Here is a 243,793-nt window from a genome sequence, read left to right on the forward strand (position 1 = left end):
ATGTATTCTCTGACAGTTCTGGAGACTAGAAAACCAAAATCAGTGTCAGCAGGGTTGGCTTCTTCTGGAGGCTCTGAGGGAGAATCTGTTCCCTGCCTGTCTCCTAGCTTCTAGCAGCTGCTGATAGTCCTTGACATTCCTTGGCTTGTAGAAGAATTACTCCAATGTCTGACTCTGACATCAGGTAATATTCTCTTCTCTGTGTGTGTTCAAATTTCCCTCATCTTATATGGGCACCAGTCATTGGGTTAGAATCTACTCTACTCCCCTGACTTCAACTTGATTGAATCTTCAAAGACTCTATTTCCAAATAAGCCATCATCCAGGGGTACCAGGGGTTGGAACTTCAATATCATTTTCTGCAGGACAAATTTCAACCCCCAACACACACTATGGAATTGCTTATATTGGAAAACTCATTTAGATTTCCAAATATACCTGCTAAAGGAATCTTTGAAACACCCTCCTTTGGTACGTTGAGTTTTCTTTCTCCATGTAGTTATTTGTGGATTTGAGCTAGGATTGTGTCATTTAATCTAGTTTTGTAGAAAGATCAGAGACTGTGGAGAAGAAGAAAGTTAACATTCGTGGTATGTAAATTGTCTTATTGAATCCTTACAATTCCCCTTTAGAGTATGTATTTAATAAAAACTATTTCAAAGGTCAGAGATGTTGAGAAATTTGCCTAAGTCACACAGTAAATACCCTCAGCAATCGGCATTTGAATGCAAGTCTATCTGATTTCAAATATATGATCTTTTTACTGTACCCTAGAGCATCTCCTTGGTGTCAGAAGATCTGGATTCTTGTCTTGGTCCATTTTCTACTTAGTGGCATGACCTGAAGTCTCTTAATTTTGCCGAAATCTCTCCTCTTTAAAATGGAGTCAATAAATGTCATCCTTGTGGATTTTTTTGAGTATTGAGAAAGATGAGGCAGAATGTGGTGGCAAGGGTTGAGTTTTGGAGTTAGACAACCTCGAATTGGGGTCTTGGCTCTAACTCTGTGATCCTGGGCATAACATGTAAGCTTTCAAAGCTTTAATTTCTTTACCTGTAAAAAAGAACATAATAATATCACCAATTTTAAAGGTTTATTGCAAAGATTAAATAAGAAGATTATGTATGTAACATATTTAACTCAGTATCTGGCCATAGAAAGTGCTCAAAGATGATCTATAATTAGGTATTTAAAAGCATTTTCTAAAGTGTAAAGTTCTAATTAATGCTAATTATTAAAATTGCATTTTATTTTCAGTTTGATGAAATCATGTGCTCTCTGAAGCCAGAATGATTTCTCTGGGCTTTTTCTAACTCAGCATCACCCAGGTTTGTTTACTGATTGTAACTCATACCTCTGCACAATCTGAAAAGCAGACCTGCTCCTGTGGCTAGAGATTTTTCAGGTAGAAGGACAAAAGCTCCCACCACAGAGCTCCCCAGTGCTTCCTCTTACAGTGGAGGGAGGTCTGTCAGGCTGATTTAGGCTGTACAAGGCCTCAGAGTCTCTGACAAGTCCCTCATTAGCTCATCCTTGTTTGCATGCTCTGTGACCTGTACAGTTTGTATAGGTTGTTTCAAGTTCTCACGTGACTGGCTTCCCTAGACCTGTTTTGGCTTGAGTGAATCAGCGCAAGACAAAATGTCTGTCAAAGTATTCACCATGGTATTCTAATAAGTGTTGGAAACATTTGCCTGGCTGCCCCCGCCGCCACCCCGCCCACTGACCGCTAATATCCCTGGGGCTTCCCTCATTTGTAAACTCAGGTTCTGAAAAATAGAAATAGAAACAGAAATTCCCATCCCTGCTCCCATAACCTACTGTCACCTTTTTCTCCTCAAAGGCTGGGATATGTGCAGGGTCCTGGGTGCTTGCCTTATCTACAACCCCTTCTGAGGGAAGTCACGTTAAGTATAAATCTTGATACTTTCTACCCACATGACGACCACAGCTGTTCAGACCAAGGAGCAGTGTCAGCCCCGGAAGGAGGCTATTTGCAGTGTAGTGGCTTAAGACTTCTGACTGGCAAGAGAGTTCTGTGCCTTGCACTGACCACAGTGCCCACAGACGGCTCTTCTCCCTTGAAGAGGCTGGGCTGAAGGCACACATAAAGGAATATGAGGACAGTGAAGTCTTACCGAGTGAAGTCAGTGAGAGGTCACTATGAAGCAGAAGCCAGGAGGCAGAGGGAAAGCCTGTGGAGACAGAAGTGCCTGAAAGCAGACAGAAAGGGAATGAGTTCCATGCGTGGGGGAATTGTGAGTGGGGACTGTCTAAGGAGACCGTTATTAATGTGGTCATGAAGTCACCAGAGACTTGAGTTTCTGAGGCATCCCAAAAAGTAATGTAGACTGTGCTTTTTTGTTCTTTGACAGCAAGTCACAAAAACTAACTCTTGTCAACTTGAGGAAAAGGGAAATGTATTGGAAAGACATGGGAAGGCTCTCAGAATCAAAGAGTAGCTGAAGAAAGATATCTCTGGGAATCCAGTAAGCAAGGTCCTTCTGTTTTGTCTCTGCAATGAATCAAGTTTAACTCCAACCTCACTCCACTCCAGAGTCAAAGTCATTGAGGGTGTCTGAATGCTTCAGCTAGACCTACCCGGTGGTTAGAAAATTGTAGGAAGTCTTGGTTGATAGCAATTAGGCTTTTTGTTATTCTAAAAAAGGGGGCCTGGATATTGGTGGGGCCAAGGAAATAATAGTCATCTTGTTCTATGAGTTTTGGCTGTGTGGCTGCTGATACCATTTCCCGTGCCCTTATCTTTATATCTAAAACCTTTTGTCACCTCAGATCCCCTGAGCTTGTCTCACAGATGTGATCCTCCTTTATCTTCTCCAATTTTGCACATGTTACCATCCTAAAGTGTTATTCATGTTCTCTTCCTTTTATTGGTCAATTGTTGGTAGCTGCACTATTGCTCTCATTTCCTCACTCCTTGTATATACTGCTATTGCTATGTGACTTCCTAGTTCCTCCCACTTGGGGTTAGGTATACTTCCCTATCTCTTGAGTTTGGGATCAGTCATGTAACTTGCTTCAGTCAATGAGATATTTGCAGACATAATGCAAGCAGGGCTTAAATTGTGCTTGGGCAGTTGGACTTTCCTCACTTGCACTTCAAAATCCTCAAGAGACTAGTGTGCTCTAGGTAGCCTACTGGTCCCAGGATATTGACAGTTCTACAGAGCATACCTGAACACAACCTCCACCTAGAAACCAAACCCAACTGAACCCAGCATAGATCAGTAGACCTCCAGCTGATTTGTGGATGAACTAGCAAGAATAAATGTTTAGTTTGGGGACAGTTTTCCACACAGCATTATTATGGCAATAGCTAATATATAAATCTTGCAAGGTGTAATGGAAATAACATGGTTTTGGAATAAGATAGATTTAGTTTGCAATTCTGAATCTAAAAAGGGATTCTAAGGAGAAGCTTAATTTCTTTGATCCTCAGGTATTACACTAATGGAAAGAATAATTACTTTTCTTTTTCGTTTTTCTGAAACCATTCTTTTTAACAGCTTTATTGAGTAATAATGGACTACTTCATGTTACATATGGTTAAAATATAGTTTGTAAGTTTGACATATATGTGTAGTTGTGAACCCTTGTCACAGTCAAGATAATAAACATGTTCATCACCCCCCAAAACTTCCTGGTGATCTTTTGTAGTTCCTCTCTTCTTTCCCTTAACCTTTCTTCCATCCCTAGACAACAACTATCTGCTCTCTGTCAATAGGGCTTGCATTTTCTAGAATTTTACTGAAATGGAAACAAATGGCACGTACTCATTTTGTGTGGTTGCTTGGCTTCTTTCACTTGGCGTAATTGTTTTGAGATTCATCCCTGTTGTTGTGTGTATTCATTGTTAATTCCTTTTACATTCTGAGTAGCATTCCATTGTGTGAATATAACACAATTTGTTTATCCATTCACCTGTTGACAGACATTTCACTTAACAGATTTTGACTATTACCAATACAACTGATAGAAATATTTATATGCAAGTCTTTGTATGACAAACATTCATTTTTCTTGGGTACATGTCTGAGAGTACGATGGCCGGATGGCATAAAATTTCCTTTCATTTTTTATTGAAATTTTACAGAGATAGTGATAAATTCACATGCAGTTTTAAAATATACAGATAGATTCCACAAACAATTTACTCAGTTTCTCCAAAAGGTAACATTTTGCAAAACTATAATATCACAACCAGGATATTGATATCGATACAATCCAGCCATCTTATTCAGAATACTAATATGTAGGTACACTTATTCTTGCAAGCAATTTGTGTGTGTGTGTGTATGTGTGCATGTGTGTAGTTCCATACAGTCTTATTACGTGTGTAGGTTTTTGCATTTACCATCACAGTGGAGATACTGACTAGTTACATCACAATAAGAAACTATTGCTACCTTTTTCTCTATTGTTACTCTCTCCACTGCCCCTCCCTGGATCTTTAACTCCCGGCAGCTACTACTCTGTCCTTAATTTCTGAAACTTTGTAATTTCAAACAACATTATATAGATGGAAGTAAACAGTGTGTAACCTTTTGGGCTTGGCATTTTCCCCCTATTCAGCATAATTCCTTGGAGATTTATCCAAGTTGTTTTGTGTACCAGTAGTTTGTCACTTTTTATTGCTAAATAATATTCCATAGTGTGTATGTACCACATTTTGTTTAATCATTACCTATTGAAGGACTTTTGGGCTGATTCCAATTTTTTGCTATTACAAATAAAGCTGTTATGAACATTTGTGTACAGGTTTTGTGTCGAAGTAAGTTATTACTTCTCTAGGATAAATGCCCAAAAATGCACTTACTATATTGTATGGCGCCTCCATGTTTAGCTTTGTTAGAAATTGGCACATTATGTTTTGAGAGTGTCTCTACTATCTTGTTTTTCCAAAAACAATATCTCAGTTATCCTATTTTTTTATACAACTTTACCATCATTTGGTGTTGTAACTATATTTGATTTTGGCCACTCAGATAGCTGTATGGTAATATTTCATTATGATTTGAATGTACATTTCTTTGGTGTGTAATGATATGGAACACCTAGCTTTATTCACTATACATATATACATATGTGTGTATCTTTTTTTGTGAAATGTCTATTCATATCTTTTGCCCATTGTCCAACTTTTTCTTCCTTGTTTGTTTTTACTATTGATTTGAAGAGTCTTATATGTCCTAGATACTTGTCTTTTATCAGATGTGTGGTTTGAAAATATTTTTCTTCTAAGACTTTAGCATATCTTTTCATCCTCTTCACATGGAATTTCAAAAAATAAAGGTTTCTAATTTTTTGTTACAGTGTGATTTATTAACATTTTATTTTATGGATCATGTTCTTTGTGTCAAATCTAAGAGCCATTTGCCTACGCTTCGATTTAAAAGATTTTCTCTTATTTTAAAAAAATTTATAGTTTTACATTTTACAGTTAAGTTCATGGTCCATTTTTAGTTAATTATTGTGTAAAGTGTGAAGTTTAGGTTGAGGGTCATTTTTATGACTATGAATATCCAATTGCCCTAGCACTATTTGTTGAAAAGGTTATTTTTCCTTCCTTGTGTTGTTTTTGCATCTTTGTTAAAAAGTATTTTGGTGTATTTATATGGGACTATTTCTGAGTTCTTTCTTCTGTTCCATTGGTCTATATGTGGATATCTCCATCAGTACCACACTATTTTGATTACTGTAACTATACCGTGAGCCTTAGTATTGGATATAGTGGTTCCTCCCACTTGACTCTTCTTTCCCAAGATTATTTTAGGTTCTCTTAGAATTCAGATTTCATGGTCAATGATTCCTTCCTTTCAGCAACTGAAAAATACTTTGCCACTAACTTTTGACCTTCATGGTTCCGAATGAGAAGTCCACTGTCATTCTAATTGGTGTTTCCCTATAGGGAATGTATCATTTCAAGATTTTTTTCTTTTATCTTTAGTTTTCAAAAGCTTAATTACGTTGTCTCTTGGTACGGATTTTTTTGGGTTTTATTCTCTTTGGGATTCATGCAGCTTTTTGGATCAGTAGGTTGTGGGGTTGTTTTTTCTTTGCCAAATTTAGGACTGTTTCAGCAATTATTTCTTAAAATAATCTTTCACCTCCCTCAACAGTGGTTTCTTGGGAGGAATCGTTAGGTGGGACCAGAGCCACCTTTAATCTAGGGCTAAATTACTCCAATACTCTGAAATTTATGACTTGGATATGGTTTATGTGGATCCTGGGAGTTTTAATAATTAAGAGACAAAAATCCCTTTTAAAACTCTAACTGATGCCCTGTGAATTGTAAGATTTTCAAATCTGATATTTGGAAACAGACACTATTATTGACCATATGATTTGACATTATTTCCTCTAATCCTTTCAGGTTATTTCCTCAGCTGTGGGTACTTTTCTCACATGGATGCATTATTGAGTACTCTACTGAATACTTGAATGGGACCCTCTACAGATCTATAAAGTTGTCTCTGTGTGTAGCTCTCTCTTCTCTAGTACTCTGTCCTGTGAGCTTCAGTTGCCTTGGTTTCCCCAGATTCCCGGATTCTTGTCCTAGACTCAGAGATACTACCAAGCTCTTCCTGTGTCTCTCTCATCCTGCACAATGCAGCCCAGAAATTTTCTTCTGGACCTAAGTTGGAACAACTATAAAGTTCACCTATTTTGCTTTTCATCTTGGCTGGATTATGGCCTTCCTTGTCTGATGTCCAATGTTCCAATGTATTCAGAGCCATTTTTTTTTTTTCATTTTTTCGGTAGTTGTTTGAGTCAGAAGTGTAAATCTAGTCTTGTCAATTCATTTTAATTGAGATCAGAAGTCACACCCATTGTGTTTCATTCAGATACCTTTCTTCCTGCCATGGGAGCCCATATCTTTCAGGGAAAGCTCATCTCACTTCCCTGGGATGAGTCTGGAGGGTCTAAGTGTAATCTCACTGAGTTCAGCAATTCAGCTAATCATCGCATGGTATTCCCCTGGTCACAGAGATTATTTCAAGAACGGACATACAAATAAGTTTTGACTTAGTCACAGAAGAAAAGTTTTCTGGGAGATTCCATGAAGAGTTATCTCCTTCTTAAGAGGATAAATGAAAGTAATGGTCCCCTTTCCTCCGGATATAGTTGTTAGCGTAAGTAAGACCTGAAACTGCAGCAATGATATTACTACCAGCATGAATGTGATGCTAAGGAAGGACAGAGCTAATCACCAAGAAACAGTGATAGAGAAATTGTACTACGCTTTAACTAATCAAACCTTTACCTCTGGTCTTTTCTAGTTACATGAGCCAATATATTTTCCTATTGATTTAACTATTCTGAAATTAGCATTCTTTTACCAGGAGATTAAGCTTTTTTCAGCTATGTGCTTTGACTCACACTTAAAATTTAAATTCCTATAGATCAAAGACTAGATATCATTTCTCTGTAGCTCTCTTTGCAACTAAAAGCAGCAGGTGACTGAGTGACTGGGGAATGTTTTAAAAATTTCTTTGAGTCTCAGTTTGCTTGTCTATAAAAGTGGAGATAATATTATCAGGTTATTATAAAGATTTAAAAATGCTATAGTTTTTCTTTTCTTTTAATTAATTTGAATTTTTATTTTAAGTTCTAGGGTACATGTGAAGGATGTGCAAGTTTGTTACATAGGTAAACGTGTGCCATGGTGGTTTGCTGCACCTATCAACCCATCACCTAGGTATTAAGCCCAGGGTGCACTGACAATTTTTCCTAATGCTCTCCCTCCCCCAACCCCATACCCTGACAGGCCCCAGTGTGTATTGTTCCTCTCCCTGTGTTCATGTGTTCTCATTGTTCAGCTCCCACTTATAAGTGAGAGCATGTAGTGTTTGGTTTTCTCTTCCTGCATTAGTTTGCTGAAGACAATGTCTTCCAGCTCCATCCATGTCCCTGCAAATGACATGATCTTGTTCCTTTTTATGGCTGCATAGTATTTCATGCAGTATATGTACCATATTTTCTTTATCCGGTGTATCCTCGATGGACATTTGGGTTGATTTCATGTCTTTGCTATTGTGAAGAGTGCCACAGTGAACATAAGTGTGCATGTATATTTGTAATAGAATGATTTATATAGAATTTATATAAATTCTCCTCCATTATATTCTTTATAATAGAATGATTTGTATCCTTTGGGTATATACCCAGTAATGGTATTGCTGGGTCAAATGGTATTTCTGGTTCTAGATCTTTGAGGAATCACCACACCATCTTTCACCATGGTTGAACTAATTTACATTCCCACCAACAGTGGACAAGCATTCCTCTTTATCCACAACCTCACCAGCATCTGTTGTTTCTTTACTTTTTAATAATCATTGTCCCAGTGCCTGTTAAACCTGTCACACATTATCAGTTTAATAAATGAGTCCCCCTTTGCCTCATCACAGTAAATGTTCTAGTGACTATTTCTTTTTCTTTTTCTTCTCTCTTTCTTCCCTTTCTTTCTCTCTCTCTCTCTTCTTTTTCTTTATTCAGAGTCTCACTCTGTTGCCCAGGCTGGAATCCATTCATTGCAACCTCCACCTCAAGGTTCAAGTGATTCTTGTGCCTCAGCCTCCCGAGTAGCTGGGATTACAGGTGCATGCCACCATGCCTGGCTAATTTTTGTGTTTTTAGTAGAGATGGAATTTCACTATGTTGGCCAGGCTGGTTTTAAACTGGTGATCAGCCTCCCAAAATGCTGGAATTACAGGCTCCAGTGACTATTTCTATAGCTCTAGAGTCAGAATTCACCAGTGGTGTGCTAGAAAATGTTTAAAAATGAGTCTGTCAAAAAAAGGCATCCTGCTTTGCAGTATTTGCCATTATCCATGGGTGAAAATCCCTCCACTATAGCCAATTTCAAGCAATCAACATGACATCACTAAACAAAGAATTGTGAAGAGATGAATAGTACCACACCATTATATAATATTTCCATGATACAGATACAGATTAATAGAGACAAATAACCTCAAAAGCATGAATAATAATGAAACACAGTAAAAACAGTTAAGAAATGATGAGTTTAAGATCTTTATTACCTTTGTTTTTAATCTAATTAATTTTGTTGTCAGCTAATTTAGCTTAAATTTTTTTCTAATTAAGATTTATTTTTTTCATAAGCACAAAGAATAAATTTTTTATTATTAGAGTTACAGATATAAAATTACATTTTAATAAATGTTATCACAGCAAACAGCATAGGAAGACAACAAATTACAAAAACTGAACATGTTTATTACAGGCATACATCTAGGAGATTAATATAAAGAATTGCTATTACATTAGTAGATTTTTATCATTCTACAACTTAACATTTAATCATGACAATATTTAACAATAGGAAAATTTAGCAATTGACTCTTGTAAGCTGGTACCAGCCAACTCCAACAGCCTGCTGTGTTTCATCTCCCACCTCCCCAACTTACCTTTCTAGGGCTAGCTCCCTTGAGCAAATAGTTGAAAAAATGGGAATTTTCCTCTTATGTTTCTCTGGAACCGAGTTTTGGATCTGCTTCTCAGTGGCTTGTATGTTGTACCTGCGGGTCACTGGTTGATTTGTGGCAGGACCCCATGGAGACATGGATGTGGAGCAGGCTACTCTCCCTCTGACTGTCCTGCTCCTTCGATCTCCCAGCATCACTCCAAACAAAGCTGCAAGAGTGATCTTGGTGCCCATTAATGAATAGTTGAGGAGTAATTAGACAAAATTATAATGTCAGAAGGGAAAATCCAAAAGCTGTGTGGTAATTCATGCAGTCCCAGGGTCCAAGGAAAAGCATATAAAACACTAAATCTTTCACATTTTAATTCAAGAGCAACTTATTGGACATTTACTATGTGCCAGGCATAGTGTTAGATCCATTTAAACAGCTGACATATCCTAAGATTTTAATGTGGCTATCTTGTCCTCAGTTTTTGTTCTCTCCCAAAATGTCTACTTTTTCTTACTTTCCTAATGTGAACTCTTACTCCCTGCTCTTCAGGAAGAATCCTGTTCCCTGACATCTCCACCTGCAATAGTTCTTTCCCCCAGTTTGGTATCATTTCGTCTCAGTCAACCATAAATGAGATATGGGGGGAGATGGGGGCTTTTTAGGACATATGTGGATGACCTTTGACACCTTCGATTCTACAAAAGAGGCTGAGTTAAGGTAGGGTTGGGGTTTCAGCTCATACAGAAAATTGAAAAGCAGCATAAACCTTTCAGATATCTCCTTTAAGATCACCCTAGCAGTGAAAATTGAAGTCATACTTATTGATTTTCTTTAATATTTTTTAGGTAAACATTCACTTATTTCATTAAGCATGTACACATAATCTCTGAAGGAAGATGTATTAATTCTGTGTTGGTAAACCCTAAACCCATAAAGAGGAATAAAATGTTTACCCAGTGGCCTGGTAATTTCTAAGGCACCTCTTGCCATGGCAGCAATAAGTAACATTGTTATGCAAAGAAGTTGAGTTCCTTTGTTTTACCCCATTATTCCTAAATTATATGCCTCTTGCCCTTCCACAATAAGACTCAGACCCATTGGTGATCCATTTTCCTTCTTGTGGCCTCTCCTAGGAGCAGGTCTAGGTAATACAGCAAATTGGAATTCAGGTGTTAAGAGAAGAAAGATGAAATAGGACACAGTCCTTATTATTGTAGAGCTCACCCGTCAGTGGGGAATACACAGATGTACAAATAAAAGACTATGATACAATGTGATAAATACCATAGCAGAACGTCAACAAGTAAATGGTGTGGAATCATAGAATAATCTTCATTTTGAGTGGGAAGGTGGAAGACTTGGAGAAAACTTTATATTAGCATTGGGCAGTCAAGGCTCAGAAGGTGTATTAGTCAGGGTTCTCTAGAGGGACAGAACAAATAGGATAGATGCATGCATGAAGGGGAGTTTATTAAGATAATTGACTCACACGATCACAAGGTGTAGTCCCACAATAGGCCATCTGCAAGCTGAGGAGCCAAGAAGCCCATCTGAGTCCCAGAACCTCAAAAGTAGGGAAGCCAATAGTGCAGACTTCACTCTGTGGCCAAAGGCCTGAGAGTCTCTGTTATATCACTGGTGTAAGTCTAAGAGTCCAAAAGCTAAACAACTTGGAGACTGACGTTCAGGCACAAGAAGAATCCAGCACAGGAGAAAGAAGGAGGCCAGAAGACTCAGCAAGTCTGCTCTTTGCCTCCTTTTATGCTGGCAGCTGACTAGATGGTGCCTGCCCAGACTGAGGGTGGGTCTGCCTCTCCCAGTCCACTGACTCCAATGTTAATCTCCTTTGGCAACACCTTCACAGACACACCTAGGAACAATACTTTGCATCCTTCAATATGATCAAGTTGACACTCAATATTAGCCATCACAGAAGGGATTTGCCTGGCAAAGAAGACTGGATTATGTGAGGTACAGAAAACTGCAAGCGTCAAGATATAGAGGCCTTTGGATGGGGAATTGTATGTAGTCTACTATGATTATTGCGTGTGCATGTGTGTGTGCATGCATGTGTGCATTTAATGTGAAAGGAGTGATAAGGGCTGAGCAAACTAATCAAAAAGTGAGCAAAATGAGCAAAAAAAAAATGTGTAAAATGAGCAAAAATAAGATTGAGCAGCAAGATGCCAAAGATATTTGAATGTACTAAAGATTTTGGACTTTATTTTGTAAGTGTGTTGGCCTGAATAGAGCCAATTAATATTCTCAAGTAGAAGAGTGATATACTCAGTTACAAGAAAAAACATTGTTCACATTGTTAAGTATGACTTGTTGTGCAGAGACTGAAGGCAGGGGGATAGTTAAGAAGCTGTTAGGATAATCAACTTTTCAGAGATGAAGACCTGAACTAGAGTAGTTGGTGTGGTAGGTAAGCAAACAGAACATTATAGATCAACAGTTCATAGAAGATAATTAATAAAAAGAAGAACTAAAGAATGCTTTAAGTCTCCTAAATGAACCTCTTTCAGGTAGGTGGGGAGGCTGTTAACATAACATAGGTAGCAAGTATAGGGAAGACACTGACGGATTGAATGTAAAGTACCTGGAAAACACCAAAGCAGAGATGTCCAAGTTTCAGTTACAAATGGGATTTTGCATTCAAGAAAGGGGTCAGAATGGAAGGTCTATAAATTTGGGAATTATTAGAAAATAATAATGAACTAGTTTCCCACTGCTGCTTTAAGAAATTAAGTAGTTCCCCTTATCTGCAGTTTTGATTTCCATGGTTTCAGTTACCTACAGTCAACCACAATCTGAAAATAGCTGAACATAGTGCAATAACGTATTTTGAGAGAGAGAGAAAAAAGAGACAGAGTATCCACATTTACATAACTTTAATTACAGTGTGTTGTTATAATTGTTCTATTTTATTATTAGTTATGGTTGTTAATCTCTCACTCTGCCTAATTCATAAATTAGACTTTATCATAGGTATGTCTGTATAGGAAAAACATATTATATATTGGGTTTGGTACTATCTGTGATTTCAGGTATCCACGGGGGACCTTGGAATATATCCTCTGCAAATAAGGGGAGATGACTGTACTATAAACTTAGGAATTTAAAACAACACAAATCTTATTTTTCAGAAGCCTGGAATGAGTCTTTTGAGACGAAAATAAAGGTTTCAGTCGGATTGCATTCCTTCTGTAGGCTCTAGGAGGCAGTTTTCCTTCCTTACCTTTTCCAACTCCTAGAAGCTGCCTTCTTTTTTGGCTTGTGGCCCCTACCTCCACCTTCGAAGTATCTTAGTCAACCTCACTTTTATTGTCACATCTGCTTCTTCCATACAGACCTGCCTGCTCATCTAGATAAGTCAAGATAACCTCATCTCAAGATTCTTAACTTAATCATATCAGCAAAATCCCTTTTGATATGTATGCTAACACATTAAACAGGTTCTGGGAGTTCGAGTGTGGACATCTTTGGGATAGGAGTCATGGTTCAACCGACCACAGGGGTAGATGAGAAAAGTGTGGAAGAATGAGAAAAGAGAAGGGCTGAATGCAATAATCTGGGAACATCAATATGAGAAAGAGGAAGGAAGATACGTGTACAATAAATGTTTCTCGGAAGTCAATGGATCAAGACATTTATAAAAGGAGAAATTAAAACTCTCCAAGACTCTTCTCTGCCAGTGGCTCTGTTAGCCTCCCAGCCACTAGGTTTACCTTCCTGCTAGTCTATGAAATGAACAAAAACACCAAATGGTATATGAAACAATGATGCAGTCCATATCTGCCAGTTTCTGATTTATTTGCTCTCCAGGGTGGCACTAATTAACTCTGAACTCCTGGTTTGACTCCCAGGTCTAAATCCAAGACTTGATGTAACCTTTAAGCTCCCTTTTCAGAATTCGGGTTGACTTGTCCTCTGGTTCTCTTCTTTTTTCACTGTGGTAGCAGTGAGCAACAGCAGGCTTCCAGATCCTTAAGGACCTTTACCTTCTAAAACTGGTCTCTTCCTTCCCTCTCAAGCCTCTTGAGCAGAAAGAGTGGAATCACTTAGTACAGCAGGTCCCTGAACAACATTGTTTCATTCAGTGCCCTTTTGGTCTGACATTGAGGAAAAAAAAAAAAGATTCCAGGCCAGGGCCACTGTCTGTGTGAAGTTTGCATGTCCTCTGCATGTAACCATGGATGTTCTCCAGGTATTTTGGTTAACTCCCACATCCCAAAGATGTGCACATTAGGTGAATTGGTGTGTTTAAGTTGTTCCCATCTGAGTGAGTGTGGGTGTGGGCATGAGTGCATCCTGTAATGGAACGGCATCTTCTCCAGGGTGGGTTCCTGCCTGGTCCCCTGAGCACATAGCCACTTGCTATTCTGTACTGGAATAATTGGGTAAATGATTATCTTACTTGTTTGTATTATTCTCTTTAAATGTATATTTAGCTACCATTTGTTTCAATGCTTAATATTAGAAGTGTTTTGGCCTTTATTTAGAAGTCTTATAATCAGAAATATGCCGTATGATGTTAACTCTTGTTTATAGCAATTAGCCTACGGTAACATTGGTTTTGCTATCTGTCATTTCGCTTCAATGTGCAGTTTCAAGAACCTATTGATGACATTAAGTGAGGATTTAAGTGTATTTCCTGTATTTGCAAAAGGTAGAAGGACTCAGAGACTCTTCTCATCACTTTGGGGCCACATCGTCCATTTCTGAGGAAACCACTTAACAAGGAGTTTTCTGTCATTCTTCTAGGTGAGGAATGGGATACTCTGAATTGCAGTAATTCCAGAACCACAATGGAATGGGGGAGCTTAGTTCCTCGAAGAAGGTAGAGTTGGTATAACCACAAGAAGGAAAGGAAGGACACTGGACAGCAACAAAATAGATGTTCACTACATAAGAATAGACATCTATCTTTTCTACTAAGGAAATGATGGAACTTCTGTAGCATTTTCAATAATTCTATGCATAGGCAGTTTATATCAGAGGCCAAATTATAATTATGCTTTTTATCATGTGACCTGAAAACAGTAGATTTCATTCCCTAGTACCTGGTATTCATGTACAAATTCTATGAAAAAGACATAGTGGCTTCTAGCACAGTGCCTGGCACATAGGTGAGACTCAATAAACACTTTTTTAATTAATGAGGGCATGAATGAACATACTGTCTATAGATATGTCAGTCTCTAATCTACCGGTGTGTTCAGGAGGTAGTGCGAATTTTTTAAATAAAGACTTTATTTTGTGGACACATAGAGCAATGAAATTTTAAAATTCACACTTCCAAACCAGCATGTTAGAAACCCTACCTCATCCTCACACACTGGCTTTAGACAGCAAGAACATCTGAAAGCTTTTGTATAATCTGATTAAGAGCTAAGTAAGAAGAGGCAAGGGGTTAGCGATTAGTGGTTTAACACCACATTTACCTAAGCTGAAAGGCTTTTTCTAAAGATCTTTAAAAAACCTTTGTGAAGTATGTAATATGAGGGCTGGGCTTGAAGCCCAAAGTTAACACATCCACTGTCCTTTTTGCCCACTCTTGTCAATTTTTATGGTCAGAGTTCTTCCACACTGAAGCTCTGAGACAAGTCTCCTCCATTTTCATATTTGACAGAATTAATTCCCTGGTATTGTGGCACCTTCAGAAATCCGTATGTTTTTCTACAAATGACTCTACTGGTTGTGACATGCATTCTCAAGGGAGGTTATATCACTCCCACGGAGGCAAAAATTGGTTCTTGGGGTGGAGGAAAATCTTAGATATTACAATGATCTGTAGCCCTTCAAAGGACAGTATAAAAATAGATAGCATATCCCTGGTAATTTCATGGAAGCCAATTAGGAAAAAAATGGCTAAAAAGGCTTCTTAGAAGAGCAATAATAATAGTAATACTATATATTTGAAAGGGTTGGGAAATACTGGGTAATAAGGAAGTGTTTAAAAACACAGCAGTGTTGTTTCTTCACACTCCTCAAGAAAAAGACATACTCCCCAAGAAAAAAGATTTATGTGTACACTCCCCCCAAAAAAACATATATTGGAGGATAGAGGATTTGAGTTATAATTTTCATATCTGTCATCAATGAGCACAGCCATTCATTTACTTACTTATCCAATATTTATTGACGCCTTGTATGTTCCAGGCACTGTATTAGATACATACGTTATAGCAAAGCTCCTATTCTTGTAGAGTTTATATTTGCGGATGGGACAGGCAATAAATAAGCTTTGAATGCCTATTAATAATGTAACAATGATGATAGCAATAAATATAATATAATCGCTATCTAGAGTAATCATCAATTTTAATAATTTATAATAATAAATGCTATACAGAAATTTCAAGAGGACAACAGATACAGCTGAGCTTATAGAGTGATAACAGAGATGGTTTCTGAAGAGAGCAGTCTCTGTTCACTGTTATGACCTGAATCTCAAACAGTGAGAAGGATACAGTCCCAAAAAGATCTGGGGGCAGAGCTTTCCAGGCAGGGAGGAGAGCAAGGCAGAGGCCCTGAGGCTGGAGTGAGTTTGTTTTATCTGAGGAACCAAAAAAAGTAGATGTGGCTGGAATGAACTGAGACTGGGAGAGATAGCCTGGTGATCAGCTAGGGCCAGATTATCCTGGACCTGCAGACACTGATGGGGAGCGTGATTTTATTTTAAATGCAATATGACATCCTGCAAGTCATTCTGTTTCTGTCAAATGGCAAGGGTGGGGTGGTGAGGATGGAGCAGCTGAATGACTCTCACAGTCTAGAATGCTAAGTCTAGCCTTGTCTAATTCAGGACCTGGGAGAGGTGCCTTGAGTATCTACAGTGAGGAAAGTAAGGTAGCAAAGAGACCTCAGATCCTGCCTCCCAGAATCCTGTCACTGGGGCTGGAAAAAGAAAGGAGTGGAGAGTGCTAAGGCCTGGGATGCTATATTCCTCTAAAACCAGAACCTGTTCTTCTTCCACTTGTAGTTTTTGAGGTGCACAGGCTGTTTTTTCACTTGGACAATCTGTTTCTCATATTACTTTCACTTTCTGCAGTGAGGAAAAGCACAGGATTCGGGGTCAGGTGCCTCAGGCTCCAGAACCCCATCTGTTAGTAAATAGCTAACCTGATCCAGACCATTCCCGGATCTGGGCCTCCAGACCCTCATCTGGGGACCATCATTAGGATTCCTTCTATGATTCGATTATTTTCCTCCCTGCCAGAGCTGGGGAGGAGTCTAAACCCTTGCATGCAAGTCCACCAAAGCTGACCTAAAATAATAAAGCAATTTCCTTTGAAATGGTCAAGAAGAAAAGTCAGGAGGCCCTTGCAAAATGTGATGAAACCCAGCCCCAGCTGAATATTAAATTAGCGAGGGGTCTGCAATGAGGGTGGGGGGCTGGGGAGAGAAGAGAGATGCAGGGTTGGGGAGAGAGAAATTTTAATTGCAATTGTTTGGCCTGGTGATCTTAGGCAAATGACAAGAAGCCCCCAAGCAGCCTCAAACACAGATATTTGAAAGGCAGAGACGGCTGGGGGATGGTTTGGTTTCTCCCTCCCCTCTGAGGCTGTTTGAGGAACGGTCTACAGTGCTGACAAGCACGGGTTTTGGAGGCCATTGAAAAGTTTTGGGCCTAAATAGGGTAGGCAGCTTGGCTTAAGTGTTGCTAAGGAATACCTGGCAACCGGCAACAATAGGCCTTTTAGAGAATCCAGGGCAAACAGTGACCGTGGTAATGGGGTGGGCTTAAGGGTCTCCTTGCCCGGCTGGGCCCCTCCTCTCCTCACACAGAGGCCTGGGCACTGGGCTATGTTCCGGAAATTCCCTGCACAAAGCCCCATTCAGTGGGAGGAGGGCCAATGCGTGTGCTTTGGGGGCAGTGGGGGTGGAGACAGGGGGTAGGGAGAGGGCGGGGGAGGGGGTACCGGAGAAGAAGCTTTACTGCCAAAAAAAAAAAAAAAAAAAAAAAACAAAAAAAACCTCTCAAGTCTCTTTCTTCTCGCAAAGACTAAAAGAGGCACAGAAAGTGCTAAGTTTGTAAAAGAGTCTGAAAAGGTTCAGAAAAGTAGCATAAAAGGAGCTGGGGAACGCCCCGTGAATTTTGAACAGAGAGCAGAAAAGGGACCCTAAAAAGCAATTAGTGATGCTGCTTGTAAATGAAGAGGCACCTAGTTTAGGGTGGGGAGTTGAGGTCTGGAGGTAGGTGTGCAGGGGTGCAGCAGGTGGTGCGGGCTGAGGGGTAGGTGAGGAGAATGAAGTGGGGTGGGGAGCAGGTGAGGGGAAAGGGAGGCCAGTGAAGAATGGAGGGATGGAAACTGGGGAACTGTGGCCTCAGTCCCCACTCTAACCACATGCCTTCAGGCTGCTGTCTCCTTGGGCTGTGCAGATGCCCCACCCACTCAGTTTCTGTGCCCTGGTAGGGCAGCCCCCGAAAGTCAGGGGCGCCTGAGACAGTGACCAGCATCCACAGTCTGAGCAGTCTCCCCAGTCCCTTCAGTCTCTGATAACCATGTAAGAAACCCGGATGTTCTGTGTTAGTGGAGACTGCACTCTGCTCACGAGTAGGTAAATGGCAGGATGCTCCAGGGAGCTGGGTGTCTGCCTGCGTTCCTGGGGGAGGCTCACATGACAGCCAGTGAAGGAAGGCCAGGGAGCCAACAAATTAGTGCTCTACAAATTCCACGTGCCCGAGCTGCATAACATTCATGCTCAAATACCCTACTCAAAGGCTCTAAAGATAATAATTTTACATTTCCAGCAGAATGTGCACAGTGACAATTATCTGTATTCCTACTGTGTCGCAGCATCAACCGATAATCAAGAGAATTATGTTCCAGTTGAAAGCAGATTTAAATAAACAGACACTAAATGGAAGCCAATAATAGATGTACCAAAATAGTCCAGGCAAGGAAGCAGCCATTCAGATAAAGAGCTGTTTAGTCGAGGAGACATGAGGCATCCAGAGCACAGAGTTTACAGCTCTCTGTCTGTGGCTCAGCCCGTCTGATTCTTTCTAGCTGTCCTCTGCAGACCTGACCAGAGGACTATCCTAAACTGGTCCTTTTCCCCTCCTTTCCTTCCTCCCTCCCTTCTCCCTCTTCCTCCCTCTTCTTTGTTTCTTCAACAAAAATTCACTATTTATTACCTACTAGGTACATTTGGGCCGCATCACTAAAATTAATAAAAGCTGCCCTTCTTTGATTTTTGTGTCTTTCTGCTCAGGATTTAAACTGGATCATGTTGGCCCTGCATGGGGCTAGGGAGGAGGGTATTAGTAAGTTCTTTCAAGGAAAATCTAACTGCTGTTTCTGTAAGAAGGGAGAATGGGATACTAAAGAGACAAACTATTAGAGTTCTACTATATATTCATTCAATCATTGCACATTTGTTAGAGGTCCCTGTGTGTTCCAGGCACTGTCCTAGGTACTGTGGATTCAAAGATAAAAGTGCTTGTTCCTGCCATCTCAAAGCTTCCAACCTTGCAGGGAAGGAATAGGCAGGCCTGGTGACAGCTGGATGGGCATGTGTACAATGCATAATGGAAGCACCAGAGAAATGCTCTGCCAGGGTAAGGTGAAGGAGACATCAAGAGGAGGCAGCTGTGCCTTGAAGGAAAATAACTTAAATGAATTTACAAATTCATCTGGAAACAATTGTTGAAGCACAGGAATGAGATAAACTGCTGAGAGAACATGTAGAATGAGGCAAAGAGAAGTGTGTACATGCAAACCAACATTAAAGTCAAATCCAACAAAAATATTGAGTCTCCTCTGAAAACTAGTATTATACTTGCTTTTATTGTCTTCAAAACTTAGCAGAATGCTTGGCATGCAATAAAGCATTTAATATTACTTGAATATTTAAGTCATCGCATAATACCTTCCACAATGCCTGACAAATCACATCTTCTTTTTGTTTGTTAAGAATTTAAGCCATGTGCTAAGTATCCGTCATAGCATCTATCTATCTATCTATCTATCTATCTACCTATCTATACACATATAAAAGCTAACATTTATTGAACATCATCATGCATCAGATACCTTGCTAAACTCTTTGCACACAACTTCATCATATAGTTAATGTTAATTCCATTTTATAAATGAGGACACTGAGACTCAGAACAGTTCAGCCATCCAAGAACTAAAACCTGGCCTGGTCAACTGCAAAGCCTGTACTCTGATCCCAAGGTCACACACTTCTCTCTATCAAAGAAGGTGAAACATGAGTTGAATTCTTTAGGAGCTTATTGCCTGGCTGGGGAGAAAAAAATACCTTATTGAAATGGTAGAGAATAACCATAAAGTGCAAAGTAAGAAAGAACCTGTTATATTGGTAAGTTACCAAGAAAACTGCTTGAAGAAGACTAATGCTAGACATAAAGTTAGACAGTTCTAAGTTTGGATCCCATAACCTACTTATTGTACAACGTTATGTGCGATGAATGCCAATTCTCCTAATCTATAAAATGGGTGGAAAGCATTTCTCCACAGGTACATTTTCGACTCTGTGGGAAACCATGTTATAGAAAGCTCAATGACCATGATGGACACCCAGATTGTAGAAATATTTCCTCCCCTCTCATTTTAACAGAAAAAAAAAGCCCAAACAAACAAACAAAAACAAAACAAGTTGAAAAAGAGCTTCAAGTAGAGAAAGCATCAAGAATATGGAACTACATTTCTTTGTCAACATATTTATAATAAAAAGAAATGACATCATTGTGGAAAGGCTCATATTTACGAATCTTAGAAATAAAAATTTAGCAAAGAATATTACGTGACAATATTTAAGCTTTGATAAGATAGTTGGATGTTTGTCTTTATAAAACAGCTGTGAATTAAGGCCAAAAGAAGATGGGAAATTCTAGTTCCTCTTTAGTGATTTTCTTTTACTGTTTGTATTTATTATTACTTTGTAGCTACACGTGATTGTAATATAAAGCTATCTGCCAGAATAAGGAAAGTAATCTACTCCACTAATTTATCTGCTCAGGAGTAATGAAAGTCAAGGAAGATGAAATCAAATTTCTGTTTTATTCAGCATTCTTTAGGAATGGTTTTGTCATTTAGGAAAAATGTCTCATTATTACTTACAATAACAGTAAATAATAAACAGTATCTATGTTTTTTAATAATGGGCTTTTCAGGACCACAGACAGCTCAGAACATTTTAGTTTCTTACACACCCTACCCAGTGTATATCATTTCATGGATAGATGTAAAATTTCATATACATTCTAATTGTACAATTTTTAAAATTTTTCTTTTTTCAAGACAGGGTTTTGCTCTGCCACCCAGGCTGGAGTACAGTAGCATGCTCACGGCTCACTGCAGCCTTTATCTCCTGGGCTCAAACAATCCTCCCACCTCAGCCTCTCTAGTAGCCAAGACTACAGGCATGTGCCACCACACCTGGATAATTTATGTATTTTTTGTATAGATAGGGTTTCCTCATTTTTCCCAGACTGGTCTTGATTTCCTGGGCTCAGGCGATCCACTCACCTCTGCTTCACACAGTGCTGGGATTATAGGTATGAACCACTGCACCCAGCTCAATCTTTATTTTCAAATTTATATTTTTTGTCTAAAAGAAAAAGATATGTTTGGGAATGTTAAGTCTTTAGTTATTTTTCCTCATTTTTATTCATTGTTGGTATTTCATCTCAATTTTAATTATGCATTTAATGTACTCAGTAATGAGTGATAAGATTAGCTAAGATCTAGATTGTCCTCAAGTTGTTTCTCCAAAGTATCCTTGACACTTTAAAGCAAAACTTGCTCTAATTGAGTTTGAATGTGCAATAAAATGGAGATATAGAGAAGAAAGAAATCTATAAAACATCAGATTACAGTTTCCTTTTTTTTTTCAAGTTTCATATAAACCAAGGAGGCGAAGAGGTGGCCTAGAGTTTCTCCTCACCTCTCCAATGAGGGGAGGAACTCCAGGATCAAGAATTTTGAATGAAGTTAAGAAGAAAAAAAATATGGACAGAGACAGTCAAGAGGCAGTTGGATGTGAATTGGTATAAGTAGCTATATCATTTAACCAAAACTCAGTTGCTAGCGAGAAAAACCTAAATCAAACCAATATGAACAATAAGAGAGAATTTGTTGACCATCTATGGAAAAGTACAAGACTATACAGCTTCAGGAACTGTTGTATCTGATTGCTCACATTATGTATTATTAGAACTTTTTTACTCCCTATCTCTCAGCTTAACTTTTCTTTACAACGGCTTAATTCTCAGGGAGGTTTTCTCCTTATGCTAACAAGGTGGGCACCACTAGCTCCAGGCCTACATTCTATCAGCATAGCAACTCCTAAGAAAAATTTCAGCAAATCTTCTGCTGTTTCCACTGTGTTTAGGGGATTAGACACACTGATTGGCTAGGCCTGAGTCATGTGCTAACTCCAAAAACTACAAATTGGATGAAACCCAGAAGAATCACACGAACTGAGAGGAGGGGAGGAGAGTTTCTTCAAAGGAACTATAGGTGAAATGAATGACAGAAAAGTAAAAACAATAGATGTTTTTTACTAGTGCATCAGTTTGTCACTAGTGCCATAACAGAAAACCACAAGCTGAGTGGCTTAAACAACAGAAATATATTGTCTTACAGTTCTAGATGCTACAAGTCCTAAATCAAGGTGTCAGCAGCGTTGGCTCCTCCTGAGGGCTGTGACAGGAGGATTCACAGTGGCAGCCCAGTCCTGTCCCCCGAAATCATTCTGTCCTCTTAGGCCTCTGGCCTCTGATGGGAGGGTGGCTTTCTGAAATGCATTCAGGGCTTTTTTTCTCTTTAATCTTGACGATTAGAGCCTCTAATCTCTCTAGCAAGCATTTGCACCACAGCACCCTTGGATTTCTCTCCTGAAAATGCTCTTTCCTTCTCTACCATATGGCCAAGCTGAGGATTTTTCCAAATTTTTACACTCTGCTTCCTTTTTAATTATAAATTCCACTTTCAGATCATTTATTTGCTGCTGTATCTGATCATAAGCTGTTAAAAGTAGCCACACCACATCTTGAAGACTTTCTTGATTAGAAATTTCTTTCACAAGACACCCTAGGCCATCACTCTTAAATTCAGCCTTCCACAAACCCTACAGCATGAAAGCAATGTAGCCAAGTTCTTTGCTGTGGCAGTGTAACAAGCGTGATCTTTACTCCAGCTCCCAATAACTTCCTCATTTCCATCTGAGACCTCATCATCTGGGCCTTTACTGTCCCTATCTCTATCAGCATTTTGATCACAACCACTTAACTAATTTCTAACAAGTTCCCAACATTCTTTTATCTTTTTTGTCTTCTTCTGAGCTCTCCAAACTCTTCTAACCACTGCCCATTACCCAGTTCCAAAGCTGCTTACACATTTTCAGGTATCTTTATAGCAACACCCCACTTCTTGGTTCCAATTTTCTGTCTCAGTTCGTTTTTGTTGCTATAAAGGAATAACCAAAACTGAGTAATTTATTAAAAATGATATTTATTTGACTTATGGTTCTGCACACTGTACAAGAAAGCATGGTGCCAGCATCCGCTTCTGATGAGGGCCTCAAGTTTTGTCCACTCATGGCGGGGGGGAATGGAAGCCAGTATGTGCAGAGATCACATCACAAGAGAGAAAGCAAGAGAGAGGGGAGGGAGGTGCCAGGCCCTTTTTAACAACCAGCTGTCAAGAGAACTGATAAAAGTGAGAACCCATTCACCCCCATCTCCAGGAAGGGCATTAATCTATACATGAGGGATCTGCCCCCAAGACCTGAACACCTCCCATTAGGACCTACTTTCAACATTGGGGATCAAATTTCAACATTAGGTTTGGAGGGCATATATATCCAAACTATAGCACTGTATCATCAAATAATGTCACATTCTGACCTTGTTGGAGGTCTCCAATATATTTTTTTGTTGAGGTACACAATTTAACCCATAATATGCCTCTATACTAGGTGTACTTTTTTTTTCTTGGTCAAGATTACCTCTGCCCTTTTAATTTAATCATTTGTTACAGGAAATGCTTTTCACCTAGAAAGGTTTCTATTGGTAGGGGCCAGGTGCGGTGGCTCACGCCTGTAATCCCAGCACTTTGGGAGGCTGAGGCGGGCAGAAATCACGAGGTCAGGAGATCAAGACCATCCTAGCTAACACAGTAAAACCCCATCTCTATTAAAAAATTACAATTAGCCAGGTGTGGTGATGGGCGCCTGTGGTCTCAGCTACTAGGGAGGCTGAGGCAGGAGAATAGTGTGAACCCAGGAAGTGGAGCTTGCAGTGAGCCGAGCTCAAGGAGATCAAGCTACTGCACTCTAGTCTGGGTGACAGAGCAAGACTCCGTCTCAAAAAAAAAAAAAAAAAAAAAAGACTTCTATTGGTAGCAGCTGGAGTAGTTCCCCAGCACTGTACCCTCCAAACCCAAAGAATACAGTTAACACATAGTTTATGGGAAACAGGGTTTTTTGTTTGTTTGTTTGTTTCTCTTAAAATGTAGATATATGTTTAGGAAAAGGGATATAATATATAAATAAATGTGTATAAGTTAACTTTGTGATAGTTTAATAAATTCCAAATTGACATTCCTAAAAGATCTCCATTAAAAGGAATATTCCCTAGTTAAAAAATTTGGAAAATGTTTCTTACGTTATTCCCCTCTTGAATAACTATAATGGATATTAGCGTATTGTGGTAAATTGATTATAGTGATGTTCCAATTATTCAGCTGTCCCTACACCCAGGTCCTTTGCAATGTAACGTTGGGAGTTCCTTTTATCGAAAGGTGGAATATATGTCCTGCCCCTTGATCCATTTTTTGTTTGGCTATGTGTCTTGCCTTGGACTGTAGAGGTTATCCAGCTTGATGCTCTTGTGCTTTTCCACTCCTCCTCTTGCTTCTCTGCTGTTCTGTTCCAGCTAGCCGGCTGGAAGGTGAAACACATGCAACAGAATCAAGTTGCCCTGTCATCATGGCCAAGGCTACGCTAGAGCAGTCAACTGCCAGACAATTCCAAGACATGTAAGCAAGCCGAGATCTGCACACCATGTAGTCAACCTGTAGACTTATGGGCAATAATAAATGGTTGTTGCTTTAAGCCATCAAGTTATTGGGGGTGTTATTTAGCATTTTTGTGGCAATAGATAACCTACACCTGTATCAAAGCTTCCAAGAAGTCCTGCATAAAGAAATACTTTAACTTGGTTTCAACTAGCACATTCCAAATGTACCATTAAAGCATAACTATTAACTTCCAGAAGAAAAAATATTGTGGAACTCTATATTGGGAAATTCTTCTATTGTCATATCCAGGAATGACAATACTAAACAGATTTTTTAAAATTTCTAGGTTATTGATTACCATCTATGGTGGAGGCAGTGAATTGACTTTTAGTATCCATTCAAACTCTATGCTGTATGATTCATGACTCTGTAAAGGTTGCAAATATAACCAATATATTTCTCAGATTCCCTTAAAGCTACTTTTTTAAATGCACATTAGTTTCCCCCAGTTAGATGCTCTTGTATGAGATTTGAAATGTGAAAGAGAGGCAGAGCTATTGTGCTATGTTTAGCCTTTGTTGTTGACAAGCAAAGTCTTTGGGACTTTCTTTTTCTGAAGCAACATTCCAATGTCTAGTTTTGCTTCTGGATGTCGAGAGACACTGGGAGTGGCATCAGCAGTGGCATTTTGTTTTCTCCATTACGACCATCATAGTATGTTCTTGAATCAACAGTTCCAGAGAATATGAAAAGAACAGCCATGATGTTGGCACCAGTTTTCTGAGAATCAATGCTGGAGGTCAAGACTAAAATTTTCTTCTTCAGCTCTCCCAATGATGTACTAAGTAACCAGATTCCTATATAAAACCTTTTTCTTCATAAAATAAATTGAGAGTGTTCTTTTTCCTGCCTTAACTGATGACAGAACCTATATTTAACTCGTTTGAGTCTAAGATCCCTTACCTGTAAAAATTAGGGTTAATAATATCTTACTTGAGATAATGGGTAGCCTTGTACCTTGCAAGAGAGCAATTGCTCAAGTAAGGGAATTCTTGTAATATGACATGGCATCTTTTAGAAGTACTAACTTTATTTTTCTGTTTCTTGCATATTTTAGCAGGAGGAGGAGCCAGTAACATACATTTGTTACATGGAAAACGGCAATTATTTTTATTCTTTTCTCATCTGACAAGAGCAAATGTCATTTATTTTCTGCCATCATGGCAAGGAAAATGTATTTAAAAGAACACAAGGGTAAGAATAAGATAACTCTTACTCTGTAAGGCTGTTGCTACCCTGATATGGTTTGACTGTGTCCCCACCCAAATCTCATCTTGAATTGTAGTTCCCATAATCCCCACGTCATGGGAGGGTAACTGAATTATGGGAAAGTTACCCTCATGCTGTTGTTGTGATAGTGAGTTTTCATGAGATCTGATGGTTTTATAGGGGACTTTCCCATCCTCCTTCACTCTGCACTTTTTCCTGCTGCCACTATGTGAAAAAGAAAGTGTTTGTTTCTGCTTCCGTGATGATCGTAGGTTTCCTGAGGCCTCCCAAGCCCTGTGCAACTATGAGTCAATTAAACTTCCTTCCTTTATAAATTACCCCATCTTGGGTATGTTATCAGCAGTGTGAGAACAGACTAATACCCCATTCAGGGTCTTTATACCATCTGTTATTTACTCTTTTTGCGATCTCTCTCTGTCTCTCTGTCTCTCTCTCTCTCTCTGTCTGTGTGTGTGTGTGTGTGTGTGTCTGTGTTGGTACCTTTCCCATCAATATTTACACATATTTGAGTCTTTTTAATTAAAAAAATAAAATTCTCCATCTATTCCATTTCCCAGCATTTTCCTGCTTTTCACAGACAAAAGTCTTGAAAGTGTTGACTACATTTGCTGCCTTCATTTCTTCCCTTCCCATTCATTCCTCAACCCCCAGAAATCCAGCTTCTATCTTGTTACTTCCATAAAAATGTCCTCTAACATCATCAGCTACTCACATCACTTGGCTGCATATCAGCTCTCAACTACGTGCTCCCTAAGCTTCAACTGGCAGAATTAACCAGTTCCTCCCTTTAGACACATTTTTTTCCTTCACTCAACACAACAGAGACTTCCTGCTGTTTACTGAGAATTTGTTTCCCTTTCTTCCTGGTCTTGTAGCTAGACATTTCTCACTCTCTCCCGCACTCCTAGAGACTGAATTCTATATCATCTATGGGATGATTGGGAGTAATGTATGTCATTTCTGAACTGAAGCTTTTAAGAAGTGATGAGGACCTTCCGTGCTCTCTTTTAACCATTCTACTGACTGAATGAAGACAAAAGCAAGGGGATGGTAGCTCCAAAAGACAAAAGGATCCTGACGAACCTGGGCTCCTGGTTCACCATGTGGAGAAGTGCCACCCAAGAACAAGGGACATGTTTACTTCAGACTGACATGTAAATGAGAAATAAACCACCACAGTGTTTGAACATTGTGTGTGTGTGTGTGTGTGTGTTTGTGTATATATATATATACACACACATATATATACACACACACATATATATTATAGCAGCGTAGCTTACGCTACTAATACTCAAAGTGGTGTGCCGTTGTAATAAAAATCTAAAATATATGGCAATGGCTTAGCATTTGGTGTTCAGATAGCGAGGAAACAGAGCGGCCAGATCAGATGTTCAGATGCTTGCTGAAATGATTGCCTGCAGCAATTAGAAGGCAGAAGTACGTTTGGAGTCTATTGCTCTGGGCAAAAATTTGTAAGTGCTCAATGTTAGTGTGTTTTGGTTGATTCTGGGTATATTACAAGAGCTCCAAGAAAGAGATGCTCCTCAGGCAAGCATTGCAAAGAAAAGAAAGGGAAGAGAGACAGTCCAGAAATATGGAGGACATAGGGATGAAGAGTTATTTATTTCTGGATCCCAAAGTGCAGAAAATTATCAATGAGAAGATGTTGAATAACAAAGGCCCCCAGAAATTTCTCAATTAACAAGAATTTTGGTGGAATTCAGATTAAGTTTGCTGTCTTCCTAGGTGTATCTACTGCTTGAGATGGCCTCCAGTTAGCCAATACTAAGTTGAGAGGGAAAGAGAAGTACAGAGGGATAAAATAAATAATAAAGCAGAATTTAAGACCATGTCTAGGAAAGAATTTTGATTTTGGTTGCTGGCTTGCAGAACTGGCCAAAAGCAAGTAGATCCTAGAACATATATTTAGGGTCAAATCAAGGAGCCTCCTCTACTACTAGGTCAAGGGTTTCATCGTTGCTAAGGACTAGAGGCAGTTAGTTTACCAGTCGTCTCTGTCTTGAATTGAGGCTTTTTATTGCTAGTGGTCTGCCCTTGTTTCACGTTATATACAGGTTGAATATCCTTTATTTAAAATGCTTAAGATCAGAAGTGTTTCAGGTTTTGAATTCTTTTGGATTTGGGGAAATTAGCATATACATAATGAGGTATCTTGGGGAATAGATCCAACCCTAAATACAAAGCTCATTTATTTTTTATATATACCTTATGTACATAGCCTGAAAGTTATTTTATACAATATTTAAAATAATTTTGTGCATGAAACAAAATTTTGACTGCATTTTGACTATGACCCATTGCATAAAATCAGATGTGGAATTTCCTGCTTATGGCATCAGGTAGGTGCACAAAAAAGTTCACATTTTGGAGCATTTTGGATTTTAGATTTTTGGATTATGGATGCTCAACCTGTACTGAGTGTTTTGTGTGTGCGTTGGTGGGGAGCTTACATAAGGTCAAATAACTTGCTTTTGGTTTAACTTGTTTACAAGAAGCCACATCTGGACTTGATGAAGAAGGTTGCACATCTACCCAGAAGATTGGAACTTTGAGCTAGATGCGGTAAATAGATGAGGCTTTGGGTCGGCTGCCTTGGGAAGGGGCATAAATGTGCTTCATTTTTGGAAGATTTGAGGGGCTGTTGTGGAGAGTTGTTACATCTACTTGCCCAGCATCTTTTTTCCTTTTCAATGCAGGAATAAATATCTCCCACTGATGTGTTGCTTAATCATTTGGTCCCGCATTGCCTACTGCAGAAATGCACTCCTGACCCAGGCTGGCCCTTCTAAATATATCATCCTGGACCCAGTAACGAGTTAATGGTCAAGCACTTGTCCCAAGCAGAGCCAACAACATCCTCACTTAGGGATTTATATGGATGCCAAGCAAGTTAATCTACTTATGTGATTTCTAGTATTAAGAAAAATGTAGGAGTTTGGTGGGGGTGGGGGGAGAACATTTTTACTGTCAAATAAAATGAGTCTACCAAGAAAAAAGCCGAGACAGCGGCAGATAGGGCTGATAGATGCAGTGAGAGAGACAGAGTCCTAATGCTGTTATTTGAATCCCTTGATACAGTTGTGTTTGCAATTAGAGTCACCATTTGGGGTTCCTAGTTTAGACAACAAATGCTTCTCTCTCTGCCTTAGGTAGTTCGGATAGAGTTTTGTGATTCTCAGCTGAAAACATTTTAAACTGTCATAGTATTGAAGCTTGGACAAAAACTCAAGTTTTCTGATCCCAATTCAGGGCTCTTTTCCTCACCTCGTGAGAGTTATGAAATAATTATCACTTAAAATTAATAAAAGACTAGTGAAGAACTGTGGTAACAAAGACACTAGCCAGGCAGTAAGATCAATATTTGCCAAGAAACAGAAATATTTCTGTTCTGGACAAGTGGAATTGCACAGCGCTGGGAAGTTGTGGGAAGTCTGACTACAAGGGAGGCACCCTAGCTTCTTGCTCAGCATCAAGACAAGTTTGGTCAAAATCTTATGGTGGCATTTGGACTCTAGTACCAAATAGCCAATCAGCGGGAAGCCAATGGCCAGGCAGTGGGAGGACCTTCGCCTGAGATTAATATTGTAGTAAGAGTATAGCCTTTATACCTACATAGCCCAAGTTCAATGACAGTTCCTTCACTTACCAGCTGCTGTGGTTTAAATGTGTCCCCTCCAAAATTCAGATGTTGCCAATGTGATAGTATGATGAGGTAGAGCCTTGAAGAGGTGATTCGGCTGTGGGGGCTCCTCCTTTGAGAATGGGATTAAGATCCTTATGCATAAAAAAAGACTTCATGCAGCAGCTTTCGACTCGCTTTACCTTCTGCCTTCCATGTAAGGACACAGTGTTTCTCCCATCTGGAGGATGAAGTAACAAGGCACCATCTTGAAAGTAGAGAGCAGTCCTTACCAGGCAATCAAATCTACCGATGCCTTGATCTTGGAGTGTCAATCTCCATAACTTTGAGAAATAAATTTCCATTCTTTATAAATTACCCAGTCTCAGGTATTTTTGTTATAGCAGCAAAAACAGACGAAGTCACAAGACACAAGTTGTTTGGGAAAATTCTTTAACCTTTACAAGACTCAGTTTTCCCATGTGAAAGATGGCACATTTCTCAGTGGGGTGCAATAAAGATTAAAGAGATATATTTAGAATAATTTTTGTCACATAGTAAGAGCCCCTGTATAGCTGCATTTATTATTATTGTTACTATTAATTAAAATCTTTTTCTTTTCTTTTTTTTTTTTTTGCTGTTGACTAGAGGGAACAATTGGGCCTGCCAGTTGAGGTCCCAAGAGCCTCAGCAGAGAGAAAAACAGAACTACTAAGTTTAAGGCTGATGAGAGAGGCCAAGTGTGTCAGTTTTTGCCCTTTGAGAAGCAGATACCAAAATGGAATTCAAAGTGCAAGAGATTTACTAGGGGGAAGCACATATGAAGAATAAAGCTAAATGGGTGGGAAGACCTTCTGACCACAATGCAAGTGTGATGTTTGTGAAGTGAGGGAGAGAGGGGATAAAACAAAACAAGGTTGAAACAGCTTCAGTCTGCAGTGCAGCTCTGAGTAAGGCTCAGTCCAGAGCAAGGATTGCCTGTTTGAGGAGCCCCACATTAGGCAGAGAGGCCCAGCTTCAGAGCCTTCGTTGGCCGCAGTCTCAGTGAGAATACTACTACAGTGGATCTCCGAGGTGTAGCAGCTGGAGGCTGTCAGCTAACTACACTCCTCACAGCAGGTTCTCTTTTGCAGGGAGATCTCAGCACCATGCTCCCATGGCTGCATGCCACTCCTAGGATCATTTTCCTGGGAGGGCTTTTTCCCACTCAACATCTCCAAGGTACTTGGCAACCTGCAAGGCAAACAGGCAGAAACAGGAGCAGAGCCAGCCTGATTTCTCCTCTTTCTGACCATTTCTCACTACCTCCCTAGCCTAAGCCAATATAATCTTTGGCCTATATTTATTTTATTAGTTATTTTTATTATTTGCCTCCTAAATGATTGTCTCTGCTTGTGTGCTGGACCCATTTGTTCAGTCTATTTTCAGCATGACCTCCAGAGCTATCATTTTGATATGTCAGATGATAATATCCTTTACTCAAAACCCTTCACAAACTTCCATTTCACTCAGAAAAATTCTTGTAATGTCCTGGTTCTGTGTGACCTCCCATTACCCATGGGAGGTTCTTATTACCTCATTCCTTGCCCACCCAGCCCCAGCCCCATTAGCAGCTGTGCTATTCCTTGAACAAGCAAGAAAAGCTCCCAGCTCAGGGTTACTTACCACTCCCTCTGCCTGATATGCAGATAATAGCAGATTTATTCCCTTACCTCCTTCATGTCTTTGCTCAAATGCAACTTCAGTGAAGCCTCCACAATCTACCTGATTTAAAGTTGCAACTTCCCTGTTCCTATCAAATCTTTTCTAGGTTTATTTCTGTCTAGAGCACTTACCACCATGAAATATACAGTATCTTTTTACTTATTTTGTGTATTTTCTGTGTCTCCTGCTAAATGTAGGCTCCATGGGGGTAGGGATTTGGGCTTGTTTTGTCCATAGCTGTGAATTTTGTTGGATGAATGAATACATTCTGTAAATAGCAGCAGGAAGCATGTAGGTAAAACCCAGGACTTCCCCTGGTGAAAGAAGAGAAAAAAAGCACAGCATTTGGAGTCAATGAGTCTGGGTTTGAGGTGTAACTCCAGCACTTACTAGTTGTATGACTTTGGAAAGTCATTTATCATTTGTAAGCCCTGTTTTCCATATCTGTAAAATAGAGATAACAATAAATACCATGTTGTATTAGTCCGTTCTCACACTGCTGATAAAGTCATACCTAGGACTGGGTAATTTATAAAGAAAAAGGTTTAATAGACTCACAGTTCCAGTGGCTGGGGAAGCCTCACACTACTAGCAGAAGGCAAAGACACATCTTACATAGTGGCAGACAAGGGAGAAAATGAGAGTCAAGCAAAAGGGATTTCCCCTTATAAAACCATCAGACCTCATGAGACTTATTCACTACCATGAGAACAGTATGGGGGAAACCTCCCCCATGATTCAATTATCTCCCATTGGGTCTCTCCCACAACACGTGGAAATTATGGGAGCTACAATTTAAGATGAGATTTGGGTGGGGACACAGCCAAACCATATCACTTCCTAATTGTGAAAACTAATCAATATAAGACGACAGACAGCACAGACGTTTTTGTTATGGTTTCCATGGCCCGACAAGCAGTGGCATGTTGAGTTCCTCACACTAAGGTGTTGAAGTCATTGACAATTTCTCCAGTGACATTTTATAGCTTTGGGTTTGTTATTATTAACCAAAGGCTTTGCCCAATCCTAGCTGCTCTGACTCATTCACTCTGTAACCTGAAGCAAGTATCTGGACCTCAATTTCTCCATGTGTAAAAAAGAGATGATTGTATCCTCTATTCCTAACTTGCAGAGATGAGGATCAAATGAAACTCAGTGTGTGAGATCCATTAGAAACTACTACACAAATGCAAATGATTCCTGGGTTGGTGACATGGCTTCACGTGTTTGAGTCTGATGTCCTCAGCTGGAGTAAAAGAACCTGAGGATGAGTCATGACTAACAGTGTTTCTACGCCCTCATCCCTCACAAGCCAATTTATCCAACTCAACCCTACTGCAGGCTCTTTTTTTAGTGCCAGTTGTTTGCTTGCAAAGAACAGACTTTGTGTACGCTTTGAATTCCTTATGCATTTCTTTTAATCATCTTTTCTTAATCTGTTAACTCTGCCCTGATCTTTTAGGATAATATATTTGTGTTTGAGCTACCTTCTGAAACAGTTTTTAAGTGGATGTATTATGAAAGACTGACTAGTCAAAATGAAGGAAAATATTTCCTGAACTGACATTATCTCGACTTAGGATTTCATGTTAGGCTATGATTTAACACACATAGCTATCGTAAGTAATGTGCTTTTCAGTTCCTTTATTTAAAAGCTCTACAGTTTTATGGCTCTGATTAACTCTTGCGTGCTTTTACCTTTTTTGAGAAAGGCTGTTCCTTCTGCCGTTTCAGCTTGCTGTCCCAAATGGACGTGAAACAGGGCACCATCATGTATACATGAAAAAAGATGACCTACATATATGATGGTACAGTACAGTATTAAAAGTACAATTTCAGCCATTTCTTCCAATTAAGGCTAACACGTCTGTGATTTCAGCCTCCTATTTGAAATAAAAGTATAACGATAATTGGAGCACAGAGCTATTCACCACTGTACTTCAATCTGGAAATAATTGTCTTTGTTCAATTAGGAATCTGCATTTTCATGCCAATCTTTACAGATTATTTTGAATGGAGAATGCACTCTGATTAAGAGCTATCCTTCTTAGGAAAAAAAAAAAAAAGTAGCAGCCTGGAGTCCTCATCCCCTTGTTAGATTTAACATTTTGTTTTTCCGTAACAGACTGAGAAGGATGTTATATAGACAATTTTTAAACTTATTTATTCAATGTGGCAAAAATCTCCTGGGGCTTTATTTTTTTTTTAATTCCATAAAGGTGATTCTTTAAAGTTAGTCTTGGAAAAGTGTCAATTGGTCTGAGGTCTTCAATTAATTTGTCGTGTGAAATTGATCAGGTTTTTACGGAGCAAATGTGACCACTATATTTTTGAAATCACTAGAACCACTTATCCCCCTCAGTGATCTTTAAACAAGGTATCATATATAAGTCTTATGAAAAACCTTCAGAATTAGAGATAGTTATCCCTATTCAACAGACAAGGACAATAAAGGTCAAAGAGTTTATGTGATTTTCCCAAAGCCACTCAATGATTCATGGGTGAAACTAGAATCAACTGCAAGTCTCACTGAATTGAAATCCAGTGTTCTCTCATGCTTCTAGTACCTTTTTCTTATTAATTTAATATAGCCAAAGTAAAATGATGAGGGGCATTCTTGTTAAAAATGACAAGATGCTATAGCCAGAGCTATGAAAAATGCCAACTCAACATACGTCTTTTCTACAAACCACCTCCTCCAATAATTCTGAAAAAAAGCCTGTGTTTAGCATTTCTTGTTGAAAAATGGTGTACAAACTATGGAAACATATTAACACAATGTCAACTTCCTTAAATAATATAAGGTACTATCCACATCAATATATGACTTAATCATTTTTTCAAAATAAATTCTTTTAGAAACAAGGCCATATCTTCTCCATTTTTGTATACCTTCAATCAAATGCTGTTATTAGTTGAGAAAATGAAGGACTCAGTCTTCTAATATCCCCAAGAGGCAGTTAGAATATACAGAATCTATATATTACTTACATATCATCTATGTGTATATACATTAACATATACACACAAGTAAAAAATCCCATCAGTGCAAGAAGTACAACTCTGGTCAGACCTTTTATTATTTCTTTTAGAAACATTATACAGCATTGTTAATCTCAACCTTTGATGCAAGGCAATTCCCCCTCTTTAATAATACTCTGGTAAACTTACACATGAGTGTTTTTCTATTCTTCTCTGTCTTTGAACATACCATTTCATAATGGCAAGAAGAAAAGACTTACTTAAGCACCTGGATGGAAAGCGATAGCTAACCCAACTTTTCTTATTTAAAATATAGAGTTAGTATTTGAGAGATTTGGGGTCAAATGGGACTTGTAAGCAAAGGTGGCAATAACTTCAACATCTCATGCTGAATTTTATTCCAGTTTTGGAGTGTTTTTCTGGGACTGTGGGTTAGTGAGAGAATGTGGCACGTGCTCTCTCTTTCTTTCTCTCTCTCTCTCTCTTTAAAATTTATCTACCTGCTACATAGGCTGTGGCAGGTGTGGAGATAACTTTCCAGTAATGACTGGAAGCAATTTTCCCCAACTTCACAGGAACTTACCATCTGGTTCTGAGGGCCAGAGATAACTCAGTCTCTACGTTAGCTCAGTGCCCAAGAAAAGATTGATGAATGAATCTGATTATGCTGCCACATAGCAGTGTCAATAACACATCACTGTTTGGTCACTCTGAGTGAGCTCTTCAGATGTCTTCAGAAAAGAAAGTGGAGCTCTAATTGAATTAACCTATCTCAAACCCAAGCACATTACTTAAGGCAGAGGAGGTCAAGCTTTGTGAAGGTAATACAGAAACAGTAAAAATGTATTTGCATAGTGTGTGGGTCTTTTTCACCTAACCTTTGGTCTCATACTGTCAGATTCAATTTTGGCCTTGAGTACTCTAGAATAAATAATTTTGCCCATGAAATTTTTCTTCCCAGTAAAAATGTTTGGCCAAAGTTGAAAAATCGCTAAGCTGCCAAGCTAATGTGCTCTGTGGCTGCAGAGAAAATAGGTGTGTTCATCAAGCAAAGGGAAGATATAAAACTATGACATGAACAATTTAGCCCAAAGACAAACCTTTGCAGAGAAATGAATATTGTTCTTGCTCTAAATATCTGGAATGGCTACTGAAATTGCTAAAATATACTAGCTAGTTTCCCTAATCTCCATGTGGTTTTGTCACTGTGGCCATAAACATCTTGGAGTGGTTATTTGGTATAGCCAGCATTGGAGTGGATGCTTAGCATGCAAAACATTTACCACAGGCTAATTTCTCAGGCCCCCTGAGATTACATGTAGCAATGACAAGATGACATAATTAAATTATATGGTACAGCATTAAGTAAGAAAGTAAACATACAGGCTCTGTCTCTTGGGAGAACATCAGCTTACACATTTTTAAAGATGTCTTATTTAAAAAAACATCAATAAACTGAAGTTATCACAGCTTGAGGAAATAAAACAGTTCTCTGAAGAAAATAGTTTCTTCTCTAGAAGGTATATAAGGAGAAGAAAACCTCTTAAGGGGAGTAAAGACTACTTACCCCTTTTCAATGTAAAGAAAATTACCAGTATTTGTAGGGTGGAAAGTGAGGGAGATGAAATCTTAAAAGACTGAACGTTCATTTCCCTCCAAAATTCATACAATGAAGCTTTAACCCCCGAAAGCGATGGCGTTTGGAGATGGGGCCTTAAGGAACTACCTAGGATTGGATTAGGTCATGAGGATGGGGCATGTATGATGGAATTAATATCCTTATAAAAAGAGGAAGAGACAGGAGATCTCTCTCTCTGTCTCCTTCTTCTCCCAGCCACCTCACCACCTTGTGCAGATACCAAGAAAAGGCCTAGTGAAAACATAAGAAGAAGATGGCTCTGTGCAAACCAGGAAGAGGACTCTGCTGGCAGTGCATCTGCCGGCACTTGGACCTTTGACTTCTCAGCCTGCAGAACTGTGAGAAATAAACGTTTGTTAAGTCACTGTGTCTATGGTATTTGGTTATGGCAGCCCAAACTAAGACATGGGGCAATGGTCAACATCGTTTTAAAGTGTGTCCTACTACAGAAGTCTCTTTTTCTTCACTGGCAGATAAAACTAAGCAACCATGTTTGTACTATGTCATGTCCCTGCTTGGACCAGGACAGATTCTTGAACCAATGTTAGAAAATCTATTGGCTGGCCCACAATCAACCAAATTTTCACCCTTGAAAGTGCTAAGATCATGGCCTCTAGCATAGGGCCAATCCTGTGGAGAGGCAAAACTAAAAGCAAACCAAATTGAGGAAGGGGCAGAAGTGATGAGTGAAGAAGAAACAAAAGGCTGGTACTCCATAGAAAATTAATGGTCAGCAGACATCCACAAATGCTGAGTCCAGTTCCCAGTTTTTTCCTGATAAGTCTCAGTTGAACCTAATTTCCTTTTTTTTTTCTTTCTTTCTTTTTTTTTTTTTTTTTTTGAGACAGAGTTTTGCTCATGTTTCCCAGGCTAGAGTGCAATGGCACGATCTTGGCTCACTGCAACCTCCACCTCCCAGGTTCAAGCAATTCTCCTGCCTCAGCCTTCCAAGTAATTAGGATTATAGACATGCGACACCACGCCCGGCTAATTTTGTATTTTTAGTAGAGACAGGGTTTCTCCACATTGGTCAGGCTGGTCTCGAACTCCTGACCTTGGAGGATCTGCCTGTCTTGGCCTCCCAAAGTGCTAGGATTATAGGCGTGAGCCACTGTGCCTGGCCTAATTTCCTTTCTAAAGGAATGTGTGAGGGTGCCTCGTATAACACTATAATACTCCTCACTTCCCACACTTTTTTTTTCAGTTGAGCTAATTTCAACAAGTTTTTATTAGCTTACAACTAAATAATCCTTGAATAAGATAAAGGACAAGCATTTAAAGATAATATTCTTGGCATATTAAAATTATAGAAAATGGGAAATAAGGAGGGAAAAGACGTAACACTTGTTCAGTGTCTTTCATGTGACACACATTGTGGTGGTAGGTGTATTAGATATTTTAATCTTTTTAGCAGCTCATATTTCAAGAACATTTCAATTGGAATTATACAGATGAAGCAAATGTGTCTCAAAGAACTTAATAAACTTGCTCAAACTCCTGAAGTATCAGAATTTAAACTTAGGAGTGCCTGGCTCCAGAATTCCTTTCCTTAACACTAACATCAAACTTTGGAGTAAGGCAAATATTGTGACCTGGTAACAACCAGACTCTTCAACAAAACAGTGAAGATATAGGTTACTAGATTTGAAGGTTGATCTCATGTGTCAACTTGGAGGGTGTTTTTGGGTGAGATTACCACTGAAATCAGTGAACTTTGAGGAAGTTCATTGTCCTCCATAATATGGGTGGGTCTCTTCCGGTTAGTTGAAGCCTTGACTAGAACAATAAGACTAGCCTCCAAGAGTAAGAGATAATTTTGCAGTAGACTGCCTTCAGACTTCTCTTATGCCATTGGCTCTCCTGGGTCTCTACCTGCCAGCCTTTGGACTGGAACTGCACCATCGGCTCTCCCGGGTTTCTAGCCTGCTGGTTCACACTGCAGATTTGGACTTGCCAGCCTCCATAATTATATGAGTCAGTTCCTGGCAATGAACTGCTTTCTTTCTACATAAAACCATCTTATTAATTCTTTCTCTGGAGAAGCTCGACTAATACACCAAAGACATGTTTGTTCGGAAACCAAGATTGCTATTCCAAGACAGTTCTTAAGTGTGTAAAGGATTCTAGTTGGGGTGTTTGATACAGCCCTTTCTGTCTTCTGATGCTTATTGTTGGCATAGTGTACTTATTTCCATCTTTTTATTTTAAACATATTTACATTTTTATATCTAAAATTCAGTAGTTGAGTCTTTTAAAATTTATTTTTACTATTTTTGTCTTTTAATTGAAGTGTTTACTTCATTAATATTTAAATTATTATTGATAAAGTTAGATTTAGTTCTACCCTCTTACTGTTTTTTTTTTTTTTTCTCTTTTGTCCCTCTGTTTTTCATATCTGTTCCTTCTATCCTGACTTCATTGAATTAATTGTAGTTTTTGGAATCCCATTTTAATTCATTCATTGGCTTTAAACTCTTTGCATTATTTTTTGTTGTTCAAAAAATATATATTGAACAACAAAAAAAATTGTATATTATATTGTGAATTACAGTATACATCCTTAACTTTTTACAGTCTACTATGAGTTAATGTTATACCTTTATGCAAAATGTATGCATCCATAAAGACACATTTATTCTTCCTGTCACGTTTGATGGTAGTTGTGGTACTATAATACAGTACATATGCTACCAACTCTAATGACAATGTTACAGTTTGGGGATTAGTCCTATGTTATTTTTAAATAATTTAAAAGTAAAAACAATTTTTTTATATTTACCCCTAAATTTACTGTTTTCAGTCCCCTTAATTATTTCCCAAAGGTACATTTCCCCTTAGCCTGAAGAATTTTCCTTAGCATTTCTGTTGTACAGGTGTGCCTCTTGTAAACTCTCTTAGTTTTCTTTTGTCTGAAAATGCCTGTATTTTGCCCTAACTCTTGAAGAATATTTTTGGTAGATATGAAATTTTGGATTGATTTCTTTGCTAGTGCTTTAACGGTGTTCTGCTATCTCCCAGTCTTCATTATTTCTGGTGAGAAGTCAATGCCATTTGAATTTAAATTACACAATGTTCTTCTGTTTAAAATGTGTCATTATCATCTGGTTTCCTTCAAGATATTCTTTTAAGTTTTGGTTTTCATCAGTATGACAATAATGACTTTAGATATAATTTTATTTTCATTTATCCTGCTTAGTGTTTGCTGAGTTTCATGACTGTAAACTTGTGCCTTTCCCCAAAGTTGGAAAAATTTCAACCACTATATATCTAAAATATTTTATGTCCTGTTCCATCCTTCTTTTCCTCTGGGACTTCAATTACATGTATGTTAAACCTTTTGAAATTGCCTCACAGTTCTCTGAGGTTTTGTACATTTTCAAAACCTTTTTATCTCAGTTCTTCATTTTGGAACATTTCCAGTGATTTATCTGTAAGTTAATTGATTCTCTTTTTTTTTTCATCTTTAATCTGAGTTAAACCCATGCAGTGACTTTTTACTGCATATATTATATTTTTAGGTTATAAAATTTCCATTTGAATTTGAGAGTTTTGGTTTCTTTGCTGAGATTTTGACTTTTAGTTGTTTGTGAGTATAATAGCTGTTTTAAAATTTTTGTATAATAATTACAAAATCTGAGTAATCTCAGTGTCAATATCCACTGGTTTTCTCTTCACTACGGGTCAAAATTTCCCTATATTCTAAATGCCAAATAATTTTTAACTAGATTCTGGAGGGAAATTGTTAATGATACATTGTCTAGGCTCTGGATGGTGTTATATTTCTCTGAAGAATATTGATTTCTGTTTGGTTTATTAAGCAGTTAACTGAACTGAGCTCAAATTGTGAACTTTTGTTGCCCTGCAGTGAGCAGCAGCTGAAATTTTAGCCTTGGATGTGCTTTTTAGAATTTGCCTCCCACATGCATATTTTAGAGGTAAGCTAGGAATTTTGTCAGAGTTTATATGCAGAATTCAGGGCTCCATTCTCTGCTCTCCTCATACTTGGAATCCTCTTTCACCTTCCAGTTGCTGTAATTGCTCAGAAATGTGTTTCCTAGTTCTTTAATCCAGTAACACTAGGACTTGCCTTCAAAGCAAGCACTCACCAAATGCCATTTTCTTTTTTCAACTGTCAATCCCCCACCAAAATTTGCCTGATTTGGGTGGCTTTTCAGTGCCTTCAGGTATTGTTTTTTATATTTTTTCCCAGAGTTTATGGTTATTATTTTCAGATATCATAGGAGCTAGGCAACCATGACACAAGGTGGCAGGCTAGCTGGAAGTTTTGGGACTAACGTTTGCAAATAAACCTGAACACAAAGCTCTTGGGAAATAGTCTTTTTGCTTTACAGGAACAAATATTTAGAAGGTTTAGTGTTGAAGAACTTATTTCGTATGAAATCAGCCTCAGTCATTGCATGCTAATGTCACGCTTTAGTAAGTCCTTAAACAGGTAATCAGACATAAACTGTTTTAAACTGAAATTTCTGTAAGTCTCAAATATCAAATTTATATCTCAGTATCACAGAATGAATAAATGGATTATGTAGTGTGTTAGATGATGATAAGTGCTGTAAAAAAAAGTAAATCAGAATAGGGTAATGAGAATTGGGAGGGCAAGTTGGGGTGGAGGGCATTGCAATTTTAAATAGGGTGGTTGGGGTATGGCTCATTGAAAAGATCACATCCAGGCAGATTGTTGAAGGAGATAAGGGAATTTTCTTGCAGCTCTCTGGGGGAACAGTGTTTCAGAAAGAGAGAACATCATCATTTACTACATATACCAAGTGTTACATGTTTAATCCTCTCAAAACAAAAACAAAAACAAAAACAAAACAAAACAAAAGCCAAGAAAGAGGCTCTATTATCTCTCTTTTACAGATGTGTAAACTGAGGGGCAGGGAGGTTAAATACTTTGTCTGTGGTCATAAAGCTGATAAGCCACAGAACCAAGTTTGAATGCTTGGCATCCTGTCATCTTCAAACCCCATTCTCTTAACCTGTATTATCTGTTTACTGGATTCATCACCCTTTTTTTTTTTTCAAAAATAAACATTCTGTATGATTTCAATTGTTGAAGATCTAGTCCCAACCCTTAAGATGCATACAGTGTAGTACAGATGTTCATATGAATAGATAAGTTGCAATATAATGCAGTGGAGGTTATAACAGGGGTCTGTAGGGACAAAGGCAAATCGCACAATTTTACATCCGAAGTTGACTAAACAAAGAAACGCCTGAAACTCCACTGCTACTTCTGGTGGAGTCATTTGTGTTTGTATTATACAAACCCTGAGGTGAGTCACCTTGTAGTTCTCTCTAAGCCTGCACAAAGCTGCCTTGAATCTGAATTCAGGACATCTCTCTGCAAGAGAAGAAAGAAGGAAGAAAGGGAGGACAGGAGGAAAGAAGGAGGAGAAAAACGCCAGGGAGAATTCTCGATAAGATGTAAGCTCCCTCTCTGCAGGTGTGCCTTTCTTAACAAGTTTTGGCCAACAGCTCTTATCTCCAGGTGAATTGGTAAATGCTAAACACCAAAACTGAGGATCACCAAGATCCAAACTTGAAACCATATACCTGGAATGGGCCACACATGTCACTCTAATTATCATCCTCTTTTGCACTCAAGCACATGTCTCTAGATACACTTATTTAATTACTCCAAAACTCTTGTTCTTGATTTGTAAAAAGGGGGTTATAATATACTCTATTATATTTCACAGGGCTATTGTGAATATTAAATAATACAAGGTTTGCCGTGCATTAAGTACTCAGTAAATGATAGCAGTAACTCTTTCCATTTCAATCTGTTTCTTGGATATTAAAGTGCTCAATAAGTGCTTGGAGATTATGAATTTTAAATTTTATTATGTAATTGGTTTAGGTAAAAATATTTGAAAGCAAAAGTCATATAGGATAAGTACTGGGGAAAAGCACGGATTGTTGGAGACAAAAGGACTTGGGTGTGACTCTGGTTCTGTCAGTTATTAGCTAAGGGAACTTCTGTTACTAAACCTGTTTTCTCATTGGTGAAATGAAGGCAGTAATCCTTAAGTATTAATAATAAATATCTATACTGTATTGAATACTTGCTGTGAGCCAAGATTGTTCTAAATACCTGTATTATGCTATGAAAGCTTTACAAATCTTACAATATGAAAACAGTATTATGGGTATCAAGCGAGGGTGATAATTTGTTGAAAAGATGCAAATCCTTGGTATTCCTGCATATTCTTGGCTTCTTTCGCAAGAAATTTCTCATCTGCCTGGTTACCTTGCTTCAGAATATCCCAAGGCTCAGACTTGTGTCGTGCCTCTTCTCTACCAATTTTCCCTCCTTTGGGAATCTCACCCAATCCATGATTTAAATACCATCTTATTAAATGGACTACTTTCAAAATCATGTGTTTCAGCCACAACATCTCCTCTGGGCTTTGGATGCCTCTTTCCTTGTGTTTATTCTGTATTTTCACACTTAATGTGTCCAAAATTAAACCATGATCATTTCTCTAAACTCACTCCTCCTACACGTTTCCCTACCACACTTAATGGCAAGTCCATTCTTCCCACTGTAGCAAGACAAAAATTCTGCAGTCATCTTCACCCTCTCTCACACCCCGCAGCCAAACTTTCAGCACAGGTTGTGCTCCTTTCAGAATCAATTCAGAAGTAGACAGTATCTCACCAATTCCACTGCTATATCCCTGGTTCAAGCCTCCATCCTCTCTTGCTTGGATTATTACAGTGATCTCCTAAGTGGTCTCTCCTGGCTTTGGCTTTAATGTCCCTGCCCATCTCCCACCCTCATATCCCTGCTGAAATATGTTCTCAAACATACAGTAAAAGGGGGCCTGTTCAAAGGTAAGTCAGATCATGTCTCTTCTCTTCAAACTTTCCTCTTACAAGTTTGCATCTTAGAGAAAAGCTAAAAGTCTTTACAATAGCCTCCAGGGCCCTGCGCTGTTCCCAATCTCCTCTTCCCCAACCTCATACGGCTGTGACCTTAGCTGTCATTTTCCTCCTTGCTCATTTTTCTTTAGTCCACTTTGCTGTTCCTAGAAGACATTGGGCTGCTTCCACTTTAAGGACTTTGCACTTGTTTTTTCTTCTACCTAAAATATTCTTTGCCCATACACAGTTTCCCCGTTATGTTCTTTAGGTTTTTGTGCAAATGTTACTTTCACAGTTAAATCTTCCTAGCAGGTCTGGCTATATATATTATGAGGCTCAGTGAAAATGAAAATTCGGGAACTTCTTGTTTGTGAAATATTAACAAAGTCTCTGAAAAATCCAGCAGTAATAACTGTATTTAACTCAAAGCTATCCAAATTTATTTGAGCATATAAATCTTTTTTCTTCTATATTATCATTTACAATATATCTATGTAATGTATTCTGTAAAATGCCTGGCAAAACCTTAAATACGTCTTTCAACACTGAAATTTTATAAATCTATGCTCAAATCACTATTAACAGTCTATAAAATTATATAATTGTTTATATTTTGATAATAACATTTACATTATACATTTAGACAGTATATGTAATATAATAAAATACATTTATAATACATAGTTTTTTTATTCCATAAGGGTTCAGTCCTTTAGCGTTTTTTTTTTTGTTTGTTTTTTTTTGCTTTATAGGAAGTTTGCCATGCAAATATGAAAACAGAAATTAGCCTTTTGAGTAATTTCTCTATCCAAGTAAGTCTGAAAATAATATAATAGACTTTGACAGTGTATCTTTTAAATTTTGTGCATTTTTCAGCTTTATTTTTCTTAAGGTTTTTGTAAGATATTTGTATTTTAGCAGGAATTGTGAGTTTCATTCTTTGGTACTAAACCCTCAAGATTGAATGGTGATTCTCAAAAACACTGGAGATAACAGTGTCTAAAGACGTAAAGACAGAAGAAACTTTCCTCTGAGACAGGCAGAAGAGGTAAGGGCTTTTCCAAGGAAGAGCTCTTCCTTTTCTGACAATAACTGAAGACAAGGGGAATCCATATGTGTGCTCTTCCATGGGATATTTCTCTATTCTTCTATTGAGAGGATGCTTAGCCGTATATGTGTACAAGTACACACACATATATACACACATATACATACTATATATTCTCCATATCCCTGTCTCAGTGCTACTCAGGGTGAAGGGCCAGACTTATTTTCTTTAAATAACCACTCACAAAGTTACATTTTTGCAAGTTATAATAAAAATAAAATAAAGAACTACTACTAAATAAAATAAATTTTATACTAAAATAAAGAAATTTTAAAAAATAAAGCCATGCAAAATACAAGGTTGCATGTTTAATTATTCACTCAACAAGCATAAAATCACTCTGTCACAATTATGTAAAAATTTCTAAATGCCTATTCTTAATGGCGTATTTATGCCATCTCAGACTGCAGCAGTTTGGAGACTGGCTCCAACTTGTGGGCTACCTACTGACCAGTACTGCTCTTGCCTTCACCATTAATTTAGTATGAAGTGTGTATACCATTTATATATAAAAGATATAATTGTCATTTATCTTTTTCTTTCCTTGCGAGCAAGAGATATCTATTTGTGTCCTTGAAGTTCCTAGGATAAAACACTATACATATTACTAGATATGTATCATATATACTAGGTAGATAGATACATACATATCTAGCTTTATGATATAGTTATTATATTATCTGTATAATAGATATCTATAGATAGATATCTGAATAGGGTTTTATAAAACCTTAACTTTCTTTTTCCCATTTATACTACTCCATGGATCAAAATTTAAGCATTTTAACAAGGGAACAAAAGAATGAATGCTCTTTAGAAAATTTCCAAAATCAGGAAAAAATGAATACAGGGCCATAATGTTTATATGGACACTAAGTCACCAAATAATAGTTTCAGAAAACTTTTATATAAGTTCTATGTTTTAAAAGAAAAGTTGCATCTACACATTGACAGACTTGTGTGTAGCTGTCTTGCTTTTAAAGATCTCCTGGTACCGAAATTTTAAAATTCCCTTTGCTATCTTAATCATGCATAACATTACTTCAAAAAAAAAAAACCTATATATGCCATTTTCAAAAGGGGGAAATTTATTTCTTGTATTTCCTGGTGAAAAATTCAACACTAAAACAACTCAGAGCAAAAGACAAAGGTAAGATGCCTAATCTCACCTTTTTAGACAAAGGTAAGATGCCTAATCTCACCTTTCAAGTCACCTTTAAAGCTCTAATGGTGAGAGAATGTGGTAAATTTAATGCACTTTTCACACAAGTTGATAACAGACTTTATTTAAGGCAATAAAGAGCATACGGATCTTTGATTAGTTCATCTGAGGTTTGCTACAAACAAAAAAAATTAAATTTTAGTGCAATATGGTTGATTTATTTTGTACAAACTATGTTAGTGAAATGATGGCTGGAGAAAGGAGTCCTTGCCGTTCTGGTCTAGAACCCTGAAAGCTATAAATGAGATCCTCCTGCATTTATTCAATGGACTAGTGAGTGCTGAGTTCTATAGTGAGACAGAGAGGGACAGGTATGTCAGGGAATCAAAGATGTCAAGCATGGGGTGTACTCCATCTAATTCTTTCCTCATTGCTGTCCATTGCCTTTTATTAATTCCTCCACCTTCAGCTTCAGGATAAGTTGATCTACTGTTTTGCGTTTGAACTGAAGCTCAGTACAAAATTTTGTTCCATACAAAATATTTGTTGGGATCACAAACAACAAAACAGATTGTTTGGAAAATATAAAGATTCACATGAGCATATACAATGATAAAGAACAAAAGTACAATAAAACAGCAATGTACAGGGACAATATATTTGCATGTAAAGTGTTCATATTATAATTTGCAAAGGCTCATTAAAGTTTATAGAAGTCCACATCTCCATAAGTAAGTTGGCAAAGAATAGGAATGAACAGGCATGAACAGGCAGTTCATCCAAGAGAAAATACAAATAGGAAACAAGCAAACGAAAATATTTTAGTTCTCAATACTTATCAAAGAAATGGAAATTAAAGAAATTGATAGTAAGAAATACCAACTTATAAATGCTAAATTGTACTAAAAAACTAAGATCTTAGAAACTTAAACATTCATTAAAATTAACATTCAAACAAATTGCATATTTGAAGGGAAACAAAAATTCATATAATGATCAAACAGGTAAAACTATAAAGCTATCCATACTATTTGGGACTGAAAAACCATGGCGGGACATATCCTAAGGAAATAAAAGAATCAAAAAGCTGTATGTATGATGATATTTATTGTAACTAAAGGAGAAAAACTTATTAAACAGTAAAAGAATATTAAGTAGCCAATAAAAATAATACTTTACAAACTATGTAGAAATCTAAAAGAACAGTAATTATATAATACTAAATGAATGTCACAAATGCAAAACGATTCCAGCTATTTAAAAACTGTATGTATGTGGTGATTCACAAAGTTAAAAATATGCAAGTTGTTTTAGAGTAATAGGTTAAGATTCTCTCCCTCTTTCTTTTTTTTTTCTTTTTGCAAATTCCTGTATTTGGATTATTTCACCTATCCTATGTATTTCCCCCCCCCCCCTAAATAATAGCAAAAACTCAAAAACATTTTCAAGGGAAAAAGAAGAAAAAGATGAGTATCTGGAGGAGATACTTCTCCCCCCTCACCTTACAGTCAGGCTTTTGCTGACACTCAATTTTTTTCAGCCCTGTCAGCCCCTTTTGGGAGGAGTTGATGTGTAGCCCTAATCCTCTCTGCTGGCTGCCTCCCTATTCAGGAGGGTATGCAAATACTTCCAAACCAGAGCATTTTAGACCTATTCAAGGCCCAAGACAACACACTTTTCATTAGCATTTGAAGTGTGAGGGCTGAAAAAGGGGAATGGACAACTTTTTTCTTTATTCTTTTTTTCCCTTTTGGCTCGAAGCTTTGGGGAGACTTGAAAATGTACGTTTTTCATCCCTTTGCACACATCAGCATTGGCGCTAAACTTCAGAGGGATGCATTGACTGCCCTCAGGGGAAAGCATTCAGGGGGATTTTTACACATACACAGAGGGCCATCGCCTGAAATAAATCACAGAAAGAAGGTGGCAGAGATGAAGCGAGAGGGGTTCAACGCGGGCTAAGCTATGCGTCCAGAGGCATGAATTTAAATCGCGATTTATTTTCTTCTCGCTCTGCTCTTGCATGAACCTGTTTCTTAATCTTCAGCAATGGGGAGGGGGCTTTGGGGAGAAGCAGCACAAGATTTAAAATGCAAGGCAAGTCTCCCATCAAACAACCCTCTGGAGGTGCTCTGTCTGTAGCCGTGATGTTAGAGCCTGGCGCTCTGAAGCCTAGGTCACAAGTTCAATCCCCTTCTGGGTCAGTTAGCTTTTCTCTGTTCCACAGCCACAGACTAAAGGCCTGAGCCCCTTATTCAGGCCAAATGTCTAACAAAATGTGTGCCCTTGGTCACTGCACAAAACAGCCCAGCCAGAGCCTAGCAAATCCATCCTTTTCTGTTGGGGAGCCGTCAGGAAGCAAGCTGTCCTTGGGGGCCTACAAAGACAGGGCACATCTCTGCACGGACAAGGTGAGAAGGTGAGAAGGTCAGAGGGAGGTAGTGTGTGGGTGCTGAAGATGGCCAGAACTTGGAGGAGGTGGAGCCCAACAACTTACTGTGTGACTCTGAGTAACTTATTCAACCTCTCTGGGCCTCAGCTGTAGACAAGCTGTTGTGAAAACTGAGTGTGTTAATGCACATCAAGAGATTAACACTGTGCCTGGTACACACTAAACAGTCAGATTTTGCTAGGATTGTCATCCCTAACCATCATGATAAAATGGTGCTCTATGGCTATTTCAGGATATTTGAGAAAAGGGTTTAACATGTGAAGGTAAGACAGAGAGCTTTTTGACTGATATCAGTAAAAATGATGATATGCCTAATATGTATCAGGTACCGTGATAGATTCTTTTTGTGGGAAGATAAGATATTATAAAGTAATACATCCCACATGGATACATGGATCTTGACCCCAAGGAATTTATAGAGCCAGATAACCCTGCTATAAACCCTGATTCACTCAATTAGGAATGACATTGGATCAGTTAATCTGTCGGTGCATTTGTTTCCTCATCTGTAAAATGGGGATTATAACTACCTACCTCATAGGGGTGTTACTGAATTAAATGAGTGTATGTGAAGTGCTTAGTATTTACAGTAAGCTGTTAAATGAGTGGATATTTTTATTATGTGAAAATAAAGCATGCTTTTGCCATTCTTCAGCTTTATTTATTCTTTGATACGGTGTCTCTCTTTGTCGCCCAGGCTGGAGTGCAATGGTGCAATCTCGGCTCACTGCAACCTCTACCTCCTGGGTTCCAGCAATTTTCCTGCCTCAGCTTCCCCAGTTGCTACGATTACAGGCGCCACCACCATGCCCGGCTAATTTTGTATTTTTAGTAGAGACAGGGTTTTACCATGTTGCTCAGGCTGGTCTTGAATGCGTGACCTCAGGTGATCCACCTGCCTCAGCCTCCCAAAGTGCTGGAATTATAGGCATGAGCCACTGTGCCCGGCCCACTCTTCAGCTTTAAAAAGGTGACAACATCCTATTACAAGCCAGATCACAGCCTTGGTATTTTTAATAATCTGACTCCAACCTACCTTTCTGGTTTTGCTTTCGAATCTCCACTCCCTTCCTTCACATCATACTTCGTGATCCACTAACAGTGATGGGCTCCTTGATGCTTCCTGGCCTCCATGCATGCATTATCTCCCTTTCCTCCCTCATTTGTCCATCTGGTGAATAAATCCTCAACATACCTTTCCTTTGGAAAGCCCTCTTTGACCTGTCCAGAAGAATCCCCTGCCTCCTGTAACTATTGGTTTTTATATGTACAAGTTTTTACATACCCAATCATAGACCACAGACCAAAAGCATCTTAAAGTGGAGCTACTTAAAATAGAGACAAAAATAATATTAAGAAAATAATGAAAAAGAGATTTCCAATGGAGTTTCCAAGGGGAGGCCATCCCTCTGCCTCACTTTCATAAAAGAGAACAGAGCATGACTATATAATGCAAAGGAAAAGAGCTGACATTAGTTCTGTTTGTAAGGTTTTCCACCCTCCCACTGTAAGTACCACTCCTTATTAAGGAAGCCTAGCTTTGTGTCCATGATGACTCCATTCTGTACTTGATTCTTAGCATAGCCTCTGCTTTTTATCAGGAGGGAGCAAGCTGCAGGAGAAGCCCTGAGCCCACCCTTGAGCAGATTTGAGAATGGATTTCATTTCAAGATCTAACTGATTGGACTGAGAAGGATGGATCTGAGAGGGACTGCTGGATTGGGACTGCATCTAGGCACAGCAGAAGAGAGTGCTGTGGTTGATGAGTGATGCCTGCAGTGGGTACTAGAAAGAAGAGTGGTTGCAGTTTGTAACATAGTTGCAAACCCTGTCTGAGAGGGTGTAGTATATTCCTAACACTTGCTTAATATTTCATCTAGAAGTTGGAGCCAACTAATACAAGCTCCCCCAAGTTATCTCTTCTCTATTTTAGGGATCTCCAACCCCTGGGCCCCAGACTGGTACTGGTCCATGACCTGTTAAGAAGCAGGCTGCACAGCAGGAGGTGAGTGGCGGTGAGCAAGCATTACCTCCTGAACTCCACTGCCTGTCAGATCGTCAGCAGCCATAGATTCTCATAGGAGTGTGAACTCTACTGGGAACTGTGCATGCGAGGGATCTAGGCTGAGCGTTCCTTATGAGAATCTAATGCCTGATCTGAGGTGGAACAGTTTCATCTAGAAACCATCCCCTTCCCCAGTCCGTGAAAAAACTGTCTTCCACAAAACTGGTCTCTGGTGCCAAAGGAGTTGGGCACCTCCGCTCTACTTCATTATTTCCTGGTATCTTACCTTGTCTTTCCTACTGAGCAACAATCTTAAGAGAAAAAGAATTTTTTTTTTCTAGAAATAACATATTATACCATATAAATAGTCATCCCTTTGTATCCACAGAAGACTGGTTTCAGGACCCCGAGTGGATACCAAAATTGACAGATGGTCAAGTCCCTAATATAAAATAGTGTCATATTTGCATATAACCTATGTACATTCTCCTATATACTTTAAGTCATCTCTAGATTACTTATAATACCTAATACAATACAAGTTCCATGTAAATAGTTGTTATACTGTATTGTTTATTTGTATTGTTTTTATTGTTGAATTGCTATTTTTTATTTTTTGAATATTTTTGATCCACAGTGGGTTGAAACTGTAGATGTGCAACATGCAGATACAGAGGTCGACTGTATACATTTTATATTTGTCAATTAAATATATAATTAATTTTAAAAAGAGAAATTGTCCTTACTCCAATCACCTCCCATCTGCTCGGATCTGAAAAATAAAAAATTGCTCCATTTCCTTACAGCATGTTTAGAAAATGTATAATAGGTTCTCTGAGAAATATTTTAGGAGGATGAAATGCTGAGCAACTGCAGGTACCTAAAGGAAGTATAAATCCATTTGCTGATTTAAAAAAAATTAGTTTCAGCAATGTTCAGGCTTTGGGAAAATGGATTGGGAAGACCATTGATGGTGGCAAGAAAAGAATAAAATGGGGAACTCTATTCGTTAGGTGTTATTGCTAGCAAACCATCTTAAAACAACCATGTATTTGGCTTCTGGGCCTGGGGTTTGATGGGGCAGTTCTCCTGACCTAGGCCAGTCCTGGCTGATCTTGGCTGGGCTTATTTATGCCTGACATCAGCTTCTGGACCAGCTGTGGGCTGGCTCGTCTAGAATGGTTTCAGCTGGGATAGCTCATCTTCATTCCCATGGTCTGTAACTCAGAAGACCAGTCCAGTTTGTTCACATGGCAGCAGGGCAGGATTACTAGAGAGAGTAGACACTGGTAAGGTTTCTTTGAGGCTCAGGTTTAGAAATGGCATAATGTCACTTTTGCCATATTGTCTTGGCCAGAGTAAATCACAAGGCCAGCCCAGATTCAAGGGCTCCATCTTACTAGGAGGAGCTATAAAGTCACATTACAAATGCACCTTTTACCAGGAAGGAAATAACTAGGGCCGTTTTTACAAACAATCTACCAGTCATTTCCTGAAGTGACTGACTAGGATGCAGGAAGGCAAATGAGGGCAAATGAGGCCTCATAAATGGAGATGAGGCCGTGAGAATGGAAAGGGGGCCAACAGCAAAATAGGGAAACGAATGGGGGAAGGAGGGGAATGGTTCATTAGAATAATAAAGTAGGGGGCAGAGAATAAAACCACTCACCTCTAATGGCAACCATGATATAGTTGAAGGAATTAAACCCTCTAGAATTTAATTTCTTCATATATAAAATGGGAATAATAACATCTGGATTACAAGGTGGTTGTGAGATTATAAATAAAATGCATAAAAGATTTAGCCTACATGTGGGATATAACACACACCCCCATATACACAACCCCATCCACGCATGCACATTTTATAATTACACATGTGGAACACCTGGCCAAGAGTCAAAGACCTGGGGCGTGTTCTCAGATCTGATTTTTATAATCTAGTAAGTCAGAGCAAATCACTTAAATCTTTGAACTTCAGTTTTATCTGTTGAATGGGGATAATAATAACAATCTCAAAATAACCCTCTTGAAGAGTTCAAGAGAGGAACCAAAGAGCTCTGTGTGCTTCGGAGAAGAGCTTAGCCTTGACCTTTAACCCAGCATGAGCAGAAATAAAGTAAAGGTCCCAGGATTCCACATGCTTCTGGATTCCTCTTGTAGCCTTCCCACTTCTTTCGACTTAAGACTTTAAGAAAATCAGGATTAATTATATTGTGCCCTTATCCCTCATTCTCAGTTCTCACAAGAAGCCCAGAAATCTGTGGATATGCCTCTTCCCTCAGCCTCCCATTTCATATGGCACTGTACCTATTCTTCTCACTAACCTTCTTTATCCCTCAAGTCACAATGGCCACCTATCCAGTGCTGTCACCTATGTGACTAGTGGCTACCATACTGCACAGGATAGGCTTCATCCTTGCACCTCTAACTCATTCTCCTGATGATTTCTTCCATTCCCATGGCTTTAAAGGCAATCCCTGTGTTAATAAATCCAAAACATATATCTATGGCTCAGACCTCTTAGCTACACTCCAGTAGCCACTGCCTCCTTAACATATCCATTTGAATGTGTGAAAGCCATCGAAAAGTCAACATGACCACAACAAAAATCGTGAGCTTTCCTTCCAGATCTGCTCCTCCCATGATCTTTGCCATTTCAGTGAACAACAAGCTTATTCTTTTAATTGATCGGCCACAAATCTTGGAGTGATGCTTGACTCTTCTTTTTCTCTTAAACCCCACTTCTGATCCATCAGCAAATCCTCTTGATTCTCTATCTTCAAAACGCATCTGAATTTGTACATTCACGTCTCCAACACAGATCTCCTAGTCCAAGTAGCGTCATCTCTCACCTGGATTAAGGTGATGGCCTCCTAATTATTCTAACCCCTTCTGTCCTTGCTCCATACTTCTGTTCTCATTACAGCAATCAGCGTGTTCCTGTTTAAATGTAAGACAGTCTTACCACTCCTCTGCTCAAAAATCTTCCAATGTTTTCTCTTCTTTTTCAGAATAAAAGTCAAAATCCTCTCAATGGCCTTTGATAATCTGTATTTTCATTTCTTACTACTCTTTCCCTTGTTCACTCTCTTTTAGTCACACTGGCTCTTTGCTGAAACTGGGACACACAAGTCTCACTTCTACCTCAGGGCCTTTGCACTTGCTATTTTCTCTCACCAGAATGCCTTTCCCCTAGATAATCTGCTTAGGTGGTTTCCTGGTGTCCTTCAGTTCAATGCTCAGATGTCACCTTCTCAGCAAGTCCTCCCCCAACCACACTGGTTAAAACAGCTCCCGCCCTCAACCCCAGCATCCTCTACCTCCTTCCCCGCTTTATTTTTGTCTAAAGCACTCCTTCCATTGGATGCTCCATGCATTTATTTACTTGGTTAGTTGGTTGGTTGGTTGTTATCTGTTGCCCCCCTCCTAAGCAGTGAACTACATCAGAGGAGAGACTTTGGTTATTTTGTTTCCTGAGGTATTCCTTGGACTTAGAACAGTGCCTGGCACAGAGTAGTCCATCAGTGAAACTTTGTTGATTGAATAAGTAAAACAATGACTATCACAAGTTTAGCACTGTGCCCGGCACACAGCGGATGTTTAATAAATGTTATTTTCTTTTCTCACAGGAGTGTGTGTGTATGTGTGTGTGTGTGTGTGTGTTAAATGGTATATTGAATAAGGCATGATATATTGCTATAAAATGCCATACGGTTTTAAGTCACTACTACCTGTATTACTGCATTTACCACAGTGCCTTGTACTTAGCTCATATGAATTTTGAGCAGAGATTTAGTTAGGATCGCTGCGGGAAACAGACACTGGGACAGATGCAGCTTGTTCTAACAGGGAGCCATCTAGATGCTTCTTATCTGTTGTAGGCTAGACATCCAGATGACCAAGTAATTACAATCATGTTTAATGCAAGAATAAATATTCTTATTGTGTTCTCATGGCTTTATATAAGAGATAAATCCTATACAGAGTAGTCATATGGTACAACCAGAAGAGTCACCTAATGCCATTTTGTGCCAGGACAAGCAGCTCCTCACCTCCTCAGAGCAACCACTGCAGAGAGCCAGATAACCAAAACTTAGCCATTAACAAAAGGCTAGAGGTCCTGGTATACTAGATATTAAAGCAGGGATATCTATTTTAGGGAGCTTTACATACCAAACAATTAAAAATTTATAAAAACAGTTTTTGAATCTTAGAAGAGGAAGCTTCAAACCTCTAGGTAATTAATTTATGTGAATTTTTTCAGCTTTCAAAAATACTTTTCAAATATGAAGGGCTTAAAAATTGTTCTGTTCGTTTTACCATTACCTTCCTCCTTGTCCAGCTTTCTTTCCTATACTGACAGTCAACAATTCTCTGTACATTTCTAAATGGCCCATTTACTATTTTTATAGGGCATTTAATGAGTTTCCTTCAGAGGTTTGAAAAGAACAATTTTCTGGAAAGAAGATAAATCTAAAAGTGTTCTGTAATGATCAGTGAAGGGATGAGGTAAGCAAACCTTAAGAAAATAATAATTTTAAAAACCCCAGCAAATTTGTGCTAAAAGAAGGTATAAGTTAGACATCAACTGTGCTGCTAGTTCTAGTTGAACCGTGCTTCAGCCATCAACTGAGGAAGTGGTCATTAGATTATGCATTTCTTAGAAGCACAAGCACCTCTCCCTTTGGTTATATGAGAGTTCAGGACTTAGAAGGAGAGTATATAAGCCTTAAGAGGATAAGAATCAACATTTCTCTTTTTCTCTGTTTAGCCCGGGACACGAGGAGGCCCTGGAGAGATTATCTCTGGAGAGATAATGACAACCATCATGGTAATCTCTCCCCAGAAATCTGCAAATACATTGTTGGTTTTACTTTTCTGAACTCCCCAGGGCCTAACTATTGTCACATAAAATGTAAATATTCTTTTACGTATATCTTTCTTTAAGCACCAAAGGAGAGCAGCTACAACCAATTATAAAAAGCTATCTGCATTTATATGAATATGCCAGCTTCCTGACCATGGATATCAGACCAGGTCATCCAGCATCCATGAGCAGGATTTTGGGGAGTGTAAGCCCTCGAACCCACTTGTTTCTGCCCCTCTGAGATCTTGCTCCATCAGTCTCCTTCCTACTCTTGTGCCACTCAGTCTCTGCCAGTCTGACTTGCTCCTTCCCCTCAGCCTAGGGACATACTCAAGTCTCTTCCATCCTGAGCAAACCCAGTTCTCTCCTGTTTATTTGTCTTCCTCCCACTTATTACACTATGGCAAAACATGGTTCTAATTTTGCCTATTTCCAAACTTCATTAAATGAAATGATACAGTATAAATTCTTCCATAACAGGCTTCTTGCCCTCACTATTTGGTACATGACACTTATCATGTTGTTTTGTGTAGCAATAGTTTATTTCTTTGCTGTCTAATATTGTTTATTAACATTTAACAATTTCTCCATTTTACTATTGGTAGACTTGCTTCTAGTTGTAAATTATTAAAAAGCAATGCTGCCTTGAGCATTTTCTGGGTCTTTTTGTGTACATATGTATACATTTTTGTTGGATGTGTATCCAGGAGTGAATTTACTACGTCACAGGATACACAGATAATCAGGTTTATAGATGCTGCCAAATGACTTTTTGAAGTGGCTTTAAAAATGTATATTCCCATCAGCAGTTTATGAGAGTACAGGTGATCCAAATTCTCACCAATTCTTGGTATTTTAATATTTTATTTTAAACACTCTAATGGATGCATAGTGGTTTTATTTTGCATTTCTCTGATAACTAATGATGTTTAATAGCTTTGTATATGTTATTACCCATTTAGAATCTCCTTTTTTGAGAAGCTTTTTCAAAGTAGTTATTCATGATTTATTCAATAGTCTGGATTTTTTATTCTGATTCAAAGGGGTTATTTATACATTCTGAATATAAATCTTTTATCAAATATTTATATTGCAAACTTCTTTACGTGTGACTTCTTTCACTTTCAAAATGGTGCTTTATGATGAATAAAAAAGTTCTTCATTTTTATTAACTATAATTTTTATTTTGTAGTTAGTGCTTGTTATATCCTATTTAGAATGTTTGTGTACCCCAAGCTCATGAAGATATATTCCTATGATATCATCTAGAGCATTACTATTTCACCTTTTGCACTTTCATCTATGATCTATTTGGAATTGATTTGTTGTGTGTGGTTTGAAATAGGGGGTCAAGATTTTTTCCATATGGATAATCAATTGAAACATTACCAAACATTGAAAAGACAATTCTTCCCTAACTTTACTAAAGTGGCAACTTTGTGATGAATTCAGTAGGCTTTTATGAGAACATCTATTTATAGACTCTATTCCCTTTGTCTTTGGTCACTTATATGGCGATGCCACAGTATCTTAGTTACTTTAACTTTGTCGTATGTCTGAAATTCTGAAGTTTAGGTCCCTCATTGTGATGTTATTCTACAAGATTATCATGACAAATCTTTGCCCTTTACATATCCATATACTTTGTTTTTAAATTTTGTATTTAATTTTCTTTTAGTTTTGAGATAATTGTGAATTTACATGCAATTATAAGGGACACTACAGGAAGATTCTGTGGACCTCTTATCCAGTTTTTCCCAATGATAACATCTTAAATATTATTGCACAATATCACAGAATATTGACATTAAAACTCATTGTGGTTTTAATTTGTGTTTCCTTAATTACTGAACATCTTTTCATGGGCTTATTTGCCAGTTATATAACCTCTTATATAATAAAACGTCTGTTCATATGTTTTGCCTATTTTAAAATTGGATTGTTTTCTTTTTTAATGTTGAATTTGAGAGTTCTTTTCATATTCTAGATACTAGTTCTTTCTCAAATATACAGTTTACAAATATTTTCTCCCGGTCTGTAGCTTAAGTTCTATCTTTACAGGATCTTTCTAAAAGCAAATGTTTTTAGTTTTGATGCGGTCTGAATTATCACTTTTTTAAAAACTGAATTGTGTTTTTGATGTTAATCTAAAAACTCCACCAGGTCTCAAATCCTGAAGATCTTCTCCTACTTTTTTTTAAAAAGAAGTTTTGTATTTCTAAAGTTTTTCATTTAAGTCCATGATCTGTTTGAAGTTAAATTTTGTACAAGATGTGAGACTTAGAATGACTTTTACAATGGCCTGTGAACATCCACTTGCTCTAGTACCATTTGTTGAAAAGGCTATCTTTTCTCCATTCAATCTCTTTTTCACTTTGTCAAAATCAGTGAGGTATATTTTTGTGGGTCTATTTATTGTTTGTAAAATTTTCATTTCACTGATTTATGTGTCTTTCCCTCTGCTAATACCACACAGTTTGATTACTGCACCTATATAATGCCTTCCAATCCAAAAGACTGATTCCTTCCACTTTGTTCTTCTTTCCAAAATCATTTTAGTTAATTTAGTTTGTTTGCCTTTCCATATAAATTTTAGAATAATCTCATCTAGATATATGAGAAATGTTACTGGTATTTTGATAGTGATTGCATTAAACCTATAAATCAATTTGGGAAACATTGGTATCTTTACAATGCCAAGTCTTTCAATCCATGATCATTGTATATAATTTATTTAGATTTTCTTTGATTTCTTTGGTCAGCATCTTGTAATTTTCATCATATAAGTACTATACATGTTTTATTTGATTTATACTTAAGTATTTCAATATTTTGAGTAATTATAAATGATATTGTATTTTTAATTTTGGTTTCCACATATTCATTGCTAGCATATAGAAATACTATTGATAATTTAATGCTTATTTTATATCCTGCAACCTTGCTGAACTCCCTTATTAGTTCTAAGAGGCTTTTTTTGCACATTGCTTAAAATTTTCCATGTAGACAATCATGTCATCTGTAAATAGGGACTGTTATATATTTTTTCATTTCTGATTTGACTTCCCTTTTCTTGTTTTATTGTACTGATGAGAACTTTCAGCACTATATTGAACAAGAGTGGTGAAAGCAGGTATCTGTGCCTTGTGCCCAATATTAAGGGAAACATATTCACCAATTTAACATTAAGTATTAAGTAGTGGTAGGTTTGTTGTGAATGTTCTTTATCAAGTTGAGGAAGTCCCTCTCTATTCCTGTCTTTCTGAGAGTTTTTATCATAAATAGTGTTGGATTTTATCAAAAGCCTTTCTACATTGATTGATATGACTATGTGATATTTTTCACTAGCCTGTTAATAATGGGGTTATACTGCTTGATTTTCAAATATTGAACCAGTCTTGCATCTCTAGAATAAACCTCACTTGGTCATACTGTGTCATTCTCTTTATGTGTTACTACTATTTGTTTATATTTTGTTGAGAATTTTTGAATCTATATTCATAAGGGCTATTGATCTATAGTTTTCTTCTTTGGTATGGATTTTTTCTGGTTTTGACATTTGGATAATATTCCTTAAAATGAGTTAGAAAAGCGTTCCTTTCTCTTCTATTTTCTGGAAGAAGTTCTATAAAATTGATGTTAATTCTTGTTTAAGCACTTGACAGAATTCTCCAGTGAAATCATCTGTGCCTAGAGATTTCTTGTTTGGGAGTTTCAACATTATAAAATAAGTTGTCTTAATAATTATAGAGCTATACAAACGACTTGTTATTGAGTTGTGAATAGTTTGTGATTTTTGAGGAATTGGTCCATCTCATCTAAATTGTGAAATTTGTATGTGTAGAGTTGTTCATAGTTATCTTTGTTATCCTTTTGATGTCTAAAGGGTCTGTGATAATATCCTGTTTCATTCCTAATATTGGTAATTTACATCTTCTGTCTCATTTTGTCAGTCTTACTTGAGGTTTGTCAACTTTATTGATCTTTCAAAGAACCAGCTCTTTGTTTCATTCATTTTTCTATATTGCTTTTCTGTTTTTAACTTAATTGATTTCTGCAATTATCTTTATTATTTTTTCCCTTCTGTTGCTTTTGGCTTATTTTGCTCTTCTTTCTATAGATTCTTTAGGATGACTTTACTGGTTTGTAATTTTTCCTCTTTTCGAATGTATGAATTCAGTACTGCAGATGTCATATTTAATATTATTTTAGCTGTGTCTTGCAAATTTTGATATGCTGTATTTTCAATTACATTTAGTTAAATGTATTTTTAAATTCTTTTCGAGACGTCTTCTGTGACCCATGCAATATTTAGAAGTGTATTGCTTAGTTCCCAAGTGTTTAGAGATTTTTCTGTTATTGATTTCCAGTTTAATACCTCATGGTTAGAGAAAATACTTTGTATGATTTCAACTTTTCTGAGTTGGTTGAGATTTGTTTTACGACCCATGATATATTCTGTTTTGGTATGGACCCTTCAGGCACTAAAAAGAATCTGTATTCTGTTTGTTGGGTGGAGTGTTCTATACATATCGATTAGATTAGATTTTATTGGTGATGGTTTTGTTGACTTCTATATACTTGCTAATTTTCTGTCTAGTTGTTCAATCAGTTATTCAGAGGAGTATGCCGAAAGTCTCAAATACAAATTGTGGATTGGTATAGTTTTCCTTTTACTTTTATCGGTTTTTGCTGCTCAAATTTTGCGGCTCTGTTATTTGGTGCCTACACATTTAGGCTTGCTATGCCATCTTTACTTTTAACATTTGAAAAACAGTGTGCTACTTTGTGGCCTCTGTGGTTTCTCGTGAGAAATGTGGTACTCACATCACTTTCCCCCTAGAGGTGCCATTTCTCTCCCATTGCATTCAATATTTTTTTTCTTTGCCTCTAGTTTTTCGAAGTTTGACTGTAATGTGCCTTGGTGTAGATTTCTTGAGATTTATCTTGTTTAGATTATGTTTGGTTCCATAGGTTTATGTCTGGTGACAAATTCTGAAAGTTCTCAGCCATCATTTCTTTGCATATTTTCAGCTCTATCCTCTTTTTCCTCTCCTTCCATGACTCTGAAGACACGAATATTAGATGTTTTCATTATAGTCCCATAGGTCCCTGAAGCTATTTATTTATTTAGTTTGTTCATCCTCTCTGTTCTGATTGTTTTTTATTGTTCTATCTTCCAGATCACTGATTCTTTTTTCTAGTCCCTTAACTATTTTGTTGGACACTTCAATTTAGTTTTTCAAAACTGTGTTTATTGTATTTTGTAGCTCTAAAATTTCTATTTGGTTTTTCCTTAAAATTTCTATTTCTTTGGTGAGACTCCCTATTTCTTTTCTGTGAGTTTCTATTTTTCTGCTAAGATTTTTGATTTATTTTGTTTGCTTAAAGCACGTTCATAATTGCTTGTTGAAGCATTTTAAAGATGGGTGCTTTTAAATTGTTTTCAACTAATTCTAACATCTCTATCATTTTGGTTAGTATCTACTGATTGTCATTTTCCCTTCACTTTGAGGTCTTCATGGTTGGTGGTATTGAAAGCTGAATATTTCATGTATTGTGTTCTGAGATTCTGCACTCATTTAAACCTTTGGTTTTAGCTGGCTTTTTCTGACACTGAGCTGACAAGGGAAGGAGAGAACAACACTTCTTTTTAAATTTTACTTTAAGTTCACGGATACACAATGTGCAGGTTTCTTACATAGGTATACATGTTGCTGTCATCTAGGTTTTAAGCCCTGTATGCATTAGATATTTGTCCTAATGCTCTCCCTCCCATTGCCCCCCAACCCCCGACAGGCCCTGGTGTGTGTTGTTCTATTTCCTTTGTCCATGCACTCTCATTTTTAAACTCCCACTTATGAGTGAAAACATGCAGTATTTGGTTTTTTTTTCCTATGTTACTTTGCTGAGAATGATGGTTTCCAGCTTCATCCATGTCCCTGCAAAGGACATGATCTCATTCCTTTTTGTGGCTGCATAGTATTTCATGGTGTATATTTGCCACATTTTCTTTATCCAGTCTATCACTGATGAGCATTTGGGTTGGTTCCAAGTCTTTGCTATTGTAGATAGTGCTGCAATAAACATACATGCACATATGTCTTTATATTAGAATGATTTTAAATCCTTTGGGTATATACCCAGTAACAGGATGCTGGGTCAAATGGTATTTCTGGTTCTAGATCCTTGATGAATCGCCACACCATCTTCCACAATGATTGACTAATTTACACTAATTTAAAAGCATTCCCACTTCTCCATAGCATTGCCAGCATCTATTGTTTCTTGATTTTTTAATAATCACCATTCTGACTAGCGTGAAATGGTACCTCATTGTGGTTTTGATTTGTATTTCTCTAATGATCAGTGATGATGAGATTTTTCATTTTTTTGATGGAGTCTCACTCTGTTGTCAGGCTGGAGTGCAGTGACACAATCTCACCTCCCTCTAACCTCTGCCTCCCAGGTTCAAGTGATTCTCCTGCCTCAGCCTCCCAAGTAGCTGGGACTGCAGGCATGTGCCACCACGCCCAGCTAATTTTCGTATTTTTAGGTAGAGATGGGGTGTCACCATGTTGGCCAGAATGGTCTTGGTCTCTTAACCTTGTGATCTGTCCACCTTGGCCTCCCAAAGTGCTGGGATTACAGGCATGAGCTACCTTGCCAGGCCAATGAGCTTTTTTTCATATGTTTGTTGGCTGCATAAATGTCTTCTTTTGAGAAGTATGTTGGTTGGCTGCATACATGTCTTCCTTTGCCCACTTTTTAATGGGGTTGTTTGTTTTTTTCTTGTAAATTTGTTTAAGTTCCTTGTAGATTCTGAATATTAGACCTTTGTCAGATGGGTAGCTTGCAAAAGTTTTCTCCCATTCTGTAGGTTGTCTGTTCACTCTGATGCAAGGATATTCAGGACTTGAACTCAGCTCTGGATTAAGTGGACCAAATAGACAACTACAGAACTCTCCACCCCAAATCAACAGAATATACATTCTTCTCAGTGCCACATGGCACTTATTCTAAAATCGACCACATAATTGGAAGTAAAACACTCCTCAGCAAATTCAAAAGAACAAAAATTATAACAAACAGTCTCTCAGACCACAGTGCAATCAAATTAGAACTCGGGGTCAAGAAACTCACTCAAACCTGCACCACTACATGGAAACTGAAAAACCTGCTCCTGAATGACTACTGGGTAAATAACGAAATTAAGGCACAAACCATTAAGTTCTTTGATACCAATGGAAACAAAGAGACAAGGTACCAGAATCTCTTGGACACAGCTAAAGCAGTGTTAAGAGAGAAATTTATAGCACTAAATTCCCACATCAGAAAGCAGGAAAGGTCTCAAATTGACACCTTAACATCACAATTAAAAGAATTAGAGAAGCAAGAGCAAACAAATTCAAAAGTTAGCAGAAGACAAGAAATAACTAAGATCAGAGTAGAACTGAAGGAGATAGAGACATGAAAAACCCTTCAAAAAATCAATGAATTCAGGAGCTGGTTCTTTGAAAAAATTAACAAAGTACATAGACCACTAGCTAGACTAATAAAGAAGAAAAGAGAGAAGAATCAAATAGACACAATTAAAAAATGATAAAGGGGATATCACCACTGATCCCACAAAAATACAAACTATCAGAGAATACTGTAAACACCTCTATGCAAATAAACTAGAAAAAATCTAGAGGAATTGGATAAATCCCTGGACACATACACCCTGCCAAGACTGAACCAGGAAGAAGTTGAATCCCTGAATAGACCAATAACAAGTCTTGAAACTGAGGCAGTAATTAGTTGTCTACCAACCAATAAAAGCCCGGGACCAGACGTATTCACAGCTTATTTCTAACAGAGATACAAATAGGAGCTGGTACCATTCCTTCTGAAGCTATTCCAAACAATAGAAAAAGAGGAACTCCTCCCCAATTCATTTTATGAGGCTAGTATCATCCTGATACCAAAACCTGGCAGGCACACAACAAAAAAAGAAAACTTCAGGCCAATATTCCTGATGAAAATTGGTGCGAAAATCCTCAAGAAAATACTGGTAAACTGAATCCAGCAGCACGTCAAAAAGCTATCCACCACTATCAAATCTGCTTCATCCCAGGAATGCAAGGCTGGTTCAACATACGGAAATCAATAAATGTAATCCACCACATAAACAGAACCAATGTCAAAAACCACATGTTTATCTCAGTAGATGCAGAAAAGGCCTTTGATAAAATTTAACATCCTTTCATGTTAAAAACTCTCAATAAACTAAGTATTGATGGAACATATCTCAAAACAGTAAGAACTATTTGTGACAAACCCATAGCCAATATTATACTGCATGGGCAAAAGCTGGAAGCATTCCCTTTGAAAACTGGCACAAGACAATGCCCTCTCTCAGCACTCCTGTTCAACTTAGAATTGGAAGTTCTGGCCAGGGCAATAAAGCAAGAGAAAGAAATAAAGCATTTTCAAATAGGAAGAGAAGAAGCCAAATTGTCTGTTTGCAGAAGACATGATTCTATATATAGAATACCCCATCATCTCAGCCCCAAAACTCTGTAGGAATGGAGCTTCTTTAAACGAAAAATTATCAAGATTCAAGAATAAAAATGCAAACCATTCTGCAATAAAGACAGGGCTTGATGGGTGACTCATTGCGGTAGCACGAGAATAGAATACACAGAGACCACTGGCTGCAAGGGGTTGGAAGGACTGTAGTGGAACAGTGCACCTTCGAGGTAGGGACAAACGATGAAAAAACATAGGCGTGTGGCTCAAGCCTGTAATCAGCACTTTAGGAGGCCGGTGGATCCGCGAGGTCAGGAGATCGAAGCTATCTGGCTAACAGGTGAGAAACCCGTCTCTACTAAAAATACAAAAACTAGCGGGCGTGGTGGCGCCTGTAATCTCAGCGCCCGGGAGGCTGGCTGGGAGAATGGCGTGAACCCGGGGAGGCCGACTTACAGTGAGCAGAGATCACGCCCTGCACTCCAGCCTGGGAGAACCTGGCGAGACTCCGTCTCAAAAAAAAAAAAAAAAAGAAAAAAGCAATTCCATGCTCATGGAAAGAGGAAGAATCGATATCATGAAAATGGCCATACTGTCCAAAGTAATTTGTAAATTCAATGCTATTCCCATCAAGCTACCATTAACTTTCTTCAATGAATTAGAAAAAACTACTTTAAATTTCGTATGGAACTAAAAAAGAGCTCGTATAGCCAAGAGAATCCTAAGCAAAAAGAACAAAGCTGGAGGCATCACGCTACCTGACTTCAAACTATACTACAAAGCTACAGTAACCAAAACAGCATGGTACTGTCACCAAAACAGATATATAGACCAATGGAACAGAACAGAGACCTCAGAAAAACACCACATGTCTACAACCATCTGGTCTTCCACAAACCCAACAAAAATAAGCAATGGGGAAAGGATTCCCTATTTAATAAATGGTGTTGGGAAAACTGGCTAGCCATAGGCAGAAAACTGAAACTAGACCCCTTCTTTACACCTGATACAAAAATTAACTCAAGGTGGACTAAGACTTAAATGTAAAACCCCAAACCATAAAAACCCCAGAAGAAAACCTATGCAATACTATTCAGGACATAGGCTTGGGCAAAGACTTCATGACTAAAACACCAAAAGCAATTGCGACAAAAGCCAAAATTGACAAATGGGATCTAATTAAACTAAGGATCTTCTGCAAAGCAAGAAAACAGCACTTCTTTACTGCTGGGTGGAACAGAAGTCCAAGTTTCCTGCTCATTCTCTGTTAATGCTTGAGGGGGATGCTTCTGGTTCCTGTTGGGGAGGATTGGGAGTTTGGGTCCCATTAGGCCTCTATTGATAGCGTTTTGGTTGGTGGATGTAGGAGTGTCTTATTACTGCTTCTCACATTGCCTCCATCTACACCATAGGCAGAGGTACCCCTTTAGTGCTGGGTGGCGTTGAAAGTCTTAACTTGCCATTGGTCTTCTTTGACATTTCCCATTTAGGGAAGTGGTTTGACTCCTCATCACTGCAGGTTAGGATGGGTATACGAAAGTAATGTTTATTCTGTTGATGGATATAGTGTTCTATACATTTCAATCAGATCAAAGTGATTAACTGTGTTGTTTCCATCTTTAATATCCTTAAGGACTTTTTTTTCTCCTTGCTTTATCATTATTAGATAAAGTATGTTAGTATCGCTTCATGATTGCTTTTTTGTATTTCTCTGTTGGCTTCTGTTTCATTTTGCTTTACAATTGTTTTTAAACTATTTACTTGGTATGTATACATTTAGAATTGTTTTATCTAAGTGGTAGACTGGCCCTTTTATTAATACTAAGTACTTTTCTTAATCTTTAATAATAATTTTTATTATAAAGTATTTCTTTGATATTGGTACAGCTATACCAGCTTTCTTTGGTTAGTGTTTACATGTATTTCTTTTTCCTTCTTTTTACTCTCAAGGGACCTTACATCAAAGAGGTATCTCTTATAAGGTGCGCACAGTTGTGTTTTTACCTGATTTTTTAAATGAGGCATTTAGTACACATATATTTCGTATTTAACTTATATAGTTGATTTTTTGTATATCATCATATATATAATGTTAGTTTTCTCCTGTTTTATACTCCTTTCTCTCATTCTTACTTTCTTTTGATTAGTCAAATATTTTTCATTATTCATTTCCCCCTTGATTTATTATTTATACATTTATTTAGCATTGTTTCAGTTGATACTCTATAAATTATAATGTTTACATGCATCATTGACTTGTTATAGCCTAAAATAAATGAATGTTTTCACCACTTCCAAGTCAATGTTTATTATGATCTTAATATTCCATTAGACGTTCTCAGATTTTATGTTATCATGCATTTAAATTTTATTATTTGTTTCATTATTGTTTTATAAAGTCATTATTTATTTATATATATACATATATTTATTCTTTCCCTTTCTATTTCTTCCTTTCTGCATTTCTGTGTTTATCTGTGATATATTTTCCTTCTGCTTAAAGAAGGACTTGATTAGCATTTTTAAAATTTTGCATTCTGGTGATAAATTTTCTTAGTTTTGTTTGCTTAGACATATGTGCATATCATTTTTTTAATTAATATTTTTACTTGATACTAAATTCTACATCAAGAAACATTATCTTTTAGCATTTTAAAGATACCATTTTATTTTCTTCTGGTTTCTTTTGTTTCTGTTTAGAAGTCATGTGTTAGTCTTAGTAATGTTATTTTAAATATTAGATTGGTGCAAAACTAATCATGATTTTTGCCATTATTTCTAATTATTTTGCCATTATTTCTAATGACAAAACCATGATTACTTTTGCACCGACCTAATATAATGTGTCTTTGTTCATTTGCTGCTTTTAAAATTTTTGTTTGAATTTGGCTTTCAGCAATTTTATTGTTTTGAGGCTAGATGTATTTCTCTTTGTTGTAAATCCTACTTGGAGTTTGCAGCATTCTTTAAATCTGTGGCTCGAAGTCTATTAATTTTGGAAATTTTTTTACATTTCTAATATTTTTTTTTCAAATATCACTTCTATTCCATTCTGTCTCTCCCTCTCTTCTATTATTTGAAGCACACATATGTTAAATATTTTCACCATGTCTCCTGCATTTTCTTATGCTGTTGGCTGCTTAATATGATTAGACTGAAAAATGCTAAGGAGTTTACTTCTAATAGAATGGAGAACACTGATAATCCTTGGTATGAATTGTTTAGAAAGTTATGCAAAATAAATGCATTTGGCACTACTGATTCACTGCTCATGAGAGGCAAGAAGTTTGGTGACTCTATACATAATACCTTTGACTATATGTGGAGAACCAAAGAACACAACAAAGTTGGTTGGTTGCTCCCAAATTCACTTGACAAAGTGATGAAAGAAAATGATGAACTCAGGGATTCTAACTCTCAGCTTCAGAATCAGATACAGAGCCTTAAATCTGCTAATATTGCTCTTAGTTAGAACCTTACCTTCTGTAGAGAAAGAGCTGAAATTGTGGAAAAACAGACACAAGCTCTTATCATGCAACTGACTGACCTGCAATGAAAGGTGCATAAACACTCTCACCAGGTGTTTAGTATCAAAATGAGAGCATTGATTGAAAAGAATGGGACTCTGCAACTTTGGAATGGGGATATGTGGGAGGACCCTGATGAAGCTGGAGACACTGAGCTTGTAAACTCTGATGAAACTTCTTTGCCGGAAGAAACAGCTTCCCCATCCCCAGTAGTGACAACATCCCCTTCCCGGCCCATGCTGCCATTAGCCTTTCCATCTTTGAGGAGATAAACCCTGTGCCACCTAAGGCAACAGTAATGGCAGCCCCTGAGGCAGTTTCCAGGCAAGATAATGTTGATTCTCCTCAGGAGCTACCCCAACACCCTGTTTTCTTCTAGACCTATAACTAGACTAAAGTCCAAGCAGGCCCCTAGAGGTGAGGTTCATAGTGTGACCCATGAGGAGGTATGCTACACTGGTAATGTACTGCTTGAGTTTTCTAATTTATATAAGCAGAAATCTGGAGAACAGGTTTGGGAATGGATATTAGGAGTGTGGGATAATGGTGGAAGGAACATAGAGTTGGATCAGACTCTATTAATTTGGGCCCACTAAGTAGGGACTCTGCATTTAATGTTGCAACTCAGGGAGTTAAAAAAAGGTTCTAATAGTTTATTTGCTTGGTTAGCTGAAATATGAATTAAACCGTGGCCCACTGTGATCCAGCTGGAAATGCCTTATCTCCCTTGGTTTATTGCAGAAAAAGAGATCTAAAGACTTAGGGAGATTGGGATGGTGAAATGGATTAGTCACTTTGGACCTACTCATCCCAGCTGGAAGAGTCCAGAAGATATACCTTTTACCAATCCTTTGTGAAATAGATTTGTGAGGGCAGCACCTGTATCTTTGCAGAGCCCTGTAACTGCTCTTCTCTGTATGTCAGATCTAAAGGGTGGGGATCACACTCACTCAACTACAAAACTTAAATACAATGGGAATAATTGGATCCGGAGGTGGCAGGAGCCAAATGACAGCACTCAGCCATCAAAGCCAAGGTGGGTGTAGTTACCGTAATGGACAGCAGAGGCAAAGCACCAATCAGAATAGTCTTACCTGTGTGGAGTTCTGGCATTGACCGATTAATCACAGTTTCCCTAGAAGTGAAATTGATAGGAAGCGTACTGTATTCCTACTTAATTTATATAAGCAGAAGACTTCCAGGTCAAATGGACAAAAGACTAATTTGAATTATGAAAACAGAGAATCATGGCCCCTCAATCAATTTCCAGATTTGAGGTGGTTTACAAATCCAGAACCCCTGGAAGGAAGGGGAGGCCAGGTCCCCTTGGGAAAGGACCCCACTACACTACTGACAATTTATGCTGTTAATCTTTCTGCCATCCTTCCCCAAGGAGACCTTTGGCCTTTTACCAGAGTAATTGTGTATTGGGGAAAGGGAAATGATCAGACACTCTGGGGATTACTGGACACCAGCTCTGAGCTGATGTTGATTCTAGGGGACACAAAACATTATTTTGATCCTCCAGTTAAACTAAGGGCTTATGGAGGTCAGGTAATTAATGTAGTTTTAACTCAGGTCCAACTTACAGTGGGTCCAGTTGGTCCCCAGTCTCATCCTGTGGTCATTTCCTTAGTGCAGGAATGCATAATTGGCATAGACATTCTTAGCAGCTGGCATAACCCCCACATTGGCTCCCTGACTGGTAGGGTGAGGGCTATTATGGTAGGAAAGGCCAAATGGAAGACATTAAAGCTTCCTCTACCTAGAAAAATAGTAAATCAAAAACAATATTGCATCCCTGGAGGCACTGCAGAGATTAGTGACACCATCAACGATTGAAAGACACAGAGGTGGCGATTCCCACCACATCCCCATTCAACTCTCCTATTTGGCCTGTGCAGAAAACAGATGGATCTTTGAGAATAACAGTGGATTATTGTAAGCTTAACCAAGTGGTGACTCCAGTTTCATCTGCTGTGCCAGATGTGGTTTCATTGCTTGAGCAAATTAACACATCTCCTGGTACCCGATATGCAGCCATTGGCTTGGGAAATGTCTTTTTCTCCATTCCTGTCCTTAAGGCCCACTAGAAGCAATTTGCCTTCAGTGGGCAAGGCCAGCAATATACCTTTACTGTCCTACCTCAGGGCAACTCCCTGGCTTTTTGTCATAATCTTATTCAGAGAGACCTTGACTGCTTTTCACTTCAACAAGATATCACACTGGTCCATTACATTGATGGTATTATGTTGATTAGATCCAGTGAGCAAGAAGTATCAAACACAGTAGACTTATTAATGAGACATTTGTGTACCAGAGGATGGGAAATAAATCTGACTAAAATTCAGGGACCTTCCACCTTAGTAAAATTTCTAGGGACCCAGTGGTGTGGAGCCTGTCAAGATATTCCTTCTAAGGTGAAGAATAAGTTGCTGCATTTGGCCCCTCCTACAACCAAGAGAGAGGCACAATGCCTAGAGGGCCTATGTAGATTTTGGAAGCAACACATTCCTCATTTGGGTGTGTTACTTCAGCCCATTTATTGAGTGGCCTGAAAGGCTGCCAGTTTTGAGAGGAGTCCAGAACAGGAGAAGGTTCTGCAACAGGTCCGGGCTGCTGTACAAGTTGCTCTGCCACTTGGAACATATGACCCAGCAGATCCAATGGTGCTTGAGGTGTCAGTGGCAGATAGGGATGCTGTTTGGAGCCTTTGGCAGACCCCCATAGATGAATCACAGCAAAGATCTCTGGGATTTTGGAGCAAGGCCCTGTCATCTTCTGCAGATAACCACTTTCCTTTTGAGAGACAGCTCTTGGCCAATTGCTGGACTTTGGTGGAAACTGAAGGTTTGACTATGGGTCATTAAGTCGCCATGCTACCTGAACTGCCTATCATGAACTAGGTGCTTTCTGATCCATCTAGTCTTAAAGTGGGTTGTGCACAGCCGCATTTCATCATCAAATGGAAGTGGCATATATGTGACTGGGCTGGAGCAGGTGCTGAAGGCACAAGTAAGTTACATGAGGAAGTGGCTCAAATGCCTGTGGTCTCCACTCCAGTCACCCCGCCTTATCTCCCCCATCCTGCACCAATGGCCTTATGGGAAGTTCCCTATGATCACTTGACAGAGGAAGAAAAGACTAGGGCCTGGTTCCCAGATGATTCTGCACGATATGCAGGCATCATTCAAAAGTGGACAGTTGCAGCACTGTAGCCCCTTTCTAGGACATCCCTGAAGGACAGCGGTGAAGAGAAGTCTTCCCAGTGGGCAGAACTTCGAGCAGAGCACTGGTTGTGCTCTTTGCAATGAAGGAGAAATGATCAACTGTGTGATTATATACTGATTCATGGGCTGTAGCCAGTGGTTTGGTCAGAAACTTGAAAGAAGCATGATTGGAAAATTGGCGACAAGGAAATTTGGGGAAGGGTGGATGGATTTCTCTTTTTGAGTCAAAAACTGTGAAGATAATTGTATCCCATATGAGTGCCCATCAACGGGTGACCCCAGCAGAGGAGGATTTTAATAGTCAAGGGGATAAAATGACCCATTCTGTGGACACCATTCAGTCTCTTTACTCAGCCACCTCTATCAATGTCCAATGGGCCCATGAACAAAGTGGCCATGGTGGTAGGGATGGAGGTTTCACATGGGCTCAGCAACATGGACTTCCACTCACTAAGACTGACCTGGTTATGGCCACTGCTGAGTGCCCAACTGCCAGCAGCAGGGACAAACACTGAGCCCTCAACATGGCACCATTCCTTGGGGTAATCAGCCAGCTACCTGATGGCCGGTTGATTATACTGGACCTCTTCCATCATGGAAAGGGCAGTAGTTTGTCCTCACTGGAATAGACACTTACTCCAGATATGGTTTTGCTTATCCTGCATGCAATGCTTCTGCCAAAACTACCACCCATGGACTCACAGAATGCCTTATCCACTGTCATGGTATTCCACGTAGCATTGCCTCTGACCAAGGCACTCACTTTATGGCTGAAGAAGTGTGGCAGTGGGCTCATGCTCATGGAATTCACTTGTCTTGCCATGTTCCCCATATCCTGAAGCAGCTGGATTGATAGAATGGTGAAATGGTCTTTTGAAGTTACAACTACAATGCCAACTAGGTGACAATACTTTTCAGGGCTGGGGCAGAGTTCTCCAGAAGGCTATGTATGCTCTTAATCAGCATCCAATATATGGTACTGTTTCTGTTTCTCCCGTAGCCAGGATACACAGGTCCAGGAATCAAGGGGTAGAAGTGGAAGTGGCACCACTCACCATCACCCCTAGTGATCCACTAGCAAAATTTTTGCTTCCTGTTCCCTCAGCATTAAATTCCGGTTCCCTCAGCATTTAGTTGGCCTAGAGGTCTTAGTTCCAGAGGGAGGGACACTGCCACTAGAAATTACAGTTATTCCATTAAACTGGAAGTTATGATTGCCACCTGGACACTTTGGGCTCTTCCTACCTTTAAGTCAACAGGCTAGGAAGGGAATTAGATTGTTGACTGCAGTGACTGACCCAAACTATCAAGATGAAATTAGTCTACTACTCCACAACAGAGATAAGGAAAAGTACGCACATAATACAGGAGATTCATTAGGGCGTCTCTTAGTATTTCCATGCCCTGTGATTAAGGTCAATGGGAAACCACAACAGCCCAATTCAGGCAGGACTACAAATGGCCCACACCCTTCAGGAATGAAGGTTTGGGTCACTCCACCAGGAAAAAAAAAGCATGACCTGCTGAAGTGTTTGTTGAAGGCAAAGATAATACAGAATGAGTAGTAGAAGAAGGTAGTCATCAATACCAGCTATGACCACATGACCAGCTGCAGAAACCAGGACTGTAATTGTCATGAGGATTTCCTCCTTCTTTTGTTAAAAACATGTTTGTGCATACATACACTTGTACTAAGAAAATACCTTCATTTTATTTTTTTCTCCTTTATCATGTGACATCAGATTTATTGACTTCACATCAGCATTTAAGTATTGTTACTTAAATATGTAATAGCATTTGGATTGGGGATTGGTGGATCTGATTGTACAAAGGATAGTTACATTCTGTTAGGGGTAATTATTACCTTATCATTGTCTTTACTTGAAGATTACATATGATCTCAGGAGATGTGTGTGGGTTCAAGTTGACAAGGGTTGGACTTGTGATGATTAATACTGAGTGTAAATCTGATTGGATTGAAGGATGCAAAGTATTGATCCTGGGTGTGTCTGTGAGGGTGTTGCCAAAGGAGACTAACATTTGAGTCAGTGGGCTGGGAAAGGCAGACTCACCCTTAATCTGAGTGGGCACCATCTAATCAGCTGCCAGCACGACCAGAGCATCAGGCAGGCAGAAAAAATTGAAAAGGCTAGACTAGCTTAGCCTCCCAACCTACATCTTTCTCCCATGCTGAATGCTTCCTGCTCTGGAACATCAGACTCAAAGTTCTTCAGCTCTGGGACTCAGACTGGCTTCCTTGCCCCTCAGCTTGCAGATGGCCTGTATGGGACCTTATGATCACGTGAGTTAATACTATGTAATAAACTCTCATATATATATTATTAGTTCTGTCCCTCTAGAGAACCTAACACATGCTGATTTATGTATTTTTTAAAGAATACTTTTTGTTCTCTGACTCCACCTAGATATTTTCTACTGACCTAATTTCTATTTTACTAATCCTCTTTTCTTCAGTTTTCAATCTGCTCTTAACCTATCAGTTGAATTTTTAACCTCAGTTGCTGTATTTTTAAGTTCTAGCGTTCCCATTTGATTTTTTTAATAGATTCTGATTCTCCTTTGTAATTTCTTTATCTTGCAATATATGTCCTTGGATATTTTAATCACAGTTATTTTAATATTTATACAGATTTCTCTCAACTTATGGTGTGTTTGCATCCCAATAAATGTGTATAATAAGTTAAAATTATCATGACCCAAAATACATTTAATACACCTAACCAATTAAACATCATAGCTTAGCTTAGTCTACCTTAAACATGCTCAGAACAGTTGCATTAGCCTGCAATTAGGCAAAATCATCTAACACAAACTCTAGTTTATAAGAAAGTGTTAAATATTTTATGGCATTTATTAAATCTTGTTCTGAAAGCAAAAGAACAAAATGGTTTTACGGATAATTGAAGTTTGGTTTCTACTGCATGAGTATTGCTTTTGCACCATTGTAAAGTCTAAAGTAAAAAAATTGTAAGTCAAGCCATCGTAAGTCAGGGGCTGTTTGTATTTGATATCTCCTATAACTAGACCAACTAGCTAGGTCTCTTTCTCTATATATTTTCTCTTAATTATATTTCTTGGCATATCAGGCAAATTAGCATTGATTACTGAGTAATATGCATGAATAATTATAGACTTTTGGTTGAAGTATTCCTTCTCCAGAGATGTCTCACCATGTCCTCTGGAAATAATCTAAATAAGGGCAGGTTTCCTGATACACTCAGGGACTTATCAGACTCAAGGCAGAGTGCAGAAATAATTTAATGAGGCTCAGTCTTACTGATTCACCTCCCTGATCCTAAGAAGTAGCTCTTTGGGAACTTCAGCTAACACCTGGGGTGCTTACTGATGCATCTTCTCTTTTTGGTGGACTCTGAACTCCAATTTTATTTCCTTTCCTCTGTGGGACAAAAATTCTATACTGCTTCTCATGGGTGTTCTTAGCTTCTTGGTCTGTTGTCCTGGGAAGCTTTAAAATATGACACGTGTCTGAAGTGAAAAACTCCAGAATGTCAGGCTCATTTCTCTGCACCTCTCTGCTCTCCAGTATTTTGCACCGTTAAGTTGTGATTCCTTGGTAGCTCCATAGTCTAATTTTTGTGTTTGTATCCCTATGAGTTTGGTAAAACCTCTGTTGGGTTCTCTTCATTTTAGTGGTGGTTTTCAGCTCAGTTTCTCAGTGCCTCACCCACTTCACAATATGTCAAGACTTGTCTCCTTTGGGTACAAAGGAGAGCCTTTCATCTTTGCAATTCCATTTTCTCCACAATGTTAACTTTCAAATTCCAGTTGTTTCAGCAGACACATATACATATGTATACACACCTACCTACACATACACATACACACATATACACACACACCCCCCTAACATGGCCTCTTAATCCCACTGATTTAGTAAGAGTGTCCAAAAATACAGTACCAAGATTTGCATAAATATATGCAAATGCACTCATACAACCACAAATTGTTATATGTGCCAAGACGATAAAGAAAACAGGGTACTAAGAAAACAAAAATGCAGGTAGGGAAGAGAAGATGTCTTACTTTGGTTGGGTGGTCAAGGAAGGTAGTGACTTTACGACTTGTTTCTGTATCTCCATCTAGTCTTGCTATGATTTTCTTTGTCAGTATAGCTAACTTCTCGAGGATTTCATGAAAATGAGTGTCAACATGTGATTGTTACAACACTGAAAATATATCTTCAAGAAAGAAATTTGTTTATGAAACAGGAATCATGAATAACGTTTCCTAAATATATCATAATTTTATTTTTCAAGTGGTGAATCATTAGGTCTGTGTCTGACTGTATTTGCTTTAATGCTTGGACCACATCAGAGTGAAGTAAAATGCCAGTGATGCTGTATTTCCTGATTTTTTCCCAACTTATTAGGAAACAATCATAAGAGAAATAGCTCCATGGTTATCCAAGGTAAGAACTGGTAATTTACACTCAAATTGCTTGGATTTGAAATTGCAATTTCTACCCATGTCATGGGGCTGGGTTTTAAAAAACTATTTATCTCCAAATTTGAAACTACACCATAAACCCTTCTCCATCCCTTTTCTCAGTTATGGCCCTTTCTACGAAACTACACAAAAAGTTTATTTTTAGTGTTTCTTAAATGGGTAAAGGCTGATAAACCCCTTAAAGATGAGAAAATAAATGCATGCAAAGAGACTGTTTTTCTGTTACTGTTCCTCCTAGTAACACCCACCTTCCCAAATGGTAAAATTGACAACTCTGCTACCTCTGATTTAGGGGTTGAAATCACACCTGCCATCAGAGAACACCCCTAATATTGACATTGATGTGATTTGGTTCTGTCCCCACCGAAATCTCACCTTGAATTGTAATAATCCCCATGTGTCAAGAGTGGGGCCAGGTGGAGATAATTTAATCATGCAGGCAGTTTTCCTCATACTGTTCTCATGATAGTGAATAAGTCTCAGGAGATCTGACGGTTTTATAAATGGGAGTTCCCCTGAATAAGCTCTCTTGCTTGCTGCCATGTAAGATGTGACTTTGCTCCTCGTTTGCCTTCCACCATGATTGTGAGACCTCCCCAGCCAAGTGGAACTGTGACTCAATTAAACCACTTTCCTTTATAAATTACCCAGTCTTGAGTATGACTTTGTTAGCAGCATGAGGACAGACTAACACAGACATCAACATGTGATTTCCACCCAGACCAAAAATAGTATAATTAGTATATTCTTTTGGTAAAGGCAAAAGAAATCTGATGAAAAAATGTGTCATGATCCATCCCAGCTATGTATTTCCCTTGTTTCTTGGGTCCAAACAGTGTACATAGCATGTAGGTGTTTATAGCAGCATCTCTATATGTTCCTGCTAACATCTAGAGCTCCCAAAAATTAGAGTTAAAGCAAGTCAGTGATACCATTTCTTGTCTAAATTCCTTTTACAGTAAAATATTCCCCAGCCTGATTCACGAAGCAAGTGCCATCACTTTTGTGCTACTTAAGCATCACCTGACCTGGCAAGGATGACTTTTCAAGGCTTTGAACATTTGCTTGTTAATGCACACATAGTAAGAGTTCACCATTCATTCTTAACTAGTTTTTTAAAATAGTAACAGAGTCAGACGCTTCTGTTTTCTTTTGTGATAATTAAATAATAATGTTCAAAATGTCTATATTGGTTTATTTAAAACAACTCCCTTTAAACAGACAGAAGAACAGATCCTATTCCATCTATTCTCATTAACCTGTATCTCAGAAACTTCTTTAACAAATAAAAACTCTTGTATTTTTCTTCTCAGCTAAAAAAAAAAAGGAAAAAACATCTCCACAGATACAAGAGTTCCCATGTGTATCATCTCCTGAAATAGGCAATTTTAGTCACCAGCCCATCAATTCTACAATAGCAGTACATTTTGAGCAGATGAGATATATACCTGCCATATATAAGCTATTAGAAAGTGCCCCGTCCCCCCCAACCCCCAGGTTATATACCCAGTAATGGTATTGCTGGATTGAATGGTCTTCCTGTCTTCAGATCTTTGAGGAATCACCGCGCTGTCTTCCACAATGTTTGAACTAATTTACATTTCCACAAACAGTATATAAGCATTCCTTTTTCTCCACAACCTCACCAGCATCAGTTAGTTTTTGACTTTTTAATAATAGTCATTCTGACTGGTGTGAGATGGTATCTCATGATGATTTTTAAAGGAATATAAATTGTTCTGCTATAAAAAACACAAGAACACTCATGTTCATTGTAGCGGTATTCGCAATAGCAAAGACATGGAATCAATTTAAATGCCCATCAATGATAGACTGGATAATAAACATGTGGCACATATACACCATGAAATACTATCTAGCCACAAAAAAGAATGAGATTATGTCCTTTGCCAGGACATGGATGGAGGTGGAGGCTGTTATCCTTAGCAAACTGACACGGGAACAGAAAACCAAACACTGCATGTTCTCACACAACTGGGACCTAAATGGTGAGAACACATGGACATGCAGAGGAGAACAACACACAGTGGGACCTATTGGAGGATGGAGGGTGGGAGGAGGGAGAAGTTCAGGAAAAATAACTAATGGGTACTAGGCTTAATGCCTAGGTGATGAAATAATCTGGACAACAAACCCCCATGACACAAGTTTACCTGTGTAACAAACCTGCACAAATTTAAAATACAAGTTTAAAAAATAATAAAAGAAAAGAAAAAGAAAATGCTCCCTCAATGGCCAGCAGTCAACAAATGGCAGCTATTTTTCTCCTTTATGTCTCCACCCCCAGACCATACATTCTGTGAAATAATTTGGTTGATTTGCTTAAAATTAAGTGTGAGAGCTTAGCTATTATCACTTTGTTTCTAAGAATATGAAAGAGAATCATAAGAATTCAAAAGGCAAATGTGTTTTTTTTCAAAAGAGAGGGAGAGCTGAGAGAATTTGCAGAGATATTATTCTTGGTCATGGCATATGACCCCTTCAAACTTGCAGATAGCTGCTAGGGGTAATAGGAGGGGTTTTGCTTGCATGAGCTTCCAAACACCTGCAAAAAGAAAGCACAGGTTGCTCCATTAAAAAAAATAAGCAATAAAACAAATATTCATGGAAAATAAGTACTGACCAACCTGTCTAAATGGAAGGACATTTATGTTAATTGAGTCTCAAATGTGGGATAAGGATATCAAACAGTGTATCACTAGTTTCTTAATGCAGTTTTTTTTGGAGGGTCTTACTCATGTCTATTTTAAGAGATGACATATGTGGGGATTGCAGAGGTTAATATATTTGCTTATGGTTACACAGCTAATTTTGCTCAAGGCTGAATTTGAACCCAATGAGAGCCAACACCATAATTTATAACCTCTCCCTACAGCACACAACCTTCCAATCAGAAGCTTCCCAAAGCCTCATAAGCAAGTAGAATTGAGATAAATGGACTTCCCTACAGACAAATAAAAGGTAAGAAACACGTTTACGGGAGTTAACCTAAGTAAAACTGAATGATGAGAAGTTGTGAACTAAAAGTTATAGTCCCAAAGAAATGATCCAGGGAGCTGAGGATGAAAAATCTTATGTCAGGAAGAAACTTTATTCTTGAAGACAGCAGTTTCAAGTGTCACAATATTCACTTAATTTACAAACACTTACTTTTCGGGCACCATAAAAAATACGTAGGTTAATAGCGAGCTTAATTGAACATAGATTTTTTTTTTTTACAGTTTTAACGAATTTTAATTTTACAATAAATTATTGTTAACTATAGGTACAATGTTGTGCAGGTCTCTAGAGTTTATTCATCTATTCTTTATTTAAAAATTTAGAATTCAAAACTTCACAGCCCATTCTGCCAACTCATCATAGTGTTTGTTGATAAGCTTTCCTTTCTTATTTTTTTTTTTAGTAGTTTCTTTTTTTTAAATTTATTTTCTATTTTACTTTAATGAACATAGATCTTTCTCTGGAAAAGCTTACCACGCAGTAGAGTAGATAGCGCCTGTCTGCAAATAGCTTGGCAAATGAAGTGAAGCATGGGGAATACCATATCAAGGAAGCAGGCAAGCCTCCAAATGTTACCAAACAGAAAGAGTACTGAATGCAAGGTGGAAAACCTTACCCCTGTCATTGTGCAAAGACAGGGCACCCCTCCTGATTATATGCTAGATAAAAAATGGACAAAAAGGCTCCTATTAAGGGAAACCAAAATGTCTAAGCATGGAATAGTTTCTGAATTGTCTATAAATATATGATTAGGATTCTGCCCTGGAATGAGAGTAGATAATATACAGTGATACCTATAAAGTTAGAATGCATATGACCTCTCAAAAATCTGAAACTAAAGCAGGGGGCTGGTTGCTTTATGACAAGTAGTACTTTCTACAACAATTAATTGAGATAGATTGAACATTCAATCCAGGCACGATGGCTCACACCCGTAATCTCAGTACTTTGGGAAGCCGAGGTGGGTGGAATGCTTGAGCCCAGGAGTTTGAGACCAGCCTGGGCAACATAGGGAGACTTTGTCTCAACAAAAATAATTAAAAAAATTTTATCTGGACTTGATAGTGCACGTCTGTGGTCCCAGCTACTTGGGAGGCTGATGTGGGAGGTCACTTGAGCCTGAGAGGTTAAAGGCTGCAATGAGCTGTGATCATGCCATTGCGCTCCAGCCTGGATGATAGAGTAAGACTGTGTCTCAAAAAAACAAATAAACAAACAAACAAAAAACAAACAACAACAACAACAAAAACACAAAAAAACACAAACACACACAGAAAAGAAAAGGAGCTGAAGCAGTATTTTTTCAATAGCAAAAGTTCTTTTTTACTTTTCCCCAGGTTTAATGCTCCAGAAATGTGCTATTTTGAGTTTTCATATCTACTTTTTGTGATAGTTCTCTCTTCCTTGCTGTTAGATGTCACTTTTGGCCTCCATCAATATTTATTCCCTTCTTTTTTCCTGTCTTCTAATGAAATCATCTTAATTTGTTGCAAGCTTGGAAATCAGATAATTAAGTTTGTTAGAATTTGATGTAGATCAAGAGTTGGTTCCAAAAGCATTATAAGTACCTACAAATAGTAGACACTTGCCAACATTGCCTGAGCGATCACATTTTCCAAGAGTATTTTTACTGTTAGGATCATAGCAGTGATGCCACTGATCCAATAATCACTAAGAGCCTAAGCATAATATAACCATAGATCATATTTCAATTTAATCAAAATCTGGCTTATTTCATGGTCTGTGCTAATTTATACCTTTTAATTCATTTCATAGGTCTTTCTAAGTCTTTGAACCAGCTATTTCTATTATGTTCCTTTAGGCTCAGCCAATATTTTTGACCACCCAACCAGTCCAGTAAGAATGAAGTCTGGATAGCACCTCCTCATTTATCAACAATGGAAGGTCTGACCAGGGTAGTGTTTATGGGAGAGGAATAAAATGAAAGGATGCTTTAGAACCATAATTATTAAGACTCAATACATGACCATGGGTGATGGTGGGGTAATGAGAAAGAATAAGATGTTGACCGGGACACATTCTTTAGGTTGGATGAGGGAGTTTAGAAAACTCAGGAGGACCTAGTTTAGTGAATATAAGTAGAAAGTAATTGAGTTTGGTTTTAGATATGTGGAGTTTGAAATGCTTTGAGACATCTACGTGATTTCCAAAGGTCAAGTTGTCTTTAAGAAATCAACATCACACATTGGGGCCTGTCGGGGTATGGGGAACTAGGGGAGGGATAGCATTAGAAGAAATACCTAATGTAGATGACGGGTTGATGGGTGCAACAAACCACCCACCATGGCATGTGTATACCTATGTAACAAGCCTGTACGTTCCACACATGTATCCCAGAACTTAAAGTATAATGATAATAATAATATAATAATAAAGAAATCAACATACTTAAAATATGCATGATTACCCAAACCTTTTTTTTTTTTTTTTTAAATAAATAAGGCCTTGTGTCAGAAGTTCCTAGGATGCTTGTTGGGTATTACAGAAGGTTAATGCTCTGTATCATGAGGGCAAGAGGCAGAGAAATATGGCCTACCACTGTCATGTTGACCACTCAAACCCATTGTGCACCTATAGGTTTACCCATGAGGCCTGTTAATGTCACTCTAGGACCAGGGAAGCCTTTCTCAGATTCATACTGGAACAGGTTCCAAGGCCAATTTTACAAAGTGCAAGGGGAGACTTTTTCAGTAACTCCAGTGAGTGAATGGAATCTCTTCTGACCTTGACGGATAATGTTGATGAAAGTCCAGCGAAAATCATATTGTAAAATATCTAACTGAAACTATTATTTTCTAGTCACTCTCTGTGCCATTATAGTGATACCTAACACTTATTTATATAATTAAAGAAATGTATATATAGCATTCACCAAGTACTAGATTGTTTGCTAAGTACTTTATAAATACTCATTTAATTCCTATACCAACCCTATAATTAGGTATAATTATTATTTATCTCTTCTAGATAAGGAAACTGAGATATAAAAAGGTTAATTAAATTTTCCAAAGTCACACAGGTAGTAAGTTATGAAACTGGGATTAAAAACCATGAAGTTTGAGACAATGAACTCTGAGGAAGCCCATGCTATATTGATGTTCATATCAGCCAGTCAATTAATTAAAATTGAGTTTCTAGATTGAAAATATAAAATTGTACCTGTGTATAAACTGTGTGAAATAAAATTTTGAGACTTTGTTCTAGACCCATTTTCTCTATGTTCAATTTAATACCAAATTATTAAGGTTAATATGAAGAAATGGATTTGTCCATTTGCCTATGTCCTCTTTCCTTCTAAAGATAATTGAAAATATAATTAACATGTTTTACAAATCTGGAAGCACTGAATTTAAATTGCTAGTTGGATTACCTCATGCAGAAAACATCCATTAAGCAATATAAAATGCCAGCCAACAGAAGAGTAAAGTGCAAATATTTAAAGATTGGAGATTGTAAAGTCAGGATAGACCTACACTTTGGAGGGAGCCTAATAATACTAGTAAGCAAAAACACATTGAATGTAATGTATGCCAGGCATTCTTCTAAAGACTTTATATATAGAGACTAAGCTTATAGATGGGGAAACCAAAGTACAGAGAAGTCAAATAATTTGCCCCAAATCACCTAACAAGTAAGTAGTGAAACTGAGCTTGAACCAGGCAGCTGACCCCTGGCCCCTGTGCTGGAGCCATCCAAGCTAGACACAGAGCAGGCAGTGATAAAGGGGAAGAGAATTTGGCATTCTCAGCTCGAGCCTCTTGGGGACAAGGCCTACGGGAAACTAATAGAATTCGTGGAGATATCTGGTGCCAGGCAGTCACTTTAAGATATGAAAGAAGAACTGTTCACACTAAGGACCCAATAAAATTTGATGAAGCTGAGGACATTGCTCTGTGGTGTGTCACTGGCATTATGGAAGGGATCCATCTGGATCATTAGCACCATAATCCCCAAAGTCAGTGTTAGGGATCTAAATTCTGAATTCAGAGTCCACGATAGTTGCCTCCGTTGGTGATATTCATTCTTCAGCAGTCACAACTTAAATCAGTCTCATGTTCACTCTTGTAGGGCAGCAAATTAAAATTTAGTTTGACAAAACTAAAAGGACAAAAAAGAGTTTAGGATAATCATTCGCTCAATATTAAAGTAGCACCGGATTAAAGCCAAAAAAAAATCTGCTTTAGCTCTGTCACTCCCTAGATGATTGGCTTTACCCAATTATCTGACATTATATGGATCTTCATTTAATCATTTGTAAAATAAAGGGAGAAGAAACTAACAGTTATTAATTGCCTTTTATGTACAATGTTTTGTTTCAGGAACTTTACATATGTTGACTAACTTAATCCTCACCATGTTAATAACTGATAGATTACTGCTCATTTTCAAGATTGAGAAAATAGAGGCTTAAATAAGTTAAGAATTTACCTAAAGTCGCCCGGCAAGTGGGATTCAAAGCATCAAAGTTTATGGGTTTTTTTTGTTTGTTTGTTTGCTGTTGTTTGTTTGTATTTTGCATTTTGTCTTCCTTTTATCATTGCAAACCTATAATTCCAGAATTTTAGAAGTACACAAGGGGGATAATGATGTCATTGCTACTATATTCTATAAACCCTAGAGCTACCACCTAAATGACCACCACATCAACTTATTTTTACCTCTTGAGAGTTCTCCTTGGATTCTGATTTAATTGTCAAACAAATAGTCAGCTGTATGATGGCTGAATGGACTATGCTTCATATAGTGGATCTATGGTAATCCATTAAGATGAAACCTTAAATGCATTTCCCTTAGGAGGTTAACTTATATCTGGAGAGTGTCATATACTACAGAAGAAAATTTGATTATAGGTATTGTTTGCACAGTCTATTTTAATCTTGAAATATTTGAAAAGACTTTGTCAAAAGGCAAGAAAGGACTAGTTTTTGGCAGTGGGTGTTTTTCCATTCTTATGAATGTAATTTTGTCCCTGCAGAAAATTCAGAAGTTGCTTTGTCCAAAGGGACACTGACATCCTACACTATGCTTTATTTGACATCTTATACTGCACACTAAACCACACCGGTGAACTTCAAATGATTCAGCTATAGGAATGTATATCTGGCTTGAAAACTGAGGTCAGCTCCAGTGTGCTTTCTCATGTTGCTCCCAGAGGGGTTGAAAGTTATCTGTGAAGACACCTCATTGCTTTGTCTTATTTACTTTTTATAAAATGTCCATCAGATACCCAAGCACTTAGACATCTTCCTTGACAGCCAGAGATGACTGTCCCAGTGGTGATTATTTGGGATATTAGTAACAAAGCCAAATATGGACACTTTATGACTCCCAAGAAGGAATGTGAGTGGGATTGATTATTAGAAGCATGATTTGTAATCTGCTGAAGAAAGTTGCCCTAATCAATGTTTGGGATAATTATGATCAAATAATTTACCAATGTAACAGTAAGATAAAGAGAACTACGATTTTTCTCTTTTACAAGGATACAAACAACCTATGAATAATATTTCCAAATGCTGAAACGGAAGCCCAAATTGTATAATCACAGATGAGATATAAAAGAGATTAACATCAAAGAAAGTGGACAACTATGTGTGTTAGGTAATAGGAAAATAGGAATTCTCATAAAAACTTCTTTGGTGTTTCTCAAAAACTCTAAGTATACATTTATTTCAGAAAGCTTGCATTGTTTCTCTCCTTTGATTGGAATACTTTGCTTTCAGACACTCACATGGCTCACTTATTTAACTCCTTCAAGTCTGTGCTAAAATGTTACCTTCTCAATGACGCCTATCCTAACCAGATCTACTTATAATTGAAACTACCCTTTTCCATCTACCCACAGTACTGTCTATTTTCCTAAACTGGCTTAATTTATTTCTAGTACTTACCACCTACTCCCATACCATTTTCCTTCCACCAGGATGTCAGCTCCTAAGGGCTAGAATCTTGGTCTATTACTAATCATTGGTCTAGTACCTGGTAGACTAATGCATAACAATGCATGTGTAAACTTACAGTAGCACAATGCCTGGCACATGGTAGACTCCCAATAAATAGTCATTGAGTAAATGAATAAAAAGATACTATAAAGTTTTAAAATTACATTATGTAATTTTATAGATCTAGGAGCCAATGGGGTTTGAGTATTCCAACCTAGGTAATACCAAATGGACAAAACAGTATGGTAAAATCCCAAGGCTCTCATACTTGTTCTTGACTCTGAACAGAGTCAAGCTTTGGTCAAATAAGCTATCAGGGCTGAGTTCAACAGTATAGGAGTAGGAAACAGAGATAAAGTATAGTAACTAAACAGAAGTAGGCTCTGAAAGTGTATAGGTCAAAGGCAAACAAGGAACAACTGAGGATAGTTTTCTAGAATAACATAAGAGAAGCTAAATCTACAGTTGATAGATGATATTTAGAAGGTTTGTGTATGGCTGGACAAGTTTCAAGACATGTGACACACAGAAAAAATGTACTGTGGTATGCACTTGTCATGTTTTTGACTCTCCAGTGTCTGAGTCATCTTTGTCAGTTAGGATAGGTATGTTAAACTGCAGTAACAAACAACATGCAAATTGCTGTGGCTTTAAACAATCATATTTATTTCTTGCTCATAATACATGTCCACCACAGGTTGGCAAGGAAGCTTTGCTTATCATAGTCATTTAAGGACTCAGGCTGGCAGAAGTATCCTTTCAACATGCCTTCAGATTTGCCTGGCAGGGAATAGTAGATTGGGAGAACCATGTCCTGGTTCTTAGTATTTCTGTCCTGAAGTGAAGAATGACTGTTTCTTATATTTAATCGGCCAAAGTTAGTCATATTGCTAACTTGAGTACTTCTATGGAGAAGTAATGAATATAAGAACATAGCCTATTCCATCCAGTCTGTAATTAGAAAATTACCTATCTTATGGCTCTTGGATGGGGGTAGAGTTGGCCTCCTACCACAGATGTTATATATACACATATATATATACACACATATACATGTGTATATATATACACATATATATACACACACATATACATGTGTATATATACACACATATATATACATACACACATATATATACATACACATATATATATACACATATACACGTCTTCCCAGCCTCCCTGACCAATTTATGCACTTGGCTATGATTTGAAGTGGGACTGGTGACATAAAACAACACAAGAGAGGAGGCTTCTTTCTGATAGGCTGTGGTGGAAGCAGCATATGATTTCCAGGAAGAGTTGTGGCAGCCAGGCCAGTAAATGTATAAATTACGGTATGGCGAGTCCAATGGTGATAGAAGTGAAATCCTCACCTGATGGTATTTGGTGTGCTTCAGTACATAGTTATGGCTATGCAGCCTCCCTTCATGCCTGTACATTTTCACACCTGGTTCTCCAGCATCGCAATTCATTCTGTGATCTCCCCAACATCTTTTCAACTAAACCGTTGTATTTAAATCAGCTTCATCAACTTCTGTTGCTTACATCTAAGGATCATCATCAATACAAACTGGTTGAAAACAGCATGCACTCTTCTTGTCCTCTGTCATAATATTTTCAGACAACTAAATGAAAGCTACTTTATCCAGCACCTGACTAAATGGAAGAATATAATTCTTGTCACTTAAAATTTAGTTTTCTATTTTTTAAATTATATGTGAACACAAACTTTAAAAAATCAAATTTCTCCAAGTTGAGAAAAACAATAATATTCCCAGTGCATCATTCTCCTCCGGTCACAACCAATTTCTGTTATTTTAGCTTTTTCTTTTAATATATCTCCCTGTTTCTAATGACATTATTTTAATAGTCAACACTTTTATACTGCTGGCTTTGTGACAAGTATTGTTCTAAGTATTTTAGAAAGTTAGTTCATATAAAAATCTTATGAGATGGGTAATTATAATCCCAGTTTTCATACGAGAAAACTGAGTTTCAAATAGGTCAACAACTTGCCCAAAGTCACGTGACTAGCAATTGGTGAGGCTGGGATTTGAACCCAGAGAGTCTCACTCTAGCATCTGCGCACATAACTACAATGCTATGTTTTGCCTCTACATGTACTTACATATTTGCATTCTGATTACTAAGTCTTAAGCATTTGCCTATTGACTTCTCACTTGGTAAATGCCTTACCAAATCTTAAGCATTTGACCATTGACTTCCCACTTGGTAAATGCCCTTCTTCCTTGCCACACACAAGCACACTTCTCATTCACCATCTTCCTCAGGCTATAGAAATATTTAGCAATCATTATATCTATGCAAATCATAGTCATAGATGAACTGCTAATTTAACTTCAAATTCTCTCCAAGTAGTATAAATCTCTTCTCTACACATGCAAACATATTAGGTATTGTATAGATTTAATCTTCTTGAAACTTACCCTTGGAGTCTCCTGAATTAGTCTTATCCGAACAAATTATTCTCTAGAGCAGTTGCAAAGTTGTTATTTTGGGTCTTTCTTCATAGAGAGGTTGTCATTGTTTTTATTTATCTCTCTTGTGTTGCACCTTTTATTTCTAGGATCCCATATATTTTATTTTCTTTGGTTTATTATTTTTTGTTAAGACAGACACATCTTTTTGTAGTTTCCTGAAAAAAGAATGCATAAAAGGTAATTTATTAAAATGTTTCATTTCTGAAAGTGTTTTATTCTACACAAATACTTAGAAGATAGTTTGTCTGGGTATAGAATTTTGGATTGGAAATAATTTTTTCTCTCCATTCTGAAGGCATTATTCCATCCTCTTAGCTTTCAATGTTGCTTTTGAGTGGTTTAATTTCATTCTGTTTCTCGATCCCATGTAGTAAGTGAATCAGACATTTGTAAAATTATTAAATAATTTTCTTTATTACTAAATTAATTTGATAAAGATTATTTTGTTTATAGTGAATATTGCTGCATAGTTATAACATTTTTATCTTTGGCTTGTAATTTTGTAACCTGGATATGTTTTGCATTATGGTTCAGATATGAATCTTCCTCTCTCTTATTACTAAACACAAATGTACTGTCTCTCCTCTCCCACAGAATTCAGTTTGTTTCTACAAAAGCTCTTTAAATGTTGTCACTAATTTTGTTCTTCCAGTGGAAAGTGGGAACAGGTTGCCAGGAAGATGGGGAATAAGTGTGCAAAGACACTTAAAACAGGGAACAGTTCGTAACAAAGCTTAAGGAGAGATAGAGTCCATTTGGGTTAATCATTTTATTTTATGGTGAGAAAAACCAACTGGAAGTGTTTAAAGGATTTGTTAAATGGCACATGCTAATGTGTCAAGTGACCATATAATTTATCATCTGAATCAGGGCAATTCTGATAGTAAAAGCGGATGAAATTTTTAATTATACCAGAGTAGCAAGTGTAAATCAGACAAACCAGGACAGTTCTGGGAAAACTGGAACGTAAGATTACTCTGCAATAATTATGGCCTAAACAAGTACTAAAAGTCTTGTCTCCAGTGTTTTTCCCCCATTTCTTTACTTTGTGCTAACTTCATTGACAGCCAATCTCTGTTTAGTAGTTTCTTCTCTTGTATCATTTTAATTGATTCATATAGTCCTTGATTTACTCAATAAATATATGTTGAACATCTACTTTGACATCTGATTTTTAAAGTCATACTTGTGGTTTAAAAAAGGCTAGTTATTACCTTCCATTTAAAATACCTTGTATGTACAAAGCCGGCAACAATATTAGAAAATGATCAAAGAAGCTGATACTGCCCTATTTTTTTCAACAAGTAAATAGGTAGGTGAATTTTGGCACTATTGGGTAACATAGTACAAACAAGCTAGTTTATCAGCACTTACTCTGAATTAGATACACAGCTAGCTAGCATAGCATACATAGGTGGCTAAGTCGGTTTCTGTGAAGGCAGTGGCATACTTGTTTAGTGGGAGTCTCAGGAAGAGCTTTATAGCAAGTTTCAGGAGGCATTCCAACCAAGAAAGGAGATGTGAAGTGAAGCCTCGGGTAGAATATAGACAAGTGCAGACCCTAAAGCAAAAAATATATGGCCAGGTGCAGTGGCTCACAGCTGTAATCCCAACACTTTGGGAGGCCGAGGCAGGTGGATCATCTGAGGTCAGGAGTTCAAGACCAACCTGACCAACATGGCAAAACCCCATCTCTACTAAAAATACAAAAGTTAGCCAGGCATAGTGGCAGGTGCCTGTAATCCCAGCTACTTGGGAGGCTGAGACATGAGAATAGCTTGAACTCGGGAGGCAGAGGTTGCAGTGAGCCGAGATCATGCCATTGCACTCCAGCCTGGGCAACAGAGTAAGACTCTGCTCAAAACAAAAACAAAAACAAAACATACAAAGTCTAAGCACACAGTTTGATGCCCAGGGTTATTTTTCAAGGTAGTTTCTGTTTTGATCATTAATCATACAAACTAGAAATTCATTCACAAAAAAAAATGTGTGAGGCAAGGCCAAATTCATTCATCTCTGTACTGGAAGTATAGTGAAAACACTACCTAAATTCTCAAGCTATTGCTATCAGTTTTTTAAAATAGCTTTTGCTTTTCATCTCAGTGATGGACTTTAAAACATATCACTCTTTAGACAAAATCGAGTTGGTAGTTTCATATAAAAAACTGAGTTGAAACTTCTACCTACCAAAATCAGGTCTTCTTTGGCTTTCAGCAAACATGTGAACAGAGTCTTTTGATTTTGACTAGAAAATATATTGTCCTGAAATAGAATATAAAACAGTGAAGTGTGCGAGATTTTTATTTGCCTGACAGTTCTTGGTGAGTCTTATGACTTTGCCACTTGGTGTGTCTTCTGGAAAAGTTCTTAACCTCTCTAACCTGCAGACTCCTCAACTGTAGAAAATGAAAAAACAACATCTCCATCAAGAGCTTGTTGGAAAATTCATATAGTGTGTACATAATGTGATTAGCAGACTGCTTGATGTAGTAAGTATTTAGTAAATGATAACTGCAGTTTTCAATTTCTTTTGTCTTTAAAACATACATCTTTTAAGATGCACTTCCTTAACATAATTAAAATTGTATTAGAATTGGCACCTAAATAATTCTGTAGCATTTCTGTGACGTAAAAGGGACATGGCCTTGTTGACTATTTCTTGTGCATTTTTCATTGTGCTAATTGCTCCTATCAGTTCAATTGCCTCTCTAACAGACTTGATCTTCCTTGTCAAGATTTAAGTCACATGCCAATATTCTAGCAGAAAACCATTTTTATGACAAAATGGTTTTCCCTCCTATAGAACAAGAATTGCTGCTTTAAAACAATGTCCCCACTGCATATTTTCAGCTGGGGACTGCTGGCAAAATTTATTCGATGTTCTACACTACTTTTTTTATTATTATACTTTAAGTTCTGGGGTACATGCACAGAACGTGCAGGTTTGTTACATAGGTATACACATGCCATGGTGGTTTGCTGCACCAAATCTCTGTAAAAATAAACTTTAAGATTCAGTTGTAGATGTATATAAATGTTTTGAGATTTTTCTCAAATAGTTATATAAATAATAATCTCCACATGAAGGCGAGATCATTTGATTAGTGCATGATGAAATTCAGAATGTATACCTAATTTTTAAAAGGAGGTGTCAATGACTTGGTTATTAACCTACACACTGCAGTCTGTGGTTAAAGCACTAGCTTGTTTCTTTTGGAAGCCAATTGGTATATGTTTGAAGATGTTTTGGTACAATGACAATAACAACAACAACAACAACAACAAAATACGCATTGAGATAGTGTCATTTACCAGGGGCTAAGTTTATATCTTATATACATATATATTCTATTGGCTAAAATAAAGACATACGTGTGGTGCCCCGGGAAGGCCTGGAAACTTGGTAGTACTTACAGGTTTTTGGAATCTAAAACTATTCAAACAAAGTCAAGCCTACAGGTTAACCCAGATAGCCAAATAATAAACAAATGCTACTCATCTCCAGGAGAACTGGGTAAGAGAATGTTGAAGAGTTGGTGGAAAGGGAAATGAATGATCTTTGTAGAGCAGCCTCAGAACATTTAAATTTCCAAAGATGAATAATCTAGTGCTTCATTTTACAAGGAAATTATAATGAAAAGGCAACTATTTTAAATGACTGGAACTACCATTACATTGGAAAACAGATACATTTTTGGCAAATTAATAGAGTTCAACTGAGAATGTTTAGAATCCACGAGTTCCTACACATCTGCTTCTAATTCTAAGAGAGGCTCTTAGGTTTACTTTTGATATTAATCCTTAATTTGCCTACATGAAGCCTATCTGTCTTTCATTTCTCACTGTTGGTTTTAAGGGTAGTAGCTGTCCTCCCCCACTTCTTTTTAAATTCACCAGTTTCCCAAATATGAGCTCATTCAAATCCAACTCACTTTTCTCTCCAGCGTGCGGGTCACATGAGTAGACTAGGAGAAAAGAAAGATTTCAGAAAGCACAATTCTTTTGAGGAGTCACTGTGCCTGCTGCAAAATTATTCAAATGAAAAGATTTTCTTTTTTTTTTTTTTTTTTTTTAGGTAAAACGACAATTAAGGTCGACCTCCTCCACTCAAATTAAAAAAGAGAAAAAGGAGTGTAATGAAGAATCTGACTCCTTCCTCTAATTTTACAAGTTCAATGGTAATCTAACCGTGCCATTCATTTACAGAAACCATTAATTTTACTATGTGGCTGAAAGTAGTAGGCCTCAGCTTTCATTCTCTTACTTTCCCCCTCCCTTGGTCTTTGTGTGTGCACCTGTTCAGGCCACTTTAGCATCCCATTTGTAAAACTTTGGGTAATCCTCTGGCACTAACCCTGGTGTGATAATACTTCTGTTATTCAGCAGCCTAATTACAAAGGACAACACAGATAAAACACTTCAGTCCTATTTTTTAATAGCTGATTTGCCAATTTCGCCAAGCTCCATAGAGAATGGTCTCCAAACCTTGCTGGATTTCAATTTAATCTGAATTTGTTCAGCACACGGAGCTCCAATACCTCAGAGCAGATCTTTTTTTGTTAGATTTTGGACTCCTCACTCCTTCTCCCACCTTCACTCCTTTTTAATGGTAATATGAACAATCTACTTGCTTTTTAGAATGTAGTTTCATAATATAACTGGAGTGTTTTTAAGCATTCCCCAACATCCATTTGAGACAACTGTTGATACCTTCAATAACAAAACAATCAGAGAATTAAGGTCTTAGGCACCAAAGAGTTACTTTACTTAATTAATCTGGATGAAACATGAGCTGGTAACACTTCCCAATTTAACACACTTTTTTTGAGAGCAATATTTTCAGAAGTAGAGGTCATTAAAAATGTATTTAATATTTTGTGCTGGTTTCAGATGAAAAAAAAAAAAACTATTACTAATTCATAGCAAACCAAAGGAAAGAATCATTACTTTAGTACAGATAAGCTTCCCAGAATAGGAGTACTTAACTCTACTTCTTTGATCTAGAAAGGAACTGGAGATCAGGCAATATGAGATAATCTTACAAGTTCTGAATATGTCCCGGTCGGGTAGAAAATATCTTGAAGTTTTGAGGGATTGACTAAATCTCTCCCTGAAAACATGTTTTGGAGGTTTCAGAGGGTGCTGTGCAACTAAAGGGCAGCTCCTGCCGCTTTCTTAATCCCTTCATTTTGAAACCCCAATAACTCAAGGGAAACTTAATACATATGTTTCTGATTCGCTTACACTGCTTCATCAAAACGGTGTTTTGTAAGAGCTATTTGATATCTAGGAAGCCTTCTCAGTCTTCTTTCTAAGCCTTTTATTTTGCTCCAAGAAATCACGTTTTCTTTGTGTTCAGCAGAATTGGAAGCAGGGAAGGCTTAAGTTAGGTTCAAGGTCATACAAAATCAGTACAAGTTTGGAAGCTGGCAAACTATGTTGCTTTCCTCTATTACAGCACCAAGCAGAAACTTAACAAGGGAAACACCCAAGGATATTATCAAAAGCAAATGCCATAAGTTATTTTCACTTAGTATTCCATTTAGTAATTAATCAAAACCTGTATTTCTGCTTTCCTTTTTCTCTAGTTTTTTTTTTTTTTTTAGATTCAGGAGGTACATGTGCAGGTTTATCACATGGTATAATATGTAATGCTGGAGTTTGGGTTTCTATTGAACCGATTATCCATTTCTGTTTCCCAAGATCCTGACTGTCACATACTAAATGACTTTAAAATTTAAGCATGTTCACTCCATTTTACAGATGGAAAAATCTGTCATAGACTAAAGTGGTTCATGGTTTGCTTTGGTGCAGAGACACTATAATTTGCTAAAAGCACCAGCTACTCTGAGTCATATAACCATCCTGACTCATAGAACGCTGGTAAGAAACATGTAGCAGAAGAGACATCCACTTTGGATCGTAGCAGAGCCTGTTAAAGCTGGGGCATGTTACTGTCTTGGGGGCAAGTTCAAGGTTTGAAATTTGAATACTTAATCATTGCAGTTCTCTAAAAGAGTGATAATAACTGAGAAATATCAAAGTAAGGCCAGTTATTTGAGAGTGGTTTACAATAATATACTGGTTTATAATAACACTTACTGAGCACTTACATGGACCAGGCAGCATTGTGCTAAGTGCTATACGAAATTAATATCTTTCAATTCTCATATAATTCTATGAAGTAGAGACTTATTTTTATGACCGTTCTTAAATGAGTAACATGAGGTTCAACAGTTTAGAGGGAAATTTTATTAGGCCAGGTGTGACTGTTTCAGTTGTCTCTAATATTAGTACACCATTTTATTCAACAGGACATGATATTTAAATGTTTAATGGATAGTCTCAAATTTATGCGTAAACAGTGTAGGTAATGTTATGAGTTTGATATTATAAACTAAAACCCATTGTTATCTCTGTTGTGACAGTAGTAAATACTGCAGATAAATATACGTTTTGCAGTTTTATATCCTTGACCAGTTGGCCTTTGCCAGAGCATTCTGCCCTGCACTGATTAGGTGATATATCTTATTTGTTTAACATTTTTCTGGGGCTATTAGGTTTTGATTCCTAGGGAGCATAGCAATTGGGATAGAACTTACAAACAGATCAAATTTTTCCCAAAGATAAAAATAAGAAGTCACAATCCTAGAATGTTAGGAGAATTTTCCATGAGGAAACACTGCTTCAGAGGTACACTTCTGTGAAGATGGCAGAATTCTAGAGGGTTCATTCTAGATATTTTGTTATTGTTGTTTCCCAACATTTAGCACAGTGCCTGGCAGGTAGCAGGCCCTCAGTGAATTTTTGTTGAAAGGAGGAATAGATGACTAAATAAGAAATAGGGGCCTTCTATATTCCCCAGCCTGGAGCTGGACATTTATTAGAAGACACTTATAGGACAGTTGGCAATTTTTGTGTCAAGATCTTTGCTTTTGCATAGACTCATATGTGGAGAATTAACCAGTTGGTTTTACTATGTTAATTGAGTTGAAGTCACCTCTTTCTTCTTCCCACCAAAATCAGTGGTAGAGAAAAGTGCTCTGCCATGGAATTTGGGGTAGCCAGCTTCCGGTGGATTTTCTCCTGAGATTCATGTCCCTGCGGAGTCTCCTCCTGTATGGAATGGGACTGACCTATGCATTTAGTAAGATATTAAAGCAATGATAAAGTGTGACCTGTAAGAGTAGGTCATAAAATGTAGCTTCCATTTTGTTCTCTCTTAAGTCACTTGCTCTGGGGGAAGCAGTCACCATGCTGTGAGGACATGTAAACAGTTTTCTGGAGAGATCCATGCAGTGAAAGTCTCAAGAATCAACTCGACAACCCCGTGAGTGTGCAATCTTCAAAACCAATCTTTCGGCGCTAAGCAAACCTCAGATGACTGCAGCCATGGTTATCATCTTGACAACAACCTCGCGAGAGACCCTGAGTCAGAACCACCCACCTTAGCAGCTCCTGAACTTCTGGCCTACACAAATGGTGAGATTTTTTTAAAAGAAAGTGTATTGTTGCATTCAGCTGCTAAATTTTGAGGTAATTCATTTTGCAGCAACAGCTAAATAATACAGAATTGCACTGAGTGACACAGAGTCAGCCTAGAACATTTAGGAAAATAAATATTTACTGTCAATGGGCATCTCTTTACAGGGCGTATCTTCTTCCTATTCATACTGGCCCATAAGAAATTGTTAATGAGACTCTAATATTTCATATGAGAATTAGACCTAACAATATATTTTCTTAGTGATGCTTCACATGGGGTGGGTGTAATTTGTAGAGATTTTGTTAACAGGGTGTGTGTGTGTGTGTGTGTGTGTGTGTGTGTGTGTGTGTGTGTTAAAGATTCCCAGTCATCTTGATTCATACTGAAATTAATTCTGAAACATCATGAAAATTGGATTCTGGTGTTTTGTCTACTGTGGAACATTGGTCAGGAAACTTCAACTCTCTGAATCTCAGTTTGCTTATTGAAAAGTGAAAAACTGAAAGTGTCTCTTAGTTAAAAGTTTTATGAATAAAATATATTAAAAAACAAAACAAGGCCTGAAGATCATGGTCAGTATTCTTGGAATTGAAAGACAGTTACCTGGAAAACCTCCGTATGTCTGCAATTGACACTGAAGAGATTTTAAAGTGAGCATATGAGTGCTGTTATCTACCTGCTACCCACACATCCTGTATTAGAACCCAGAGACAACAGGACATCTCCTGCACAGATCTCAAAGGATAGCAATGGAGCAAGTCATCAGTGTGGATAAACTATTCTGAAGATTAGCTCTCAACAATTGAATTTTTCTTGCTAAGATTCCATTTTCCGTGACTTGTTTAGTGCGGTCTGATGCCTGAAGGAAGAAAAGTCAAATGCGCTTGCTTGTTCCTAGTATCAGCCAGAGGATGATCTCAACCAGGCTTTTTTGGCTTCAGGGAGGAAACGTTTTGGGTGACACAGGGAAAGTGAATGGCTATGGCACCTTGTGGCATTGGATGGGATTCAGGATGAGGCACAGTCACCACCGCATTAAATGCTGAAGCCTTGAGGAACTTCAGACAAATGGCACTTAGAAGAAATGCAAATTGAAATGGGAAGTTTGAGTCCTTTCTCCAGCACTTACTAGATGTGTAACTTTGGGTAAAGTATTTAATCACTCAGGGTGTCACCCTCTGCAAATGGGCCTAAAAAAAATCCACCTCATAGTGTTGAGCGATCAGATGAAAAACCCCATAGAAGACATTAAGCATGGGGTTCTGAACATTGTGCTATGTAACTAATGATCTCCAATATCGTAATAGTTACAATTACAATTCCACCTATGATCCAAGTGGTTTCATTATGAATATTCTCTTTGGAGATAGGCTTTAGGGAGGTGAAGGCATTTTTTTTCCCCAGAAAGATACCTACATTTCAACTGGGAGTTGTAGAATATTTACAAATCCTGCCTTTAAAACAGACCAGAGAGAGGACGTGGATTCTTTCACATTAAGAAAAGCAGAAACTTAAAAAATCAATGTATGATTTTATAAGACTTATTTTATTAGAAGCAATGGATAACTTTTTGTTCCTGAGAGAGGGAAGGCTCTCCATGAGAGAGACAGTAATGTCATTATTCATGCTGTAAGCCAGCCCACTTCAACTGCTGGTCTTCACAATGCCTACAAGTGTAAAAAAAAAAAAAAAAGAATACAAAAAAACCACTTGCTTCCTTTTTTATGAGTATTGACATTCTTGTGCAGTATTAGGAGAGCTAATTTAGCTTCCAGTTCTAAGAATTTTTGAATCTATAGCCAGTAATTATTGGCATTCAGGGGTACAAAAGAGGAAAACAAAGCCTGCAAATTCTAGCACATTCATGTGGGATTGGGAGCTGAATTAGGATCCTCACACCCCATTGAATGATCAGCCCCCTATTAGAGCTTTATTAAAATGGTAATGATTATATGCCAGCTATAGGCAGGCAGCCGCACCTGTCAAAAACTACCCCGATTATCCTGTTCATTGAACTGTCTGGCTCTTGAATCAGTGTCTCAGGTTTACTCCTCTGAAGTTTTTTTTTCCCTCCTTGCCTCAAATAAAAAAAAGATACAAGAACAAACATTTTCTTGGAGTCACAGAGCACTCTTGTCTTTCTTCTCGTTTTGTTTTTGTATCTGGTATGGAAAAATGATAGAGAAGCTATCCTCTCTTTGGTTTGGGATAGAAACAGGAGAAAGAAACAGAAAACATGTAAAGTTCCACCCCCCAAAAATTCAAATGTTAGTAGGAGAAAATGCACATCTATAATTAATCTGGAAACTGGGATCATTCGATTGTCAGCCACATGTATTATGATGAAGGGGCAGATTCTTGTTATTTATGCGTCAGTTACCTAGTTTAGAGATCTGTTGTCCTTCGTTTAAAAGACATTTGGGGTTTTCACCCATCTTTTGCTTTTAGAAATGCATAAAACAATAATGGATTTCGTTTGAAATCACCCTTTTTTCCAAGATTGAAACAACATTGAATGCACAATGTTGTTTTCTTACAAGACCAAATTTTGTCCTCACTAGGAGGAAAAGCTCTTTTAAACTATTCAATTTATTGGTTTGTCATATCTATAAGAGAAGAGCCTCTCAGTAGGAGAGGGCTCTGGCGGGTTGAGCGTCATCACAAGTACTTGTGACAGATGCTGTGATGGTAACTGATCACAGCACTTGCAGAGAAGGATCAATATATGGAGAAAAGCAGACTTTTTGGGTTTGGTTTGCTATGTTCTTGTTTGTTAGAAAATAGCTTTCTCTGACTAGTAAAATTTCTTGGGGATACCACAAAGGATGTTAGTTTCCTTCAATATCTACTGGCATCAACAGATTTCTATTACCTCTCAGCCATAAGTCTTAGTCACTGGAGAACAGAGCAGGAAGTAAACGAATTGTTTGTTTAACGTTCGCTTTCTGGTAGGATGTCCCCTGGATATGCTTTGAAGATGCACGGAGCTAACAATAGACAGAACTAATCTCAAATTCCTTATGCACACTCTTTTGTTAGTTTGCACGGGGGGGAAAAAAACCAGCATATGAATTTGGAATTTTGTGGCACTTACCTACCAGAGAGTAACCTTGGAGTTCCAGTCCTTTTGATATTACAGCATAAAAATATTCACCACTAGGTCTAAGTTAATAGACCTCTTAATTACATGGAGCTGCTGCTTGCATTACTGTAACAACAGAATAACACACCTTTTACAGTAATTCACAATTTATCTGAGACATTCTGAGAATGCTATTTATTTATTGAATGACTCCAGTGCAACATCTTCTCCTGCCTTCCCCACACTCACCACCCAATCTCTACCCTCCCCTATCCAGCCAGTATGAATTGAATATCATGAAGTATCAACTGAAGAATTCTCAAGCCATTGCTGCAGCATTTGTTAAGGACTGTATCATGAGATAATCACATATAGAAATAAGTGGTTACTTCACAGTTAAGGCTATTGCCAGGGCATCTAAGTGGCCAAACCCTTTTCACAGTCCTCGACCTTACTATAGCATGAATGATTGTTTGCCCCTCTGTCCAGAAACACTTAGCCTGACACCTGTGTGATGCGCCAACAGCCTGGGTCTCCCTCTTCCCTGTTTCACTTCTGACTCCTCTCACCACTTCCTGTCCACATCTGTGGACCTTTCTTAGGACTATAACTTTGGCATCTTTTCTCTTTTTGGCCTTGCATAGGGCTCTGTTTCCTGCATCCCTTCTCTTTTCTTTCAACATTTCTTCTTAGCAGTTGTATCTTATCCCATGATTCCTACTGCTTCCTCTGTAAAGAAAACTTCGAATCTCAACCTCAAGCCAAGGTTGCTGCAGTCATTCATTTCTCACATCTGGTTTCTTATTTTTCAAGATTGTCCCATGAGTCTCCAATTCAGTTTGACCATGTTTGAGTTGGTTGTTGTTAAACCTGTTTTGAGGTCTATAGATTCAATCTCTGCCCTTTTTTGCAGCAGGATATTTTTGTGATGAACTGCAGAGTACATTCCACTTTCCACTACCGCTTCCCCGCCATGCCCATTTATACATTCTATCCTACAGTGACTGCCATCCAAGTGGCAGTAAGGAAATTCCATAGAACAAAACATTCCTTGGTCTTGGAGTTTGAAAGCCAGGACTCCAAGAGAACTCAGTGTAAACATAATATTTGGAGAAATTTGTAGTCAATTTCAGCTTCCCTATGCACATACACTAGATAAGGATGTCTTGGGTTGGAGGGAAAGGTGAGAGGGACAAAGGGGATGTGAATAAGGAGGGAAGTAGGTGGGCTCTAGGACAAGGATACCAGGACTGACCACATTCAGGACTTGCCTAGTCTCCACTTCTGGGGACAGACATCATCCTTAACCAGACCCATGAACCACAGGTACCTGAGCCAGTGTTCACTGCTCACAGAAGCTTCACCTCAGTGAGCAATGTACATGGCCATGTTGAGCAGCTCTATTAATAGTTCTTCATGATAGCATCTGGTACTAATCTGTGGATAGTAGCCAGCAGAGGTGACTCAAGACTTAGGTGTCCTAAGTCCTAAGACTTTGCTCAGTCATCTGTGCAGGCAGCCTCCTTTCACTGACTTTGCTAACCTCTCCTCTCTCACTCACCTCTTGAGATGGAGAATGGACTCTGGTCTGTATACTTAAGGGAGGGCATGGTGCTGTGGGAGGAAAAGTCCAAAGTGTATTTGACTAGACATGAGAAGGATCTGCTCAAGATGTTCCTCCTGGTCGAGACAGTGATGGGAGAAACAGCTTGCCCCTAAAAGTCTCTTAAATCAATGACTTTGTTTCTACTTTCCCTGTCACTAGCCTGTATCCGGTCTCTATGACCATCTTATGCCATTACATCCTTGATTTCTCATTCTTCCCACCCATTTTGCCCCTTGCTGTCAGGCTAACCTTCTTCAAGCCTGGATTCTTTCAAGTTAGTTCCCTATTGAAACACTTTGAATGGTTTTCCCTTTCATACTGAATGAAGTTCAAACCCCATTCATGGCTTTACTATATAGGTATCAAAACCAATCTTACCTCCTACAAGCCTTAAAGGGAACAACCCATTACTGAATCTGTTTTAATCCATAGATCACAGAAGCTATTCTTCCTTATTATCTCAACAGGATAATAAGGTATTTCTAGGTATTCACTCCTAGAGGTTCATTTAATTCATGATTTCTTTGCCCTGGTACCTTCCTTTTACATGAAAAGCTGGGAGTCATCTCTTCCTCCTCTGACTTTCCACAGCTCTTCATCACCACCTCATTTGTGACCCTTTTATCTTTAAATACGTTATATGCACATGTTTTATTTACCCTCATAAATGGTGTGACCCTTGAAAGTAGGAACAGAATAGGATTCCTCTCTAAATCATCTAAAAAACCTAGACGTTGCCTGCCACATAAAATTCAAGATACACATTTGTTGGAAAAAAGATTATTTTCTTTCATTAAATATCAGTGGTTTGTGTCATGTGTCTGTTTGGATTGAACTGTTGTTAATGTGTTCTGAAGTAATTATCTAGTAAAACTGTTTAATTCCTGAGCTAAGTAGTATTGAGTATAAAAGGTTAGAAGCATTTAAAAATCTAACATCAAAGTTAATTTTATTACTCTATGGACTGAATAAAATCAGCTTAAATAACTTAAAGTAGTAGTATTTAATTTTACCACAGGTCCAAAATCTTGGGGTGATTTTGACTTCACTTGTTTATATCTCAAAATCAACTGGAAAATCCTGCCAGGGTTTCTTACCACCTCTGCTGCTACTCTGTTTTAAGCTGCCACCAACTATCACCTGAATTATGGTAATAGACCCCTGATTGGTTCCTTCCCTCATAGTCTATTTCAACACAGCAGCTGAAGTGATCCCATTAAATCATAAGTCAGATCATGTCATACCCTCATTGGAAACCTCTAGTGGCCCCATTGTGTTCACAATAAACTCTAGTGCTCTTATACTGCTCTACCAGGCCTTGCCTGTTCTCCCTCCAGCCCCACTTTATCTGTGACCTCTTTTCCTACCTTGCCACTCCTTGGTAGCTCTGATCCCTTCACACTGGTCTCCTTGCTATCCTTGAACACACCAGGTACTGTTCTGCCTTGGGACCTGTGCCCCACATTTCTTTGCCTGAAACACTCCTCTTGTAGATTTGGGTAGGACTGTGTCACCTGCTTCAAGTCTGCCTAGATGTTACCTTTTCAATAAGATCTACTCCCAATGGCCCTGTTTAAAATTACATTCACCTTACTCTTCATTCCCTACAGTGTATTACCTTCCAACACACCATACACCTTACCTATTTATTATGAGAATATAAATTCCCTGCTAGAGCAAAAGTTCCACAGAGGCAGAGGGTTTTTATCTGTTTTGTTCAATGATGTGTCCTAAGAGCTTAGATCAATTCCTGACACATAATAGGTGCTCAGTAAATATTGAGTGAATAAATGCTGCAATATTAAAGTTGAAAGGGAGGACTTTGAAGAGCTTCTGGTGTAGTGGTTCCTGATGTGAGGGCTCTAAAAGTCTTAATAAACAATTTTCAGAAACCCTAGTGAAAATTATACATTTGGCCATAATAAAATTGCCCAGTTCTGTGGTTCCCAAACTGTGTGCCAGGGATCACTGGGGTTGGAGGTGGGGTTCTGAAGTGAACTCATAGGGGCACTGAGGGATAATTCTAAATTTATGGAAAACACAGCAACACTCAACATCTGTCAGACACCAGGCACATTTCTAGCTCAAAGTGGTTCACAGTCTCAAAATTAGATTGTGCTCCATTTCTTTTGCTAACCTATTTTTGTGAAACTGACTTTTTGGTCATTGCTGTGGTAGAAAGCCATCAGGTACCATGTGAAAGTGAACGTAGAACAGGAAATTACAAACAAGGTTTGTAAAGGCATACAATGCCCAACAGGCACACATTTTTTTTGTTGTTGTTAATAAATAATCATGGTTTTATAAGAATGGAATAATTTTTTTTTCAATTTAGGTGTATTTTTTGTTAAAATGGCTATCATTTGAATAAAAGTTCTTAGGACATAAATGCCTATTAAGTTGTTTGGAATCAAGTACTTAACAAACAGAACTTTTAGATATTTATTTTGGCCTTGAGGCACTGTGAAAAACTTTTTGAGGCCTCCAGGGTGCCATGAAAGGAAAAAGTTTGAGCACCTCTGACCTTGACTTACTAAAGTATGACTTTATTGATTTCAGTTACAATCATATTAAATTAGCTTGACACCCTTGTGGTCCCGTGTTTATGAAAAGTTCTGATTGGCAATACCATAAAGATTTTTAGTAGAAAATAATTATTAGTGAATAACAGCAAATTAATTATTAATAATTATTTCTTAGACTAACTCTTTCAAAACATAAAGAAGCTGAGGAAAAGATATTTACAGGGTCCTTGGTGGAGGATGGGTGGAAAAACTTACATCTCATTCAAGGCCCTGGTTGAACACATGAGGAAACTGAGACCTGGCACAGTTTAGTGACATGCTTCCAGTCACACAGTTGGTGAAGGAAGAACCAGGGCCAACAACTAGTGTCTTGCCCCTTTTCCACTGTACTTCACCAGGCTTCCTCCTTGTGTCTGTATGGTGCTTATAAAGAGACTTTTGAATATATTGTGATGTTGATAGGCAAACAGTCACTGTACATGTTCTCTACTAAAGAGGGTACTTTCCTCTCAATGTTGTGTCCTTACAGTCTGGCAAAATTACTGGAACACATACTAAAAGTTCATGCTAAATTGAATTATTTATGACCATTTAATCTACAGATCATATTTCTTAATCTCAGATAGATATTGAAAATAATTAACCTAACTGGAAAGGTAAAGTATCACTTAGTTTACAAAAGAAAGCAATTAATGCTAGTTAATGTGTCAATGCATTAAAAATTGAGTATGTTGAGCCGATGGACTCGGAGATGATTTTAGTTCATAGCACTTCTTGTGAAATGCCAGGGAATATAGAGAACTATATATAGCACTATCTATTAAGAGAAACATCTGATTAAGTAGACAAAGGCTTTAGCATTCTTTATGTAGTACATGTCTTAGGATTTGAATATAAGAATATTTTGAATTTCATCCTAGGCAACAGAAATACCAGTCTCATGAAGTCCAAATCAGTAATCTGAGAAATGTGTTCAGTTAGTGACTTTAAGTATTTAGAGTTGTATACAGAGTCTTTCAAAACTGAGAAAATATAGAAAAATGCCTGCTGCTTTAACATTTTGCACTGTACAGATGGTTCCCTGGCCAACATAATTTTCTCTCTCATTTTGATGATACGGACTGGAAAATGTCTCAACCAAATTAAGCTAATGGAGGTCAGTGTGTAGTATGTGCCATTAATTTGAAAAACAAGGAGATAGATAGAGGAAAGACAGGTAATGATTTGTGACAGAGGCACCCAAATTTGATTTAAACAATTCAATTATCCTTTTTAAAGTCCCCCATAGAAATGTGCTGCAAAGCCCTTCATTCCCCACTCGTGCGGATGGGACACAAAAACTGCTTTTGATAATGGTTCCATATCACTTCCTCTGTGACATGCTGTGGGGATTGCAAGCCACAGAACAAAACAAACATCTTCATGTCCTATTGTGAAAAGTCCAAGGTGGTCATGCAGGTGAAGAGCTGTCCTCATATGACCTGAAGAACAGGAGATTGCAAGTTGCACATAGAAAGGCTTTCTTAGACAACATCCCTCTGGAAATATTGGGCCAATATTCCCAAAGCAGCTCTAGCATTACAAAAAACTTCTTTAAGGAAATTTCTATCTGCAGCTGCCAAAGGATGCAAGGTAAATTTATGGTTCCGCCATGGCCCCAGAATGGGAACCAATGGAAATACGTACACTTGTTGAGGAAGGAGAATCATACCCTGGCCCTGTGGCCTATTAGGTACCTAACCATGGGCAGATTGGTTAGCTCCTCTAGGCATCATTTTTTTAATGTGTAAAATGGAGATAATATTAATACTTACCTCATAAAACCCTTAGAAGGATTAAATGAGCTACTTCATATAAAGCCCTTATAAACAAATGACACTTATGTAGGTCAGAACTAACTTACTAAGGATACCAGAGAAACTATTTAAAATAAATAAATAAATAAAGATTTCATATATTTTTGGTTTTTCTTATTTTAATAATTGCAAAAAAATTCAAAGTCTGCGTTTTAGTCATCATCTGGGCACTTCTTTGGAAACCAATGCACGTCATCTCTCACCCTGAAAAGAAGCAAGGGTCATTTGCTTACCTTGACATCGTGCAGCTTCATCTAGAGAGGTATAGCCCATGTATGAGTTAGTGATCTTTTGAAAATGTTGCCTAAGAGAAGCACCAAAACGAAAGTCAGAAGGATCCATTAGCATCTTTCTAACATCTGAAACAGGACACCACAAAAGTATTTCAGAATCTTTTAAAATGCAGGCTTGGCAAAGGGCTCTACCTATAATAATGCCTACAGGGACTGCAAAACCATCATGCTATCCTGCATATTCATGGAATGAATAAAAGCAGCTAGGTGGATTTGACTGAGCAAAGACTGCAGTTGTAAGTGGTATCTGGCACACAGTAAGTTCTCAATTCCTGGAAGCTAAGATGATGGTAACAAACATAACAGATACAGCAGAAGGGAAAGCACATCTTAAGAAGAAAACAAAAAAGAAATTCAATTAGATATTGTGTGTCAGTGACAATGTAGATAATAAAAAATTTGCTCATGCTACCATAAATATTTGATCTGGAAGTAATTTTTTTTAACTACAGTATCCTGAAGCTCCCCATTTGCAAGGGCTATGAGTTGATATAAGGCTACAAAATATTAAATAGCTGATCATATTTTGTGGGACTCCTAGATGGAAAATGCAAACACATAGCTCACTTTTTGAAAACTTTGTGATGTGGATTACTTAACTGAACAATTATTGAACATTTACTCATCTCCATGTGTTTAGTCAACCAAAAATCATCAAGATGTAGAAATAACTTTGTAACGGCTCTTTGTCTAGCAAGGGATACAGATACACAAACCAATAATTTAAAAATCTAGTGGAGGAAAGAGGTATATACAGGAGCATACAGATACTGGACACTGAAGATATTCAGAGGCCAGAACTGGTGCTTGGAGGGTAAGCTGAGGAGTTAAGAATTTTTAATCACTTTGACCATTGCCTACTTTGTCAAATATGAAGCCAATTATAACAGATATTTCTTTCAGAGAACACTGAAAGAATGAAGAAAGTATATCATCCCAAGAGAGTAGAGTTGTGTCTTTTACTTAAAATATAAGGCATTTTTCTTATAATTTTAAAATAGTATACTTGGGGAAACCATTTTCTAGTGCTTCTGCATTTCGAGCAAATAGGACCAATTCTCAACAACCTGGTTATAAAATCCCTTTTTTTTCTAAAGTCCTAATATAGATTAGAAAATTTGCATGACATTTTATAGACAACTTTCTTTTCTATGGACTGAGCAAATATACCAAGTTTTTTTGTGAATAAGAGAACATACATCTCTGGAGTAGATAAACCTATTGCTGACTCTTGCTGCCAAATGCCCCCTTTGATTATAATTTCCTCTCTTTTCCACTATAGAATGTTTTTGCCAGATGGAATAATTTACCCAATCTTGCCACACCTACAATTTTTGTTTTGCTCAAAGTGCATTTTTAGTCTGATCCTCCATATTACATGTAATTTTGGTTTTTGCTTGGATGAGGAAATCAAACTGTCTGTACTGTTCTCTGTCTGTTCAGATTCCCAAGGCAGGGGGCAGAGGCCCAGTGTGTCTTGCCTGTGGATCCATACATGCCATCCCCACAGGACTGGCCCAAACTTTGGCGGGCAATCTTACCCACAGAATCGGTGAGCTGATGATGAATGGCTGTGAAGGCTTTGTGATTGCTCAGGCTCCTTTGTGGGGCTGGACAATGGAGGAGGACACAAGTCTGGCTCAGGAGAGCAACGGATAAAACTGCTGGGCAGGATGGCGGGCTCCTGCCGACACGACCACTTGTTGACATTGAAAGAATTTCACAACAACTGAGCAGAAACAGAAACGATTCTGTTCGGCAGGGCTATTAGTTGCAACGTGTGGCACCGGAGCGGTCACTCCTGATGTGTTTCCTCACTAATGAGCTCTGAATGCCCATTAAACTGGGCTGCTATAGGCCCAGAACCATCCGGACAATGGCATGCATGAATGCCTTCCCCTGTTGCTATTGGTTGGCCCAAGGAAGAAACAACTGGTATCACTCAAATTTAAACAGAGTTGACAGTACAGTTAAATGATCATTAATTAGAGTTTGTGGGCAGATAAAGACTCAGAGCCATTTCTAATGACAAGATAGGTTAGCGTGACTCACTTGGAGGCATAACCCAGTCTGGCTCTGCCCTATTTCTTGGGCCATGTGGAGGGGCTTACAAGGGATTTTAGATAGGATAAAATAATCTGTATGATAGTATGTTAGAGAGGACAAATAGAAAGATTTATAAGGCAAAGGAGTTTTTGGATGACTAGGAATACCTCCCAAGATAGTGGTGAGAACTGAATTCAATTATACATTCAAAAAGTCTTCCGGGATGTGGTAGTGAGGTGGAAAGAGTGAGAGACTTTGATTTAAACCCAGGTTTGAATCCTGGCTCTCAAATATACTTGTTGGGTAATCTTGAGCATCATTTTAAACTCGGGAGTCTCCGTTTTTTCACCTGTAAAATGAGATAACCCTAATATCAAATTCACAGGGTTATCACAAGGATCAAAAGAAGACCTTGAAAGTTATGTCGAATCACATGACTGTTGTTGATCTCTTTCTTTTGGGTAGCATACATTATGCATGGATATGACATATGCCTTGGGTAGAATGGTCCACTAGCCTGTAGAACAGTAAAGGTAAAAACTGTTCTAGTGAAAGGGCAGATTTAAACTTGCTTTCCGAACATTTCATTCTGAGAGGAATGACTCAAGCTGCATTAACACCTCAGACAAGCTCAAGAGAAAAGTTGATTATTCTCATAGGCATTTCTCCTAATTGTTCATCTCGTGATAGTTTCTCCTTAAAAATAATGGCAGTAGAGCTGAATTAAGAATAATATTTAACAATAACCATTATCATCAGGAGATTGACATCTTCTTCAGAAAATAAAAAATTATACTCATGTTCATCCTTGATGTCAACATTCATCCCTAAGCTGATCACTCCTAAATCTCTATCTAGAACATCATCTCCTTTGCTATGGTCCATCTCTAGAACCCAAACTACCCACTGAACATACCTAATTGGATATTTCATAAGTGTCTCAAAGTTAATGTCTGTAAATTTTGTAAATCTCAAAATAAAATGTCTGTAATGTCTGTAAAAGTCAGCTTTTGTTGTATTTTAAACTACCCCAAAACTTGGTGGCTCAAAACAATAAGTACTAATTTAGCTCATAATTCTGTGGGTCGGCAATTTGGGCTGAGTACAGCAAGGTGGTTGTTCTGGTGTTGGCTGGATTTACTCATGTGTCTGTGGTCAGCTGTCTGCTAAGGTGAGGCCAGGCTGGCCTAGAATAAGTCAGGATGACTTATCTCTGCTCCATGTAGTTTTCCATCCACTAGTAGGCTAACCTAGAGTTGCTCACATGGGGCTGCATGGTACCAAGAGAAAGAGCAAAGGTATTCAGGGCCTCTTGAGGCCTAGAGTTAGAACTGGTATGCCATTACTTCCTCTTTATTCTACTGGCCAATGCAAGACTCAAGGCCAACCCAGATTCCAGGGATGGGAGAAGAGGAGTGAAATGGGTTTCCACTTCTTGGTGGTAAGAACTTCAAAGATTCATTGCAAAGAAGCATGAACACATGGAAAGAAATAATTGGGACCATTTTTATTAACAGTCCCAAACTGAACTCATTATGTTCCTAGTAAAACTTTTCTTCACCTTTGTTTTCTCTAATTTGGTTAAAAGAATCAAGGTCTTCCCCAAAATCTTAAGGTAATTCTGGGACATTCCATGTTGACATTTACTGGATGACTAAGTTCATGTCTACTTTCTTAATTTATCTTCATTCAAGACTGTCATCATTTCCATTCCAGAAGACTCAGTGTTAATCTAGATCTGTCTCATTTGAGACTGAGCCATTACAGTAACCTAACTGATCTCTCTGTCTTACTAGAGTGTCCAAAGGAGAGAATACAGTCATGGGTTCTTAGTTTCCGTTTCTGGTTGGGCCGGTAAAGTCCCTTCCACCTCCCTCTTTTCAGTGTATCGATACAGACGGAAACTAAAAACTATGGCTTCACACTGCTAAAAAGCCTAAAACAAAACAGAACAATGACAACAACAAAATAAGGCAGGTTGGACAGGCTTGCCTACTGCAATGTATAAAGTTAGCACAAATTTAGCAGCTTAAAACAACTCCTATTTATTATCTCATGATTTCTGTAGGTGAGAAGTCAGGTGCAGGTTTGCTGGATTCTCTATTCAGTGTCTCACAAGGATGTGTTGACAATGATAGTTGGGCTATGTTCCTTTCTGGAGCTCAGGGTCTTTTACCAAGCTCATGCGATTATCGGCAGACTTCAGTTCCTTATAGTTGTAGGATTGAAATGCCTGCTTTCTTGGTGGTCATCAACTAGAGACCACTCCCAGCTCTAGAAGTCACTATTATTCCTGCCACTGGTCTTCTCCATACGTATGAGAGTTTGTTTCTTCCAGGCCAATAGGAACACATCTCACTGACTTTTATCTTTTCTCCACCCTAGTATGCTAAGACAGTCTTAGACGTATCTAACTAAGCACAAGAGTGACTCTCTCACCATCATTTGCTATATAATGTAACCTCATCAAGGGAGCCCTCATATCCATAGGTTCCTTCCAAACTCAAGCATGGGGGATTACATAATGTATACACACCAGGGAGTGGAAAGCTTGGGGACCACTTCAGAATTCTACTACATCTCCCTTCAGCCCATCTTCCCCCAAAATAGCCATCTCTTTAGGATGCAAACTGGATTATACCATCCCTAGGCTTTTAATCCCTTTCTAGATCCCTACTGCCTATAGGATAAAGATCTTCCTTAACTGATTGAATCTCTCCCTTGAAAATATTTCTCACATAAACAAAGACACAGAGAAAAGGCTCTTAGCCTTGGACATAGTACATCGAATCAGAGAGGTAGATAGGCTAGCAGACAAGTCACAGGCATATAAATGATCTCTTTGAACTCAAAATTTACCACCATCTGTTAGATTTTTTTTATTTTATTTAATCATAGCCCCTATGGACCCTGAGAAATCATCAGAAAAAAGACATTTTGAGCCAAGTATTTTTTTTTTCCTTTATGATTCTGGAAAATAAAATGTACGCACACTACATAGAATCATAAGTTCATATTTATTAAAAACATATTAAGACAATTACAATAATTTCCAAAATCTATAGAGTTATAAATATTCAACATAAAGTTAATTGATAGTAATCAATTTCACATACTAGCTCACATTTTTTTTTTTTTTTCCAGACGGAGTCTCTCTGTCGCCTGGCTGGAGTGTAGTGGCACGATCGCATCTCACTACAACCTCCACCTCCCAAGTTCAAGTTATTTTCCTGCCTCAGTCTCCCTAATAGCTGGGACTACAGGCGTGTGCCACCATGCCCAATAGCTATAGACTCCACTGTATAAAGCAGCAATTGGCAAACTTGATATAGATAATGACAAATTAACAAACATGGTTTGCAGTTTTCACATACTTCTTTGAGAAATTAGTAAGACAGCAAAGCAGAAAAAACGATTATTGTAAGTCATGAAAACTTTTGCAAAGAAAAATAAAAATGATTAACTATATATGTCACATACTGGAAACTCACAGCCCCAAATTAGAAAATAGTATTCTTGAAGTAAGCACACAATTAACATTTACAAAATTGACCAAACCAAAAGTCACAAAGTAACTGTCAAAAAGCTCCAGAGAATCGAAATACACATCTGTTTTCTCTCTCCTTGGCACGGGTAAGTATAAAAAATAGAATTATATTTAGAAGCTTCCAATATATTTGAAAATTAACAAAACATATTTTAAAATAATTTACTGTTCAAAATGTGTTCTTTACATTATAAAATATTTAAAATCAAATGACAAGATAAGCACTACATCTTAAAGATTATAAAATAAAGGTAGCACTTAGAGAAAATTTATAATATTTAACACATAAATTAGAAAAGGGGAAAGATTAAAAATGAGTTAAACATTTAAATCAAGAAATTAGGAAATGAATAATGTTGTAAATCTATAGTAACTGAAGAAAGGAAATAATGAAGGGAATATATTAATGAAAAAGAAAAAGAGACAACAACTATGCCAAAAGCTTTTCTATTGAAAAGACTAACAAAATCATTTTCTAGCTTGACTGATTGAAAAAAAAGAGAGAGAAGAAAGAAATAGTCAAAATTAGAAAGTTTAAAAGGGCAAATAAACACAGACATAGAACATATTCAAAAGTATAAAGTGATTTTTAAACAACATAATATCAATTAATTTAACAAAAATTATAACAATGAACAATATCCAGGTAAATATAATTTACTATAATTTATTAAAGAAAAATAGAAGACATAAGCAGATTCATTTATAATCACTATATAAATTTAATCTACCAAATACCACCTGTTCCCCAAAAACCTACTAAAATAAATAATAATAATAATTTTTTAAAAGAAAAGAAAAAATAAATAAATTTAATCTACATCCAAAATTTATTTGTTATAAAAAAAATAGGCCACTATAATTTTACTAGAGTCTTCTTAAACCTTCCAGGAGCAATTGTCCTGTTATATAAGATGTTTCAGAAAAGAGCAAAAAAGGAAAAACTCCCCAAATCACTTAAGGAGGCCAATTATATCTTCATAGCAAAAGCAGACAAATGAGTATTAGAAAGAAAACTTAAAAGGCTTATCTCTTTCAGAAGTATAAATGCAAAAGTCACAAATAAAATAGGAATTAACTGAACCAATCTCATGTGTGTGTATGTGTGTGTTTACACATAGTATTTAACATTAGAAATATTGGTTAATGTAGTTTATCACATCAGCAGATTAAAGAAAAAAATGGTAATTTGAAAAAATAGAGAAAATACAACCCAGTAATTATTTTAAAAGTTTTAACAAAATGGAAATTGAAGGAATCTTTTTGAAAGACTATCTGTCTCAAACTGTAAGCAAACATTGTAATTATTGATAGAAGCATTTCCTTCAAAATCAGAAACAAATCAAGAGTGCCAGTTATCAAATTCTGTTCAACATTGTATGGAAGGTCTTAGCTAGTTGCAATAAAAAATAATGTGAATTAGCATTGGACTGAGATAAAATAGCTGCAAAACACATATCTGACAAAGCACTTGTATTCACACTATGAAAAAAACTTTTCCAGAATATATAAATAACTATAAATTGCCTATGAATAAATCTAAGCAAAGATGTGAAAGCTCCTATGGATAAAATTATAAAATTTTATTGAGACACACAAGGGAAGATGTTAACCTTTGAAGAGAGATACATATGTCCTTGTAGGAAGACTTAATATCATAGGATGTTAATTCTCATCTAATAAATCTCTAAATTCAATGCAACTAATCACAACCTTACAGAGTTTTCATGAGCTTGACAGAAAACTAATTCTAAAATTAATATAGATGAGTAAAGGGCCAAGAATGATCAATAAAAATTTGAAGAAGAATTAGGAGGGGAAATTTTCTTGTTCAGATATTAAGTTATTATAAAGCTAGATTAATAAAATCAGGATGATATTGATGTACTAGTAGACAAACAGATCAATGAAACAGACTAGAGAACTTGGAAACAAACCCATTTACACATATACAAGAGACAGAGAGAATGTGTGTGTGTGTGTATGTGTGTGTGTGAACCCATTTACACATATGTGTGTGTGTGTGTGTGTGTGCGCCTACAGGCACATGCCAAAGCATGTGTAAAACTGGTATATAATGAAGGCAACATTGTAGATCAGTGGAGAGTGAGAGGTGGTGGTGTGGGGGAGAAACATTGACAACATGGTTCTGGGACATCTGGCTTGCCATTCCAGATGGGTTAAAGCTCTAGATGTGAAATGCAAAACTTTAATACATTTAGAAAGAAAAAAGAGAAAATGCTTTTATTATAATTACATAATATAATTTATATAATGTAATTAAATATTATATAATTTCTGAACAATGATATCATATATAAGATGCAAAAAGCATAAACCATAAATGAGAAGACTGATTAGAAATTGTACTACATTAAAATTTAAATATCCATATCAAAATAAGCACCATGAACAAATAAAAAAGAGAAGCCACAGATTTTTAAAAATGCAAATGAAAATATTAAAGACAATATATTAGCATCCAAAACATATGAATAATTTCAACTATTGTTAAGTAAGTAACAAACAATTCCTTCCACGCTCTCAACCTCTGCAATGAAATGGCTATTAATGAAGTAATTCACAGAGAGGGAGTCAAAATATCAAAAAACATCAGTAGTAACAGGAAAATTTCGGTAAAGCAACAGCAAAACAATGTAAGTGCCTCAAGTTTATAAAAATAAAAGTCTGGGCGACAGAGCAAGACTCTGTCTCAAAAAATAAAAAATAAAAGACTGATGACATCAGAGGTTTGATGGTGTTCAGTGTCAAGGTTTGCATGGGAATCCAAACCACACAGTCTGCTGCAACCTCTTTGGAGAGTAATAACCCACATGTCCATCAGCAGGGAATAAACAAATGCATTACATGCTGAAATAATACAGGATAGAGAAATTAGGGAAAGAGATTTATAAGTATCAACATGGTGAAACTAGAAAAACTTGCTGAATTAACAAAGCAATAATCAAAAGTAGACCTTGAGTATGACAGCATTTATATAAATTCTCAAAACACACAAAGCAAGACTACATATTGCTAATGGTAACATATGTATGCAGTAAACGTAAAAGTATAGAAGGACATATAGTCACCTCAGGATAAGTAAGGGAGCTCTGCGAATGAAGAAAGAGAGTTTAATGGGAAAGATTATCTTCAAGTCCATTTTATTTAAAACAAAAACTCTGAAGCAACTATGGCAAAGTATTTTTGTTAAAATCTAAGTGGTGGGTACAAAGAAGTTTGATATGTTATTTTCTGAGCTTTTTATAAGGTTTGAAATATAACTAAAACAAAGTTTAAAAAAAAACTACACAAAGTTTCTGGCTAATGCAAATGCTGAATAAAGCTGCCCCAAATCTTTATGAGTTATAATACAAATAAACAACTATGCCCAGCTTTATTACCTGTTTTCAAAATCCTTCTAGATTATAGAAAAGGGATAACTTGCTACATTTTAAACTTGGTCTTTGCATTTGAAAAGAGAGATTTGGCAAGGGTTTTATTTACAAACAAGTAAGGTATCCTGGAAGCACTAATTGTTAGTCATCTATAGTAAATATGCACATAGATTTTTAAGTGGTGACACCAAATAGGTACTTGGTCACTGTTAGAAGTCATGTTTCCCACATTCTCAGCACCAATAATGACTGAAAGGGCCAGACAGCACTAGGCAGTTCTTGGTTTCCATCAAAACTCTACATGCTTTAACTGCCAGGAAACTCAGAGTTCACTGAATTATTGGCATTGCAGTGAATTTAACCTAGTTTGGGGTCTTAATTATTTATTCCTTCTATTACTTAGCTTTTATTTGTGATTTCCCTTTAAACCAATTCCAAAAGCAATATGAAACAAAAGTAAAACATTTAAAAATAATATAAATGTAAAAAAAAAAGCTTGTTCTTTTTGATTTTGTGACTATTCATTGATGTGTATTAAAACTTTTTATGATTTCTATTTTCTCCTGAGGGTAATTTTCATGTTATGAAGCCAATGACTGTAAATTTCACTTCTGCAAAAATGTAATTGGAATTCCTACTAGTTGGTTTATTCCAACAACAACCTCTTTTTATGCCTTCTATTTAGCCTTTTGTGGAGGTTTACATCATGTTACCATTCATTCGGTCATTCACTGATCCAATGAATATTAGTGAGTGCTTACTACATATATTCAAAGCACATGAAGAAATTCAAAAAGTTACCAGAAATGTGGTCTCTTAAGGAAAGTAATGGTGTCATGTAAAGATTGCCCTTGAGAAATGGTAGACAGATTCAAAAGCATTTTGCATTCCTTTTGATTCTTTCAGGGCAGCTCCTCGTGTACGAGTTTAGGGGCATACAAGACAGCATTAGTAGCACTTTTGTTATCTGGTGGTCTCTCATTCCCTAATGCCCACTCAAAGCACCCTTCAGAAGCACATTTTCATCATGCTAAGAATTCGCACAGAATTTTAAGAGTCATGAGTCCATTATTCTGATTTCAAAATTTACCTACATTATCACAAGCATAAGAAAAAAAGAACATGAAGAATCAGCATTTGAAATGATTTGTAACTGTTCTGAGGTAATCTTGTAGAGTCAGAAAATCTACAATGATAAGAACAAACCCTGTCTATTCTATTTCTAGCCTGACATTCCATGGAAGGCTTTGGCAATTCCAGAATTACTCCAACTTCTGACAAGAGGCTGATGAGTTTTAGGCTGTGGTCTTATCTGCCTATCAAATTACTCAAGACATCCCTTTATAAATAATACCCAACTTAAATTTTCATTAGCAATAAATTGATGGGATCCATAGGGTTGTGTGCAAAAACCAGTGAGGTGTGTTTTTTAGCCTGTGGGTGTGAGATAGGTAGGAGGCCTGGCCAGGATAAGACCAGCACAAAGATGCAATCTCAGGACTTGAAGGAAAGAGTTAAGTGTTACGAGGCATTTAGCTTAGGAAAATTAGGAATTCACCTTAAGAATCTGCCTTTGTTCCTTTCTATCTCAAATTTTACCTCATTCATTTTGATAGGTGGTCAGGTTGTTCCCTAATTTAACTACTTCATTGTGGCCAGGTGTGGTGGCTTGCATCTGTAATTCCAGCATTTTGGGAAGCCGAGGTGGGCGGGTCACCTGAGGTCGGGAGTTCAAGACGAACCTAGCCAACAGAGTGAAGCCCTGTGTCTACTAAAATACAAAAAAAAATTAGCCAAGCATGGTGGCACGCACCTGTAATCCCAGCTATTTGGGAGGCTAAGGCATGAGAATCGCTTGAACCCAGGAGGCAGAGTTGCAGTGAACTGAGATTGCACCACTGCATTCCAGTCTGGATGACAGAGTGAGATTCTGTCTCAAAATAATAATAATAATAAAATAATACTACTTCACTGCTTTCCCTAAGCTTCTAGATGAAATGCAAACTAAGTCCTTAACTTGGAATACCACAGACTTCATGATCTGGTCTCTATAGCTCTAACTTCATGTGCCTTGGTATGCCAGGCTCTCCATGGCTGAGATTGATACTTCTCTTCTATTATTCCATAATATCCACTGCATCCTTCTATCGTAGCACTCACCCCTCAGTGCTCTACCTACTGGTCTACTTCTAATCACTTCACCATTTACTGGTCATGTAATCTTGTTCAATCTTGTTGAATGACTGAAAGAATAAATGATGAGAAGGAGACTTTTGAACCTGTAGAGTGCCAAGGCTATGAAATTATAAGTTTGCAACCATCTAACATATTGTGATAGCCACATTTGAGGAATTCAGCTTGACTCATCTTTTTTTTTTTTTTTTTTTGAAAAGAGACTGGAAAACTTGTGGAGAAGGTGAAATTTGTTCAGTGCTTTATATTTACTCTTTCTTCCTGACCATAGGTGCCCTTGTTCTAGCCTCTTTTCCTGTTTCTATTGTCCCTAAACTAAAGTCACACTGAGATACGAGTGGTAGTGGGTTACTGCTTTCAGTGTCCTTCCACCTTTAAAGGACTTCACTGAAACAAACATGTTTAGCCCAAAGGGAAACAAATATTTAGTAGATTTCAGGTCTGGCAACAAGGAAAAGAAGGAAGGTGCTTGGGGGTTGAGGCTTCCCTAACATCTCTCAACCCATATTAAGTTAAATAACCCAAATATTTTGCATGCAAAATGCCCCCACACTCTGGGGCATAGAGTAGGAACTCAACTAATTTGAGTTCTTTTGTCCTAAAGTTTCAGTTTTAGGACTGAAACTGTCTGGAGGCATTTGGGGTTGTTACAATTAAGGGGGTGTTACTGGCATCTAGTGGGTAGAGGGCTTTGATATTGCTTACCATCGTATAGTGCACATATTAACCTCCTGACTCCACCAACAAAGAATCATCCAGGCCAAAGTGTCAATGGTGCTGAGTTTGAGAGAGTTCGGTTTAAGGTAAGTGAAGTTTAATAATGGAAATTTGGAATATGCTAATTTCTTTCTAAGTGGAAATAATCTGCTTTTCCTAAATACTGGAATTCTTCCAATATATGTCTCATATGTGGTTTTGTGAACAGTTACATAGGATTCAGGGCATGGAAATGCCATTTCCAACCAGGTTGCACATTTATTTCGTCTCTTACATGTCTCTTTTTGACAAATGGGGCCGTGTACATGAATGCTACTATACACTCAACAGTTTAGATTTTCTTGTTAAATTATAGTTTTTCTTTAAATAGACAATTGGTTGATTGATTTACTTTCATGAGGGTGTTTTCTGTTGAAAATCAGAAAATCTGCTAGAAAAATTCTAAAAACTAACAATTAAACAACTTGTAATACTGTGACTAGTGATTGTTCTTTCCCTCCTCGTAGAAAAAGAATTATATATGTATTAATTTATATATATTTATATATATAATTATATATATTAATTTATATATATAATTATATATATATAAAAACATATATATATGTTTTCCATTATTGTTAAAGTGTTTCAATAAAGTGGGAGACATTCTGTTGACAGGTTTAAAATGTTCAAATACAACTTTGTGTTTTACATTTTAAAGAAAGGTCAATTTTAAATGGTGGGGATAGAAAGCCAGTGGGAGTTATGGCCATTTGTGGTGCACGGGAAGCGTGGCCTAAAGAGAAGGCCCCTCTTAATCTGACAGTCCTCAAGATGTGGTCCCTGGAGCAGTGGCGGCATCAACATTTCCTGGGGATTTGTGAGAAATGCAAGTTCTCAGGCTCCACTCCAGACCCGCAGACTCACACACTCTGGGTTGGGGCCCAGCACACAAGCCCTCAAGGAGACTCTGATAAATATCAGAGTGTGGGAACTGCAGACCTAAACTCTTTCACTTCTGCTTATATCATGTGGGCAAGTTATTTACCTTCTCTACCCCTCAGCTTCTTCTTTGTATATTTGTCCCCTTGCATGAGAATGCAAGGAGACTTAGATATAAAGGTGCTTTGTAAACTGAAAAGCATAATGCAGTATTATTAATCCATGACAAATCAGAATTAGAATCAATGCTGTTGAGGACAGAAGGCCTGGACCTCACTTTCAAATGTGTCCTTGACTTTTTCTGTTTGTTACCCCAAAGCAGACATGTCCACCCAGGGACAGTGGCTCAGGCCATTTACCAATCAGATAGAGGATTCATGGAAATGACTCAGTGTTTACCAGGGTAAGCAAGAAAACTTGCAAGCCGTGCAAAAAAGGCACGCCCAACCAACTAACGAGTGTTACATCCTGGCATAATTGTATCTCAATGTACTTGGTCTTTGCCGTGACCAATTGTACACTGAACTTCAGTCTCCCTGATAAAGTCTCAGAACTAAAAATACACTGTAAAAACGGCATTGCGTTCTGGCTGGTCACACATCATCCTGCAAAAAGGGAATAAAGTATTTATGTTAATCTCTAAATTCATATTTTCAAAATTAATCTCTCACATTACTATTTCCTTCTTCATTGCTAGGCTGCCATGCAATAAATGCTCTCAAATTGTGGAACTGCAGTTGAAACCCTAAAGAGTCAGTGGGTTATCTTTATTGTGACCATAAAATAACTTGGAAATCTTTTTGTGTTCCAGTTACAGTTTCAACATGATATTATAAGACTCGTTGCCTTTCTCCACACCCCAATTGCAGTTTAGCAAAGCCACCATATACTGGAAGCTAAGAATTCTAAGCTATTTTATTTTCTCTGTCACATTAAAGTCAAAAGAGCATCTTAGAAAATTGTGTAAACAATGAAGTAAAATCATTGTAAATGTTGTTTCTATTTAGAGCCTATAGAGAAGGTAGTAATTTATTTATCCATGGCTAGTTTTGGTCTCAGTACTCATCTATAAAAGCAGAATCTCATTACACGCTTCCCGGAGTTGTTTGAGAATTTAATAAGATGGTAAGATGTTTAGTACATGTAAAGGATTTAGTGCAGTAGTTGAAACATAGTATGTGTTCATTTAAGAACATACATACTTATTGCCAAAAGTTAGTTCAAAGACCCAGGCTTGCTTTTGTCAACAAAGAGGGACTTCTCCCAATTCTACCCACAGCATTTGGACTTTCTTGGTAAGGGACTGGATTCACTTATGGAAATCATAAAAACAGTGATGGGTTTATATAAAACTGTAGCTTGTTTTGGTCTCAATCATCTGCACAGGTAGCACATGAGCATAAGTTCAGTCATGGGGTGCTTTGGACTTGGCTTTTGGGTTATAAAAGAACATTTGTGAAACAATAGATCGATATGTGAACATATTATTGCACCTCTGATAAGGAGAGTCAAATGGAGCAAATTTTTACTGCCAAAATGGGGTGCTGATCAACGTGTCCTTTGCCTCCTGATGAAATATAAATGTGGGAAGATAAGGAACCTGCCTTGGTCAGGATGTCGTAGAGATTCCTGGCCAATCTTAGTCGTTCACTGACACTGCAATATGCCTCTCCCTAACATGTCTTCCAAATGTCTAATTCCAGCAAGGGTTGTTAATAAAAAATAGTGATGATTCATTGAGTACTCACCCTGTGCCAACAAAGTACTCTCACCAGTTTAGCTAGTGAACATTTGCTGCTGCATGGAGGCACTGTGCAACATGCTAGGGATTCAACAAGACATACGAAAATCCCAGTCTCTCATCCTCACTCATTAGGTTCTTTATCTATTGTAGTCTTCACTGTAGGAAGGTATTTTTCTCCCCATTTCATAACTGAGAACGATGAGTTTCAGAAAGATAAAGTACCTTGCTTACGATCACACTGTGAGTGCATGTCAGAGACCGGATTCAAATCTAGGCTTGCCTAATTCTTTTTTAAATTTAATTTTGTCTTTTAATTGACTTATGATAATTGTACATATTTATGGGATACATAGGGAAACATATTTGTTTCCATACATATATAGTAATCAGATCTGGGTAATTAGCATATCCATCATCTCAAATAGTTTTCATTTCTTTGTGTTAGGGACTTCAATATCCTTCTTGCTATTTGAAACTACATAATATAGTATTGTTAACCATAGTCATCCTACAATGCTATAGAACACTGGAATTTATACTTCTTGTCTAGCTCTAAGTTTGTTTTATCTTTTAACAAATTTCTCCTTATCTCCCCTTCTTCCTACTTTTTCCAGCCTTTCTAGCCTCTAGTGTCCTCTGTTCTACTTTCTAATTCCATGAGATCACTATTTTTTTAGATTCCACATGAGTGAGAATGTGCGGTTTGTAACATTCTGTTTCTGGCTTATTTTGTTTAATAGATCCTGTTATATTCATATTGGCATGCTGTCCCCAACTATATTTAGTGTTTAGCCCTTTTTGTCATGAGAATTCTAAACTCTGCTCTTTCAAGGAAGCAGTCACAGATCCAGTGTGACTCTTTGCTCTGAATTTTATTTAAACCTTGTCTCAGGATTTAAACGATAGCTGCCATCTATCCATGGGTTACTTATTGCATTCCAGGCATCATGGATCTTTTGCTTACATTTCCCCGTTTAACCTTCACGTCAATCCAGTGAGGGAAGTGTTTCTGCCTGTTGCTATCTGTATCTGCAAGTGAGGAAACTGAAACCCAAGAGTTAAGTAAGTGAAAATGTTTGAATTCAAACCTAGTTCTCTGATTTTGCACACTGGATTTGCTTTCCATAGTGGCAGAGGGTAGAGGTGAAGAAGAATAATGTGATTCTGGATTATTATTTCCTTCCAGTATATTCAATGAAGGCAACCTGAGTATAGCTCTGATTTGTAAATAAAAACATTGAAGTTTAAAATTCTTACTCCCCAGCTTATCAGCCTTATAGTCTTGGAAAACTTAGGTTCATTCTTCTCATCTACCAAACAAAGCTAAGCATACTTTCTACTGTTACTATAAGGATTAAATGAGATAATTTATGTAAAAATCCTTTGTGAATTATAAATCAAAGAGGAAAGTGAGACATTAGATACTTGAGTGTCCTTAAATTTGTAAGTTGGGGGTATGAATTTACAATCCTAACAAGCTAGTGTTTTCTTGCCCCCAGCCTCAAGGCAGCTCATGCCTGGAGGGAACTGTTAGCACTTTCCTTGCCACTACAATGATCTTGTATGTGCCTGCCTTCCTCACTTCACAGCAAAAATCTGGAGAACAGGCACCATGACTTATTCATGTCTTTCTATCTCCAGTGCCTGGTACACACACCAAAAGGAGACCCTTAATAAATATTTTGAAGAATGAATGAATGAAACAATGAATGCATGAATGAATTGCATTATCTATTTGAAGGTGAGAGTGTGAGGGAAACATCAAGCCCTGGTAACTTGTCCTCAGGTTCTGCTACTAACTAATGGCATGAGCACCGTTAGCCATCAGAGATGGTCCAAGATTCATATGGACCTTTCGCATATGGGAGTATTATATCTCTTTAAGTACCTGAAACTATGAAAATACTAGCTTTTATACTATCAGATGGTATGCCTTAGATTTATGAATTTATGGAAATTAAAGTATTTAATACTTTACATTTCTGTGATTTAAACCTACACATTCTTAAAGATTTAGCCTTGATTTAGCCTATAAAATGGGTGGCCACATGCCCCAAGTTGCCCAAAAAGTCCACGTTTTTAATCTCCTGTCCTAGGGTAATTATTAGTTCTCCTTTCATTCTCAAAAATGTTTTGTCTTAGACAATTAAAGATAAATGGACATGGATATAACTTGCCAGATTTCTCTGCTCCCACTAGACATTGGAGGGAGCAGTATCGTTAAATGATTAGGAGTATATGGGCTTTGAGGTCTAACAGCCTGGATTTTAGTACTGTTCTCTTTATTTACTAGCTGTGTAATCTTGGGTGCATTATTAACCTTTTTAGATGTTATTAATAATTACTATTATTAAAAAGAGGTTAATAACAGTATCTACTTCAGCAGTCATTGTGATGATTAAATGAGATAAAACATGAGAAGGAGGAGCAGAAGGCCTAGTGTGCAATAACGACTCAATAGCTGTTGATTATCAGCTATGAATGTAGTTTTTCCCCTCATTTTTGTCCCGTTGAGTTGGAGCACATCCACTAATAAAGGTATTTGGCTGTATCTGGACCTATGCCTGGGAGAAGAGCTCGGGAAACAGGCTATGGTGGCAGACAAAAATGTGGTGGTAAGTGGCTTGTAAATGATAAGGGCTCATGATCTGGCAGATCAAGATAACTTTCCAGAGAATGGAATCATTGTCCCATGTCTGTCTTCCTCCCAATCAGCTATATGCCCCATGAGGAGAGGGACTATATCTGACTTTTTAACCATTAAAAATTAGATTCTGAGCACCTAGCCCAACACCTGGCATATATGAAACATTTAATAGATATTAATTGGAAAGGTAAATAAATTAGGATAGAGTCTTCAATTCACATATATTTATGCACATATATGAAGCCACCATTTCTTGTCTTTTACCTCCAAGCCAACCACTGCCCTTTATGATATAAAGACTTAGGCAATCAGTTTTGCCAGCTCAATCCAAGCTTGGCCTTTGGCCCTGTTGTTGGTTGAAGATATTTGATATGGTGGTACAACTCTTGGTTTCTTCTGCTTCTGAGGAAATCGGCCATCTCACTGAATTATCAAATGAGGAGTCCCCACAGCACTGGAGACTGGCAAAAAGGGATGGCAGAGAAGTACAAAAGACATGGAAGAGCTATTTCTTGTATTCCCAGGGCATACATACTTAACTTATGAATAATCTTTTATGGAGCACCTGCTATGTGTTGAGCACTATATTCTGCATAGGAGATGCAGATATGAAGAAGACAAGGTCCCTGTTGAGAAGTTGAGTTCAAGGGACAGATAAGGAGTGTTCTGGGGCAAGGTGTTAAGTGTAATAATAGAAGCTCACATAAGACATAATAGAAGCATAGAGTGAGGACTGGGGAGATAATTAGTTCTGCATGTGAGCATTGTGGAAGGCCTTATGGAGGAGGAGACACCTGAATAAAGTCTAAAGAGCAGATTTGCAAAATGAATAAACAGAAGGGACATAGGCATAGGTAAAGAGATAATCATTTGCAGAGGGATGGGATGAACAATGCTAACAGTGTGGGAAGTGATCAAGAACATGCTAGAGGTAAGAATGCTTCAATCATCAGAGGTAGAAGTGAGAAAGGGGAGGGAGACACCGGTGCCTTAATATATCAATTGCTTGACTTAAGGAACATAGATTTATTTCTCTGTGCTTCACTTTTTTTATCAATAAGATGGGGATAATAAAATACCAACATCATGGGATATTTGTGAGAATTAAATGAAATAAACATCAGTTATATTATGATTACTATGATTATTATTACTATATCTGTGATTACTATAATGATTATTACTATAATAATTATTCTATTATAGCATATTATATACCATACAATTTATACATTTTTAACATATAACATGTATTATATACTATAATAAAATTATTATTATTATAAATTGCTTTTTAGAAGACTCCTGCATTTGAAGAGGTAGTAGAATGCTCACAGATTGACAGAGATAAGGATGATGGTTTCTAAGTATAAGTAATTTACATCAAAAACCTCAGCCAACACAAATGCTCTAGAAGTTAGTGGATTAAATACTTTGTGCTGTGGTCAAAATCCTAAATTTCTTGGGACACCCAATGGCAAAATCATTTAAGTCAGTTAAAGTGATAGAAATGTAGATTTACGCAAATCTCACTTTCAAATAGTTCCCAAGATGCCTTATCTGTATAGAGTGGAAATTTAAAACCAGGGTAAATGTATATTAAGATAATGAGAATGGACAATGTTCTTTTTTATCACATTCAGGCAGAGATCATAACCAATGGATCTTCATAGAAGTAAAAATAATCTATTCTTGAACTTATTTATTAAAAATAAAAGCTTAATTCTCATTTCAAAAATGACTACAGATGGTGATTTACCAAAGAGGAGAGACAAGAGCAGAGCTGAGCCATTGACTTGTCCTGGTCAGCAGGCTGAATAAAAGCCTTGCCTTGGGGCTTTGGAGTAGGGCAGCAATGTCTTAGGAAAGACAGTATGCAAAGGAAGATTGTTTCACTGGAGTTTCCATGAAATCCAGGAACACTGAGATGAATCAAATTGGAGTGTCCTTAGTCTGCATGACTTCCGTGCCATTTGGGCATGGAAGAATAGACAGTCAGCATGCAGAGAAGAGAGGGAGCTTCATTACCTGACTTTGTAGGCCAACACTGGTGGGCTGTGCCCAGTGACCACCCTATCATTATCCCAAGTATCCTACAGGAATGTGATCCTCCACTCACTCACTTTCAGGTATTTCTCATGTGTGACGTCTGATTCACACGACCCTGATGTTCAACAACTGCTACTCCCAAGAGTTTGAAATTCTACTCAGACTAGATGAAAAGATTAGGCCCTGCAAGTTTTTGTGACTTTATCTATGTCATTGTATTTTGTTACCTAAGTCATTTGTATTTCAACTCAGCAAGAAAGACTAATAACACAAATACTTTAACATTTTTTTAAGAGATTATTCGGGTTGAACAAACCATTTAGATGATAGGTTCTGATTTTTACTTATGTGAAAAATTGCCTTATCCTTTACCTCATTTTGTTATGTGTAGACATAGCCCTTGTCTCTGCGGAAGGTAGCCATGGCACTATTGTTTTTTTCTGCAAAATTCTGTGAAAAAGCTGTACAAAAGTATTTAGATGGTAATAGACAGTAGAATTGGGGCCAGACTAGAAGAAGAATTGTGGCTGCAGTTTGAAATGCTTTGAACTCTCAAGGCAATGAGCCAGTGGGGTGCAAACAACTTTGATTTTCCTTTTTCCCAGCTCTTCTCTCTGCGTGTTTCCGTCTGTGACTACTTCCCCCAAGTTAAAAAGGAAAGGGCAGTGATATGTGGTAGGGTTCATGGCCACTGCATTTCAGAATTCACTGGAAAGGAGAGCCAACAATCCTGACATGCAGAGCAATAGGCTTTCTGCATGGGCAATGTAGGGTAAGGTTTCAGCCATTATTATATTCATTCATTCATTCATTCATTCATTTGACAAATATTTATTAAGTATCTACTATGTATCAGGTCCTATACAGCTTTTGGGAATTCAGGGGTACACCAGACAGAAATGAAACAGGGAGGGATGATAGGGAGTGTTGGTACAGAGTTGCAATTTTAATAGGATTATCAGGAAAGACCTCATCGATAAAATAATATTTTTATAAAAATTTGAAGGAGGTAGGAGAGCAAATCATATGGCTATCTTCAGAAAGAACATTTCAGGCAGGAGGAATGTGAGGGCTGAGGCTCTGGCTTAGAAACCTTCCCAGTACAGTTAAGAAACAGCAAGGTCTAGAGCAGGGACAGTTGGGTATTAAGAGTGTCAGAGAGTTTATGACAGGAGGGTCTTGCAGATCAATATAGGGACTTTGGTTTTTTACTACGAATAAGTTAGGAAGTCCTTGGAGGATGTGGGCAAAGGAGGCACATGAGCTGCCTTGCATCCTAGTGGGATATCAGTCTGATGGCTGCGTGGAGGCTATATGAAGAGGGGCAAGGGTAAGAGGCAGGGATACTAGTTAAGAAGCTGCTACAGAGGCAGGGGGAATAGTTAAGAAGCTGCTACAAAGAAACAATGGTGGTTTGGACCAGGCTGTTGGTAGTGAAGTCATGAGAAGTGGCTAAATTCTGGATATATTTAAGTGGAAATGATGCTTACAGGGGCTTCTACAGAAACTGATGCAAGTCAGGGGAGGTTAGTGGAGTAAAATTTTGGAATTTTCAGAGAATTTATCATGGTTGGTGTGGGCTTAGCACCTGCCTTGCAATGCTAGTGACCCACACCCATCCTAGAGTGAGGAGGTTACCTAAGGAAAAATTCAGCCAGTTGGCAAATGTTTGCAAACAAGCCATTGCAGGCAGGGAGCGCTGAAGGCTTCAGTGGCATTCAGATCCACAAATTGACTGGGTGAGAAGCAGGCTGCGAGCTTTAGCAGATGGCAGGAAGTCAGTTCCCAAGATCATACTGGGGTAATCCCATGCATGGTTGACCCTGCGTTGGGTGAGAGAAGGCATCTGATTTGAAGAGAAATAGGCAAAAAGTATGACCTGAGAAAGTAGACCCTTACTCGCTAACCAAAATGACTACTTAAGGAGCTTGGTGAGAAAGACTGAATAAAAAAGAAGAAAGAAAAGAGAGAAAAGAGAGAAAGAGAGAAAGAGAGAAAGAGAGAAAGAAAGAAAGAAAGAAAGAAAGAAAGAAAGAAAGAAAGAAAGAAAGAAAGAAAGAAAGAAAGCAAGCAAGCTATGTTTAATGCTTAGACGTGTGTTTCCCAATATGGTAGCCATTAGCCATTTGTGGCTATTGTGCACTTGAAAAATGGATTGAGATGTATTGAAATTGTAAACTACATATGGATTTCAAAGTATAGTAACACTATAAAATATCACTTTAATAAATTTTATGTTGATTACATGCTGAGATGATAATGTACTGGACAAATATTAAATAAATATATAAACATATATTATTAAAATTATTTTTACTATTTCTTTTTATTTAAAAGATTAACTATCAGAGAACTTAAAATTATACATATGGCTCACATGTACTCACATTACATTTCCATTGGGTAGAACTGTTTTAGAGTGTGCAAAACACTTTCCCAGACATTAAGCCATGTAATACTTCAAGGTAAATGCCAATTTATCTCTGTTTTACTTGAAGAAGTCCAGGTTCCAACAATACCTGCCAAAGAATCCCCAGCCAGTGGTCGAAACTCTTACTCTGTCAGTCATGATAAAAAGACAATGTATCAAGAATGTAATTCACAGATATTCAAAAGCTATAGTAGTTTAATTGCTTCACATTTGGTCAAACACAAACATAAGCTTTTTTTGTGGAAACAGGTTTCAGATCAAGACAGTGACCCTGCTCCCAGATGTAACATTTGGTCCTTTAGAGGTCTGTTCCATCTTCACATCTGGTGTCCCTCATTATAGATGTACTTGAAGCACAGAAAAGTCCACAGAAAAAGTCCACAAAAAAGTGTGTACCATGGCCGGAAAAGTGTGTACCATGGCCAGGACTTCAAGGCTTCTCCCTGAAGAAATGGACTTCTTTCTTGATGGTGGCTCTGCTCACAATAAGGCCATCTCTGCATCTTTGGCTACAGGGTTTTCACCCATCGTGACCCCTAGAACCTGGATGGGTTGTGTATAATTCTGCAGGACTCCAAGAGATCCTTGTTCACATGATAGGCTGGTTTTGATTTCCTCAGGGCCTGGTTACGGAGTGGAAACGAAGAAACTAAAATTTATTGAATTCCTATGCTGAGATAAGAGATGGGTGGTGGTAGCAGGCCGCCTGGATATGGATCAGAAAACTCATCGCCATCAACCAGCAGGGTGAGAAGAACAGACAGGGGCCTTGGCATCATGCAGTCTCTGGACACTGGCAGCCCCCAGTGCCTCTGCAGATCCCTGGGTAAACTTAACACTACATGTCTTATATCTATAAACAGACCCTGCTATCAGAACTCACAAAGACTATTTTGGACATTGCAATATCTAAAAACAATTAAGATACAACCACTGAGGGCACTTAGAAGTAACTTCAGACTTAAGTTATTTATTTACGGTTATATCCAGTGCTAAGAATATGCAGTTGATTCTTTATTGACCTTTATACACATTTTAATTCATTATCAGAAAGCATTATATTCAAACAGTTGGAATATTGACAGATATATATAGATAGATAGATAGATATCTGAGATCAGAGTCAGTAAGTGTTGGTAAAATGGGTTTTCATCTATGAGCTGTCATTTGAGAGGCTCAAGAAAAATATCTTCTGAATGTTTTGTTTATATAAATTTCATGGTGACTTGGACTCTACCATTCTTTCATATTCTGTTTTTTGGTCCTTTTCAAAAAACACTTTTGAGAAAGCCTACAGACTGAATTAATTCAGTGTAAGTGTAAGTTAATAGCAACTTGGATATGAAAAAGGTAGCTTTTTTAAAAAGGTAAACTAAGACCCCAAAGCCAGAAACTCCAGCTTGAAAATAATCCAAGATCCATAGGTGATCCTAAAAAAAAAAAAAAAACAAAAATTGCCAATAAAATTATCTATGACCTCAGTCCAGGAAGAAGAAAGGGAGGTATCCACATCACCATCAAGACTCCATAGGACCCTCTCCTGTGAGCTCATATGGTTGCAAAGACAATTGAAGAATACACGATCTATGAGTAGAGAAGACCAACATCCAGAGCACTGCAAAATCTGCACATATTTTTTTTAAAGCTATACAAATGTAAAAGATAGAGGGAAGAAATGAATTCACTGCTTGTTATTAATGCTAACAGCTGACAGAGAAACCTGAATTCTTCTTTCACTTATTTCTATATTATATACCAAAAAGTATGTTTTTTTGTATTGGAAATACTAAGCCAATTACCATGAACAGGCAATTGATGAGGACCCCTGGGTCAGATGACAATGAGTTCCCAAGTCATCATTGCTATCTTTCCCAACTCCCATTAAAACCATATACATGATCCAGAAATAAAGGTGAGGAGATCTTTATTGAAAACTAGAAAATACTTACTGAAAACTAGAGAATACTTACTGAAAACTAGAGAAGAATGTCATCACCATAACAGTAACATTAAGATGTTTCTGCCAGAAATAGAGTATGAGAGACCATTGGAAGGAGACGTTGTCAACTCCTGATTTCTCATCTTGGAGAAATAAGCAGCACCTTTGGATGTAAGTTCAGAAGGTCTTGGTGCAATTCCCTAACTCAGAGTTACTATGCTGGAAATGGCGCTCTCCCTCCAGGGCAGTGAATGTAACTGGAAAAAACTGGTATTCCTGGGCTGCCTTCAGAATTTATGCCCAATGAAAGTGATGGCAGGAAATGACTATGGCATGGCAGGAGTTGTATCCTGGTTATGGTGGCAGCACATGGAAGAAATCTAGGCAATGCCACTGCCTGCATCTGCCCCCAGGAAGGATCAAAACAAAGGCCAGTCCCATTAGCACTAACCTCCTAGAGATGGCTGTTTTGTTGAAAGCAGAAAACAAATGATGCCAAGATAGTTCACCACCAGGAAAGCTGACAGCTCTGGCATTTTCCGTGTCACTTCTGGGAAGAGACTAAAAGACTTTGAAAGCCCATTACTGGTTCTAAAAAAGCTAAGAAAAGCCCATATTGTAACTAGGAATGAGTAACTTCTTAATACAACAAAGATTTACCTGAAAAAATTACAATAATCCTTCCCACTGGTAAAATGTTACTTTCAGATCTATTAATGTCAGGAACAAGATAAGATGCCCACCATGAGAGCTGTTATCAACATATTTTCTGGAAATTACCATCAGTGTGGTTCAAGAATGTGAAGGTGTAAAAATATTAGAAAGGAACATGCAAACTTGTTGTTTGCAGATGACATGATAGAAAACCTCATGACATTAACTAAAAAAAATAGAGACAATATTAAGAAAGGTGATCAAAATGCCTTAGTTAGATGCCTATATATAACAGTTAATTTTTTCTGAAATAAGACTGTTCACAAAAACTACAAAATATAAGATAACTGAATAGTAACTAAACAACTAAAAATAGGATCAAGTTTACTGAGGGACAGATAAGGAGGCATCACTATATAAAGGGCATGATGAGTGCTAGGTGCTCAATAATGGCATCCAAATGAAAATAAGCAAAGAACATGGAATATAATTCCTAAAATAAGAAATGCAGATAGTTGAAAACATTCAAACAGATGTTCAGTCTCACGTTAAAAATTCCAATGTGTAACGTGATATTATTTGTTTTACTTGTCAGATTATCAGAGATTTAAAATATTGCTAACACCAACTGCTGAAGATGATGTGGAGAATTCAGCACTGTCATACAGAGCCGGGAGGAGCATCGTTTGATGGCACGACCTTTCTGGAGGAAAAATAGCAAAATCTACAAAGGTCATCAGCCAGAAATGCCACTTCTAGAAGTTTATCAGAAAACATCACTAAGTTTCATGCATAAGAACACTAATTGTTGAGTTTCCTGTACTTTGAAAAATTTAGAAATAACCTAAATAAGTTAATGGTATGGGATTAAAATGCAGTACTCTCTAATACTAGGCATAAAATGCAACATTCACGCAAAATACCTAGTAAATTATTCACATGCTATTACCCAAATACAAAAATGGGCTACAACATGGTAGTCTATAACATAATCAAATTTTTACATAAAAGAGTATATTGCTTGCATAGAAAATGCTTGGAATGAAAATAAAACTGTGTGTGTATATATGCACACATGCACATATATACGTATATGAGAGCGAGAGACGGAGAGAGATTGACCATCACTCTTAACCCATGGCAATTTAGCTCTTCAATCAGTGGACATTAGGCAGTATCTGAGGACATATTTTGTTTGTCACAACTGAACAGGGTGGTAATAATAGCATCTAACAGGTAGGGGCAGGGATGCTGTTAAATATCCTACAATGCACAGGACAGCTCCACACAACAAGTAATTATCTGTACCAAAATATTAATAATGCTGAAGTTAAGAAACCTTGATACATGTGAATATATATCTATATTTATAGTACTTATGAGAACATTCTATGTTTGACTTGTCTTTGCTCCTTTATATTTTTCTGTGGTTTAAGTGTTTTTGAAAATAGCACTAGATTATTTTCAGAATCAGAAAAGTTAATAAAATGATATCTAATTAGGGGAGGTGGCCCTTAAAGAGTCACATTCTTCTTGCCTCTTAATTCTTGACTAACCTTTCTCCTCCTTTTTTTGAATGGCTATAATACTTCTAGTTGGTATCACATCACTTAAGATAATTGTAATTCATTTGGTTTTATTATGGTATACTTTTCTGTGTATTCATCTCAACTCTCCAGCTAAATTCAGGAAACACAAACAATTTGAGGGGAGGATTCATGCTTCCCAGTTGCCCATCCTAGAGCCCAATATATGGGAAATTCTTGGTACTTGCCAAGGAAAACATGGAATAAAGGAAGGAAAAAGCAAAGAGAAAAAAGAAGGGAGGGGGGAAGAAAGAAGAAAAGGCTACTGACTTTATAAATCTTTATACTTTGCCCTGCCCTTTCCTGCCCTGCACCTGGCTCAGGGCAGCCCACAGAACAGGCACCGTTACATGGGGGTAGAGGGAGTAATGTGGTATAGCAGAAATGGCACTGGCTTTGGGGTTAGAGAAGTGGATTTAAAGTTTGATCTTGCAACTCACTATTTTATTTTTATTTATTTTTAATTTAGTAAATACAGTGCTTCCTATTTGCCAAGCACTGTTCTAAACCTTGCAAATATTTCTTGTGTTATACTGGACAAATGCATGAAGTTTCCAGAGACCTGACTCTTCATCTTTCAAATGGGAACAATAGTACCTTGCATGGTTGTTGTAAAGTTTAGAGGTGATAATGTATATAAAGTGCTAGGGATGGGGCGTGATGCATGGTAGGCGATCAATACATGGAGTGATTTTCATCATTATCATTGTCATTGTTTCCATAACTCTGATCACTCAATAAAATCTTTCAGATGATAAGTTAGTCAGCCTAATCAACTGTAAGATTTAAAATATATCTTGAAACTATTTCTACAAATGAATTAGTAGCTTGTTAGAGGGTAGGATTGCTGTTTACACACTCTCGAAGGAAGAAATATCATCTTCTTTTTTGGAAGATCATCCTGGCTGACTGACTGCAGAACCTGAGGCATATTATACAGAGAAGGTGGGGAAAAGGGAGGCAACACCCAGCCATATCATCTGAATTGACCTCAGGAGCAGTGGGTGGCCTTCCTGTGCGTCTGTCAGTCATCAGTGTTCTCAGCAATCTGTCTCAACCACTCTATCTTTGATCTTTGGTAAGCACTGTGACTGCATGCTATATTCCTGGAAACTGTGCTTGAAGGCCAAAACTGAGTAGTGGGCTAGAGGGTAGAAACACGGAGAGAGAGAAACTGCTGAAGCAAGGCCCAGGAGAGTGCTTAGCACTACAGGAAAAGAGATAATGAACAGATATGGGAGGAATGACTATTGATTTTTCAAACCTTGCACATGATCCCAGCCTGTTATGCTACATGGAATGAAGTAACATCAGGGCTCGTTGACCCTGGAACTTGCCCAGAGCTGAGTCAGGTCAAAGGAAAGATAAAAAGATGGGAAGCTTGAATAGAAGAAACCCAAATGGATGGGGTGGGGTTTCCTTGGATTTACTTCATTGGTGTATTCAATTCACCTCCCAAAGTTTTCCCAATCAATAAGTCAGGCAACCAAAGTATTTCTTTAGCAACTCTTCTTTTTTTTTTTTAATTATACTTTAAGTTCTAGGGTACATGTGCATAACGTGCAGGTTTGTTACATATGTATACTTGTGCCATGTTGGTGTGCTGCACCCATCAACTCGTCATTTACATCAGGTATAACTCCCAATGCAATCCCTCCCCCCTCCCCCCTCCCCATGATAGGCCCCGGTGTGTGATGTTCCCCTTCCCGAGCAACTCTTCTTACATGTCAAACTCATCTGAGGTGATTATTCCTCTGCCTTGTGATAACTTCACTAAAAACTAAAAGTCCATCTTCCCCCTTTGTTGTGATCTCTCTCTCACACACGTTTAAACACTAATTTAAGGTGTGTTTTTCTCTGTTCACACCTTCCCAGATAACATTAGAGGGCATTCTAGCCCAGTCTTCACTGTCCTCTATACTCCAGAAAGCTGAGTATGTCTTTTAATCCTGTCATCCAGCCTTCGGCACTAAGTGGCCTTCTAGCTTATCCTGGTTCAAGTGGTTCCTTGCCCATATTGTGGGGACATCTGTTACCAACTAGTGCTCCTTGACCTGATCAGTTCTCTGTCTTCCATATGTGTGTAGACCTTTTCCTGCCTGCCTTTCATCCCTAGGACCCATGCAAATTTCCAGGATACATCAAGGATGCCAACTAGCTAGAATCCTGAACATTTTTCCTATCCCTCTCCCATGGAAAAAATGCCTATCCCAAAGATTTGCATTATTCACTTCCAGAAATATGTTGGCACCTGACATTTTATAATTGCTGCCCCCAGATGCAGACAACGTAGCTGCACTGTCTCCAAGTCAACCTCTTTACCGAGCCCTTTAAATAGTATGTCTCATCTGATTAGCAAAACAATTCAGTTACTACTACTACTACTACTACTACTACTACTACTACTACTGCTACTACTACTACTACTGTCTTCAATTTACAGAGGCAAGAGGGGAGATGAAGTGAAGTAAAATAGCTTCTCTGCGGTCATATAGCTATAAGTAGTGAAGTAGAGATACTAAGCCAAGTTGGTCTGCCTTCAGAGACCATATTCTAAAAATTCCATATGAGATGGCTTGACTGAGGCTTTATCTTTAATCATCGTTCTAATGAAAGGAAAACGACACTTGCATTGTGGTTTTCAAAAAAGATTTTATTGAACTATTTCATTTGATCCTTACAATAGCCCTTTGAATTGGAAGAAGAATCTCAGGCTGAAACTGAAGACAAGTCTCACTGTCCCAGGTTGGTTCCTCCAGGGAGCTGACTCTAAGGGAGAGGTTAGTGTGCAGGTCATTCATTAGGAAGTGGGTTGTGGTTCAGCACTCATGGAGGGGAGAGGAAGGAAGCAGGATTTGGCAAACGCAAAAGTCAAGCTTGGTGCAGGCTCAATGGTAGCCTCCACCAAGCCCAGGAGCTCTGTAGGTAGAATGACCCTGAATACAGGTCAGGAGGCTGAGCCTCATTACCTCACAATGATGGGTTATTGGATGTGAACTGATCCTGGAAGGCTGTGTGACCTTGTGTCTGTCAGTTTTCTGCTGCTGCTGCTGAAATCTCTATAGAGGCTGGCAGCTAAAGAAACCCTGAGTAGGTTGTTGCACTGTCCACCATACTTACCAACTAGTCAAAGATGTACCCAGAATAAAAATCTGTTCCACAGATACCCATACAAACACTCTTGCCCGTGTACTACACAACCTCTCTGGAAAGACTTTCTCTGTACTGACAGTTCTCAGCTGATTCTGAAGCAAAGTCAGAATCCAATAATTTGTGCTGATCAGGCTGCTACTTCCAGCTGCCTACATGGGTACCGAAAGTAGATGGTGGTGGGTGTCCTAGTGGGAGTAATGGTTACAGAATATTAAAACAGGTGAAAGTGGAATCAGTGCCACAGTATTGCATCTATTACAAGAGAAAACTAAAATTTCCTGAACTAGAAATAATTGTGAGTCTTTGGTGAATTATTTGATGTCCTTGAAAATTTATATAGGAAGAGACGGATTCTGAATTTTTGAGGAATACATATAAAACCTGATGCACAAATGTGATCAGTCTTGGCTTTTCACTTGTTAAAAATTAATGAATTTACTATATTTTTCTGATCAATTGTCTTGTAAGCTTTTGCTTTTTCAACCCCAAACGGCATTCCAATCCAAAAGCCACAATCTGGGAATGTGTTTATTTTCATTTGCCTTCATATAGTATAGCTTGTCAGATTTTCCCTTTGATGGTTTTAACAGAATCATCTGTAGTTGAGTTAAAGCCCCATATCTCTTTGAATTTCCAAGATTCTTTGAATTATCCGAATTATTTTCACTGATTTCTAAATACTTCTTTCTCAGTAGAAATCAACAAGAAACCAATCAAGAAAGACTCCTCTCTGAATATTTTTCCTCGGGGAATTGGAAAGTTACAGTCATTTGGGTAGGGTTATGGTGGCAGGTTGCTGCTGATAGTGGTGGCAGTAATATTGTTCTTGATGGTGGGATAATGTTGTCGGATGATGCTGTTGAGGGGTGATGTTGCTGTTGGGTAGGAGTGATGTTAGTGTGTGGAGTGATGCTATTGATAATGGTGTTGGTGGTGATGGAGTTATGTTGTCAGTAGGGGTGATGTTACTGATAGTAGTGGCAGTGAAGAAGTGATGTTGGTGGGGGTAGTGGCAGCAGATAATACTGTTTTTGATGCTAGTGATAATGATGATGGTGAGTTATCATATTGAGAAAGTCACACTTCAAACCATCTATCAAGAAGGAACTTAATATGAGTTATATGTGTATGTTTCTTGTTCAACTCCTCAAATATTTGAGGCAGAATGGGGTGAATAGTATTAGATAAAATCCTTTTCTGAGACACATGATTTCAAGATGGCCAGCTAGAGGCATCTGGTAGGCACTTGTTCTACAAATAAGAACTGAATCAGCAGGTAGGTAATCACATTTCCAATAGATCACCTAAGAGAATATAGGAATTCAACCGAGAAGTGACAGCAAACACCTAAAGCACTAAAGGAGAAGGAAGTGAGACAGCCTACTTGACAGGGCTTGGCTGGGGGCCTGAAAAGGCTCCCTAATATGGGAAAAGCAGGTGAGTGACCCTCAGTTGTCCATGTTCCCACCACACACTACTGCGTCCTAGCCACAGGAAAGCCCCTTGACCTCAGCAGGCCTCATGACTAACATAGGGAGCTGCCTGGAGACAATGTGAAGACATTGCTCCGGAGATGGAACTTATGCTGGGTCCCAGATGCTATCTGAGCCCTAAGCAGGCACAGCAAGAGGCTATATTGAGATCTCCACTCCCACCAGACTGCATATTCCCTGAGGCTACAACAGCACCTGCATCTCCAGATCTCTGGAGCCCCATTGACATTCCTTGTCTGTAGCCACCACCACAGTTGGCTGCTACCTTCAGAGCTGAAGCATGAACCATTAGTAAAGATTTCACTGCCTTCAGCAGTGAAGCCACTGCACGTTTTCATGTGTACCAAGGACGAACTCACCCACCCACAGCAGCCACCACTGTGGGCTACTGCAGCTAGGGCCAAAGCTCAAGTGAAGTACACATTCCCCGAAATGTCTGGCATAAGTCTGTTGCCACTGAAAGGAGCCCCACCCTCTCCAGTAGCAGAGCCGAAGCTCAGCTGCTGCTGCCATTACCTAAGCATTTAGCCTTGGGCCTAAGGCTCACCTTTCCCCTGCCTACCATAGTAAGTGCCTGCATGTGCTCCTTGGGGCTTCAGGACAGATCTAACTGGGCTGGCTTTACCCTTCTCTCCCCATTCTCCAGTGCTTGAGTGGGGACTGGGTGCTTGGGGACTGTCCAGCTCAGTCCACCACTGTTAGCACCTGAGCACTCCCTTCAGGGACCTGAGGTTAGGCTCATCCAACCTGCCGCTACCACCACAGCGGGCTCCCATCTGTAGGCACAACCTATGGGCCTCGGGATTGGCCTGCTTAACCCATCAAAACCACTTCTAACACCAGAATTTGGAATCCAGAGGTTAGTCCCTCCACTGCTACTGCCATCAGCCATGACACACCCACTTCCCAGAAGCTTAAGAACCCACCCACCTACGCAATCCACTATTGTTACTACTGGCACCTAAGCAAGCTGCCTGGAGCCCAAAAATCTACCTCCTTGGACTCACTAACACCAATGCCAAAGTATGAAACCTGTTGCCCAAGAACAGGCATGCTCAGCCCACTGCTGTCACTAATGGGGCCCAAGGACTCACCTGGCATCCCTGTCTCCAGCAAAATTTCACCACTGCCTCCATTAACAAACACACTCCAAGCCACTGAAAAAAACAAAACAAAACAAAACAAACAAGCAAACAAAAAAAACACAGATACCACTGACATTGTTTACAGCCAAAGAAATCATACGAAGACTACATTACTGCACACACCCAGAATCAAAGTCAAAGTACCCCACTGATATGGCTTGGCTTTATCCCCATCCAAATCTCATCTTGAATTGTAGTTTCCATAATCCCCACATGTGGTGGGAGGAACACTGTGGGAGGTAATTGAATCACGGAGGCAGTTTCCTCCATGCTATTTTCATGATAGTGAGTGAGCTCTGATGAGATCTGATGGTTTTATAAGGGGCTTCCCCCTTCACTCACCTCTCACTCTTCTCCTTCCTGCTGCCATGTGAAGAAGAATGTGTTTGCTTCCCCTTCTGCCATGATTGTACATCTCTTGAGGTCTGCCCAGCCCTGTGGAACTGTGAGTCAATTAAACCTCTTTCCTTTATGAATTACCCAGTCTCAAGTATGTCTTTATTAGTAGCATTAGAATGAACTAATGCACTGACCCAACCAACACTATAAATATCATAGATACCTCTTCAGGAAAGCATTCTTGCCCATGAAGACAAATTTTAAAAATTCAAAGAAGTGACTGTTAAACCTGAGTGCCAACATCAGTGTAAGGACACAAAAAACTTGAAAAATAAAGGAAACATGACACTTCCATAGCAATATAATAGTTCTCCATCAACAGATGCCTAATAAGAAGAAATTTATGGAGTCCCAAGTAAAAAATTTAAAAAATTGATATTAAAGAAGTTCAGTTAGATACTAGAGAATACAGGAAAAACAATACCAAGAAATTAGAAAAATCATTAAGGATAAGAATGATAAATTTATCAAAGAGCTAGATATCATAAAAAGGAACCAAGAGTCATTCTGGAAATGAATAACTCATTAAATGAAATACAAAATACATGTAAAATCTTCAACAATAGTGTAGATCAAGCAAAAGAAAGAATTTCAGAACTTAAAGACAGGTATTTGGAAATAGCTCAGTCAGACAAAAATAAAGAAAAAAGAATTAAGAAAGATGAACAAAGCCTATATGACATCTGAGACACCAGAAAGTGATCAAATAATCAAAATTTTGCCATCCCAGAAGGTGAAGAGAAAAACATTAGAAAACTTATTTAAGAAAAGAGTAGCTGAAGACTTCCCAAGTGTAGAAATACATTTAGACATCCAGATACAGGAAATTCAGAGAACCTCAAATAGATACAATGCAAAAAAGGTCTTCTCCATGGCACATGATAGACTGTCAAAAGCCAAAGATAAGAAGGAAATTCTAAAAACATCAAGAAAAGCATCTAGTTACTTGTGAGGACACCCCTATCATGCTAACAGAGTATTTCTCAGCAGAAACCTTACAGGTCATGAGAGAATGGGATGACATATTCCAAAAGCTAAAAAACAAAACAAAACAAACAAATTAAAAAAACACTGCTAGACAAGAGTGCTATATGCAGCAAAATTATCCTTCATTAATTAAGGAGAAATGAAGTGTTTCCCAGATGAGCAAAAACTTAATGGACAATACATATCATCATGAAAACACAAAATTGTACAACCTACTAGTAGATCAAACACACAATGAAGAAAGAGAAAGGCTGGGCAGGTTGGCTCACGCCTGTAATCCCAGCACTGTTGAAGGTAGAGGCAGGTGGATCACTTGAGCTCAGGAGTTTGAGAACAGCCTGGGCAACATGGCAAAATCCTGTCTCTACTAAAAAGACAAAGAAATTTAGCTGGGCATGGTGGCAGGTGTCTGTAGCCCCAGCTATTCAGGAAGGTAAAGTGGGAGGGTTGCTTCAGCCCCAAAGCAGAGGTTGCAGTGAGCCCAAATTGATCCACTCTACTCAAATCTAGGCAACAGAGTGAGACCCTATCTCAAAAAAAGAAAAAAGAAAAAGAAAGGACTCAAATGTTACTATCATAGATGGTACCACATAACACAATGATTAACAGTGAGACAAAGAAGGAACAAAGAAGATACAAAACAACCATCAATCAGTTAACAGACTGACAAGAATAAATTCTGACATATCAATAACAATTTTGAATGTAAACAAATTAAACTTTCCACTTAAAAGACATGCTGGCAGAATGGATTAAAAAATAAATAAATAAAAACATGACCCAACTATATGTTGCTGAAAAGAATCTCACCTCACTTGTAAAGAAATATAAACTGAAAATGAAGGCATGGAAAAATACATTTCATGCAAATGCAAACCAAAAGCAAGCAGCAATAACTATACTTATATCAGATAAAATAGACTTTAAGTAAAAAAAAAAAACAAAAAAACACACACACACTCAGTAAAAAGAGATAAAGAAAGTCATTATATAATGATAAAGGAGGTAATTCACTAAGACAATATAACAATAAATGTATCCAACATCTGAGCACCCAGATATATAAGGCAGATATTATTAGGTCTAAAGGTAGACATAGACTCTAATAGACTCTAACACAATACTAGTTGGGGTCTCTAACACTTCATTCTCAGCATTACACAGATTGTCTAGAGAGAAAATTAATAAAGAAACATTGAATTTAAACTGCATATTAGACGAAATGAACCTAACCGACATTCATAGAACTTTTCATCCATCAGTTACAGAATACATATTCTTCTCATAAGCACATGGAACATTCTCCAAGATAGATGATACATTAGATTACAAAATGAAACTCAGCAAATTTTTAAAATTCCAAATTCTATCGAGCATTTTCTCATACAACAATGGAATAAAACTTGAAATCATAACCAGAGGAACTTGAGAAACTATACAAATACATGGAAATTAAACAATATGCTCATGAGTGGCCCTGACATCAAGGAAGACATTAAGCAGAAAATTTTTTTAAAAATTCTTGAAACAAATGAAAATTGAAACATAGCATACTAAAACCTATGCAGAAAAATCCATGCTAAGAGGGAAGTTTACAAATGTCTGCATCAAAAACTCAGAAAGATTTCAAATAAACAATCAAATGCTGCTTTTTCAGAGGGAAAAAGCAAGAACAAACCAAATGTAAAACTAGTAGAAAAAAAAAGAATAAAGATTGGAGCAGAACCAAATAAAATAGAGACTAAAAAAATACAAAGAATCAACACAAGAAAAGTTGGTTATTTGAAAAGATGAACACTGAAACCACTAACGAAATAAAGAACACCCAAATAAACACAATCAGAAATGAAAAAGGAGACATTTCAACAGACACCATAGAAATATAAAAGATTATCAGAGATGATTCTAAAAAACTATATGCTAACAAATTGGAAAACTTGAAGAAAATGGATAAATTCCTCAACATATAAAATCCACCAAGAATGAATCACGAGAAATAGAAAACTTGAACAGACTAATGATGAGTACTGAGGATGAATCAGTAATAAAATGTCTTTCAACAAAGAAAACTCCTGGACTAAAATGACTTCACTCACAAATTCTACCAAACTCTTAAAGGAGAACTAATACCAATTATCCTCAAACTATTCCAAAAAAAATGAAGAGGTGGAGATTTTCCCTAAGTCATTCTATGAGGCCAACATTACCCTATTACTCAAATCAGGACACAAGGACCCTACAAAACAGGAAAACTATAAGTCGGTATTTCTGATAAACATAGAGGTTAAAATGCTCAACAAAATACTAGCAAACTGAATCTAACAGTACATCAAACAAATAATAGACCATAATCAAGGGGGATTTATCTTAAAAATGCAAGGATGGTTCAACATATGCAAATAAATAAATGTAATACCTGATATCAATAGCATGAGAGACAAAGAACATATGGCCATTGCAATGGACACAGTAAAACCATTTGATAAAATTCAACATCTCTTCATGATAAAAATTCTCAACAAACTAGGGGTTGGTGGAACATACTTTAGCATAATAAGGGCCATATATGACAAACCCACAGCTAACATCATACTAAATATGGAAATACTGAAAGTCTTTTGTCTAAGAACTGAAACAAGACAAGAGACTCACTCTTATTTGACATGGTATTGGAAGTCCTGGCCAGAGCAATCAGTCAAGAGAAAAAAAGAGCACCCAAATTGGGAAAGAGGAAGTCAAATTATTCCTCTTTGCAGTTAACATAATCTTCTATCTAGAAAAACTTCACCAAAAAAACCTCTTAGGTCTGATAATAAATTCAGCAAAGTTGCAGGATACAAAATCAATATACAAAACCAGTAGCATTTCTATGCACTAATAATGAACTAGCTGAGAAAGAAATAAAGAAAGCTATATGAAATATAACATACCTGGGAATTAATTTAAGCAAGGGTATAAAAGACCTCCATAGAAAAAAAACTACAAAACACTGATGAAATTGAAGGGGACACAAACAAATCAAAAGACATTCTATGTTCATGGATTGGGATAATTAATGCCTTCCATATTAATTGAAAGTGATCACACTGCCCATGGCAATCTATAGATTCAATGCAATTCCTATCAAAATACAAATGCAATTTTTACAGAAATAGAAAAACAGTCCTAAAATTTATAATGAACTATAAAATAACCTAAATGGTCAAAGTAATTCTGAGCAAAATAAAAAAGCTGGAAGCGTCAGATTACCTGACTTCAATATATTACAAGCTATAGTAACCAAAACAGCATGATATTTGTATAAAAACAGACATATCAAACAATGAAACAGAGTACACAACCCAGAAACAAATCCACATGTTTACAGCAAACCAATTTTTGACAAAGGTGTCAGCCTCATACATTGGGGAAAGGACACCCTCTTCAATAAGTTGTTGGGGGAAAATTGGATTGCCATAAGCAAAAGAATAAAACTGAACCCCTGTCTCTCACCAATTAGAAAAAATGAATGCAAGATAGATTAAAGACTTAATTGTAAGACCCAAAACTACAAAGCTACTAAAAGAAAACATGCGGAAAATACTCCAGGACATTGGTCTAGGCAAAGATTAGGGCCTCAAGAGCACAGGCAACAAAAGCAAAAATAGATAAATGGAGTTATATTAAACTAAAAAGTTTCTGCAGAGCAAAGGAAACAATCAAGAGAGTTAAGAAACAGCCTGTTGAATGGAATAAAATATTTGCAAACTATTCATTCAAGGAACTAATATTCAAAATATATAAGGAATTCAAACAACTCAACAGTAAAAAAAAAAAAAAAAACAAATAATACCATTTAAAGTGGGCAAAGGACATGAATAGATTTTTCTCCAAAGAAGACATACAAATGGCCAACACATATATGAAAAGATGCTCAATAACCAGGGAAATGCAGATCAAAACCACAATGAGATGTCATCCCATTCCTACTTAGAATGGCTATTAAAAAAAAACAAATGCTGGCAAGGATGTCAGGAAAAGGGAACTCAGAGTGTTGATGGGAATGTAAATCATACAGCCACTGCGGAAACACTAAAGAGACTTCTCAAAAAATCTAAAAATGGAACTACCACATAAACCTTCAATCTCACTACTGGACATTTATCCAAGGAAGAGAAATTCACATATCAAAGGGATACTGGCATTCCCATGTTTATCACAGCACTATTCACAATAGCAAAGACATGGAATCAACCTAAGTATACATCAACAGATAAATGGATAAAGAAAATGTGGTATATATACAGAATGGAATAATAGTGATCCATAAAACATATAGAAATCATGTCATTTGCAGTAACATGGATGGAACTGGAAGGCGTTGTGTTAACTGAAATAAGCCATGCAGAGAAAGACAAATACTGCATGTTCTCACTCAGATGTGGAGTTAAATAGTTGATCTCTTGGACGTAGAGAGTAGAATGATAGACATGAGAGGCTGGGCAGGGTGTTTGGGGGTGGGGCCATAAAGGAGGCTGGTTAATGGGTACAAACATAAAGTTAGATTGAAGGAATTAGTTTTCATGTTTGATAGCAGAGTACGGAAACTATAGTTAATGACAATGTATTGTATATTTCAAAATAGCTAGAAAGGAAGACTTGAAATGATCCCAACACATAAAAATAATAAATAATTGAAGTGATGGACATCACCAAAACCCTGCAGTCAGTGCATGTAACAAAACGTCACATATGTAACCTATAAATATGTACAGATATTTGTATCAACTAAAAAAATCCCTTTCTGAGATGCTCACTAGAAATTCTTTCTCAGGAAACTACATCACATGATTGGGCTCTGTATCCCCACCCAAATCTCATGTTGAATTCTAATCCCCATATGTCAGGGGAGGGGACTGGTGGGAGATGATTGGATCAAGAAGGCGAATTTCCTCCTTGCTGTTCTTGTGATAGTGAGTGAGTTCTCACAAGATCTGGTTGCTTGAAAGTGTGTATCACTTCTCCCTTTGCTCACTCGCTCTCTCCTGCTGCCATGTGAAGACATGCTTGCTTCCCCTTAGCCTTCTGCTGTGATTGTAAGTTTCTTGAGGCCTCCTAGCCATGTTTCTTCTATAGCCTGTGGAACTTTAAGTCAATTAAACCTCTTTCCTTCAAAAATGACCCAGTCTTAGGTAGTTCTTTATAGCAGTGTAAGAATGCACTAATATACTATATAATCCCTGGTAGAAAACAAGTCAGAAAACAAAATTTCTGCACTTTCTGAGAAATCAATGTCATCATCCTTTTTCTCACTTCAGTTTCACTTTCAGCTGATGTCCTGGCACACCCCTGGAGCCAATCAGACCGCCTCTTTCCTTTGACCCTTCCAAGCCACTTCACGCTCCACTTTGCCTTGGTCACCCTCTGGCCTCTCTCTTGCATCCACCCATCCCCTGCAATCCTTTCACACTTTTATTCTTCAAGATTCATCTCAAAATCAAACTCCTCTACAGGGCTAACCCTCTACCTTGGTAGAATTCTTATCTCCCTTACCATCAATATCACGCAGTTTAGCACCATTATGTATCTGCATTGTTCTTGATGGTGTCATGTAAGTTTATCTGGTAGATTTTCAACTTTACAAGAACAGTGCCCTTGTCTTGTATTTTCTTTTTATTCCCCACAGATTCCAGCACAAAGTAGATGCTTAATTGAATACCATACTTTACTACCAAACAAACAGAAATAATACCAAAGTGGAACTGAGACCTTCTAGCCCAAGCTCTGCTGTTTATCCATTGCATGACCTGAAGTGTTCACTTCTCTAGCTCTCATTTTCTTTATCAATAAAGTGCATTATTAAACCAGATAATAATAATAATTATTATTGTTATTGGATATTATTTTCCAGACATGCAGATGTCATATAAATTTACTTCATTTTAAAACAATGTTATTCAGTAAATTGAAAGTCTGACTTTTGATTTCACCATTCATATTATTCCAGGTTAAAAAGTAACTTCAGAGTTCTTGTTCTGGATGTTCCAGATGGAAGCTTGAGCACAAACAGAATCATCCCTATTCTTCTGCTTCTCTCACAGACATGATAAAAGACAGCATTTCAAGATATTGATTTATGTGTGGCTGGCTCAAAAAGAAAAGCAAAAAGGGGGCCAAAAGCAAAAGCAAAAAGACCAAAAAAGTTATGGTGTATGCATCTCTTTAAAAAAAAAAAAAGAAAGAAAGAAGCAGCAGCAATACACAGAAAACTCAGAAATGAATATGGGCTGACTTTGAGGTCCAGAGAATGCTGAAGATGGCATTGGGTGGTACTGGAGGGCTTAGGGGCTGAGTCCGTGCGGCTTCTGCAATAGTCATTACTTAAAGAGAAAATACAGACAATGCATATGCAGTGTTTGCAGGTTAAAATAAAATGTAAACATGGGGTTAAAAAAAGGAGAAAAGGCAAATATGCCCAAAATATTTTCTAGTGATGGTACTGTGAAAAATAGCTATTTTCTTCTTTGTCCATTTCTGTACTTTTTAAGTTAAAATACAGACAAATCACTACCACCCCATCTCCTCATCTCATTGCTCTGTAGGTCTCTCCTTATGCCCTGAAATAATCTCCAAAGTACAAACAATCTGAGCTCTAAGCCCAGCCTCTAGGTGGCTAAACTACTAAAAACCAGGGCCTCAAGAATAAAATCTGAAACAGAAACGGTGGCCTCTTCCTGGTTGTCACTGGAATTGTCCTTGGCAAGATCGGGGTGTCATCTTTATGGCTCCTTGGTCTCTTCCTCCATGGAATTCTTACACAACAATACACACATTTTATAATTAAAAACTAAAAACACACTGGCTTCTGTTTTTGAGTCCTTTCATTGTTTTGATACCTTGTGGCAGGGCAGAGATGAATGGAAGACAGGCTGATCTACTCTAGTCTAAATATTCAGACCCAGGAAGGGAGTCCTCCTCAGCAGAACGCCAACCCATGTCTCTTAATTGCCTCGGCTCCTGATAGATTGGCTCTTACCGTCTTTGAATTCCTTTGTTGTGGAGGAGTTAAAATTCATGAGCGTCCCATGCCTGGGAATACTTACTCCAGTGCTGCTATTTTCCTGAGCCAAGCTGGCCAACACCGCAAAAGAGTCGGAGGTCTGTTGGGCCATCTGTTACATAATAGTCAACAATCTCGAAAATCTAGGGAAACAGGGAGGGGGAGAGCAAAGATGATGAAGCATTTAAACAGAACAGATTGCTGCCTTACTTACAAGAGAAAAAGGGAGAGATGATATACTTTGATTGAGGCAGAGACAAGCTTTATTAGCATAGGGAACAAAACAAACTTTAAAAAAATGGCACCAATAAAGCTGACAGTCTAAAGAGGCTTGGTGACAAACCCCATGTTGAATTGCAGGTCACAGAGGCCCCAGATGTGATTGGGAGACACACACACATACACACACACACACACACACCCTATACAATATACATGTTGCACATAGACGTGCAACATCCCTGATGTATGAGTGAAACCACTGAAAAATTGCTGTTGTATTTAAAAGCTAATTATAAGCCTGTACTAGAATATCAAATTTTGCAGACCTGGGAAAAGCACTTTGTCTTAACCATTTCCAAGCAAATACCTTCAGCATGAGGTGAAAGGATTCAAGGCCTACTTTGACTATACAAAGCCCAGGCCTTTGCATTTGCCTAGCAGACTCTCATGCTCCCTGATTTAGCCACTTGTAAACTTTGTAATCTTTACTAAACACAGGCTAGTTTTTAGCAGTGACCTATAACATTTGACCTGAAAAATACTGTTTCTAAAGGAGTGGAATGAAACTGGAGGTAACAAAGAATTAGAAAAAAAAAAAGAGATGGGGACAATTAGGGTGAGAAAAGAAATAGTGAAAGAAAGATAAGAAAATCTGGGAGAGACATGTCAGTAAAGAACTCCAAATATAAGGCAATAATAAAGTGTCTTAAAAACCAGCTAGTTGGCAAACAAATATTAAGAGTTAAATATTAAACTCTATTTAATGACATGCAGGCTGAAATGTTTAAGAAGCCTAATGATATAAGCAACTGACTTTGAAATTCACCAAAAAGTGAAATGGATTGGTGAATGGATAAAGGATCGATACATAATATAATTTTTTTTTTTTTTTGAGACAGAGTTTTGCTCTTGTAGCCCAGGCCAGGGTGCAGTGGTGTGATCTCGGCTCACTACAACCTCTGCCTCCCGGGTTCAAACGATTCTCCTGCCTCGGCCTCCCACATAGCTGGGGTTACAGGCATCCACCACCATGCCCAGCTAATTTTTGTATTTTTAGCAGAGACGGGGTTTCACATGTTGGCCAGGCTGGTCTGGAACTCCTGACCTCAAATGATCTGCCTGCTTCAGCCTCCCAAAGTGCTGGGATTACAGGAATGAGCCACCACACCCACCCATAATAAAACAGTTATAGATAAATGTTCACTGTAGAATCTAGGTGGTGAGTAGATGCTATGTACCATAAAATTATTTCATCTTATCTCTATTTTGAAATTTTCTGTAATAAAATGTTGGGGAAAGATAAATGAACATTGAGAATCCCAAAATTAAAATAGAATGAACACAAATAAAAAAAAAAACCATAGAAATTAAAAACATCCTAGCCATTTAAAAATGTCTAGGTATCCCTTTCATTTGTTTTCCTTTTACATGACATTGTCTCCAAATATGTAACTCAATGAAAGAAGCTGGTTAAAGATGTGATTATCAAGTTTGAGTGACTAGTTTTGCTGTTGTTATTTCATTGATGTTATTTTGAAGTTGTTGTCTCTAGTAAACTAAAATTAATGAGACTGTTAAAGTCATAATTTGGTGAAAATTTTGCCCAAAGTAGATTTTACTGTCACTTTCTTCCAAGTGGACTTAATTCCCTCTCACAACTTACAAGCTTCTTCTTACAGATAACCACTTAAAAACATAACAGAACAAAGAACAGTTTACAACCCCATATATTTCAGGGTGCTAATTTGGAATGGTTTTGGAATGTTTTAGCCCAGTCAAATTAGTTTTATCTGGTTTATTTTTCTTGCAAATCTTCAGTGGATCTACATAACTAAATTTGGTAGACTTAATTTTCACTGAGGACTGACCCCAAAGTTAAGTGCATCAGACAGAGAGAGAGAGAGAGAAAAGAGAGTGACAGCTTCATTTTACCCACCTCTTTGAACTAAACTATAAAATGACAGTTTTTATTCTGTGATTGGAGAAATCAGACAGGAAAAGGAAATGCAGGGGATAGCAGTTACTGTTAAGGGAAATCTATAACCTCCATGTTGATTTGTCTGTATGTCTCAAAGAGGACTTTATCTCCATACTCGAAGCATTTTACATATAACTCAACTTGTGCAGCAAACTACGTTTTTCAGTAGTAACTAACAGTAAAAATATAAACATATATATTTTACTCAAGTCCACCTAGTATGTCCAAGACAAGTTTTTAATCATAAGGCATTGAATTTCAAAGAAAACATATGCAATTCTATTTAATATACAAAACTGCATTGTGGGGAAGCCTCACAGCTCAAAACATGATCACACAAAGGGGGCAAGGTTGGAGGCTGGGGTTAGTTTAAAAATATCTGTCTCTGAGCAGCACATTTCACACTGGAACGTGACGGGCGAAAGGTTATTGTCTGCAAGTTTTCACCCCAGGGAATAAATAGAAAGGGGAAAAAATGGGAAAGTACTTAAGCAACTTTCTGCCTTTGAAAAAGCAAGTGCAGAATAGTAGACACTGTGGGGAGTCTTCTTTTCTAAGCCAGCGACGGCATTTCCAATACCCTGACCCATGAAAGGAGGTGTTGGGAGTTCAATGCTCACCAAATGGCTGGCTTGGAATCTAGAATTGGAAAATCAGTGGGTAGAAGTAGAAATCATTTATAAAAGCAAAATATGGCAGAGGATCTGCAGGAGACCAGGCTCCCTGACTGGTAGTTTATCTTCGGTAGCATTCCGGGGCTTTGTCCCTCTTTCCTCTTTGCTCAGGTCATACCTCAGTTCTGAGGAGTCAGGGGGTTCTAGGAACCCAGGACAGTAGAAACTCAGAAAACCTACAAAACCGCTCTACTATGGGTGTCAGAAACTTGCTTCCCCACCCCGATTGCTGAGATCGTTTTTGCAGACTCATGGTAGACTTTTAAGGCCTCACTTCATTTATGTGAGAGGAACAAAAAGTCACCTCTCATTTTATGAGTACCTCCAAAGGCTGCATAGTTCTAAGTAGTGTCCACAAAGTCTTTCTCTAATAGGAGAACAACACTTTGAAGAATCTATCTAATGAAATCACAGGACTGTTTGGGGAAATTTTATGTAATTGTAATCTGTGAAACACAAACAAACCAAACACTGATTAAGAGCCAGATGGCCCAAGTATTAATCCCAGCTCTGCCATTTCCTATTTAGGTACACTGAGCTGGATTTTTATATCTCTAGTCTCAGCTTTCCCATTTGCAAAATGGGGATAATAATACTATACTACTACTGCTACTAATCATCATTATTATTATCACAGGGTTATTTATGGTAAGGATCAAATAACATAATACAGCATATACCATGGTGCATCACAGATATTAAGTGTTTAATAATTACTTAATAACTTCATTACTTCTATGTTCATCATTATTATTATCTTCCAGGTCTGAAAGAAAATATAAACTTGGGAGATGCTTATTTATGGGAGACTCTTAGTTAAAGAGTCTTGGACAAGTACTTTTGTAGCTTGATTTGAAATCCTTTAGAGTAAGTTACTTTGACTTCATTCTGTTAATAGAAAAAAAGAAGTCAGAGGAAAAAGAGGAGATAAGGAGAAAAAAAGGTAAAAGAGTGCATTTGTAGGCAACCTTGACTGTGAATACAAAGCCTCTTTCTCTCTCCAGAGTTTTGTGGCTATTTGCAATCACCTTAGCAAGACTGAGGAAAGTCCCGTGGTGTTTTCCATCCATAAGCCATATTTTAAATGCATGAGGTAAGTCCCTTAATGAAAAATGAGATATCCTAGAGGCAGAGAGTACAGTTTTCTGATGTTGCCATGGGCTAGGAGAAGTAGGTGCTGGTATCAGTTTTCATCATTGCAAGGCAATAAGAAAACTCTTCCAAAATGGATTTATTATACTTGAGAGTTGAGCTTTAATAGCATCCTTGTAAATGATGCTAAAAAGAAACTTTTTATGGGTGATATAATCTTGATGGGGGGAGGAGAAATTACTTAGAATTCATAACTTTAAAAAATCACGTCATCCATTTGTATGTAGCTGGAGTTGGCTGTTGGCAATAGAAACTGACTTAGGCAACTTAAGCAGAAGGGAATTTTGGGGAAGGTTATAGATACTGCTTAGGATGACTAGGCTTAGAATGAGCAAAAACCATGGAAACTCTGGAGGGCTAAACCATTGCTGCTTGAGATGCATGATTGACAACCATCTTTATATCATCGTGTCCTTCCCTCAAGATTCAAAATCCCAGGAAAGCATATCTGATTGGCAAGGTCCTAGTCATGTGATCTACCCTGGATATATTAGGGCTGTTCTGTCTTCAGTAGACATCATCTGTTCCCATGACTACACACAATGAGGGATTATCTAGAAAAGCAATCCGGATGCTATAAGGGTTAGTATTGAATATTGGAGCGTCCCCGTCCCCCGAAAAAACTCAAACTTTTATACTGTACTTTTTAAAGCATTCCAAATCATTAGAATTAAACCCTGTTATTTCTAATTATGGCTATTGTCTTTGCCACATTTAAAATAATCCTATTTTTACTCCACAAAGGTAATTCTTAGAGCTTCAACTTTTCTAGTTCCAGTTCCAGTTCAGTTGCTCTTTGTCAATCTAAGAGCTTTTGAGAAAAAGTAGAGATACTCATGGGCATTGACAGAGATGTTACAGTTCGGATTCACCTTCATCATTTTGAAAAAGATGAACTAAAATTATTTTTTCTATGAAATTAACCAACATAAAAATAGAGTGATAACCAGTGGTGGTGAGGGTTTAGCAAACCACTCTCATACATTATTGGCAGAAGATTAAATTGATACAGCCTATGCCATGAGCAATTTGACATTAAGTATCAAAAGCCTTAAAATGTTCACATCCTCTGACTTATTAATTTCATCTCTAGAAATTTGCCTTAAAGGGAAAAAATAGTGTAAACACAAAGACGTTGTTATGGAAGTGTTTATTACAACATTGTATATAATTGTGAAAAATTAGAAACCACAAAAATATTCAACAAAAGTGGACTGGATGAATAAACTATGGTACAAGAAAATGATGAAGTATTTTGCAATCATTGAAAGGTGTTATGGAATTGTGTTTAACATTTCAGATATTTAAAATACGTTGTTGAACAGAAACAAAAAAAAAACAGAGTCCAAACAATATGTAAAGTATGGTGACCTTTTGATTTAAAAACAGGTATATAGAGTTTGCGTGAATTTGTATATAAATACACACACACACACACACACACACACACATATAGAGGGAGAGAGAAAGAGAGAGAGAAAACCAAAATGCTAATACTAATGTAGAGTGGCAAGATTATGGGTGGTTTTTATGCTTTTACTTGTGTTTTCTGTTTCCTTTGTCTTTATGTGATACATACTACAATAATATATACTGCAATACATATTATGTAATTAAAACATAATAAAAATTATTTATAAGGTTTTTTACATTAAGAAAACATAGGGCTGGGCGTGGTGGCTCATGCTTCTAATCCCAGCACTTTAGGAGGCCGAGGTGGGTGGATCACTTGAGGTCAGGAGTTCAAGACCAGCCTCGCTAACATAGTGAAACCCTGTCTCTACTAAAAATACAAAAATGAGCCAGGTATGGTGATGCATGCCTGTAATCCCAGCTACTTGGGAGGCTGAGGTGGGAGGATCCCTTGAACCTGGGAAGTGGAAGTTGCAATGAGCCGAGATCACACCACTGAACTCCAACCTCAGCAACAGAGTGAGACCCTGTTTCAAAAAAAAAGAAAAGAAGGAAAGAAAGAAAAGAAAAGTAAAGTAAACACAGGATAACATAAATGAGCATGCAGAGACAAAACCAATGTCCCAGATAATATATCAGAAGTGTGTGCTTCACAGTAAGTTGTGCTTTTTAACAATTGAAAACATCCTTATATGTTTATGAGACAAAGAAGAATGTTATGTCGTATGTCTTTGTTCACTATATGAGGCTAACACATTTTTCCCCAAAGATTATCTACCAACTGTGGTTTGCATAAACCACTGGGTAATGTGAAATGGGGAGCTTCATTTGGCCTTAGGAAGAAGATGAGAAAACTCCTGCATTTTGACAAATTAACAGAAAGCCTACTTAGGCATCAAGAATGCTTCAGCCTAAATGCCATTCAGGCATGGCCCATGCAAGAACTCAGTAGATAAAGCAGCAAGAAAAATGGTCCAGATCCTTATCTCTATAAGGGCAATGTAGGCCCATGGAGCATACTTAAGAGGCCCCTAAGTATGCAAAAGACACATTCACCTATAGCAACTCAGGATGAACATTGCACATTTTTTTTTTATTTAAAGTAAGCCTTTTTAGTAGTTTTTACAGACAAGGAGGCCTATAAAAATGTAGAAAAAAAGCACTAATATATTTCTCTGTGCTGTGGTCAAAATTAAGTCTCAAAGGAGAAAAACAATTCAGCCTAGTTTTTTCCCCTTATTTTGGCTTCTAGTTTTCATTTTTCTAAGCAATTATTTTCTAATTCAGTTGCCTAATAAGAATTTTCAGGTTAAATTGACGAAAGGTACTTTGTAAAATCAAGAACTAGCATTACGTCAAATTAAAGTTTGGCCTTTTGCAGTGAATGAAGCGTTTTCTATACAGAAATCCATGGCTATAACTCGGGAGTGATGCAGAGGTTAATTTTTTTTAAAATTTTTCTTTCTTTTTTTTCTTTTTGATTCGTTCTAATGAAACTTCTCTCTCTCTCTCTCTTTTTTTCTTGCTAGTTGTTATTGTGTCTCAGAATTGAATGTGACCCACTGTACTTTGCCGCTGCTTCTCTTCTCTCTCTCTCTCTCTCTCTGTAATGTACGACAGTAACTACTACACAAAATTTGCTCTGTAAAGCCGCAATTGTGTGAGGCTGGTGTTCACTTGGAATGTTGGTACAGTACATGTCACCATGTTTAGGTCCCTGCCCCCTTTTCTACCTTGGCTTTGGGAAATCCTGTTCAGCCGTTACAGTAGAGAACAAAATGCCCAGAAAAATGGGAGAAAAGATTGCAGGGAAAGTCTGTTTACCCAAGACACATGGACCAGCAGCCAAGATAGCCTAACCAACTTTGTGGTTTAACTTTTCTTAAAGTAGAAACCACAGGACAAAGCTCATGGAAAACAGTAAGAGAAATAAATGTTGGTAGCATCCCCTCCCTTTTTTATTAGTCATACAGAAGAGAATCATTGAATTTTAAAAGGACAAGCACAGATGATAGAATCATATATTTTTCTATACATTATTGATGAGTGACAGTAACTTAGATGGAAAAATGAATTCGCTCCATTCAATAAAAGCAAACAATGCAGATTTCTGGAATTGGATCCTCATGGTGGTGTGACAGAACCATGGTCAAGTTTATGTGTGGGTCTACTAGAAGTCCAATTATTTTAGGTTCTTACAATTAAAATGGATCACTATTATATTTCTCACTCTATGACTCTATCAAATAGAGTCAAGTCCTTAAATTTGACTTCAGTGTTACCAATCTCAGACCAAAGTATGTTTCACTTTCATTCAAGCCACCCCCATAGTTCTAATTACATTTTAAAATGACTAATTTATAACCTTGATTTCTCATGGTCTAGCTTGGCCCATACTATACTGATCTTTTTTTATGGTTAGACTTACATCATGATGGTCTAGTTCAATTTCTTCCTTTGGAAGAAATTGCTATTTATTGTTCCCTGAGTCTCTGGACTATGGAGTGAGCAGATGTTAAACCAAGTTCATCCTAACTAATGGATTTGCTAGCAGATGTAAATCATAGTGCTCGTTTGAGTAAAATGTATTATCTCGGAACAACCAATAAATAAATTGGCATTAGTTTCATATTTCTCCAATATTTCTTTAATTGTCTCTGTAATGTAACACTTTTATAACACTTAATTATGGAATAATTTACTTAATCCATATGGAAAGTGAAACTATTACATACTCTGGTCAATCAAGTGTTATTAAAAAATCATGCTCAATCTTGAACCTGCTAAAATCAAGACTAGAAAAACTCTAGAACAAGCTCCCTGAGATGTATATGCATCCAGAAAATTATTCAACCATTATAACTCATGAAGGAATTTGTATAACATTTATTGATACAAATTTATATTAAGACTGAAAATTTGTAGAGTTGGACTAGTTGGTGCATAATCTTTAATTCTCATTGATTCTGAAAATCAAGTTGTCTTTGCAGAGGGTCATGTGGTCCACATACCCAACTACTTGATACCTAAATATTTACTTGTTTTCAGAAATCGTTTTGGGGTCCAACGGAAGCAAAACCATTTTCAAAGACTGGGATTAAATTGCATCCTCCTCTCATTGATTTTCAAAAAAATTCCCTTGCTCAGAATTAGTTTTCTGTAAGTAACACAACAAAAATTTTTATTCTAAATTTGGACCTTAAAATGTAGTGATTCTTAAACTGTGCATCCACAGAACACTGTGTGATAAAGGTTGCCCCAAGAGGTTCTACCACTAAAAGTAATATATTTAGGGTTACCAGTTTAGCAAGTAAAAATGCAGGACACTCAGTTAGATTTGAATTTCTGATAAACAATGAATTTTTTTCAGTATATAAAAAAAAAGTATGTCCCTCTGCCTTCTGTAAATGAACAAGAACTAACCTAGTGATACGGTTTGTGTCCCTACCAAATCTTATCTTGAATTGTAATCTCCAGGTGTTAAGGGAGACATTTGGTGGGTGGTGAGGTGATTGGATTATGGGGGCAGTTCCCCCACGTCGTTCTCATGATAGTGAGTAAGTTCTCATGAGATCTGATGGTTTTATAAGCGTCTGGCATTTCCTCTTCTCACACTTCTCCCTCCTGCCACCACGTGAGAAGGTCCAATCTTGCTTCCCCTTTGCCTTCTGCCAATATTGTAAGTTTCCTGATGCCTCCCCAGCCAAGTGGAATTGTGAGTCAAACCTATTCCCTTTATAAATGACCCAGTCTTGGGTATTTCTTCATAGCAGTACAAGGAAGGACTAATACACCTAGTCATGAAATTAAGATTTTTTTTTTTTATTCACTCTATGTTCCTCGATTGAGGAAGCATCTTTAAGGTTAAAATTAGTAAATCTGGGTATGTTATATCTCACAGATGTATCAGTGAAATACTGTTCATTATGTTTGTATAACATCCTTCCCATATACAATAGCTTATTTTTGTACCTGTATTAAAATTTTCCAGTTAGCTCAAATCTAGGAAATTTATATAAGTATATTTTGCATGATGAATTGTTAAATCAAAAATTTCAGGTATAAATATGCTCCTAAAATTTAAGATAATGCCATAAGTTAATAAATCTCTGTCACTGCTGATACTTGGGGATTGATTTATTTTTTAATTTGAAAATTTAGTAGAGCGTATTGAGTACCTGGTCTATGTTGGCACTAGAGATACAAATATAAAGTAACATCCCCTCCTTCAGGAATCTCACAGTTAAATAGGCAAAAGCAGAAATAGCTAAGTGCAAGAAAGTGTCAAAGTTGCTATAAAACCTCAGAGACATCCACACATATTTGATACTTGTCTTAAGAATACATATTCTAGAAAACTGAAGTGCTTCTAAAACAAAGTGATTAGGTAAAGCATTTTTAAAACGAGCTTTTATTGACTGCACACCATAGGCCAGCCACTGTGCTAATTTAGGTTAATCCATAATCTAAATGAATCCTCATAATTCTGTGACATAGACAATGTTATTATTCCTTTTTCAGGTGAGGAAACTGAGGCAGAGTGAAGCAGAATCACTTGTTCCAGTACACACATCTACTAAAGGGTGGTCCAAGAGATTCCTGCTGTGAATAGAAGAAGCCAGGATACAGGATTGAGTCAAATGACCTGTAGTTTTTGTTTCTTCTCAGAAAATTCACTTATGGATCAGAGCCTCTATTTCTAATATAAAAAATACTGGAATGGTCAAAACATTGTTGGAGCAATCCCTGAATATATCTGAGTTCTTCTCTACTGGACTGACTCATATACATATATTTTTCATCATCACAATTTTGCTCAAGAAAATTCTCATAGATTATAGCCTTAACCTGTATATGACGATTTCCTCAGCATCAATTAGAACATCAGAAGGGAGTGTATCTTTTTGTTTGAGACGGAGACTCACTCTGTCACCCATACTGGAGTGCAGTGGTGCAATCTCGGCTCACTGCAACCTCCACCTCCCAGATTCAAGCAATTCTCCTGCCCCAGCCTCCTGAGTAACTGGGATTACAGGTGTGTGCCACCACACCTGGCTAATTTTTGTATTTTTAGTAGAGACAGGGTTTCACCATGTTGGTCAGGCTGGTCTAGAACTCTTGACCTCGTGATCTGCCCGCCTCGGCCTCCCAAAGTGCTGGCATTACAGGCATGAGCCACTGCCCCCAACCAGGAGTGTATCTTTCAAAGTGATTAACACTGGAAGACACCCAGATGGCTTCACCAATGAATTAATTCACACATTTAAGAATGAGATAATATCAATTCTGCATAAACTCTTTCAGAGTATTAAAAAAAAAAAGACAGAATACTTTCCAACACCTTAGGAGGCCTGAATAACTTCAATTATAAAACTCAACAAGCACATTTCAAGAAAGAAAAATTACAGATCATTATATTTTATACAAATAGGTATAAAATTATTTTAAAATTAAGTTCAAATATATAAACTGCCATTTGTAGTTCAAGTATGGTAAAATGTCAGCAGTTTCATGTGGTTCAAATCAACATAGCAATCTGGATCTAGTTATCTTTAAGAACCAAATGAGCTTTGAAAAAAAATCAATGTAAATCACACGAAAAAAGAAAAATAAATGAACATTTTGATAGATGCAAAAAAATATCTGATCAGATTTGACACTCAACCATGGTAACAACTTTTGGGTAACCTAGTTATAGACATATTAGTTAATAAAGAATATTCTGTTAAGCAGAATTCTATGATCTCCAAGATTCCCACACAATTGTATGCAAGCTCTGTACAACTCTCTCTTGTTGAGTGTGGGCAAAATCTCACACTCAGTCCCAGGATTAAGTTACTAATCACTTGATGTCTTAATTGAAAGGCAGATTACCCAGGTAGGCCTGACTTAACCAGATGAGTCATTACAGGGAATGGGACCTCCCTGAAGTCCAAGAAATTTGATGCAGGGGAGAATTCTCCTTTGCTGGCTTCAAAAATGGAAGAAGCCAAATGGCCAGGAATTGAGAGTGGCCGCTGAAAGTTTAGAGAAAACGCCAGCCAATAGCCAGGAAAACAACAACAACAGGGACCTCAATCCTACAACTGAAAGGAACTGAATTCTGCTAATGAATGACCTCGGAAGAGAATCAAGAGCTCCAGATAAGTACCTAGCCCCAGGCTGACACCTTAATTTTAGCCTTGTGAGACCCTGAGCAGAGTATCCAGTTGAAACCTGTCCAGATGTATGACATACAAAAGTGAGATAATGACTTTGAATTGTTTTGAGTTGCTGAATTTATGGTAATTTGTTATGCAGCAATAGAGAGCTAAGGTAAACAAGTACCTAAAAATCTATAGAGAGCATCATGCTCAGTGGCAAATATTGCAGACTTTCCTGAGATCAGGAATGCATTTTCACTATTTCCACTCATTACTGTACTGGCCATCCTAGCAAATGCAACAAAACAAATAAACAAAATAAATAAATAAAAAGCACAAATATAGAAAAAAATGAATAAAATTGTCATTGTTTACAGACTACGTGATTCTAGAATACTAGACGATCCAAAAAAATCTACAGACTTTAAGAACTGACAACAATTTTAGCAATGTTGCTGAGTCCAATGTCAATATATGACAATAATTTTATTTTCTTATAATGCAATATAGTAATTGCTTTTGTGGCTAGTAAGCAACACGAAGTAGAAAATAAAATTTTAAAATATTATTTATGATTACATGAAAGAACAGACATGTGAGAAGTATGAAAAATGTGTAAGACTTTTATACTAAAAGCTATAAAATATTTAAATAAATTAAAGGGGATCTAAACAAATAGAAAGTCATACCATGTTCATGAATTGGCTCAATATTGTAAATCTATCAAATCCCCCACAAACTAACCTATGTACTTAATGCTTACCCAATATAAACTCCAGTAGTTTTTACTTTTTCTGATAAAATTAACTAGTTCTAAAACTCATATGGGAATGCAAAAAAGTCCAAAAAGAGCAAAAAAAGGTATCGTCACACATCAGCTAGGTAGAGAGAGAATGATCTTTTCAATAAATGGTTCTGTGTCTATTAAATAGCGTTAAAGAAAAGCAAATGTGTCCTAACTCTTACTTTACATTGTGTGCCAAATTAAATTCCAGATTTACTACAGATTCAATTACGAAGGAAAAACTACAAAGCATTTGGAGAAAAAAAATACAGCAGAACATCTTTCTCACTTGGGTGTAGCAAATATTTTTTAAAACATGACACACAAGGCACATCTCTAAAAGATAAACATTGTTAATCAAACTATATTGTAATTAAAATGGTGTGTTCCTCAAAAGACATAAATACAACAGTTAAAAGGCAACCTACAGAGTGGGAGAAGATATTTCAATGCATATATTCAAGAAATAACTTATATTCTAAACTTATAAAGAACTTCCACAAATCAATTAAAAACTAGGCATTCCCAATAGAAAAAGAAACTGAAAACATGAACAAATACTTTATAAAAGAAGATCTTCCATGGCTAACAAATTTATGAAAAGGTGACCAAATTCATTTATAATCAGGGATATCCATGTTAAAATTAGCATGTACCCACTAGGAAAACTAAAATAAAAAAGACAGAAGGACCAGTACCTACAAGGATGTGGAGCAACTGAAACTCTAATACACTAATATCAGGATGGTAAATTGGTGCAACCATCTTGCAAACCGTTTGGGAGTATCTATAGTATCTAAATATCTGCATATCCCCTCACTCAGTTAAAATATTTAGTGTAAAATATTTTCTAAGTAATTATGAAAATTTTATTATCTTATTATTATGAACACCTCTTAATATTATTTTATATTAATCATGAATAATTATCGATAGCAATAAGTTTATTAAGTAGTGTTATAATTATAATTTATATTCTGTATTTATTCACAGACTAGTGCCTTCTGCCTTCTGGGTAGGTCACATCTGAAAGATAATCCTTTTTGAATCAGTTTGAATGTTCTAGTGACCAGGCTGCACAGTTTCTCTTGACATTTAAAAATGTAAGTTGTTCCACCCAGCCACAGAAGCATACCTAATGTGTGATTCTTATTTATTTAAAGGTGAAAACAGACCAAACTAATCTATGGTGTTATAAGTCAAGATGGTGGTTGCGTTTGGTGTTGATAGTGACTGAAAAGGGGCATAAAGGTGGGGGCAGTGCTTCAGGAGTGCTATAATGGACTTTGTTCTCAGTGTGGGTGCTGATTGCATGAGTGGGTTCTGATTTTAAAAATTCGCCAACGTGTGTGTTTTAATGTGCAATTATGTGAATAAATATTACACTCCAATAAAAAGTGATTTTTTTTCTTCTAAAAAAAACCGGGATACATGTGTAGAACATGCAGGTTTATTACATGGGTAAACATGTGCCATGGTGGTTTGCTGCACCTATTGACCTGTCCTCTAAGTTCCTTACCCTCACCCTCGACCCCCCAACAGGCCCTGGTGTGTGTTGTTCCTCACTCTGTGTCCGTGTGTTCTCATTGTTCAGCTCCCACTTATAAGTGAGACTATGCAGTATTTGGTTCTCTGTTTCTGTGTTAGTTTGCTGAGGATGATGGCTTCCAGCTTCATCCATGTCCCTGCAAAGGACATGATTTCATTCCTTTTCATGGCTGCATAGTATTCCATGGTGTATATAGACCACATTTTCTTTATCCAGTCTATCATTGATGGGCATTTAGGTTGGTTCCATGTCTTTGCTATTGTAAATAGTGCTGCAGTCAACATATGTGTGCATGTGCCTTTATAGTAGAATGATTTATATTCCTTTGGGGATATACCCAGTAATGGGATTACTGGGTCAAATGGTACTTCTGGTTCTAGATCCTTGAGGAATCACCACACTGTCTTCCACAGTGGTTAAGCTAATTTACATTCCTACCAACGGTGTAAAAGCATTCCTGTTTCTCCACAGCCTCACCTGCATCTATTATTTCCTGAATTTTTAATAATCACCATTCTGACTGGCGTGAGATGGTATCTCATTGCGGTTTTGATTTGCATTTCTCTGAAGATCAGTAATGTTGAGCTTTTTTTCATGTTTGCTGGCCACATAAATGTCTTCATTTGAGAAGTGTCTGTTCATATCCTTTGTCTACTTTTTTTATGGAGTTGTTTGGTTTTTTTTCTTTTAAATATGTTTAAGTTCCTTGTAAATTCTGGATATTAGACCTTTGTCAGATGGGTAGGTTGCAAAATTTTTCTCCCATTCTGTAGGTTACCTGTTCACTTTGATGATAGTTTATTTTGCTGTTCAGAAGCTCTTTAATTAGGTCCCATTTGTCCATTTTGGCTTTTATTGAAATTGCCTTTGATGTTTTAGTCATGAAGTCTTGGCCCATGCCTATGTACTGAATGGTATTGCCTAGGTTTTCTTCTAGAGTTTTTATGGTTTTTGGTTTTGCATTTAAGTCTTTAATCTATCTTGAGTTAATTTTTGTATAAGGTGTAAGGAACAGGTCCAGTTTCAGTTGTCTGCATATGACTAGCCAGTTTTCCCAGCGCTATTTACTGAATAGAAGATCATTTCCCCCACTACTTGTTTCTGGCAGGTTTGTAGATCAGACGGTGTAGATGTGTGGTATTATTTCTGAGGTCTCTGAGAACTATTACACTCCAATAAAAAGTGAAAATTTTTGAAGTATTTTCTTCAAGTCCTTTTCTGTAAGTAATTTGCATAAACATGACCACATATGTTAAATGGTAAGGAAATTTGGCAATAGTAATTTCATGCAATTCTGTTATACTCTGAAAGTTTCTTGATTCATTACTCTGTCACAAAGAAATATTTGCTTGATTATGATTTTTTGTTTTAATTTTCACTCTATTATGTTCCAAAAGAGGATATTAAGAAACAATAAAAAAGTGTTTTCATTCTGGTGGTAAGGATGCCAATCATAAAAATAGCAACTACCATTTTTTGAAAGTTTATTATGTGTCACAAGCATTGCATGGATTATCTCTGATATTCCCAATATCTGATGAGATTAGTTTTGTTATTTTCTTGCAGATGGGATAACTGAGGCTCAGAGACTTTATTTAATTTTTCCAAGTCCACATGGATTTATGTCAGGTTTCATTCCCAAATCCGTTCTTTTAGGACCACATCACATTGGCCATGGGTCTGTTTCTCACAACAATGTCGATTCACTGAAATATACCACGAAGATCGCTTCTGTGCTGACCACTCAGCTCTATAGAGACTGGGAACACATTCGCTTCCATTTCTAAGGATTCCTAAGGAATCCTTAGGCTGTGGATGTTTTTGTTTTTGTTTTTAACCTTATCTTCCTAAGTTAATATCCCTCCTAAGTACTTAGATAGAGCTTGGAGCACCATGAAAATGTACTAGATATTCAATTTCATCTTCTGCTTTGTAAAAATATAAAAATGAATTGATGGCTGGGTGTGGTGGCTCACACCTGAAATCCCAGTGCTTTGGGAGGCTGAGGCAGGCTGATCATGAGGTCAGGAGTTCGAGACCAGCCCAGCCAATATGGTGAAACCCCGTCTGTACTAAAAATACAAAAAATTAGCCAGGCGTGGTGGCAGGTGCCTGTAATCCCAGCTACTTGGGAGGCTGAGGCAGGAGAATCACTTAAACCTGGGAGGTGGAGGTTGCAGTGAGCCGAGATCATGCCACTGCACTCCAGCCTGGGCAAAAGAGCAGGACTTGAAAAAAAATGGATTGATAGTCTAGACATCCTAAAGCTAATTTTTTACAACAATTACGGTAAATAAAATAAAGAGACATGAGTGAAAGGTGGTAGAAGATACAGTTTTATCTATCAAGAGAAAAAATAATCTTTCATCAATAATCTATCACAAAACATAGATCCTCTTTGACTATCATGTGGAACTCTCGACAGAACTTTTAAACCTTCCTGGTAGAGAAAAGAGAGGATGGATTTATTTGTCTCCTTGCAAGAAGATAGAGAAGTAAAGCTACTTACACTGATTTTTTTAAAACATACATAAAGACAAAAATTAGACTGATAGAATTGCATTATAGACAAACTTTTCTCCCCTCACCTCTTCTTCCCCTTTGCCTCTTCCCCACAGTCACACGACTTTTACTTCCACTCCAATGGTGCATGTCTACAGAGGCAGTTCCTGGGCTAATGTTAGTGATGCACAGATTAATTTAGTTCTTCATAAAAAATTCACTGAGTGCCTGCCATATATACCAGATGTTTTATGTATTGGATGCTGAGGCTACAATGGTAAGTTGGATATTTCTCCTGCCTTCAGAAAGCTTCCAGTCTTGTCACTAATGGATTTGGGGCCCAGTACCCTTAAAATCACCTCAGAGCTGCCTGAATCCATAGACTACTTGCAGAATCACTGGTTTTACTTGGATCAAGCCATTTGAGAAGGAGTCTGTCTCAACAGTCCCCCAACTTCCACCCGCCCTGCACCTTTATTTAACAAGTCACGTGTTTTCTGCAACAAACACAATTTGCCATCCATTTAATTTCCCCTTCAATACTCAAGTTCACACTCTCCTTTTCATTGTCCCTTTTGTCCCTATGTTCATGGCCCCCTCCAGTTGTATCCTAGGAACAAGCGTGTGAACATGCATCATCTCTCCAACTCTTTGAAGACAGGGGCCCCTCACTTTTAGTTAGTGCACGCTTAGGATACCTCGTTCAGACTTGGTTTGCATAGTCAGTTTAGCTTAGGAAATATTGTTGGAACTGACTATTTAACTCAATAACTCTGAGACTACCTATTCCATATTTCAAAACAGATTGGCTAATCCAGAAGTGTTTCTCTGGGATGAGGTCAGCTGAGGTGGAACAAGAGGGCACACTATTCAATGGGGGTATTTAGCTCATTGTTTTTGACGTGTAATCACAGGCCAAGAGTTTGCCAAGAGTAACTGATAATGAGCATTGAGTTTCCCTTGCTAAAGTTAATTCTGTGAGAAAAAAATTCAAATAGAATTAAATGAAAATTCAATCATTGATCCTTCCCAGAATCTGTCCTAACATCAAAAATTCCAGAGTTTCTACAGCAAAGTAGGGTGGAATAATTCCTAGAACCACAGAGAGTTGTATAGAATTAAATAGAATTCTTATGAGCAAAACTACCAAGTGCTATTCCATTCCCAGTCTCCTTTCCTAGAAAGGTGTCCAGTTATTTCAGAGGTCAATGTGAAAGGTTTATAAGAATTATCCTGTTCTCTAATACCCTGTATTCACATTTTAGAATGACTTTATGTCTTTCAATCTAATGCCCTGTATTGGAGAACATTGTTCTTTAATACAACTTTTCCTCCAAGTAAATTTTTCCACCAAGTAAAGCAAAGGATAAGCAGGAGTGGGACTTGAAATCACCACTTACAAGGTATGGGATGGATTCCTCAAAGAAGAACCCTCAAGACTATAGCAAATGCAGACTCTCTACATTTGCTAATAAAATCCCTTGCTGAGTAGCCACTAAACAGTGCAACACTCCAATCCCTTATTGAATCCCAGCTCATACTTTCCAAGACAGTTAGACTCCTTCTAAGCTAGACTTCACAGATGATTTCCATGCTTTTGGGAAAATACAGTTCTGGAGCACAATTAAACTGTGACCCTGGATGAGGCAGGTCATCTAGACATACCAACATGGTGTAGTGGCTAAAAGTCAGATTGCCTCATTTTGTTCTGGACTTGCTGGATTTGTTTGAGTGCCAGCTTCACCACTCACTATACAGTCACCTTGTGGAGTAATTTGCTTAACTTCAGTTTCCTCAGCTGTGGAATGGTAGAAATAACCTTTATTGAGCTATTTTTATGACTGATTTAGACAACCTGTGTGAAATGTTGAGCATAACGTCTGGCATGCTTGAGTGCTCAGTAAATTATTATTTGCCCCACTCCACTGAATCTCAGATGCAAAACGTGTGATGGATACCATATCCTTCCAAAGTGGGGCAGGCTTTCCGCTCTTGCGATTGCACAAATTCTAAATCTTAGAGTTTCTCTTGGAGATACCCAAGTCTTGAGGAAAATCTTCACTGCTTAATCCTGAATCCCAAACTACAAGAGGGAATTTATAACTTCCAAATAGTTAAGCATTGAAAGGTGGGATTGGAAAAGTGTCCTTTTAAAGTAATTTGAGGGCATCAGCCTTCTCACTAGCATGTCCCAAAGTGTGTTCTGCCTAGCACTAGTTCTGCAAAATGCTAAAAAAAAAAAAACCCTCCCATGAGCAAATACATTTTAAAAAAATTACCACCTACCATCTCTCTCTCTCATAGGTTTTTAGGTACATCAACATATTAAAAGTATGAAAAGATCATGCAGAAGAAAAAACCTGTTCCGCTTCATCTCACATAGTATTTCTGCCACTTATTTCATTGCAGATACTTTGTTAATATCTTGGAACTCGTGTTTTTAGAAAAACACATTGGAAATGGAGGAGACTGTCAAGGACAATAATAAATATGGTTCTGGAAACACCTAGCATTCCATTTTGCCAAATTCTAAAAAAATTAAAATAATATCTTAAAAATTGCACTGTAGTTAGTACTGGGCACAATTAAGTTCTCCTTTCACAAAATGATCTTACCTGGGCCTGCATACCTGAGGTATTGCTCACACTGGCATGGTTACAAGGGTCATGTACACAAAGATGACCTATTTGTTTGTGAAGAACTTTATGTACTTATTAAACACAAATAGCTTGAGTTTGATTTTGATTTTTCAGAAGAAATGTGTCTTTCTTAGAAAACTGATCATCGAACTCCATTCCATACCAGTTTGTTTTCCCTTTTCGCACTCTCTTTGTGTAGTAACCTACTAAAGACTCTGTTCCCACAGGTTTGGGGAATAAAAAAGAAGCCTACAATCCCCCAGCCCCCACTTCCCTTTTCCCTCCTAATGCCCCAGAGCAGCTGGTAGGGTTTATTGCTCTTCCCCAACATTGGCTCCGTTCTATACACAGAATAAGATTGATGACCCTGCTTCTAAATTGTGAAGATCCAGCATGCGCCTTTGTCCTATGTCCCGTGAGGATGAATTGGCATCAGCAGCACTCAGTAAAGAGGCAGCACTTTTTAGTACATCAGGAGTGACAGTGACAGTATGGAGCAAGCCTGTGGGGGCCTCTCCACCACCCCCACCCTTGTCAACCTCTACCTTGAGCTCAGTACCCACTGGGGCAGACTGCTGCCTCACCAGACAATACCATGGAAAGAGTGCTCAAGTCCAAATCCCCTGCAGGGCCCATTTTGCAAGGTTGGCTGGGGGAAGCTGTAGCCACAGTGAAATGGCCCTTTTTTTAAAGGCACCTTCAGTTACAACTGTGAGGGTACATAGATATCAAGCCAACAAGGCGGGGTGTGTGTGTGTGTGTATGTGTGTGTGTGTGTGCAGGAGCATGTATAACCACACATCTGTACACCTAAGAAGAGAGAAGCCAATCAATAACTACGCTATATTTCTTAGCTCTCCTCTTGGAAGTCAACCTGCATGACTCCAAAGACAGGTTGCACAAACCTGGCATCTTACAAGATTCTCATCAGGCTCTCATTTTTTTGTGTCACTAGTTTGGCTGAAATAAAAACTCAAAGCCCCCACAATATTGAACCACCATTCCAGACCCAGCCAAGGTTTGGAACATAAAGTGAGCTGAATGAACCAGCCTGTAGGCAACCCAGGGAAAGTAATTGTTCTTCCTAACAGCCCGGCTGCTTTTCTGCTTAGCATCTGAACAAGTTAATTTGGAAACATGGCCTTCTGGAAAGAAATGGCGCTTCTCTCAGCATCCCATGGATTCATGAGGAGAGATGCCCTTTCACCAGGTAGAAACAGTAAATTACATTTGAAATCCATTTCTATTGAATGAGGTAAAATCCTTCTTTTTCCCAGGAGCTCCTCTTTTTGCCTGGTAGCACCATTTAACATCAATTGCCCAACTTCAGAGTTCACTTTTTGCTCACATCAGTGTCTGGCAACTAGGGGAGGAATTTTACTAGTTGAACAAGGAGCAGTTGAATTAAATACAAAATCACATAAAGAAGTTTGCTCTTTGCCAATCCTGGGCTTCAAGGAACTGATCTCAGCAGCATCTAAATTGGACAAATTGGCTAAATTGATCCTGCTTCATAGAAAGGGTAGTTCATCTAGATCCAATCAATGGCAGATTGAGGTGTGATGTGAAATGAGGGGAAGGAATCAGGCAGCCAACTATTCTAGGGTAGGAGTCTGGCTTTAAGGAGTAAAAATGCTTCCATTTCATGTTGGTTTTATTACCCCCTAAACACCAGTGCCCTTGAATTTTGTGCTTCAAGACTGCCCTTGTGTTTGAGCTGAGGGCTGGATGGCAGTAAGCTCAGAAAGAGAGAACTAGAGAAATCTAATCTAGACCTTGTGTCTTTTGTTCTGTCCACAGCTTGACAAGTCTGTATTTGACCCTCCATTACCAGTTAATTAAACAACAAAAGCAGAGATGACCTTCTATGTTTCTGGCATTGAACTAGATCTTTTACAAAAAATAGTTTTAATACTGCAGGCCTGGAAAGTCAGTTATCAAGTATAACTGAGTAGGTTTGCCTGGATGTTCACCCCAGTCCCCAGTGATTAGTTGTGTGATATGGGGTGAGTCAGTTTAGCTCTCTGAGACTCAGTTTTCTCATCTGTGAAACTGGGATAGTGAAATTGCCTACTTCATAGGGTCATGGAGAGGATTAAATATGATACTTTATTTAACAAGCACTTGTTACAGAGCTTCTTAATCTCATCTGGGGAAAAAGGCTCAGAGAGATCAATTTATCCGAGTCCTTACTAATAAGTCACAGAGTTGGGGGTTCCAAACTAGATTTACTGTATACCAAGGCCCATGCACCTTCCACCAGGTCATGTTGCAATGATCAGAAGCAATCATTATATGCCCTGTGCCGTATGCTCTGTTCTAACATCTGTAAAATGGAAAGGCAAAGGAAATCCAATATATCATTTCTCTTCTCAAAAGCAACTAATTTATGGTGCCAACCATAAGTGGAATAAGAGTCTCCAAAAGATGCTCTGTGTCACTTCAGACAACAACAATCCTATTCGTATCTCCATATATCTTATGCTACCAGGCTTGAATCTTAGGAAACTTTCAGTAGTCACTTCTTGTTCTGTAACATTACAGCTGTTTGTATACTTATAGACTTTCCTATCCCCTTCATAGAAATTATACATTTATATATGGCTCTTTCTTCTTCTGGGCAGTAACTCCTTGGATGCAAATATTGCCTAACATTTTCATGGTAAGTTCTGAGCAAATAGATGCTGAATGAATGAATTACTGAATAAATGAGTACATTTCTTTATTTGCCAGGAAAGAATTGGGCATTGCTTGCATAACTTCTGCCTAAGGCACAGGGGGCAGGTGCCAGTATAAAAGACATTGTCCTGAAGAAATTTATATAGCATATCAATATTTTCCATATAATCATACTGATCAAGTTTGCATTGTTGTTTGTGTTACTTTTGTAAACCTTTTGTTTTCATCCAGACTCTAAGCTCTTGGAGAGTGGAAACCACGATGAATACTCCCTTATTTATTCCATGTAACACCCTGGACAAGAGTAGGCTTTGATTTTGTCATGTTGAATTCAATTACCAGTTCAGTAAGAGAGACGAGACAAATTGGCAAGCAACCCATGTGTACCAGTATACTCACAAATGTGGAATATTAGGATATTAGGATAAAATATGCTCAGAGTTGAGAGAATTTAATGAAACCCATAATCCTTAGGTAGGACAAATGTCTTCAGACAAATAAATTAAGGTTTACTGTCACATATGTGAAACCTGAAAGAGCCAGTCTGTAAAGTTGGATTCTAAGTGGCTAACTGGGCCTAAATTCAAAATAGAGTGAAATGGCCATTTGCTCACTAGAGGTCATACACATACTCTGTGTTGCTGGAAAACCCCCATGCTCGCTTAACTTTGGGATTTGTATAGCTGTCTGTTCCTATTTATGCCACCTGAATCAATCAATGGACAATGACTTGCATTGGCCAATCAGAACTCAAGAAGCATCAACCAATTAAAACTAAGCAAGTTTGCATTTTTTATCCGCGTAAGCAAACCAAAGTGGGAAACCGGGCAGGAAATTTCTCTATAAAAGACAGGCCTTCTCTTTGTTCTCTTGAAACATGGCTGCATCTCCCACGTTTGCAAACTGTTAGCTGTAATAAAGTCTCTTTCCCCTTTTTAAAAGAAAATTATTTTCAGTGGATTCTGGTTCAATTTTCTTCATGATGAAATTTACCTGTGAAGTGAGGGAGAGGACTGCAAATACATGCCAAACATAACGATAGGTCTCAAGGTGGCATATGGAAACAGTGCCAGGTAGAGACTCAAACTCACATAACTTAGCCAACTAATGGACTATCTCCTTCCTGTTTTTCTTTAACAAATGCCATTTAAAAAATCACATAGGTTAGTCTTTTAACAATCATGTGCCTGGTACTGTATCAAGAGCTGTGGAAATAGCAGTCATAAAGCCAGGCAAAATCACTGACCTTAAGAAGCTTTCAATCTGAAGACATCGCAGTGCACATAAAGAAAGAAACCAGGCCAGGCGGGGTGGCTCACGCTTGTAATCCCATCGCTTTGGGAGGCCGAGGCGGGTAGATCACCTAAGGGCAGGAGTTCTAAACCAGACGGGCCAACATGGTGAAACTCCGTCTCTACTAAAAATACAAAAATTAGCCGAGCATGGTGGCAGGCGCCTGTAATCCCAGCTACTCGGTTGGCTGAGACAGGAGAATGGCGTGAACCCGGGAGACGGAGGTTGCTGTGAGTTGAGATCGCGCCACTGCACTCCAGCCTCGGTGACAGAGGGAGACTCCGTCTCAGAAAAAAAAGAAAAAGAAAAAGAAAAAGAAACCACAAGAAGGGTGGGTAGAAACACAGGCCCTGAAGTCAGCCTTTCTAGGTTTGAATCCTAGCTTCCCTGAGTCCTTGTGCAAGTAATATGGATGTCTCTGTGGCTCATTTTCTCCAGTTATACAGTGAAGAAAATAGGATTCGGTTTATAGGGTGGTTGTTCTGAATATTTAATGAGATAAATAGAGGAAGAATTTAGTGGAGCTCCTATTAAATGATAAATGCTTCAAAAATGTTAGCTATTATTGTTATTAAAGAAAGGGGATGTTCTTACTCTCAAGAATGAGACTCTAATAAATAGTCTGTGTATTTTATTTTATTCCATTTGATTTTCATAACAACTTAATGATGTAGGTATTATTATTCTCATTTTATGGACAAGAATACAAAGATTTTTTAAAAACCTAATTATGGTCACATAATAAATGGAGTCAGAATTTGAATCCATGTCTATTTCTTCCCAAAAGTCATACTCTTTCAACTACTCAATCCTGATTTAATAAATTATTGAATTCAAAGGCAATAAACAACTCTCTTCATTTTTAAAATTCTTGCCTAAAGTGAGATATTTCATTTCACATTTATCCTTTTCTTTCTTCTTGTGCTGTCTTTACTCTTTCTCTTCATACCCATTTGATTTAGTATTATGATGAGATGGGTAAATATTTTCTTCTCAACCTGCAAATTAACTTCTTAAGGCAAAATTTCATCCATTTTTTTTTCCTTAAGTTGCTCTGCAATACAAACAGCTCAAAATAGAGCTTGGCATCTATTAATGGCTCAGAAAATTAACTTTTATTATAATTGTTATTAGTCTTTATCTTTATTGACTCTTTTAAAACATCTACCTGACAACGTTTTGATATTTCCAGTCCTAAATTAAATTTATCCTTGCTGTTATCCAAACGCTCATGCTTTTGAAATCAATTGCTCTTCTCACTAGTATGTGTGGCCTGTGCATCGCATTACATCTCGGATCAGACAGGTTTCTCTGACCCTGACAGTCTTAGTGGTTGCGCAAGTATGTTCTTCACATCTAGATCCTCCCAGGTGTGTGTTCTGGCCTGCTCCAACTTGGCCCACCCCCAGGTACTACAGACCTTCAAACCCAAGTCAGCATCACCAAGGTCCTGTTCCAAAGAGAACCAAGTCTGGCAGGAGATTAGGAGCTGCATCTCCTCCAGAAATTCATGCAGATATTTGGCTTACTTTCCTAAGCCTGAACTATAGGGTTCCTGGAGATTCACTGGACAATTTTGTGTTCCCCCATATTGAAGCTTCTCCCACTAATCCCCTCTACCTGGGCTCAGGCTACAAATCTCCAGTCCTTGATTTGAACACTAGTCATCTCTCTAAGCTGAGTCTTTTATTGAACTCATTGAAGCCCTGATAAATGCCTATCTTTTAACAGTTCCCTCAACCTGGAGCCCCAGCCACTGGCTGGGTTACTGTTTCAACCAAGTAGACTTTTTTCCAGGAAAAAATATGTTGCTCCTCATTTGCTATTGACCAAAATCTCCTGTTGCATTTCTTCCATCCACTGAAAGGTATAGTAACATTTCATTTCAATAAACATTTAGTATCAAGTATTTCTTAGCTTAAGCACTTAACAGCACAAAAAATAAATTAGATTTATTCTTGAGAAACTTTTAAAGTTGTGAGACAAACCAACAGTAAATGAAAAAAAAAAAGTAAGCTGGAAACAGAAAGAAATATGTAACATACTCTCACTGAGGGGTGGGCGTGTGTGTGTGTGTATACTGCAAATGATTAGAAATACCAGTCTCTTACAACTGAATTCTAATAATTTCCATGTTTTTAATTGTGTCTATGTTAATATGTATATGCATCTCTTTATTGGTGAGGGAGAATGGGAGAAAAAAGGAAATGATTACATTATGGTGGATACTTTTATTCGCCACAATGGAAGTCTTTAAACATAAAGTTGATGTACATTAAGAGGCAAGACCCAGAGCATATCATCTAAAGAAGATTCCTCCCACTTTTCTTCTGCTTACACCAATTCATCCAATCATACATGAAATTATTTTCAATGTACTCAATTTATTCCGTGTATAATATTGCTTTGTGAACTATGGGAAATATAAATATGACTCAGTTTTTCCCCTCAAATAACTGACACACTAGTTGAGCTGATAACATATTTTAGAACCTGATGATATCTTAGATATTATTTAGTTCAACTCTTTCAATCAAGAGAGATAAAGTAACTTTCCTGAGGTTGCATATCAGGATAAGGAGTCACATCCCTATCTTATTACCTAAATACATTATTCTCACTATGTTATACTTGCTTTCTGTTTTGAGCTTAAACTTACATGAAAATTTCAACATGGCAAAGCAGTATAGGATGAGGGCTAAGATATTATAAAACCAACATTAGTTTCCATTCATTGAATGCTTACTAGGTATCAGACACCATTCTAAGTTTATTTATTAACCCATTTAAAAATCAGAACTGGGTATATACCTGGAGGATTATAAATCATTCTACTGTAAAGACACATGCCTATGTATGTTTATTGCAGCACTATTCACAATAGCAAAGACATGGAACCAACCCAAATGCCCTTCAATATTAGACTGGATAAAGAAAATGTGGCACATATGTACCATGTAATACTATGCAGCCATGAAAAAGAATGAGTTCATGTCCTTTGCAGGGACATGGATGAAGCTGGAAACCATAATTCTCAGCAAACTAATACAGGAACAGAAAATTAAATGCCACATGTTCTCACTCATAAGTGGGAGTTGAACAATGAAAGTATATGGGCACAGGGAGGGGAACATCACACACTGGGGCTTGTCGGGAGATGGAGGACAAGGAGAGGGATAGCGTTAGGAGAAATACCTAATGTAGATGACGGGTTGATGGGTGCAGCAAACCACCACGGCCTGTGTATACCAATGTAACAAGCCTGCATGTTCTGCACATGTATCCCAGAACTTAAAGTATACTATAAATAAAGAAATAAATAAAATATAAAAACAGTAGGTTGGAGCAGCCAGCTTCTTTGTGCACTATGTAAATGGAACACCTACTCCAACCAATCCTCTGTTCCCTATGTAAATCAGACAGTGCCTCCTCAAGCTCATCTATGAAACCAACCACAACTCACTGGGAACTGGGAGACCCATTCCAAACCTCCTCCCTCTGCACAAGGGAGCTTTTCTCTTTTGCCTATTAAACTTCCATTCTTAAACTAAAAAAAAAAAAAAAAAAAAAAAAAAAAAATCAGAACATCTCTAAGAGGTAGACATTATTATAACATGCTTTTTACAAATTAGTAAATGTGATACAGAGAAGACAAGTAACTTATCCAAGATCATATGGTTAGTATGTATAAGAAATGAATTTTGTCTAGAAAATCCACCTCCAGTGTCAGTGCTCTTAAACATGATGCATTACTTTTTTCAAAACCTGTAGATTACTCAGAAAATAAATGCTACTACAGTGTTATAGTGGGCAAAAATAATTACATTGTTAATGATATATTCTATTTCATCCAAAACACCTTCTCTAATCAATCATTAAAAAGATATACATATAAAATTTTGATATGCTATAAATAAAATTAAAAGGATAAAATAAAAATAAAAAAGGATAGAGCATGAATAAACGTGAGTAAAGTGAATGTGCAAGACATAGATTAGTGAACAGACCAAGGTTAGAGCAATGGTTCATGCTGAGAGGAATAGGAGGTTCAGAAGGGAAATATAAATAAGCTCTGGTATTGGACTAAGGAGCTCCCATTGAGCTTTTATGAACTGAGAATTGACATTGAATAAAGGATGTTTAATTTTGTAAATGGATGGAACCAAAAGCAACACATCAAAAATTTGGAAAGTCAAGAAGCTAAAAGGCAAGACACCAGTGTGGTACTCCAGGCTGGAGTGGTGAACACTCCACTAATTTTTTTTCCCAACCAACTGGCTATGCCTTTGAGTCTCCTTTGCAGGGTACTTTTCATCATCTTGTCCCTTAAATTTTGGAGTGTCCCAGATTTCCATTGTCAAATCTCTGTTTTTCTCTATGTGCAATTATACCTTTATGCATGGCATTAAATAGCCTGCATATGTATGCTTAGTATTTTCATTTGGATGTCTAGCCTTACATGTAGTCAGATAAAAACCTGACATTTTAGTATTCCTCTGGAACTTGCTCCTCCTCTCTTCATTCAGTGGCTCAAGGTCAGTCTTGACTCTTCCTTACGTAACCCTTGTCAGCAAATTACATCTATTTTCAAGTTTTGACCACTTTAAAATACTTCCCCAATACTCTAGTGCAAGCTTCCATCAGCCTTCCACTTTTCTCACTTAATTGTCCATTTCTCCTCTCCTCATACACATACTCTGTTCTTTATATAGTAGTATGATCCTTTAAAGAAAAGCCAAATCCTGCCATTTTCCATTGATTATCTAACCCAGTACAATACAAGATTTATTGTGATCCTCAACAAGTTCCTGCATGAGCTGTGTCCTGCCATCTCTCTCTCTCTTCTCCAACCCCTTTTCATCGCTCCATTTACACCCAACATACTCAGTTCGATTCAATTCAGTGTATGCTACTGCTTTGTGAACTATGAAGAATATATTAGTAAATATAAATTGGCTTCTTGTCTTAAAATAACTGACAATGTGGTTGAGTTGATAAGATATTTTAGAGCACCAGGATATCTTAAAGATCATCTAGTGGAACTCTTTCAATCCAGAGAAGAAAAGCGACGTTTTTGAGGTTGCACATCAGGACAAGAAGTTATATCATTTATCTTTTTACCCTATACTCATCCCATTATGTTATAATTGCCTTTTATGTTATATGCTCCTGCCACATAGATTTCTGTACTGTTTCTAGAATATACCAAGTCCCTTCTCTCCTGGGACTTCTTAGATAGATTTCTGTACTGTTTCTAGGATATACCAAGTCCCTTCTCTCCTGGGACTTCTTAGCTTTTCTAGATAACACTCATCCCAGATTGCCACCTTTATTTATTGAGATTTCTGCTACAATATCACTAACTCGAAAGGACCGCTAAAATAGCAACCATTTCAATACCGTCTATCCACTGACCCTGCAGAATCTTTCATTATATCACTTATCAATAACTGAGATTATATAAACACCTCAGTATATGCTTATTCGTTGTTTATTGTCTATCTTCCCTTCCTAGAGAGTAACTTCTATGAGGGCAGAGGCATTGTCTGCCTTGTTCACTCAGAGGCCCTCAATAAATATTTGTTGAATAAAAGACTGGATAAGTGAGTGAATAAACAAATGGATAGGCATGAGAAGTAACTCTTAAAAGTATAAGTAAAGGATGAAATAGAAGGAAAGACTGTTAAGAAGGAATATTTTTAAACTCTCACAATTGATTGGATCTGAGAAATCAATACGGAAGGTAAAGAGGACACCACGATATTGAGTCGCAGGAGCTGGAAGAATAGCATTTTTAACAAATTGAAGAGTTGGGAAACATAAGTAAGTCTGAGAGAAGCAAATTAAAGGCATTAGAGAGACGGTAGTATTGAAGTATGGGACTCCGTAAGATTTCAGACTAGGGGAACAAAACAGGAGAAGAACAAAGGTCAAAGATTAAGCCTTGGGGCCCACCTATGCCTAGGTTTGGGGAAGAAGAGACAAGTCTTCCTTCCCTCTTCTCTGTAGTTGGTGTTATAGAACTGAAGAATGTACCAGATTGAAGGTGAGTTAATTAGTGGGCCAGGGATGACAAAGGGAACCCAGCATCAATGGCACAGAAAGCCTAAAGTGGTGGGGATAACTCAGGGAGAAAATGTAAAAGGCCAGTGTCTCTATGTTGAGCACTGTAGGAACTTACAATAAGAAAACGGTTTGCTCGAAGAACCAGAATGAATTAAGTAGGGCACAAGATAGGGCAGAATGGTGAGTCCAGAGGCCAAGGCCAAGTCCACTCTGTTTCTAAGAATGGGCATCATTCATTCATTCCTTCATTCATTTCCCAAATTTTAGGCAGGAGGGAGGCTCCTCCTGCCTAAATTCATGAATAAGACAGGCCTCCTGCTTTCATAAATTTCCCAGTCTGTGATAGCAGGAAAAACAGAAGAGGGTAATATGCCTAAAGGAAAGCAGGAAAGGTGGGGAGTTGAGTGGGTAGAAGAAATAGCTCTAAGGAAGTCTAGCTCATGAGTATGTGGTGAAGAAACTAAGTGACAAGATGGTGTCAGGAAGTCGACAGAATGAGCCAGAGATGAGCAGCCCACAGTTGTAGGACAATTATGATACTAGCAATTATAATATTTTTATAGAGCTGTCAGTTTCTTTTGGTCTGCCTACCTTTTCCCCTTGCTGATATATCTCATTCCTCATAATGCTATATAGGGTATATAATATTCCCCCACTATTTATGGATGAGGAAAAGATTTGCCTAAAGTGTCACACTCCCTAGACAAACTCTAAGTTGGAGGTGAGCTATTTCACTGCAGTGTCATGTGGCAACCCCACAAAGTCCTCTGCTGACATCACTGTATTTCCTAATAAATCATACCCAGATTTTATCGGCCTCTTTCAAGGATATTTCTACAAAATATTTCCAACAGTTTCAGATATTTTTTCCTGGAATTTTATCCAAAAGAAGAACATAGTGTAGTAACACAATACTAAAGCTAACATAAGCTTCCTTTGTGCCTAGAATCTAAATTTCATCAGATGTATCTCTTGAACTCGTATCCTAGGAGTTAATAATTAAAGTTTCTACCACATAACCTCCAGAGGTATGTTTGTTTTGTTAGTTTATATTGCCCAATAATTTACCTCCAATGATAAAGCTTCTCCCAAACAAGGTTTTGAAGTGTGTGTCCACTTCTCTCCAGGAAATAAATGTTTTGGTGGGGCGGCGGGAACATTAGCACCACAGTGGAACTCAAGCATACCCTGTATTTACTGCAGGAACTCAAGCATACCCTGTATTTACTCATATTGCTGTTAGAGATAAGCCAGTCCAGGCTCCTTAATTAGAGACCAAATCTCAGGTACCAAAGAATTTAGTGATTTGTTTAGGGGCCCAGAGTTGTTCGTGCATTTTACTAAATCCATATTATTTATTTTTGCTGGCATCTATATAGCCTGTATATGAAACATGAAGTAAAATTGATCAGAAAATATCCAGTTTATTTTTTTTATTGTATAAATGAAGAAACAGAGGCTCAGAGAGTCTAAGTGATAATTCTGAGTTCACTTGGGAAAGCAGCAGAAAAGCTGAACACCCAATTCCCTATTTGGAGATTTCATGTGGGACAGTGCTTCTCGAAATAGAGATTCATGGACACCTTCATGTCTTAAGGAAAATCTTCTTCCCACTCTAGACTTCCTAACCATGAATTCTGGTGTTATTTGAGGAATCTAAAAGCCCCTGCCTACAGACTTTCTGAGTTCTTACCAAGTTTTTCATGCAGGTCTGAGTGCCTCATACTGTAACAAGACAACTTTTGTCTTTCATTGTATCCTAGACCTTTATGGAGAAATCACCAAAGGTCCTTTGTAACTTTCGTTAGACCTCCACTCCTTGTTCTTGTATTAATGCCTTGCATTAAACAAATGCACCCTTCCCTCTTAAAAGTCCTCTCCCTGTGATTCTTTCCTTTGGTGGACAATGCTTGATCCTCACTTCTTCTGTCTCCTGATTAATGTTGTGGTTCCTTCTCCACTTTTGTCTACCACCCACTTCTCTCTCATCTTGTTCTACCAGACTCATTCACTGCAGGAACTCAAGCATACCCTGTATTTACTCATATTGCTCTCACTCTAGGTATTCACAGATTCGGACAGTGATGATGGATTTAAATACAAGACATTCTATCTGCATTCCTAAACATAGACGACAAGGTGTTCAATCAACTTGCCCCACATACAAGAGATCATGAATCCAAATTAGAGGCTATCTCTCTAGACTTGCAGATAACTGCTCATTTCTTGAAACAACACTGCCTCTATTGGCTAATAAATGCTACAGTTACCATATGTTCAATATTTACTGTGTTTCAGGCATTCTGCCTAGTGCTTTATTCACATTATCTGATTTTGTTACTATAACAATCCCATTAAGTAATTATTATGATTTCCATTTCATAGATGAAATAATTCAGAAATTTAACGCTCTGCCAAAAGTCACACAACCTATGGCAGAGCCCTTACTTGAATTCAGGGTCAACTAAACATATATGTATATCAGAAGTAGTGATTTTGTTTAGAACAAAAGGACCAATGTGATTCAAACTGTGCCAAAAGAACATAGTCTCAGGGTTAATTTGGGAGCCACGTGCCAAGCACTGGTCTAAGTATTTTACATGTGCTAAGTAACACAATTCTTCAGTCAACCCATGATGTAGATACTAGCATCAGTATTCTCACTTTACAGATGAGGAAGTGGAGGTAGAGAGAAGTATATTGCCCCAGATCACACAGCTAGTAGGTAATAGAGACAGGATTCAAACTCAGGGAGTGTGTTTTTTAGCCTGACTTCTAATCACCAATCAACTTTCCCTCTCAAAATCTGTTAGTTAAGAGCAATCTTCAAATGTTTAAAATATTCGAGGGCCATTTTGTAAACAATCAAAATATATCAAAATTATGGTTCATTTTTCTATCGCAAAACTAAAAGGCATACCTAATTTATTTTCAAATTCACATCTTCTAACAGTTTTAAATGATATTAATAACATTCAGTGACTAGTGGTAAGAAAGTGCTATCAAATCTCACCAAGTGATGTCAAAGTTCCCAGAACTTTGAATTTTACTCCAAATGAACCAATATAACGTACATATTGTTTTTACTGATAGTTACTTGATGTATCCAACGAAAAGTAAATTGCATTATGATTTGCCACACATACACTAATGTATGAAATTCTTCTGGTTACCATTTGACAAATCGGTAGCACAAATAAAATAATAATTACTGATATCCAACCAATTTAGATGCACTATAATTTATATATGCTCAAAACGCAAGGATATTATATGCTATAGGATATTTTCTCCTAATAGGTAATTACCCTAATAGGTAATCAAAGGCACACTTTAAGCTTATTATGGAGTAAAGAGAAATATGTCCTATGGCATGAGAATCTATAACCAGTTTTATTCAAAAATAAAATGGCAGACCAGACCATATTCTATATATAATCTCTATAAATAGTCTATCTGCTGTCCCTTTTATTTTCTTAATAGTGGTGGGATGAGCTGCAAAGTCACTCTGATCCCAAGTTATAAATACAAGGTAAAAACAAAATCCATTCATGGACAAACCTACTATTCAACATTGTATCTAACAAATCACAATGAAAGGACAGTTGAACAAGAAAATGTTGTGAAGCTCATCCTAGCCAAGAATTGGTGAGCTAGAAGTTTTAAAATAGACATGCCCTAAAAATTGGGCGCTCATCTTCACCACAGTGAAAATAAAGCCCAAGGAGCTTATGTGGCCTCAACTGCCAAAAAGAGTGGAGTGAAGTTCAGGGATCCACCAAGTTTTAGAATCCAAAGGGAAAAAAAAACGGAATAATTATATTTTACACTCCACTTTCAACCTCTCCAGATGGATTACGAAAATAGTGAGAAATCTAACAAAGCATTGCACAACTCTTCAGGCTGTATTTGGGTATATGACAATGAGAGAGAGGCAGCATTTATCAGTTGACTCTGCCCTGCAATATTTTCTTAATGCTTATCTCTGGCAAGGTGACCGGGCACCATGACCCAAACCAAGTGGATGATTAAATCAGCCAATTAATAAGTACATAGTGAGATGAAAGGGAAGACAAAGCAGCCAGGATAACTACAGCTGGCACATTTCCCCATGATTAAGCTTTGACCTCCTTAGATCAGTACACTGGATGCTGGACACTGGACACTGATCCTCCATTGAGACCACTGAAATTGCTTGCTCCTGCTCCATATGCCAGAGGCCTGTTGTCCTGCAGGTTTCATCAACCATGTGGCACTTCTCTTATTCTGCTTCTTCCCAACATGCCATATTCCACCTCCCCCCAGTTCAATACTACTCCTTGGAATTTCTTACTGGCTAATTGTTTTGCTATTCTGTCCCCGATTGGATTAGACACTCTTGGGGATCAGGAAAATATTCTCAAACATACATCGTATAAAAACGTCTCAGTACATGTGTTTTAGAGTCAGACTTCCCACATTTATAGTCCTAATTCTGTGAGTTACCACTTCTATCCCTGTGACCTTGGGGAAGGCAGCCGAGTCTCTCTATGCCTCAATTTCTCATCTTTAAAACAGAGAAAACAGCAACTACATTTTAGTTTCCTGTAAAATGAGATAATAATGCACATAACAGTTTATTGGAGTTCCTGGCACACTGGTAAAATTTGTTCAATAATGAATGAAGTCCCAATTTTCTGGCACAATTTCTAATTTTCTGGTCCCATTCTGTGGTATTGTATGTGTCATTTAACTCTCATAACAACCTTTTGTGGTATCACTATTATCCCCATTTTGAAATAAGGAAACTGAGGCACAGAGAGGTATACCCCGTGGGTGAGGTCCTGAAGAGAGTTGTGGCAGGACCAGGATTTGAAGGTAGGCTGTTTGGCTCCAGGATCTGTGCTCTTCATCTTCATGCTGTACTACCTCAAAACAAAGTCCAATCTGGCAACCACATAGGAAAATCATATGGGACTCTCTCAGAACTTAGGTGCCAATAAGACACAGCGACCATTTCTAGTTGAAAATTATGTCCCCATGAGTAGTTATTATTCATCACTTACACTTTAGTGAAAACAGGTAGACCTGATTTTCTAAAAGGAATTGAGGTCTAATAGAAGCTATGTTTGAAGCCAGCCATAAAAAAAAAAAAAAAAATCTCATCATACTTTCTGTCTGTGACCCTTGCTCCATTTTAGTTCATTATTCAGCAGCTTATGAGACTGTATCCTGAACTGCAGAGTATTCTTCTGTTAGGATAGCACTTGCCTGAACTATAACTGTTAAGTAAAGGCAAATGGAAAAACAATTCTATTGGAAGGATATCCACACCCCGCTTTATAATAAAATGATGACTCCCAAGAGGAAAACAAATATGGCAGCCTGATCCCTAGAAAATCAAACCACACCATTTCATTTTCTGACACCATGGCCCTTGGATGTTCAGCGATGTGATTAAATTTTTGAGACAAAATGAGCCTCCGTAAAGTAAGAACAAAATGCTCCCCACAATCTAAGCTATGTAAAGGCCTTTGACCAAAAGTTACCCCTAAGTATCTACCTAGAACTACCAAAGAGAGAACCATTCCCTAGCCACTGTACTACCCTTTCTGACTCCAGGTTTCCAAAGAGCTAAAGAAAGGTAAGGGACCCCAAGAAAATAAAACTGCTTGAATAATTTTTTGAGACAAATCTTGAAAAACAGAAAAGCAGTTCTATATGGGGGAAAGAAATCATTGTTAAAGCATAGAACCGCCACCATGGGCCTTCCAGGGGCATGGCCAGAAACTCTGCTGAAAAACTGACTTTATTTTATAAGCAATCAGATAATAAGACTCCTTTAAGAAGTACAGAATAGTTAAATTCATCACATAATTTAATTGTACAGGTTATTAAATAGCAGTTTGCCTCCCCTCCTTCTCCGACGCTGCTTTTGTGTATTAAACTCAGACTAATCAAATTGGGGATTCCAAGAGTACTGTATTAGTCATCCTCATCCCTTTTAATTTGTTTAATGGCCTTTTGTGTGTGTGTGTGTGTGTGTGTGTGTGTGTGTGCGCGCGCGCTAACTAGCAGTGCATCACTTAGCCTCATGACAACATGTAAATAAAGAATGGATAGGAAACTTTTGCAGGAAAGAATAAAGCGTGTTTCCTTTCTAAAGTTACATTTCATGTTTGGGTAATTCATGAAACGTGTACTGCAAGCAATGGTGCTTATTATTTGTTAGTGGTCTCCAGACACAGGAGAAGAGCGAGAGCGAAGAAAGGAAGGAAGGAAGAAAGAAAAGGAGCCTGAATTTACACTCACCACTTCAAAAGCCCTTTTGTACTAAGCCAACTTCTCCTGGCTGAAGATGCAGTATCTGCCAAGAAGTCGCCTGCAAGAAAGCACACAACACAACAAAAGTATAAAACAGTCCATTAAAGGACTCCTTTTCTATCCACCCCCAACTTCTTTTAATAATTTTTTTTCTTTTGCATAAAAGACACATTTTTAGAAAGTGGCACTCACTCAGTGCCCTACAATGCTGACTGGGATTAGAAAATAAGCTGCCTCGTTAGTGAAGTTTCGAGTTCGGTTTGGCTGTTTGGGTCAATTGTCTTTTCACCTGGCTCGAGCCACCAAGTCAACGTGAACTAAGAATAGGAGTTATTTAGCATGTAGGACCCGTCGGAGAGCAAGCCTCTCGGAGCAGTGGTCTGAGAGGAGCGAGAATGGCTGTCTTGTTTGGGTGGTTGTTGTTTTGAGCTGCTTTTACACATTCAGACTTTCTGTCCATTCAGCCAAAGAGGCCACGCGTCCGAAACCTGAAAGGGGCTAGTGCTTTAGAGCAACGTGGTTAAACTTGCCTTTTCATATGTGGGATTTTCCATGTGGGCAATATTTGTTCTCTAGGCATTTTGAGAAGCTTGCTCATATATGGCTGTTTTTCAATGTTTATATTTTCAAGTAGGTGTTTAAAAAACAGCATAAATTATGGGGGATGTGAGAGGGTAGGAGGAGGAGAAAGTAGAAATAAAGAGTGGTCGGTAACTTCTTCCATCACAGGCTGCATAGACACCTGCTGGAAAGTCACAAGTCCCGCGAAATGACTCGCCGAGTGTTTTGATCTCCATGATGCCAACTGCCTGACTTTTCCAATGAACTGACCAGTTGTTTGGGCATCTTTCAGGAATAACTTCGCTTCAATCCGAATTATTTAGAAGTAATTACCCCATGGGTGGATAATCAAGGCCTGTGCTTTCTATTTTCTTTCTAGGCACCTGCTTTTGGGGGCCCATTTTAATACCAATTCTTACCCCAAACTTGAGAAGCGGTTTCAGTTTAGTTCAGTGAACATTTTTATTGAACATCTGTCATGTGCCAAGCACTCTGCTGGCTTCTGGAGATAGAAAGATAAAAAGAGGTGATTGTTGCTATCAAAAAGTTGAGATTTCGTGGGAGACAGACATGATTTAAAGTAATATCATGAAAAGAAACCCAGAGTGGTTTGGGGCTATTGGGAAGGAGATTTTTAGCATAACCCAGGACTTTCAGGAATGACCTTTCAAGGCAGTGAAGAATGGGCTGAGATTTGAAGAATATGGAGGAATAAACCAATTAACAGAGTGAGAAAGAAATTTCTGGAGAAGGAGCCATGTAAGAAAAGGCAAAGAGGCACAAAATGGTGGGATTAGCAGTTCAGTAGACCTGGAGAATAAAATGTGAGAACAGAAAAAGAGGGGATGAGATGGAGAAAAAGAATAGTGGATTATTGTATCGTGAAGAGTGCAGCCACCATTTTAAACCATCTGTACTTTGTCTCAAGGGCAACAGGGAGCCACTGAAAGGCCAAATCAGAAATATGAGGGGATCAGATCTAAATTTAGTTATATCTTCATGTAAATGGATTTGAAAACAGTCCATGGGAGAATGGTTAGCAGACTAATACAACAATTTAGGGAAGAAAGAATAAAATTCAGAATGAGGGATTTGGTGGTCCAGTTGAGGAAGAAATTCAGATTTGTAAAATCTGTGTCAGGCAAAATTAGCGGGATCAGGAAAAGGAAGAGGCTATCATAATTCCCAGATTTCTAGCTCAAACAACAGGATGGTGGCAGTGCTGTTGACCATGAGAGGGCCTCCAGGGAGAATGGTCTGAAGGTGAAGGAGGAGAGAAGTAAATAGGGAGCATGACAAATTCTGATGCCTCCTGGAACAGTGGGACAGAGTTTAGGAGGCAGTCAGACACAGGTAGAATGAGCTTCCAAAAATCAATGATTTAAACCATGACTTCCCAATGGAGTCAACATTTCCCTCAAAAAGAAAAGGTGAAAATTTACTTTTGGTAGGAGGAGTCAGCAAAAAGCTCTTACATATTACAATGGTTTGTGGCCCTTCAAAGGGTCACAAACACATACCTATATCTCTATAATGCTATTACAGTTTCATGGCTGGGAGGGGAGAAATTTAGGTGGCAAGTAGGAAAAAACATGTCTGAAAATGATCCTTGGGATGGCAATAACGAACTAAAGATTGAGAAACAGTGACTTAAATCTATGGTTTTATTGTTGGCTGTTACAAATTCAAAGAGAGTTGTCTTCCTTGGCTAACATGGAGTTTGGAGCAATTATTTGCACTGGAGAAAAAGCCCCTGGAGAGCTTAGCACCGTTCTCTTGGGTCAGGATCTTCCAGGTTGCTGTTTATTCCAGGACTCACACCTTCTGTGGTATTGATTGAGAATTTCATATGAGTAGAGCCCAGGAATCTGCACTTAAAATAATTTTCTTTTCTTTTCTTTTCTTTTTTCCGAGGTGGAGTTTCATTCTTGTTGCCCAGGCTGGAGTGCAATGTTGTCATCTCGGCTCACCACAACCTCCACCTCCTGGGTTCAAGCGATTCTCCTGCCTCAGCCTCCCGAGTAGCTGGGATTACAGGCATGTGCCACCACATCCGGTTGATTTTTTATTTTTAGTAGAGATGGGGTTTCTCAATGTTGGTCAGGCTGGTCTTGAACTCTTGCGCTCAGGTGATCCACCTGCCTCAGCCTCCCAAAGTGCTGGCATTACAGGCATGAGCCACCATGCCCGGCCCACTAATTTGCTTTTAATACTCTGATCTAACTAATTTAAAAATTCAAGGATCTCGGTCGGGCGCGGTGGCTCACACCTGTAATCCCAGCATTTTGGGAAGCCAAGGCGGGCGGATCACAAGGTCAAGAGATTGAGACCACCCTGGCCAACATGGGGGAAATCCCGTCTCTACTAAAAATACAAAAATTACCTGGGTGTGGTGGCACATGCCTGTAGTCCCAGCTACTTGGGAGACTGAGGCAGGAGAATCATTTGAACCCAGGAGGCGGAGGTTGCAGTCAGCCAAGATTGTGCCACTGCACTCCCGCTTGGTGACAGAGCAAGACTTCATCTAAAATAAATAAATAACTAAATAAAATAAAAAATAATTCAGGGATCTGAGATTGAATTAGGAAGCAATATTCCAATGGTGGATGAGAAATTTTCAAGAGAAGAAGAATCGTAAAAGCATAAGCATACCATAAATGGAACTTAGGAGCTTGGGTCTCACTTTCCAAACTTTGAAATGGGTCACTCAACAACAACAAAATAGATGTCACTCTACAAAAAGAAGAAAGACAGAGGTGGAGGTAGCTTTGACAACATGGCTGTAGTTGTTTCAGCTTGAAACACCAGTAGCCTGTGTAAGCTGAAAAGGGAAAGTTAATCTGAATCCGCTGGCAGACATCAGTTCTCATGGGAGCCCAACAAGGTTAGTTTTACATAAACTGTGAAAGTACCAGAATGATCTTCTTCATTCACCCAACAAATTCTACTCTGTAGAAGGTACTGCCTAACCTCTGGAGTTATACTATATCCATCAAAAACTCACCAGAGAAATAACATTTATGGAGATTGCCTGAAAGATATCCACTCATCTATAACCTATACTCCTACCCCTACCCTGTCTCACAGGTAGGGAAAAAAGCTAAGACACATTTAATAGAATACTAGGCTGACTTTGGGAAATGCCATAAGCTTATATTGTATTTCCCTAGGAAGAAAGACTCCTTTTTGCCACCATGTCACTTGTAAGAATGATGTTGAGTGTGATCATTACATTGTCTAGTAATTAGAATGACCACTCTTCTGGTGGTTGTTTCTGTTAGGTGATTAGTAATAGTAGGGTTTTTCTCAAGTTATTTTGTTTTAATTCATGGACACTGAGAATTATACGGCTGATCTTTATTCCCCCCTGTTAATTTAAGCTGCTAAAAAAGCAAAAACCAGACTTGTTCATTCCCAATAGCAAGTAGAAGGGACTCAATACTATGTATGTTTTTATTAGCCTCGTACTTACTTCCACTTTATGTTCTTAAATAAAATATATACCAGAGCCATGGCATTTATTGGTCTTTTAAGGGACTTGTAAATGAGGTTGAGGCATTATGTTATCTGGAAGTTACCAGCTGAGAAGGGATTAGTTATCTGATTGACCCATCCTAGCTCAGGGCAAAGCTGCAAAGAAACAGATATGGAATAGGTAAATTCTGAAGAAAATGGCACAGAGGAGGAGCAGAACAAGAATGGTAAGGTCAAGAGAACAATGTTTACCCAGTTCTATCCATGTGATGGCATTAAATTCAGTAGTGGGTACCCTAAGGCAAGAATTGGGTCAGAAACAGTTACTAATAAAGGTTTAGTTCATGGCACACTAACCGCTAGGGGTTTTACTAATACCCTACCCGCAACTCCCCCCTCCCATGTTTCTATTTTTAATGTAAATTTTTATTGAGATAATTGTAGGTTAAATGAAGTTGTCAGAAATAATACAGAAAAAATACCCTAGAGCTTTGATCCAACAGAACCTCAAAATATGTAAAGCAAAAATTTGTTTCTTATTGCTGACATCTTCCAATAGTAACATTTTGTAAAACAATGTGATATCACAACCAGGACATACATATTAATACAATCCACTGAACTTATTCAAATTTTCCATTCTACTTGTACTTATTTCTGCATTTAGTTCTATTTAATTTTATAACATATGTAGTTTCAAGTATTTAACATCACAGTCAGGAAACAATTCCATCACTACAAGGATGCCCTTTTATAACAATCACTGTACTCCTCTTGCACTTTGTGAAAGAAATTGTATAAAATTGGTTTAATTGCATTCTCTTGCACTATTTCATTTCATTTCATTTATTTCATTTTAAGACGGAATCTCTTCTCTGTCGCCAGGCTGGAGTGCAGTGGCCCATTCTCAGCTCACTGCAACCTCTGCCTCCCAGGTTCAAGTGATTCTCCTGCCTCAGCCTCCTGAGTAGCTGGAACTACAGGCATGTGCCACAGCGCTTAGCTAATTTTTGTATTTTTAGTAGAGGTGGGGTTTCACCATGTTGGCCAGGGTGGTCTCGATCTCTTGACATCGTGATCCACCCGCCTTGGCCTCCCAAAGTGCTGGGATTACAGTCATGAGCAACCGCACCTGGCCCTTGCTCTTTTTAATAGATATAAAGCCTATAGTGAGATTTTCTATTTTATTGCTGAGACTGGTGGATTTTATCTTTATTTTTATTTTGTCAGTCTTGCCAGATATTTATCAATGTATCATTTCTTTTGAATAACCAGCTTTTGGTTTCATTAATTATTTCTATTGTCTTACATTTTTTATTTCATTGGTTTCTGCTCTTATCTTTATTATTTCCTTTCATTCTTTCGGTTTGATTTTCCCTTTATTTACCAGTTTCTTGAAACAGGAACTAAGATTATTAATTTGAGATTTTTCCTCTTTTCTAATGTAAACTTTTAGTGTTACAAATTTTCTTCTCAGCACTGCTTTAACTATGTCTTACATGTTTTGATATTTTATATATTCATTTTTATTTAGCTCTATAGAATCTTCCTCTGTGATCTATGGATTATTTAGAAATGTATTTTTAATAACCACTATTTAGAGATTTCCCTATTGTCTTTCTGTCATTGTTTTCTAGTTTCTCTCCATTATGGTTATAGTATATGCTCTATATTTCCATTTATTGTTTCCTTTGTTGAAGTTTGTCATATGTCCCATGATATGGTCTATCTTGGTTGGGATGCTCGGAAAAAAACTGTATTTTGCCACTGCTGATATATAATGTCTCACATTGGTGGTTATGTTGTTTAGGTCTTCTATAACCATGCTTATTTTCTGTCTATTAATTCCATCAGTTTCTGGGGACATGTGTGTTGAAATCCTCAGCTGTAATTCAGGATTGGTCTACCTCCTTTCAGCTCTATCAATTTTTGCTTCACATCTTTTGAGGTTTTGTTGTTTGGTGCATACGTGTTAAGATATTTATGTTTTCCTGATGGATTAACATTTTTATCATTATGTAATGTCCCACTGGGTCTCTAGTAATTTTCTTTAAAGTCTATTTTATCAGGTATTAATATAGTAAATTAGTGCTTTTTGTAAATTAATGTTTTCATAGTATATCTTTTTCCATCCTTTTAATTTTAACCTACCTATGTCATTGAGTTTGAAATAAGATTTTTGTAACTAGCATATAATTGTCAAACTTCCTCTTGAAAGATAGAGCAGAATTGGGGATAAGGATATCAGAGAACAGGGATCTGAACTGAAAGGTATAGATGAGGGTGGGGAATGGCTATGTAGTGCTCTGTATATGAGAAACAAAGAAAATTCTGTAGTAGATTGATTCTTGGTTTCTCTTCTAGTTTAGGAAGACCCCAAGTCAAAGACATGGGGGCAGATGATTACACAAAACATAAGTACTATAGGCTGAATTGTGTCCCCCCTAAATATATATGTTAAAGTTGTAACCCCCAGTAACTCAGCATGTGACTATATTTAAAGATAGGGTCTCTGGTTTTCAAAGTAGCTTGCTTGTAAGGGCCCTCCTGAGCAAACAACAGAGGGTGCCCAAAGTAACAATTGGACTTAATAGAAGGAGCTTTCATCTAGCAGGAGCTGAACGCTGCTGTGGTCGTGGTGCTGGGGCCGCCTAACTCCAACTGCAGGACGGGCGCCCACCTTCGACTCCAGTGATGATTCTTCCCATGGTCTTCAGAATTTAGATTCTACACAGTTAACTTTGTATCCAAGGATCTATTGCCAAGAAATTTGGAGCTCAGTTTCAAATGAAGCATGACTGGGAGACCTCAGGAAACTTACAAACCTGGTGGAAAGTGAAGGAGCAAGCACCTTCTTTACAAGTTGGTAAGAGAGAAAGCAAGAAAAACGGCTTGGGAAAGTTGATGGGACTTAGACAAAGGCAAGAAGACAAACTGGGTAGTATGGAGAGGAGCAAGATGGCCGAATAGGAACAGCTCCAGTCTCCAACTCCCAGCCAGCCACACAGAAGACCGGTGATTTCTGCATTTTCAAATGAGGTACTGGGTTCATCTCAATTAGGAGTGCCGACCGGTGCTGGTCAGCTGTTGGTCTGACCAGCGAGAAGGAAGCAGGGTGAGGTGCATGGCCTCACCTGGGTAGCTAATAGGGAAGGGAATCCCTTTCCTAGCCAGGGGAACTGAGACACACAACACCTGGAAAATCGGGAAACTCCCCACCCCAATACTGCGCTTTTAAGCAAACAGGCACACAAGGAGATTATATCCCACACTTGGCCGGGAGGGTCCCACGCCCACGTGAGCCTCCCTCATTAGCTAGCACAGCAGTTCATGCATCTAACCAAGAAGGCAGCAGTGAGGTTGGGGAGGGCTGCTCGCCATTGCTGAGGCTTGGCGAGTAAAACAAAGCCGCTGCTTGGAAGCTCAAACTGGGTGGAGCCTACAGCAGCCCAAGGAAACCTGCCTGTCTCTGTAGACTCCACCCTGGGGACAGGGCACAGCTAAACAACAAAAAAGCAGCAGAAACCTCTGCAGATGGAAACGACTCTGTCTGACAGCTTTGAAGAGAGCAGTGGATCTCCACACGGAGTGTTGAGATCTGAGAAGCTGGGACAGACTGCCTGCCTGCTGGTCCCTGACCGCTGAGCAGCTCTAACTGGGAGACATCCCCACCTTAGGGGCAGTCTGACACCCCACACCTCACAGGTGGAGTATACCCCTGAGAGGAAGCTTCCCAAAGCAAGAATCAGACAGGTACACTCACCGTTCAGCAATATCCCATCTTCTGCAGCCTCTGCTGATACCCAGGCAAACAGGATCTGAGGGACCTCGCTAAATCTCCAACAGATCTACAGCTGAGTCCTGACTGTTAGAAGGAAAACTATCAAACAGGAAGGACACTCCACCAAACCCCATCAGTACATCACCATCATCAAAGACCAGAGGCAGATAAAACCACAAAGATGGGGAAAGCAGGACCTAAAAAAAGTTGAAATTCAAAATAAGAGCGATCTCCCCGGGCAAAGGAGCTGGCAGCTCATCGCTACAACGGATCAAAGCTGGACGGAGAATGATCTTGACGAGATGAGAGAAGAAGGCTTCAGTCCATCAAATTCTCAGACCTAGCTGAGGAATTACATACCCAGCAAAGAAACCAAAATCTTGGAAAAAAGTGGAAGAATTTCGATGGCTAGAGTAATTAATGCAGAGAAGGTCATAAACGGTAAATGAAAGAGATGAAAACCATGACACGAGAAATAATGCGGATAAACGCACAAGCTTCAGTAACCGACTCGACCAACTGGAAGAAACAGTATCAGCGACGAGGATACCGAACGTAAAATGAAGCAAAGAAGAGAAACCAAAAGAAAAGAAGAAAAGAAATGAACAAAGCCTGTAAGAAGTATGGGATTATGTAAAAGACCAAATTCATTGCCCTGATTGGGGTGCCTGAAAGAGGGGAAAATGAACCAAGTTGGAAAACACTTTTCAGGATATCATCCAGGAGAATCCCCACCTAGTAGTGTGGGCAGGCCAACATTCAAATCCAGGAAATACAGAGAACGCCTACAAAGATACTCCTCGAGAAGAGCAACTCCAAGACACATAATTGCCAGATTCACCAAAGTTGAAAGGAAGGAAAAAAATCTTAAGGGCAGCCAGAGAGAAAGGTCAAGTTACCCACAAAGGGAAGCCTCCTCCATCAGACTAACAGCAGATCTCGGCAGCAAACTCTACAAGCCAGAAGAGAGTGGGGGCCAATATTCAACATTCTTAAAGAAAAAGAATTTTAAACCCAGAATTTCATATCCAGCCAAACTAAGTTTCATAAGTGAAGGAGAAATAAAATCTTTTACAGATAAGCAAATGCTTAGAGATTTTGTCACCACTAGGCCTGCCTTTACAAGAGAGACCCTGAAGGAAGTACCAACATGGAAAGGAACAACCGTACCAGCCATTGCAAAACATGCCAAAATGTAAAGACCATCGAGGCTAGGAAGAAAACTGCATCAACTAACGAGCAAAATAACCAGTTAATATCATAATGGCAGGATCAAGTTCACACATAACAATCTTAACCTAAAATGTAAATGGACTAAATGCTCCAATGAAAGACACAGACTGGCAAACTGGATAAAGAGTCAAGACCCATCAGTCTGTTGTATTCAGGAGACCCATCTCACATGCAGAGACATACATATAGGCTCAAAATAAAGGGATGGAGGAAGATTTACTGCCAAATGGAGAACAAAAAGAAAAGCAGGGGTTGCAACACACTAGTCTCTGATAAAACAGGACTTAAGCCATCAAAGATCAAAGAGACAAAAGACGCTATTACATAAATGGTAAAGGGATCAATTCAACAGGAAGAGCTAACTATCCTAAATATATATGCACCCAATACAAGAGCACCCAGGATTCATAAAGCAAGTCCTTAGAGGACTTACACCAAAGAGACTTAGACTCCTATACACAATAATGGAGACTTCACTCCACTGTCAACATTAGACAGATCAATGAGACAGAAAGTGAACAAGATATCCAGGAATTGAACTCATCTCTGCAGCAAGCAGGCCTAATAGACATCTATAGAACTCTCCACCCCAAATCAACAGAATATACGTTTTTCAGCACCACATCGCACTTATTCCAAAAATTGACCACATAATTGAAAGTAAAAGCACCCTCAGCAAATGTACAAGAACAGAAATATAACAAACTGTCTCTGTGACCACAGTGCAATCAAACTAGGACTCAGGACTAAGAAACTCAATCAAACCGCTCAACTACGTGGAAACTGAACAACTTGCTCCTGAATGACCACTGGGTACATAACGAAATGAAGGCAGAAATAAAGATGTTCTTTGGAACCAATGAGAACAAAGATACAAATATACCGGAATCTCTGGCACACATTTAAAGCAGTGTAGAGGAAAATTTATAGCACTAAAATGCCCACAAGAGAAAGCAGGAAAGATCTAAAATTGACACTCTTAACATCACAAATTAAAAGAACTAGAGAAGCAAGAGCAAACACATCTGGAAAGCTAGCAGAAGGCAAGAAATAACTAAGATCAGAGCAGAACTGGAAGGAGAGACACGTGCAAACCCTCCAAAAAATCAATGAATCCAGAAGCTGATTTTTGAAAAAGATCAACAAAATTGATACAGACCACTAGCAAGACTAATAAAGCAAGAAAAGAGAGAAGAATCAAATCGACGCAATTAAAAATGATAAAGGGATATCACCACCGACCCCAATAAGCCAAACTACCATCAGAGAATACTATAAACACCTCTACTAAATAAACTAGAAAATCTAGAAGACATGGATAATTTCTGACACTTACACTCTTCCAAGACTAAACCAGGAAGAAATTGAATCCCCTGAATAGACCAATAGCAGGCTCTGAAATTGAGGCAATAATTACTAGCCTACCAACCAAAAAAAAGTCCAGACCAGATGGATTCACAGCTGAATTCTACCAGGAGGTACAAGGAGGAGCTTGTTTCCACGCCAGTGAAGTACCATTCTCTGAAACTATTCCAATCAATAGAAAAAGAGGGAATCCTCCCTAACTCATTTTATGAGGCCAACATCATCCCATACCAAAGCCTGGTAGAGACACAACAAAAGAGAATTTTAGACCATCATCCCCTGATGAACATCAATGCAAAATCCTCAATAAAATACTGGCAAACCGGATTCAGCAGCACATCAAAAAGCTTATCCACCATGATCAAGGGCTTCTATCCCTGGGATGCAAAGGCTGGTTCAACATTCGCAAATCAATAAACATAATCCAGCATATAAACAGAACCAAAGACAAGAACCATGATTATCTCAATAGATGTAGAAAGTTTTGACAAAAATTCAACAGCCTCTTCATGCTAAAAATGCTCATCAAATTCGGTATTCGATGAACGCACTCAAAATCATAAGAGCTATTTATGACAAACCACAGCCAATATCATACTGAATGGGCAAAACTGGAAAAAATTCCTTGAAAACTGGCACAAGACAGGATGCCCTCTCACCACTTATTCAACATACAGTTCTGGCTAGGGCACCAGGCAAGAGAAAGAACTAAGGGTATCTAGTTAGGAAAAGAAGAAGTCAAATGTCCTCTTGCAGATGACATGATTGTATATTTAGAAACCCCCATTGTCTCGGCCCAAAATCTCCTTAAGCTGATAAGCAACTTCAGCAAAGTCTCAGGATACTAAAAATTAATGTGCAAAATCACCATCTTACATCCCAGCACAGGCGTTCGAGACAAAACCAACAACTCCACCACCAGCCCGCCAACGAGAACCCCAGCGATCCTCTACTATAACCACAAACCACTTCTCAGTGAAATAAAGAGGACACAAACAAATGGAAGAACATACCATGCTCATGGATAGGAAGAATCAATATCGTGAAATGGCCATGTCGCCCAAGGTTATTTATAGATTCAATGCCATCCCTTATCAAGCTACCAATGAGTTTCTTCACAGAATTGGAAAAACTGCTTTAAAGTTCATATGGAACCAAAAAGGAGCCCGCATCTCCAAGACAATCCTAAGTCAAAGAACAAAGCTGGAGGCATCACGCTACCTTGACTTCAAACTATACTTCACAAGGCTACAGGAACTAAAACAGCATGGTACTGGTACCAAACAGAGATATAGACCACAATGGAACAGAACAGAGTCCTCAGAAATAATAATACACATCTACAGCCATCTGATCTTTGACAAACCTGAGAGAACAAGAAATGGGGAAAAGGATTCCCTATTTTAAATGGTGCTGGGAAATTACAGCTAAGGCAGAAAGCTGAAACTGGATCCTTTCCTTACTCCTTATACTTTAAAATTAATTCCAAGATGGATTAGACCTAAATGTTAGACCCACCATAAAAATCCTAGAGGAAAACCTAGGTAGCACCATCCAGGACATAGGCATGGGCAAAGACTTCATGTCTAAAAACACCAAAAAGCAACGCAGCAAAGCCAAAATTGACAAATGGGATCTAATTAAACTAAAGAGCTTCTGCACAAAAGCAAAAGAAACTACCATCAGAGTGAACAGGCAACCTAGAGAATGGGAGAAAATTTTGCAATCTACTCATCTGACAAAGGGCTAATATCCAGAACCTACAAAGAACTCGCCAAACAAATTTACAAGAAAACAAACAACCCCATCAAAAAGTGGGCAAAGGATATGAACAGATTTCTCAAAAAGAAGACATCTATACAGCCACAGACACATGAAAAAAATGCTCATCATCACACATCAGAGAAATGCAAATCAAAACCATTAATGAGATACCATCTCACACCAGTTAGAATGGCGATCATTAAAAAGTCAGGAAACAACAGGTGCTGAGAGGATGTGGAGAAGGAGAACACTTACACTGTTGGTGGATCGTAAACTAGTTCAACCATTATGGAAAACAGTATGGCGATTCCTCAAGACCTAGAACTAGATGTACCCATAAGATTCCAGCCATCCCATTACTGGGTATATACCAAAGGATGAGGTAAATCATGCTGCTATGTTATACATGTTAATATGTTTATTAAGGCACTATTCACAATAGCAAAGACTTGAATCAACCCAAATGTCCATCAGTGACACAGACTGGATTGAAGAAAATGTGTACATATACACCATGGAATACTATGCAGCTACAGGCGATTGTTTGTGTCCCTTTAGGACATGGATGCAGCTGGAAACCACTTCCATCTTTAGCAAACTATCACAAGAACAGAAAACCAAACACCGCGATGTTCTCACTCATAGTGGGAACTGAACAATGAGATCACTTGACTCGAAGGGGAACATCACACACCGTGGCCCATCATGAAGGGTGGGGAGGGAGGGATTGCATTGGGAGTTATACCTGATGTAAATGACGAAGCCGATGGGTGCTGACGAGTTGATGGGTGGCACAATCAACATGCACAAGTATACATACGTAACAAACCTGCACGTTATGCACATGTACCCTAGAACTTAAAGTATAATAATAATAAAAAATAAATAAATAAATAAAGAAGAAAAAAAAAAGATAGGGTCTTTAAAGAGGTAACTAAGAAAAAATGAGGTCATAAAAGTGATCGTTAGCCTAATATGACTATTGTCTTTGTAAGGAGAGGTGATTAGGATATAGACATGTGAATGTACAGAGGAAAGACCATATGAAGGCACAGCAACAAAGAAGCCATCTGCAAACCAAGGAATGTTGCTTCAGAAGAAATTAAACCCACTAACACCTTGATCTTAGATTTTTACCTTCCAAAATTATAAGAAAATAGTTTTCTATTGTCTAAGTCACCCAATCTGTAGTATTTTCTTAAGGTAGCCCTAAAAAACTAATATAGTAACTAAGGGTATGGGATAAATGAGTTGAGCAGGGAATAAAAGTAATAAAGAGTGCATTCATAAGAGGTTTTCCATTGTAGGCATTTAGGATTTACTCTTGAATTCTTCCATCCCTCATTGGCTAGGGCTACTCCTAGATGAAGTGTTAAATTCCTGACATTTCTGGACTACCTGTGCTTGGGCTAAGCTAGCTTCCACGGTGTTGGAGAAAGCTCTTCAGCAGATAAGCAGAGTCACAGGTACTGAAGGTGGGAAGCTATGATTGTGCTTGATCATTCATTGTCCACTGTATTTGCAGGTGAACTTAGGTGTAGACCATTGGCATATGGGTGAGCATTAACAATATCTACTACAGAGCCTTCCTTCTTTTTTCCTTCCTTCCTTCGTTCCTTCCTTCCTTCCTTCCTTCCTTCCTTCCTTCCTTCCTTCCTTCCTTCCTTCCTTCCTTCCTTCCTCCCTTCCTTTCTTCCTTCCTTCTTTCCTTCTTTTTTCTCCTGCCAGGCTCTTGGAAATCTCAGCCTCTTTGACATGTGATATGGTTTGGCTCTGTGTTCCCACCCAAATGTCATCTTGAATTGTACTCCTATAATTCCTGTGTATTGTGGGAGGGATGTGGTGGGAGAGAATTTGAATCATGGGGGCGGTTTCCCCAATACTGTTCTTGTGGTAGTGAATAATTCTCATGAGATCTGATGGTTTCATCAGGGGTTTCTGCTTTTGCATCTTCCGTATTTTGCTCTTGCTGCCCCCATGTAAGAAGTGCCTTTCACCTCCCGCCATGATTCTGAGGCCTCTCCAGCCATGTGGAACTCTAAGTCCAATTAAACCTCTTTCTTTCCAGTCTCAGGTATGCTTTATCAGCAGCGTGAAAATGGACTAATACAACATGTCCCTTGAGAAACAGTCTTTCAAATCCTTGTGTGATAAAATGGCCAAAGCCTTCTATTTGGCCATCCTCACCTGCTCCCTTCCTTAAGAAGCTAAGTTGGTCCAGAGTGGGACCCATGTGAAATGAGTCCTAGGGCATGGTAGGTTTATAATTACAGCTCTAGACATACAAAAGAAGTTATTTATTACTTCCACATTTTGTTATAGTTACCATCTCTTGACAGAGGAGAGTAGGATATAGACTGTGGAACTAGGTCAAGAAAGCCACCAGGTCTGTTTTCACTATGTGATGTGGTTTGGTTGTTTGTCCCCTCCAAATCTCATGTTGAAATATGACGTCCAGTGTTGGAGGAGGGCCTAGGGGGAGGTGTTTGGGCCATGGGGGTGGATCCCTTATGAATGACTTGGTGCTATCCACATGGTAAGGAGTGAGTTCTTGCTCTGGTAGTTCACATGAGAATTGGTTGCTTAAAGAAGCATGGCACCTCCCCACCTCTCTCTTGCTTCCTCTCTTGTCATATGATACTCTGGCTCTTCTTTTGCCTTCTGCTCTGATTGTAAGCTTCCTGAGGCCTTCACCAGATGTGGTGTCAGCACCATGCTTCCTGCAAAATCTTCATGCCTACAAAACTGTGAGCCAAAATAAATCTCTCTTCTTTATAAATTACCCAGTCTCTGGGAATCCTTTATAGCAACAAAAAATGGCTAATATATGAGAGAAGTCAGTCTTAAAATGTAGTTGCTTCATGGAAAACAACAGAGCTGAGTATAAAACTGAGTGCGTTGGTATCACTTTAGCATTTGAGAATTCCTTCTGGATTTTCCCATTTGTCTGATTGGTTAAGATAGGTTTAGCTGAGTTTTATATTACTTACAAAAGAAATGACTCCTAATAGAAACAAATATCAAAAGAAAAATAAAAAACATGAGACGAAAACAAGGCTGGGATTAACACACAAAATGCATCTACTTACTTCAGGTAGACCACTGATTTAGGTCTGAGCTTTTTAGCAGTCAGTACAAAGACAGAAATATGAAGTTATTTTGCGGGTTCAGAGTGTCTGTAGAATAAAACAAGCCAGATGCTTTAAAGAGAGAAAGTGTTCCTAGAAACAGGAACCTGAGAGAAACTTCTCTCATGGGCTTCCATAAAAGAGACATTACTGGGAGATGTCAGCAGGATAGCATAATAAGAGATTCTAGCTCACATCTCCTCAAGGAAACGTGAGCCTATTTGACAACACCCATGCATGTAAATACCTTCACAAGATCTCCGAAATCCAAGTGACAGATCACAGCTTCCAAATGGGACACAGAAAGAAAAGAACATTGAAGAAGGTAGGAAGGACAGTTTAACTCCATTCATTCCCCAAATCTACACAGTGTAGGCCTGAGAAAGACAACTTCCTCCTAGGAGCTCCAGTGGGGAAAAGAGGGTAAAGTGAACATCCAACTTCCTGAGGACTCAGGCTTCATGCCTGCACCCACACACCCAGGCACCAGGCCCACCCCAGTGGACCTACGCCAATGTGCCTAGGCAACAGGCTTTCCTACCCACAGACCCAGGTATCAGACTTGCCTGCCTATGGACTTCAGCAGCAGGGCCACCCACAATCCTAGCCAGCCAACTTACTCAAAATATTTGGCCAGACCGAGTTGAGAAGGGTTTTCTCTATCAAGCCCAGCGTGAATGGAAAGAGGTAACTACTTCATATTAGTCTGGGTTTTCCAGGGGGACAGAACAATAGGATGTGTGTGTGTGTACGTATACATACATACATATATATATATGTGTGTTGCTGTTTATTGTCATTTTGTTTCAATTTGAAAAACTGTATTTGACACTTCTTTTGTAAAGCAGATCTGGTGGTGATGGACTCTGTTTTTGGTTTTCTGGGAAACATTTTATCTTTATTTATTTTTAGAAAACAGTTTTCTTGGTATAGTGTTCTTTGTTGGCAGGTTCCTCTCCCTCCAACAGAACTGCGAATATACTCAAACTACTCTTTTCTGTCCTGCAAGATTTCTACTGAGAAATCTACTGATAGTCTTATGGAGACTCCTGTATATGTAATAAATCACTGTTTTAAGTTCTTTGAGAAATTGTCAAACTGCTTTCCAGAGTGACTGAACTAATTTGCACTCCCATCAGCAGTGTATAATCATCCCCTTTTCTCCGCAACCTTGCCAGCACCTGTTATTTTTTGACATTTAATAAGGCTGGTATGAGATGGTATCTCACTGTGGTTTTGATTTGCATTTATATTATGATTATTGATGCTAAGCATTTTTTCATATGCTTGTTGGGTAGATGTATGTTTTCTTTTGAGAAGTGTCTGTTCGTGTCATTTGCTCATTTTTTTTAATGGGGTGGCTTTTTGCTCATTAATTTTTTAAGTTACTTATAAATTCTATCAGATTCTGTCAGATGTATCATTTGTAAATATTTTTTCCTATTCTGTAGGTCATCTGTTTACTCTGTTGACAATTTCCTTTGCTGTACAGAAGCTCTTTAGTTTAATTAAGTCCAATTTCTCAATTTTTGTTTTTGTTGTAATTGCTTTTGGAATCTTTATCATGAAATATTTGCCAGGGCCTATGTTCAGAATGGTATTTCCCAAATTTGTCTCTAGAGTTTTCATAGTTGTAGGTTTTATATTTAAGTTTTTAATCCATCTTTAGTATATGTTTGTATACGGTAAAAGGAAGGGGTCCAGTTTCAATCTTCTACACATAGCTAGCCAATTATTGAATCCCAACATCATTTATTGTATAAGGAGTCTTTTGATATGGGCATTTAGTGCTATCAGCTTTCCTTTTAGCATTGTGTTAGCTGTATCTCAGATGTTTTGTTATGTTATAACTTTGTTTTCATTAGTTTCAAATAATTTCTTGCTTTCTTCCTTAATTTCATTATTTATTCAAAAGTCATTTAAGAGGAGACTGTTTAATTTCCATATAATTGTACTGTTTTGAGAGATCTTCTTGCTGTTGATTTCTATTTTTATTGCTGTGGTCTAGAGTATGTTTAATATGATTTCATTTGTGTTCTTTTGAATTTGTTCAGAATTGTTTTATCACTGAGTATGTGGTTGATTTTAGATTATATGCCATGTACAGATTAGAAGAATGTATATTCTGTTGTTGTTGGGCAGTATGTTCTGTAGATGTCTATTAGGTCCATTTGGTCAAGTACTGAGTTTAGGTCCCAAGTATTTTTGTTAGTTTTCTGTCTCAATGATCTGCCTAATACTATTAGTGGGATATTGAAGTCTGCCACTCTTATGTCGTTTTGTGGATCTTTAAGAATTTGTTTTATAAATCTAAGTGCTCTAGTGTTGGGCACATACATATTTAGAATAGTTAAGTATGCTTGTTGAATTGGTCTTTATTATTATGCAATACCCTTATTTGTCCTTTTAAATCATTGTTGGTTTAAAGTCTGTTTTTTTCTGAAATAAGAATAGCAACCTCTACTCTTGTCTTCTGTTTGCTTGATAGATTGTTTTCCATCCCTTTTCTTTGAGCTTATAGGTGTCATTGAATGTGAGAGGGTCTCTTGAAGATAATATACAGTTGGGGTTTGCTCCTGTATCCAACTTGCCATTGTGTGCCTTTTAAGTGGGGTGTTTAGCCCATTTACATTTAAGATTCATATTGATATGTGCAGATTTGATCCTGTCATCATGTTCTTAGCTGGTTGTTACATAGACTTAACTGTATAGTTGATGTACAGTGTCATCAGTCTACGAACTTATGTGTGTTTTTGTGGTACCTGGTAATGTTTTTTCATTTCTGTGTTTAGCATTCCCTTAAGTACCTTTTCTAAGGAAGGTCTGGTGGTAACAATTTCCCTTAGCATTTGTTTGTCTGAAAAAGATTTTATTTCACTTTTGTTTATGAAATTTAGTTTGGCTGGATATAAAATTTTTGGTTGGAATTGATTTTCATTAAGGATGCTGAATGTAGGCCTTCAATCTGTTCTGGATTGTACAGTTTCTGCTAAAAGTTCTGCTGTTAGCCTGATGGGGTTCCCTTCGTGGGGTGCTGAGATTCTTTCCTCAGCTTGGTCTATTCAGCTGTTAATACTTCCGATTATATTATGAAATACTTGTAGTGAGTTTTTTTTTTTTTTTTTTGCTTTTTAAGACCAGTTTGGTGCTTTCATAAAATGACTGTTTCATCTCTCAGATCTTGTATTTTTTTAATGTATTCCTTAGATTCCTTGGATTGGGTTTCAGTTTTCTCCTGAATCTCGATGATCTTCCTTGCCATCCAGATTCTGAATGCTATGTCTTTTATTCCAGCCATTTAAGTCTGATTAAGAATCATTGCTGGACAGCTAGTTTGGTCACTTGGAGGTAAGAAGACACTCTGGCTTTCTGAATTGACAGAGTTATTGCACTGATTCTTTCTGATCTGTCTGGCTGATGTTCCTTCAGTCTTTGAAGTTGCTTCCTTTGGATAGAGCTTTTTGCTTTTATACTCTTTAATGGCTGTGAGGGTTTGGTTTTTGTATGAGTTAGGTTCAGTCAACTGGCTTAGTTTCTGGATGATTTCAGTGAGCCACGCCTCAGCTCAGCACTCCTGGGCTGCATGATGTAATTGTAGGGGGCTGGGACCAGACTCATGGCTTTGTTCTCTGGCCCCTTAAGGTTGAACACCTGCTGTACTGAAGAGACCCAGGTGTTCCCAGTCCACTGACAACAACATTCCGATGGGGGAGGGGTCCCAGGAAAAATGTTTCACTGGGACAGAGGCAACAGGATCCATGGTCACATGTGTATGCTGCCAGCAGTAGAGTAGCAGCACCTGCGCACATACACACACACAGAAGCAGGCAGTGGCAGTGAGGTCTGCACACATGCAATGGTGGCGGTGGAGCAACAGGATCTGCATACACACTCCAGTAATACACTGGGGGATGGCCGTGGGTGAGTGAGTGCCAGTAAAACAGAGGGAGAGGCTGCAGGCAAGCATGCACTAGTGGAGGTTCACCTGCAGAAGCTCTTTGACAGTTAGGTGAGCTCTGCCAGTGAAGGAGCTATGGCAGTGGCACTGGGAAGCACTGTGGTTGGGCATCTGAGGCTGCACTGAAATTGAGTGCAGCCAGGTAGGAACCCTGGGAGAGGCCGGCAGACAGATTGGTGCTCAGATCAGACTGACCCCACTCCACAAGCAAGACCACTCTACTCTGCCCAGGTCCAACAGTCACCAAAGGCCAAAGCCACCTAGCGGAGCATGGTGATCCTTGGGAGATGGGCATTCCCGGCCATGCTCCACTGTAACTGTTCTCATGCTAAACCATCTGGGCTCTACACAGGCTGCAGTCCTGTTCCTGACAACTCTGAAAGCAGCTCTCCCTTCCAGCTTAAATGTCCATGGGGTTCATGGGGCCCCCTGCAGCTAGGATTCCTGAGGTCTGTGGCAAGAGTGCTACTCCACACCTGCTTAACTCACCCCTTCCCTGGATTTGCTCAGGACCAGGAACAAGTCCCAGTGCTTAGCAATCCCATGCAAGGTTCCTAGCTTCCTCCCCCATAATCCCAGGATATGCATCTTCCCTCCATCCACTCTCAATGCCTTCCTTCCAAGGATTTACTCAGAATGTGCCAGTCTTCTTGATGGTCTGGTCTCTAGGTGGGGGCAGCTCTTCCTGGCTGCTTCTAGTCAGCCATCTTGCTGCCCCAATAGCAATTTTTAGAGATATAGAAAAATAATATTAGAAGACCACAAATAGTCATAGGAATTTTGAGCAATATAAGCGAACCTGGAAACATTACACTACCTGATTTCAAAACATATTATACAACTACAGTAATCAAAACAGTATGGTTCTGGTGGAAAAACAGATATATAAACCAGTGGGACGGAATAGAGACCACAGGAATAAATCCAGGAATAAATTGTCAACTGATGTTTCACGAGAGTACTAAGAATACATAATGGGGAAAGAATAGTCTCTTTAATAAAGTGTTGGAAAAGCTGGATATCCATAATCAAAGGAATGAAATTGAACCCTCAACCTACACCAGACCTAAAAATCAACTCAGAACGAATTATAATAATAATTCATTATAAGCACAATATTTGAAACCATATAATTCCTGAAAATAAGCATAAGGAAAAGCTTTTGGACACTGACATTGGCAATAATTTTTTGGATATGACACAAAAAACACAGGCAATATAGGCAAAATTAGATAAGTCAACCTAAAAATCTTCCTCACAGCCAAGGATACAGTTAACAAAATAAGAAGGCAACTGACAGAATGGGGGAAAATATTTGTAAGTCACATATTTGATAAAGGGTTAATACCCAAAATAGGATATTCTAGAACTTCTACAATTCAATAACAAAAAAAACAAATAACTTAATGTTAAAATAGGCAAAGAAACTATTAATAAACAAGTAATAAACAAATATTTCTCTGAAGAAGACACACAATTGAACACCAGATACATAAAAAGTTGCTCAGAATCAGTAATAATCAGAGAAATACAAATCAAAAACACAATGAGGTACCAACTTATACCTGTTATGATGGCTTTTATTTTAGAAAATGGAAGATGAACACTGGTGAAAATTTGGAGAGAAGGGAACCCTTTTACAATGTCAATGGGTATGTGAATTGATACAGCCAATTTGGAAAACAGTTTGGAGGTCCCCAAAAAACTAAAAGTAGAACAACCGTATGATCCAGGAATTTCATTCTTGAGTATGGATGCAAACACATTGAAATCCGGATCTGGAAGAGATATTTGCATTCCCATGTTCACTGCAGTTTTGTTCACAATAGCAAAGACATGGAAACAATCTAAATGTCCATTAATAGATGAATGGATAAAGAAAATATGGTATACACATATGTGGAATATTAATCAGGCTTTAAAAAGAAGAAAACCCTGCTTATTTGAAACAAAATGGGTGAACTTAGAGAACATTATGCTAAATGAAATAAGCCAGACACAGAAGAGCAAATACTACATGATACCCCTTATATGATAAATCTAGAATAGTAAAAACTCATAGAAGTAGAAAGTGGAATGGTGGTTGCCAGTAACTGGGGAAACAGAGAAACAGGAAAACAGAGAGGTATTAGTCCAAAGGTATACAGTTTCAGTTATACAACTTAATCAAATTACAGAGATTGACTGTATATCATAGCACCTAAAGTTAACAATACTATATGGTGTATATACCCTAAAAGGGTATATATTATATTGTGTTATAATCACAAAAAAATCATAAATAAGAGCAGGAGGAAACTTTTAGAGGTGATGGATAGGTTTATGGCATAGATTGAGGTGATGGCTTCACAGGTGTATACTCAGCTCCAAACTCATCAAGTTATACACATTAATTATGTATGTTGAATTTGAAAAACAGAATGACATTATTTAATGCAGTAAACATTCTCAATAACATCTTTACAATAAGTAGAATTAGTTTTGTATGCCTGTTTGTTTTTCAATAACTTCTCTTAGTGGAAGTGGAAGACATTACAACTAAATATAACTAAGTATTAGATTGGTGCAAAACTAATTGCAGTTTTAGACCTAGAATTTTAAATCATTATAATTAGGCTCAAACATATCTTCATTCATCAAAATAGGAACCATTAAAATCAACACATTTTTGCCAGTGAGAAATAAGCTTATTTATTCCTGCATCATAAAAATCTTTGCTTCACGATTCGATGGTCTCTTGGAAAGCAATTTGTGCATCCTACTGGTTATGGAAGCATTTTCCCTGCAAAAAGTTGTCAAGGTGCTTGAAGAAGTGGAGTCAGTTGGTGAGGGGTCAGGTGAATATGGCAGATGAGGCAAAACTTCATAGGTTAACTTATTCAAGTTTTGAAGCATTAGCTGTGCGACATGCCATCTGGCATTGTCACGGAGAAAAATTGGGCCCTTTCTGCTGACCAATGCTGGCTGCAGGTATTGCAGTTTTTGGTGCATCTCATTGATTTGCTGAGCATACTTTTCAGATGTAATGGTTTTGCCGGGATTCAGAAAAATGTAGTGGATCAGGGTGGCAGCAGACCACCAAACAGTGACCATGACATTTTTTTGGTGCAAGTTTGGCTTTGTGAAGTGCTTTGGAGCTTCTTCTCCATCCAACCACTGAGCTGGGCATCATCTGATGTCCTATAAAATCCACTTTTCATCTCAAGTCACAATGCGATCAAGAAATGGTTCATTGTTGTTGCATAGAATAAGAGAAGACAACACTTCAAAATGATAATTTAAAAACAAATTTTCACTCAGCTCATGAGGCATCCACTTATCGAGCTTTTTCACCTTTCTAATTTGCTTCAAATGCTGAACGACCATAGAATGGTGAAGGTTGAGTTCTTCAGCAACTCCTTACGTAGTTGTAAGAGGATCAGCTTCGATGATTGCTCTCCATTGGTCATTGTCAACTTCTGATGGCCAGCCACTATGCTTCTCATCTTCAAGGCTCTTGTCTCCTTTGCAAAGCTTCTTGAACCACCACTGCACTGTAAGTTTATTAGCAGTTCCTTGGCCAAATGAGTTGATGTTGTGAGTTGTCTTTGCTGGTTTATGACCCATTTTGAAGTTGAATAAGGAAATCACTCAAGTTTGCTTTTTGTTAACATCATTTTTGTAGTCTAAAATAAATATAAAATAAGCAAGTAATAAGTCATTAGCAAAAAAAATAAAGGAAGAAATGTGCATCAAAATGTATAACATTACCACATTTATTTAAGATATATTCCAATATCAAATGGTAAACTTCAACAATGCAAAAACCTAGTAACCAAGTAACTCTACCAGGGCCTACAGCCACAGACTCTGGGAATCCAGTTTTCCGTAGCCCTGGATTAATCCAGCAAAATGTTTGTTTCTCGAAACTTATGATTTCCTGTGGAGTACTGAAAGGATCCAGTGATCTCTAGAACTTGCCAAGGTTGGCAAGAATCAGGACAAGTAAAGGTGGATCTCTGTCCCAGAGTTCCATTCCATTTATGGTATCTTCTTGGATCTGTTTACATACTTGACTTGAAATAAAGTATTTTGCTAAAGAGTCCAAACAAAAGCCTCTTGAGATCCATTTACCCAGAGAAAAGAATGGGTCTACCCATTCTTCAGATGAATCTTTACAAATACTGCTTCTTTCCAAGATTTTGTAAGTGTAGAGGGGCAAGGATTTGAGATCATGCACCCTGAAAATACTTGGAAAGGAGTTAGTATATCTCCGCTTAACAGAAGACCATTGAGTGTTAACAGTGAGTCTAATTGGAAAATCTGGGAAGAATAAACTGTGTATGTATGTTTGCCTCACTTCCATTTTTCCCTTTTGGAGAAGCTGCCACCAGGAAGTTTTCTGCTTTTCTGTGCCGTAAGTTTTATTCCAGTTGCCCTTTCCCTGACTCCAATATAAGTAGCATTGCTTCTGTCTGGTGGATAAATCTGTCTCCTTCTAGGGCTCAGGCAGCAAGCTTTTTGTCTCAAGCTAAGTGACTTCCTTCAACTTAGCTTTCACTGGTAACGTGGGACAGATAGTAAAGACCCTGCATTGACATAGTAAGTGGTGAAGGGGCCAAACAATTCAGTTGTTGGATTTTCAGTCAGTTTATTACGAGATTGATGGAATAATCAGATACACCTGTATAGCTAGCCGGTATTTCGATTTGTGATCTAAATTTGTCCCAGCACCTGGTTATGGTGTTCCAATTTGTGATCTAAATCTCTTCTGGCACTACACCATTGAGGATGACTGACTCAAGATTTTGTGCCTGACTAGGACTTGCAGGGTAGTGGTAGCAACTTCAGGCTCTCCCAGATATTTGATACTTGTTTTGTCATACTGATTCAGGGATATTGGGCCAGGAGAATACCAGGGATATGGAGACCCACCTTTCACTTCCCCATTTGTCAAGATGTGGTTGTCTGAAGTTTCCTCACCTAGCTTTGCCCTTCCCTCTGTGTCACTCATCCCCTGCAACTTGAGAGACGGAGCTGGACAGGGGATTACTCCTGACCACCAATCCCGTGGTTTCATAGGGCATGTTATCACAGGATTTTTGTCATAGTTCCTTTAGTGTTTTGTTTTACTTTTTCAGTTTTGATCAAAACCTATGCAGTGAAAAAGAATAATGTTTACTGGACCCATGCAAAGGTTCCTAAGAAAATGTTGATTTTGAGTGTTTATTGAAGCCAAGTGGGTTAACCTATCAAAACTTAGAGACTTGAGCAGTTAAAGCTCATAATTACTTTAAAAAGAACATCCTCTCTGGGTTAATTAATTGGAAGCTATGGGTTGTTCACATCCTTACTTGAGACAGAAATAGAAATTTAACTTTTCAGATGTGACCTCCTCCTGGCACAAGGACACACAGGTAAGACATCACCAATAGCAATACTGCAGTACAATGACAGACTGGGTTTCCCAAACATAAGAGCATGGCAATTCCCCTTTTGTGGCCGGTCACTAAATAGTACCAAGTATCTAGCTAGCGACAAAAGGAGAGGTGTGGTTGCTTGATATCGGAGACTCTCAACTTTGGGTTACAGCGCAGATATGTGTAACCAAACGTCTACTGAAAAATTGAGATGTAATGCTAGGAAAGATGAGCACCCAACATTTTAGGCCAGAGAACGGCAAAGATGTAAAGGAGAAGAGCAGAAACTTATTTTTGATAGGAATGACATTATTGAAGGAAAAGCCCAGTCCCAGGAACAGGTTACCTTTCCCTATAAGTTCCAGCTTCTATGATGATAAAATCACTTCTTCAGCTGGCAAAACCAGCAAGATGTACAAGTCAAACTCTCACTATGCAGGCACAGCTTCAATCTCCACCATCTTAAATTTGCGCCTACATTCTTGGCCCTGGGAGATGCATAGGGGAAAGGGAAATTCGCAGTTTGAAATATGTCAGGGTCAAATAGCCCTGCTAATGAGCAATGAGATGGCTTTAAGGAACTGCTGGGAGTCATTGCCCTAAGTGACATTGTTCTTAAAAGGTTATGGACAGAACCTAAAACTTTCAACTTCTTTAAATAATCCCATTACAAAACCATCAGTCCATTAACTCATTTAAACCCTTTTCATTTTTCCAGCTTGTACATGACAGATTTTCTTTTCTGCCTCCTGCCAAGTTAATTTTTTTCTTCAACTACTGCAATGATCATGTCTACTGAAAAGAGATCGCAACTTTGAAAACTTAGTTGAATTTGAATTTGTACATTTTTATATATTTGCAGATCTCTTTTGTTTAAATAACTAGCTCGATATCCATGTATATTCAATGGTCAAAATGAAAAGAACCTGAATTAAAATTAAAATGAAGGTAAATTTATCTTACAAAGCAAATCATTTCTCTTTCCAGACACTCAAAATACTTTTTTAGGAAAAACAGCACAAGATATCTTCATCTTCTCATCACACAATTGAATGAGAGAGTATATTTCACTTTATCTGTATATTTCAATGTATCTGAATCCAAACTACTTATGCAAACTCAAGGTCACAGCATTTCACAAGACAAAAATAATTTTAAATTTTGATTACCTTAAACTAAAAACTTTTGGCACATGATGAAGAAGATGAAAAGGCAGCCATAAAGTAGAATAAAATATTTGTAATATTGACCTAATTTAAAATATTTATACATCTAAAATACATGAAGATCTTATTTAATCCACTAAGAAAAAGCGAAAGTTTAAAAATGGGCAAAAACAGGCTCCTCCACAAAAAGGAAATCTTAACAAATAACAACTATATTTGAAAAGGTGCTCAAATTGACTAGTCATCAGAGAAGTGGAAGAAAAAACCATGATGAGACATGACTGAATAGCTACCATATGGCTACATTAAAAACAAGCAAACAACAAAAAAGATGACAAGCAAAAATAGTAAGTGTTGATGAGGCTGTGGAACAATGGGAACACAAACACTATTCGTTGGAAATAAGATGTTTGATGTTATTTTGGAAAGTTGAAAGTATGTATAGCCCGAGTACTAGTTCGTTTTCACACTGCTAATAAAGACATACCTGAACCTAGGTAATTTATAAAGGAAAGAGGTTTAGTGGACTCTCAGTTCCACATGGCTAGGGAAGACTCATAATCACGGCAAGGAAGAGAAAGTCACATCTTACATAATGGCAGGCAAGAGAGCATGTGCAGGGGAACTCCCCTTTATAAAGCCGTCAGCTCTCATGAGACCTATTCACTATCTTGAGAACAGCTCTGGAAAAACTTGCCCCCATGGTTCAATTATGTCCTGCTGGGTCCTTCTCAAGGCTTGTAGGGATTATGGGAGCTACAATTCAAGATGGGATTTGGGAGGGGGCACAGCAAAACCATATTAGCCCTTATCTCAGCAGCGCCACTCCTGCTTATCTACCTGAGACACACACATATACATGTGCACCAAAAGACATTTATAGCAGTATTCATAGCAGAATTATGTATACAGCCAAAGGCAGGAGGCAGTCCAATGTCTCTCTACAGTACAATGGGTGAATTGGGGTATAATCACAAAATAGAATACAACGCTGACATGAAAATGAACGTGTATTACAACCACAGGCAACAATGTTGAATCTTAAAAATACAATGTTGAGTAAAACAAATCAGGTGTTTAAAACATACATAAAAGGCATACGGTAAGTGTTCAAATTAAAAAGTATACAAAACAAGGAGCTATAATAGTTCTGTGGATACTGTGGTTCCAGGATCCCCTCTTCACATGCCATGTTCCATTCTCAGCTGCTGAGAATATTCTCTGCTGATGGCTCACACCTGAGTGACAAACTAGGAATTACTCTTGGCCACAGGGAACTTCTTCACTCAAGGCCACACCCCCTCTCAGGGTTTGCCTAGGGTGACTAGGGTCTAGTGCCTAGTGATTGGCTGATGTGGGAATACAAAGATCCAGCGCTCAATGCCAAAGGGCTAGTCCAAATCAAAGAACCCATGTAGAATTGACACAGCCACTGATGGAACCACTGTGAACTTCCTCTATTCGTGTTCCTCGTCTTGCCTTCCTTATGTTCTTACAGGTATTTCTCCCAAGGATTTCCCCAGTAAATCCTCTGCCTGCAGTTTCCATCTTATAGTCTGTTTGCAGGAAGCTCTAAGACAGCCTTTACTGCTTATCTTTGCGGAAAAATGAGGGAGCTACTACTGGGAAAGGACACTTTGGAGCTTCTGGAATATTGGCAATGTTCTATATTTTGAGTGGTAGTTGCATAAGTGTTATCTCTGTAATACATTAATCTTTTTTGGATCTTTTCTATATTTATTACACACACACACACACACAATGATTAAAAAGTGACTTTCATTCCTCATAGACAGAGAAACAAACTTAATTAATTAATTAACTTAAGAGATGGGGTCTCACTGTCTCACTCAAGCTAGAGTACAGTGGCAGAATCAGAGCTTACTATTTTTAATTTAAATAAAGTGTAAGTAATATTTGAAAACAGTTTCTCCTAGGTTCACTAAGTTTTTCCTTCTTTTTCTGCAACTACTACTCTGCTATGATACACATGTTTCATCCAGCCAAGTGAGAATTTCATATTTACCATCCATAGTATGATGGTCATGGAGCATTCTCTGCACTGGAGCACCTCCAGCAGATCTTCCTAGCTAGAACTGCTGCCTCACAGTGCCACAGAATGGAATCAGAGACCTTCAACTCCCTCACATTACAGAAGGGGAAACTGAGGGCTGCCAGAGATTATGTCACTGTGACTCCAACCAGTTCTGTTTCCCTCTTGTGGAATTCTTATCTCTCCCCATTCCAATGATGAAAAGGTAGCTCTGTGACATGCTTTCATTAAGGAAATGCGATATGTGCCTCCTGTAAGCAGAGGTTTAAGAGCCAGTGCATGGGCCAGGCGCGGTGGCTCACGCCTGTAATCCCAGCACTTTGGGAGGCCGAGGCAGGCGGATCACAAGGTCAGGAAATCGAGACCATCCTGGCTAACACGTGAAACCCCGTCTCTACTAAAAATAGAAAAATTAGCCCGGCGTAATGGCGGGCGCCTGTAATCCCAAGTACTCGGGAGGCTGAGGCAGGAGAATGGCGTGAACCCGGGAGGCAGAACTTGCAGTGAGCCGAGATCGCGCCACTGCACTCCAGCCTGGGCGACAGAGCAAGACTCCGTCACACACACACACACAAAAAAAGGAGTCAGTGCACGATTTGTCATTGTCCCTCTGCCATTAGAAAGTAAAGTCTCAGACAGAGGTTGCTCCCTCCACCTGGGTTCTAGAGTGCAGGCAGATGGCAGAGAGCACAGCTGACCCAGATAGACATATAGCATGATTAACCAACCTTTTTTGTTATAATAAAAATTTAGGGTTGTTTGTTATCAAGACATAACTCAGACTAGGCTGACTGATACAGAGCCCTGACAGGGGATCCTGATACCAAAGCACCACACAGAAATATTTGAGTAACTGCCCAGATTCTCATGCAATATGCTTTTCAGAAGCTTCCTTTGTATGTTGAAATGCCCACACGCACACGCATGCACACACACACACACACACATACACACACGTTCATGGACATAATGAGCCACTGCTGATAAACAGACATCACTTCCAAGTTTAGCTTTTCTGGATAAAAGAGAAAATAAAACCCAGAAGGACAAAAGTGTACACAAAATGACAGCCATGTATTTGATCTTGCTGGAAAACGACTCTGCTTTGAAAAGCTCATCGTAGCCCCTCTGCAACCAAGCTGAGAAATTTTGATTAAACCACATTTCTTGCCCCAACACCTGAAAATTGCCAGAGACTGCTATCTAAATCCAGAGACTGCCTTTTCCTCTGGGCCTATCACTTAAAACAGTTCCTTGGCACATCTGACCCATCCTCTTGAAGATCCGTTGTTCCCTATCACTACCACAACATGAAAAGGCTAAGAAAAGAGAAAGATTTTCATCACTGGTGCTTACAGCCAAGCTTAATGGAATACAAGAGAAAGGATCATGGGCTTCATTTTTAACTTGCTTGAACTCCCTGTGACAGCTGGCCAAAACTTTATCAAATCAAATCTTCAGATGCTGTGACTCTGCCACATCAGGCCAGAATGGAAAAGCTTTTGTTTCAGCCGAATCCAGGCCTTATCACCTCATTCTGTCACTCACACTTCCTCAGTCCACCCACAAATCCTCCAGGATTTATTGCAGATGTAGCAAGCTTGCTGGAAATAATGGTACAAGCAAAGAGGCTAGTCGGCTATCGACTCCAAGCTCTGGGTAATACCAATGGGAAATTATTTGCACAAAAGGTGCGCTGGGGTGACAAATGAAGAGGGGCTGGCCCATTGAAGATGCTGGGACTTAGACAAAGCTAACACACTAATACCAAGCCCCTAGCTTTATCTGATTATTTCTGGGGCTGATGGCTCCCCACACTGCCCCCCTTCAGATCTCCCCACCCACCCACACTCTTGCGTAAAAGACACAGGTTGCTTTCTTTGGTGTGCAGTGTACCATGAAATGGTAATCTAGAGAATTACTACATTTATATAAACCACAAAGTGTTTTTGAGCCCCACAAAACAATTTTCAGATCGACAATAAATTTGTTTTTACATTGTTGACTAAAGAAAAATGTAACAGAGGAACCGTTATGTTATGGCAAAGGGAATTAAGACTGATTTTTGCCCAGAAAGAGCAATTTTTTGGCATTATCTTAGAAAAATTTTTCTTGGACTCTGGTCAGACTTGATTTAGAAAAACATGCAGAACAATAGCAATTCCATTCTTCACCCTTATTTTAGTAAAAGAAAATGTGTTATTATTTCCCCCACTTTAATCTTTGAGCAGGCCTGTGTTTTAGGGTAACTTATTGCATTCATTTTTGTTATTTTTGCTCAGTTTGCTCTCACTCTAAGCAGGTGCAATGCTAAATTCTGTGTGATGTAAAATGAGCTTAGTGTTCCTCATTATAAAAGCCCTCAGCTCTTAAAGTGAGACTTATCCTCATGAACAGTTTCTTCCTTTTTCTAATCTCCTCATTTTCACAGAAACAAAGTCGAATTCTTTTTTATCAGTGTCCCGATTGACTGTTAATGTCTTAAACCAATTTCATCAAGAAATTTCCCTTCACAGTGCTTCTCCTCAAGTTTGATAAAAGCACAGTAGAATGAATAAACATTCAAATTTGAGCATGATTAATGCAACTCCAATGTGGTTTGGGAGTGAGGTATTACCAGCAGAATGTGAAATGTCAATTTCAGAAAAAAAATAAAATTTTTCTTCAGAATGTACTCTTAATATCTGTATTTATAAAATGATGTGACTTAAATAATGTGTAATGAGGTATATTTGAATAGGAAAGTTGTTTACCTCACTCACAAGGATTCCCTCAAATGTCAATAGTTTCCAGTTCGTTGATTATATTACGTGAGAAATACATGCCTCTTAATTGTAACATGGTTGAGGAGACACAACAGAGAACAAAATAGACTCCTGCTTTGGTGTTTAAAATATACATAATTAATTAGAAAGCTGTGTAAGTCAGCACCTTTTCAGCAAAGTTTCCTTCTCTGATTGCTCTTTGTTAGTGTGTGTTACACATTCCTTAAAGTATGATATTAATAAAAGGTGATTTGCAAACCAAGAAAATTCTGCCAGTGTCATCTATTCTAAAATGCCCTTGATCTGACTCATACTCACACAACGGCCAGCACTGAGACACAGAATTAGGACTGTTTTCAAAGGAGAGGTCTCAAAGGCAGTCCTTGGGGAAACTCACTCCTAAAATTATCTCCCAGCAGATTCGAGAGTCTCAGTCTTTCAGCTTTTCCCTTGATGATCCCTCCGATTTGCTCTTCCTCGTTGTGCATGGCCAGTCAAGCTTCTGGTCTGGCTTGAACTTTCTATTCAGCACCCACACATCTATGTACAGGGTGGAAAGGAGTGTTTTCTCCATTTTGATTTTCACTTTGTATCCTCCAAACAAATTCTTTCTTAATGCAATTACATTTTGCTTTGATCAAAGAACCACACACACATGGTTTAATAAGATAAATAGAATAAATGTGTTTAAACAAAACCTGGAAATCTCCTGCCTTATTGTTCTCAGTCCACTCTTTAAAGACAGCACTTCCCTGGCATCTTAGCTGTTTCTTCCATACTTCTTAAAAAAAGTGTCTTCTATTATGTCAATTTTAGACATTTTCTATTGTGTTTCTAAAGTGAAAGATGACAATTTTCCACTTTTATGTTCCTCCTGCCTATTTTTCCTCTCCTATTATTCCGAATTATAATTCTATCACAATTTTTGGTTAAATGGATATGAGATATTTACATTGTGTCTAGGTCAATGTTCCTTCCTGAGTCAAATTGTGAAACAATTCTATTTTTCTGTTTGCCTACCCTTTATCTTGAAGCAACCATTTCATTTTTCCATTTGCAATTTTTTTTATTTCTATAATTGTAATTCTTCCCAAACTCACCACTGAACTGTAAATCACTTCCTAATATTCTTTCCCACACAGTTAGATACGTACATATTCTACCACGTGCATCTCTCCTCACCTCGAGGCTGCCTCCTTTCTCACTCTACGGAGTCATCATCAGGGGACTTCTCATTGCCATTGCCTGAGAAAGCCCGTTGCCCCTTTGCCTCTTTTATGGGCTATATCGCATTTCATGAACACTGTTCTTCTGCTACCATTGTTAATATCCTCATCTTGGTGTAACACCCTCTATTTCTAACAGAAGGTATACAAAAAGCTTTTTTGTGCATGTGGAGATTTTGTTTATCTAAAAATGTTTAACAAACTAATGCAACCTCTGGTGGCACTTCCTCTTCTTATAATGCCACCAATCCTATTTAATTAGGACCCCACCATTAGGACCTCATTTAACCTTTATTACTTCCTAAAAGCCCTATCCAAAAACAGTCATGTTGGCAGTCAAGGCTTCAACATATAAACTTTAGAGGAATCCCGTTCAGTAGCCTGTTACTACTAAGATTAAGTTATGAAAACTGTGGCTTCCATCTTAGGTTTTGTCTCTCAAATCACTTGCCGCAAGAGAAGCCAGCTGCCAGGCAACGTACGAAGATGGCCATGTGCTAAGGAATGAAGGTATCCATCCAACATCCAGAGAGAAACTGAGGCCTGACACCAACCATGAGAGTGAGCAGGAAGGTCAGTTCTCCAGCCTTGAGAATCACAAGGCTAAGGCTGAGGAAGTCAACCTGCTTGCAATCTAGTGAAAGACCCCTGAGTCAGAACAACCCAGCTAAATCATTCCTAGATTCCCAAACCTCAGCAACAGTGTGAAATAGTAAATGCTTATTTGAAGCTACTATGTTCTGGAATAATGGTACACAGTAATAGATAACTAATACACAATGGCACTTGTCAGATATATATGTTGCAAATATTTTTCTCAGTCCCTTTTGCTTTCTCAACATTATTATTTGAAAACTTTTTTTTTAATTTTAAGGTACATTTTATAATTTTTTCTTTCATAAAGAGTACATTTAGTGTCCTATATAAGAAATTTTGCCTAAACAAAGATTTTCTCTTAAGTTTTCTTCCAGAAGTTTAACAGCTGTAGCTCTTATAATTAAATATTTGATTCATTTTGAACTAAATATTGTGCATGGTGTGAGATAAGGGTTAATGTTTATTACCTATACTTTTTCTTTCCACAAAGATAACCATATGTTGCCTTTTTAAAACGTAAGTTCAATATTCTTGTTATCCACCAAAATTAACAATTATTCCTTAATATAATTATTCTTTAATATCATCAAATATCTGGTCAACATTGATATTTGATTGTCTTATAAATGTGTTTCTCCTTTTCACAGTTTGTTTGTTCAAACTGGGATCAAAAGGAGGTCCATACAATGCAGTTAACTAATGTATTTGTTTCCTCTTTTCATTTGTATGTTTTCCTTTTACCTTTTTTGTTTAATGTTGTTGAAGAAACAGGTTATTTGTTCTTTATTGTCTCAAATAGTTTGAGTTTTGCTGGCTACATCTCTCTGGTGGTGTTGAATATGTTCCTCAGGTCCCTATATGTTTAGTGAATTTGCTGACCAGATTCAGGTTCAGATTTTTTGGGGAGGGCAAAACGATTTCATGAATAGTGTTGGGTATATCCATCAGAAGGCAAATGACATCTGTTTGTCTCTCTTTTTGTGATGTTAGTAGCTACCAAAAGTTATTGTCTATGTTCCTTAAATCATTAGGAGTTGAGACATAGTAGAATGTTAATTCTATTATTTTATGCTTATTACCATAGTTAATTCTATTATTTTATCATTATTTATCACTATTATCATACTTCCATTAAAAAAAAACACTTGTCCTTACTACCTATCAAATTTGGCTATCCTGAAACACAGTATGTATGATTATCGTAGGCATCCTCCTGACTTTAACAATAAACATTTGGCTCCAGATATGTTTGAAACTCATTAGTAACCTACTATTCTGCAGTTAGATACACACACGTACACACACACACACACACACACAATATATGGTGTATGTATGTGTATATATAATAAAGATAATTATACTACTTTAAGTGATTATATTATTAAAGTTATACAATAATGAAAATACTATACAAACTTTGGACATTTTTACCAAATCTCAGGATGAAGTCACAATTTAAAATGCTGGAATTAAAAAAAAAAAATTTAGGTCACAATCAAAGGCAGTACTGCTTAAAGCTGAAAAATCCTTAGGTTTACGATGTGCCAGGTACTAAGTACTTTCCATAAGAGATCTCATCCTCTTAACAATAGTACAGTGCTACTATCATTCCCATTTCACAGAGGAGGGAACTGATGCCAGGAGAATGACTTGCCCAAGCTCAAGTAAGTGATAGGATCAGGATTGGAAGTTATGGTGTCTAACTCCAGATCCTACTCAAGATTATCGTTGCTTTCAATCACACAAAAATTTTTGTAAATCTCTTTATTGAAAAGAGATTAAGCATCTCTCCCCAAATCAGCTAGCTAGACTCCAGGGGGCTTGAATTAATTTGGGGATATGTGTTCTTGTGTCCAAAGGGAAGCATGCATATCTAAAGCATAAGTGTATATGCTTCCCTAGCATAGCAAAGCATATGGCCTCAGTGCCAGCAAAACAGAAGCCATTCCAGGAACACAAGCCAGCACTCCTTCCTCTCCCTTGGATCTTCGTGTGGTTGTACCATCTTTAGCTTTCTCGAGGAGATTCAACACACGGGTGCAAAAAATGAAAGTCAAGAATCAAATAGGAAAACCTGTCCAGAGGAATCTAGGGAGCTGAGGAAAACTCACCAGAGAGTTTCCGATTGCTGCAGTTCTACTGTTTCATGTTTGACCATGGACTATGAGTCCCCCAGCTGTCGTTTCCCCATAATTTGTATTTAAAATCTGAGTTCTCTCCCTTTGGACTGAGTCTGGGGTTGTCAATAGGACAGAATTTCATGAATCTCATTTTCCATGGATTGATACACAGCACATGAGCTGAGAAAAAGTGGACCAGCTTATTTTTAAGTCCTGTTTGTTCAACAATGATCAGATGAAAGGACAATGATCGTTATTAACAATGACAACGATCACTAATGCTCTTTAAGTACTTCCTTAACAGAGTTTGGCACTTTTCTAAGCACTTTGTATGTAATACCCCATTTAATATTCAGGTGGCTTAACTTGAATACTGAACTTGGTCCCATCAAGTTTGAACAAGGAGCCTGTTCTCTGAATAATTACACCATAGCTTTCATGACTGGATGCTTGTGCCTTAGAATATTAGCTTTGTCTGATATCACAGAAGATAAAAAGAAAAATTTCATTGTACAGTCCATTAGTACAAGTCTGTAGTTTCTCCTTTTTCTTTTTGTCCTGTAGGGATGATTTGGGGCTATTGAGATGCTTCATGAAGGCTTGTTGAATGATGTCTATCTTTGTGAGGAAGAAACTGAGGCACAGAACAATGGTCTGAACATTCTCCTTTCCAAATTACTGACAAATGCAGTTTCTACTGACTGGGTCCCACCTCACGTTAGTGGGACCAGCTCAGTTCTCCCCACACAGAGATCTGGTTTATCCAGCAAGTGGCATCCTAATTCCAAAAACGGGTCAACAAACTGTTATTTTAAAAATTTATCCTGAGTAATAAGATTGCTGATGTAAGAGCAAATCAACATCACCCCAAGAAAAGCAAGTTCTCCCCAGGGGAGATATTTTAAGGGGAAACATCTCCATTGCCCTTATTGGTTATGTGGAAATAACTGTCATAGTTAAGGGAGTCCACTGAAAACCCCAAGAGATTTTCTCCAACTTCGCTGGATGAGTCTATTGAATTGCCTATCACTATTTCTGTTGCATCTTTCCAAGCCTGGCCCATGGAGGGAAGGAGTTTTTGTTCATGCCGTGGCACCATCACCATCCCCTGACATCCTGACCTCTTATCTTTCCTAGATCAAACCTCACCAAAATTGTCAAAATAGTTTACCTTCTCTGCAGAAGGCTGCACCATGTTCCCAGGAATAAATCTACTATGCAACATTCCTCTCGGGCAAGAATATTCTCTTTATACCAAAGACAACACTCTGCAGTGGCAGTTGATTTGATTTAGTAAAATGATTCGTAATACATATTTATTGCATGGAAGAGAAAGTACCAATCTTTCCCAAAAGACAAAGGGGGAAATTTCAGTGCAGGGGAAAAAATAAACATGCCTTGAACCCCAATTTGTGCCATAATATTGTTCTAGATGTTTTATCATATTAATACTAACACTTTATTATATTAATACTGGCACTAACTCTGACACTGATACTAATAATAATGATTACACCAATACCAATACAAATATAAATACATATACTAATATTAATACCAAAGCTCATATATATACACTAATACAAGTATTAATACAAATCTGATACTTACACTGGTACTAATAAAATATTTCTCAGGGTTTTTCTGCATGGAAAGACCTCCACTTGAGTATCCCTCCTGGCCTCTCACCCCATCACTTCTGTATCCCTCACCACAGAGAAGGAATGAGTAACCTAATGGATGGGTAACAGCCTCTGATCAATTAAAAGGCTATAATCCCTGAAGATTTATTCTCTTTTCATCTCTCTTTGCCCAGACACCATCTACAAAAGGCAGTAATCCTGGATAATAGAGTCTGCTCTGTCCTTCACACTCTGTGTAAAGGCCGGGATTTCAGGGCTGGTGCCTTCAAAGAGGAAAGCAAGTCAGCCCATCTGAATGATCAAGAAAGTGCGCCCTCCAACCTAGCTCTATCCATAGCAAAGCTGATGCTGTGATGTCCACTCTTAGACAGAATGAAAATGCCTGAGCCTTGGAACGCAGTAATCAAAAGGGAAACAGAAATGAGACTTTCTGAACATGCTGGATGAGAAAGAAAAACCTGGGAATAAGGTTTCCTGTGCTGCAAATTTCTAAATCTTCTAAGAAGACAGAACTATCTCAAATGTCTCCCTCTTGGAGAGGAGATAATAGAGTTCATTCTAACAGAGTGCATTCTCGCATGTCATGCCAGCCCACCATATCAAAAGGCAAAAATGATGTTGACCTAATTTCTCAAAGGGAGAGTTCTCCCAGTTGTGGTCAAAGCCACAGATCACAGACTCAGAGAGAAGTCTGGACTCTCTGGTATACGTGCTGACCAAGAAACTAAGATAAATTTTCCCTCTGTCTTTCCTTCTTCTCTCTAATATGAGCCTATGGTCTTTGGCAACACAATTATTTGATTCTAGGAATATCGTTCTTTCTGAGGTGACAGCTCTAGGGACTATGGATTGGCTTCTTTGCAGGTTTGGGGTCAGATGTATAGTAATCTGTCTTCTATTATTTCTTTTTACACTTTAAAATGTGAAATTTCAGACCCAGAATCCTCTCTGGTGGAAAACAATAGTTTTTGTTTTGTTTTGTTTTGTTTTTTTGAGACAGAATCTTGCTCTGTCACCCAGGCTGGAGTGCAGTGGCGCGATCTCTGCTCACTGCAAGCTCCGCCTCCCAGATTCACGCCATTCTCCTGCCTCAGCCTCTCAAGTAGCTGGGACTACAGTTGCTCGCCACCACGCCTGGCTAATTTTTTTTGGATTTTTTTAGTAGAGATGGGGTTTCACCTTGTTAGCCAGGATGGTCTCGATCTCCTGACCTGGTGATCCACCTATCTTGGCCTCCCGAAGTGCTGGGATTGGAAAACAATACTTTTTTAAGATCATTGAAGTTTATCTTCACAATATAGAATCCAATAAGGAAGGCAGGGTATGTCATTTTGGTCCCACTTTTGAGATGCAGAACCAAACCCAGAGATTGTGTCCATTCCCCAAGGTCACACAGAGGACAAACACCAAGTCCTCCATTGTAAGCCAACACCTAATTTCTTTCTTTCTTTTCTTTTTTTTCTTTTTTCTTTCTTTTTTTTTTTTTTTTTTTGAGATGGAGTCCCGCTGGAGTGCAGTGGTGAGATCTTGGCTCACCAAAACATCTGCCTCCCAGGTTCAAGGGATTTCCCCGCCTCAGCTTCCCAAGTAGCTGGGAATACAGGCACCACTGCTGGCTCATTTTTGTATTTTTAGTAGAGACGGGATTTCACCATGTTGGTGAGGCTGGTCTCAAACTGCTGACCTCAAGTGATCTGTCCACCTTGCCCTCCCAAAGTGCTGGTATTATAAGCATGAGCTACCACTCCTGGCTGACAAGACCTATTTCTCTGGTTAACACGGTTATAAAATTCTGGTCCAGAACACATTGAAGTGCTGAAAAATGCTTGTTAAAAGAAGCTGCTTCTTAGATGAGTGCAGTGGCACACACCTGTAATCTCAGCATTTTGGGAAGCCGAGGCGAGAGAATCACTTGAGGCTCGTTCAAGACCAGCCTGGTCAGCATAGCAAGATCCTGTCTTTACAAAAAAACACACAAACAAACAAAAAATTAGCTGAGTGTTGTGGTGCATGCATGTAGTCCTTGCTACTTGAGAGGCCGAGGCACGAGGATCCCTTGAACCACGGAGGTCGAGGCTGCAGTGAGCCATGATCACACCACTGCCCTTAAGCTTGGGGTGACAGAGTGAGACCTTGAAAAAAAAAAGCTACTTCCAAAAAATTAGATATAACTCTTTTTTCTGCTGTTACTGCTTACTCCAGAATACCCTACAGATCACTGACACACCTCCCCATGCTGTGCCGGCCACTTTCCTACTCAAAACCTTCATAAGAGCCTTGCTGCTACTTACAGAATTCATTCCGAAGCTTAGTGTTCAGTGAAATGTTTTTCACGAAGAAAGAACTGCTATTCCTCTCTATATATGACTATATATATTTGCTCACAACCTTTCCTTCCTTGGAGAGTCCCCCTTATTCCCATGCTGCATCAATCTATCCCTTCCTGGTGTGGTCCCAGGGTGTCCTTGCTAACATCTTTCTTATCAGAGCCCCTGGTTACCTCACTTACTGTTGAAATCCTGACACATTTCTTGTCTGTACCATTCATTTGTCTCTGCTCATCATCCTTTTTCACTTATAGAAATGAAATCCTTGGCCAGGCACGGTGGCTCATGCCTGTAATCCCAGCACTTTGGGAGGCCGAGGTGAGTGGATTACCTGAGGTCAGGAGTTCAAGACCAGCCTGGCCAACTGGGCAAAACACCGTCTCTACTAAAAATACAAAAATTGACTGAGTGTGGTGGTGTGCTCCTGTAATCCCAGCTACTCGAGAGGCTGAGGCAGGAGAATCACTTGAACCCGGGAGGCGAAAGTTGCAATGAATGGTGATCTCACCACTGAACTCCAGCCTGGGTAACAAGAATGAACCCCATTTCAAAAAAAAAAAAATCTTTATTTCTTCCCACTAGAATATACACTTCCTGAGGTCAGGGAAAATAGACTAAACCTGGTTTTAGCTACAGACAATGGTTGCACAATGTTGGCACTTAATAAAATAATTTCAAGTTGACAGTGATGTCCTATGAATATTTAATCCCTGTATACTCTTTGACCTCTCTAGTACTGAAAATAGGGATTTGAATTGGGGCTACTAAATACCACTGGCAAACTGCAAAACCCTGGTATTCTGGGCAATGCTTCACTGGACTCTTGCATCTGTCTTAGGTAATTCTGGTACTACCCAGACACAGAGGGCAGAGGCCAAGGTGTCTACTTTTTATTTGAATTGTGGAGTCAGGCTGTGGACTGTGACAAGTGGCTCAGGATTTTGGCTCAAAAGGAGAAAATATACAACCATCTCTGTTACAGGCACTAATAAAGGAAAAATATGAGGCAGAAAATAAGAAAAGCTATTTGTACTTTCTGGTCATTTCCACAATAGATTGACCTTTCCAATTTAAAGAATGAGAATTGCAAAAAATCAAATAATAAAAAAATCTTAGCAAGAATCTTATTAACTGCCATTTTACATTTGAATTGTTACCACAACCCTGTTATGCAATCTCTGAACACACAGAAGAGATTGCCTCAGGTGCCTATACCACCAGGGCCCTGGGTTTCAAGCACAAAACTGGGTGGCTCTTTTGGCAAACATTGAACTAGCTGCAGATTTTTTTCATATGGCATCTGGAATGCCAGCGAGACAGAACTATTCACTCCTCTGGAAAGGGGGCTGAAGCCAGTGAGCCAAGGGGTCTAGGTCAGCGGATCCCATTCCCACGGAGGTCTTGACTCTTTATCCAATTTGCCAATTTGTCTTTTAATAGGGGCATTTAGCCCGTTTCCATATGCAGAAAACTGAAACTGGACCCCTTCCTTACACCTTATACAAACATTAACTCAAGATAGATTAAAGACTTAAACATAAGACCTAAAACCATAAAAACCCTAGAAGAAAACCTAGGCAATACCATTCAGGATATAGGCATGGGTGAAGACTTCATGACTAAAACACCAAAAGCAATGGCAACAAAAGCCAAAATTGACAAATGGGATCTAATTAAACTAAAGAGTTTCTGCACAGCAAAAGAAACTATCATCAGAGTGAACAGGCAATCTACAGAATGGGAGAAAATTTTTGCGATCTATCCATCTGACAAAGGGCTAACATCCAGAATCTACAAGGAACTTAAACAAATTTACAAGAAAAAAAACAAACAACCCCATCAAAAAGTGGGCAAAAGATGTGGACAGACATTTCTCAAAAAAAGACATTTATGTGGCCAACAAACATATGAAAAACAGCTCATCATCACTGGTCATTAGTGACATGGAAATCAAAACCACAATGAGATACCATCTCACGCCAGTTAGAATGGCGATCATTAAAAAGTCAGGAAACAACAGTTGCTGGTGAGATTGTGGAGAAATAGGAACACTTTTACACTGTTGGTGGAAGTGTAAATTAGTTCAGTCTTTGTGGAAGACAGTGTGGCAATTCCTCAAGGATCTAGAACCAGAAATACCATTTGACCCAGCAATCCCATTACTGGGTATATACCCAAAGCATTATAAATCATCCTACTATAAAGACACATGCACACATATGTTTATTGCAGCACTATTTACAATATCAAAGACTTGGAACCAACCCAAATGCCCATAAATGATAGACAGGATAAAGAAAATGTGGCACATATACACCATGGAATATTATACAGTCATAAAAAGGATGAGTTCATGTCCTTTGCAGGGATATGGATGAAACTGGAAACCATCATTCTCAGCAAACTAACACAGGAACAGAACACCAAACACCACATGTACTCACTCATAAATTGGAGTTGAACAATGAGAACACATGGACACAGGGAGGGGAACATCACACACCAAGGCCTCTCGAGGGGTGGGGGGCTAGAGGAGGGATAGCATTAGGAGAAATACCTAATGTAGATGATGGGTTGATGGGTGCAGCAAACCACCATGGCACATGTATACCTATGTATAGGTATGTTCTGCACATGTATCCCAAAACTGTAAGTATAATAAAAAATAGGTAGAAAAGGGGAAAAGACTGGCCAATAAATATAAATATTTACAGACTTTTGCATGAAACTGCCTTTCATTTGTAGACATATCAGATTATACCAAAGATCTCTTTTTATACATTTTTTAAATGGTGGCAGCTTCAGCTCAATAGCATTCGTGAGACAATCCTTTAAGCTGTGTCAAAATGCCAGTTATCCTAAATGCCACCCAGATTGGAATAATTTAAAGAGAGACAAAACACACACAGAAAGAAGGAATCATCTTTTGACGACCGTTGCTTTTGACGAGTCGGCCTCCCCCTGCTCCCTCCCTCTTTTCTGAAGCATCTTCCTCTCTCTATCAGTGGTGACAACTGCCAATCAAGCCTTCTGTGGCTGAGGGAAGGGGAGGAATGAGCAGGGGAGAAGCCAAGGGCACGGGAGAGGGGAAGAACATGAAACATTCTTGAACAATTGCTCAAGGAAGATTCCCTGTCAGTGTGTGGTCTGGGGAAAAGAAGTCTTTTCCTTTTTTCATTTCTAATCTCTAACTGACTATTTACCTCTTTTTATAAACTTGAATCTCTCTGTTGCTCCAAAGGTTCCCAAACAAATCGCCAGTCAGCCAGGATTAAGCTGCTTTGTTGCTGACGATTAGCAGGTTTGCTTGTAGTTTTAACATCTTCAGCAACAGCTGAATGTCAAACGATTCAGGAAATACTTGTCTTATTTTGTCCAAAGCCATATAAATGTTTGAAATAAGCTGAGAGAAAGATACCACACAGAGAGGATTATAGAACATTTCAGAGAGATGGAGTTTGACATGAGCAACTGAGAACTCTATCAACACTTGTACTTCTGCTGTTTTTTATGCCACCATTATTTTTTAAAGTGTTATATTTTGGTCAACTGCCTTTCCCAAAGAAAAATCTGTAAATGTCTATTTGAATGCCAAACTCTATGAGATGAGCACATTGTAATTTGCAAATCTTCATAGCATTCATTTACTGAATATCTACTGGGTGCTGAGTACTGTGCCAGAATCAAGTCCAGTCTCAGTTTTCAAAAGCCTTCTATTGCATTCACTTATATGCCCATTTCAGCATTTAATCGTTTTTAAAAAAGCAATTAAATTACTTATGACTCTGTGTTACTTGCAAGACCCTGAAGGACAAAGACTATGTCTTCCTTCTCTACCATCCCTTACTGTGTTATTTTGTATTAATCTTCTAAATGTTAGCTACTCAAGAGCATCTCTTCCTTTTAAGCATCATGATACAGAGAAAGGCACTGGTTTGGAATCAGGGGCTCTGGCTCCAGCTCTACCTCATTTTATGGCCATGGACAAACCCATCCTCTGGTAAGCCTCTGGCTTTCAGCATTTATAATGCAAGGAGAGTTCTTTTCCATTGTTCCTTCCAATGCCAAAGTCAGTGATTCCTTGACCTCAGGGCAAGGAGACTGAATAGCAAGGCTGAGGGACCCCTGCCCAATTTTAACCACCTTGAAGACAGGATCTGTCTTCTTCATTGAACCCCCTGTGTCAACAAACATAGTGTCCTGCAGTAAAGGTCTACACACTTGAAAGGATCTCAAATTAGGAGTTTGTGAAGCAGAAAAGGAAACAATTTGGTAGGCATCAACATGGTCCTGGGAGGTAAGCCATAGGAAGGGCAAGATGAGAGCAGGCCCAAGATGTCATATGCGTATTTTTGAGTTTATCAGCAGCCACCGTGTTCATGGGGTGTGTAGATAGGAGTGGACAGTCTCATCAGGGCCTTGCAAGTGACAGTATAGGAAGTGAGATTGGGGATGAAGGGGAGGCTTCTGTCTTGGTATAACTTGAAATACTTTCTATACAAATGTAAATTTACATATTTCCCTTGTACTGAGTACATTTTACTGTATTTTTTCTATAAGAGCAATTTTTCCTATCTCTGTCTGGATGGATCTACTCTGTCCCCATGCAGATGTCTCACATCAAGCCACTAATATAATAATGATCTCACCCTGGGTAGGGTATAAGAAGCATTCTAGATCAAGCCCAGGAGCTTTGCCCCACTCTCACTTCTCACTTGGGAATCTTGCTCTGTTATTTCTCTCATCTTTTCCTCTACTTTCAGTCTCTTCTTCTTCACTGGCTCCTTCCATTCAGTCTACAAACATAATCTCATCCCGTTCATTCATTGATTTCTTTATTCAGTCATTCACATTAATTGAACACCTATTATACACAATGTATAAAATTAATAACCATCACCCTCAACAACATATGTTTTCATCACTTTAAGCAGATATCCTCTTCTTCTTTCTCATTGGGATCGAAGTGAATTGATGAGAATATCTTCAGTATTCCTTTCTTCATTATAATTCTCCACATCTGCCTGCCTTCCTGCCTCTTTACTTTTGTCTTACAGGAGGATATTTCTGGTCTTCATTTATCACTTAGGATGGTTTCGGCATGCCTCTTAATAAGGAAATGTATTATTTCACATAGCAGGAAATCCAATGATAGTACAGGCTCCAAGCAGAGTGTGACCAAGGCTCTGGTTGCTTTCCTATGAGATTCCCTCAGCGATTCAAAAACACAAAAGCTAGGTAGTGGTTGTATTTGGGAAGGTGAGGGAAGAGAGAGAATGGAACAGTAAGCAGGGATCTTCAATTATATTTATAATTTATTTATTTAAGCTGGTTTGTGGGTACTTGGGTATACTTTAATCTAGTCTTACCATTTTGTGTGAAAAGAAACATAAGATTTAAATACATTAATACAATGATTATTTGTAACCACACCCGAATCAAGAGTGCTTCTGAAGTCCCTTGTGTTTCCTTCCACATTTTTATTTTCCATCCAGACTCTCAGAGGGAATGACTGTATGGAAGTGTGTGAATCTTTGAATTTTATGTAAATTGAATAATTCTATATCTCATTTTTGACTTTTATTCTTCTATGACTTGATTTGTTTCTCTAACAGAGTATTCTAGGATTCATATATGCTAATGCATATAGCTACAGTTCATTTGTTTTCAGCAACAGATAGTATTTTATTACACAAATTAGCTACAGCCAAACCCTGTGGGAAATGCCAAGAAGCCACCACATCTGAGGAGTGAGAGTTTTGAGGCACACCCATGAAGTTTGCCAGAGCTCATGAAAAAGTTTGTAAACCTGATAATTTGATAAAGTTTGAGTTTATTGAACATATATTACTGTTCTATGCTGCAAAACAAATTATTGGCTAAGTGATTTGTTTAAATGACCAAATATCAGTTACATTGAATTTAAATTATTAAACATATTGGCTGAAAACAACACACAATTATTATCTCACAATTTCTATGAACCAGAAGTATGGGCACAGCTTAGCTGGGTTCTCTGCTTGGTTTTCACATGGCTGCAAACAGCATGTGAATTACTTTGTTGATTCTCTCAGTTATATACTGATTTGCTATTTCATTTATTTTTGCTCTTATATTAAATATAATTTTTAAAAAATTATTTGGAATTATGTCATTCTTTTTATAACTTGAGTTGGATTTTTAGTTCATAATTTTTGACCTTTCTTTATCTAGATTTAAGCATTCAAGGCCCTGCTCTAGCTGTATACCATAAATTTTTACACATACTGTCTTGTATTATTTATATAATGTTTACAGTATAATTTCCAGTATATTTTCTTTTATACCTATGAAATATTTAGAAGCACATTTTAAATTTACAAATCTATAGGGTTTTCTAAATTATCCTTTAAAAATTGATTCTTAATTTTGTTGTGATCTAACATGTAATGTTTTCAATGGACCTCACATTTTATAGCAATTTTAGTTTTATAGCAAAATTGAGCCGAAAGTGTAGAGCTTTCCCACATATCCCTGCCTTCACACATGCATAGCCTCCACCATTATCAGTATCCCCCACCAGAGTGGTACATTTATTACAATTGATTAGCTGCATTGGCACATCCTTTTCACCCAAAGTCCAGAGTTTGTATTAGGGTTCACTCTTGGTGCTGTACATTCTATGGGCTTGCACGAGTTTATGATGACGTATATCCACCATTATAGTATCATACAAAGTAGTTTCAGTGCCTTAAGAATTCATTGTGCTCTGCCTATTCATTTCTTCCTCCTTACTATCCCTCACAACCATTGATAATCTTGCTGTCTTCATAGTTTTTGCTTTTGCAGAGTATCATATAGTTGGAATCATGCAGTATGTAGTTTTTCAAACAGCCTTCTTTCACTTAGTAACATGCATTTAAGTTTTTCCATGTCTTTTGATGGCTTGGTAGCTCACGTCTTTTTAGCACTCAATAATAATCCATTGTCTGGATGTGTCAGTCTGTTTATCCGTTCATCTACTGAAAAATAACTTGGTTTCTTCCAAGTTTTGGCAATTATGAATAAAGCTGTTATACACATTCATGTGCAGATTTTTATGTGGACATAAGTTTTCAACTCCTTTGAGTAAATATCAAGAAGTGCAATTGCTGGATCATATGGTAAGAGTATTTTTAGTTTTGTAGAAAACTGCCAAACTGTCTTCCAAAGTGGCTGTACCATTTTGCATTCCCACAAGGAATGAATGAGAGTTCCTGTTGTTCTACATCCTTGTCAGCATTTGATGTTGTCAGTGTTTCAGATTTGGCCATTCTAATAGGTGTGTAGTGGTGTTTCATTGTTTTAATCTGAATTTCTCTGATGACATATAATGTGAAGTATCTTTTCATATGCACATTTGCCACCTAGGTATCTTTGGTGATAAGTCTGTTAGGTCTGTTTAGGTCTTTGGGCCAATTTTAAATCATATTGTTTGGTTTATATTAATGAGTTTTAAGAATCTTTTCTATATTTGGATAACGGTCCTTTCTCCCAGCAAATATTTTTTCCCAGTCTGTGGCTTCTCTTTTTATTCTCTTTATAGTATCTTTAGCAGAGTAGAAATTTTTAATATCAATCAAATCTAGCTAACCGACTCTTTCTTTTACGGATTGTGCGTTTGAAGTTTTATCTTAAGTCATCACCAAATCCAAAGCCATGTACATTTCTCTTATGTTATTTATTTATTTATTTATATGAGAGAGAGAGGCCTGGCTGGCCTCTCTCATGTTAGTTTTCAAAAGTTTTGCCCGGGCGCGGTGGCTTACACCTGTAATCCCAGCACTTCAGGAGGCCGAGGCGGGAGGACCACGAGGTCAGGAGATCGAGACCATCTTGGCTAACACACGGTGAAACTCCGTGTCTACTAAAAATACAAAAACGTTTTATAATTTTGTGTTTTACATTTATGTATATGAGGCATTTTTAATTAATTTTAGTAAAGGGTGTAAAGTCTGTTTCTAGATTCATTTTTTTTTTTTTTGCATTCGAAAACATTTGAATGTCCAGTTGGTTCAACACCATTGTTTCTTTAAAAAAATATTTCGAGGGGGCGGAGCAAGATGGCCGAATAGGAGCAGCTCCAGTCTTCAACTCCCAGCGCCAGCGACACAGAAGACCGGTGATTTCGGCATTTTCAACTGAGGTACTGGGTTCATCTCACTGGGGAGTGCCCGACGATCGGTACTGGTCAGCTGCTGCAGCCCGACCAGCAAGAGCTGAAGCAGGGCGAGGCATTGCCTCACCTGGGAAGCGCAAGGGGGAAGGGAATCCCTTTTCCTAGCCAGGGGAACTGAGACACACAACACCTGGAGAATCGGGTAACTCCCACCCCAATACTGCGCTTTGAGCAAACAGGCACACCAGGAGATCATATCCCACACCTGGCCGGGAGGGTCCCACACCCATGGGGCCTCCCTCATTGCTATCACAGTAGTCTGTGATCTACCAGCAAGGCAGCAGCGAGGCTGGAGGAGGGGCGCCCGCCATTGCTGAGGCTTAAGTAGGTAAACAAAGCTGCTGGGAAGCTCGAACTGGGTGGAGCTCACAGCAGCTCAAGGAAACCTGCCTGTCTCTGTAGACTCCACCTCTGGGGGCAGGGCACAGTAAACAATAACAAAGCAGCAGACACCTCTGCAGACACAAACGACTCTGTCTGACAGCTTTGAAGAGAGCAGTGGATCTCCCAACACGGAGGTTGAGATCTGAGAAGGGACAGACTCCCTGCTCAAGCGGGTCCCTGACCCCTGAGTAGCCTAACTGGGAGACATCCCCCACTAGGGGCAGTCTGACACCCCACACCTCACAGGGTGGAGTACACCCCTGAGAGGAAGCTTCCAAAGCAAGAATCAGACAGGTACACTCGCTGTTCAGAAATATTCTATCTTCTGCAGCCTCTGCTGCTGATACCCAGGAAAACAGGGTCTGGAGTGGACCTCAAGCAATCTCCAACAGATCTACAGCTGAGGGTCCTGACTGTTAGAAGGAAAACTATCAAACAGGAAGGACACCTACACCAAAACCCCATCAGTACATCACCATCATCAAAGACCAGAGGCAGATAAAACCACAAAGATGGGGAAAAAGCAGGACCGAAAAGCTGGAAATTCAAAAAATAAGAGCGCATCTCCCCCGGCAAAGGAGCGCAGCTCATCGCCAGCAACGGATCAAAGCTGGACGGAGAATGACTTTGACGAGATGAGAGAAGAAGGCTTCAGTCCATCAAATTTCTCAGAGCTAAAGGAGGAATTACGTACCCAGCACAAAGAAACTAAAAATCTTGAAAAAAAAGTGGAAGAATTGATGGCTAGAGTAATTAATGCAGAGAAGGTCATAAATGAAATGAAAGAGATGAAAACCATGACACGAGAAATACGTGACAAATGCACAAGCTTCAGTAACCGACTCGATCAACTGGAAGAAAGAGTATCAGCGATTGAGGGTCAAATGAATGAAATGAAGCGAGAAGAGAAACCAAAAGAAAAAAGAAGAAAAAGAAATGAACAAAGCCTGCAAGAAGTATGGGATTATGTAAAAAGACCAAATCTACGTCTGATTGGGGTGCCTGAAAGTGAGGGGGAAAATGGAACCAAGTTGGAAAACACTCTTCAGGATATCATCCAGGAGAACTTCCCCAACCTAGTAGGGCAGGCCAACATTCAAATCCAGGAAATACAGAGAACGCCACAAAGATACTCCTCGAGAAGAGCAACTCCAAGACACATAATTGCCAGATTCACCAAAGTTGAAAGGAAGGAAAAAATCTTAAGGGCAGCCAGAGAGAAAGGTCAGGTTACCCACAAAGGGAAGCCCATCAGACTAACAGCAGATCTCTCGGCAGAAACTCTACAAGCCAGAAGAGAGTGGGGGCCAATATTCAACATTCTTAAAGAAAAGAATTTTAAACCCAGAATTTCATATCCAGCCAAACTAAGTTTCATAAGTGAAGGAGAAATAAAATCCTTTACAGATAAGCAAATGCTTAGAGATTTTGTCACCACTAGGCCTGCCTTACAAGAGACCCTGAAGGAAGCACTCAACATGGAAAGGAACAACCGGTACCAGCCATCTCAAAAACATGCCAAAATGTAAAGATCATCGAGGCTAGGAAGAAACTGCATCAACTAACGAGCAAAATAACCAGTTAATATCATAATGGCAGGATCAAGTTCACACATAACAATCTTAACCTTAAATGTAAATGGACTAAATGCTCCAATGAAAAGACACAGACTGGCAAACTGGATAAAGAGTCAAGACCCATCAGTCTGCTGTATTCAGGAGACCCATCTCACATGCAGAGACATACATAGGCTCAAAATAAAGGGATGGAGGAAGATTTACCAAGCAAATGGAGAACAAAAAAAAGCAGGGGTTGCAACACTAGTCTCTGATAAAACAGACTTTAAGCCATCAAAGATCAAAAGAGACAAAGACGGCCATTACATAATGGTAAAGGGATCAATTCAACAGGAAGAGCTAACTATCCTAAATATATATGCACCCAATACAAGAGCACCCAGATTCATAAAGCAAGTCCTTAGAGACTTACAAAGAGACTTAGACTCCCATACAATAATAATGGGAGACTTCAACACTCCACTGTCAACATTAGACAGATCAATGAGACAGAAAGTGAACAAGGATATCCAGGAATTGAACTCATCTCTGCAGCAAGCAGGCCTAATAGACATCTATAGAACTCTCCACCCCAAATCAACAGAATATACGTTCTTCTCAGCACCACATCGCACTTATTCCAAAATTGACCACATAATTGAAAGTAAAGCACTCCTCAGCAAATGTACAAGAACAGAAATTATAACAAACTGTCTCTCAGACCACAGTGCAATCAAACTAGGACTCAGGACTAAGAAACTCAATCAAAACCGCTCAACTACGTGGAAACTGAACAACTTGCTCCTGAATGACTACTGGGTACATAACGAAATGAAGGCAGAAATAAAGATGTTCTTTGAAACCAATGAGAACAAAGATACAACATACCGGAATCTCTGGCACACATTTAAAGCAGTGTGTAGAGGAAAATTTATAGCACTAAATGCCCACAAGAGAAAGCAGGAAAGATCTAAAATTGACACTCTAACATCACAATTAAAAGAACTAGAGAAGCAAGAGCAAACACATTCGAAAGCTAGCAGAAGGCAAGAAATAACTAAGATCAGAGCAGAACTGAAGGAGAGACACAAAAAACCCTCCAAAAAATCAATGAATCCAGAAGCTGATTTTTTGAAAAGATCAACAAAATTGACAGACCACTAGCAAGACTAATAAAGAAGAAAAGAGAGAAGAATCAAATCGACGCAATTAAAAATGATAAAGGGGATATCACCACCGACCCCACAGAAATACAAACTACCATCAGAGAATACTATAAACACCTCTACGCAAATAAACTAGAAAATCTAGAAGACATGGATAATTTCCTGGACACTTACACTCTTCCAAGACTAAACCAGGAAGAAATTGAATCCCTGAATAGACCAATAGCAGGTTCTGAAATTGAGGCAATAATTAATAGCCTACCAACCAAAAAAAGTCCAGGACCAGATGGATTCACAGCTGAATTCTACCAGAGGTACAAGGAGGAGCTGGTACCATTCCTTCTGAAACTATTCCAATCAATAGAAAAAGAGGGAATCCTCCCTAACTCATTTTATGAGGCCAACATCATCCTGATACCAAAGCCTGGCAGAGACACAACAAAAAAAGAGAATTTTAGACCAATATCCCTGATGAACATCAATGCAAAAATCCTCAATAAAATACTGGCAAACCGGATTCAGCAGCACATCAAAAAGCTTATCCACCATGATCAAGTGGGCTTCATCCCTGGGATGCAAGGCTGGTTCAACATTCGCAAATCAATAAACATAATCCAGCATATAAACAGAAACAAAGACAAGAACCACATGATTATTTCAATAGATGCAGAAAAGGCTTTTGACAAAATTCAACAGCCCTTCATGCTAAAAACGCTCAATAAATTCGGTATTGATGGAACGTACCTCAAAATAATAAGAGCTATTTATGACAAACCCACAGCCAATATCATACTGAATGGGCAAAAACTGGAAAAATTCCCTTTGAAAACTGGCACAAGACAGGGATGCCCTCTCTCACCACTCCTATTCAACATAGTGTTGGAAGTTCTGGCTAGGGCAATCAGGCAAGAGAAAGAAATCAAGGGTATTCAGTTAGGAAAAGAAGAAGTCAAATTGTCCCTCTTTGCAGATGACATGATTGTATATTTAGAAAACCCCATTGTCTCAGCCCAAAATCTCCTTAAGCTGATAAGCAACTTCAGCAAAGTCTCAGGATACAAAATTAATGTGCAAAAATCACAAGCATTCTTATACACCAGTAACAGACAAACAGAGAGCCAAATCATGAATGAACTTCCATTCACAATTGCTTCAAAGAGAATAAAATATCTAGGAATCCAACTTACAAGGGATGTAAAGGACCTCTTCAAGGAGAACTACAAACCACTTCTCAGTGAAATAAAAGAGGACACAAACAAATGGAAGAACATACCATGCTCATGGATAGGAAGAATCAATATCGTGAAAATGGCCATACTGCCCAAGGTTATTTATAGATTCAATGCCATCCCCATCAAGCTACCAATGAGTTTCTTCACAGAATTGGAAAAAACTGCTTTAAAGTTCATATGGAACCAAAAAAGAGCCCGCATCTCCAAGAGAATTCTAAGTCAAAAGAACAAAGCTGGAGGCATCACGCTACCTGACTTCAAACTATACTACAAGGCTACAGGAACCAAAACAGCATGGTACTGGTACCAAAACAGAGATATAGACCAATGGAACAGAACAGAGTCCTCAGAAATAATACCACACATCTACAGCCATCTGATCTTTGACAAACCTGAGAGAAACAAGAAATGGGGAAAGGATTCCCTATTTAATAAATGGTGCTGGGAAAATTGGCTAGCCATAAGTAGAAAGCTGAAACTGGATCCTTTCCTTACTCCTTATACGAAAATTAATTCAAGATGGATTAGAGACTTAAATGTTAGACCTAATACCATAAAAATCCTAGAGGAAAACCTAGGTAGTACCATTCAGGACATAGGCATGGGCAAAGACTTCATGTCTAAAACACCAAAAGCAACGGCAGCAAAAGCTAAAATTGACAAATGGGATCTAATTAAACTAAAGAGCTTCTGCACAGCAAAAGAAACTACCATCAGAGTGAACAGGCAACCTAGAGAATGGGAGAAAATTTTTGCAATCTACTCATCTGACAAAGGGCTAATATCCAGAACCTACAAAGAACTCAAACAAATTTACAAGAAAAAAACAAACAACCCCATCAAAAAGTGGGCAAAGGATATGAATAGACATTTCTCAAAAGAAGACATTCATACAGCCAACAAACACATGAAAAAATGCTCATCATCACTGGCCATCAGAGAAATGCAAATCAAAACCACAATGAGATACCATCTCACACCAGTTAGAATGGCGATCATTAAAAAGTCAGGAAACAACAGGTGCTGGAGAGGATGTGGAGAAATAGGAACACTTTTACACTGTTGGTGGGATTGTAAACTAGTTCAACCATTATGGAAAACAGTATGGCGATTCCTCAAGGATCTAGAACTAGATGTACCATATGACCCAGCCATCCCATTACTGGGTATATACCCAAAGGATTATAAATTATGCTGCTCTAAAGACACATGCACACGTATGTTTATTGCAGCACTATTCACAATAGCAAAGACTTGGAATCAACCCAAATGTCCATCAGTGACAGATTGGATTAAGAAAATGTGGCACATATACACCACGGAATACTATGCAGCCATAAAAAAGGATGAGTTTGTGTCCTTTGTAGGGACATGGATGCAGCTGGAATCCATCATTCTTAGCAAACTATCACAAGAACAGAAAACCAAACACCGCATGTTCTCACTCATAGGTGGGAACTGAACAATGAGATCACTTGGACTCAGGAAGGGGAACATCACACACCGGGGCCTATCATGGGGAGGGGGGAGGGGGGAGGGATTGCATTGGGAGTTATACCTGATGTAAATGACGAGTTGATGGGTGCAGCACACCAACAAGGCACAAGTATACATATGTAACAAACCTGCACGTTATGCACATGTACCCTACAACTTACAGTATAATAATAATAAATAAATTTAAAAAAATATATATTTCGAAGTTTTTAGTTTTTTTATTGATACATAATAGTTGTACCTATTTGCGGGGGCACATATGATATTTTGATACATCACAAAATGTGTAATGATCTAATCTGGTAATTGAGATATGTGTCACCTCAAACATCTGTCTTCCAATTCTGCTCTTCTAGCGACTTTGAACTATAAATTAACATTGTTAACAAGACTCTCTGCTCCATTGAGTTGCCTTTGCCTCTTCATCAAAGATCAATTGACTATATTTATGTGGCTCTATTTGGTCTCTCTCTTCTATTTCATTGTTATGTTTATCTGTTCTTTTGCCAATACCACACTGTCTTGATTTGTAGTTTTGTAGTAAGTCTTGAGGTCAGATAGTGTCAGCCCTCCAACTTTGTTCTTTTATTTCAATATCATGCAGGCTATTTTGGGTATTTTGCCTCTCCATGTAAACTTTAAAATAAGTTTGTCAATATTAACAAAATACTTTTTGAGGATTTTTGTTAGGAATGCATTGAATCTATAGATCAAGTTGGGAAGAACTGACATCTTGACAATATTGAGTCTTCCTATTCAGGAACATGAAATATCTCTCTTTATTTAGTTCTTTGATTTGCTTCATCTGAGTTTTGTAGTTTTCCTCACAAAGAATTTGTGCATATTTTGTTAGATTTATACCTAAGTACTTAATTTAGGGGTACTGCTAATGTAAATGGTATCATGTTTTTAATTTCAAATTTCACTTATTCATTGCTGGTGTTCAAAAAAGTGATTGACTTTTATATATTAAACTTCCACCTTGCAACCTTATTAGTTCCAGGAGTTTTTTGCCAGGAGTTTTTGTTCAGGACGTTTTCAGATCTTTTTACAGAGACAATCATGTCACCTACAAAGAAAGACAGTTTTGTTTCTTAATTCCCAATCTGTATACATTTACTTTTTTCTTATTGCATTAGCTAGAACTTTCATTAATGATATCAAAAAGAACTGGTGAAAAGAGTCATCCTTGCTTTATTCCTGCTACTAGTGAGAAGGTACAATGTTAGCTATAGGTTAAATTGTAGATGTTCTTCAACAAGTTAGGGAAGTTCCTCTCTATTTATATTTTCATATAAATAGAAACTGGGAGTTTTTATGATGAATGGGTATTGGATTTTTTCAAATGCTTGTTCTAAATCTATTGATATATTATGTAGATTTTCTCTTTTAGCCTGTTGATGCAATGGATTACATTAATCGATTTTTGAATCCTGAGCCAGCTTGGCATCTCTGGGATAAATCCCACTTGGTCATGGAGTATAATTCTCTTTATACATTGTTGGTATACTAATTTTTAAAAGTTTGTTGCTTTATTCTTTATGATATATGAGATGATCTATATAACTGTTCTTCATGTGCTTAGGTACAATATTCCATTTATGCCTATTAGAATAAGTGCATCAATTTTATTCTTCTCATTTTCTATGTCTTATAATTTTGTGTGTGATTATTGTTCTAAAGAGATATGTCATGGTGATTTTTTTGTGAATTGTGGCCACTGAGGAAGCAGGAGGACAGAGGAAAGAGTTCTTAGTATTACTGTTATATTCATTGAAAAAAAAATTGTTTGGGTAAGAACAATGCCAAATGGATCCTCACCCTGCTAATGCCTACTCCACTGGTACACAGCACATCCCATTTACTGCCTAGTGTACTGGGGGATCATGGATCTAACTACATCTTACATTAAATTTACTTTATTGGAATTTTTTCCAAAAATCACTAATACATTGGACCACTTAACTTGCTTTGTCTGCTAACCCTGTCTTGCCTTTGTTCCTTCAGTTCCCTCCTTTTCTTCTAGTATAATGTCTTTCTGCAACCCACAGACACATATTAAAACCCACCAGGTCCTTTATGAGACATTTCAGGTTTCTCCTTCTGAACATCTATAGCACTTACTTTATTGCTCAATTATGAATTGTACTATTTTACACTGCATGATAATCTTCATGAACATACTTTCTTTCTCCTACTGGATTATTGAATACCTTGACGTCTGGAAATTAATCTTGTTCATTTTTGTAGTCCCAACATTACCGAGGAAGAATTCAATATATAAATGTTAAAATAATATGCAAATTTCCATATTCAAATGCAAAATGTTTCATGGCAATATTTTCATCATTTAAAAATTATTTTGAAAGTGTCTATCTGCCTGAACATCATAAATGTTCTGAGTTACAGCAAATGGTTGGATATGAATAGACTTCCATAAATACTTCTGACATTTTTATACTAATTGTTATGTATTTCAAGACCCAGATGTTCTGGAGTTGTTGTGCTAAAACAACTTGAATCAATTTGGCAGCTCAGTTTACACCCATGGTAGGCTTTGGGACAAGTAAAATTACATTTCCTTTTTAGCTAGATTATCCCTATTTTCTGTTAACTTGAACTGACTAAAGATAAAGAAACCAGGAGAGATTCAATATGAGGGTCAAGAAAACTATAACCTAATGATTGTTTCCATTGTTTCTTTCCAACTTAAAATTTTCTTATTCCACATCCCCATTATTTTAGATGTTTTCAAATGTTGAACCAGTCTTGCATATCTGAGGTAAATACCAATCGGTCATGGTATATAATTAATTTAATCCATTGTTGGTATACCAATTTTTGGAAACTTATTAACACATATTTTATGATTCATAATATGGTCCATCTGTATAACTTCCTTATGTGTTTATGCATCGTGTTACATGTATGTATGTAACTTCCCTGCGCTTCAACTTACTCATCTCTAAGTGGCTTTAATAACAGTCTGTGTCTGATAGTGTTGAAATAAGCATCAAAGGAGTTAATATATGCAAAGTTTCTAGAGCAGTGCCTTTCACATGGTAGGTGTTTAACCACTACCACTGTATTAATATTGTGCTTGGAGATCCAACTATAACTACCTCCCATTTACACGTTGAATTTATGCTTTTAAAATAAAGCCATGAAGAAATTTGAGCTTAAGACATATGCATGCACTAACTTTGGAATAACTTAGTTTAAAATTCTTGCCAATTATGGTGGTGCTTTATGTTGGCAAAATAGCTCAGAAATGCTCCTTGTGGTTCTGGAAATAAGGTAAGTCATGCAAGGTAATTTCTCTGCCACATCTATAGCCCAGTTGCTATTGGTGAAATGCTCTGAGATTGCACTTTAGGAACTTCTATATTTTCCAAATGTTTTATTGTTTTTCTTTATTTTATGAACAAAGAAATTTTATTTAAATATTCTAATTACCTGTCACTTTTCAGAATCGTAGTCATCTACAAAGTGCGTTGTGAACCTGGTGTGTATTCTAAGTCAACAACTGGTTTTGATCTTATATGTCAGAATGCTATTTTAACACTCAGACGCTTAAGTGTAAAACTGAGATAATAAATTACTGGGGGTCAGATTTTGCCAGATGAATAAATTCTTTGAATAACAACAGAAAATCTTGTTCCCTCAATGACTTGAAAAGTTAAACACGTCTCTGAAAACACTTACCTTGAACTCAATGAGCTGTTGATTTACCCCATGCGAGCTGCTCAGTTTTATCACCTGAAAGTGTCTTCTTCAATCATGGCTGAAATGTAGGTTTGCACTTGGATGGTATTTGTGATTATCTCAGTTCACTAAACTGCAAACCTGATTATTCTCCCTATTAAAACAGCAGTGGGTGCATATTTCTCAGCAAGACACATGGAGGGTCTTGAATGACCAAGATTTCATTTCTTTCTCAGAATATTTTATACGATTCAGTAATCAGTAAAATTGGTTCCTCTACAATGGGCCCCCTCTGTCATTAGTGAGAATTAGCAAAGTTCTATTGCCTTTAAAAAAAGTAAAGTGGTCCATTACTGTGAATGAACCTGCTTTTTTGTGTGAGGACTTCTTTTTAATTTTAAGGGGGGCTTTCATGCTTTTGTGTTGTGAATTAAATCACCATTTCATGAGGTTTATCCTTGTCAAGGAAGGAAGAAAATCAATCTTTTGTTAAATCTATGAGACCAAAAATCCTGCTCACAAAGAGGACTAGGGACTTGGCAGATTCAGCAGCATATCGTAAGTAGGGTGTCTAGGGAAGCATTACATCCTCATCCAATGTCTGCGCTCTGCAAAAGGTGCATTAATATTCCTTTCAAGGAAGCACTATACTTTTTTAAAGTTTTAAATAGTATACAAATGTCAATATTTCTTAAGTAGCTTGTTAGCAAGTTCATTTGGCTATATTTGAGGTTAAATCTTGCCTGCTCTGAAATATATCACAGGCAATCCGGCCTAAGAGGTATAACACAACTGTAGAGTTGTTTTACAAAACTCCCTCAGTATCAGTGTTGGCTGTTTTTCCTGTTGGGCTTGAACTTCTAGTCTTCAACAATGGTGTGCGTGTGGTGTGTGTTAGGGAGATGCTGGGATTGAGGATGGAAATGAAGAGGGGGTATCACACCTCACTGAGATGACAGACAATATTGGCACAGTGACAAGGTCCCAGGGTCTGCAGTCAGTTAGAATCCCAGCTTTGTCACTTACCCACTATGCTCCCTTGGGCAAGTTTACTAGCTGAACCTTGGCTCATTATTTGTAAAATAGACATAATACTGAATGTATGGGGTAGTTCAGAAGATCTTTGATAATTCACCTGTTTATTACATAGCAGGTGTATTGGTTAGCTTTTACGGCATAACAAACCAACCCAAACTCTGTGACACAAAATAAAAATTCACTTGTTTATTCGTGAATCTGAAATGTGGCAATTTAGACTGGGCTCAGCATGGCAATTCTGGTCTTGGCTGGACTCCCCCATGCATCTGTCAACAGCTCTGCTTCTGCAGTTGCTAGGGTGCCTTGACTCTCCCCCTTTGCTTTCCCATCCTTCATTGGTTAGTGCAGACTTGTTCCTTTGGGGAAGGAAGGACTCCACGAGAGCTAAAGGGTGGGAGACCTCTTGAGGTCCACTACGTTAGTTCTATCATGTTCTATTGGGCAAAGAAAGTCACAGGAAATCCTGGATTCAAGTAAAGGAGAAAGAGATTCTACCTCCTGAAGAACAAATATGCAACATCACACTGCAATGAATGTAGATTTAGGGAGGCCATCAATGTGATTAATATACTGCAGGAGGCATGTGGTGGATTGTGGCTAATCCAGAAAGAAAGACAAATCTGCTCCCTAGAGTAGAGTAGGGAGGGACATGGGACGAATATGACCATGGCTTGATTTTTTAAGTAAAATTCTATTGGAACTCCCCAGAGTAGAGCGGAACATGGGACAAATATGGCCATGGCTTGATTTTGTAAGTAAGATTATATTGGAACACAGCTGCATCTTTTTTTTTTTTTTTAATCTACTGTCTGTGGCTGCTTTCACACTACAACAGTACAGCTGAGTAGTTGCAACACAGATGACATGGCCAGCAGAGCCTAAAATACTATGATTCTTTAGAGAAGGAGTCTTCTCTAGAGTTTTGATACTCCAAGTATTGTCTGTGGATCAGCAGCTTTGGCATTGCCTGAAAACTTGTTGTAAATGCAGAATCTCAGGTCTACTGTACCAGAATCTTCATTCTAACAAGAATTCCCCAGAAAATGCACACTGGAGTTTGAGCACCACTGAACCAGAGAGCAGCTACACTGCTTGGATATAATCTGAGGAGTGTAAGAGTCCCAGTGGTAATTATTGAAAGGATAAACTACAGTTGGAACACACAACAACTTTGTTTCTTTGGAGCCAGCATGACTGCTGTGCTGCTTCCAGAAGCTCCGTCCATCCTTGGGAGAGATTATGCCCTTGATCTAGGAAAACAGAAGGGAATGAAGGCCCTATGAATGCAGCCCGGTGAGAATGAAGCTGTAGGGTGCCCCAGTCAAATCAGTTGGCCAGGACTGAGCTCTGATTCCTGAGAGACTAAAGGAAGAGGGACCAGGGAACAGCCAGTGACATGGTCTGAATCAAGGTGGTAGCAGCCAGTTCTACAAGCTCGATGGAGTCAAAAAGGGATAAGGGATTCCAGTTCAGGGATTGACCCTGGTACTGCAGATGTCGACCATGGCTGGCAGCTGAGGAGAATTGTGGGCAACTGTGGCTGGGCCATTGGGCTTGCGCTTGGGAGTGTGGCTCCGTCTCTTCTCTAGTTTTCTTCTTCAGGTTTTAGTTTTTTCTCAAGGGTATATGAGTAAGAATAAGTGCATATGGGGAGTTTTGTAAGGCTACAAATAGGCACGCTATAATATTTGGATAAAATAAAATCTTCCTCAGGGATTTCTTGTGAGCACTGTGTTAATCCATATAAAGGCAGTATTAAAATACTGCCTAAAACACATGAAACGTTCATTAAATGTTACCTATTGTTATAATCATTGTCAGCAGCATCATCTTTGTTGTCATCATCATGATCACCATCAGAATAAAAACTCAAAGTCATTATGGTCCCAGGTAGCTCTTGGCATCAGCTATAATCAGACTCCTTCTTATCTTTCTCCCATGTCTCACCTGTCTTCTCTCTGCACCACTCTCAAGATGTCTTTCTGTTTTTGCATATCATCTTCCACCTCTTCCAATCCATGTGTTTTCTGGTCTTTCACAATTTTTCTTGCAATTGGCCTTGGCTTACCATTCTAAGAGTCAACCTGCTCCTTCAGCTATATTACCAGCTAGAAAATTCCCTTCATGTTTCCTACCGTAACAGAATCTCATGGGCCCTGCCTATCTTTCTGTATCAGACTGTAGGTGGTTAGCTGGTTAATCTGGGATCAGTTCCCCATGAGTCAGGTATCCATGTTTGGTTCAGTCAGCTGTTGGGGGACAAGAGTGGGTGATTTCCCTTGGAAGTCGGTGTGCATGAATAGGTATTGAGACTTGGTCTACTCAGTACTCTTCTAAACTATGTTGGTCTGGGGATAAGGAAGGAGATACTGAAAATGCAAATGGTGATGACTTTATTATCAGAAGGAAGGAAAGAACTAGAGACAAAGTGCCCCTGAACTTCCAGATGGAGACTGGCTGGGGTCCTATCTTGGAAGAATTGTAGAAATAAATCAGAAGTAGGAAAGAGACTATATTACCAGTAAACACAGCTCTGAAAATGAGACATTCAACACAGAAACAATTATAGAACTTCTACTATGTGCAAAAGATGCCTTATTGGAATTCTTCATATTCAGAATTATTAACACCACTAAGCATTTACTAATATACTACATACAATAAATATTATTACCATTAATATTATAAAAGTCAACATTTATTAGGTGTTACCATGTGCTAGGCACTAAGGTAAATCTTCACCGTGTATTTCTTATTTATATCTCACAGTAACTCTATGAGTCAATCATAGAGATCCTCAAAATGCCTCACAACTATATAGTCCAGACATCAAGTGACCTAAACAAATGCCAGCCACAAATACATAAGACCATACAAGGGCACATGAGCTTGACATCTGCTCTAGACATAGCTTCTATTGTCATCACCATTAGTAAATGAAGAAACTAAAACACAGAAGGAGAAACACATGCTAGCAAGTCATGGTGCTGGGCATTTGAGGCCAGACCATCTGGTTTCAGAGTTCTCATAGCCTACCTACAAACACCACAGCTCCGAAGAGTCACACTTGTTCCTGAAGTCATGAGAACTGAATTAATAGTGCACTCACCAGATACAAGAGTAGTTGAACTGTGTGTAGGCTTATAGTTGGAGTCTTTATTTAATGCCAGAACCGCTGTTTCTGTGTCCCAGGCTAAACAAAATGCTAATCAATTCCTACTTCAAAATTCACTTGAACATTATATTTTTTGCAACGTTTCCTACGTGTCTCTACCCTGCATGATACACAGAGTTGGAGTCACACTATCTTTAATACAAGGAGCACTTTACATTGCATTAAAATTATGTGAATATACATTTCCCCAAGACAACTGTAAGGTCCTAGAAGTCAGGGACTGTGACTTTCTTGACTCTGTATCCCGAGTACTTAATATAATATTTAAAACACAGTAGATGCCCTGCATGTGTTGCTGAATGAATTAAAAAATAAATGAATGGTTGATGAAACAAATTGCTCATAGCAGAATGCAATCCTCTAATATCTTTTAATCATTGTAAAGAGACAGTCAGATAAAGTTATTGTAAAAGAATTGCAAATGTCTAATTAGATTTCTAGTAACCTACATTTTTAGAAAAAGAGGGCATACTTATTGACAAAGAAGTTAGAAAAACCATTTGTTCTCAAAATACACAATGGCACTGTTTTCAAACCTCTATGAGAAGCGTAACTGTTTTGTTTACAAAAAAAAAAAAAACATTTTATTAGGTTTTTCTTCCTTAGTCTTCCTTCTCCTGTCCCTGACAGCCCCCACCCCAAAACAGCAAGCAGCTCTAAGATGCCACTTCATTTATTTAGATTCCATTTTAGTGGATTAGTCATTTACCTAATGGAGCTGGCCTTTCTTGTTCAGAAAGCAAACATATTGAAAGGTAAATACAACTGAACAGATCGAGTAACCACGTCCGGTGGCTGCACCTGCCATTTGGACCACTCTCCATGGGCAATTTGAAAAATATCTGGCAAATTTTCCTATTTACCTTATAAAGGTGGAGTAGAAACAGCACTGCAACATGAGTTAGGAAATTTAGGTCACAGCCATAGCTTTGATCTTAAGTACAATGTCATTTTCCTCTCCGGGTCTCATTGTCTTGGCTTTTAAAATAAGAGGGTTGTACTAAGTTACTTATAAATGTCCTTCCAACCTTAAAATTGTATCTTCATTCATTTGATAAATATTCTCTCAAGACCCAGTCTGAGTAAGACACTTTGCAAGGCATTGTGGGAGAAAGAGAGGCACAGACAACATGGCTTCTCCCCACCTCTTGGGATTAAGCAGAGGATCAAAAGGAAGCCTGAAAACATGTGTGTTCCACTCATTTGTTTTAAGACTGTGTATTTAGCCTGTGTTATTAGTCTTTTTCAAAGAATGATTTTAAAATAAATGTATAGGCACTAAACCTGAATGTCATTACTAAGACCTCTAGATTTAGTGCCTATACATTTATTTAATTAAACACTTGCTGAATTCTAAGCAATTTGGAGAGCTCTTCCAAGGACAAGGTAAAGTGACAGCTGTGAGAGGAGCATTTTCTCACGGTGGATGTGTCTTTTTTTCTCTTCCTTTTCATTCATTGGCTCATGGAATCAACTACTCTTCCAAGTCTCAGAACATGAATCTTGTCTTGTCTAAGAGAGCCTAGAAAGAAACTAATTGTTAACTTTCTTCTTAAGCACTTTCCAAATTCAGCACCAGAACCCAGCTCTGAGACCCACCTGTTGTAAGACTGGAAAAGGTAAGGACACTCTAGATTGCAGTTGTGTTTGGCCTAAATTTATTTTCTTTCAGTTGTGCTATGAAACATTTTCTCAGACTTCAATTCAGCCTTAATTTTTACAGTGAAAACTACTGGAATAATAACTAAGTTGTGTTTTCTGCACTGGTAAGGCCACATCAATATCTTTTATTTAAATAAATAGTGGTCTGAACAAAAAGTTTATTGGTCTGTGAAATATTGTTTTTAATACTTTACCCTGTCTTTTTAAAAAGTTCTATATTACACTTTTCAAATTATTTTTTTCTGCTTAAAAAAAATTTTGAAAGGTCACAAAACACCAAAATTCTAATTTCTGAGAAGTCATTTTATCCCACTAACCATCTGTAATAAAATAAGCATCAGATGTGCACTCACAAGATATTGCCACCCTAATATTTGGAATAGAAATAAATGGCATTCAAGTTGGAATAGGTGATTAAACATGTGTTTTAAGAAAGGAAAAACAATATTTTAATAATTACTTTGAAAAAAGTATATAGAAATTCAAATCAATGCAAAAATATATTTTTAATAATTCACTTTACAAAAATACTCAAAATAAAATATATTTCATATTAGATTTTCCTAGTACATTGAAAGGAAGTTTGCTAATAAAAATTCTACTTAAATCCAATTTTCATGGCACTTGTGTAATATTGAGATCATAATCTCCAGCATTATTATCATGACTATTACTTTACTACTTGCCGTTTACTTTAATATAATCATAATTAAACTCCGAATGTCATGGGAAGTTTTTTTTTAAGAGATGGGGTCTCACTCTGTTGCTTAGGCTGGAGTGCGGTGGCTGGCAAAATGATAGCTCACTACAGCCTTGAAATCCTGGACTCAAGTGATTCTTCTGCCTCAGCCTCCTGAGTAGCTGGGACTATAGGCACACACCACCATGCCCAGCTATTTGTTGTTTTTTGTTTTGTTTTGTTTTTGTGTTTGTTTTTGTTTTTTGAGATGAGGTCTCACTATATTGCCTAGGCTGATCTCATACTCCTGGATTCAAGCAATGCTCCAGCCTCAGCCTCCCAAAGCTCTAGGATTAAGGGTGGTAGCCACTGTCCCTGGCCAGAAAATATTATTATATAATGTATGTGAAAGTAAGTAGCCGGGCGCGGTGGCTCAAGCCTGTAATCCCAGCACTTTGGGAGGCTGAGACGGGCGGATCACAAGGTCAGGAGATCGAGATCATCCTGGCTAACACGGTGAAACCCCGTCTCTACTAAAAAACACAAAAAACTAGCCGGGCGAGGTGGCGGGCGCCTGTGGTCCCAGCTACTCCGGAGGCTGAGGCAGGAGAATGGCGTGAACCCGGGAGGCGGAGCTTGCAGTGAGCTGAGATCCGGCCACTGCACTCCAGCCGGGGCGAAAGAGCCAGACACAGTCTAAAAAAAAAAAAAAAAAAAAAAGAAAGTAAGTAAAAATGGGGAAATATCAAAATATCAAAGTGATATGTAGTTGACAACATTCCCATGCTATATATGCCCCAGTCTTCACAAATACATTCACAATATCTGTATCCTTATTGTAATTATTAAAATAATTGTATCCTCAATGTAATTATAAAAATAATTTTAATTAGATACTCAGAAAGTAATGCCCTGTTTTATTAAGTGTCTTTTGCATTTTCCTGAAAGGCATATTAATATTATAATTATACATCTAATGTTTGATGATGCCTTTCTCGTAAGTACAAAATACTTCTCTTTGTTAGCAAAACTCTATCCACAATAAGCTTAACAGTGTACTGGTAATTATTTATAGTCGCTACATTTAATTTTATGAAAATGCTCAGATTTATCCCTTTTTCTCAGCTGTAGGGACAAAGTCAAGTCACTTGTGTTTTGTCAGAAAAATGGATGTTGTCCATGGCAGTGCCAGCAAGGAAGGTAAGCAAAATAAATGTGTGTTATATTGGGAAGGAAGACGTCCTTTAGGGCAGAGGCTCTCAGTGTTCATTGCTCATTAAAATTACTTGAGGAGATTATCTAAATCCCATTCTACAGCTACACCTCATTCCAATTAAATCAGAATATCCGGCAGTGTGGCCTAGGCAACATCATTTGTTAAATTTTCCGAGATTGATTCCAATGTTCAGCCAGGGTTAAGAACTGGAGCTACAGGGTAGGCAAGAGAAAAATAGGAATCTGACCTCAGACTGCCTTTATATGTCTCATTTCCAGTAGGTCACATTTATGATGTTACCAAAGAAAGCATTTAGCCACCTGGATCTTCTGGACATGAACTTTCTAGTCTTATAACAGGCACGGGTCCGAATCCCTGGTCTGCTGGAGACTTGGGCTGATGTCAACCTAACAAGGGCTCTTGCAGTGATTGGCAGATACCCTCTAAAAAGACAAGGGATAACTGCTTCAAGCACCCACATTGACAGTATGGCATCTCTGAGATCAACTGTTCAAGGTGTTGATCTCAAGGTGAGATCAACTGTCGATGCATAGGTTGGCTCGGGAATAGATGCCTAGACATAGGCAGTGATGGTACTTACTCTAAGTACTCCGTGTACTAGAGGAATCTTCCCCCATGTTCAGCCTGAGTCCCTGAAGACCTGTTCTGACAGTTCTCTGTCAACTGCAAATATGCCTCTTTCTCTAAGCAGTGTTCAACATTCTTTGAAGAAAAAAATAAAGAAGAGAAAAATTTCTAAATTAGTATAAAATCTCTAAATTAGTAGCATTCTGAGCAACAATGTTGCTATGAACATGTATAACTATACTATAAATAACCACATATAGAATTTCCTCTCTTTTTTATCTTGATTCCAAGGCCATACATCTAACTTATTTTTCACTTGGACACAATGTATTTTTTACTTTCTTTTCTCACTTCCTTCCTGACCCCCTATCTTGTCATTAATGTTCTTTCCACTTCCTCCTTGAAATCTATCCAGTGTGTCATGGACACACCATGTTTAAACTAATATTCCTGCTAAATAACCAAAGATGATTCTGAGGTACATGGACATCTCTGTAGGTCTTTTTATTTGTGGTGACATCAGAAGCACATATCTTAATTCATCTCTTTAAAGAACATACTTAATAAAAAAGAGTCGACAGAAGCAAAGGCGGAAAACAAGGAAAGAGGATATTGTTGTATTATCCTATTTTCACCAAGCATCAGGAACAAATGTAACAAATAAACATCTAAAATGAATAGAATTGTTTAAGTAATCCCAAAGGATGAACAGTAATAATGTACTTTTCAAAATTTGTGCCCCATCCAACAGTGTTAAAGGTGACTAATACTATTATGTTGAGTTAAGAAAATTCAGTTGGAAACAGGCATTGAAAAACTCACCTAGGAAAGATAAATGAACCCAAGCTTCAACGGTGGTTATTTTCCATATAACCTTAGGCAAAATTATTAAACTCTCTTAGTTCCAGTTCTCTTACCTGTACCATGGTAATCATTCTTAAGGGACATTATTTGTTCACAAAATAAGTACAAGCCATGGAATCAGAAAGATGTGTGATTGAATTCCACTTACATTGAACACCAGAGGAGTAATCATAGGCAAATCGATTAACCTTTCTGAGCTTCACATTTTTCATGTGAAAAAAGAGTGAAAATAAACCCTAACAGAGAGAGTTATTTTTAAAATAATGAGATAACATAAATAAAATGCCTTGTTAGATGCCAGGAGCACTCTAAGCACTTTATAATTGATATTGATTATTATTTCTCAGAATACTAGGAGCTGCCACAAAGATTACTAATTGTAAGAGCCAAATACTGGGCCAAAAAATTCTTAATTTGTTCCATAAACATTTATTAAGCCTTGATACATAGAAGCCAATGTGCAGAAATAAACAAAT

General features: G+C 38.0%; 2 long non-coding RNA genes across 2 annotated transcripts; one reads left to right on the forward strand and one right to left on the reverse strand.

Annotated features, from left to right (window-relative positions):
• Nucleotides 1-91,047: 91,047 nt before the first annotated feature.
• Nucleotides 91,048-242,567, reverse strand: LOC103876022. Its single transcript, XR_002515821.2, has 4 exons — nt 242,467-242,567; nt 177,784-177,853; nt 142,442-142,541; nt 91,048-102,373 (listed from the first exon to the last, which is right to left on the reverse strand). It is a non-coding gene; the product is annotated as an uncharacterized LOC103876022 (long non-coding RNA).
• LOC103876019 lies at nt 153,562-159,002 on the forward strand. The gene is made up of 3 exons (XR_004176179.1): nt 153,562-153,715; nt 155,758-155,867; nt 158,932-159,002. It is a non-coding gene; the product is annotated as an uncharacterized LOC103876019 (long non-coding RNA).
• Nucleotides 242,568-243,793: the final 1,226 nt, after the last annotated feature.

The sequence above is a fragment of the Papio anubis genome, chromosome 9 (assembly GCF_008728515.1).
Source record: "Papio anubis isolate 15944 chromosome 9, Panubis1.0, whole genome shotgun sequence".
NCBI lineage: Eukaryota > Metazoa > Chordata > Mammalia > Primates > Cercopithecidae > Papio > Papio anubis.